Genomic DNA, 264,435 nt, shown 5'->3' on the forward strand with positions numbered 1-264,435 from the left:
TCCTGTGCAGGCATTAGTCACCGTTCCATGTATGTCCTCTGTTCACAGCCACAGCTGTCTTTGAAGAAGAGAATCATGAGGGGCAGACTAATGTGTGTGTGCAGGCCCGTCGGTGTTTCAGCAAGCGTTGTGCGACGCGATAAGAAGCAGGCAGGAAGCACATCACTGCAGAGGAAGGAAAACCCCAGCAGTGAGTGACTGCTGGAGGAGACAACAGAGGGTTCCAGGTTCTGGAAGATCTGTGTCCACTGAATGGCTGGGAAGGGGCGAGCCAGATTTGAAGAACTTCAGCGCTCCCTACAAGTTTAGCCCTCGACTGCTGCTACAAGCCTCCGCCTCGATCACTTCCCAGCAGCCTTAGATGTTCCCAGGCTGCAACACTGGGGCTCGCGGGAGGCCATTGTCATTGTGTTCAGTGTTTTCGATATGGTCAATGGTGTCCCTTCTGGCTGAAAAATAACAACCCATAACCAAACGATTAGGAGGAAAAGAGACGCTGCATATTGCTTGCATTTCCAATGAGAATCAGCTGGGGAGCCGCAGCTATTGTCATGCTAAGTCCCAGCACCTGTGGGACGACCCAGAGGATTATTTTCTTCCTCTCTTGGACAATTTATGGATTTTAAGTTGCCAATTTAACATGCAATCTTCAGGGCCGGTTATTGGGGAGGCCTTTTTCTTTTCTCTCCATCCAAGGATACGTTTCAAACAGAAGCTCCGCATGAGATCAACTAACAAATGTAGAGCGAGGTCGGTTAGCTCAATCAAAAAGCGAAACAGGTGTTCCGTTCTGGTGCCAGAGGTCAAGTTAGAGTCATTTAATCCAGGGGTTGATACTTCATCAACCCGGCAACACAGCGATGTTTGGGGGCAAAACTTTTTTGCAAGCGTCATCGTTTCAGTTTCACTTTAAGATTTCGCCCACCTCAGACCCACTCTGCTTTCCCACTAATGTCCGCTGATGGCATGTGGAACTGCATGACGCGAGGCCTCCAGGACAGACATGAAGAAGAAGGTGTGAAGGAGGGTAAAAGAGAAAATCCCTTAACTGGATTTAGGTGTTCGCCCTGCCACCAGCAGCCTACTGGCAGTGTTAAAAGCGCCATGCTTTGGACAGGGCTAATCTAAGGCCACGGGCTGCACATGAGTGAAGCCCTGAACTTGCAAAAAAAACCTGAGCACAGCAGGTCTGGGAGGCAGCAGTGCCAGTGGTCATCCCTAATTACCAAGAGCGAGGCGGATCAGCTCCAGCCACCTGGCCAGGGGTGTGCCATGTCCTCCTCTTGATATCACACGCCTGCCCTTTCATGACTGCGTGCTACACTCTTGGGACACAACTTTTGCATTTCACCGAAAGACTACACGTACAACCTCAGTTGAAATGATGTAGAAACATATCAGAAACTTTCAATGATTGTTACACTGACAAGGCGCTCTCTGTTCTGCAGCATCATGCCTTCTTAGCTCAAACTGCAGCACATAACCTCAGGAAAATGCATCTTGATCATCAGATCACCTTCTCACTAACCACGACACAGCACCTTTAAGATCATAACAATCATCATTTAAACATGACTCCTACAAGGATTTAAAAGGTCTCGACCATTGGCTCTACAAGGCCATGTGAGCTATATATGAAAAACACCACATACAATAATTACCTAGAAATAATTAGAAAATGAATAATGTCCTGTCGTACACCATGCCAGGCTGCTACATGCTGCGGTGCCAGACACCGGGGAAAAAAAAAAAAAAAAGCATCTGCTGGCCGTGGTCATAAGCACGGGTGGACGTAAGTCGCGCAGGTCGTAAGTCGGATGTTACTTGAACTTATTCAAAACAGTGCAAATTCATTTGTATATTAGAGACATTCTTTAATAAATAATATTTAGTATTATATATTTCGAGGTTTCCAAATATCATCTAAAAAAAATAAAAAAATACTCTCCAACCAACATTATTCACAAGTAGTGGAAGAGAGAACATAATCTCTTGTTATTACCAAGTTCAATGATACATAGTACATACACATAGTGGTGTATCGTGGTTAGTCTCTTTCATCTATTGAACGTTGCCACTGCCAAGTCTTGAAATTCTTGGATTGAAGTCCTTTTGTTCTCTGACTAACATTGATGCATTAGATTACAGGAATTATAGTGATGGGCTAATGAGGCTTCATGAAACAGTGGCCTCATTTTCAGAGCTCAGTAGGGGGCATTGTTGGTATAAAAATGCGTTGAGGTTTCATTGAAATGGTTGTTCAAATGTAATGATTTTGAAAAATGAAATGTTAGCAACAAGCTAGCATAGTGCTGTGATAAAAGATTTCTGTAGGAACCCAAAGTTATACATCATGCTGACATCTTGTTTTTAAATAAAGCTGTGAATATTGCTAGAAATTGAATGGTAAACTTCAGACAAATATGAGTGTGCGGCTGTGGTGCGTCTCACCTGCTCAGAGTCTCTGGAGGATTTAGCTCTTTTGCCAAAAATGCAGTTGAGGTCCGTTTCACTTCGGGACGACAGATCTTTACCTACAAGGAAAATTGTTTCATCACTGTCACTGTATGATTTTTATTAGATTCATTTGGAAGAAAAAATGTTTCATGCAAACTGCAACACTATGTGACTGTCTCGTGGAGTGAAAAAGGGAGTTTGCTTCTCGCTGCAGGGATAAAACAGCAAAGAAAAACAAACAGGAGAGCAGGTCTTCTACACCACAAGCCCAGACGGCTGTTTTCAACACGGCCCCTCAAAGGCTCCTGGAGCAATGTCGCCTGTCTTGAGCCCGGGTTCTGTGCGTACAGCTGCATCCTCTTCCTTCAGCGGGGCTCTGATAACATTTGGTTATTTATTGCTCCAGAACCTCCACCTCACACACGCTCACCTTTCAAAGTGATTGCACATGCACGTCTGAGAAGCAACACCGAGAAGGAACCTTCAAAAGTCAAACAAACAAGACAAGATGGTGTTTGTTTTCTGAACTTGGGGTCAAAAGTCAAAATATAGCAAGAGTGGCCTCAGTGATGTTTGAAAGAGGAAGGAGCTGTCAAAATTGTTGGGCTTTCAGGTGAAAGTGCAGATAAAACTACTATGCTGTTGACTTGAGGGTTCCTGTGGCAGAGAGCCACCAGAGCAAACATGAACATGCCAACCTGAGCTGGAAATTATTATTCAGTATTTCCATTCCATCGTCCAAACCACCACAACTGCCCAAATTAGGAACCAAACCAGCATGAACGTTGAAAGGGATCATATATAACCCGAACGTTTAGTTTGATTTCATCATCACCTCATTCATAAATGATCCTCCAAGACCAAAGAGGAAGGAGAACAGCTGACGCCCACACGAGACACAACTGAAAACCTTCAGTACAACAGCAAAAATTGTGTAATTTTTATTCACTTGTCCATCAATATGTAGGAAAGCAACTTCAGATTAACAAACAGTTCCGCACTGTAAACATGCAGTTTCTTGCGGAAAGATTTTCCTCTTTGAGAAGAAGAGCAACCATACGGTGTTATTTTAGTGGTACGTGGTCGACGTTCTGAGTTAGTGACAAGCAACTAGACACGTTTTGGGCCCATTTTTTTGTTTTGGTTAGCCAGACTTTCATTAGATCATCATAGTAAATTCAATTAAAATACTGAAGACAAAGAAGCCAGAGCATTTTTGTGAGACAGTTAATCAGGTAAAGCAAGTTTACGACACATTTTCTATCAAATTCACATCCGGCAAGTCATACTCTGAAGCCTGACCGAGCTTTAAAAAAAGAGTTGGCTGTAAAATAACTCCAGTACTATTTCAATGCATACAAATAAACTAGATCGCTTCTAACGCAGTTGATATGGTGACCTACGAGGACTGGGATTTAAACTTTACCGTTTGAAAGGTGGTTTTCTCTCAAGCCAAGACCTTAAATTTAAGATTTTTACAGAAATGCTACGTGCTAAAATTACCCTCTAAATGACTGTATTAGCACTTTGGCTGATGTGAGAGTGAGTTTGACCCCTCTGCACTACAACCACCTTCATATGGTAACTGCACCTTCATGTGACCACAATAGAAAGACGAAGATACGCAAGGTCATATGGAAAACAAACATGACAATTCGATGGCGATCGAGAGATCAGTCGCTCTTGTTCTCTTTTTGTTCCACCAGTCTGGTTTGCAAAATATAAAACCTCTTTGGATAAAGGCCCAAGGAAGGGAAGGAAGCCAAGCACACTGAGCGAGGAATGAAGGGTTGCAGTTCAATTCTGTATCTACCGCCCTTGTAGCTCTGACAGTTGATAGATGGAGGCAGCAATTAAAAGTGGGTTACTGGTTTACGCTGCGGGCTTGGACCTAAGCTGCAGAGATTTTGGTACCTTTCCCCACAAACAAAGGCCATCAATCGTGTGTTCTGGCAGTGAGGGAGCCAGCCAGAACAGGATATCGATAAAAAGCAGCAGCGAGCAGAGGAGGAGGAGGAGGAGGAAGAAGAAGAAGGGGAGGACGGAGCGGCTGCTCAGGCTCCTTGAGAGGTTAGAAGTGAGGAGTGTTGGTGCACTCACCGCCGAGCCCTCAATTTAAAATGAAAATATTTCGAAACAAATAGTTAATGACAGTTTCAATGACTTTACTTTGTCGAAGGAGAGACGGACACTTTCACACCGTGAAGTGGTTTGTCCAGTGCTCCACGCTAAAGAGCAGAAGGCTACAACCGGTTGCTTGGAATTCATCAGTCTGTCAATCAACTAAACCAGGGGTCTCAAACTGGTCTTCAAAGGGCCACAGCGGGTGCAGGTTTTTGATCCAAACGAAGATTGAAATAGAAAACTATTTTTCACTTTTCCCATTTTTACTGAAGATGCATGTGACTACTTCAACTCAACAACCTGATTGTTAACCTTTGACCCCTGCAAGTGTTTGAGAGCAGGCGCACGCACGTTCTGATTCCCAAAAATATCAAAATCCTAGTGTTTGCTAAAATACATTCTATTGTGACTACTATCAAAAAAATGTTGTCCGAATATCTATGGCACAAGAATAATATCAAAAGAAGGGAACAAACTACACATATTCGATTTGGCGTGATTACAACACCGCACCGCAATCAAAATGTCAAAGAGCAGATTTTGTTTTGAGAGAAAACTTCTGCTTGACCTTTGAAGGAACAGAGCTGCGCGAGCAGCAGCGGACCGTTTCAACCTCTCATGTAACCAGCTTAGCAACACTAAATCTATTACCAAGCCTAAACTTGGAAGCGGTTGGAGAGGGAGGGGAGTTAGCAGTCCAGGCATGCAAGGAGGCCGCGCAGGACACTGGTTGCGGGGTTACTTTTGTTGGCATAAGAGATCAGAAACTTGAGACGCTCAATTAAAGCGCGACAAAAACAAATGGAAAACAGAACTCAAAACTAAAAATTAAAGAGGAAGGCTTGTCTCAGTTCAGCACATTGCACTTCTGCTCAACACATCACCATCGAATGACAGATGACAACCGCACATGGTGCCGAGATAGGAGGCTCCGCAGACGGGCCTTATCTGATCGGGTCGTCTCATAGGTCACCAGGTTCATGGGATATGCTCTTTTTTGGGGGGGGTTGAGAGAGGGGGGGTTAGAAAATGGACAAACCAAATGCCCCAAACAGGAAAAGGAAGTAGCTCTTGAATGACAACAAGTCTATTAGGCCCTTCCAGGTGAAGGCGAGTGTTTTTTTTTTTTTAATGGCTTGTTTTCCCAGCTCACTGACCCCATAAACAACGGTGATGCAGCATAATACTAATTGGTAATATCCAGTAGATTCATATTTTTTTTCCCCTAATATGTTTGCAAATCACTGTGAAGTGAGGCCTATGGAAGATCATCACGTCAGATCCAGAGACATAGACCGAGAGCAACCTCAGTTCTTTAGTTAATATGTTTGAGATTCACATAATGAGCCACAGCTGGTTTGGCACATGTGTTAGGGAAAACCACAACTGTAATATCCACCTGCTGTCTTTCATGTCGACTTGTAATCAAGTTTGAACTCCTCCCCCTCACCACCCGTGCCCTGGCCTTGACCAGCACATATTTACTTTCTTAAGTAGTGGGAATTAATAATCTTCCGTCACATGACCTGGACGACTGACATCAATGAAGCTGACCGAAGCAGGTCAGCGCCAAGAGCAGTCAGGTGGGAATGGGTTCATTGTTAAAGTGAGTCTGGGGGATATTTAGAAAGTACCTTTGGTGAACTTCATGTAGTGGACCCTCTTCTTGGACGTCTTGGACTTCTCCTCCAAGCTGAAGCTCCTCTGCTCTTCTGATTGGGCTTCTTCTCATAGAGGGAAACAATTACATATGGCATGCAATGAACTCTGGCTCCCTCTTCTGTTTCACTTCGGACATCAACCTAACAGAAGGTAGACTCATTGCTTTCACCATGAACACTGACAGTCAGGGCATTCCTTAAATAGCTTTCCATGTTATTTTACTTCACAAAAGGAATCCAAATTAAACTTTCATTCCTGAAGATGATCCAAATTGTTATCTGCTGGCTTTATTAAGGGAGACTTTTCTACAACCAAACTATAAACTTTTTAATCAACCAATGCCAAAGACAAATATAAACCTTGGATAATACATTATTCCAGGACAGTGATTCAACTCACCAGTGCTGCTGTTGTTCTGACCATGGCAGCTGTTCAGCTGGGCTAGAAGCTCATTAAAATCATCTTGGTGGGAGATCCAGTTGTCCTGTCAACACAATACAAATGGGCAATATGCTCCGCTAACATCGCAGATGCTAAACAGGTTAAAGGAAATGATCTTATGGCTAATAAACTACTGTTTTTCCTTACCTCATAACTGGCAGTGGCACCGAGACCATGGTTGTTGTTTTTAAGCTTGACTTTCAAATGATCCGTGCAGCCTTGTTCAGACTTCCCCAGACCCTTCACATGGAAAAGAAATGTTTTAGAAATACAATATTGTCTGTATCAGAAAGCACTTTACAAAACATACATCAGCCACAGCAACTTATGCCAGATATTATTTTGTCAATCAACTTTGAATACTGATAAACCAGAAACATTACTCGGTTCATTTGCAATAAAAAGAAATATTGCATTAAAGAATATAAAGTATCCAAGACCTGTGGTCATGCAATTGGACTCATACCTTGCCCTTGGACCAGCCCATTCGCTCCAGCATCTTCTGGCCGAATTTGGAGTCATCATTGCTCCAGGTGCTGTTCCTTGGATCCACAGACCACTTCTGTTTTCTCCGGGCTGAGAGCAGCATACATCAGAAATAAATAGAATACCAGTTGTTTAGTTGACGATTTGTTTACCTCGGAATACAAGAGCTCATGCGTCTATTTCGGGTTAAATAACAAATAGCAGCCGACGCTGTCTTTGTGTACATTTAACTATATTAAAAAGGTATTCTTAATGATGTGACACACACCGAGATAATCACAACAAACGTAATAAGAATTATGTTATGTCAAGGAAAACACGTGTTTACACCGGTAGCTAATGCTAACACCGTTTGAAGTTCTCTTCGGACTTTCAGGGTAAAATGTACTGTCCGCGAGCAGCTTTACTGAGACCTGCGGTGGAATAACCAAACATTGACAGTCAAGTAAACACTGACAGTATTTAAAATATCTTGAGTTTAAAGTGCTTACGTTCGGCAAGCATGGACATCCTGGGGTCCTCGGACAGCTTGATGGGTGTCCACCAAATGCCTGAATGAAATTGTAGACCTGGCGAGTTGCCTGTTGTAAAAAACACATGTGCCGCACGATTTTATCGCATGTTGTTGTGTGCGTTTTTTCTCTTTAATCTCGTAATGTTCTTTTAAAAATTCAGCTAACAACGCTGGTTAAAAAGATGACAATCTGCCACTAGAGCGCGCCAGAGTGCTTTAGAAGCCAGAAAGCGACGTATGTATTTGTTACGTAATTTACTAGAGATCAACGAAGTTGCTCGGAACAGAGTTGAACACGTTGTTCCGGGGAGAAATCACCAAAATCTTGCGAAGTTGGTGTACGGGGCTCAGATTACAACACAAGCGTGTAATATGCATTATTGAAATGATCATACCCAGCTGTTAAAGTCTTCAATCTCATGACAACTGTTAAACTTTATTTGACATTTCTATTTAATGTTATGTCCATTATCTCCTTCAACCACCATCTTTTTGATGCGTATTTATTCTAGTTGATTTTTTCCCCCAACTGGCTGTAATTATATGATGGTTACTGTACACAAGTACTAAGCAATTCAGCAGCATTTTTTGTCTCTCTGTTCAACAGTAGTAGTCATACTATGACTTATGAAAAAAGAAAAATGAGATGACTACATCTCCGATGTAGTGACGCTAAGAGATAAATTAAAATATGCAAAATGTCCAGAATCGCCGCTCAATACTGTTGGCAGCTTGAAAGAAAGATTTTATCAAAAATTGTTTTGATAAATCACCTTGTATTAGCCTGAGCCAGCTTTAATGTTTCAGCTCACACAAACCTTTTTTATAATTCTGAATTGACGACGTCGACCTTGTTTCAACTGCAATACAGTCAACATGCAGTTGATATTTATAAAGGGGAAGATTGAGATGGCAGTCTACGGATCGAGATCAGGTGACATCAGCTGACTGGTAATGTCAGACTCCAGCAGGTACAAATCCGCCCAGCGCCCAACTCAAACAGACGTTACATAATGTGGGAATGTTATTTCTTATCCGGATCTACATGATTTCATGATTGAGGAAAAACAGATATTGCATAAATGTGTCTGACACACTCAGGCTGATCACTGCAATATCAGTGAGACTCGAGTAAAGTGCTGAAGAGAAACAGCCCAAAACAAAGCAGGAAAAATGCAAAGTCATAATTACTTGCATTCGCATTACAAGTCATGCTACATGCTGAAACAGGAGAGGCCGGTAAAGCAAGGATGAAGACACCTGGCTGGATTGATATCCACCTGAGGATTTGCTTGCAGCCATGTCTGGATGTCGACATTGCACAGTACAGTCGCCTACTCTTAGGGCATGTCATTGTCAGTGTTATGTCTGAAGACCTCCATCTTGCTCATTGGCTCATCAGCAGATAGCCGGATGTTATTTGGCTCCACTCCTTCTTCAAGTGTTGATTTTGGGACGGGCAGACTGGATGTGTCCTTGATTTACAGGCTGGAAAACACGGTGAGCACCTGGACCGTGAGAAAGCACTGATATTGGTTGTGTAACGCTACAAAACAAACACAAGTTTGAAAAAAAAAAAAAAGAAAAGCACTCAAAGTATAAACTTAAAACAAGGCTCAAGTGTAATTATTATTTACTACTGCTACTATGACAAATAATAATAATAATAATAACACATAGAACAACATTACATTGATATAAAGTGACATAGCAGTTCTATTATAACTAGAAACAACAATTAATAACACTGTAAATAATAATAATAATTAAAAATATGTGTACAAATGCTACTCATACAAGTAGTACTTCTACTTCTACTGCTACTTTTCCTGCCAGTATCACGACGACAGCTTCTCCCAGTGCTACAAGTCATGTATGCTGCTACAAATACTTGTGTTTCTTTCACTTCTAGTTATACTCCATTAGTAGTAAGTATCTGAGGTCTCGACCCCTTTATACAGAAAAGTTCTCCATGCGGGCTCTGTTATTGTCTGAGTTGTCCTCAGCCGTTGACACCATTGCCGGTTGCTGGCTCCCTCGTAACCATGGCAACAATCACAAGACACACTCCCCTCCTTCGGGCCCAGGTGTGGAGAAGATGGTTTCTTTCCAGTCTCCTCCATCTGACCTTGGACCCGCCAACAAGTTCCATGTCTGCTCAGGCCTCCAGTGCCTGCCTCACTCCCACCATTGTATTCCATCTGTAACTTTGCTCTTTCTTACGCACACTCAACCACACTCCTCACTCATTCAGCATTCCTCTATCTGCGAATAACTTCTTTATCAGTAGCACAAGCAATTCCAACAATGTTAATATTGTATAAATAAATGTTTCTCTTGTTCATTGGTAGGATTAATAGTGTTTACAACAGGAGAGTGTGTCAGACAGATGAAGAGTGACTACAGCAAGTTTGTTCTCCATTAAATATTGTGATAACAGAGTAATAACCCCTTCATTAGTATTTTCTCTCTCCACTCATTGAGGAAACTGGAGTAGAACTTGCCAATGGTTCGCCACTCACAGCACGATCCAGACAATTGATTCCACTTGAGTAAAGATGTTTTGTGAGGCTCGGCTCTGACCTAAATTCTGCCGTCTCCAATTGAAGCTCGGAGTGCAGGACGAGGGCAAGGTTGTGTAACGCTGGCAGACATTCGACTGGCATCACTGGGTCGACTGCTGCCATCCAGACTGCAGTGAGAGGATAGAAGAGGAGATAGAAAATCTGGCAGGAGCTGGAGTGAGAATCAAAGATCAGGCCAGGTCGTGCGGAGAGGTTTGGAGACAAAGCTAAGGAGGCTGGATGGAGGGAGAGACAGAAGAACGCTAGAAAAGGAAGCAAGGAGACCATTGAGGTTCATGGATGCGATGAAGGAGAAAATGAAGGTGTAGCTAAGAGGATTCCTTCTCCCAACCACTGATGGGAAATAATCTGACAAATCTTCATTAGAAATAGGAAGTGCAACATGTCTCATCCCAGTATGGTTAGATTACACCACAATGAACCTTAAAAAAACTTTTCTTTGGCAACCAAAGGAGCAGGAACTGAGTGAGTCATGTAACAAGCAACTCTGTTTTCATTTCACTTTTCCTCCTAATTTTACTTTCTCAGATGTATATATATATATATCAATCACTAGGGCCAATATCTGGAACCAGAAGACCTTTTCCAGTCAAAAAAATGGGTGAAAAATCACTAATTCGCATTTCACCTCCCACAAAACAACAAGTGATGTGACCTTGCTATTCAAAGCTGAGAGAGTACTGACATAAACATTGTGTCCTCTTGATAAATCACTTGTTACCTTTAGCAAACAGGCTGACACGTGTTCCAGTGCGCACAAACAGTGAGTAAATCTGCCCCTGTGAGTACTGCACAGCACTCCGTGTACAGGGTTTTTATTGAACTGACTTAACTGTCAGGTAAATATTTATCACTTGGGATCTATGACCTTTATATTTATTTGCTGTAATAATGCTGTTGATGACTCGTGTCATCTGACTGCTTCTCAATTCTCAACTGCTTTATTCAATTTATGATGATGGACTGACCAAATATGCCCCATTTTTATTTTTATTTTTACACAACACACAATATGCTGGTAAATTTACAAATAATAATAAATATATTTTAAAGAATAGTATTTTACCACTAACCATGAATGAGATTTGTTTTCCCCATAATTCTTTTTTCCCCAAATAACAACAGATAACAATAGAATAAGATTTGGCAATAACACAGTTTCCAGTGATGGAATGTTGGTGAGTGTACGAAACACTGTGCAGTGTGGGCAGTCATACACGTTTGTCTCTGCGCTGCAGCCATCAAGGAGTCCAGGCCTTAAAGACATAGCAACAGGTCTCCATGTGCAACAGCTGTACAGTGTTTTGACGCCCCCGCCTCCTCGCCCCGCCTCCTTCCTGACTCCGACTTTATATCACACTTTCTGTCCTCTACCAACCAGCGTGAGACTCTTATACTTCACGGCGCCCAAATGAGTCAGACGCACCAGGCAGGGCTGTGATTGGCTGAGAGGAGGCGGGCCTGCCAGTGTGTTACATAACAGGCAACGTTACTAGAAAGAAAACGAAGTTGAAAAAACAAGGAAGTTGAAGGCTTCGGACGCCTTCCTCTACCCCGGTGCCTCTTCTTGGAACACTTTGTGATACATGTTGTGACGACGAGACACAGGCATTCATGCGGCTGAAACAGTGCTGTGTTTAGCATGTACCGCAGAGTCTGTTCCAGGGTCCTCACTGGAATGTGCTTCATGCACAGTTCTTCTTTTTAAACAATATAAGACTCAGAAAGAGCAAAAGCAGTGATGACAAACTGGTAACCAATGAAGGAAAATTGACCCGATAGTATGCTATAGAAATAGCAGAAAAGAGAAAATAAATAAAGGTCAATTGAAATAGTACAGTATGTAGTAAGTACGAAAAGGTAATTTTGGAAAACAGAAACACAGGCTAGGGTGTTGTTCGCTGCCAGACCAGAGTGAAACTCCCCTTCTGTTGAGCAGCTGGCTGAGATAATGAAGAAGAGCTTCCAAGGTGAAGAATGTTTCTCTCCTCCACGTTTCACTTCATGATCCCACTTGGTTGAGTCTTGACTGAAGTGCTTCTCTGTAGTGTTCATATTGATCTGCTGCTGACGACAGCTACACCAGCTGGCTGGGTTTTTAAGGTTTTGAGGAAAAAGAAATGACTGAATGAGTGAAGGAAAATAAATCCCCTGTTTACTGTTACATAGTAATTACACAATATATATTTTTTAAATTCTCGATCCTCTCAAATGTTGTCTTGTGTGTCTCTTGCACACATGTGATGCTCGGTAAAAGACACGCTCACACTTTTAGCACGACAAGTGTGTGAAGTGGAGCTACACAAGTGAGTTTCAGCGGAGATGTTGGGATTTGGGGGCTCATGTGACTGAAGCGCTTCATTATGTAAGTCAATATTTCCCCTGCGGCTGGCTCTTTTCTCTGAAACTTGAGCACTTTTCCAGTCACAGAGCCAATGAAGTTGAGTACGCCAGCTCGAAACTCCACGTCGGCACATCAGATTCCTGACTTATATTATGTTGTTTTTTTTTACAGTCACATGATGTTTGATTTAGCTTATCTTTTTTTTCTTCACAGATTATATAACAGACAAGTGCACAACAGCATTGACTGTTAAATGTGTGGCTTATGTTGAACAGAACTGGTTTGACTGAACTAATGTGGAGTGTACGATGATATAATAAAGATCAAGCATAAGTCCACGGTTTTCATGAGATTGTCAACAGCCATTACAACAGTAGCTCGGGTGGCTTTACTGAGACAGAAGGGTGATGGTAAAAGTTACAGAGAGTCTGCACTTCATGTCTTGAAGGCCTTGACTCCTGTATTTTGTTGCAGTTCAAAAAACAGTGGAAATCTGCCGAGGTTGAAGTTTTTCTGAAGCCATTAGCGACCTTTTCGATTGGTCATCACTCAAAAATTGACATCAAAACGTAAGAAAGCCTAAAGCACCTGTGAGGCCTGAGGGCCACGTGCAGGCCTCAGGAGGTCATGCAAAACTGCAGAATATTTGTTTTTCAACATTCATCTCAATACGAATTCCATGTTCCGCTCATGAATGAGCTCTTTTGTATTTGTCTGTTTTCTTTCCCAATAGATATCAACATGAAATTAAATCAGATTCTTACAGTTCTTGTTACTCAAAACATTTAGTTTAAAAATACAGTCTAATAAAGTGCCTTTATATCCTAGTTACATGTTTCCCACAGTTCTGTTCACCAATGAAAAAGTTTTTTCTAAGAATGTATAATATTCAATTCAATTTATTTGTAAAAAAAATAGATATATTTAAATACTATATATTATAAATACATATCTATATATTACTTCACAATAATTTAGTAAAAAAATTAAAGTTGAATTTAGGATTCAGCCCTTCATTCTTTTGGCTCCTCCCAACAGTCACAGAATACTTGGCATCAGAATACCGACCCCACTTCCGCCTCAAAATGAACTGGCAAATGACATCAGACTTGTAAACAAGCAAAAGACTTTAATTGTCGCAGCAAGTCATGTGATCGTCAGACGTTGCGAAAACATACAATTGTTCAATGTGAGCTCACTGACTGTGGCTCCACATAACATATCCCTCCCAAAAAAAAAAAAAAAAAACTCTTTAAGAAACATTTAGACAAAATAGAAAATAAATAAAAGTTCAGTGGAATAGAGAGAAGAAATCTTCGGAAGCGTTTCCCTGCACTACAAGTACAGATGCACCGTACAGACACTAGCCTGTCGTTTGGGACTTTGCTCATTTCATCCAACCCTTGACATGAATTTATGTTTTTTTAGATGTAGCGAGCACAGAAGTTGAATTGTCAGAGAAGAAGATAGAAAGCAATAATCACCATGTAACACTTGTAACACCATGTAAGAGCAGGCCTCATGGGTAACCCTGATAACACCGCGACCTTCCACTGACACGCCATGCCACGCCACGCTGCTTGACGCCGAGCCGAGCCCGCCGCGACCTTACGTTCTGCAGACGTGCCAGACAAGCCAAGCCTTCTGATTTTGACTCTGAAGTGTGGGTATCACTGTGTTCATGTTTCTCTATTCTCTTTGGTCAACTCTACAATATTTACAAAGAGCACAGAGGTGTGCGTTCAGTTGGCCCGAGCCATGAGTGTGTCTGCGCTAAGGTAGTTGAGCATCGTCTGGACCAGCTCTGGGAGGTCGTAGTCGTGCTTCCAGCCCCAGTCTCTCCTGGCGTTGGAGTCGTCGAAGTTCATGGGCCAGCTGTCAGCTACAAGAGACATGCCATTAGACGCGGAATGTAAGTTGATAGTTCAGGACAGGAAGTGTAGTTACCAATGGCTTGTCTGACGGGGTCCACGTCGTACGTGACCTCCACCTCGGGCATCTGCTTGTGAAGCTCCTGGGAGAGCTCTTCTGGGGTGAAGCTCATGGCGTTGATGTTGTACGTCCTCATGGAGAGCGTGTCAGCGGGAGCCTCCATCACCTCCAGAGTCGCCCGCAGGCAGTCGTCGATGTACATCATGGGAAGTCGGGTGTCGTGCCTCAGGTTGCATTCGAACTTGCCGGATTTGATGGCGTCATGGAAAATCTGCACGGCGTAGTCTGAGCGGGGAAAAAAAAAGAACAGTCTCACTGCACGGATAGTTGGATAAGACATACCAAGCGATCGCGGCTTGCAACTAAAAATAAAAGGCTTGTGCCACGCCTAAAAAGTTGCGCAACAAACCAGTGAAATGAAAGGAGGGAGGACGGATTTAGACACCTATCAGAAGCGAAACCTGAAACCGCTATAATTGGCCTCACCTGTCGTGCCGCCTCCGGGCATCGAGTCAGCGGAGATGATTCCTGGGTAGCGAAGGCAGCGGAAGTCCAGGCCGTAGCGGTGGTGGTAGTACTGATAAGGAGGTAGGGGAGGAGGGTTAGTTTTGCGGAACATCAATAGGAATAAATCCCGCCTCACCTCTCCCATGAGTTCAGCGTGCACTTTGGAGACGCCGTAGATGGTTCGCGGTCTCTGCACGCACAGGTCGGGGGTCGGGTTGCGAGGGGAGGTGGGTCCGAAGGCGCCGATGGTGCTGGGTACGAACAGACGGAGGCCGTGTTCCGCTGCGATGTCCAGGATGTTGTGCAGGCCTGAAACATCTTCTCAATGAGCCGCAAGAACCGAGCACGGGGTTGAAGGTTGACTCACCGGTGATGTTGACGGAGCGTGCCAGGGCCACGTTGGCCTCCCCCACCGCGCTGAGGAGGGCGCTGTAGTGCACCAACCAGGTGATCCGGTTGTTCACCACAATCTCCCGCAGGTTCTTGTAGTCCAGGATGTCAGAGTAGATAAAGGGGCCTTGGTGAAGGAGAGAGAAAATTAATGGCGCCAACAACATCAGGAAATAAACCTTCAAGGAAAATGGATTTCCTCAGGTTGAAATATGGCTTTATTGATTGACAGATTCTCATCGGCGGGCGAAGAGTGTGACCTCCACAATCGATAGTCATTCAAACGTAATGACCTGCTAAATGAGAAACTTACCACTGTGGAAGACGTTGCTGGTTGGTTTCCTGATATCAGACAGGATGACATTGTTCTTCCCGAACCGCTTCCTGAGGAGCGATTGTCAGAAGGGGGGGTTCAGACCGGGGTTTGCAAATGAGGTCACAGTGGGAATTCTTACCTCAACAATTTGGCCAGTCCCACCCCGAGCTGTCCCAGACCCCCTGCGGAGGGAAGACATTTACACATCAAAACATGTTCCGCTGAGCCGGGTTTTCATGGAGACTGCAGCCGGCGAGCGGGAGAATGCTGTAAGAAGAGATGGGTCGAAGCCTACACTTGAGTTTTTGGCATTCCATCCTGCTTTCCGTGCCAAACCTGCGGCTCTTGGATCACCGCCATGCACATTTTGTACCGACCTGATCCAAGCTGCCCTCTGGTGGCACTTAAGAATGTGTGAGGGGATCGGACTACTTTTCTCTGAACGGCTCGTAAATAAAGAACAGCTGCTGCTCACCTGTAATGAGCACCTTGGGGTGGTCCGTCTCGGAGAAGGACACTGAGTGGAAGCTGGCGTCTGATGTCACCTGACGCGGGGAGAAGCTGATGTTCCGCACAGCCACCGTCAGGGGCTGGCAGCCGCAGGCGGGGCTGCTGAGCAGGGCCTGCTTGGCCACCTTAGTGAGGCTTCTGATGACAGGCATGATGGTACCTGCAGAAGGGATGCAAAGGTGAGCGCCATCAGTGAGCCTACAGTGAACTACTGTCTGGTAACTAACAAAAAACTTATCATACATATTGTATATATTAATTTATAATATAATAGATATAATATTCACTATAACTGCTTTAAAATTGTGCGCCTTTTTGAGTTCCTTAAAGTGTTTTTAGTGGAAGTAAACTTGAGCGCTTGTCTCCGCCAAAATCGAGAAAAGAAAAGTTGCTTTCAGGTTGAATCTGTCGGTATAAAGAGTCTTCTGTCCAGAGCGCGACTCACTCACTCAGACTCAGCGCGCCTGAGCGAAGCCACAGAAGGCAGGGTATTTAAGGTCACTTGGTGAAAAGAGTCTGGAAAAAAAAATCTAATTCCAAAATGGAGACAAACGGAGGCGCGACCTCTTATATCGCTGAATAAAGCCGCTCGTTCTTTTAATACGTTTAAAAGCGGAAACCTCAAAGACGATTTCGAAGCTTTACTTCGAAAGAATGTTGGTAAAGGAAGGTGTGATTCACTCACCGACGGGGCTGCAGCTTCCAGCAAACAGGGAAGGAGCGCAAAAAACTCGGAGGCTTTATACAGCCCTGCCTTCACTCACAGCCAATCACAGACAGGGGCGACGAAAACACTACACACCCGTCACGTTTATCTCAAAAAGTGAGGCGCGAATAAAAAAAAATATGTTTAGAGATAATGTCTCGTCGAAGAAAGTTACAAAAAAAGTTCTTGAAAGTTGTTTTAAGTGAGCAAATAGTCGCTATGATGGCTCGTCGTCCCCGCCCAACCCCCAACCCCAAAACAAAACACACCGTGTACTCGTGCGACGCCAGCGCGGGACATGCGCAGTTAAAAAGACGGTTGCATAATCGAGGGGGGTTCGAGGCCGCGACTCCGTGGTGCGCGTCAGTGGGGGTGGGTTTAAAGTGGGGGTAAAACAAAACGTGGCGAGGATGTAGTGCCACGCCAAATTTGACAACACCCCGTGTCGTTTCAGCAACTACGTCACAAAAATTTAGCACTTCCTTTTTTAAAAATAACTCACATATTTTGGCGAGAATGTTATAATTTCAGACCCCAAAACGTTGCGATGGATGCGTACGGCGATGGATAAATAATGCAGTTATAAAACGTCTATTTTTACAGACAGTATATAGTGAGTAAAAATAATGACAAATAATAATTAACGTAGTGTGTAGCATTTTAAAAAATAAACTGAGATCGAGTTGAGAACAGTTTATTTCATTGAATTAGGTTTATGAATTAGATTTAAAACCTCTTTTTGAATTTTAATAATTTGTTTTTGCATTAGTGCGTTTAACAGGGAGCCTGATCTAAAATTACACTTCAATATTTTCATCCAGAAAGCCTTCTTAATTTACACGGACTCTGACTACTTTTGATATAATATGAGTGCGCTGTTTTCAATTCAAAAACGTCCGTTATTAAAACGCCATTGATTCGATTTACGTGTTCATAAATAAATACATCAATAAATATTAATACGCTAACAAGAAAGGGAGAAAACTCGTGAAACTAGTTTGAGCTATGATGAATTTATCAGAGCAACAGGTTACAAAATCTATCATATCAATAGAACAGTTCTGGCTAAAAAGCAAAAAAAAAAAAATCCCCAGTTAACTTACCAGTTTAGAATCTATTTGCAGCCAAAGGACAAATCCCGTCGCTCAGGTCTTTCTTCTTGAGCCGCTGTGTTATCTTCAGCGCGTGTTGCATCAGCTCGCTCCATCGACTTATATATCCGCGGCATCTCGCAGCACAACAGCCGGCTTTTCGTCTGATTGGCTGAGCTCCGGAGGTGCGGTCCTTTCCTCAGAAGCCACGCCCCCTTACCGTCGCTGCCAACCGGCTGCTCGGTGCAGCGAGCGGCCGAGCGCAGGTTACGCGCGTTCAATGTCCCAAAATATCAACGGGATATCAAAATACGGCACGAACACAGTGTGATGGCGCGAGTGAAGTTGTCAGCAGTTACAGTAAAGTAGAAGTGAAAGAGGGCAAATATTGACACGTAAACAAGTGGTTGCTGTTGACCAGCCGAGAGGTCTTCCGGTCACAGTCAGTTGTCATCTGACGGTCTGGAAAAGAGCGAATGATGAAGGTCACAGGTTCAACATTCAATAATAACATGACTTTCTATATAATAATACATATGAATGTCACATTAACAAAGCAACTCAAGTTTCGAATATATTTAATTAATTATTTACATTAAGAATAATAATAATAAAATAATGCATTTTCACATATTTCATCTCACATAGTGCAGTTTTAAGTACAAGCAAAAAAAAAAAAAAAACAGTGAAAATATGGAATTTGTGTTAGTTGAACTAAAATCGTCTTAATAATTAAAAAGATTATTCTCCAACTGGTCATGTTTCAAGCGCTTTTACTTTTACTTTCTTTATTAGTGACCAGTTACTGGCAGGGTAAAATAGGTGTAAAACAAACACAAGCTGACGGTAACCATGCAGATGGGAACGGCAGCAGAGAAAATGTCCATTGATGTTGAAAGGAACACACATGAAGAGCACCAAGAGTATGAGCAGGGGTCAACTAAATAATTACTTCAATAGATCTATTGTTATTTTCATGGCTTCTTCACTCACCCCTCCACCCTGTGATGCCTTACTGAGAGAATCCCACAAGGTCATCAGGTATTAAGGACTGGAAACCACGTGGCACTTGGACACATCCCCAGCTGTGGTCACTTTTGGACCTGCTGCTCTGGACTGAGATATCCTCAGCTCTCCATCAGTGCCAGGCTGCTACAGCAGGATGTATCAAAGCATTGTTACATAATGAATGAAGTCATGTGAGCGAGAATGTGACATTTAAAAGGATTATTTCAAAGGTACAAGTACAGTTCAACACTTGCTGAGTGATGTTTACACTCAACCAACTCAGGATGATCCAGAGACATACGATCAAATATCAACATCACGGAGGCAATGAAGAGGCTCCACCAGCTGAGGAAAAAAATAATAAAAGAAAAGGTGTTTTTGAACGAGTTGTTTTATACAGACATACAGTGTCTTCCTGCTTATAAATTTGCTAGCTTTCTATTAGCGTTTGTGTTAGCATGGATGAATTATCGTCTTAATGCTAGCATTTAACCATGCATGTTAAATTGTTTAAAAAGTCAAAAATGTAAATAATACATTTTACTAATGAAATCAGTCAGAGCAACAAAAAAAGAAAAAAAAATTGGTGTTAAAACCGTAGGTTTGGCAGTAGCAAAAATGCTAAAGGCTGTTTAGTGTTAGCGCTGAAATCAGCGCCAGGACCCATCTTGGCCTGACCGCAAATTGCTCAGTTCAAACAACTTGTGTTTATCGGACTGGGGCTGGCGAGTCAGTGCACGGCCTCTGTTGACGTTTGTTTGCTGTAGATAGAGCCGACCAAACATCCGGGGCATGTGAGCGAGTGTCGGGAGTCCTGGGTGGGCTCCAGACCTTGAGGCCAGTGTGTGAGTGGTTGACCAGCAGGTACACCCCCATATCTGATGTCACCGGTGAGGAAATGATGGAGCCCAAAACAAGTTAATCGGTAAACTGACACACTTTCACCCCAAACAAAATGAGGATTATTTCACGGAAACACACAGAAATCAGAGTCAGCAATGTGTTATTGAATGTAATGTATTGCTGATGTGGTTTACTACTGGGTCCGGACCGGGAGTGTCCATTTCCTGGGCATAAAATACCATTTTTTTCTGGCTAGTTACTTAGGGGTGAAGGTGAGGTTTGCGTTGAAGTGCTCCAGTTTTAAAATCCAATCTATACTTACTTCAGGTTTGACCTATGGATTTTGTGTGGCGACCATGTGACACGTGAGCGAACCCTCTGAACTGGCTTTGGGTTTTTACATGGGGAAGAAGCAGATGCGCTCTTCATCTTTGACGCATGACTGAGCTGCTAGCCTTGTCTCTCCATGAGCCCCTCACCCACAGAAACCCATTCAGTGTCCTTGTTCTGGTTGACTAAAAATGTGGCCAGCTAACCTCACTACCATAACTAAAAACCAAGCTTTACACATAACATCTTAAACTACATTACAGGTACATTACTGAAGGCCTGTAATTGTGGGCGCATATGAATAAGTAACTATCTACAGTGCTAGCAGCACAAAAAAAATGCTGGTGCTGGTGTGAGTTAAACTACATGCAGTTGAATGATAGCTTAACTCCTCTAAAGTTATTAAAGTACTTCTAACACTGTTGCTGTAGTAAAACTACACCAGCCACAGACCACAATTTCAGCCACAGCACAGGTGGTTTACACCTGCAATTCCTTCCTGCAAGTGTCTCGCCTTCTTTAGCAAGGCTTCCATGAGTCATTAGTCTTTCTACGAACTGTAATTCAACGGTTTTGCGACACACAGAATTATATTTGTTCTTTCAGAATTGAGCAATGACCCAGACTTCTCTGGCAACATAACACACACCAGCACTGGCAAAAAACTGATGGTGCACAACAGAAAAGAACATATCAAATTTGAGAAGCGATGAAGATTTAAGTTTGGAAGTACTAGCAGGGACATTACTGAAAGGGAACGCAGCATTACGACCATGTTTCAGAGGGAAAATCAAATAAAAACGAGTGGAAACGCCCACCACGTGTACGGCTGCTTGGGATTTATTTCTTGCCTGTTTTACAGGCCAGCCATGATGTCAGAGCAGTGACCGCTTCAAGGCTGCGTCAATAGAGTCAGAAGAGTGATGGTGGGGTGTAAACACCGACTGCAATCACATGTTTTAGAAGAAGCAACTGATACCAGGCTATTTATTCCACAGCACCGGCTCTGCCACAGCAGGTGCGAAGCATTCACAGCGGTGAACGGGGGGCTCTTGGCAAACCTCTGGAGTGAGGGGATGAATTGTTTCACTTTCAAGAGTGTCAGGTTTAATAGTTTTTTTTTTTTTTTTACTGTCTTGAGTAATATTCTAGGGTCACCTGTTTTTACTTTCAGTTTTGCATGTTTGTTTTCTTATGTTTTTCTCATACAAAATAATAATAATAAAAAAAAATTGGCTATAACAGCAACACCAATATCGGCTAGCATGTGGTCATATTCTCCGCAAGTTTTTACTTTCAGATTTGCGCGTTTGTTTTCTCATTTTTTTCATACAAAATAATAAATAAAAAAATATCGGCTATAACAGCAACACCAACATCGGCTAGCGTGTGGTCATATTCTCCGCAAGTTTTTACTTTCAGTTTTGCGCGTTTGTTCTCTCTTGTTTGTTTCACACAAAATAATAAATTAAGAAAATATCGGCTATAACAGCAACACCAACATCGGCTAGCGTGTGGTCATATTCTCAGAAAGTTGTTTCATCACAGGACTATGTACAACACTGAGTGCTACAAGTTGTTAGCGCTATCAATACTGAACGTGGAGACACAGTTTTCAGTGTAATTGGGAAGAGTTTCAGTGAAAAAAATGATTAAGAGCGAGCTGGCAATGGCGTCATCACATTAGCTACTTCTCTCTTTCCCGTTACTAACTGTTCTTGGTACAAGGATTTCACCAGACCTTTCAGAGGATTCATCATGAACTGTTAAAATAGATCCATGTACTCAGCAGCAAAAGTTGCTCAAGAGCTAATGAAAGTTCATGCTGCGAACAGAGGTACCTGCTACATGACAGTATTGAAATACACCACTTCGGTTTGATGGTTAGATGATCTACTTTACATTTACGTCAGTTGGAATGACGGTAAACATGATGGAGAAATGATGAACAAAAATCTGGAATCATAATAGTTTATTTACATTCAAGGGTAAGTACATTTATAGGCAACAGCAACCGGAAGTTAAACGTCAAGTGTTCGCAATCCCAGCGTGGAGATTTCAATCGTAAACATTTGTTAAACATTTTATTTCTAAATAGAAATGAAAACAATAAAACTGTCGTGAAGGATCCTGAACAATAACCCGTGCCTTCTGTGAGATGTTAAAATCTAAATCCCGGAGAGGGGATGTCGAAGGAGACTCGTGACCAGAGTGCTGGACGGTCCGTGTGTTTGGAGGCTGTCAGACAGACTCCTCCTAAAGCAAAGCATTCCAGGACCCGGGTGAAATCAAGGACATTGTACAGTAGGCATCAAATAAAATAAAAACTCATTTAAAGAAAATAGATGTTTTGTCATGTTTTATTGGGAAGTGCCCAAATTTAAATGATCATACAAGGTAATAATATCGATTGTTTATTAAATTTTCTTTAAAAACAAAAAAGACAGAAAAAACAAAACGACAAAAATAGTGTGTTTATGCCTGTGTTAATGCTCACGTCTTGATAGAAAACAAATAGGAATTTAGGACATATCCTAAATGAAGAGTAAACTCCATCACCATGTTAAATATTTTACATGATCACAAAGTGCGCATCCCATCCAGAACAACAAAGTTTGTGGTGCTGCTCATGAGTTTTCCAGTGGTGACGCGACTTGTTTAGTTCACATATTGAATTTAAAATCAGTTACATTTTTTGTTTGAGTGACACCAGACTTGCTATTATCATTAGTGTTTCAGAACATTTGCGCAAAAATTCTACACAAAGTGCCTCCGATGAAAAGCTGTATGTTAAAGCGAATACAAAATAATAATAATAAAAAAAATCCATGTGTTTTTTTCCCTTATTCCTCTGAGCAGAGTTACTGCAGCAGCAATGCCGTGACCTGATGCACCACCTTTAAACATCAGTGGAATGTACATTGAATTTTAAACATGACCTGCTGAATGTATCCTATATGTAAGCGCTGACCTCCGCCACCTACGCGGATTATGTCACATGCTGACTTACATGTTGCCATAGTTACAGCAGGATACGTGCATACACTTGAGGCGATCGCTACATTGACAGCGAGGCTCATTTTTCTAAGATGTTTAAACATGACTTCGACTGTTTGAACTTGCAGGTGATATTCATCCTCAATGTACAGTCAGGTTATAAAACCAGCCAGTGGAGTAGGAGGAGGAAATTAAGATCTGGATGTACCTGGTTGGCAACAAGCTTAAAACATGACAATTGCAGTAGCTACCCTTAAAGTACAACAGTGATAAATGATTTAAACCTGGAACGTCATTTCCGGCATGTAAATGCACTATGGGCTCTGCAGCAGAGGGTCCTCAGTCTCCAGCTGGGCCAGCTGTCGGCGCAGGCTGTTGACTCGGTTCTGAAGCTCCTTGTTGTACTGGATGATGTGCACCATCTCGTCGTAGGCCTCGTCCAGGCATTTGGACGAGCGGTTCCATCGGAGGAAGACTCCTGGGACAGGAAGTCGACGCTACATGTTAGTTCCAGGTGTGTCACACATCTGCTTCTCCACTCACACAGAGGACATTACCGGGCCAACACTTGCTTGCCCTGTCCGTTGACCATGTTCAAGGCCTTTAAAGGTGTAGTACACTGGAGCCACTGGAACTTCATTGGTGGCATGTCTGAGGAAAGGGGCCTACTGGCACAGCAAGCCCACCTCCTTCACCTCCACCTGTCTTCCCCATCCTCCCTTGCCATACCTCCATGGTTCCTCTTCTACTTTCGCCCACTCCTTCCATCTTTCACCATCTAGCCTCCCTAACTTTGTCTCTTCTCCACCTGAGTGGCCCTCCTCAGATATCCTAGAACTAGTAAAAAAAAAAAACCCTGAGCATCCTCAACTCTGCCCCTTGTTTTACCTTTTGTCTCCAGCTACTGATAAGTCATGCATCATGCTAGGTCTCACTGCTTCCCTTTTAATCCATCTGGGGGGGGGGCTACCGCCCCAACAGGCTCCTAGAAGCTTCTGCTCTGGCCCGACTTCACTTCCACTGCAGGCACAAAGGCGTTTTTACCAGATGATCCAGCACCACTAACAGCTCTTTTGTTGCTCGGCTAAAGTCAGCAGATCCCTGCTGTAAACATGGTTAGCTAGAATGGAGCCAACTGCAGTTGTGCCAGCGGAACTCAAAAATATGATTCACAGGAAGGCTCAATGAGATCAGGACACTGACCGTTCACTATTGTGACAGACGGGGACTTCCTTAGCACCAGAGGTCTCGGAGCAGTCAAACCAAAACTGGAAAGCGGTAGTAAAACTTTCCGTTAGTCAACCTGAAACGGCCGTGTCTTGTTCAGTACACGCGTGATCATTAGGATGAAAGGAATTGCAATTTCAAATTGAGCTCCAGCCAAGACCTGAGCCTCAGTGGTCTCTTCTTGTATTAGATGTGACCGACTACGACCAAATATCACTCACTTTTGCTCCGCTACTCTTTCACAGGAGAAAAGCGCTCACCTAACAACCTATGTTCCCTTTGAAGACCTTTCTGCAACCTTACTGAATGAACTCTGTTGCTGTTGAAGTCACATTGTGTGTCCTTTATTGTGAAATAGCCGCAGGGCCAGGACGTCCATTGTGTGGCCGTGCGCTTCCGTCAGTTCACATACATTTCACTGAATATAGAATGAGGGCGCGGCTTAGTGAGGCTGGCTCCCCCCTTCACTCATGGGAACGCCTGAACCCCACGACCTCAGTCTAGACACCTCCCCCTCTGTGGTGCTATAATGGAGACCCTCTGTTGCCGACAGGGGTCCTCTTTACAGTACACATGGTCACCTCCAGTCATTTGCCATGGGATCCATACTGGGCTGATACAGGACATGTGTTAAGAGGCAGGTGAGATCTGATTCAACCAGCTGTGTGAATGTGTAGCTGGATGCTCCGCATAAATCAGAGCTCACTACAGGATAACTCAAACCCAGTACACACGGCAGCCAAACTACCTGGATTAGAGGGTCAACCTGGTAATTTTGGGCGGTATAATTGGGTCACCCCACTATTGGACATGGGTCAAACAACCCTACATGGGTACTAGCCTCCCCCAGTGTGGATGTCCTTCCCACTGGCCCTGACATCAGCAAGTTTCAGCTTCAGCTTTCAGCATTGGTCTCACTAAATACATGAAATATATGTTGCATCTGTCCTTATGTTCAAGTATTTTGAATAACTTCATTTTCCCAATGAGGTAAAAAAAATGTAAAGGTTCAAGCATTCAAAAAAAAAAATTTCAAATTATTTAATGACTTTATAAACAGATCCGTTAAAATTACATCAGGCCCTCAAAACCCAATATTGGCCCCCAAATCTTAAATGAATGACAAAAAACAGGTTTCTCCACAGCCCAAAATATTTTAATAAGATGTTTAAATCATATATAAAAATACATTTTTAGATCAGAAATGTCAGTATTTTAGTATAGGCTCGGTGTCCGTTAAATAAGATGACTGTTGTATTGCTCAGAAAGCACTGTTTGATCTGTGTCAGGCCCCAAAAAGAGGGAAAGACAGTGGTGAGATGACACACATACATAAGTGTGCCGAGGCTCTAAGTTTACCCGCTTATGACTGTTAGCTGAGAGCTGGTAGTAAAGTGGATGTTTAAATTCTTCAAGCTCAAATATCACTCAGAGCCTCAAAAGCTCGACCTCTGTTGAGGTAAACTCTCTCAGGACCGCAGCTATCTGAAGAACGCAAGTGTCACATGGCGGGACTTATGGACGTTTATATGACTGGCCTTCACAGAATACGTGGAGCATCACGAGACTCCAGGATGTGAGAAGAGAAATTACAGTAAAACAAAGTGAAATATACTCGAGATGGAGGAAAATTAAATTTCCGCAGGGGCCAAATTATATACTAGGACATTGAAAAGGGCCGCTCTGCAGTGCTTTAAGTTAGCTGTTGACTTTACTGCATCACACTGAGGTCACAGGATTATATATATATATATATATATATATATATATATATATATAATGTCACTGTAATGTGTAATGTCAATGTAAGAAAGGGGTAATATGTTAGGATGTATTGTTCATTCTGCTACCTTTTAATCCTTCTATGAAAATAAATGACATATTTATTGAATAAACTTACTGGTGAATTACTCTGAAACTATTAAAATGAAATGAGGCGCCTAGGGCACTTGAGCTGTGTGCAAATAAAGCTTTGTTATATAATAGTGCGCTCAGATACTGATGGATCAGACGTCCTAACAGAGCTTCTTCAGAGTCAGCGCTAAACGCCGCTTCAACACACGCCACTTCATTACAGAACGATGTTAACCAACAGTGACCCCTACTGGTGAACCACCAGCCGGGACGGAATGTTGGTCAACATTCTAAAGCTGATTAAAAAGCGCTCGTAATTTTGACTTAAATCACATTATACTTCCAGAAAAACACACGGGCAACATTCATGACGATGAGTGGGTTACTTTGGCAACGTTGCCTGTTTCATCGCCTACACGTTTGCGTGTGTTTACATTGAGCAATGCACATAAAGCTGCTTCTGCCATTAGTCCTGCCATTAAGTCAATAAATATCTTTAGGTCCACCGCTGCCATCCCAGCGGGTCGCCCTGACATAACAAGAATGTCATGTGATGCCTTCAGGGGCTCATATAGAAAAAAAACAAATTCAATTCCAAAGTCAATGCTCAAAATTCTTCTTGTCTTGGCAAGTCATTAAACACAGAGTTGTTTTCCTTCTTCTGAGTTAAATATGTCAGTGGGTGTTTAAAACCATTTTAAAGAACTGACCTTCCCACAGCAGCAGACTTTGCGGGGCCACGGAGGGCCAGATGACAAGGCCGTTGGCCTCATACAGCGGGTTGCTCAGGCGCTCCAGCTCCTGAGGCAGATTCACCCACGACCAGAGAGACACCGTCTTCTCAGGCACGGACAGTCTGGCTCTGAGAAACGAGTGGGACGGCGCTGGGTTAGAGAAGTCAGAGCCAGCAGCAACAACAGCACTCAGTTTTGTGGATAAGTTTACTCTCTACGAAACTTTTGGAATCCTTTTCAGCGGTGCAGAACACATTAACATTCATACGCACACTGACATGAAGCCTTTTGTTTCCCCTCATGGCGCAACCTCAAAATCCTAACATACAGATACAGCAAGCAAGAACAAGTTTTTTTCAAGGTGGTATTGTAAACAAACAAATGGAAGGCTCCCTGAGGACAAGTGAGAAGGTTGCAGTGGGAAAGTAGCAATGCAAGCCACATCCTACCACAATATAAAGTGTACTAACAACATAGAAGTGGTGGGATTCACTGGCAACAAAAACATTTGCAAGTTTTGTATTCATTATTACAGTATACGGCCGTGTTGCTGGCCTTGGCGCAGTTACTTTTATTTGGCGTGAGGTGGCGCCTTTACACTCTAAAACGGATCTGACAAAAAGGTCACTTTCCCAAAGCAAAATCATTTAGGATACATATAAGTTGACTCCTGACGTTAGACACACTTAAGAGAAATAAGCTGACTGACCTCAATCCTAGTCATGTTGTAGGGGTGCCATGACTAGTCAAAAACAATATGACTCGCAGATGAATCGACTCTTCAACTAGTCAGAAAACGTCGGCAACATGTGCAACAGGAAGATGTGTGAGTGACCGACAAATGTTCCCTCCACTACAATGACATCGCAATAGTAAACAGCACGGGAACATTTCACCCTAAACACAAAGACATGTAGGTCTATTGCTTCTCATGAGTGTACACTTCCGATGACGCAGCATTTAAAGCAGCCATGTTCCAGACATCTGGACGATGACGGCAAACAAGCAACGCCTCTCGCTGTGTATATAATAGCTCTGACTATCCTTTGAGTTGAACACGCTCGAGATCTCTGAGTGCACGCATGCTAATGAAATGATATTTGCAAGTTAGAATAAATGATAATAAGCAGAGGCGCTGTTTGCGTTGTTTCACCCACAAATATTTGACAGATTTAATGATGCCAATTCTAAGTTTGAGAAGCTACAGCATCTCTTGTGATTTCTGTCTTGAACTGTAGCGATCCGTCTTGACTATCAAAAGAGTGGCAGCTCTGTCATGGAGCTCAAGGAATGGCCAAGATTAGTGGAGAACATCCACTGCATGCATTTGATATGCTGCTCCTAATTCATTTCTGTTGGGTTTATGAGTAAGGACTCCACACTAAGGAGCCCTTCCTGTATAAAAAAAGCCCATTTTATACAAACAGAAATAAAGATTGTGATACTACAAAAGCAGCCACACTGAAATGTTTCATTAAATTTGCAAATTTACAATGCTAACAACCTTTCAGACAATAAATATAAATAAAAACAATCGTATTTTATTAGATTGCACTAATGTAGAGGTGGGCAGTTACATTTCCTAAAGGGCCACATGAGAATCTGTAACAGTTGTGAGGGGCCATCATGCCAAAAGAAAGAAAGTGATGATGACAAAACATGATGGGAAAATATCAATAACATGAAAAAAATATCAATATGTCATGAAACGTATTGAAATATTTCATTTTACATGCGCTTAATTTGAATATAAATCAACTATGGGCCAGACGTTAAAGATAAAAAGACAATCTATTTCAAAATATGTTCTCAGTATTCCGTCTATTTATTTTGAGGAACAAGAAAAACACAAAAATGGCCAATAAAAAAAAAGAAAACTTTAGTGTTGAAACAAGAACATGCTATACTTACTGCGTGGTGGTGGTGACGAAAAGAGACAAAAAAAGGCAGAAAATTTGCACACATTTTTCATAGGTTTAGTCTGACGTCAAACGGGCCATGAAAATACAGGCATATGGCCGTATATGGCCCCCGGGCTGCACTTTGCCAGGTCTGCACTAATGCATGGTAAAGTAAAGTGCAGATGGAATGAGTGATGTACTCCGACTCACCTCTCGGCCGCACTGCTGCCCAGGAAGGTACCGAACTGTGATGCATAGGCATGCTCGAAGAGCAACACGAGGAAGCTCTCAGTGAACTGAAAGGAACAGGGGAACTGACGGTGAATCTGCCAAACGCAGTCAAGGAACAGCAGGAAGACTGGCGCCTCCTGACGGAGCTTCATGTTGGAGAAGGCCGACTGAGCACAGCGCTGCTGGAAAGGATGACCCGCCTGTGGGAATTACAGAGTTCTAAACCCAAGTTGGGGTTTAAGATTTAAAATTAGTATCACCTGCAGCCACTCCCGTTCCACCAGAGCCTGGAAGCCCTTGATGGTCCTACAGGATGGATCCAGGATGATCTGAGCTAGGGAGGTGACCTGCAGGGTGGAGTCGGTCCCTTCAGTGCCGTGAACCAGCACCGACGCCCCCTCCCTGAGCAACAGACACACGTGAGACAAGCAGTCACCAACACATTCTCGGCTTTGGCTGTTCCTCCCACCTGTCGATGCACTGGGCAGCCAGACATGCGGTGGTCAGGATCTCCTTCACGTGAGTCTGCCAGTTTGAGGCCTCCAGCTTACTTAGCCAGCGGTCCATGTTGTGGGACGAATCGTTGCAGGCCTCCACCAACTTGATGAGGCTGTCCTGCAACACGTTGGATCTGCAGAGGAGAGTAGTGTTTAGATCTGACCAATCGTCTGATCAGGTGACCGCTGACCTCTCAATGGCCTTGTGGATCCTCCTCCACTGCGGATAGTTAGCCTCGGATTCAAACCCTCCACCTCTGGCTTTGGCTTGCTGCGCCACATTGATGGTGCGTGTGTCAATGATATAGCCACGTTTTCCCGGCCTCAGTGTTGCATTGATCAGCTTCTCATCTTCCTTGCAGCGCCGGCCGTTGGTGCCGGTGAGCGGCTGACCCGCCCGCATCATCACCTACGATCAAAGGTCATCAAAAGAGCACTGAAGCTCCGCTCATGATCATCACCGGTCTTACCATGCCGTTCTTCTTGTGGTAGTAGCTCAGTACCGGGAAGCGACCACCATGACGGAAGGTGGCCACCTTCTTCAGGGTGTCATCGTCGATACCTTTGGGTACCGCCACCAAACGAGGATATGACGGACACACTCTGAAGTCTTTGTTGACCTCACTCAACCTCCATTCATCTGTCTGTGAGACGGAGGAAAACCAGCATGTAAGGACAAGTTTATATACCTCTACCATTCTTCACTACCCCTGCCCTCTATTCTTTATTTTCTCATCCTCCACTTTTGGTAACCTTATCCTGTAATCTTCCCATCCGCCTCCTTTCTTATCGACCATCAATACACTACCACTTCCTTCAATCCTCTACACTTGCTATTCTCATCCTCTACTACTCACGTCATCTGTTCTTTTTATCCTATACATCCCTCCTCATCCTATCTTATTTCTTTCCTCATGTGTTTATCATCCTTCAAAAAACTGTAGTCTCCTAAACCTCTCCTTTTATTGTCAACAGCATTTGATCGCGGGAATATTTCCATCCACTCAGCAATAATTATGTGTTCTATTAAATTATTTACTTTTGGACCATTTTTTATTTGATTTTTATATGAATTGCCACTGAAATTGGATCAAAATAAAAAGTAGTGATGAGACCTTCTGTGCACATGATGTGAAAAAATGAACTTTAAATAATTTGAATTCAGACACGTTTTTATAAACCTCTTCAAGGAGGCAAAAATAGAAGAACTTTGCTGAATGCTGCAACTATTCTGTCAAACGAACTGAACTGAAAAACATTTAATTCCATGCGAGATGTCACTGGTGAATCTCTAGAGACTGTGCTATGTCCGTGAAATATTTACATACTGTAGCGGGACTTATGAAAGTTTCCACTCCAGATGTTTCCAAAAGTTTCAGATTCAGGTGGCTGACGAACGCTGCACTTGACTGAAAAACGGCAACAGATCCGGTGGGGTGAAATTTAGAATTATTTTTTTTATCATTACGAATGCCACACTCGGACCGGCGGGTGTTGCTGCTGAGGAACCACCGGTCTCACTTTCATGAGTCCAGAAAACTCTGCGTGCTCAGAGCTGAATTTCTCATGTGTTCCTTTCAATAATCAGCATCAAACTTAATTTTTCAAAAACAGATAATATGACAATGTTTGCTTTTTTGTCACAGTAATACTTTACACAAAAAGGAAATCAGTAACACATCACTATTTAATAAGCTATAATACAGATAGAAAACTATGCTACTTATAAGATTAGAATAAGTCTAGAAATTGAGTTACTGAGTAATGTGCTTGTCATTATTAAGCAATTCAGGTGAAGGCTTTGATCATATAGTTCTCATAAATTTAAACAGACATTTAAGCTAGCATACCATGGTTTCCAAGTCTTTAAAAGCATCCTGTGGACGAAAAGAATTCCACCCGTCTTCTTTGACTTCAAACATGGGCCGGTGGAAGAAGGGGTACATCAGAGAGATGGAGTCGAGTGTGGATAGAGCCTGAGACGAGGTGGACATGAATCCATAAAACATTCAGCAGGAGAAATGATTCCATAGCAAGAATTGTTTATTGCACCTCAATGGAGCTGGCGACGTTGAGACACTCCTCCATTCCAGGGATATCCAGCTGGATCACTCGGAGGTCTTTACATTTTACGATGATGCTTCCCACGGAGCCCACAAATCTGAATGAGATCAAATTTGAATTAAAACATGATTCTCATGCTTCGAATTGGAATATTTACAATGCAACTTTGTGTTCTAGTGCTGCTGTTGCATCATAAGATAAAGGATGGATCATCATTATTTTACGGATTTCTTCTTAGATAATCTGCTACTTTCTTGACGTGGCTGTGTCTTACGATGAGGAAATCGATCAGACAAGGTCATGTGACACATATGACACTTCATATTTGACAAACAATAATAAATAAATGAAGAACCATAAGTAACAAGTGGTCGTGTGCAGTCACCTCTTCTCTATTGAATCGATGTTGGAGTGTAGCAGCCACAGCTCCTCGGTGCTGTCCTGTCTAGAGGAGAGGATGAGGTGGTGCCCGGTCAAACACAACGTTCCCTCCACAGTTCCCATGAACGGTCGGTGCAAAACCACTCCGTCAACTCGAGGAGTTTTAATCAGCTCTGCAAACTCCATTGTGGCGCCTGAAAAGATGTGAAACCACAGACAAACCACAGCTCAGATACCGCTGACGCATATCACACGCCGACAACAGCTGGCTTCGACAGAACAGGAAGTGAAGCTGCTAACGTCAGGTAGCGACACTGTCATCTTATTACGGAAGCTCAAATGGAGGCTAAGTAGCTACACTAAAATTATACATATTTTTTCCGAATGACTTTTGAGTCAGTATATCTTTTTTTCACGAATTAATACCTGCTCGCTTCGTTTATGCGGTTCCGAGACGGGCACGGTACGATCACAAAAACACGCCGACTGGAAACACGAGCGAAACGGAAGTACGCAAAAAAAAAACCCACTGAATTCTAATTTGAAATAGTTTTGAATCCACTCCATTAATATGATTTAGAATGTCTTTGTGTTATTCCTCTTTCATTTTTCTTCTTTTACCGTGAATGAAAAATCCTAATCGCCATTCTCAATAATTGTTTTAATGTTTTAGTAAGTGTGTCGGGGAAATGCTAATTTAAATAGTATATTTGTGTATCAGATTGGGTTGAATTGTAAATTTAGAACACCGATTTTATAATGATAGTCAAACAAATGGAATTTTTAGTCGATATTTGCTGATAACAACAGAATGCTAGTTCCATATGTGGACTCTAGGTGGTGGCATCTTCCACCACAAAAAAATAGCTAAAACGATTAAAATAAGGATATTAAGCCATCATTTCCCTCGGTTCTCAAAATGAGGAATCCATACATTACTAACGTGTTATCGTAATTATTTGCAGTAGCTAATACTGAAACTAAATAATCTTAAATGCAGCGATATACGAAATACTCCGCCTTTTCCATCCACAGCTGAAGAAGGAGCTGTGAAGAGACTGACACATGTCAATATCAAGCGAAGTACCACTGTCCAGAAAATAACGGATGACAAATGGAAGCTGCCTCAGTTCAATCATTTCATAACGGGTTGGCCAACACAGTAAACTAATTCGGATATTTCCACATTTGCACAAAATCGAGACTGATTCATTTAGAACAGATCCAAGACACATGGCCTCAAATGGCTGTGTCTAGCTTTTCTGAAGTTTGGACTGACAGCTGGTACCCACACTTAGCACACGATGACTCATCCATTCAGGAAAAACCAAGTCTCACCCATGATTCATGATCATCGCGTCCAAAATAGCAAATCACTCACAGCAGATAACAATGATTAAATGTGGGCAGCGTCTTTTACTGCCGCATCAAACGAAGCCCACATTTTGGCCAAAGAAGTGATTCACCATGTCCATTTGAGCATCTTCCTACTTATTGCCTTTTGATGTGCAGCAATATGTTGTCAACAAGTTTATTTAAGGATGTATCCACCAACAAAAATCCAAAGAGAAAGCACTCCTGATATATTTGACGATTCATTTTCAAGGAATATCATACATTTTAAATAGTAATAATTGTTATTCCATTAAACCAAATTTTTCTGAAGTGTTTGTCATGATGAGAGGGAACGTTGAAGGGTAAGAATGACAGAAAGGATGAAGCAAGTAAGGTTATAGATTGAGGATAGTAGTGAATAATAGGACTGTAGGGTGGTGCAGGATGAGGCCTGTAACTACATTTGATGATGTTTAGAGGAAGAGGAGAAGATGAGGAAGAGGAAACAGACAGTGAAGACGGTGGAGCAGGGAAAGACGGTAAGAGGATGAGAAAAGGAAGAGTCAAGAATGAGGACAGTTGTTAATTAAAAGAGGAAGAGCTGAGGATAAGGAGGATCAACGATGAGGAGATCAAAAGGCAGAGGGAAAGAATGCAGTGAAGAAAAGCAGAGATTAACCATTTTGGATGTGTGAAGTAGAGGATGAGTAGAGTAGAGAACAGGGGAAGAGTAGACAATGGTTTAGTCATCTATACTCGAATATCACAGGGAAAAGGAGTACACAGAGTACGCTCTTCTTGCATGGATATAAATCCTCCTCCTAATCCTGGTGGGAACACCACCATTCATTCTTCTAAAAATAAAATTATAATGTCTAATATAAACTCGTGATTTATGCTGATTCAGGACTACATACCACCCCGAAACACTTCTGCTCTGGCTCAGTTTCTCAAGTCCAATGTATCAAGCTCAAGCTCAAAAAAATTTGCCCTTTTTGGAAGTTGAATATAGAGCCATTTTCAACTGACTGGTGTGCTTGCAAACTGTGTGAGCCGATAACTGTACACAACACAACATGTAACACTTGGGATCTTTTTCAGAATTTCAGAATTTAGATCGAAAATTCTAAAATTGATCTATTAAAACACAATCGGATGATTTAGGGCTATATTTTATAACGGGAAACCATTAAAAAGAAAAATTCATTGTTTCTTTCACACAAATCGTGTGACAGCTATTGAATTTAAGTTATAGTTGACCACCCTTCCGATGCTGTTGAAGGTCGCTCTTTCAGCACCGGACAGCTCCCAGCACCCTGCCACCGTGAAATCAGCTAAGAAAAGCATGGTGGGCTTTTTTCGGGCCCAGTGAGGTCACGCTCGGGCCAAAGGTGTAATCACAGTAAGCCTGCGGCACCCTCACCATCCCCGACATGTTGGGAGGGGCCGGAACCCTCCACCGGATCAGGATGCAGTTCAAGTCGTCATTGTTTCTTAGCAACCGATGTACGGGCCTATAGATTCCCCTGCAGATCAATTGTGTGTACACTCCCAGCAGATGCCTCCGGTCTGCTCTCTGACATGTAGCAAATGACCGACGCCTCATTACGCCTTCATAGAAATAATTGCCCTCCACCTGGACATCTTTCTCCATCTGACCCTCTCCTGGCTGACAGCTAATGACTATGGACATGTCATGACCCTGCAGTGAAGACTGGGCAGCGATGTAAATAAACAACGCCTGGTTCTGCTGCCTTGCTTGTTTCCTTCTCTGCCGGCCACACAGGAAACAATTGAATGGAACGGTGATAAACTGAGAGCATTACAAGCTGAAGAAGCTATTTTCAGACACCAGAATGAGTCTGGCCCCACAGTAAGGCCTTGAGGGCTGAGTTTTAATTGCAGCTGTGTGAATAAAATAAAAGCTCTTGACAAAGAGTTAGAGGCTGGCAACACTTGTTAGAGTGAAGTAACTGTGGTGAAGGTCCAGATGCTGATAAAAAATCTGTTTGTACAATGTTCTGAGACATTTCTCTGACCCGACAGGCACGTACCGCATCGTCACTGGGGAATACAGAGAGCAAAAGCTATGATGAGCGTTCACTCTGTGGGGGTCGATTCCTGGTTGGTTTGACCTGCTTCACTGTAGCAGGTCGACCTGCCCACTGCATGTTAACAAGGGATGGAGCTGTGTTTCTGTTCCTCCTCTGTGATTTCTTGTCTTTTATAAAGCACTGGTCCAAATCTTCACACTTTTTTCCATGACTCATCCTAAAATAACTGCGTCTGCTATACACTTTTTAAAGTCACATAACTCAATTCATGCAACCTCAGATGAAGTCTTTTTGGAGTATAAGTAAGATAAAATAAATATAAAATGAATTAGAAACATTTTTTACTTTGAAGTTTTCATCCTCAAATTGAAGCTTAACCGCCTGAGGACCGGCAATTATGTCCCCACAAGTACAGCTGTGCGAGCACACACTCAGAGAGAGATCAATGATCGAACAGATAGACAAACAGGGGAAAGCTGCTTGTTATGAGGCTTCGACAGAAACACTAGATGGCAACCACGTTGAGGGGAGGAGGAACGAGTGTATGTGCGCACGCGTGCGTGTGTGTGAGGGGGAGGCGGTCTGGGACAGGACCGTCTGCTCAGCTGTGAGTGGAGAGAAGCAGCAGCAGCGGCAGCAGCAGCAGCAGTCCGGAGTCCCATTAAGATGACGCGCAGGTGAACGCCGTGGCTGGACTTCCACTGGACTTTCGATCTGTGTGACCGGAGCGGCGCGGCAGACGCGGTAATGCGGTGCGCCTGCGGTGCCAGAGGCGCGCGGTCCGGGCTGAGGAGCCGCGGCGGCGCGCCGGACCCCCGCTGCTAGATGGCTTCCACATCTGGATCTGGAAACAGGTGTCAGGGAAGTGTCGTCACCGAGCCCGGAAGCCGGAGGAGGTGGGAACATCAAAGGGGAAGATGGCAGCCAAATCGGATGGTCGCGGGGTCGTCACCGGTTTCGCCCAGCTGCACAACCTGGACGAGGTGGTCGGAGAGGACGACCCCCGGGCCGGCAGCTCCTTCCACATCTGCCACTGCTGCAACACCTCGTCGTGCTACTGGGGCTGCCGGAGCGCCTGTCTCCATTACCTCCGGGGGAAGGGGCGAGGGGCGGCCAAGCCCCCGCAGGAGCAGCGCCTGTGGCTGGACTGCCTCTGGATCGTTCTGGCGCTGGGGGTCTTCTTCTGGGACGTGGGCACGGACCTGCTGCTGGCCATCGACTACTATCACAGGCAGAACTTCCTGTGGTCTGGTCTGACCCTGTTCTTCGTGCTGGTGCCCTCAGTTCTGGTCCAGATCCTCAGCTTCAGGTGGTTCGTGCAGGATTACACGGGTGGGGGTCTGGGCTCCGTGAAGGGGCTCAGCAGCAGGAGGGCTGCCAGCCTGCAGCGGGACCAGTGCTGCCGGATGTCCGTTTGGCTCTGGCAGGTCGCCGTCCACATCCTCCAGATGGGACAAGTGTGGAGGTGAGTGAAGTTTGAGTGTCCGTGAACGCACCATGGACAGTTCCCTTCGCGACTCTTACCTGCTCTGACCCCCCATTGCGCGCTCACCCGTGCGCCATTGCGCGCGTGCGTGGCAAACTGGAGTGTGTGAAGTGTGTGTGTCGCACACTCCTCCCATCAGTCCAACTCTGCATCCAGGGGCCACAGCATCTGTGTTCGCACCCCTCCCACCCCCCTCCACAGACATGATGTCATCCACTCTCCTGCGACGCTGCACCCCCGGTCCCCCCTCGACCACGCAGGCGCGTGGACTTGTGTCTGCGCGTAAAGGTAGTAAAAAAGAAGTGTTTCGCTCTCAGTTTCATGTTGGTGCAGACAGACGCAGTGGGCGGAAGAGCGCGGGTCAAGATGCACGACACAATATCACGCGTTGATTTCGTGTTTCTCCCACTCACGCCAGGCGACCATCATATCGATGAGCTGCAGTTGCAGCTGTGTTTACTCTGCTGCGGTTCAATGGATCGATTGCTCATGTCTGTGATGGGAAAAACAAAAGGGAGATTGCTGGTGGAACCTGAGTCACATGACTTGGACACGGCATACAAAATGTGATGACTGCACAATTTGTCAATTCATCATAACCGCAGCTTGAACGGTGAGACGCTGAGGAGTCTTCTGAACTGTCGACAACGGTTACATGGATATTTATTTATTTATTTATTGATTTCTAAGCAAATATATACTTTCTCACCAAGGAAGTACAGCCAGGAACGTGGGCTTATAGAAGTGTGGAATTCATTATTTATGTGTATATATATATATATATATATATATATATATATATATATATATATATATATATATATATATATGCACATTGCACTGCACATTTTTAACAATTATTATTCTTTTCTTTCTGTCAAATCTGATGGCAAAAAAGTGTCAAAACAGCAATCAACATCCATTTTTTTTATATGTCTGCAGCACAAGTTGTCTCCTGAAACACTCAAAAATTAAATTCTGAGGCATATAAAAACACATGGCAGTGGTTTTTCTTGGGAGTGTAGTCCATGTCAAATATATTTATCAGTACCCCCAGCAAACAAAGTATTTTCCACTGTGTATTATTCAAGCTTAGCACTCACTTGCATACATTCTACCATTATTAGCAATTACTGCACAACAATTAGACATTAAAGTTACTTTAAATACAATATTTATTTTTGAAAAAGATGATATTAATTCAAAATTGAGACTTTAATGTGTCAATGTTGATGGATTATTTACAAAATAATTGACAATGTGTTGTAGTCAACAACACCTAACTGGAAACCAGAGTCCGAGATCAAGACCAAGTTCAAAGTGAATACAGAATACAGAAGCATATGTATTCAAGTATATAGAGCAAGTATATTCGTCATATAGACACACACACACTCATTGGACTTGGAGTCGACTTGGTCTCTGTATGCCCTGGTCTTGGTCTCGATCCAGACTCAGCCCTTCAAAGTCTTGTTCTTGGACATGGCCTGTGTAAGTCCTGGTCTTGGTCTTGACTCAACCTCAGGTTAGGTGGTCTGGACTACACCACTAAAGCAAAGACAAACCAGCTAAGCTACAAGACACTGTATGAAGAATGAGTCGAAGAATAAGTCAGAAAAGATGGTATAATTAGCTATAAAATAAATGCTTACCACGACAAGCCTCGTCGCTTTGTGTTTGCGGCACGTGACGCCTGAGCCGCGCTGTTTGCTTTGCTGTCTGGTGTTTGCTAATTCCTGACAGAACAGAGAGAATTCCTGTCTCATCTGTAATCTTCCTGTCTCACCAGCTCCCCCGCCGACTCCCCACCGCTTCTCCATGTCATCCACGTGAATCATTGATGCTGCTGTCTTCTTCATCCGAGACAGTCTGCTCTCTCTCTCACACACACACACACACACTGCGCTCTCCTGGTGATACGATGGACAGCTTAATCAGTGTAAAGTCAAATTAGCATCTGACTGATGACAAAGTGCATCCGTCTTTGCTCCTCTCATTAGATTCCAAGTCAATTTTGGAATTCATTCTGTGCTGGGAAATCCTGTCTTAACATATGTCATCCTCTCATACACGGCAGGATTTCTCACATGCTTGGAGGCAGCACAGATTTCTATTTAAAACAAGAAATCCTACGTATAAGAAGCACCCAGGAGAAGGATGCAGCCAGCCATGTTGTCTTGGGAGGACGCCAGACACTTCCAAACCTAAGCAGATTGTAGAAAGCCAAAGCTCTGACTTTCATTCTTTCCAATAAAATCCAGGGTATTTTTAAACATGTGTTTGGAATCAGTCCCGGCGATGGCGTATTAGCACCAGAGAAAACTACATTAATATAGACTTTAAAGAAGGAAACTTTCTGTTTTCCTTGGGATGTTAAAGAAAGGTTGAAATTGACATTTTAAAGATGAATCATTTCCATAAAACCCACATAACTGTTTGGAAAAATATACCGATAAGCTTTTGATGTTAAAAAATAATTTTTTTTGTTGACATCCCACTTGAAGCCTCCTGCATAAACCCAGCGGACGAGTCAGTGGCTCATTGGCAAGAGTTTTTTTTAGCATTTGAAATCTCCTTTATAGTCAAATAGGTGATCTCAGTTTGGCAGCAGGTGGCGGTAGAGTTCCGGCGCATTGGCGCTGCATCCTTCAAATCAAATCTTTCAAAACATCCTCTCATTGAAATATTTTATTTGAGTTGCAGACTGACAGGAAGATCGAAGCAAACAATCACAGAGGAGGAAAGTAAATCCAAGCAATTTCTATTGGAAACTCAAAACACTTACTTCTTTTCATTGACAATGACTTGTTCCATTAAATCAGATGCATAATTTTAATCCCACTCAGATCAGATATGTGTAGCAGGAATTTTTCATTGTGGCTTTCAGTTCCATCAGGTAAAAGAGTAAAATGACAAGTGTTAATAAATTAATAAAGTGATTGTTAGATAGGAGATGAAGATCACTACAGGCATAAAGCCTCACATCTGATGCTGGGATTATCTTTAAATCCAGAACAAGTGTGTTCCTACCGAACGCAACAAGAGCTGACATCTGTTTCCCTGCGTCAGTTCCTTTATTACAGCCTTTTTTGGATGACAATAGAGAAGTAAATGTATCTTTTGTTGTATTTTTTTCTTTATACTGCACAATATTTTGCAAATATATTGCTCCATTATACTGACAAAATAACACTGCATAATATCACAATGTATATTCTGAGAAATTACTACAACTAAGAATATAAATATCATTAAATATATCTGTTTAAGATTAATTAAACCTGCTTTTCTTGAATACAAACACTAGTTCTGTCTATTAAAAAATACACAATTGGACACATAAATATCAGATTGCATGTAAAGATAATAACGTTATTTCAAGGTTTATATATCAGGGACAATTAAATATGACATCATAATCACAGGGGTGTGTGAAATATTGTCAAAATTTGAAAATACATTTTAAAGTTGTATTTTTCTGTATCATTATTTGTCATTTAATGATAGTAAAAAAATTATAATGACGATATATCTGGTAAAAGATACAAAAAATGTTATAAAAATAAATTATAGTTTATAATTTGGAGCATATGACTCGTTGATTCTCAATAGAAATCATAGGTATACGGGGAAAAATCCAAATGAAAAGAAATTAAAATGTGAATGAATGAAAAAATATGTATTGCTGTAAAAAATAATAAAAAAAAACACAAATTATAAATGTAGGATGTGGGGTATAAATCAGTTAAAATGAAGGAATGTGAAATCACAAAAGGGCATTGTGAAAAACAAAAAACAAAGGGAATCAGAAAACAGAGCTCATTTTATTAAAGAATGAAAATGAATAAAAAAACAAATGGAAACAAAAGATTAAGATGGTGAATTAAAGTAAATAGATCAATAACAGCTTCAAATATCGTCCCCCAAACTGTTGGAACATAAAAGTCAGTTTCAACTCAAGAGGGCCGGAGAAACACAGGTGGGGAACCGCATGTGGCAACCCATCGTGGCATAAACGTTAATATTATGATTCATATTTTTCCATTATATGTGGTGAAAGTAATGTCAATTGAATGGACATCAGTTGGTCAAGCAAGTTCAACAGACCAGCAAGTGTATTCAAGGCGCAGCAGTTGTTGTGGTTGGGTTATCAGCTTGGTGATTATCTGGGAGCGCCGGCTCCCGCTGGGCCTGTTCTGTTCACCAGTCTCTTTACGAGCCGTGAATAGCTGCTGAAATGGATTTCTACTAGCACGCAAATAGCATTCTTCATGGGAACCCTTATTTTGAGTGGTAATAAGGTGTACGTCAGAGTTGGCTGTGTGTTATTTACAGACGGTGCATTAAATTGGCGCTCAAATCCGTTTCAGTCATTTTCTCATTAGTGCTGATAACAGGGAGCAGACTTTGAAGGCGAGAAACCCCCCAATTATGTGACAGCGCAGCGTTTCCAAAGGCAAAAGAAAAGCCAGCTTGCTTTGGGAGCGCCTGGCAGCGGGGGGTGAAAACTGCGAAGGAGATAAATGACAGCGAAATATGTGGCTCAGTGAGTCAAGACGAGAAGAAAGAGCGGGATGGAGTGGAGGGGCGGAGGAGGGGGGGGGTGGGAAAATATTAATTTACTGTTTTGGTTCAGTGTCATCAAGAACAGAGTTCATGTCGGGTTACTGAATGCGAAGAGGCGAGCTGGTGCGCGTTTGGTTCAGACAGAGCGAGAACAGAGAAGTGTGTTATCATAAAAGCTTTAATAGATGAGTAGTTAACATGACGGGGGCCCCGCTGTGACTACAGAGAGCTTTTAAGTTCACACCAGTGCGAATGAAACAGAGGGAGAGATGATGATGCTTGATGTGACTGTCTGAATGTGGTGGCGTTACGGACAAATTCGCCCGACACGGGGAGGATGTCAAAGATGGAAGACGAGCTCCCTTTAATGAAGCACATGCTGAAAGTCAGGCCTGAAATGAAGTGTCCAGCGCAAGACTTTTGTTCCTATAATTAAACTTTGGGCTTGTTATAAAGTTTTGCACATGTGGTGCGCCTGGTGCTCGACAGAGAGCACTGAGGTGCACAGATTTACTAACCCCTGCTAACCATGAAACCAGCAAAGTGCCGCTCTACTGAAGCGCCATGATGGCACCAGGTGCCGAGATGCCACAGTAAACCAGCTTCCTGGGAATAGCCTGTGTTTGTTTTGTGAACAGCCCAACTCTCACAAGATAGCAATTTATTCGCTCACTTTTCCGCATTGTATGTGGTGCCAAGATCGTCTTTTATCTGGCGGTTTGGTGCCGTATCTGCGTAAAGACATTTACTGTATTGGATCCTCTTCGCTTTTTATCCACTGAGTTCCTGCCTGAATGATCCAGTGTAGTCCATATTGACTTGGTTCTGAATCCCACAAGACTAAGTGAGTCCCTACACACACCTCTCGTGATAATATTTTTTATTTGGTGGACTAAAATAAATAAACAGTCAGAGAAATTCTATAGAAATAAACATCATATTGCTCGTAAGTAAATCTCTTTTCAAATGTATGGCAAGTATTTTATAAGGATTTTTGATAATCTGAAAACTTTTTTTTTTTTTTCGCCCAAATAATATATATTTTTTTCCCATTCCAATATATGCAATCAATAATGATCATAATAATAAATAATAGAAATATACAAAAAATCACAATGACGATAATAAAATGTTCTGCATTTATATTTATGGTGATTTGAGAAATAAAAATACATATAATAATAAATAATAAATAAATGGTATTGAAAGGTTTTAAAGGACTCAAACCTGGTATCTGTTCCATTCGGACCAACACTCTAGACCGGATCGACTCGTGGGCCAGTTGGAATCGCACAGTCCCACACGCCTGAGTGAGTCCATACTTCACAGTCCATGACACATAACTTATATACTGTAGAGGAGACAGAAGTCTGTTCCTCTTTGAAATCCTGTTTAAAAACATCTATTTTTACCCACTTTGGTCATGTGATGCTGCCCAGTCACTGGTTGAGTTGATGGTCAATTTGTTCTTGAGTTGTTTATATAGCTATACTGCTATTACACTTCTGGATCTGTGCTTAAAAATCTGTTTTTGTTTAGGTAAAGCACTTCAGTCTTAAATGTGCCATATTTTTATCGAATTATTTTTACAAAAGAGTCAAGCATCTGGTTAATAAGGGTGTGAAGATTATTTCTCTGATTAATCCTGATACACTGTGGATACCGACAGGTTATACACAATAAAGTACCATGAGTTAGTAGTGAAAGTCTCAGTCTGTAGAGTAAAGCGAAGGACGCGGTCAGAGGAGACATCTGCATCTACGGACATAAACAAGCCCTGGTAATATAAAGCATGCTACATGCTCTCCTCTTCTCCGTGCTGGACAACGCTCACCACCGTTGAATACTAATGGAGGGGGCAGCTGGCTGAGCGCATGCACATTTACATTCTCAGCACCTCCACGCTGTGTTTGTGTGTGTTTGTATTCATGCGTACCTGAGGGCAGCAAAGAGTAGGTCTTCTTGATTCACATCCTGACACGCAGCCCCACACTGCTCTCACACCGCAGCAGAATTATGGTTTTAGACGCGGTGAGCCTTCAGGCGGAGCAGATCAGACAGAGTTGGCGAAGCAAATGGACAATAATATCTTTCCTGGTGAACTTTTCCATTCCCCAAAAAGGAGGTTTCGTTTTCTCATGCCGCACATTATTACGTTCACCTGTCTGTGAATCAGAAGATGAGGGGAAAACTAGCTGGAAAGAATTTAATGTGCAAGATATGATGCTTGTAGATTTTATGGATTCTTGGAGCGGCGGGGATTTCATCACTGCTTTTACTGCTGATCCATTGGTCCAACCTGCCCGTGGAATTTCACTCCTTCCTAGAGGTGTCACTCCCGTCGAGTTTAAGCAAGAGCTCAAGTCGTTCTTTGTGGTTCACAAGCATTTATTTCACCAATAAATGCTTGTGAATGAAAAAATACGAGATGATGAATGAGCCAGCAAGAAGAAACGAGTAGATGAAACTAGTCTTATTGCACTGGTTTGTTTAAATGCCAATAAACAAAGGCACGTTTTTAGTGGTGTCAGTGTCACCTGTGTCAGAAGACTGCATGTCTTATACTGTATTTTGACTTGCAGTAAGATTTCATGGGTTCAACCGACTCCATAAAGTGCCTTCCAGTCTAGTCCACTTACCACTTGCTGTAGAGCAGCTGCTCTAGTTATTAATAATCCACCAATGTACTGTAATTTCTGGACAATGAGCCACTACAATTCTCGCGGTTTGAACCCTGTGGCTGATTCAACACGGCTAATATATGGATTTTTACAGGCTAAAGAGCGCCATGCTGCCACAATATTGAGCCTCATCACATCAAACCGATGAAATCACGGACGCTTTATTTACCTGCTCTTAGTCTGACCCGGGTCAGACTAAGAGCAGTTCAGAAGCCCCGATGACAAAACCAAAAACATCAAGGACCGTGACGTCGCCCGGCATGGCGCAGCCGGGGCCCCACCCTGGAGCCAGGCCTGGGGTTGGGGCTCGAATGCGAGCGCCTGGTGGCCGGGCCTCTGCCCATGGGGCCCGGCCGGGCCAAGCCCGAACGAATGACATGGGCCGTCCCTCCTGCGGACCCACCACCCACAGAGGGAGTCATAGGGGTCGGGTGCATAGAGAACTAGGTAGCAGTCGAGGCCGGGGGGCCCGACGACCTGGTTCGTGTGGACATTCTCTGGCTCTTGGGACATGGAATGTCACTTCGCTGGGGGGGAAAGAGCCTGAGCTTGTGCAGGAGGTTGAGAGGTACCGGCTAGATATAGTCGGGCTCTCCTCCACGCACAGCCTGGGCTCTGGAACCCAACTCCTTGAGAAAGGCTGGACCCTCTACTTTTCTGGAGTTGTCCGCGGGGAGAGGCGGCGGGCTGGCGTAGGCTTGCTCATAGCCCCGCAGCTCTGCAGCTTCGTGTTGGGGTTTACCCCGGTGAACGAGAGGGTCGCGTCCCTACGCCTACGGGTTGGGGACAGGTGTCTCACAGCGGTTGCGGCTTACGGGCCGAACAGCAGTGTAGACTACCCGGCTTTCTTGGAGTCACTGGGAGGGGTACTCGACAGTGCCCCAACCGGGGACTCCATTGTTCTACTGGGAGACTTCAACGCCCACGTGGGCAATGACAGCAAGACCTGGAGGGGCGTGATTGGGAAGAACGGCCTACCCGATCTGAACCCGAGCGGTGTTCTATTACTGGACTTCTGTGCCACCCACAGTTTGTCCATAACGAACACCATGTTTGAGCACAAGGGTGTCCATAAGTGCTCATGGCACCAGGACACCCTTGGCCGGAGGTCTATGATAGACTTTGTGATCGTGTCATCTGACCTTCGGCCACGTGTCCTGGACACTCGGGTGAAGAGAGGGGCAGAGCTGTCAACCGATCACCACCTGGTGGTGAGTGCGATCCGCTGGCAGGGGAGGAAGCCGGTCAGACCGGGCAGGCCCAAACGTATTGTGAGGGTCTGCTGGGAACGCCTGGCGGAACCCACTGTCAGTGGGGTCTTTAACTCCCACCTTCGGGAGAGTTTCTCCCAGATCCCGAGGGAGGTAGGTGACATGGAGTCTGAGTGGTCCATGTTCTCCTCCTCCATTGTCAGTGCGGCTGCACGCAGTTGTGGTCGCAAGGTCTCCGGTGCCTGTCGCGGCGGCAATCCCCGAACCCGGTGGTGGACACCGAAAGTAAGGGATGCCGTCAGGCTGAAGAAGGAGTCCTATCGGGTCTTGATGGCCTGTGGGACTCCTGAGGCAGCTGACGTGTACCGGCAGGCCAGGCGTGCCGCTTCCCGTGCAGTCTTGGAGGCAAAAACTCGGGTCTGGGAGGAGTTCGGAGAGGCCATGGAGGAGGACTATTGGTCGGCCTCGAAGAAGTTCTGGCAAACCGTCCGTCGACTCAGAAGGGGGAAGCAGTGCCTCACCAGTGCTGTTTACAGCGAGGGTGGGAGACTGCTGACCTCGACTGGTGATGTTGTCGGGCGGTGGAAAGAATACTTCGAGGGTCTCCTCAATCCCGTCGTCACGTCTTCCACTCAGGAAGCGGGGACTGAGGACTCGGATGGCTCTCTCATCACCCGGGCCGAAGTCACCGAGGTTGTTCGTAAGCTCCTCGGTGGTAGGGCCCCGGGAGTGGATGAGATCCGTCCGGAGTATCTGAAATCCCTGGATGTTGTAGGGCTGTCGTGGCTGACACGTCTCTGCAACATTGCGTGGCAGTCGAGGACAGTGCCTCTGGATTGGCAGACCGGGGTGGTGGTCCCCCTGTTTAAGAAAGGGGACCGGAGGGTGTGTTCCAACTATAGGGGGATCACACTCCTCAGCCTCCCTGGAAAAGTCTATTCCAGGGTACTAGAGAGGAGACTTCGGCCAATAGTCGAACCTCTGATCCAGGAGGAACAGTGTGGTTTTCGTCCCGGTCGTGGAACACTGGACCAGCTCTATACCCTCCACCGGGTGCTCGAGGGTTCATGGGAGTTCGCCCAACCAGTCCACATGTGCTTTGTGGATTTGGAGAAGGCGTTCGACCGTGTCCCTCGCGATGTCCTGTGGGGGGTGCTCCGGGAATATGGGGTGCGGGACCCTCTGCTAGGGGCTGTCCGCTCCTTGTATGACCGGAGCAGGAGCATGGTTCGCATTGCCGGCAGGAAATCAGACCTGTTCCCGGTGCATGTTGGTCTCCGCCAGGGCTGCCCTTTGTCACCGGTTCTGTTCATCACTTTTATGGACAGAATTTCTAGGCGTAGCCAGGGGGCGGAGGGGATCCGGTTCGGGAACCACAGAATTTCATCTCTGCTATTTGCGGACGATGTTGTTCTGCTGGCCTCATCGGACCGGGACCTTCAGCATGCGCTGGGTCGGTTTGCAGCCGAGTGTGAAGCGGCCGGGATGAGGATCAGCACCTCCAAGTCTGAGGCCATGGTTCTCGACCGGAACACGGTGGTTTGCTCTCTCCAGGTTGGTGGAGAGGTCTTGCCTCAAGTGGCGGAGTTTAAGTATCTCGGGGTCTTGTTCTCGAGTGAGGGAAAAAGGGAGCGTGAGATTGATAGACGGGTTGGTGCAGCGGCGGCAGTGATGCGGTCGCTGTATCGGACCGTCGTGGTGAAGAGAGAGCTGAGTCACAAGACGAAGCTCTCGATTTACCGATCGATCTACGTTCCCACCCTCACCTATGGTCACGAGCTTTGGGTAGTGACCGAAAGGATGAGATCGCGGATACAAGCGGCTGAGATGAGTTTCCTCCGCAGGGTGGCTGGGCGCACCCTTAGAGATAGGGTGAGGAGCTCGGTCATCCGGGAGGAGCTCGGGGTGGAGCCGCTGCTCCTCCACATCGAGAGGAACCAGCTGAGGTGGCTCGGGCATCTGATCCGGATGCCCCCTGGACGCCTCCCTGGGGAGGTGTTCCGGGCATGTCCTACCGGGAGGAGACCCCGGGGAAGACCCAGGACTCGCTGGAGAGATTATGTCTCCGGTCTGGCCTGGGAACGCCTCGGGATCCCCCGGGAGGAGCTGGAGGAGGTTTGTGCGGACCGGGAAGTTTGGGCTTCCTTGCTCCGAATGCTGCCTGAAAGGTGAAGGTGAAAGGCTTTATTTACCATAAGTTCATGATTCAAGTTCAGAACATTGCTGAGTTGGTCTCCATGCTGGACCCCATTTTCAAAACTAGTTTAGAAGTGATCCTCATGCATTTTTAAGCACCACTGACCTTTCTACGGTGCAGACAGCGCCACTGCACCCGCAGCTTACAGACCGCTGCGGCTTATGTATAAAGAATATCTATTTTCCCTCTTACATTTAGTGGCTGATATACCTGTGCGCTCTATAGTCCAGAATTTACGGTAACCAGCAAATAGTTGGTTTATGATCACCATGCAAAAGAGTGATCAGGAAGTCAAGCAAGTAAGTGGTTGTACAACACCAGTATGTAAAGCATAAATAAAAGCATCACTGCCACAAGTCAGACCTTGTATTTTTCTCGACGATATTTAATCTGCGCATGTATCCAAGCGCTCAATTTGTCTCAGCCTGCGACCGTGTTTGGCTGCTGCTCCTTCCAGCATTTGCAGTGTGCAAGCTTTATTGACTTTGAAAGTCTGCTGTTTGTTTGTGTGCGCGTGTGTGTGTGTGTGTGTTTCTGTTTGACAATTATGGCAGCTGCATCACTTCCACTCCACACTCCTCCGTAAGACGGTCTGAGAATTTTTCGGCGAGCATCCACGACGCTCCGTCATGTTGATGTTCTATTTGTTCCCATGCAGAGTCTTCCTCTCAGAGAGGATCATTACCAGCTCTCCAAGGATGTGTGGAGAACAGTGGCAGTTTTTCATACACAGTCGCAGGACTAATGGTCACATTCATGCTCTTCCTCATGAATAAAGCCAAGCTTGGCTCCCAAACGTACCATTTAGGATCATCATATATTCTCTGCATACATCTATTATTGTTGCTAGCTGGCTGAAGGCCGCAGATTACCATCTGTCGTCTCTAACAGATGCTTTCATTTTACCCGACAGTTTCTGGTGCTGATCACCATCATACCTCTCCGAGTCTTCGCAGCTCCGTCCCTCATCACTAGTTAAAACCATCATGGCACCTCTCTGCCCACAGTCTTTATGTCTCTGCTGCGGTCACATAAAGCTGCGCTTGACCTCCATTTCTGTCAAGGAAACTGGAGCAACTAGGACGCGCCCCTGCTGAAGCCACCCGTCTTCTTCTCCCCTCTGAGCCCGTTTCTACCATTTCCCAGCTCTAGCTGGAGGCTCTGTCTTACAAAATGTGTTTCATTTCCGGAGGACACCAACACTGTGGAGTCATCAGTCAGCCGGAGACGCGACCTTCGGCCCTGAATGAGACATTTTCGGGGCCTTCAACCTAAATTTAACCGGTGACACCAAACCCAATTCTAAAGCAAACTTAAATATATTTGTTGATTCATATCTATATTTGTTTAAAACATTATATTTTAGTGGCACAAATAATTTACTGTTTACAATCCGTAATTACAGTATTATTTCAAGGAAGGTTTGGTGAAATCTAAACTTTAAAATGCACATATAATAAGTTCCCTACTCTAAAGGGTTGCTTCTATGGTGACACAAACCTTATATGGATTTATTTACTCTCCATGATGATGAGAAACAAATACCAAAAGAAGATAAAAGGCTTTTATTGATTGACATCTATTGTATTTTTTGCTGGTCTCTGATGTCAATGAAGTCATTTTGGGGGTGTGTGTGTGGTGTGTGCCAAAAGCCTCTGAGCAGTTGCTGCAACCAGCCCATTCAACCACTAGCCTGATAAGAATTTTGCTGTTTGGTCTAACAAATGCGACCGACCCCCGAAAGTTTGCTCCAGGCTTCAGATGTATGACACCACAAAGCTTCTATAAACCTGAACTGTTCCCAAGTGTTCTCCTGCTCGTGGGCGGCGCGCCCTACCTCTGAAGCTACGTTCACAAAACGTGTCAGTCAGTGCTGTCACATCAAGCGCTAGAGTTGAAAAACAGATTTTACCGTGACATATGCCGCGAGGGAAAATGCATCAACCAGAAGAAGCTACACTTTTTTTACATCCATAGTAGATAAAGGGCTACAATTCTACCACCCTGATGTTGGCTTTCTACTAGCTTTAATAGCAGATTGAGTGATTTTTTTAGCGCAACTTTAGAGGTGCAGGGAAGTCTCTTTGGTTGCTTCTACTCAGGCAAGTGTTGCGATTGGTGGACCTGGCTGCAGGACACTTGGACGTGACTCCACTCGAATAATTCTCAAGTTCCCATTCCCAAATCACACAAATAAGTCTGCAGGTATTTATATTTAAGTGGAAACTTTAAATTATAATGCCTGTCAGTCACAAAATATTTGAATTCAGGGGCCTTTTAAAATGGATTTTGATCCCAATGAACATATTTTCGTATCTATTTTTGGTTGCCACAGATCTGGATCTGCTAAAACATGAAATGTTTAGCAAAAAATTCATGATTTTTTTTAGTAGAATTACAATTGTTTTGCCTTGTTTTATTATTTAATATTGGTTTTCATGTCTCTCATGACCTCCTTTTCAGGAACCACTGTTCATGTTATTATAATTACATATAATAGTGTTACAAGGTGTCATTACTGTCTGTGTTTGCATCAGGTTGACTACAATGTTGTTTGTTATTGGTGGGGATTTCATTAAAAACTTTGAGGAGCCGAACTCTGAAAAGCGTGACCTGAAAAACTGGTTTGCATTTAATCAGTGCAAATTTGGCCCACGGAGGTTTCAAGGGGCACCTTTTATTTTGGTCTCCTTGATCTGCCGAGTAATTTGGGCTCCCTTTGAAGGAAAAATAGCTGCGATTTCCATTCTATTTTGTTTTCAAAGACAGAGGAGGCACTGCACTGTGGAAGAGCAGCCTGCCTCAGAGCACGCTGACCCACAAGCGAGAGATTTCTTGGTCGTGGTCTTCTAACAATGCAAAGCCCATTGGACCAGTCATGACCTGTAAATTCAACCCTGCTTTTGACCAGCTAAATTCATGTCTTTAAAACGTCTTCTTAATTTGAAGGAATGTTGTCTTAAACTTGAAAAAATGAATCTGAAAAAGAGGCGTTCCTTTTGTGTCGAGTCCCACATGGGAAAGGCAGTTACAGAAATCACTCATTTAGATCACCACTTGAACTGAAATTACTGGTTCAATTCCTGTTGTTTCATGGTGCATTCCAGGAAACTCCTGCCCAACACCTCGAAATATGCTTCACACAGGCAGAAGTATTATTACACAGTGGTGGCTCTGCAGTAAGTGATTTCTCACACTCGAAGTAGAGAGCTGTGATCCCACCCTGGACTTCATCTCTGGGTCCGCAGGCAAGCCGCGCTGCCAGGTCTCTGTCAGTGTAAGAGGATTAGCAATGCAGACAAACACAGATGATAATTATTCTTGGAAGTTACCAGTAGTTTTATGTGAAATAAAGCCACTCTGGTACTTCCAGTCGCCGTGTCTGATGGGATTAGTCCAAGACGTCCCGAAAACACAAAAAACAAAAACAAAAAGCATGACTTTCGCTTCTCCATGTCCTTCAAAGTATAAATAGTAGTCCACTATATTCATGGAGCATTAAAATACTGATTGTTTTGTTGGCATATAATTTGAGTCAAAGACTTTCTAATAATTGAAAAGTACTCAGATGGTTGCCATGGCGATGGTGGCACAAGTGACCATTTAATGGCAAGCATAGAGTGGCATGAAAGAACAAAGCACTCCTGCAGTGAACGGTTCGAGCTGTTTCTTATGAGAGAAGCCTGGTTGTTCATCATTGTGCTGTCATGTTGCTCACTCAAAAAGACGTCATATGTGTCGTCTGATTTATGAGAATATGTTTTTCAGTGCGTTGGATTTGTCCTGCTGTCGCAGATGTATTGAGGTTTCTCGTCTGCACAACATTGTTTGCATTGTCACTGCCAGGATGTGTCTCATCTGGCCAACATTTGTAGCGCTGTAATGATAATTGACACTGACTTTGAAGTGAAATACAGAAAGCAGACGCGCTCCTCCAGCCTCTGTGGAGTCACTTCAACCCAATTAGAAACAAATAAGAATAAAAACAGAGCTGAGGAAAACGGATTATTTTATTGTTGCTGGACCAGGCGCTTGTGTCAGGCATCTCCTCACTGACTTGATGTCTTTGCTCTCCCCCTCTTCCATCTTCCGCTCCCCTCCTCCACGTTGAGCGCAAATCTCTGCTTTTCGAAGACAAGTGAACGCATGAAAACCTGGCGCAACACGAAGCTCTGTCATGCACCGCGGGCTGACAGCACACATCACATCAGTGCTTGCACAGGCGCTGAAAAGCGTTTGTACAGGGAGGATTTCATGCTCCTCAAGCTTTTAGGTATCTACCGATCAGGTCTTTAACCCCAAAGATATTTTGACATTTGCGGAAACAGACTCAACACAGTGGATATTTTCATCACATTCAAGCAGTCAAAAGTTTGGTCAACCCCTATCTTTGTTTACCATAGACTTGGAATAATATAATCAGAATCAGAAGAATCTGTCAATAAAATAAAATAAAAGAGAGAGGAAATAGCGGAAACAAGCTGCGTAAATGGAGCATCTTGATTTATCCACTCTGCTCTGAAAATAGACAAGGTGCAGCTCTCCAGCCAGGATCAAGTCAGCGGCCTCGCTTGTTCTCACGTTATACTTTTGTGCCGAACGCACTATATCTGGAGACAGCGTCTCACATCTTTTATTCACATTAAAACCCTCAAAATGCGCTGTTTTTGCCCATGTGCCCAAAGTCCTGACACCACAGCTGGTCTCAGCGGCTGCTTCTTGAGTCCTGACCTCCAGGAGATGGACTGTGTAAGACGGGGCTGTGGACACAGAGGCGAAAACAGCACATTTCGAGCGCTTTAAGGGTAAATAAAAAGCCTCTGACTTAATCCGATTTCAGCCCCTTAAAAATCTATATATTAGCCGCATTGTTGTGTAAGCCACAGGGCTCAGACCGCGAGAAAAAAGTAGCAGCTTATACTCTGGAAATTACAGTAGTTAAATGTATAATGGTAAAATACTTTTGAGAAATAACATTACATTTTAAACATTGTACCTGCATATTTTTTTAATACATTCACTTGGTCTCAAATGTTGACAGGATATTGTTTATCTGCAATAATGTGAAGGAAAATTTATTGACTAGCAAACCTTGTTATCACTACAGGCCTACTTCAAACACTTCAACACTAAATTTGGAGCTCACACTTTGACAACATCAGTGATGAACTGAGGGGAAAAACAGGGGTTTATTTGTATTTGAGGTCGCCAGGGGGCGCTGAGCGTCGCTGTGTCATTGCATGAATAATAAATGATTTCGTTGGAGCGGCTACAAACTCTTGCTAATTACAAAACTCCTTATGAACTGAAGGCTGTTTTTCCCCTGGCACCTTCGTAGCTTCACAGACTTGCTGTGTTGTTGAACATCACGCACACCGGCGTTCATGCTCCACAATCACGTTTGCACCTGACACTGACTGCGTGTTTGCACATTTCCCCGCCGGCGCCGATCTGTTAATGATGATCTGCCGTGTCATATTTGGGAGTGCACCTGTCTGCTCGGCGAAATTGTCGGGCCAACATGTTCATCTGCAGAGGGAAGGAGTCATTAGCATGCTAGCAGGTTGCACTGCGCCGAAACCTCAGCAGAGTGGATGAAAAGTCAAAAGCTGTGTGTGTGTTGGTAATTGGCAGGAGAAGACGGGAAGCAGTCAGGACTCCGAGGTTTGGCACCGAGGATTCCTGTTCGAGTGCGATCTAAGGTGAAAGTAATTAAATGGATCATCTGGCTGTACAGTAAGAATATGATTAATTATTCGGCGCTGCACTCCCTGCGCTGTTATAATTAGCTGTGTGCACAACATCTGTCCATCACAATTATTACCCCAAATCCTCATTCTCTGGAGCTGCGGCTGATCCCGGCATTTCCATTCAAACTGACCACATCACACATAGAGAAGGTCTGAGTGAGCTCACTGTGCTGCTCCAGCTAGGATGGACTCGCATCTTTCTTACTCGCTATAGTGGGGCAAAACTTTTAATGCAGGTTTGTCCCACTCCTTTTGGACACAGCTCAAGTCGGAGGCTGAAAATGAAGGTGCATTCACTGTCAGTACTCTAACAGGAATGTGGGAACAGAAGGTTTTGGGACATCGAGAACAGCGTTTTTCCAAGCTTTTTCAAGCCATGGCAAGGAACCTTAGCCAAAGCGCAATTGTGTTTAGCTAAGCTAAGGTGGACCCAAGAGCAGATGATTTTGAACTCACGGAGGACTCGGACAAGCGAGGTTAACAGTTAACCAAGTTTAATACCAATAAATAATTAACTGAGAGCGACGACACCAGAAGCGGAGCGCGGAGGACAACACGCGAAAGGAGAGGGAAAAACCTAAAACTGAAAACAGGCGTGAGATACACAGCACTGCAACAGGGACAACAGAAAACTATACACTCGGATACAACTCTGACGAGGCCAATACAATACTAAAGATGCTCGGTAGAGGTGAAAACAAACACTCTAACCGAGAAAATAACTAGCACACAGGCTGAACTAAAGTAGCGAGTAACACTCGAGGAAGCTAACATGGGGCTAAAGACAGGGAGCAAGCGATAGGAGAGCTAGATAGAGTGAGAAGAGAGACAAAGGTGACAGAAGGAGGAGATGAACGCAGAGCAAAACAGAGAGATAAAACAGGGTCACAAGCGAACGGAGCAATCGAGAGAGAGGACGTACCATGAGAACAAAAGACGATCATCTGGCAGCACATGCTGGTTCTCCAGGTGTATACATCTCTGCAGAGGCAATCAGTGGAATGAGAACCAGCTGCGCTGCCATGAAGCTGGAGGGGGTGAGAGAGCAAACAAGAAAAAAAGAAACCGGAACGCAAGAAGTGACAAAGTAAAAGCACAAACCATGACAGAATGTCCTGCGGAAAATCCCTTTTAATTTGTGAAAACTGTTGCTATATTGCTGTGTTGTCAACAGGTTCGTTGTCTATGTCATCTTATCATCCACCTCCATTATTGGACAAATTGGGTGAAAGTGGATCATCTCCCATGGCACACCTGACAATCTCTTATGGCACACGGTTGAAAACAGTCAAACGCTAGTGTCCGAATGGCTCACAAAAGCAACATAGATCGCTTGCTAGCTAGCTATCTAGATGGTAGCTGCCACAATGGCAGACTGCGTGTTTTAACCAGAGCTGGTCACATGACCAATGGGAAAGTTTTTAGGATAGCCATAAAAGATTCTATTTTACATTTGCAACACAAGTCAAACTGTGAATTGTATTGTGAATAAATCAAGTTATACCTCTTTCACACTAAGATTAGCATGTAAACAGAGGGTACACAAATTAGGTTAAGATGTTGAATAAAGATTTATTTCTTGCTACATATTGAATAACCTACATTCTGTATGTAAATAGTGATCATATTTTCTGTGGTTTAACACTTTAGCTTGCATTAGCCACATTTATTTTTTTTCCTTCTATCTTTTCTCGGCTGTTTCCTGTTACAAGTATGAACTTGAAAAGGATGAGATCGGAGGCTTGAAGAACTCGTTGACTTTGTCACTATATTTGAATTAAATTATGTCTACGATGTTCTGTGCTTCTCCTGTTCTCCGCTGCAGCGCTCTGATGTAGACGTGAGTGGATAATGAGGTGATGCCCCGTGCAAGAGTCTGACCTAGATTTATTTTGGAGTTCAGCAGCGACCGGTCAGAACAACGCTGCCGTGCGAGGAGAGAGCGCTCAGCTCTCATCTCAAGTACAATCGGTTCCAGCCATGCGTGGCAAATTGAAACAACCAAGTGAAGCTTCCCCGGACTGCTCCAATGCTATAATCACCTGACTCCAACTGCATGTCCGTGCTGTTGATCTGAATTCCAAAGGCAGTAGCTCAGTGTTCGGCACCCACAAGTCCCACACAACAAAAAACATTTTAGGTTAAATTTCAATACTAACAAAAATATTTATTCTATTGTATTTAGGGCTGCCACAACTATAATCGACTAGTAAATTGGTCGGCAACAGGGACCACTGCGACCCAAGACAAGTATGGGACCATTTCCCAAAGGACACATCAAAGGAGACATCAAAGGACACATAACTTTCACACCACATTTGAGCAACTGAAATTGATGTTTTAAAATAACATTTAACACTGAACACTAACAAGTCACACTAAGTCTTTACAACATTTTGCATACATTTGTGATTTAGATTTATTTAAATTCTTCTGTGTTGACGACACCACAACCAGCCATGTTGGTGTTTCCCACTACTCATGCATGTTGTATAATGACTAGTGGACTAATCGTGATGGTAGTCGGTGACTAGTTCATGACCAAAATAATTGTTAGTTGCAGCCCTAATTGTATTTTTTCTTTTTCTTTTTTTTTTTTCTTAAAATGTGAAATGCTTTTACGTTTTTTTCTGATCTGTGTGAATCATTGTATACATGGATACGCAACGATGGCTTTGGTTCAAATACCAGCGTTGAAATACATTTTTTGCATGGAGCCACCACATTCTAGAATCAATTGATTGTCTTTTTCTAAATAAATGTGAAATGAGCTTATTCAGGATTGTCGACAATTGTTGACATGTTCTGTGATTCCATTTGTGAAACTCCTACAGTGGAATTGGAGTGAATCAACTCATATCAATACATCACTATGCACTCCGGGAAATATATTTGACCGTGGAGATGCAAAACCATCACATGGTTTTCCAGCGTTGTGACAAGGTCCTTCCTGAACACCAATAAAAAGCTGTTCTTATTAGGGAAAGCCAGCTCTCTGTGTACATAAACTAAGCAATACCAGGCACAGCGTAGTTGAAGTCTGCGGAATAGTTCAAATATTTCTGATAAATAAGGTGAGAAACTCACCGTTCCGCACAAGTGGAGTGGAGCTGGGTGCTTGTTTTCATGGATATTTTTCACATCAGATAAAACTAAAGCTTTTTTCCTGGATGTAATTGAATGAGCTCATCATGGTGACCCAGACCGCACTGGGGGTCCGCGTGTCCTCGTCGGATAGAAGTCGCCATGCACCGCTGAGTAATCCTCACCACAAGATCATCAAATGCTGCGTTTATGGAGATGAGTAATAGGTATGTGTTTTGCTAGTGAGGTCAGGGCAGCTGTGAGTACCTCATTGTGTCCAATGAGCTAGAAAACATTGCGTGTTTTCACAGCCATCCACCTGTCTGACCCGCTGACCGTGATGCTTCAGCGTGGAGCCTTGTCACGGGATGACCTCAGTGACTCACGGCCGTCTGAGCAGTCTCTCGTCGCTCTGACATAAGCTCCGTCTCTCTCCGCTCATCTGCAGTCCTCCTGTTTGCTCCCACGGCTCTCATTCTATTTCATTCTTCTTCTCTGGTGCTTTTTTTGTTTTTTTCCCTCTCAAAATCCGCCTCATATTTTTCTCTCCAGCTCAGTCTGCTGTTCCCTGCTGTCTCTTGCGATCTCACCCTGGCAGGCCCTGATGGGCAGCAGGCGATGACAGTTGTATTATCAGTCGATTGCAAGGTCACTTTCACTCAGCCCCTGTGAGACTTGACAGCGCCGTCTAAGCCAAAGAAACAAAGAGGGTGATGAGGGAGGGGAGCTGGGGGGATGCTCACAAAGACTGTAATGCACTGCAGTGGATTGTGATCAACCATCCTATTACAGTGTGGCACCATCATTCTCTTCAAACCCCTCCATTCACTTGGTTCTTCCATTATTTAGGCTGCAAAAAAGGGGTATCCCATTGTCCTCAAGTTTAGAGACCAACATACTGAGTCGCTGAAGGCCATTGGCTTCTAAGAGACATTGGCGCCATTGATTCTGAATCCATAAAATGTTATATTTATTGCATATTTAACAGTACCCAACCATTCTATGATCATCCACATGAGCTACATCACTATTTAAGTGAAGCAAAAGAACATCTTGTGGTTTCAATTTTGAGTCATTCCCTGTCACGACCTTCACCTTCATGCATTGCACATCTGTTGGTGCTTCCTCCTCCAGCTATAGTGTGTGGCAGCATTTGTGGGTGTCGAGCTCGATGCAGACAATCCTTGCATCCTTTAATTGCCATGGAAACAAGTGGGCTGGATCCAACTCCTCCCTGGAGAGGGTTGAACGACAAGCAAGGCTTTCCGGCTCCTGACTCGCTCCATGCAGATGCTCACCCCCAACCAGCTGTTGACCCGAAATACAGCGCAGCCATGATTTAGGCTTTAAATGACAGTCAGGGCATGACTGGTTTTGGATCGCACTTGGCTGACAACTCGGCTAACTGTCTCCTGTTATGGCTAAACATCGGCGTGTGCTGAATCGTCTGGTAGAATTCACTCTCCCCTGGATGTTGTTTGCGCTTGAGCTGAGAATGAGAGGAGACGTTGGATTCTTTTTTTTTCCAATGGGATTTTCCACGGGAAAAGATGTGACCATGATAAATGAAAAGCGATCCGACACCAACTCAGAATCATAGCTCCAATTATTCCTTTTCATTGTGACTGTTATTGATTCTGGAGCCTGATATTTCATGAAGCCAAAACAGATGGAATAACTTGTTTGCCTGCACAGCTTTCCAGTCAAAACAGTGGGGGTTCATAAGACGTTTTTGTCAATGCAATATTAAAGCAGAGAGACGCTTTTTGTTTGAGCATTTTGTTTGACTAATGTGAGCATAGCTTTTTGATGTGATGGTGTCGTTGGTAATCCATCTAAAATTTGAAAGGGAAGATCCACTTCTTTAATCCAGTTTGTCCTTTGGATGGGCTGGATGAAGCGGCACACAGGGATCTGAGGGGATAGTCTGAGGCTGTGGGTCAGAGCACCGCTTCACAAGGTGAGCAAGTTCCATTGAAGCCTCCGCTAATGACTTATTGACCGGCCGCTACTGCGCATGCTCGACGTCGGAGCCTTCAAAGCTAGCTCCCAGTCATGTGTCGCTCAATGGCTGTTCAAAGTGAGCTTGGAAAGACTTGATATGGGAGGAATACAGGAAGTGTTTGTCTAATGTATGTCCCTCCCGAAATAGCTGCCATCACTAAGGTTTCCTGGTCGGGTCCTTCTGGTCCTTTTCACTTCCCTCTTTAGTTAACCCGACACATGCTCCCCTAATTCAGAATCTCCTTAGTCTAACAATAACAAGTGACAGAATCTTGACTAGACTTGCGTACGATAATGACACATTTGAACTTTCAGTTGAACCACAAGCTTGACCTCCCTGGCATTGGTTGAAGGTCACTCAATTTAACCCCCAGTCTCACCCTTAACTCCCAAGGCATCATACAAGGACTAGTACCTTCTGGAGGAGGCAGCATTCGGAGCAGGGAAGCCCAAACATCCCGATCCGCACAAACCTCCTCCAGCTCCTCCCGGCGGATCCCGAGGCGTTCCCAGGCCAGACCGGAGACATAATCTTTCCAGTGAGTCCTGGGTCTTCCCCAGGGTCTTGCCTGGAACACCTGCCTCTGGCTTTCAGGTGGTTTTGTTTACATTGAAATTACATGGCAATACATTAATATAATGCAGTATATGACTGTTTAGTTTCAGTATTTACAGTGCAAATCAGATTGATGGCTACTTTTCATTTCACTTGACTTGAACTTGACTTGCCCCATAAAGAAATCCATATTCAAATTCCATGTCTGAGGCATCAAATGAGGTACTAGATATATCAAGGAACATCTACGTGTGAGACAGATGAGTAGGTGGCGCCACTCCAATGAGTCAAAAGAGCTTCCATTCGCTGTAGGAGTGATCCACTCTTGCAATCCAAAACCCAAAGCCCGTTTTCGGTTGACGTGGTGCGGCTCTATTTGCAGCATGTGCTACTTGGTCTGCGCTTAAAAACCTGAACTATCCTGCTTTGGTTTGCACTTGTCAAATCTTTGAGAGGGAAAGTCTCACTGGTGCGATTCCTTTGATGAAAGTGTGTCACAGACGGTGGATGAGGTCTGATGTAAATTGGGGTGGGGACCGCAGTGAAAACACACTTGAGGACGTGCTCACAAACCTGCTAATTATCCTCTCCCAGATGTTTAGTTTGCTGCGTCGTGAGAACACCTGTGACAAAAGCGTTTGAAGAGCAGACTTTGAAAGCGAGTTGAAGAGACCAAAGAGGGATAAATCCCTAAAGGCGAAGCACCATTTACTCACCTATTAATTATTTATTTTGTTTCCTTGAGCGTTCCGTGTATAAGCAGATCTATTTTGGTCGTGACTAAGACGGTGGAGGATAACACTGAGAAATCCGAGTGTCAATCATCGACCGCCAGCCATCTCTTACCCTCTTTAATGTGGAATAAACTTGGGATACAGTAGGCAGCGTGATGCAATGAAGGCAACAAAAATGAAAGGAATGACCTTGGAATGCCCTGGAAGAACAATCCAGCGTGAAAATGGCTGAATCTGCTGAAGAGCCAGGGGGACGTCTGGAGCGGAAGTTGATCAATGACTTCTAAGACGCCTATTCGTAAAGACAGACCCATGAAAAAGTGATCAGCATACAAGTTAGTTTTTTAACCATAGTTCTTAGAAAAGTGACAGTATTTGTAGTAGCTGTGTCCCCTCCGGTCCACTACAAACCATGGCAGACCCACAGCTGTCGTCAATATGATCTCAACATGTTCATGCGGCTCCTCTATGAGAGGCAGCATATTTTCAGGGGATACCTGAAGAAGGTCAAAGAACCATCATGGTTTGTCTTAATATATTCCACCAACACTGTTTTATTTTGGATGAAAATCATCCGAGAATATTGAGGAGACGCTTGCACACAGTCACTACGTCTACATCTTCACTCTCATGGCGTCATATATTGACATTGGGAAAGTTGCCTTTTGCGACGTAGGCAGTCTTCAGCGTTGCATGGTGACTGGGGTTTGGTCAGCCATGGGATGGAGCTCAATTTATTCTATTTGTAGCAACGTGTCAATTGCTATTTAAAGCCTGTGAAACGGCTGTGCATTTCACAGTTACTTGATGATGAAGTGAAGAGAGTGCACATACATACACAAGTTACATTCTTGAACTCTTGAGCAGCGTTTACACAGCGACGAAGCCGGCACCATCACAAAAGTCCCCACTCTGGACCATGGATTTAGGTGCTGCCTGTGTTAACAAACACTTGGATCACTCTGTAGAGAGTGCCACTGCATTTCTCCTAAAAATGTAGAGGAGAGTTGTTCAGACAGGAAGTCAGTTGAAGAGGTCAATCTGGCCTTTATTGCTTCCTAAGGTCTCTCAGGAAACCAATGATGCGTATGACCACACCAACACACACAACTGGGCCTTCAGTACACCGGAAATGAAGCCTCCTGCTCGAGGGTTTCACATGAGAGCAGTGCAAGATGTTTAACAGATAAGAGAACGTAGCGATTTATTAGTAATTAATTCGTATTTTGAGTCTCCAGCTCAACTCAGACTGTGAGTTGTGAGAGACGCTTGAAAGCAGCCAATCAGTTATAAGCGATGCCAAATCCCAAACTAAGCTTCTGGAGCTGCCCCTGCCAGACTTTCGTCATAGTATAACTCAGACAGCTCGACAGCCTCTATTGTGTTTCCCCCAAAACAGATTTTCTTCAAAACCCACAATGGCCACAAACGCGCCATTTCCTGTTTCACTGTGTCTGCTCTTGAATGTGGTTCAACGCAGACAATGTCAGAGGGACACAATCCCGTTTGAACCTCAGCCTTCTCTTAAGCCACACGCTGCTCTAACAGCAGCCAGTGTGATTTCCACTTTCCTCCTTGATGTTGAAGCATTAGAGGGGTTTTGGCTGCCCTCCCTGGGAGAACGCTGGAGTAAAAGCAGCTGCTCAGAGTCGATTAGAGCTGCTGTTCCTCCACGGTCAGGCCCACACATCTTTGTCCTACTTTCGCCTCGCCTTTTCCCTTGCAACCACTGTGGAAGTTGTCTCCTCAGGTCGCTGCGTGTGAATCCTAAATCTATATTTTGGTTTGTCTCTCTAGTTCCATCTCATCTTAAAAACTAATCCTTGACCTGGAGCATGTGATCCTGTGAGAAAGTCTGCTGAGCTTTTGCTTTGCAAATGCAAAAGCCGACCTTCATGCAAAACAAGGTTGATCTTTTGGGGGTTTCCGCAGCGAGATTTGGATTAACTGAGCGAACACAGGCCAGTGGGTACATAGGTCTGAACTACTGCTTTCTCATCACCAAAATCTGTGTCTGTGTTTTCTGCAATAAACATTTGGAGTTAAATAATGGATCAAAAGATTTTAAAAAAACTTTTTTCGTGTCAATTATTTTAAACAACGCAAATATTTCCCCTGAATTCATATAAAAAAAGTTACAATTTTCAGATTTAATAATGAACTAATGTGTATTACGTATTTTTTAATTTTTCATAAGATTTAAAATTAAAGTCCAAGTTTTTTATAACCTGATTTCACTGGCAGATAGTCAAGTACTCCACATTCTAAAAGCATTTTTTTTTTATATAAATCATATTGGATTAATAATCATATATGTTTTAAGTGGCGGACTGTTTACACCGCACTAAAACATGTCACCTATGAAAATATAAACCATATTTTGGAGCTATCTGTGTGCTACATACTGGCTGTGGGGCGCTGGGAAAAGTGCTACGTCAGCACAGCAGCTTAGCCAATTACGGTCATGAAATGGACACATGGCACCTGATATTCATCCAATCAGAATGCTAGAATCTGATGCATGAGGGCCCATGTTTTGTGACTTAAACTCCCCACAAGAGCTCTTCATCTGTGTCCACTGTCTTGACTAGTTTCACACTCATGCGAGACCAGGATTTAAATCAAAAGATGACTATAATTGGATTTCACACACTATTTTCTGGATTTCTGTTGTTTATTTTGACAAAATACATCTTTGTTTAGATGTTGCTTTGTCCTACATGGCCATCTATTGGTGTATCTAACTCTCTAACACTGCGACCATGACCATGGTTATCTGGCAGCTCTCTCTAACTCAACAGTGGCAACAGCAGGAAATCCAATTTTGTCCAAACCTGGCTCCACAGTTTAGGAGGGCATGTCCGTCTGTCTTATCGTGGCCCTGCAACGGACCGTTGGGCCACAGTGAGCACCTCCTCTCGCCTGATGTCCACACGGGACAAATGCTCTCTTTGTGAATCGGACTCAGTAATCGCTGCCGTGGGCAATTGCTGCTGAAATGGTCGCCAGAGATGTCTAAGCTCATTACATGCTCCTGTTCTGTGGAGGCAGATTCACATTTTATCATCCAAGTCTCTTTTTTATACAAGAAAATATAAGATATATATGTGTGACCTCTCTTAAATAGATTACTGAGTTCAGTAAGCAGAAATAGTTTCCTCAGCAGGGCAGCTCCTTTAAAGAGAGAGGGTCACCAGCTGGAAGAAACTCTTCAAAGCTCTGTGGGTGATTCTCTCGCTCCGCTCTTGGCTTTTCTGAACTTTTTTAAAGTATATTTGTAACTAATGTCCATGCACACACTGTGTATGCAGCCCACTCAGACTTATTCCCACTGGACCACAGCGACTGCCCACCTCAGTAGCTCATGTTCTTCACCTCTCTCCTGAGCGACTGCCACGCCTTCTCCATGTTCCAGTGACTGAGGCACGAGCACACTCCTCCAGACACAGTTCCTCCCCTGGCTCTCAGCTGAACATGCTGTTCCGTTTTGTGAATGGAAATGGAAGTGCTGGCTCCATGCCTGAACATTAGGTTTTCTCCATTCCCGTCCCACCTACTCTTCTCTTTCCCTCGCGCTCATTTCCTCCGTCCAATTCATCAGGAGACATCCGAGACAGCAACATTTTGGTGTCCAGTTACTATTGCTTGGCTCCAGGGAATCTGTTTCTCTCGCTGTAGAGCCCCATGGCAGAAGCCCTGGGTTTCTTTGGCAGCTCCTCTAGCTCCTGTCAATTGGTTCCAACATCCTTTTCTTACTCCTAAAACAGAAGTAGTGCCTCTCCTCTAGACAATTTTCTATCCTGCTCTTCAGTAGTTCTTCCTGTCACTCACCCACACAGAGGCTCAGATGGTTCAGAAGGTATCGAATCGACTGAATTTCTCCCCAAATTTCACTCCATTTCAGTGAATTCCATTCAGCTCTGATTTCCTCACAATTCTCTTCCACGCAACAGCAACAGCAAGTTTTTCTGAACCCATTTTCTCCTCTCCTTTCTCCTGGTTTCTTGCTTGTGAATCTACTGAACAAAACTGCTTTAGCTCTGACTGAAAAAGTCACCACATATATCCTGTTTGGTATCTTTAAACCAAAATTAGACGTCACTTGGGAAGACAGTTTTTGCTCCCGCCAGAAATCCTGGGAGTGAAAATCCATTTTCGTTGCCAGATCAACACACAAAAGAAACCGGAAAGTACCATACACCTCTGGTATTGCGGGAACATTCCGTGGATATCACTTTTTGGGTTAGAAAGTATCACCACTGAGGAGAATACAAACACTCTTTGATCACTTGCTTTCTTCCAGACGTTTACCGCTAAAAAAAACATCAGATCTTATCAGTTTTTTTTCATCATTCCTCCCGGCTGCCTGTTTTTCAAGCTCAGTGTGTAGCATATCACAGTCATTTCCTCTCACCCTGAGGCCTAGATATCAAGATGGCGCAGCTATGCTCTACACAAGGCTTCTGTTGACATTACTTTTTTTTGGTTTGGTTTTTTTTTTGGGGCAAAAAGGTTTTTAGCCCACACTGTGACCTGATGTTGGATGGATCCGCTGACAGTGGCAAAGGTCTGGGTCTTATGTCAGGAGGTGGACCCCATGTATTATACGCCGTGTTCCTCACATAGTTTCATGGTTGAGTAAAAGAGTTCCCTGGACACCGTCATTGATCCAAGCCCATCCCCCACCAGTGTTTTTACCCCGTCTAAATGCTCAACCCGTGAGTGAGTGTTGCTGCGGCACTCTCTGTTTTTTTTTAAAGCTTACACCAAATCCAGGTTACCTCTCTGAGGATTGACATCATACAGTGTGAGAATTTTGGTGCTGGGTGGACTAGTGGGGGTGATGCCCCAATGGAACAGCAGTCTACTTTGTACATCGGAACATCTGCTTGTTTTGTTGAGCCTCACCAGCGTTCTGGCATTTTAGGCGAATAAAAAGGTCAAAACCGCAGATCATAACTCAATTGTGCATGAATTTGCATTATTATATTATATATACTAAAAAGATTTGGTAGTATCTAAACACCTGGTTTGTCTTGTTGAAGGGGTGGTCCATTTAAAACAATGAATGTGTGAGCTGCAATATTAGACTATGGATGACATGGCAGATCTGCTAGTATTTGTATTAGCAGCGTCTGTTTGTCACTGTACAACTTTGTCTACTGTGACTGACATCCTCTTGAACGGCTGCTTGTACGTCCTCGGTGCCGCCGGGCTGATACTCTGATCTGTCAGAGCAGGTTTAGTTCACTGGGCCTGTCAAGTGACAAGCAGTTCTGGAGTCGCACATATGCTCGATGTCACTGGATCCCCCCCTGAGTTAGCACAAAGCTCCAAGCCTTTTCCCCGAACTGACAGTCTGTGTGAGGGAACGGTTCTGAGCAGAGGGGTGGGCTGGGTCTGTCTACTGATGGGACATTCATAGGTTTGGATGCAAACAATGTAATTTCAGAGGAGCATACTTTAGGGTCAAACACTTGAAATGAATTAGCTTTACCAAGGATATTACATGATCCAGTGTTTCAGTGTAATTTTCAGGATTTGCTGATGATAAGCGAAGAAAGAGATTATTCATTTTCGGCAGTGTTCTGGTGTTCCTTCTAAATCCAGGGAGGAGATGCTGTCCAGGTATGAAGTCAAATAAGTACCTTGACATTTCTTCTTCACTCTGCAACGGTGAATGTCTCAGATCATATACGATGTGGCAAATATATGGATTTTTAGGCTGATCTCGGCGTGGATCGCCGCTCACTTGGCAACAGCATGTCTACTGTTTTTTTTTCAGTCTGTCATGTAAAGTTTGTCACGTTAAAAGCAGTCACAAATTAAAAACAATATTCAAAACACCAGCACTTGACGGTGCACAGAGAGTTTTCCATGCTTATGTAGGTGCGGGAACCAGCGGTCACTCGCAGACACTCGCCGGTCTAAGCGTGACATTCGGAACGCGAAGCATATTGCCCAAGAAATAATCCTTCATTTCACCGAGCCAGGTGACCAGCTTTTCACATGTGTCGTTTTAAGACGGAATCGAGTGAATTTGTGCGTGTCAGATGCAGCATTCTTTGGCCACCTGAATCTGAAACTTTTGCAAACGTCCAGAGTGGGAACTTGGGGGAAGCTGCCAACAGAGGCGATCTACTGGAGGGTGAAAACAGCGCATTTTCAACAATTTAAATGGAAGTGGATCACTGGAAGTGACTCTCATGCATTGTCTGTGGCGCAGACAGCACCAGTGCACCTTGTGGACCAGTGCGGTTTATGTACGAAAAGGTTTATTTTCCTTCTTAAATTATGTGGGTGCGGCTAATATTCCGGTGCGCTCTATAGTCCGGAAAATATGGTAGCTTCATACTCACGCGTCGCATGACTTTTTGTACATGAAGACTGTAGAGACCTTCTGCATATGGACTCCCTCCTGACCTGTTCCGACAAAACAGATTATGCACAGATTAAGAAGAAAAGGCTTGACCCAGTTGCTTTTCAGAGAGCTCCAAAGCGAAAAAGGGGCGAGTTGGTCGACTGCCACTCACTCAGTATCAGCACTCGTCACATACTTGCAGGCACTCGAAGCGTTTGTTTGTGGCTCTTAAGACTATAATTAGCAGTGTTGCGCTAATGCTCCACTAAATTGCTAAAGACTGAAAGCTGCCTTTGTCAAATATGACTGTGAGCTTTTGCTGCTAGACAGTCAGAAAGGAGTCGGAGCCAGTGCTGCTGGAGAGCTGTACACTGCGAAGACGTTTTTTTTGCTTCTGGTCATATTCAGCTGTGGAAGCGTGTTCATGGTAATTGCAAGAGCGCTGAGGAAAATGGTGAATGATTAGAGTGGTTTTCATTCCATTCTGGCAGCTAGTTGGTTTAAATAGAGCAAAGGAAGGACAGAAAAGGATGGAAATAAAAAAATATATATATACAGTAGATGATCTTTAATGTTTAACTAAGGTATAATTCACTGTTTAACATTAATAAAAATTATGCAGAGGATAGAAAAATACGTAAACAGTTAAGCAAGAATCAACAGCAGCTGTGCCGAGAGCAAGACTTTCCTCCCACCAGCAACCTCTAAGTGTTTCAGGGAAAACCCAGACCAACTTGTCCAGGGTCCTCCTCTCTGCTGGAGAACACCTCAGCAAGACGGAAGGAGGCTTCCTAAAAGGTTGCCTGAGCCACCTCATCTTTTCCACTTTGAGTCTCTCCTGGATGACTGAGCCCCACACCCCTATCTCTCTGTGGTGGGTTGATCTTTCTGTCAAGACCCTAAACTTGCAGCCGTCGGTGAGAGGACTGTCGGGGGGAAAATGGCTCAGATTTTTTAAATATGTAATTTTAAAACAGGGATTTAATATTTGAAAAATAAAGTTGGATGGTTTTACATAATGGTGATCTTAAAAAAAATGAAAATTCAACATTAAATTTGTACTTGTATTTATATCATTAAATCAAAATTAAATGGGGAAAAAAAATTAAAAAAAATAAAAAAGTAGGCAAGTGATTTTTATATTAGGGACATGACAGTAGTGGTTCAGTGCCTTTATTAAAGCGGTTTATCAGCCTGGGGCTTTCAAAAAGGCGTGAGATCAAGTTGTTCATTGCTCATTCAGGCCTTTTCTCCTGGGCTTTTATGTGCTTGCTGACAGGTTAGGTTGCATTATGCATTTTTCCAAGCGATGAAGATAAGACAAGAATGGAGGTGATAGCCAAGTCAGCAGACAAGAGCAGGAAAGGAGGACGAGTGGAGGAGAGTGAGACAGAGATCGAGAGGAGAGGCGGAGAGATAACTGCTGTGGAGAGCACAGGACGGCGAGAAAGAGGAGGTGAGAATGGAGACGAGTGACAGTCTGATGTAGTGACAGAGGAACAGGTAGAAAGAGACGACGACTGAAGACGCTGGTGGAGTGTAGCGGAGAGGAGGAGACCCAGGAGGTAAACTAATCACCGAGCACGCAATGCAATTTTCTGGCTCTGTGCCTCCAGTCCACCGTACTCACTCCCTTCCTCCCGCCGTGTCTCCGGGGCTCTTTTTACTATTCCGCTCACAAACACTGCCTCTTGCTTCTCTATCTATCGGGCCGTACCACTTCCAAGCCCCCCACTCCTCCTCCTCCTCTTCAGCACTGCCCGGTAATCCCCCATCCAGCCCCCCAAAATGGAATGAGCCACTCTGGCCAAACTGCTGCAGATGGAGGAAGGCAGCCGTGTGGTTCTACTTCAGGTGTTCTCTAGCGTGCGACGAGTGACGGCAAAGGATGCATGAGAAAAGAGATAAAACAGCATCCGTCAGTGTGCATCCCATTTCCCCCGGAGGTGCAACCATTTAGGAAGCGTTTGATCACGCTGCGGTAAAGATTTGAGAGTATGTTCAGTCGCTCTCAGGAGAGCGCCGGCGGTGGCTGCCTCGCTTATTTTGCAGCGCCTTCATGATGGTGATGGATGTTTCCACTCCAGACATGCAAATACAGGGGGCGGCTCCGTGTTACAGCGCACGTGCTGTCGCTCGCTAATGCACATGTGCTCCAGTGTATAGCTTGTATCTGCGCATTAATCGTCCTCTTTACACCGTAAGCCCGGGGGAACTCACCGAAGCTCCCACGCGCAGCAGTTTCAAACTTGCCCTATTTTCACAGGTGCATTTACAGATACATTCACAACCTGCTAATTCGACAGACAGCTTGTTGGGGATGCACGAGATGAAAGCCAGCCCGGCTCATTATTGACGTGCGGTGTACGCCTTCTCGTCCATTATCTCCTGCCACCGCTGAGACTCCAGAGGCCACAGTCGCTCGCTCTGTGTACACACTTCACAAGATGATGAGCAGGATTCATTTTTATCATCTCATCGACTCTTCCCTGGCATGGATCACATTTGTGCAAAATTATTCTTTCTTCTTGTACCTACTGTATAATGTATCTCACTGTTCCTCCCTTGAAGCTCTTCAGGGAAGGAATGGGTTGTATTTTCCTATGGCACAGAGCAAAATCATCCAACTTCCAACAAGAAACAAAGATTATTAATACAAATAACGCTAACCTGACTAACCGTTACTTGGGTTGTAGCTGAGACCTCCAGAGGCCCACTTATGCTTCCTTTTGGTACCAAATTGTACACACCCATTTCAAATAATGTTACCGTCACTGATCATGAGTTCTCTACATTGGTATTTTGCTGTTCACCAACATATCCACCAGGGGGAGCAGCCCAGCGTCAAAGGGTTATGACGACAAACTCCAAAACCGACATGCCAACTGTGGAAGAAGTCATGATAATGTACCTCTTGCACAAAAGACGAAACGGAGGCAGCGTTGTAGTAAGCGGTGGTCGGTGAGGCAGTTAAATATATCGGCACTATAGGATGAAGAATGTCCACCATTGTTATGTCTTCTTTCGCGTCTCATTCGAGCTGCGTAAAAGGTAGCAACTGCGACACTGCCCCCCAGTGGTACTGCTCCGTTTGGTCTGTATCCGTAAGCTTGTGCAGAAATATGGCGGAAATGAGGAGAAATGAGCCGTAAGCTTAGTCCAAGACAAAATGGGGAGGGATGAGACCAAGACTCTGAGGGAGCGAGACTGAGTCACCCAAGGCGGGGCACATATGGCACTATATAGTGACATCCAAATTGCAGTATAGAGAAGAGGGTCAAGGGAAGGGAAAAAGAACACTTCTGTATCAACATGCAATGCCGAATGCTGACTTTGACATCAACATAGGACTTGAGGATAGTCACTATTGGATGCCGTGCCAGTAAGAATGGCTTCTCCAAGACTGAGGAGGGGTGAGACTAAGTCCCAAGACTTTGGGTGGGCAAGACCGAGACCAGGACCAAGACTTGGTGTAGCTCCAGGACTCATTGGCTATTGGAGCATATTGGCGAGACTAAGATGTGAAGTGTTTTCATTTAGAATGTAATAAAAGGTTGCATTTTAACTTCAGAATTTCACACATTTGTGACTAAAAAAAAACACAGTCAATGGTCTTGACAAAATACCCAGAATAAAGGCATTGAATTCCGAGACTCGACTGAGACGTTGGATGTGCGAGAAAGACTGAGACGGATTCTTAACTTGCTGGATGGAGCCTTGTTTGTTTTGATCAGACTTTTTTCAGATCTCGGACTGTTAATCTTCGGCTTCTCATTATGTCTTCGTGCTACGTGCCCTGAGTCGGCCTGAGCAGAGTCAAAGTGTTTTTAATTCTGCTTTACAATCCCGTGGCTGGAATCAGCTGGTAATTAAGCCTGGCCTTTATTAGAGTTCTGCTGACCGACCGCCTTTGATTGCTGCTAATGTCCAGTTAATGTGATCAATAGTCTTTTGTGTGTGAAAGGCAAAGGAACATTAGTGCAGATCTCGACTCCTTATCTGGATCAGACTTTAGTTCATTATGGGCCAAGAATCCTGAATTATCTTGGAATTAGCGCGTTCTATCGTCTCCATCCATCACCTTGCTCATGGGACCTGCGTCTGCTCTGCCTCCTCGGTGCAGAACAGTGAGTGAAAGGGTCACCACCTTACTCCTCCTCCTCCTCTTGCTCTTGCAACATCGCCGTCTTGCAGTCTAATTGAAGCCGCCGTGCCACGTGATCGCAGCTGAGTGATTTGGGATACCTGAGGATGGTTGCCGGGGCAACAAATGAGCTGAGAGGAGGTCCGCGTGACACTCAGGGGCTTGATGTTTGCTCAGTCCACGGACTGCATCACATCCTGAAGCCTTTAAGATGAGCGAGAATAAAACACAATGCACAAATACAAGGTGAATACGCACTATAAGAAGCGTGACTTTTTTTTTATTGTTATAGTCTCCATCAATATACAACGGATGATGATAAGAACCCACATTTGAAGGTTGATGTTTGAAAAATAAATCCTGCTTAAATACTTTCCAGACAAACCATAGTAATGATGCACTACAGTTGAGCCTTCAGAGGTGCTGAGAAACATGGAGGCAGGAGCTGCCATCTCAGCTTCGCCTCCTTCAGATCGGATCATGTCAGCCCCATATCTATATATTAAGGTCGTGAGCAGCTCCCGCTGCGGGATTTGCCCAAATGGTCTGGTCAGAGATCCAGAGAGAAGTGTATCTGATTGGCCAGCAGGGACTCAGATCACATCTCAGGACCGTGTTCAGAATCCGGGCTGCTTTTCACTGCCGTGAGGAGGGTGGAGAGCGATCTGATGTTGGGTGAGATGCAAACTTCAAAAGCCGCCGGTTCCAACCTCAACCAATACAGGTGGAAAGACGTCATAATAAATGGTTCATTTAAATTGGGAAAGTGAAAACAAGCCCAGATGACAATATTGATGTTATAAAACAAAAGAAAGTAGAAATTCTTCTATGCAATTTATTTTTCAAATTTATTTCAGAACCAAAACATTACTACCATTTTGCAGAGCTTTTCAAATACTAAACAGAGGTGTCTTGGCAAAGTTAGTTTAAATATACAAAATGCGTGAGAGGTGAGGGACACCCTGGAAAGGTCACCAGTCCATCACAGTTGAACAGACAACCACTCACATTCACACCAATTCAGAGTCATCAGTCATGCTTTTGACTGTGGGAGGTAACCCGTGTTCTCAGAGGAGGCCAACAAAGAGACAAGAAACACACACTGAGAGTTCAGACCTCTTGATCTATTATTCGTGCCTCATCGATATTTGATTTAAAAACCAAACGTCTCAAAAGAAATATTAATATTTGACTAACGCTTCCAGTATTCCCTCAATGTTCTCCGTTTTCAGGGTCTGTTGTAAATGCCTCACATTTAGACACTGGTGTTGGGAGCATACAGGATTGAGTTCCCTAAATGCAATTTCGCTCTCAGTTACTGCTCCTCTGGGTGACTTTTTTCGCTTCTTCAACTGGTGAAAGCAGATTCAGTTACAAGTTCTATTTATTGTTTCAGACTGCGTAATAATAATATTTTCTCTTTATACCTGAGATCATATGTAACAGATACCTGAGCCTGGAGGGAGTGGATTGACCTAATAGGATTATCTGAAACGGCTTCCAAGAAATTGGAATTGAAGATTTTTCTCTTCTGCCTCTGGTAAAAATAAATAATACTATAGTCATTCTACACAAATTAAACTGGCAGTGCTTTCAGGTGTCGTCAGAGTGGCCACAAATTTGTGAGCAGCTTAATTAGAATCTGTTGAATTAAAAACATGAGAGATTAGAAAAGATGAGGGAAAATAGCAGATCTATTTTGACTCTCTGTCACAATGATGCTCATCTGGTTAGCGCTGTTTATAGCTAGCAAACTCCCAGCCTCCGTCCACATGACTGTGTTCTTTTAAATAGCTCAAATAAAGTCAGCAAAATTCCATCTGAGGCTGAACAGCGGTGAAGATATGGTTGAATCACAGTCTTGTCCTCGCTTATATAACCTTGCAGAGAAAGAGAAATAAGTGTTTTCCATCATTTTTCCATGAAGCATGTTGAGTTAAATCAGCTTTCGTAGCATTTCCCGAACAGACCGATGGAATATGTTGAGTGTGGTGACTCATGCTGGCTGACGTTTACACCACACACTCGTGCACAAACCCTGAGGACGCCAGCCCCCCATGTTCTGTCTGATCCACCTGTTGCAGCCATTCTTCACGCCGCTGCATTAGCCCTCATGATCCTCTTGCGAGTCATCTCATGAGTGTCGTCTCAACAGCCGGCCCACCCCTGCAACAGAGAGCGTTCCACTTGAGTCAGAGTCTTCTTACTACCTAGTGACATGAAGTGCATGGGTGGCGTGGTGACTCATCAGACGTTGACTATTTTGATGAAACAACAAGTGTGTGGCTCCATCTGTCTCACCTCAAATAATCCCATGTGTTTGAAATGTTGGATCAGATCCTTGCAGTGACTTCACAGATGGCCCATCTGCACTGTGAAGATGAGCGTTTGACACCTTGAGCATGTCATGGTTGACCAGGATGGGTGCTTGGGTTCATGCTACAGGTGCACAGATGAAGCTCATTCTCACTTTCCAAAACATTTTATACAAGAGCCACTCGACAAACAATGGTTTGAGTATTGGTTGTAACTACATTGTTATTACCTCCACCGTGATCGCTTACGAAAGAACGCAAAGGTGCATACATTTTGATGGTGTTCCAAATCCATAGCCAAAATACTCCATGTGTTCTAGCGAGAAGGTACCGCAACACCGCCGCCACCTGCTGTCTCCTTGAGGTCATCAATGATATTCCACATGCTAAATAAGGTATCAAATGATTCTGATAAATTTTGATAATAACATTGCATTCCCGCAGTGAGCAGTTCTGATTCTGTTGTGGGTGGAAATGATCCACTTGGTGGAGGATTTTCTAATTATATGTTCATTTATTAAACATGATTCAAGATTGGAAACAGTGGATTGAACTAAATGAAATTCCTCTAATTGTATGCTGACTTTCATTCGAAAAGAGGTGCCTGCTCTCATAAGTAATATAAACATGGGCAAACGCCATGCTCAATCCTTACGGAAAAGATTGATTTCTCCTTGTCTTCTATAGAAGGGAAATGACATGATTTCGCATGAATTGGTAGATATTCATGGGAAGTCAAACCCTTGAATCTGATTCCGGCAAGGATGAAAAGGAAAGTGTCCAAAAGGGTGGTGAGGCCAGCAATGTTGTATGGTTTGTAAACAGTGGCACTGAGGAAAAGACAGGAGGCAGAGCTGGAGGTAGCAGAGATGAAGATGCTGAGCTTGAATAGGATCAGGAAGCAGTAGATCAGGGGGACAGCACATGTGCTCAGGTGTTTAGGAGACAAAGTCAGAGAAGCTAGATGGAGATGGTTCGGACATGTACAGAGGCGAGAGAGAGCCAGTACATTGGTAGATGAAGATGTTGAGGTTGGAACTGCCAGACAGAAGGTGGAGAGGAAGGCCAAAGAGGAGATCGATGGAGGTGGTGAAGAGGACATGAGGTTTGTAGGTTTGAGAGAAGAGGAAGCAGAGGACAGGGTGACATGGAGGAAGATGATCCACTGTGGCCACCTCTGAAGGGAGAAGCCCAAAGAGAAAGAAGTGTTCTGTCTTACTGTAGCTAAGCTTCATTCCTCTCTTTTCCTAAGACATAGCTCCACCTCTCTAGCTTATTTTCCACTTGCTCCCTGCTCTCACCACAGATCCCAATGTCTTCTGCAAACATCATCGTCCGTCTTGTCTTCATCTGTCAACCTGTCCATCACCACTGCAAGCAAGAAGGGGCTCAGAGTTGAGCCATTTCTGACTAGTGGAATATCAACTGTGTTACACTGATGCGTGTGTGTTGCATTCATATGAGTTAGCTTACAGCTGCACATGTGTGTGGAGGCGCCTGGTGTCTCTCAGGTTTGCAGGAGAGGGGAATCTGTCCCGTGAAGCTCTGGATCTGCAGCTTCCAGTCAGCCATGTGTACACGGCCTAATGAGCCATGAGCGATGGCTACAATCTGGCCACAAATAATTCATGAGGTGCCCCGAAGAAGAGAAACGGAGCTAATAGTAAGGTGAAAGGGGGAGCTGAGCGCTTCAGTGAGAGGAACAGAGGGGATTCTTTCGAGAGTAAGGAGATAAAGCTGAAGAATCGGTGTAATACTGAGGATCACATGACCCTCACCTGCTCCCTGATCTGGTCGCTCCTGTTATTCTTCTTATCTTGAGCCACAGTGACGGTTCAGCTGACAGCATGCAAATTTTTAGTGAAGGTTTAAGTCCATTTGTCCCCAAAACACCTTGGTAATGTGAAATAACATTTTGAAAGAAAACTTTCCAAACTTCAGCTTTGAGGTGGTGATTACACAATCCTGTGTGTGATGGAGTGAGTTTGGATTTTTCTGACACCAGTGAAACCACAAGTTAAATAGTTTTCTCTTGAATCCATTTCTGCTGAAACCTAAGAAATACTCAAGGAAGAGAAAATGTGCAGCTGAACTGCGTTTAGACGCAGACATCACTGTCCACCAAACTGGAACTGGAATTGTGACCGGAATATACTACGAAAAAAGGGGGTCTCGGCACCCATGGACCAGCATCCATTTAGCTTCTTTAGTAGCTGTGGCGTTTCAAGGCGAAGGAACTACAGACGCCATTAGTGTTTCCAATGGTGGCGCTGCTGACCGCTGAGACGAATCCGAGGGAAATACAGACTAATGGATATTGGGGGGTTGGAAGCAAAAGGGCTTGTGCAGGTCTCCGTGGTATGTCATTAAAGAGGGAGGGGGGTTCGCTTGCTCTGTCTGACATTTACCAGTCCGACTGAAAATGTCACAGAATACCAGCCTGTACCTGCGGATATAAGGGTGTCTGGAACAGCCCTGAGTCTCACATAACTTATGTCGGTGCTCCCCTCTCTTCTCTTTGTCCACAGTCCTGAAAAAAAATCAAACAGCTCATGACCATGTTGAAGGAGAAGTTTGTCAGTGAGGAAGTAGCTAAGCAGTGTACAATATATCTGGATAGACAAGTGAATAGATGGATGACAGACAGGCAGACAGACAGACAGACAGAAGGATGAATAGACATGCAGATGGATGGCTGATAGACACCTAAATGGACAAACAGGTAGACAGGTATATGGCTGTTTGAAAGATAGACAGACAGACAGACAGGCAGAAGGACAGATGGACAGACAGACAGACAGATGGACAGACAAGTATATGGCTGCGTGAAAGGCAGACAGACAAACAGACAGTCCCCAACTGAGTTCCATCAACCTGTCTGGCCTGATCAGACTGGTGGACTCCTTAAATATCTTCTGGAAATTCTCCAGAAAACTGCTCAGTAAACACGATCTCATCAGAGGATAGACACCATTTGATGGAAGCAGAAACTCATGTCCTCTGGCCAGAGCCGGAACAAGAGTCTGAGCGAAAGAAACGAAGGACTGCAGTCAAAGACGCGTCTCCTGTGTTGAAATAGATTATGCAGCGGGGCCTTCATCATGAAACACGGACTGAACAATAGTGTGCTGACTGCCTGAGTGCTATCCTCACAGTGGGGGCCTGCTGGCCACAACCCTTTCACTGGCACTAAAAATAGCTCTGCATTAGCACTGGTCTTTTGTATAAACGCTCCAATATAAAAATACTGTATCTTTACCAGTGAATATTCAAAGAGACACATCATTTAATTACTTGTGAAACAACTAAAATAAGAAAGGGGACATGGAAACTTGGGGGGGGATTCTGTTGCACCGAGTTGTCGGCCATATTTCCTTCTTTTTCAGAATCACTTTTTCCGAGTATTTTGACAGAACTGAAGGTTGACTGGTGCTTGCGTTCTCTAAAAAGGTTAGAACGCTGTTACACTGAGAATATGTCGAGTCCAAATGACAACTGGAAATGTCAACTGTTACCAGCAAACACTTAAGAGTCAGCTTAAAGGTGGGAATTTTCAGGAGTGTCATTGCGTGACGTGTTAAACTCTCGCACCTCTGTCATGTGTGTCAATAGTGATACTTATCTTACATAACATTAAATGAAGTGGAATGGTTCCATGTGAGCAAACCAAGGACCAAGCATTGCGAATGGGGCGGAGCTAAACAAGTGCAACACATATTGCTGCTGCTCAAAATAAAAATGTCTGGTTTTATGGGAGGAAATGTCCTGTTGAAGTAGAACAGCATATGTCATATTAAAGGTCAGAGGTTGCTTCGTCCAAAAACCTACCCTCGAGAACAGGGGTGGCCAATCTGGTCTTCATAGGCCAGGGGTGGTGTGGATGACTCCGTATTGGTTAAACCGTCTGTGCTTGACTGGTCGGAACAAAGACCTGCCCACCCCGGCCCTTTGAGGAGCAGTTTGGACACCCCTGCTCTGGAACTGCTCAAAGTGCCCTTGGCCTTAAGCTTACGAGTTTTACTCTATGCCCACAGGTACATCCGCACCATGTATTTAGGCGTGCAGAGTCACCGGCAGAAGGAGAACCAGCGCCGCTTCTACTGGGCCATGATGTACGAGTATGCAGATGTCAACATGCTGCGAATGCTGGAGACTTTCCTGGAGAGCGCTCCCCAGCTGGTGCTGCAGCTCTGCATCATGATTCAGAGCAACAAGGTGGAGTCGCTCCAGTGTAAGCACTTCCCTGCTCTGCCATTGCATTTGCACTGCACTTGTCACCCACCTTTCCTCTCCTCCTTTTTCTGCGCAGGTATGTCGGCCCTATCCTCGCTGCTGTCCTTGGCCTGGGTGCTAGCCTCTTATCACAAACTCTTGCGGGACTCACGTGATGACAAGAAGAGCATGAGTTACCGAGGTGCTCTCCTTCACCTGCTCTGGCGCCTCTTCACTATCTCCTCCAGGGTGCTTTCCTTCGCCCTCTTTGCCTCGGTGTTCCACATCTACTTTGGCATTTTCGTGATGCTTCACTGGTCCGCCATGGCCTTCTGGGTGATCCATAGTGGCACCGACTTCTGCATGTCCAAGTGGGAGGAGGTCCTTTTTAATATGGTAGTAGGGGTGGTCTACGTCTTCTGCTGGTTTAATGTACAAGAAGGACGGACGCGCTACCGAATGGTGGCCTATTACATACTGGTGTTTTTGGAGAACGCCATACTCAGCTCCCTTTGGTATGCGTACCGGGATCATGCCACCACTGACGCCTACGCCTCTTTAGCCCTCTGTGGCGTCTTCCTGTGCTTTGCCTCAGGGGTAGCCTGCATGGTTCTATACTATGGGGTTCTACACCCAATGGGCCCTCGACTAAGGGTGCTTGCAAGCTCTTGCTGTGCTGAGCTGCTGTGGGGTCTTCCCTTACCTCCAGAAGCGGAGCCCATGGCTCCAACACCGGGCCCACGCGCTACCCAAGCCACGCCTACACGAGCTGTGGCAGGGGAACAAGTGGAGTCGGATGAAACAGCCACAGACACCTGCCTTCCTGTTTTTCAGGTGAGAACCACAGAGCCTGTGGACGCAACCGGAAGACCCATCAGACCCGAGGGGCCTCTCATTAGAATAGATATGCCCAGAAAACGCTACCCCGCCTGGGACGCGCATTTTGTGGATCGGCGTCTGCGTAGGACCATAAATGTCCTGCAATACATCAGCCCCAATGCGGTGGGCATCAGGTACAGGGACGGCCCACTCCTGTTCGAACTCCTTCAATATGAATCCTCCTTCTAACAGCAAATCCACGTATGCATCTCCTTTCTCAAGACACCGCCTCTTTGTACTGACGTCTCCCGCTCCTCACCTCAACAGTCTCTCAATTCCTCTGCTGGAGATCTATTTGATACAGTTATGATTTATTTTTAGAGGAAAATATCATTACAAGAGAAGATTATAAAGCTTAAGTATCTAGTGTGACATAGAAATATCTCATGTGGGCCCTCTGATAGATGAGGGCTCTGTATGAGTGTAGATATAATATGAATGTTTCATTATGAAATGCATTTTGCCGTGTTGGTAATTCAACCTGTGAATACTTGTGAAGGGCATGATTCGTCCTGACGGGGGGATCGGGGGCAAAGCCTGGTGGGAATGATGGAGGAGAGTCTCAGAGGCGCAGGTCTTTGCACATCTCTCACTCTACTGCCATTTATATTAGAGACTCCATCCAGATGTGTGATTGATCATGTTTACCAAAACCATCGCTTTTCTACTCACGTGGCCACAATACAGACTCCTTAGTCTAAACGCATTTATTTTATCATATCATTTATCATCATGTGTGGAAGACAAAACCCACTGACCTTCAATCGGTTCTGCCGATTCACAGAGTCGCTCAGTGCAGACTGCCCCCCAGCGGAGATCCACGGTATGTCAACCATTGCTACAACCCTGACGCTACAGCACAAGACAGAGATCAGAACGATGAATGTAACGCAAATGAGCACAACTTTTGTTACGGATTGGACAGAAGAGAAACATTGTTCTAACATTCCAAAGACATTTTGAAGATTGTAGGTGTTGAAAACTGCGCACACATTTTTGTAGTGCAAAGACCTTCAACAGATCCTCCAGCATTCCCTTCCTTAATCTTAAAAAAAATATCACTTGTGTTTGCATATTTACAAATGTGTTTACCTATCGATCAAAGAAAAAGCATCTGCTATATTGTACATTTATACACTTTGGCTATATTTTGAGAAACAAGGTGTCATTTCTGAAAAGCACTCGACATCCACCAAGGGAACTAGAGTTGCAACATTCCCGTGGTCATCATGCGACACTGCTTTGTTAATAAGACGACTAAATATAATAGATCATGACTTCATTTTATCCTGTGTTCAAGGCCATAATTTATATTTGATGACATGGCTGGGAATAAGGTTTGCTAGCTTGTTTTGCTTAACACGTCTCAGTTATGAATACAAAATGTGGTACATGTGGTCAAATTATAAGTACCTATTATATGACTGTGCAAAGATATATTAAGATTATTAAAGTGTGAGCAAAGGAGTGCATAAAAGATGGGAAATGACCATCAAACTCAACTCCATGATGACCAACTGCTGCTAGAATGTGATGCTTAAGGTGACCTGACCAACTCAAGACTGCAAAATCAAATTCAAGCGTTCTGTAAAAACATAACTACAAAAATATACTTGCACTTTTTCCATACATCCCAATCTCATTCAATGCGTCCATCTAAATCTCTACACTTTATCTTTTTTTTTATTAAATTTACACCAAAGTTGAAATTGGAATTAAGCTGCTGTGCGTTTTGGCTGAGCTTATTTGTTATGGAAAAGTGTTTTCTTGTGTTACATACAGAATCAGAGTTAAAAGATGATTTAGTGGCCAAAACAAAACAGCTCCCATGAGTTTCCAGCTGCAGATGTACAGAAACGTTGATATTTGTTGCAGTGTTCTCTGATGTGATCGCTGTAGCCAATTCTATATATGTAAAAGCTATTCTGTGTGCTACGTCATGGTCATGCCAAAGAACGCACACTCGCATAAGTACATGAGCACATGTTGCAGTGCCAAGTCAGTGAAATAAATATTGTAACAAGCGCAGTAGTGAATATGAAAAATGTATTCCCCGAGGGAAATAAAACCTCGAGTGGAAGGTCCGTTCTTTATGACCACATTTGCTTTTACCACGGTGAACATGAAACCTTTTGTTCGAACAAACCTTGCATTTCAAACTCATCATCAGTGTTTGGCAGGGACTCAAAGGGGGTCACCAAAAGACCTCCACGGATCCCCTCGCGACACAGGTGCCTGCTAGCATGGTCCTGTAAAAGCGAAGGCGAGAGGGGCAATAAAGCCAGGGTTGGAGAGGAGAGCGAGTTCTGATGGTGCTAATGGGCCTGAATGATGTGAGATCATGTTTTCATGCCACTGCTGGAAGCACGTGTCCTCAGCCCTTACCTTTCTCTCTGCTCCATCCTCGGTTGCTGCTCTGCCCTCTTTAGCCATCACCATGGTGCTGAGACTTGGCGTGTTCCCCTAAAACTTCTTGACACAAAAAAACTCAATGCTGAAAATAAAAATGGAGATCCTGACATGAGAACATGCAATGAGGTGCTACCACCTAGTGTAGGTCTTGAGACTGGTCTTGGGTTGGAGTTAGATGTCAGACAGTCTAGGTTACATTCAATTCTTATTTGGTCTGTCTCGGAAGAATGACACGGGACTATACATGAAGACCGGCTGAGACCACTTTGAACTGAAGACGCTCTCTTTAATATATTGTTTTTAATCACATTATTTCTCAAGTAAAGCAATAGCAACTTGCCTTTAGTTCCTACAAATTAAAACACAAAACACGGAACAGTCTCTATCACTCAACCACTGCATGACCACATTACATGAGATCTTACTTCCCTGAAGTCATGACTTTGTGTAAGGGTTAGTGCTAACCACTTTGTTGATGTTCTACACCCTTCCTTGTTGCACAGCTGGCACCATTTCTGCACGCATATTGGTTCATATTCTCCATCTTTTATTAAATAAAACAAGGTAGAAAAACCTTTGAGGGACAGATCCTGGTCGTCCCACCTATTCAAATGGCATGGCCCAGTCAACCAGCAGACAAAGTTCCCAAGCTTGTTTAGACCCAAATACCATGCAATAGAAACCATCATTGCTGCACAAAAATGCAGGTTATGAAGGAGAGAGAGGCTTTATATATCTTGAGGGTGAACACTAACCCTCGCCCTGCCCTGACCAATCAGAGAGCAGGAAAATACTGAGGCCATTGGGAATTTGTAAACACAATTTCATTGAACAAATATTGGAAAGCAGGTTGAAAATCTAGGTCAGTAGTTTTGCTTGCAGAGAAGGGCCCCACTCTGGCAAATGTTTTACATGAGGACATGAGAGAGAGGTCTTCACCTGGTCTCAGCCTGGTCTTCCAAAGTGTGCGATAATGATTACCACACTAAGAAAAAAACAACAGCTTCAAAAGTCAGGAGGGGACATCCCTGAGGTTATGTTGAATACTGTCGAGTCAGCACAAGTCAATACTCTTGTAACGTATGCAAAAATCTCATCGTCATCTACCTTAGTATTCTGAGCACTTTCTCGTCCTTCTAGTGAATAAAGAGCCATGTCAATAGTCGATTTGATTTGACTGAGGTTAGTGAAGCCGCCAACACAGGAGTTCCTCAGGACCAACGAACCACCAAACCAGCTGACTCAGGGGTGTCTCAATGCAGTTCTCATTCCCAGGCATGTCCTCGAGGGTCTTCATTTTAAGAGAGCATTTCTGTCAGGCTACTAAATTATGGTTTGCAGTTCAGTTCACGGTGCAACTTCTCAAAAGCCTCTGACCTTTACGGACACATGCTCCAATCAGGTACAACTACACTGTGACTCATTCACGTTGCGTGTATGTGTGTGTGGAAGTTGGAATCCGAGAGCGTCAAAAACTTAAAAAAAACTGAGCTGCTGTATCCAAGTGGTGCTTATTGTCAGAGATAATTTCAGCTCGTACATTCATGTCTTCTGGTTTATTTCATCTATTACAGTGGTCTAAGTGTGATACGGCTCATGCTGAGCTGTAGCATACATGTATTTATTTATTTCTTCCTAACAGTTGGATGCAAGAAACCCCCGAATATTGTAAGGTGAAGCTGAAACTAAACATATGGAGGTAATTTATCACTCCTATTCGACTGAATATTAATGTGTGTGCGTGTGTTACATATGATTTGTTTTGAAGGTTTGATAATCTGACAGGCGGAACAGCCTGGTTTTCGACTGTATATAAGGACATCATATGACTATGCTATGAGCTGCCCAGCTACTTGTCTGAGATCAAAACAAGATTAAAATACGTTCAGGCATTCATCGGCGCGTTATTCAGCTGTAATGGCTTGTCAGTTCACGGGAGCGTGTAAAGCACATGCCTGCGTGTGCAGTTATGATTCTGACATCGATATGTTGCAGAATGAATGAGGGAGGCAGCGGTGTGTCCGTGTGCTGAGCGTGACGATAAATCACAGGCCCCTCTCACTCTCTACTCTTGAAGGGAGATAATTGAAGCTAATGTCACTTACAAATGTAACTGACAGTGCAGTGACTGCAACATTGGTTGAGGGGAGTTTCCAACTCCAATCTCATTGTAGAATTGAGTGTGAAAAAGATTGATTCATTTGTCTCAATCTGTTTGCTTATTATAGTGTAATAATGCCTACCACCATTTAAGTATTATTGGTGTTATTATTATTGACATATTTATCGACGTATTATATCTCACTTTCCCAGCATCAATCTATAGGGTTATGTACGTCCTGTTTCTGCAGATTATATATGAAGTACACAGTTTTCCTTATTTTGGAAATCTGCCACATCTCACTTCTGTAAGAAGCTAAAATCTGACTGAGCTCTTCACCTGTTTTTCGGCTGGACTCATTCAGATGTGTGAGATTCAGAGACACCATGACTCAGACAAGCCTCTGTGGGCAACTATTTTTTAGATTATTATGAAAAACACAAGGCCAAATCAGGTCATTATTTTATCATTTAGAGACTTAAAAACATCTTTAGATTAAGAGATAATCTAAAGTACATAAAAACAACATCATCTCCAAAGTTTTTGATGTCATAACCTGTTCGACAAGCAGTTTTATAATGAGAGAATATCTTAGACTGATCTGAAAAACTGATACAGATGGAAAGGAATTTGATGAAAGGCACAAAAGTGATGCCAACTGGTGCTTAAGTCATGTATTTTTGCCTCAAAACACAGGAATGTTTTATGATAAAATTAGCTTCCAGATCACATTCTGTTTCCATTTTTATTTCATGTTAAAGGAGTGTCATTAAATGTGCATTTCATTCACCCCACGATGTGTTTTCGCCCCTTGAGTTGCTGAGTTCCCTCAGTGACTCTCACCTATGAATTCAAAGAGAATGATGGCCTTATATACAGTCAGGAGTTGAAGCAGCCAGCTTCTTTTGTGGTAATAAAGTATTAAACGCCACTTAAAAAGTGAGTCCTTCAATGGTTAGTTTGCTTTTGGTGTGACACAAGTGTGAATGCCTGCGTCAGTGCCAAGTTGTGTTCTCTGTTGACAATACATCTGTCAGTCATCATGTAAAACTGCCTGCATCTTTCATGTGAAATACTTTGAATTTTCTACATGCCGCTGTTACATCACAATCGCTATCAGTTAAAATACCTTTCAAAATCAGACGGACCCACACAGAAGTGATGTAACAGCTCTCAGCTGCATGGTAGTCATCTCAGCTTGCAGCGTTGTGCATTATGATTTGATAAAACGGTGCATTTACTACTTTTAACCTGCTAACTTTCTGATTTCTTGTTGATTACGTGGTGCTAAATAAACCCATGCAAAAGGTGCTATCACTCGTGGACTTATGAGTTCACTTATCTGTTTATTTAGGCTTTTTTTTTTGTTGCTTTCAACACAGACATACTTGCAGTTCTAAATGCTTGAACCCGCCAAGTCGACCCAGGACCGTTTACAACAGAACTTAATGGTGCCATTTGGATTTGTTGGTCCACTGAAAAACCAATATTAACTCTCTCCAATAGAAATTCAATGTTCATTCAGTCTTTTTTATTTCCTTTTTGATTAAATAATGGCATATGATATTTGATCTTCTAATAGAAGTTGGGTGAATACAATAGAAAGTGATTGTTGTGTTGTTTAAAAAACAGAAAAAAAAGAGTCATTTAAATGTCCTTAATCTGTGTGTGATTATTTTCATTGTTCCTGTATAATTGACTGTAATATTTTGTTGAGAATTGAAGCAATGATGGTTGTCAAATGATTTTTTTATTAATGAAATGTATTGGAAATATTGCTTTGTTTCTAATCCAGTTGTGTTAGCCTGTTGATGTATTCGTCTTTCAGGATACTCCCAATGCTATATGATTTACCAAGGGTATCCCAAACGTTGGCACATTGTCAGTCAGCAAATTTGCTACAGTCTGTAGCTTTTTTATATAAGTATATACCGATACTGTATGTTGTGACTGCGAACTTATAAGGAATGGTTTATTTGTTGTTGTTAAGTATAACATGTAAGTAAATGGATTTAATGGAATCCCCGGTCTGAAAAAAAGAAGAAGAAAAAAAAAACTGATGTCCAGTAATGTACCTTGACCCTAACTTTGGGAACAATATGAATATTATGAATATCATATGGTGCTAAAAAAGTTCTTTTTTTTTAAATGTATGTTTGGTTTTTAGATCAAAAGAGAATATTATGCTGAAAATGTAATGTTAAGCCTTACTGTAGATTCATATATCAGACTGTTCATCCCAGAAGAGACAAATAAATATAGTATTTCAAAGTGAAGTACTTTGTGAGTGGGTTTTCTTACAGGGTTGTGAAAACATTCTGTTTCTGGTTTTAATTCACATTGTTGGGGAAACAAAAAAGGAGTTTAAAAGAGTCAATAAACTAAGACTAAGAGAAATAAAATAAATTATATATATATATATATATATATATATATATATATATATATATATATATATATATATATATATATATATATATATATATATAATTTATTTTTATTTTTATTTTTTAATAGGGAAGTACACAATTTAAGAAGAAGACATATATTATACTTAAAGGAAGCTCGTATTTTTTACCTGCTCTCGCAAAGCATGCTGGTCGATAATCTTACGCCCAAAATGGCGGCACAGTTGAAAAGTTTTGACTGTTTTACCACAGTTGTTTTTTCTAATATAGACGGTTTTATCATTTAAAGTACAACAACATTCGTTTCGACTTCATGGCGAGTCGGTTTGTCTGTAATTGTTGCGGTTCCGCTCAAAATGAGGACAAGAATGTGTGGCCATTCCCTGAAGTTACTGTCACTTTACCAAGGCTAGGCTAGCGTGCTAACATCTTTCGCCTAAAGTAGGGAGTTATGCTTTGCCTTTTTTGGTTCGACACCGCCCGAGGACGATGAAGGAGAATATCCGTATGTAGCTATGGAGGAGGATGTGAAAAAAGTGAAACGGGTAAGTCTAGACGTGAACTGACTCGCTGTCAACAAGTTGTTGACTTAGCATGCTACGTTTCGCCTGTCAAAGTAGAGTAGCTATTAGCATTGCAAAGATAACAATGTGGTCAACCATGCTGTCTTGCGTCTACTATAGCAGCAAATCATAATCTGACAAGCAAATGGTGCTTGCACGAAACCCAAAGAAGAATAGAAACAGCCAATTGTTTGTGTAGTTCATGCATTAAGACCGGCCAGAGTCTCATCCAGGATCGCCGATGTCGCCTTTACTAGTGTGTATACTCTGTAAGTTTCTGACCATTCACTTTATTAGAGTTAGTTAGATTTTTGTTTATTGCTGGGCCCGTGAGCGAGGACATTGACACTATACATACACAATTGTGATTTGTTTTCCATAACTGGGTGTGCAGTATGCAGTAATTACGTTTGCAGTTGTCACTATTTATCATAGTGAAACCAGCTGTGATCTCAACTGCAAATATTACGAGGCTTCGCTTCTGGCACTGACTATCCATACTGCTCACCAGTAAGACTGTTTTCCCTCAAACGAAGTGCCTCTATCAAAGTTCATTCTTTTCCATTTAATGTATAGTTATTTGTACATGTCATCTTGTACATTCAATACAGAGATTGAAAAAAAAAATCAACTTCCCGAATGTTGCTGTTAAAGCTATTCCTGAAGTTCCTGAAAGATTTGTAATCGTGTCCTGCTTATGTAGGTATCTTTCTTACTGTTAGATCGAGAGATGATTGTGTTTTACAGTATATAAGGAAGGTTACAAAGCTCAGTCTTTGTGTTCTTTTGAAGTTGGTCCAGGGCTTAGTGTCAGTGTAGTTGACATGAACTGTCAGAGTGAGCAGTAATCAGTGTCAGTTATGTTCTGTCCAGTCTCTATGTCTTTCTCTATTTCGTTCTCGCTTGCTCTCTTTCTTTGCATTTGTCTATTGAACAAATCCTCATGATGTATTCCTGCCGATAAAATAGTCATGCATAATTACTATTGTATAATTCAGGAAATTATAATAATACAGAGTTAATCCCAGTTTTATTCAAATATATTTTTTGTTGTTGTTAAATTTTTGTAATTTCCTTGCACTTACAGTGTTTTACTGTCAAATAACGTGTGAATTTTCGCTTGTATTTCACGATGAAACCTTATGTAGTTCCTGTATGAACCACTTGGTGGTGCGATTAATCCATGAAAAGAGATTTCTCTGCATTCTTGAATTAAAACTTTCACCCATGGTGAGGGCCCAATACAGCACAAGTCAAAGTCACATGACATGACATGAGGTAAAAATAAAATAAAGACTAAGATGTGTCCCTCAAAATAGATTTGTTGCTAATTATACTTTATTTTGGTCAGGTTTGCAGATTGTGCAATATGTGGTCTGTGGTTTTGCGAGGTGCCACTTCACTAAAACCATGTTTCCTGCTGTGTCTCTTCAAATCAGATGTTGATGTGCAAAATTGTTGCTAAACATTTTAAAAAGCAATTTAAGTTGCTTGTGCTCATAGTGTTAGTCAAAGCACTTTGACAGGAAGTCGCTCTTCTGCAAAGGAACGACTTGGTGAAATGCTAGTATAACAATTATCAGTCATTCCTGTCATCCATCACACACTCTTTACTTCCTCGGTTAAATGCTAACTTGGTATTTGTTGGGTTAAAATTGTCACCTCTGGATTGGTCCTGGGTGGATGGCTTCAGTAGTTCCCTTGTAAACGCGTTATTTTTGTTCATGACAGCCTGGTTTGCCTCGCATCACTGCAGTCAGCACATCTCACATTTCTCCTGCAAGCCATGCATTGTTAATGTACTAGTTTTTTGTGAGCTAGATACGTCTGTGCAGCTGCTGTGACCCTGAAGCAGGTAAATCAAAACCATATTGAGCATTTGTGCGTTTGCTTTGTTTGCAATGGAGTATGCAGAAGCACAAGTGCGCGTGTCATCACAGGAAGTTGTGGCGGCCCTTTTTTCCGGTCCACACTTCGTTGTGCAGAGACAGACAATCCCCTTCACGGCTGGAAGTCTCACGCAGGCGACATGCAGAGTGTGTCTCAGTTGGCAGCTGTCACTGTGTGCGAGTGGAGACAGCAGGTATTGAGTGTAGAGCGCATGAAAGAAACGGATACAAGTGGGCTCATGGAGACGGAGGTAGGCCTGATGTTTTCGTTGGATTAAGATAGTTGGTTCTGTCAATTGTTGCTGTAGCTTGTTGAAAATGGAACTACCTTTAAAATGCAATGGAAAGAAATTGTTAGATCAACAACGTTTACAAGATTTTTGCATACATTGTACTACTGAAGGACAAAACCGTTTCTTTATTTTTCTTTTTTTTTGGCAGAAGTGAAACTGGCAACACCTTTCGAAGTTGATTCTCTCAACTTGCATTTCTGGGTTTCACATTTTTTGGTTTTGTTGTGAAATAATAGTTATTACAGTTGCAGTTAAGTGGTTTGTTGTTTTATTTGTGTTTTAGAGTTCAGGTTAACTATGGAGCTCAGTGATCAGAAACATCTCTATACAGGTCTCCACACTATGTTTTATCAGAAGTGCCTGAAGTAGTTACAACCGTACACAGTAATACCCAGGGTGGTTCCTGTCTTCAGAATAATGTTGTTGGAGCCCCAAATATAACAGCACCCCTCTGTGCATCCGTGCAACAGCCTGGCATCGTGTCTCCGTTCAAGAGAGTCTTCCTGAAAGGAGAGAAGGGTCGGGACAAGAAGGCTCAGGAGAAAGCCACCGAGCGCAGAGCCCTCCACACCTTCTCGCTCTCTCAACCTGACCACCGCATCGACCCTGAGATCCTGCTCAACGACTACATTGAGAAGGAAGTCAAAGTAAGTTACAATAGCTCCTGTGGTTTATTTCAACACGTATTTTATTGAAGTTTGTTCTTTGCCCACCAGTATTTGGGTCAGCTGACGTCAGTCCCTGGATACTTGAACCCCTCGAGCAGGACAGAGCTGTTGCAACTCATTGACAATGCACGGGTCAGAAAAGAAGCACACTTTACTGTTGTTATTGTTAATAAAGATTATAATAATAAAGTATATAATAAATATATATTGAATATAATATATATTAATGTGAGTTGTGATGCGCAGAAGTCCCATCAGCTGGCGGGCCAGCTGACCTCGGAGCAGGACGCAGTGGTGAGTTTGTCAGCCTATAACATCAAGCTGGTGAGGAGAGATGGAGAGGACATCATCCTCCGAGTGCCCATCCACGACATCGCTGCTGTTTCTTACATCAGGGATGATTCACTGCACCTGGTCGTCATCAAGACAGGTGTGTTTCTGACTCATTATAATCACAAGTATAATGTACATATTTGATACAGGATGTTTTTAAAACAGAAAAAAATGTTTCATTTTTCACCTGCAAGGATTTTTCATCTGCTGTTCATATATTGTTGTAAACCATTAAGCCATAAGTCAGTTTTGTCTGTGATTCACAGCTCAGGACTCGGGTGGTTCTCCTTGTCCCAGCTCATGTCCAGACCTCAACAAGTCTCAGACCTTAAGCTCGCTGACTGAGAGCGGAGCGGTGCTGGTGGAGGTCTGCTGCTTGCTCGTGCTGGCCGTCAATAATAAGGTGTGAGCTCTGGGGTGTTTTGAAAGCAACCTTTCCCTCATTTTGTTTCCCTTTACCATTGTTGGTTTGTCTGAAGAAAATGAACAAATATCATTTTTTGAGCCCCTGTATATGCGCATGACTGTCAACTGTGTGTTTCAGGCAGCAGCAGAAGAGTTGTGTCTGCTGCTCAGTCAGGTCTTCCAGATCGTTTACACCGAGTCCACCATCGACTTTCTCGACCGGGCAATATTTGATGGCGCCACCACTCCCACCAGACACCCGTCTCTGTACAGCGGTGAGTCACAGAACCCACTGAGAGACGGCATAACCTTAAACCTCTGCATGTTATAGATGACTCGTCCAGCAAAGTGGACGCTAAAGAGGCCTTTGAGGGCGAAGGAAACGCCTTGTAAGAACCTCTCACTTCTTCCTGAAGTTTATTTGATGCAGTCCATGAAACCCACCCCCCTCCTCAGCTCTTTCCAGGAGGCAGACGGCAGCTCTGCTTCAGTTTCGAACCCAGCCTCCCCTCAGATGAAGACGGCCAGTGAAGGAGAGCTCAGTACCACAGCAGCCGAGCTGCTCCAAGACTACATGACCACGGTGAGATTACCTTGTCTTGAGGTGAACCAAGTGAACGTCTTTGTGAAAAACTTCTTTCTCTCTTTTAGCTTCGAACTAAACTGTCCTCTCAGGAGATCCAGCAGTTTGCCACTTTGCTCCACGAGTATCGTAATGGTTCCTCCATCCATGAGTTCTGCATCAACCTGCGGCAGCTGTATGGAGACAGCAGGAAGTTCCTTCTGCTCGGTACGACTCAAAAAACAATTTTGAAACATCATCGTGTCTAATATTTCAAAATACTCGCAGGTCTGCGACCCTTCATACCGGAGAAGGACAGCCAGCATTTCGAGAACTTCCTGGAGACCATCGGAGTCAAAGACGGCCGCGGCATCATCACAGATAGCTTCGGTCGCTACCGTCGCACCGCCAGCTCCGCCTCGGACTCCACCACCAACGGCAACGGAGCGGCCGGCGGCAGCAACGACAGCACCGCCTCCGACGAGGGCCAGGAGGCGTCGGAGGGGGACGAGTGGGACCGCATGATCACGGACATCAGCAATGATATCGAGGCCCTGGGCTGCAGCATGGACCAGGAGGGGCCTCCACCCTGAGCTCCAGGATCTAGGTTCTTCTCTGCACCGGTGCTTCGGATTTTTTCTTCAAAATGTCAGGAGGATGTTCCATTTTTAGGTCCCTGGTTTATCAGCAGTGCAAAGGATTAAGCGACCAAGTACATGAAGTGAAGTTTGCCTGTATAATGTTTTATATTCCTGTATTGGAAACGATGTTTCACCAGATTAAACGTACTTCATTTTAGTTCTTCTTTAAGGAGCATCAAGGCTCCGTTGGATAACTGAACACTGCATCCAACACTGACCAATTTCCAAGAGTGGCCTCCAAAAAAAAAACACTAATTCTAGAACCTGCCACAGTTTTAATTTGGTATTTTAACCGTCTAATTTGTTACATTTTATTATTTAAGATAGAATTGCAGTGAGGTCATTCGGACGGCAGGTGGCAGTTGCGCGCTGAAACTGGCTTTCGCTCCACGTAAGGCGAGAGCGAGCACCGTTGCTCCTGCGTCATACGATCTTTAAATGGTTCGGATCGCCGCAGAAATGAAACTGTTATCAGAGACGCCAGTGGTCAGGCCGCCTTCTTGGCAGAGACACAGTGAGCGCAGTGAGGAAATGATCCGATCGTTCGTCAGTCTGATGGACAAGCGACGCAACAAATGTCACTCCGTGTATTGGCATAGTGGCCCGCGACCTATGCGGCGCCACCGCTGTTGATAAACGAGGCCACTAAAGTGTAATGACTCATGACTGACTCACCCATCGGAGGAGTTCGACACCTTTGCTATATATTGTTCTGCTTTGTTTGGACTCTTATGGGCAGTATCTGCCGCTGCTGTCAGGAACTTCTCACACGCTTTCTGTAATCACAAACGCAGCTGTTATTTTTTTTATTATTTACTTTCCGCCGGCCTGATTTTATGAGCTAATATATTTATTGATCTCATTTTTAACCGTTATTTTCCCGCGGTATTACACCACTCTGGGTGTAGCAGTCTTTTCACACTCCAGCCACCAGAATAAGATTCTGCTACCAAAAGGTCGATGGAGTTCATGCCTTGGCGTCCTTGTTTATTTCAGTTGTGTTGCCGTGACATTTATTATTATTATTATTATTATTTTATTTTTTAATGTAAAATTGCTACTCGTGTTTTGTTCTTGGAGCTAACGGAGGGAAGCTGTCGACATCAACTAGTCGGAGACAAGGCCAGTTGGTGAATGGCTGATCCAAGCTTGTTCAGTCCTGCAGGCCTTTTGATGTGTCAAATCTCGTGCCTTAACACTGCAATGAAGCTGCCACATACACCCAGACATGAAACTGTCATTGTACAGATGCGGTTATTATTAAACTGATGATACTTTTTATGGATTGTTTTGGGTTTTTTGATGATGCCATTCATGTGCGGGGAAAATATTTGCGTGACATTTTATTCCAAGTCTACTGCAAAATGTACCTCAGAACAACAAATATTACTCGAAATAATGAGGTCGATAGTTGCGGGTCTGGATTCATGATCACGGTGCCAAGTCCTGATTCTGATCCAGTTTGTCGGGTGTTTGCCTGACTGGACTTAATCTGCTCTGGAACTTCCAGCGCAGAGGTTCATCTCGACGGTCCCAGTCAGGGATTAATCCAAATTGATGACAAGCTCCAGAACATTCCATTCTTGGTCCGACTTCCTGCTCCAGTCACTCCGATCCTCCTGTGCGAAGGGCAGCGCTGGAACCAGAACAAATGTCTCTCATCCAGACTGTGATGTCAGACGGCATCAGCTCACACTTGTAAAGTACCATTTAATCCAGGTCGTAATCCCACTTCAAACATATTTGCAGACTCATAACTCCATCATACTGAGCCAGATGACTCTGCTTAATGAGCTTGTTAAGCATCTCGGACCGGTGTCCAGTACTGGCCAATTATCTCTGGTACTGACCCATGTCCAGCCTGTCTGTGCACATCAGCTCACAGCCAAGGGGCCAGCTGAGAAGGAACCCATCACCGGAGAGAGTCCAGCAGCTCACTCATGTACACACACAACAGTTCTGAAGAAGTTTGTTTCAGTTGATGACTGACAAAAAAACAGCCGCACATTTATGAGAATATACTGCATGTTTCTGTTTTTATTCAACAATGAAAGCACCGGTACATTTGCAGTTCATCGCTGAGCAAATGTGCAATATGAGTTCTTCATAAAATAGTTTAACACAAGGATTTCACACCAAAAAAAGAACATTTCAATCCGTAAATGTACCAGCTTCATTTATTTTTGTTATAAAATAAGCTCCAGACTCGTTACTTTTAGTCACTTTCCCGCTAGCAGAGCGAGAAGCGCCGCGTGTTGATGTTCATCTTGGTGACCCCGATGAGTCGGAGCGGGGCAGAGAGTCCCAGAGCCAAGCTGACGGGGGACTCACACGGCAGGTCCGACAGCTCGTCCTGCTCCTCCAGCCCGTAGGTGGCGTCGTTGAGCATCCTTCGGTGAAGGTGACACGCGTGCTCGATCTTTAGCTTGTTGATGTCGCTCCTCAGTCGCATGAGCTGACTGGCGAGCTGCTGGTCGTGCACGCGCATGGCCGTCTGTGGGAGAGTGAGAAGTCAGTCCGGTATTCAACGTCTAAACCGCAACTTCCAAGCAAAAACATTAATACTAACATAAAAACTAAATATTCAGAACGAAACCAGTTCACTATTGAACAATAAAGTCTGTAGAGTTTTATATAGCTTTAGAAAGGCATCAAACTTAGACTCAGGATAGTGAGTAGAGAAAAAATGTCTTTTTTTTTATATACCGTTTTTGTCCCAAACTTTATTTAAACCAAAAACATTTAGCTGCTTTTTTTTCTCTGTCTGTAACGTTATTGAGCTCTAATCCAAGTATTCTGATCTCCATCCGTGTGTGTGAGTGTGTTATTTGAAGAAACTATTCTTGTTTATTTCTATAAAAAAAAAAAAAAAAATTAAAAAAACTTTATTATTTCAATGCAATGCTACCATTTTTAAAAGAAATAATCTCAACTGAGTATTAATGAAAGCCCAAACAGATGTTTGGAAATAAGGACAAGAAGGTTGAAGATTTGCATAAGTGAACCCTTGGGCGTTGCCATGGCAATGTATGATGGAGACATCAAGACTGTAAATGCTTTGGCATTCAGTTGACATTTTTCAGACTTAAATTCAATTCAGTTATCTGCAGTTACACACGTATCTTATTATCTTGCTATAATGGGTCATTGTCAGTGGCATTACATCACTTTCAGTGTTATATTCATGACATTATGTTTAATAATCTGCTTGGTTCCACACGCACCAGCTCGGTCCTGATCCAGCTGAGAGCCTCGTCGATGCTTCCAAATCTTTCCAGAGCGCCGGAGGCCACCTGGGGACGTCCTGCCGTCAAGTCCACCGTCTCCTCCCTGAACGCCTCGGCCTCCACTCTGGCTTTCCACTCTAGATACGAAGGTCTGCGCGTCTCCAGTCGCAGCTTCTCCGTCAAGGCTTTCAGGCTGAGAAGATGATCGTCTGTTTGGGCTTCCACCTCACGAGACCCTGAGGCCATGTCCACTTGGATCAGAGGCGAAGGCTCCATCGCTGCAGCGAGGTTCATCTGTGGCCGACTGCAGTGGGAAAACAGCAAACCTGAGTGTCACTTGATGATCTCTGCCGGGGACCGTTATGGGTCGACTCGGTGGAAGGACACACCTGCAGCAGGATTTCAACATCTGACAGAACAAGCCGTTTCCACGGCAACTCAATCGCTGTGTATGAATCGGCACCTCTCAGGTGTCAGGGCCTACAAAGAGACAACACCTGGATGCGCTACGTGATATCAAGAGCAACATTCCAGTTCAGATCTCAAGTGTCGCTCCGCCTGCTTCCTTATAGACACCTCTATCACAAATTCCACCTCCACAGCTCTTCTTATAGTTAAACTCAGAGCTCGGCCCCGGGTTGGAAGAGTCCCAACACGAGTCCTTCTAGGAATACATGTATTCAAGTGAAATCTTAAGTTGAGATGAAATAGTTCTCTTGCAGCAAAGAACCTTAGATGTTGGTGGTTGTCTCAGACTGCTGCATCACATGTGGAGAATCCACAACATCCCGACCAGATCTCAAAACTTCCTCCAAGTTCCTCTTACCTTACTGTCGCGCTGGGAGACACTGTGAGGACACATGAACTCTCCTCTTCTCTCTCCGGCTGGTGTTCTGGCCCTCTTGTTTTTGTGTGACCGGGGGAGGGGCGGGAGGATGACTCCTGGTCGCCTGGAGACGCCTTCGGAATCCCTCCTCATGAATATCGGCCATGAATTACCATAATATATGGCTTCTTTACGTTCCATCGGACACACATCCCCAAATGCTCTCAAGTCATTGGTTGGAATGTGAACGTGAGCAGCATAAATGTAATGGAAATGCAACTACTGTGTGTGTCGACATACAGGCATATATATTATTATATCAAACATATCATGATAGTTATAAGAATAAATAATATATGCGCCGATAATGATAACAATGACAATTAAATGCTCCTGTCACATGCTGATATTTTTCAAAGTACAGACAGAAAGGTAATCTGTCAATCAAACTCAACAGACCCCGCCCCCAATCCAAACGCGCTAAAACGATTGGTGTAAGTGAGTTGTTGCATTCATTTAAACATGAACGGATTCGTGTAATATGTTGCGCTGGTCATATTTACAGCAAATTAGTAAATAACAGCGGAAATTAGCTCATAAATAGTGTTTTTTAAACCGAGCATAATAGGCTTACAGTTTTTCCAGTCTAAAACGACAAGACTTGTTTAATTGGTATTTATTACAAAAGGATACTTTTTCCAACATCATAAAACCAATAAATAAAGAAACTCAAAATAAATTAATTTTCTTTGTTTGTGCTGGACGAAGCCTGAGATAACACCATTTTAAAAGTCAGTTTTTATACCGTAAGAAAACCCTGTAAAAGTTATATAACCCTGCTTAAATTCAGGAAACGATTTTGGATGTGTTTACCAGCTCGGAAAGCGTCGTTTAAGAAAGTGACGTGTAGGTAGTTGGTGAGAGACAAGAGCGTCCTCTGCTGGAGGACTGAGGCATGAAAACGATGTCGTCACGTTGGTGAGTGACTAACGTTACCGAGTCGCGCGTCGGGTATCAATACTTATGGCTGGTCAGTCTCTGGTCTGTTGACCTTAAAATGACATTTTGTTTTAAAACAAACAAACTCTACAACACTTCAGTGAATCTGAGTCACCTCTGACTCACTGTGGCCATTTGACGAGCTAGAAAACCGACAGCGGTGACGTCATCACACCGTGATTGTCAGGGGTCAACAGGAAGTGCTCTCGAATAATTTAAATAAATAAGAGTCTCACGGGTCACAGCTGCAGAACTACGGTTCACAAAGTGATCTCTTCAATGTCGTCGTCGAACGAGGTGATAGCGCGGACGGCGGGGCGGCTCTCTCTGACCCGCAGGGTGCTGAGGCCGGGGGGGCTGGAGGGGCGGAAGCCGAGCAGCGAGTCCTGGCCCAAGCCCAGGCCATTGGTGGCTGCAGGAGAGCTGATCGTGGCGACGGTGCCGAACAGCTGCTGCATGAGATTGGACTTCCTCTGCTGGTCTGTGCCTTTGTCGGGCTCCCTTGGGGCGGTCTCCGCCCCCCTGAGGGTGAACACACCGATGGCCTCTAAGGCGGAGTCCCTCCCCTCTCGGGGTGGAGGCGAAGGGAAGCCCGGCTGAGTAAAAGACGGGGCGTAGCCGCCAAACGCCAGGTCCTCGCTGGACACCTCGGACCGTGTCGGTCTCCTTCCTGTGGCTCCGGCCTCCAGAACGGGACGCCTCCTCCCTCGCAAACCCAGCTCTGGTTCAGTCAAATTAAAGATGGACCCTTCTGTGTTACCAACAGAGCTGGACTCAGTGAACAGCTGGACGCCGTGATTCTCACAGTCGATCTCTCTCATCTTGGCCAGAAGCTGCTCCTTCTTCCGGCGAGTTTCCTCGGCCGCCTGCTGGTTCCACCGCTCCACCTCTCCCTGGACATGACCCGGCCTCCTCACCGCCTCTTCCTGCGCGACGCTGAAGACTCCACCTGTGACCCCCGTCGCCTCAGCACCTGTGATAACAGAGTGTCACACCTCATGTAGAAGATGACCAGAAGCTGTGACCTGGACTGACCACTTCTCTTTGTCTGTGTGTCGTCCTCCTGGGTCTCCTTCTGCGGGGCGGAGGGTGGGTGCTTCTCCTCAGTGTCACACCTCCTGTCCTGCTCCTGCACCACAACACAACACTGTCAGCCATCGATGAGGATCTGACCGTGCTAATGTCATTCTGGAATATACGGTTCGGAATCCAGTTGAAAATTCACTACTTTTCGTGCTACCACTGATTTTAAACTACAGTGGTACCTCGGTTCTCGACCACAATCCGTTCCAGAAGGCTGTTCCAGAAGCAATTTGTTTGCCTTAAAAGAGGCTTTTGTAGGAGTGAATGTAGAGTGTCTGCTGCAGGTGCGCTGTTCCTGTATGTGTGTGGCCGCTGCATGTGGGAGGGGTTGCCGAGTGAGTGAGGTCTCTCCAGAAGTGAAGAGGTGCCCGGTGCGTGTCCAGCTCTGAATGTGCGCTTCTGTGCAGTTTGGCTGTGACAAAGTCATAAACCAAGTCACGCTCTGTCCCAGACTCGCCTCATCCCTGTCCCAGCTCCAGCCCACAACAGGACATCAAACCCTGGAGTGGAGGTGTGGAGAGCGAGCACCTCCCCTGTGACACTCTACCACGGTCCAGTGTGGAGACAGGAAAGGTTTTACACCTCAATATGGAGAAATAATAGTCAGCAAATGTAGCTAACGGGACACGTCTGCATACAGAGGCTGCGTTATACACAATAACAAAGAGTGTCGTGGGTCAGCTGATCGGGCCGTGCACGTTATGTTTTTCCAGCTGTTTTCGGGGGCGTTCGAGTTCTGGATTTTCATTCGAAATACAAAGCAAAAAAATCTCAAAATTTTTGTTCAAACTCCGATTTGTTCGAAGTCCGGGACGTTCGAAAACCGAGGTACCACTGTATTTAAAGAGCTATCAAAAGCAGAGTTATCCACACCTTTAGTGACAGGTACTCGTCAGGTATGTGCTCACTGGCTTCCGCGAGGGCCGGGGGAGGAGAGGGGAAGTCCGGGCTGGAGACCCTGTCCTGAGTCTGAATGGCTTTGCTGCTGCTCCTGCTGGAGACTGAGACGAACAGCAGGGTGACTCCACAGCACTGGGACACAGCCAGTAGCTTCCAACCTACTCTTCTGTCTGGTGTCTGCCTCCTTCCTCTGGGAGCTCTTCACCATGCGATTGGCGTAGATGTTCCGGGTGTCCAGCTCTCGCTCCTTCTCCTAGTTGACAGGGAAACAATAGCGGCCATGGACAGGCGGAAGTGTTAGAGCTGTCAGATGGTTAATTCACTTCTAACTTGACAAAAAGTAACATTCAAAATTTGTATGAAATTATTAAACCATAGTATTTAACTGTAAACGATTCACACAACAATACCAAATATCCTACAAAATTATTGCATTATATTTATTTTATTAATAAAGTAGGATATCTTTTTCAGCATTTTAAATGCCATTGATTGCAATGAGCATAATGGGACAGCAGGTGGGAGCAGTGTCACTCACACAACACTGACAGTTGGATACATACATAAATATTTACATAAATTGACATTTTCTAAATTCAAAGAAGATGATCTGAAAACTATTTGGTCAAAACAATAAACATAGTTTTTGAAAAATGAAGTGTGCAAGCAAACATAACAAACAGGTAAAAATGAAATAGATGGGTTTTTAAATGAAAACATATGAAAAAAAAATATTCAAGGAGAACCTTCAGACAATATGTGATAAAAATATATGCTTTTAGGACCTAATTTCACATGACTCAAGGACGCTCCACCTCACCTTGAGCTTGTGGGTCAGCTGGTCCAGCTCCCCCTGCAGAGTCTTCATCTCCTCCTGGACACTCAGGGTCTTCTTCCTCTCTGCAGCCAGCTGCCGCTGAAAGCTTCCGCTGCTGAGCTCCAGGCTGCGCTCCAGCTCCTGAACACACCCAGAGTATTGGCACCGGCAGCCGAGTGGCGCGCCTCACCATCCTCACCTTCACTCTCAGCTCCATCTCCTGCGCTCGCACCTTCTCCTCCTCCAGCTTCCGGCTCAGCTCGTCACGCACGCCCAGCTCCTTGTGCTCCACCAGCTTCTTCAGCCGCGCGATGGTGGAGCGGCTCCTCTGCAGCTGCTCCTCGCTCTCCTTCAGCCGCCGCTCGGCCGCCCGCTCCCTCTCTTTGGTGCGGCGCAGGCGCTCGCGGAGGGCCTGTGTCTCGTTGGAGTGTTGCGAGATCAGCTTGGAGATTTCACTCTCTGTGTCGTCATAGCGCTGCAGAGCTTTCTCCTGACGGATCTTCAGCTGAGGGGACAACTTCCTGTGACACATTCGTCACAAGCAGTCGAGACACGTTGACGGCACCTACCTGTCGCAGGATGCGGTTTTCCTTCTGCAGCTCGTCCGTGCGCAGCTGCAGCTCCGCCAGACTGTTCCGCAGCTCATTGATCTTCAGCAGACGGGCGGACAGCATCCTCTTGGTCACCAGGTCCAGGTCTTTAGAGGGAGCGGGCTCTTTGCTGTGGGAACGCTGACCCCTCAAGTAAGACTGTGGGAGTCCACCTGGACGAAGTGGCCGACGCCCAAGACCTGTTGCACGACAGAGATTGGATTATTTTATTAAAATAGAAAAACCTCAGCTCAAAGACTCACCAGTCTTGTGGATGGGACTGCCCGAGACCCTCTTGCCATGCATTCTTCTAAGTGGGGTGGGGGACGGGGTGCGTGAGCAGGAGTACGGCGACAGAGAGCGCCGAGTCAGCGTCTCAGAGTCTTCAGAGTAGAGCGAGCCGTTTGTTCTCTGCTCGTCTCTGTCTGACTCTTGGTCCCGATCTGGATGGGAACGACTGGTTCTGGACTCTTCATCTTGGCTCCGGCTGTGGACAACGCTGCGTCGGTGCTCTTGTTTAGAGGAGTATGAGGAGGAGGAGGCTTGCGAGCGGCTCTTGCTGCTCCGGAGGTAGCGCTGACTCGGACTGTCATCCCAGTCACTCCTGATCGCTCCTTCTATTGTTAACATGCGGAGAGGACGAAGAGAAAACATGAGTTTTGAGAAAGGCAACTTCTCAAGCGCAATATAACTCTCAACAACAATTACAAGACAGTTTGTTTGTGATTGTGTCCTTGTCTCTGAGCAACAAGCAAGAGGTGATTTTCCACGAGGCTGATCTCTGACCTCATGTGGGAGCAGTTAACATAGAGAATTTGGCAAGAGTGACGCAAAATATTTTTGATCATTTACGGCAGACAAATAAAAACGCAACATAGTAGCCATGAAGAAAAATGTATTCAGTGTTTCAGGACCATTTTGTTGAGGACTAAGAGAGCGAAACTGTGGACACGATTTTCCACACGTTATTAACAAAAGAGAATATTGATTTAATAAAACATGAATTCCAAGGCTACTTTAAGACATGAACTGGGAGTTGTATGAAGAGATTTACTGGATGAGATTAAAGACATAAAACACTGGACTCAATAACATTTGTGTTGTTTCGGGGCAGCAGCCATGTTGTCCTTCCATCGGTCATGGTGATAACTGAACCATTCACACTGAATGCTGTGACCATGGTAACCAACGCTGGGCAATTTAACAGAGCAGCTCACAAATACATGTATCCCTCATGTCTTACGTGTGGAAATAGAAGCTTGCTAGCATGAAGTAAGGAAAAAGAGAGGTCAATATATGAAATTTAATAAGACACCAAGGGATCGACGACATTAAAAAACCCAACAGAAATGAAGCAGTCTTTTAAAGAGGTAGGCATTGAACAAGATATGACATGTATATATTGACTGAAGTGGGACGGAAAATAAAAAAATAATAGGGAAAATACGAAAATTATAACTGTAGTTAGGCAGACAATGAATTGGTGGTATGAAGGGAAATTGGTGGGTGAGATTGTCGCCAAAAGGATGTAACTATACAAACATAAATACTGAGTTTAGAACAAATTAAACGACATTTATCAGGCTGCGCTCTGTGATCTATGACAGATCGGATTAAAGCAGGCCGTCTGTTCTTGACAGGTCGAGCGCTCCTCGAGTGTTAACGGTTACTGAACACAAAGCACAAACCTTACGTAACATGTATGTTAGGAAGTGGTTGGATATTTAGCGCTGGGAAGTGCAAAGCAGCAAAAACAAGAGGCTAACACAACTGAGGCGAGGTAGCAACTGACGGGCAGCATTCAAGTGTTTCCAACAGGATTTACAGCGCCTTTATGATAAATAACACGGAGTAAAAGGTGTCTTACCTTTTGGTTTCGGAGACGTAGTGCGTGACATAGTTTAAGTGGCTTGGGTGGCGACTAGCTTGAACTTTAGCAAACGGTGCTAGCTCGGATGAGAATGCGACGGCAGCATCGTCTCTAGTTTCTAGTTATACACGTCCTTTACAGAAGGTTCGGGGTTGTAGCTTTTCGGCAAACAAGAAAAACAAAAAGGGCGATCACTGGGTCCGTTGGTTTGAAGTGTTTTTCCGGTCCACGCCTTGACGTTTGCTAAATCTGACCTCGCTGACGCTGCACCATGGCAACCACAGGCTGCACTGCGCCATCTCCGCCACAGTGTCGCTACACTCAAACGAGTTCAGTCTGTCTATTAATTCCTTTTTTTTTCTGCTTTAGACAAGTTCAAAATCGGTGTTGTTAACAGTTTGCTGACAGACGTTTCCAGTACATTTCATTTCTTTAACGCAATTTGAGCGGAAGTTCGAATCTTTCAAATCTTATTGTGAAGGGCTGAATCGGAAGCGGTGCGCTTGTGCTTGACATCCCACACTCGCCTGAATACACCATGGCTCCTTTTAAATACTGGAGACGCGACTCGTCCTCCACTTGAAACTCGCTTTTCTGCGCCAATCGTCTGTGATCACTTGGAAGACAACCACGCACGGTTTATTTTTCGTCGCATGTCAAACAAAAATTGCGTCGAAAAATAATGGTTATCAAGGTTTACGTCGCGTCCTCAAGTGGCTCTATCGCGGTGAGTATTTCTCCTTGTGTGAATGTATTTATTTATACTTATTTATACCTTTATTGAAGTGGAAATTAAAATAAAGTGTTTCATCCCATTTAAATGAAATGATTTGTTTGCATCTTTCATGTAGATTATTGAGCTATTTAGCGAATAATTCTTCTTTAAATCAGTGTATAGGGTAAAAGTGTTTTGCGTATCATGATCATAACCATCACTTCCTACTTGCCCCTGTTGATGATTTATCCCAATAAAACAATAAAACAATCTTTACAAGTGCCTATATTTAACCGCCGTTTTCATATATCATCTATTTACTCCTTTAAAACACACAGAGAACTCGTGCACGCTTCAGTAAGTTTACCATTGAGCTCATGTGAATGTCATTTTCATGTGTTTAAATTGAGTAAAGAGCCATTAGTGAAACAGGTGATCGTCGTGATGAGTAAAGTAAATAACACAGCGGGAAATGAAGCTTTCAAGAGCCTGTTCTGAGCCACAAATAAGTGAAGTGGAAATCATGAGCCTGGGACTGAAATAAAAATGAGGCTACACCCCCTAACATTTCTATAGTTCAGCATTCAGTCTGCGACTTTGTAGTAATCCAGAATGTTTTTGTATATTTGATTGATATTATGAGTATGGCATCCAGTATCTCCAGGATTAGACCGGCCAGTTAATCCCTACATATCAAAAATTACTTTCAGAAAAATATATCTCTGTGTTTCCGCTCGTGTTTTCTGTCATTTGTACCCAGTCACTCACAGGGGGTCCCTCCTCAATAATTCACAGAGAGCCTCTAGTCACGTGCTGCAAACCTGCGATAAAACCCTGACAATACTATTATATGACACTGTGAAGTCTAATTACTGTGTTATTAATCAACTGGAGCTTTATTACCTGAAAGTCACCGTGTTTTGTTGGCCGCCCTGATCCATCCTGTACAACTGTACTGTCTGTGAAACAAAGGCTCCTTTATGGTGCCAACCGTCCCTAAACTAATGAGCACACAAGCACACGGATCAGTGCATCATTTTACTCCGGAATCCCGTGCAGGATTCCTGCAGAGTTCAGGAGTGAGACCGATTCATGTGTGAGAGAAAATTAGTTCTGCTGTTGTAAGTAAATATTGAATAATAATGCGCTTTATTTGTCTATTTTTCAAGAAACTGAAAACTAAAATGAACAATGGAGTTGGTGGGTTGTTGTGCTCAGCCGAGGGGGCGTACAGGAGGCGGAGCCTGTGGCGTTGTTGCAGGATGAGGGTGTTGTGATAAAAAGTGTAAAATGTATATGTAGTATATACATTAGCATTTTATATTTGTAGTAGTTCTTTCGTTGGACCGCAACTGATACATGCAAAAAATGCGAAATAGTGCGTATGTATTTTCATTCTGCTGTTTTTAATCATCCCTGAATTAAATAAATAAAATGCTTCATATTTTCTATAATATTTATTAAAATATTTGGTGATTTTTGTCCCACATTATCTTAACTCACGCTTCAGTATACATGAAGGTGATGTTTTAGCTTGCTAGCACTTGACATAACTCTTAATGGAGAAGCAGACTAGGGCCCCTTTACTGTTTCTGTTATGGCAAAGAATCTTGTGCAGAATTTTCAAACACAAACTTCTGGTGTGAGTTTCTGTACGTGAGTGACGATGGGAGTTTTGAAACACAGTCACACACAGAGATCACAAGGGCAACACCCATGGGAGACAGTGCATTCCATGGAAAGCCCACGATGATTCCCAGTTGTGCTGAAAGAACAATGTTGTGCCCCTTAATCCAAGCAAAAAAACACTCAATGTTGTTTTTTAAAAGCTTGTTGGATGGAAACACGGCTCTGTATCTCCTTGTCAAGTGGAGCAGCCCAAGCGCAACACAAACAGGGCCAGATCAGAGTCCCGAAAAAGAGGTGATTCTGAGATGGGTCAGTGGGAGGAAGGAATATGAGTTTGACAGAGAGATCATCTCCAAATGTTTGAAACTGAGCTAATATTCATGAAGAATTTTGTCTTTCAATATGGAGCAGTTGCATGTGACCTGCGATGAAGGATCCCCAACAAGTAGCTGTGACAGTGATGTTTCTCCTGAGTTTATTTTGGAGGTGATTCAAGACTGCCACACCTGCGTCTCCTCCCCGTGATGCTGTGTTCAGACCCGGATATGAGGTTGTCTCGTCCCTGGTGTCTGCAGGTGAAGAAGCACCAGCAGGAGGTGGTGGACTTCCTGGAGGCCAACCGAATCAGCTTCCTGGAAGTGGACATCACCATGCTGGAGGAGGAGCGGCTGTGGATGTTCCGCAACATCCCGCCGGAGAAGCGACCCGAGAAGGGAAACCCTCTTCCTCCTCAGATCTTCAACCAGGATCAGTACTGTGGGGTACGGAAAAGGAAAATAAAGAAAGTGAAGTGTGTGTAACCTTAATCTGAGATGAAACTCTGATGCAAAGATTTGAGTGAGGAAAATGGCTTCTTCCTCTCCTCAGAGCAGCTAAGCTAAAATGTATTTTGGACCTAGTTTGTGAGCATATGCGAGTTATTGCTGTGCAAGCGTGAACTAGCCAGATTAAGATAATCATAATCCCTCATGTTCTGGGAGCTTCAATCTCAGAGGCAGAGCTGTCGTCATTTTCCTGCCACACCTGAAGGACCTCGTGCCACAGCGAGCTCCTAACTTTCATGACACTTCATAGCATTTTATCATTACATTATTTTTAATCTCGACCGTCTCAAAAATGATAAATATGATAAGCAACCACATGACAAAGTGGAGTCGTTCATTGATTCGAACTGTGACGCTATTGATTTGCTTGGTTCTGATCCACCTGCTGAACGTGGGCGATCACTTGTGTCCACAATTCCCGCTTGTGACCGAGATTGCACGCTCCTCTAATCCGGCCGTAATCCAGTTTCATGGATGGGGCAGATAATCTGGTCGGCCTGCCGCGGTCACTCTCGCTAGTAATCCCGCGCGCCGCGCTCCAATCACATGCTGGATGAATTAAAGTGCGAGCGTGTTTGGCAGCGACGTCTGGGAGCAACTCGGGAACCAGCTCACGCTATATAAGGGCCTCTTTGTTCTCCTGTCTCAGGACTATGAAGACTTCTTCCTGTCAAAGGAGGACAACACCGTGTTCGCCTTCCTCGGCCTCGGGCCCCGACCCTCTTTCAAAGTAAGAGAGTGAAGCCGCCACAAAGGATCCGGACGCCATGACACTAAGTTTTTTATCCCTTTGTTTTTAAAGTTTCCCATTGACTTTTTAACTGATATGTACGCAAAGCTTACACCTGTGAGCTGCCATCTTGGATTTTTGCCTCCTGTTTTTTGGAGGAAAAACATTTCACCTTATTTTGGGGGTGACCTTTGGGGTCTCTAACAATAGTAATATATTAATAATAGTTATATAATTAAAGTCACCACAATATTTTAAAACTTATGTGGTCTTAATGCTGTCATACTGAATAATATAATAACTCCAGTACAGGTTTTTCATCAGATGTCAACATAGGATTTGTGAAATGATTCCACTTGTTGCTGGTGACAATGAGTCACATCGGGACCTAAGGGTTTATGTGTCCTTTATTGCTCCATTTATTGTTGGTTATCAGATGTTCTCCAAGGCTTCCAGTCATCCATGGAGGATGATGCACGATGAAACACCTGCACGTCATGAAAATTCAGTGGATCACAAATATGATTGTGTCCAAACAAAGGGAGAATTTAATACAATCATAATAATAATAATTTAGACAAGATTAGATTATAAAGCCTATATTCTTCCCACAATAGGGAGATTCAATTTCTCACAGCAGCCAGCATTACAGACAAACACTGGACATAAAAGATGTACATAAAATAACAACATGCATAAAGCAGGAACATATTGCACGATAAGCAAATAAAAAACATGAATTCATATTGTATAAAATATTATCAATAAAGGACATTTGACAAATAAAATAAATGTTAAAAGTACTTACAAATAATAATAATAATAATAATAATAGATTAAAGGGACAAAATAAATATGGTTTTAGAAGCCTTTTTTTTTCTGACAAAACAAAACGCTAACAGAGATCTGCTTCGGCAGCTCTGGAGAATCTAGCAGGGTGGATGATGATGATGATGATGATGATGATGGCCTCTCATGGGGGAAAGAAGAACCAGGAGAAGGAGAATAGAAGCCAGAGATTCACGGTAACAACGCTGGAGCTGTGCAAATAAAAGCTGACCTTTTAAGGGCTTCCTAAGATGAATGTTTTTAACTAAGACATTTCAATTTCCTTATGTGGTTGAATGTTCCTCCAAGAAAAATGGCATGCTAACCACAGCTTGGCTATAAAAATGCCTGAACTATCCACTCATGGAGACGAGGAGGAGTTGGAAGGGTTCAGGCGACGGTGGATGTGACGTTTTCTTTCCCCGACTCTTTCAGGATTCAGAGTCGTAGAGAAACACGGGGAGAAGATGGAGAAACATCAGCTGTTATGGACGCCCTGAGGATGACTTGACTACACCTTATAGGCCAAGCCAGTGTGTCGGGACAGAGTCTGGACCGAGCATTTGAAAGATGACTTTCTGACATGACACTTTTGGTCCTCCGAAGAAACATGCCGCTCCCACTGTTTCGGAGGTTGATTTGCGACTGGAGCTGCGAAGCTGATACACTGCCAAGACACTTACTGTCATTGTTTTCTAATAAGAGACAAAATAGATGTCTGCAAATATATATGTGGAAAAAACTGTCTCAGGTAGAGGTCTCAAAAACAGCCCAAACTGAACTGCTGGATAAAACAGTGAGCGAAAAACACGCTGGCATTTGGTTCTATGTATGTGTGTTACTCCAAGCCCTTTTTATCTGCTCCTATAACTAAAAGCGATACAAATTTAGGAGAAACCGTAATTATATTTATTGAGATGTGGAGATAAACAACAGTTTTCTCAAAGCTATTTCATACAGTCCATCAACAACAGCCAAACATTTTAAAAACAGCATCCTTTAAGAGTCAAAAATGACTTTTGCCAATGCTGAACTGTACAGACCACATGATATTCATATGCTGGTGTGTGGTGGGAATGTTCAATTCATTTTCAAAAAGCCAAATATTTTGAATTTGTTTTCCTCATTATTCAGAACAGTAGTGGAAAATATCGAGCTATATTTCGGCATTTAAGACTCTAATAGAAGGATTAACGTTATACAGTTTAACTCTTTCTTCTCTTGGATTATTGGACTCAAAAGCGCCACAGTGTCATGCGCTTATTATTATTTATTTTCTGTTTCCTGCCTTTCTAATGTGTCTGATGCTCCCTGAAACGCTGTGTCCCCGCCTGCTGCAGTTTTGCTGGCTCGTTTTTCTGTGAAATAAAATGTATTTTACAAGTTAATATGTGGGCAAGTGTCTTGAAACTTTTTAATGCCTGTCATCCATCGCTCCCTCAACTGCGACCAGTGGAAGCAAAATGATTTGAAAAATTGTCTTCCGTCACCAGCAGTACACGCCCTTTTCAAACAAATGCCTGGTTTGAGCAGCACACAGGCCCAGCAGCTCTCCATCACTCAGTGGTTTATTGACAGTCAGGTGATAGGGCTAAACATTATCTAAAATTCATTTTTTTTACTTTTGCCCATTTTTCTCTGCTATTTTTCTATAGCAGATAAGAGAAAAAATATATATTTTTTTTATTTTGCACTCCAAAAACACTTGAAATTCAGATTAGTAAATCCTGTATAGCAATTGATGAAACCCAGTTCTGAAGCTCAGGTAAAGTGAGGACAAGCAATTTTTAATGTTTACCCATATTATTACAAAAACGGAACATTTATCTGGGTTGTTTTTCCAAGTATTTTGATTTAATCAGGTGATACTGCTTTGGAATCTCCTCAATTTAATTGTGTTTTAAATATATTAGAGTCAACAAAAAGCAAGTCACTTTATCTCCTGCTCATAACTACTCTGCCAGCAGGCTCATGATGCGTTCAGGTGCAGTTGGAGTTGTAGGAAAGTCATGTGTTTATGCTTGATCGTTCATGTGTTTAATGTGTGCGTGCAAGTGTGCATGTGTCTATAGCTGAATGTGTTCTGTGTGAACGTGCACTGGTGAGTGTTTGTGCACGTGTATGTGTCTTGGTGTGTGTTCTTTCACAACCCATGCACAAGGTCTGTAGCTGGGATGACACTCTCACCGGTGGGTGTGTCCCTGAAGCAGGTAAACCGTGTTCAGACCTGTTCCGCCTGCATTCTACTGAAGAATCTTCCCTGAGTCTCTTCAAAAATGACGCTCACTGTGTACTACACCAGCGTGACCAGCTCCTTGAAGGTACTGTCCAACTGCTTACTTCACTTTGTTGCACAGAATAAGTGACTCAGAAGTGTGTTGTCTTCTTGAACACAGATAAGGAAGTGTCAGGAATCGATCTCCTGCATCTTGACATCCAAAAACATCAAACACGAGATGGTGGACATCAGTCAGGATGCTTCAGTCAGAGACCTCATGAGGGAAAAAGCTGGAAACCCTAGTGCCCTGCCCCCTCAGATATGCAACGGAGACCACTACTGCGGGGTAAGACATGCACAGGAGTGCAACACCTCCCCATAACTAGGCCAGACAGTTTAGCGAAATAATGTCAGTCAAATGTGTCATTTCCCAAACACAAGTGCTCAGTGGTTTGTCTGAATGTTGTCACACCCATTTATACTTTGCTGAAAGGCACTTCTGTCAGAGGTGCTGACATTCTTCCACTTCCGCTTCATAGCTCACCTTCTCCTAAACTACTTAAAAATCTGGAACATGCAGATGAGAACACCTTCTTGTTTGTTCTTCTGCAACCTGCGCCAACATCAACAAGGCAGGAACCTCATTATATTCAACTTCACCCTAAAACAAACACCATTTCTCAAACAAACCAAGTGAGTTTCTGAGGTAACTGTTCCTGAAGCACCAAAACAGACCAGTTGGGCCTGAAGCGTCTTGTTTTGAACGCAGGAAATGTGAGGAGCATGAAGATTGAATGACAAACCGAGGTCATTAAATAAGGGACATGCTTTCATTTTACATTTTTAAATGTACTCAGTATTATTTAAACTATTTTGTTTATGTTGTTCAGACAAACTGACTTTATTTTGCCTTCGTCTTTCAGGACTACGATGCATTTCAAGAAGCAATTGAAATGGGAAACCTAGATGAATTCCTCCGCCTGTGAGCCCATTGACTGCTTCCGCTTCAGAAGAGCGCACAGTAGATGTGTCACACAATTGAGCATTTTTAAAAAATATTGGATTAAAAATCGTTTATAGACAAAAGTTGATCATACAATGATGAAAATGTGACGCAAATCTTATGCCGGTTTGTGAAGAGCTTAACAAATAAAGAATGTGTTTGAAATTCATTGTTGTATTTCATTGAGTCGTCTTAAGAGGTAGAATTTTCATTATCAATATTATCCAGTTATATTCGATTGATTATTTATCTTCCCGTCGTTTTGAGGAACCCGACAGTTATTCAAAGTAACCACTAGATGGCGTGTGAGGCTATAAATAATTTGTCGCACGCTGATGACGTCCTCTTTACCCGCTGCTCGAGTGGAGGAAAGGGTGAGTTTCTTCAGCTACTGCCACAATCCGCTGGATTAATTAAACATCTTAGCTTTTAATTTAATCGCTGTTGTCTAACCGTCATGTATAACGCCTCTTCTACCTTGTTTTTGCTTTATTGCAGAACTTTCAAGTCCGCCATCCATCCTAGTCTACAATGGCCGAGGAAGGGTGAGTGTCAGACGGTGGCGGCTTTACACGCGAAATGAACCGGTGTAGACTCTCTTTAGCACTATGTACGTTCTTTCTAACCACCAGACTTGAACCTTTTGATGCACTGAAGCTTGTCTGTTGCCTTTTTATGCAGCTAGCTGTCGCGGTTAAACTTGGTGTTAACGCGAGCTGCTGGTTCTTATATGTTGCATTGGTACATCATTGAATGTGTGTTGTCACTGTTCCCACGCAAGTTTTTATTCCTAAAAACTCTTGCTAGTCTCTATGCTGATGGTGCAACAGCTGAAGAACGTCATTGAACTTGTATCGTTGTGAGTTACTGCGGTTTGTTTTCAGTCCGAGCTTCATCATGCTCACGTGATGACTTGTTTTCTTTTGTCGGATACCCCTTCACTCTGCACTGAGTGATACCTCTGGTCTGACTAAGCTGGAAGCTCGGCTCTCACCGGACAGTTGCTGCTGCTGCTGCTGCTGTTTTGTGGTGTTGATCGTCTCTGTGTTCCTCAGCATCGCTGCTGGAGGTGTGATGGATGTCAACACCGCTCTCCCTGAAGTGCTCAAGACCGCACTCATCCACGACGGTCTGGCCCGCGGCATCCGTGAGGCTGCTAAAGCCCTGGACAAGTGAGTGGACGGGGTTGGACTGGGTGCATCCTGGACTCGTCTGTGGAAGTCTGCCTTTGTTACCCTACTGCTGGGAGGCTCTGGTTTTTGCTGACTTGTCTCTCTTCCAGACGTCAGGCTCATCTCTGCGTCCTGGCAGCCAACTGTGACGAGCCCATGTATGTCAAGCTGGTGGAAGCTCTGTGCGCTGAGCACCAGATCAACCTGATCAAGGCAAGTGCTCTACCGCCCCCTACTGGCTTATTGGGGTCTCACCTTCTGTACCACTGATGATAATCTGGCTCCCTCTACTGATGTCTCTGAGGAAAACGCCATCTAAACCAAACCCATTTCTTATCTGAGGTACAGCAGGGAGATCCAAGAGAAAATATGCGCATTTTTAATGCGCTATTCTTGGCTCGTAATTCATATTACTGGGATTTATGTTTCCCCTCTTGAACTTGTGGACTCGCAGGTTGACGACAACAAGAAGCTGGGCGAGTGGGTTGGTCTGTGCAAGATCGACCGTGAGGGCAAGCCTCGCAAGGTGGTGGGCTGCAGCTGCGTCGTCGTTAAGGTCAGCACACCGGAGTTTAGCTCATTGCCAAGTGCCAGTCAAGTCCAGTTGTTGTGCACCGTGCCATGCAGCTGTCATCATACCTGGCTATATTACAGCCGGAGTACGAGCTCCGCCATCCTGTGGTGCCGGGGTCCCTAGTAACGGCTACACGTGCTCCGCGGCTAACGCTAGCTTGGCTCCTTTGCGTGAATGTGTTCGGTGTTGACGGGGTGCTGCGTCTTTCTCTGCAGGATTATGGCAAAGAGTCTCAAGCCAAGGATGTCATCGAGGAGTACTTCAAGGCCAAGAAGTGAGCTGTCAATAAAACTGTGGAAGTCATGGCTTGTTTAGTTATTCAACTCAAGATCACTTGGTAATAACACTTTCTGAACAACTTGTTGGGAAAGAACAATGGATGCCATGTTACTCAAAATGTAAAAATGGCAACACTGAAGACTGAAAGGCCATCATGACAATATCACTCTTGGGAAAATTATTGATCACAAAATAAAGCATTTGATTTTCTACCCAATTTTAAATAATTTTATTTTCAATTTATGAGCTCACTGATTTAAAAACGAACTGCTAAATGTCCAACACATAGGTTGCCCACTGCTGGAGGGTCAGGAGGACATCACTTCTGACCTTGGCTGACACATCAGAGGCAAACCCATGAGCAAGGATTCACATGAGAATCAGGACAGGACCAGAGGCTCGAGTTCGTAGCACACTCTACCAGCCAGGTCTTCAGGGGACCTTTCAGCTGAGCCATCAACATCCGCCAGCTGGTCATCCACCACGTGTCTCTGCTTGTGCTCGTTCTCGCGGCTGTTGACAAAGCAGTTGTCACTTCTGCAGGGGTGAGAAGATGCTCAGACTCATCCCTTAACAAACCTGTCCTCGAGAGCTCCGTTCCCTCTGTCGTCAGCGCTGGTTTTGATTCCTCCTCCAATCCTGCTGCTGAAGTGAACCGCTGAAGCTGTGAAGACAACGTTGAGCTCTCTTTCAGTCACACCTGGTGAGACATTTCACTGCTTCATCTGGCCTCAAGGTACCTGCGTTCCGCCACCTTCTTCTCCACAGTAGATAACCACCGCTGAGCAGAAGAACCAACAGCACACCTCCAACCAACACACTGGTCAGCACGGGTGAGGAGGAGCTCTCTGTGGAGACCAAAGCATCCAGCTCACTCCAGCTGCACTCGGGTTCCTTCCTCCGACTGCACAGGTCTTACCAACAACAGTGACCTCCATTGATTTGGAAGGGGGGGAGCAATAGACCTTTGATGAGATGTTGAGAGCGTATATGCAGCTGTACGACCCTTCGTCTTTGGACACGATTGAGGAGAACTCGAAGTACGCCAGATAGAACAAGGAGTGACCAAATGCTGGCTTGACCTCGCTGGTGTTGACTTTGGACTTGAGGTTTGTTAGGTAGAAACTCCCGTCCGGGTATTTGGTGTAAATGGAGCAGGTGATGGAGAAGCTGCTGCCTTTGTTGACCGACACCTTTTCTGGGCTGTAGATCACCATGGTGTGAGGAGAGGTAAGGGAGATGCTGGGCTTCTCCAGCTTCACTGAGGACCACAAGCAAAGTTGTGTTAAAGTCCTTCACCGTGTATGTCACCCAAACGTGAGGAGAAGAGAAGAGTGACCCACCATGGACGACCAGATCCACCGGGCTTCCTTGCGGGTAGTTGATGACGTGTTGGTCCAGTTTCTTCTGAAACTCACAGTAGTACGACCCCGTGTGGTTGAAGTTGACCTTACTGAAGGTGAACACAGCAAAGTCGGCGCTTGAGAACTTCTTCAGCCCCTCTTTGGTCGGCTCCTGAGTCTTCTTCAAGACGAATGTTCCGCCCTGCTGCTCAGTGCTTAAAGTACAGGTGACGTCCACTGTGCTGCCCCAGTTCACCTCCAGTCCAGGACTCACAGAGATCTGAGGCTTCTGTAGGCCACCTGAGGCACACAGCTGGACACCATTAGGAGCCTTGGCGGTACGACTGATCCAGACTGAAGCTAAAAAACTGGCGTCCCACCGAGACAGATGACGCTGGCGTCCTCGCCGTGCCCGCAGTTGTCCTCACCGAACCCAGGGTGGTTGCAGAGAGTGAGGGCAGATTCTTCTCCAGAACACTCCACGTCGTCCAGCCATATCGGTCCCTCGCCTTGGCCAAAGTGGGCGCTCATGGGGGCGGCGACGGCGTGGCCGCAGCCCACCTGTCGGCACACCACGTCGCCGGCGCTCAGCGCCCACTGGTCGTCGCACACCGTCCCCCACTGGCCTTTGTACATGATCTCCACCCGGCCTGAGCACTGAGTGGGGCCATCAGCCAGCCGAAGCGGAGCTGCAAGTCAACAGCATTATACCGATATATTATACCAATAAATAGCTTTATACTGGTTCAAACACTAAAACAATCCTGAAATATAAAGGCGTGAAAGAGACCGTCTTGTAGCACAACTTCACCAGGCACAGGGGGGTGACATCAGTGTACCTGCACAGGAGACTGTGGCACCATGCTCCGGCCCGCACGCTGCTGTGCTGTACCCCGTATTGGTGCAATGCTGGAGAGAAGTCTGGTTCTGGAAACAGGCCTCGGAGGCTTCCACCGCCACACCCGACGTGATGCTCGCGCCTCCCAAAGCTTCCAGAGCATTTCCACAGCTCAGGACGTTACACACAGTCTGGGCTTTACTCAGCGTCCACTCTGTGTCACACACGGCTTGCCACGCTCCGGCGTGACGGACCTCCACCCTACCTCTGCACTCGTCTCGACCCGTTTCCAACAAGCGCACTCCCAAGCTGTCTGCAGACAGAAGAGAGGTCTTCTCAGTTCTGCAGGATCAATCCAACTCACCAGCCTAGAAGCAACACACGGGATGCCCATTTGACAAGCGCAGATCTCGGATCTGATGAGCCCAAATCGGAGCTCTAGGTTTTTCAAGTGGTGAGCCGAAGGAAATGATCCCCTTTCACCTCATTTGTCCGGAGGCAGAGGTGGTCGATGTGAAGACATTAACTCATGAACATTAGAGCGTGTTGAATCGGATTCAGGCACAATCTTTCTATACACTACAGATCTATGCTGATGCGTTGATTCGTCCATCACTAGCGGATGCGCTACTCTCGCAAAGAAGTGCGCAACTTTGAGTCATTTTTAAACTAGATGCGCCTCTAACTTGACCACTCACCTTCACGACAGAATGATGGAGTGTTTGTTGTCGGACCCATGACGGCAAATATCAAAGCTAACAGAGCTAACGGCTAACGTGACGTTGGCTAAAACGAAATGCGCTCAAAATGTGAAGAGAGAAAGAATAATTGTGAGGCAAAGAATGTTACATATTTGTCTGGAAATCCCCCAAACTAAAATATGCAAGAGAGATTGTGACAGTTATTTTCAACAAATAAATAAGTCACGATATACTTTTGTGCACAGACCGGAATACCTTTGCAGATGACGCCAGCAATGGAGCTGGCATTGCAGGTCCTGCCTGGGACATTTTCATGTCGGCACTGGACTAGAGAGGACTCGTGGTTGGAGCACATAATCTGCTTGAGCCAAGCGTTCCCTGACCCACGACCATATTCCAGCCCGGTGGTGATCTGGTGGGGGTTCCCGCAGTTGAGCTGCCGACACACCACTAAAGCATCGCTCAAGTCCCAGTACTCTCCACACAGGGTTCCCCACTGGCCCTTGTCATAGAACTCCACCCTCCCGGCGCACTCATTTGGGCCGCCCACCAGCCTCACGTTACCTAGGAAGGACAGAGGAGGTGAGATGCATTAGCATAGCACGGAAAACTACACAGAAAAGATGTTAAATCCCATGCAAAAGTACTGCAAGATAATACATGATTAAATAATATACTGGAAACGGTGAAAAGCTCTGACAATACTATGAAAAATGTCGTATTGAAATAAATAGATTAACTGAAAAGTTGCAGCACTAGTATCAAATATATTATCGTCTGATATTAAGTATGCCGTGTGTAACCTGAAGAGGTGTAAAAAACTTGTTTTTAACTTCAAAAAAATGTATGCAGAAGCCTTTGTCTTGTATCAATGAGTCTCATGCATTGTTGCATAAACAGTGGTCACGCACATGCACACCAAGCATTTCTTCAAATGTGGAATTTCACAACTTCTCAAAAAAAAAAAAAAGTAAAGATTCTTGACGTTTGTTACTGGATGAACTTTGTACATGTGAACAAATGAGTGGGAGAGTTGACAAATATCAATACAGAGCTGTGAGGTGCTGATATCTTAGTACCTGTACATACGACAGAGGCCTCCTCGATGCCACCGCTGACAAAGTCTCGGCGCGAGCACTGGTGCAGAGCGCTCTCTCTGCCGGTGCAGGTGATGGTGTATCCGCCCACTTCAGGGCCTCGGCCGAAGGAGCCCGAAGTTGACTTGGCTTCGCCGCAGTTCATCTCTCGACACACCACTGTGGCTTCATTCATCCCCCAGGATCGACTGGACGCTGCCCACCACTGGTTCTCGTCGAAGAACTCCACCTTGCCGGAGCATTGGTCGCTGCCGTTCAGCAATCGGATGTTTGCTGGAAGACATGACATATGAGTGTCATCTAAGCCGTCCGTGACAGGCTTCTCGTGCGGCTCACCAGAACAGATCACCCCAGCATCTTCTGAATGCCCGCAGTTGTTGTGTCCAAACTCAGGTCTGGGGCAGTGTTCCAGCGACGTCTCGTTGCCAAGACACTCCACATCATCCAGCCAGACTTCACCTTCTCCCGCGCCGAAAAAAGGCCCGTATTTGGCGGTGAGCGCCGAGCCGCAGTCCATAGACCTGCAGACCACCTGAGCGTCTCGGATGTCCCACTGATCGTCACACACAGTTCCCCACACCCCATTGTGCATGATCTCGACTCGGCCCGAGCAACGGTCCGTGCCGTTCGCCAGGCGGATGTGTGGAGTCCCTGGAGAGGAAGCCAAGCTGTCATGCAGTGGACACACCCCGACACCTGGGATCTCACCTTCACATGACAGAGACACTCCCTCACAAGAGCCCAAGTGCGGCTCCAGCTCACACTGACTGATGGACGTCACATTTCCGGAACATCGGCTCAAGTATCCTCTGAGTCCGCCTTGGCCGTAGTGACTAGTTTTACCTGTCTCTTTAGGGTTTCCACAATGGATCTCTGCACACACCATTTTGGCCATTTTGTAGTTCCAGTTACTGTTGCATACTTTCACCCAACTGTCCTTGTGGAAGAGCTCCAACCTGCCATTGCAGCGCGCCGTGCCATTGGTCAGTCGGAGGTGCTCTAAAGTGGTGCGAGACACAAAACTAGTTTTTCCACATCATTTGACAATAACCAAAATAAGCTCAATCCACCATTTCTGTCAAACATAGCCACCAGACAGATGAAGACAAGAAGCCCCTTGGACGATGATGTTTGCAGATGACATTGTGATCTGTGGTGAGAGCAGGGAGCAAGTGGAAGATAAGCTAGAGAGGCGGAGGTTTGACTTAGAAAGGAGAGGAATGAAGGTTAGCTGCAGTAAGACAGAATACATGTGTGTGAATGAGAGGGAGCCAAGTGGACAAGTAAAGTTACGGGATGCAGAGATAAAGAAGGTGGGGGTTTTAAGTACTTAGGCTCAAGAGAAAAATGTGAGAAAGAGGTGAAGAAGCAGGTGCAGGCAGGATGGACTCATTGGAGAAAAGTGTGATGTGTAACAAAAGGGTGTCGGCAAGGATGAAAGGGAAAGTGTCCAAAAGGATGGTGAGGCCAGCAATGTTGTATGGTTTGGAAACAGTGGCACTGAGGAAAAGACAGGAGGCAGAGCTGGAGGTAGCAGAGATGAAGATGCTGAGCTTCTCTCTGGGAGTGAGCAGGATGGATAGGATCAGAGGGACAGCACATGTGCTCAGGTGTTCAGGAGACAAAGTACATTGGTAGGAAGATGTTGAGGTTGGAACTGCCAGGCAGAAGGTGGAGAGGAAGGCCAAAGAGGAGATTTATGGAGGTGGTGAAGGAGGACATGAGGTTTGTAGGTTTGAGAGAGGAGGAAGCAGAGGACAGGGTGAGATGGAGGAAGATGATCCGCTGTGGCCACCGCTGAAGGGAGAAGCCCAAAGAGAAAGAAGAAGATACTGAAATAGTCTCAATTTAATCATATATATTTTAACATTCTGCTTCTCAAATATTGTTGACCTTCCCAAATCCCACGACAGAGTTGGCATGATGAAGAAATACTCTCCACCTGTCAATGTAACTACCTGAGCAAACAACGCCGGCGTCTTCGTGATGGTCACAGTCGTGCATTCCATAGGAGCGGTGTGTGCAGTCCGACAGAAACTTCTCCTGACCGCTGCACTGCACGTCGTCCATCCACACCTGATCCTGACCTTGACCGAAGTAGGCGCCGAACTTCACTTCCAGAGGGATGCCGCAGTTCATCTCTCGGCATGCCACCTGAGCTTCGTTCAACCCCCATCTGTCGTCGCAGACGGTGCCCCACTCCCCGTTGTGGTGGAGCTCCACCCGACCGGAGCACCGGTTTGTTCCGTTCACCAGCCGGATTGGCTTATTGTCTGTCAAATTTCGGGACAAAGGAAAAAGTTTAAAACATTAGAGAGAGTCAGTCGACTTTAAAAATGTGGAAAAAGTAAAATGGCCTCCCACGTCAAAGGGCCTGTAACTGAGTGACCTACTTCCACATGAGATGACAGCATCCACACAGCTTGTCAGGTGCTCCTGAATCGCACAATGGGCCAGTGATGTTTCATTCCCATGGCAGGTGGTTTTTACGTTATCCATCTTTTGTGCCTGTCCAAACTGCAGTTGGTTGGTGGCCATGAGTGGAATCCCGCAGTTCACCTCCCTGCAGAGGACTTCAGCCTCCTTCATGCCCCAGTCGCTGCCACACACTTTCTTCCAGTGGCCTCCGTGGTAGAGCTCCACTCGGCCATCGCACCTGCTGCTTCCGTTTAAGACGTTCACATGCTCTGCAGAAGCCAAATGGAAAGAGGGCTGGAACTTGCTTCACATCCGTCGCCAAGGAACCACCTCACAAATGTTTGTTCAGTGAAAATCCATCCACTGGTGGCCTACTGGTAGTGAAGGGCTCATGAGGCTTCATGAAACAGTGTCCTCATTTTTAGAGCTCAGTAGATGGCACTCTCTTTTCTAAAATCCTTGGATATAAACAGCCATTTCAATGAAACACCAAATCATTTCTATACCAACAGTGTCCCCTACTGTGCTCTGAAAATGGGAACACGGTTTCATGAAGCCTCTTCAGCCAATGACAGACTGACAAGCCTTCAGTGTTCAGAGTTCAGAGGATTCATTGAGTTGGTTCTTTGAACCAAAGGATTTTAGAGCAGAGACTGCCATCTAGTGGGAAACTGATGACACTGTTTCATGAAGCCTCATCTGCTCATCATTACCTGTTGGAGTCATTGGGGTGGATCCTACCCCCAATGTACCCCCTGGTCCTCGGGTGAGATAAAAACACTCTGGAACTCACACTGAGGGCAGCGTTGCAATGATCAATTCACCTCTGTATGATTTTGGACAGTGGGAGGAAATCAGAGTTCACAACTTCCTAACTCCACAGAGAGGACGCGGGCTCACTCCCTAGAAGGGTTGTCTCAAGATGGACTCAACCCTGTGGCCTTCAAGCTGCAGCGCTAACCACTGATCCACTGTATTGCTGGAGCAGAAGTGTTAAGAGAGGGTGCCTCTTATGTCAATTGAAATTTCCTGCTGACAAAAATGTTCTGCTCAAAAACACTCAATAGAATAAACGCCGTGTCAGCCTTTTTCACCCAAAACATATTTCCATTTCCTGTTCTTGAACTTCCACAATTGACCGCTCCAGAAACAAAAAAGAAAAACAGCATGTATCGCTTCTTCTTTTGTCTATGAAGTATATTATTTATAGTCTTGGACAGTCCCATGAGAAAATTTGATACGTGCCTCCTGCCTGCCGCAGGGTTTGTCGTCTTCATGGTGATGACACCTCTGGTGTTAAGGCCCCAGAAAGAACCCACCCAGAGTCTCTATGTAGCAGCCAATGAGTCCTATTTTAGCAGATCGAAACGGTCCACAAAAGGTCAGAGGTCAAATCAAATGTCCACGTCTGACATCACAATGCGCAGTGATCGGACGGGCCACATTCTCAGTAGCCAGGTGACAAACGTCATGTCAGATTTAGCTGTAGCACAGGTGAAGTTGATGCTCCTTACTATTGATGTGCTGTTGAGGCTTCATGAAACAGTGTCCTATTTTTCAGCGCTCAGTAGGGGGCGCTCTTGGTATAAGAACGCTCTAAAGATATTAGAGCAAAGAGTGCCATCTAGTGGGCTCTGAAAATGAGGACATGAAAATGAAGCCTCATCAGCCCATCACTAGAGTTCAGTCAGAACAGCACGTAGAGTCTAGCACTCCAGTACAGGTAAGGAACCATCACAGAAGCCAGACTCTCGGAGATACATCCATTCACCATTCATACAACCATTCATTTCCATTTAAGTGACCCTGACCTCCCCAATCCCACTTGAGAAACCATACGAAGTGGGACTAGTTCCCAGCATCACGACTCACTCTTACCAGAACAGACCACTCCAGCATCTTCACCGTGAGCACAGTTGTTTTCTCCCAGGGGCTTGTGAGGACACTTCAGGATGGTGGACTCTCTTCCTGTACACTCCACGTCGTCCAGCCAGATCTCATTTGTGCCTTCTCCGAAGAAGGCATTGGTCTTGGCCTCCAGGGGGGCGCCACAGTTGAGCTCTCGACACAGCACTTCCGCGTTAGTCATGCTCCAATGGTCGTCGCACACCGTCCCCCATATGTCCTGGTGGTTGATCTCCACTCGGCCCGCACAACGGGACGGACCCACCAGTCGGATTTTTTCACTTTCTGAAAAAGACGTTTTAATCCTGCAGTCGTTTTTACAGAGGATTGATTTTACCGACCTGCAGTGGGTAGCAGAGTGAGTAGACCTGTGGGACGCGGGGAAAAACAAATCACACATACATCTCAATAAAATATTTCAGCGTTCATCTATGGAGTAGAAACATATGTTTAAAAATAAATGTGTGAATAAATTGTTCTTCTTTGAATAATAAAATATTAATTACTATTTCATTCATTTTTTGCCTCACAGAGATTGCTGAGATCTATCTTGACTATATAGTTCTACTATATTATACAATTTTTTTTATTGAAAATGAACACAAATGTATTTCCCATTGTTGCTAGATCATATGCGACAATGTGTAGGAGAATTTTCCTAAGAATAAATCACCAGTAGATCAGAGGGACAGCACATGTGCTCAGGAGTTTAGGAGACAAAGTCAGAGAGGCGAGATGGAGATGGTTCGGACATGTACAGAGGAGAGAGAGCCAGTACATTGGTAGGAAGATGTTGAGGTTGGAAGTGCCAGGCAGAAGGTGGAGAGGAAGGCCAATGAGGAGATTTATGGAGGTGGTGAAGGAGGACATGAGGTTTGTAGCTTTGAGAGAAGAGGAAGCAGAGGACAGGGTGAGATGGAGGAAGATGATCCACTGTGACGCCCCTGAAGGGAGAAGCTGAAAGAGAAGGAAGGAGAAGAAAAAGAAGAAGAAGAGCTCACCAGCAGATAAAGTCAATATCCAGAGAAACGCCATCTTGTATGTTGGTGCCGCTCAAATCTGCTGCGGATCAGAACATTTTGTGAAAACCAAAACCACTCTGAGAACCAACAGATCTTCTTACCAGTAGGAAACAACAACTCTGTTTGACTAGTGCAGACTACCCATGTTCCTGCGCTGATAAATGCGACGATCGAAGTGACCAGTTGGACTTGGACAACAGACTTGATGTGTGTTGACACTCTCATCAATCATTGAAGAGGGATGATCAGTTTTACGCTCTGAATATTAAAACACTACATGAGATTACAGCTAGTTAGCTGGTGAAAATTGTGTGCACTGTTCAGCAGCGTATTTAAATCAATTAAAATTTAATTCAATTTGGTTATTTTCTGGGTGTTGAAAGACCACCCGAGCCCCCCCGCCCCTCACTACTATTCCCAGCAGTCATGACATGTTGACTTTGAAGAGAGACTCCAGTTTACCGGACTGCAAGCCAGACAAATGAAACGCAGTTTTCAAACAAACCATGTTGTTATTAGAAACATTATGCGTCTCACAGCTCTGACAGAAGGTACATAGATACACAAGTGGCCATTGAGAACACACTGTATTGTATAACTCTGTTAAGGTAAATGTAACGTGCCATATTTTTACTAAAACAGAAACTACAGTACACCAGTGACCACAACCTTCATTTGTGGCCTGGTGAGACAGTCACCTGTCGGCCCACAAGACCCTAAGAAGCAAGTTCCATCCAACTGCAGTTTACTTTACTACTTAAAACAACTTGTGGTTTGGACTCTCATGCATTACACTGTGCTATTAACTATTTATTTTTGTTCCGTTTTGGACACATTCTCTGTTTGTTTTATGCTAGCAATATTGTCAACTGACATACTGAGACTCTAAGGGATTTAGCATTGTTAGTTTTTCTTGTAAACTATAAACAAACAAACAAACATGCAGAACAACCGACGCAAAAAAATAAATGTTCACGATATTTGAGATTATTCAGTCAATAAAAGTGAAAGTCAACAAGACGTGTACAAATTCAGTTCATTTATATAGTTATATCTTGAAATAAAAAAATAAAAATAAAGTCCTGCATGTCACATCCAGAAAATAAAGCACGAGCATGTCACTTCCCGGGCTCCGTACAGCGCAACAAATATCTAATAGTCGTGTTTTAAATTGAGTAGCATAAAGGCTACATGAGCTGTTTGTTGCTTTGAATAAATAGATGAAAATGACAAAAGCCAGCTGTTTCGTGAACGTGTGGCATTATCACTCAGTGACGTGTGGCTAAACAACCCGTAACTAAACAATGACGAAACAGCAACAACTAGAACACTCACAACTGCCGGGAACATCCACAGTGAGGAGTCTCTCACCTTAGCCATGGGCAGCAACCTGTTGCTGTGACTGCTGCAGAAGTCGTCCTGTCGAGAGGACCTTCCGTTTGACATCCTCCGACACTCGCTCGGGATTTTTTCCGTCATTGACTATCAGCATCAGCATTTTGTGTCCAAGTCAGCAAAAGCACGGTGAATTCGCTCTGCTGATCTGCTGCCATCTGGTGTTCACACGGTCTAACTAGTAAGAAACATAAATGTTTCCGTATCGCGTATTTCGTTCGACATCACCGTCACCGACATTTACCGCTTTATTCTATTCTATTCTATTCAAAGGCAGCGCATAAATTTAAGAAGTTTCAGTTCAGTGCTATAATCCATAGACAAGAAATGAGTCCTAGCATTTAGCATTTTATTTCTATTTCTATCTCACCGGAAGTGGTCTGAATATCAAAATAAAAATCTTTAGTCTCAATAGAATTCCAAGTATTTTAATAACGCTTCTCAATTGAAAACGAAATCTTGAAAAGATCACCTCTGTATTTTTAACTGTTGTAATTGACCATCGTCGAAATAATCTTATGCGAATTACGAGGTCATTTGAACGCATCTTCACAGAGAGCGGGTCCTTTCTACAAGGATCATGATGTAAATACAACTGGTGAACTTCCCTACACGAGCTCAAATTGATATAGTTTTCTTCTACCACAATTTGACCATATTTAAATACCAAGACCTTCAATTCCAGAGCAGATTTTTTTTCTTTCTCACTCAAGATTGAGCTAAAAAAAGGGATTAGTTCTACAAAATCACAAAAGGAATTTTAAACCTTAAGCTGTTAAATATTACACTACATTTGTGTGTGAATTTTGTATTTGTGTTTTTAATATTTTCACTAGAGAAGTTCAGGAAAACGTGTTGTATAAAACCTTGACTCTATCTGAAAGACAAGGAGAAAAAAAAGTCTCATTTCGATTAGAGTCCTCCTTTTATCTACATTACTGAATAAACAAAAGACATCCAAACACATTAAGGCACAACAGATGACCCACATCCTTGACCCCCATCCCACCCAGCAGAAACATTAAAAAAAATCCAGAAGAACAACACTCCCCACCCTGCTAGTCTGTAGCCTTGTTCATAGTCGATCACCCACCACTGTCACTTTATTGCAAATAATTTACAAGTTTTTTTCTTTTTTTTTTTTTTTTATCGTGAGGGCCCCAGCGGATGCACAATAGTCCCAGCTGGTGTCTTCAGAGTCCGGACGGTGCAGAGCTTCAGTCGTCCACCGTTGTTTAAGACCATCAGAGTTCATGACTCCAGAAAATAAAAATCTCCAAAAACATTCCCAGTGTTCTTAAATATTATTAGAAAAGAAAGCGGCGTCAGCGTCCCGGTGTCCACGGTAAAGTCCAGTCCTTGTTGCCGCGCCCATTACAGGTACTCAAACTCCAGTGCTTGATGTAACGCCAGCAGGTCCGAGTGGCTGGATATTCTCCAGAAGGGCATGTTGTGCTGCAAGAGGGATATGGAGATGTCATGAAATGAATTAGTGCTGCGCCATCATCCTCAACAGGTGACAGCCACCACAGCAGCACTGACCACTGCAAACCCAGAGAGGCTTGGCCTGAAGCCATCTGCCAGAAATAAAGCCTATTACTTGACTTCACTTATGCAGTTATGCCATTCAAAATTATCATAAAGCCTGTTTCACTTTTCAAACGACATTTTTTCTTTATTTATTTTCTTACATCAGTCAGTCTTAAAATATCTTTTATTTATCATATTCATCAAAACCATGTCATTCATACGATCCTAGAAACTTATTACATTTAATACAGACATTTTTTGAGTTTTTAATTACATAAAAATATTCTAAATATAACACAAATAAATAAATAGAAACGAATAATAATAGTAATACTAATACTACTACTACTAATAATAATATGTAACACAAATAAACAACCATAAAATAAATGAATAAATGCATTTGACATTTCCTGGCTAGTGTGTCTAGGAAGCAGAAAAATGGTAATAAGGAACAACACATGGTCATGTGGACATGTCTTCTGGCAGAAAGCACTCAACCATGTTCATGCCGTATACAATGAAGGAACAGATCTGCATTTTTCACAGCAGTACTGTTGTAATATACTGCAAGGAGCTAAAACAATGAAAATAAAATCAAATTTCCTTCTAAAATGATCATATATTAGGTATAATCAGGGATGTTTTCTCCCCATATCAACTGAATGTAAAAGATTTTAACTGAAGAAATCTAAATGCAGAACTGTTCCCTCAACAAACTCGGCACCAAAACCATTAAACCGCACCCAGAACTGGAGAAGTGTGCCGATAGAGTTCTGTCACATTCCTCAACAAATGGAAACACATTTGAAGTGTGGAAAGACACGTTTAAAAAGACAAGAAGATAGTCACTTCACGTCTCTTTATCTTTATCTCATCTCAACTTGAAACTAACCAATGAAACATAACAACTGCAAACACTATTGCAGTTACGAATGCCACACTTTTGGTTTCAAGGGAGTTATTCGATAACCAGACTTGGTCTGCATTTTTTTACGCGCTCAATTTGTGTTCACATTTGCTTATAGAACGTGACAGAAAAATGGCGGCTCCACTGAGAGTTGCTTGCTGGTGTCTCTGGCTGTAACATCTCACAGTAAAACCAGAACAAAAAGCGGCAGTGAGTCGAACAAAGTCCACACCCAATCACAAAAAACCTCTAGAGCAAAGAAAAGGCAGGCCGGGTCCAATCAGAGCGTCACACTGAGCGGAGTAGGCGGGGTCAGAGAGGTGACAGAGGTCAGTTACCTTTTTGGCCGCCTGCTCTTCTTCCACACCGTCCCCAACTACAACATACACTACTTTCCTGCCAAACCTTTGCATTATTCGCTCAAAGCAACTCTCTTTTCCTGCAAAAGAGGGGGAGGGGTCACACGGTCAGAGGGCTCACAGTTCAGGGGTTATGTGATTACCTGGCTGGCTGCATGCTCTTCATCCTTCCCATCGCCAACCACAACATATGTAACGTTAGTGCCAAAGCGGGAGACTATACGCTCAAAACAGCTCTCTTTGCCTGCAGGACGCACGTTAGACACCAGCAGGGAGAAGAAAAAGTCAGTCATTCTGTGTTTGGTTTGAACCGATATCCGCATTTTTCCACAGACATTCTTTCACATGCAGCACGCTTCTGGATCAGTGCTCTCTCTTTCCATGCTGCTACTACTCCTATTTCTACTACTACTACTAATAATAATAATAATAACATTTTTAACTGTGCGATATTGTCCTTAATTTATATCACCTGATTCAAATAAATCAGTTAGCAATATTACATGAGATTAGATGGTGGAAGCGGAGGCAAGGGCACATGTTCAGAGCACATGGTGAGATAAACACACACTCAGCACGGTCAGGAAGAATCAGTACTGAATGAAACTGCAAAGATGTGAGAGGCTCAGGACTGGAGTACTTGGTGTGGGATGTTAGGTAGAGAAGGGGGGGTGCTCTGGGAAAACATATTTTAGCGAGTTGTATTGCAAAGGAAGGAGTACTTCAGGGAACTAAAGAAGGAGGAGTAGCGAGCAGGAAGTGAGGGCAGCTCCTAAGAGGATGCAGGAAGTGTTTAGGGGAGTGGGAGTGATCCACAAAAGGGAAGGTTAGATGGAGTTGCACTGTATCTTCGTGGATCTAGGGAAAGCCAATGACAGAGTTCCGGGGGAAGTGTGGAATTGCATGAGGAAGTAAGCGTCAGAGTGAGGGTGGTGCTGAAGGTGTGACAACAGGATTTAAAGTAAAGAGAGGGATCACATTCGGGATCAGCACTCTGCCCATTGCAATTGTTTTGGTCACTTTTGACAGCTTAGGTTAGGAAGGGGACTCCAAGGATCATGATGTTTGCTGATGATAGAGTGATCTGTCATGACAGTCACAGGTCATAGAAAGAGTTGGCTGAACAATGTAAGGAAGAAAAAATAGAAAGCAAGACAACCAATTATGACGACGAAGAGAAAGAGGTAGACCCGATGAGAAATTCCAAAGGACAAAGAAAAAGAAGTAGAAGGTAGAAAGGAAGGAGACTAGATGTGGGATTTGAAGAGAAGAATTCAAAAGCCTTTAAGATCTAAATAAAAGTTTAGATAGTTTAAATAAGTAGACTAGAGGTCAGATTTCACTCTTTACCTTCAACCTTGAATCACATGAGAGCGAACCTTACCTATTTTGGTTGCACTATAAATGTTCTCGATGGGAAAAACCGATCCCAGACTATACAAAAGAACTTTAGCCAGCGCAGGGATGAGCTGAGTCGTGGTCACCAACACGTTTACGCAATTACTCCTGCAACGCACACAAGAGCGTTCAGTCATTGATGTGCGATGATGATGGTGGTGATGAGGATGATGGTACCTTGAGCTGATGATGGACAGCGACTTGAGCGCGTGTGTCAGCCAGGAGTCGGTCAGAGCCTCCACCTCGGCTCTCAGCTGCAGCCAGGCGTCTCTCTTGGCTGGACCCAGCAGACCTGAAACATCAGCAACATCATTGACATCATGCCATTGACTGCGCCATTCTTGTTAAAAAACAAAAGAAAACAGCATATTCATTATGTAAAAAGCTAAAAAATAGCACCCCTAAATAGCACGGATATGGCTACACAATAAGATATAATGAATAATATAATCTCTTTTAAGTGACTAACCCTCTTATTTCAATTCTAAGTGAATACTATGGACACTAGCTAGGAAAAAGCAGTCTCTTTCCATGAGGTTCTGTTGGACTGTCTTACCGCCCACATTGTTTTTGTAAGTGCTATACAACTCTTTGACCCGTCGGTAGCGGAAGGCCAGTTTCCTCATCCAGTCGACCCCGCCTCGGACCCCCGTGGCCAGACACAGGTTAGCGCTGGTCGCAGCTGCATGGAAGCCATCAGTTGCAAAACTGTAAGTACTGTCGATAATAACGAAACGTTTTATTTGACAAATCATCACCGTCACACCTTTCACAGGTACAAACATGATCAAACTCTGTAGCTACGTGATGCACCTCGAAATATGAGACGTCACAGCTCAGGTGTCACTTAAAGAGCCTGCTCACCTTAAGTCTTGTCCGTTGTCGTCTGATGACACGTCATCGATATGTACCTGATCACACTCCTGTCAATGCAAATAACACCAAACAACATTTATTGATGTATAATTAAGATGCAGATTTTAATGAATTCACATGAATGTAAGCTTTAAACATTAATTTAATTTATTTTTAAAAATAATTATGCATTATTTGACGCCACAATAGCGATCACAGGCAATACATTGTCTGTCCAAAAGGGGGCAGCCTTTGCACTAAAGCCGGTGAATGCGAATGTCTGACCTCCAGATCATTGAAGAATAAATGTGTGTCGGCCAAGTTGAAGATCATCTCTTCCATCCTCAGGCCCAGCGTCACCGCCATGGGGGGGTCCTGGGCAGGAAGGAAACACCGGGATCAGTAATGTAATAGCCATTGTCCAGCCGGAGTATTTAGGGAGGATAGCCCTCCTCCCCCCACAGTAGAGCTGCCAGGCACCACTCATCGGACCAGGCACTGACAGACAGGTGGCACTTGTGCCCTCCCATCAACGTTCCAACAATACAGTGGGATGACTACACATCCACACAGACAATAAATAAACCTTCACACACTTTGTTCAGTGACCGAAAAACCGTTAACATTGCATATGACTCATCCTAAAACATTCATTCATGATCCACTCATCCAAAATAAAATACGTGCACAGGAATGTTTCGTTTTTAACTAAGAATCTGACCCAATAAAACCTATTCCAAGTGTCTTGCCTCTCCCCCCACCTTGTGATGCCACCCCCGGCTGTCAGGCGACCAGAATAGACAGAAACAGGAAGCGAGTGAAAGTTGGTGAGCGAGGCAGACATAGTTCCAGAGAGAGGGGTGGTGGTCCACATTCCAGGGTGGGAGAAAGTGTCAGGCTCTCCGGAGCTCAACAATAATTTTGGCTCCATATGCTGTCCCTCACAAGATGGACAAAATGTCATTGTGGAAACGGGTCTGTTTCCCAGGACGCCTCGCTGAGCTTTTTGATATCCTGCCAAGCACGTCGGATCAATCCCACAGGCCTTGTGGGCAGGGACGGGACGGACATCCCAAAAATGATCCCTGTCAGCGCCGAAGATGCTTTAATAAGTCAACACGTCATGATAAAGCAGAGTGGTTCTTACAACGTGCGTGTCTACCTTTTTATATCTCGTTCTGTCAGCACATTAATCTGTTTTCACCATCACACTGAAGGGACTTGGATGTTGTACCAGGTCAAACACCATCAAGGAGAATGTTATTTGTTCAACAATTTTTCATAGCATATAAACAATAAATACAGTCTTAAATGTTACAAAAAAAGCTGGTATTAATTCAATGTAAGTCCCGCACACGGAGATTTATTAATCTGTCCCGCTAGCTGTTTCCAATTAGCTGTGCATTACAATAAACAATATTTGGATGAATATATGCAGCAAACAATGTAAATAAGAAAGCATAATTACAATGAGCTCAGCCACAACAGAAACATGGTGCCTCTGGTCTCATAATCCAAACATAAAATTATAATACAATTCAGATTTATTTGCAGTCATTTCAATACACACGGTTCAACACGGCCGGGTGAAATTGTATGGCGCACTCTGTTGCCATTTTGATGTCACTCTGTTTTGAACGAAACCAAACGATTATGAAACTGCCTGTATAAATTCCGTACAAAAATGAAAATTGTTGTGAAACAATTTGCTATCAGTGTTTCATATGTTTGTCTCTTGTGCATTTAATTCAACATAGAGTGCATAGCTAAAGGAGTTACTGGAAAGGAAACCATCATAGTTTTCTGGTCAGAAAGCTGGAGGAGGAGCATTGCACTGAAAGACACCTCCTCACTAAACAGCACAGCTGTAGCGACAGAGAGGCACCGAGGCACAGGAAGGGGTGGGCAGAGAAAATATTAATCAAGGATTAGTAATAAGCTACTAACCCACTGCAGGGTTATCTGCCTGTTGGTCTTATCGAGAGCAATTCCTTCAAATGACTACACTTTCTAAAACTTAAAAAAAAAAATCCCAGAGACATCCCCGTGTCCCAACTGAGGGGGTAACTATGGTCCTGCAGTTGCTATGTCAACACCATAAACACTATTTTTGGAGAGGTGTGAACACAGACAGCTGTTGCTATTACATTTCATCATTATATATTTTAGGGATCAAATTAACTATGCAGCAAAAGAATCTTTCTAAAGTATATAAACTGCGCTTATGAGAGTCTCAGCAAGGTTGACCTATGACAGTGGCCTGATGTGACCGGTGACATCATCAGAGGTAAGCCTCAACACAGATCCCACTTGAAGAGCTGCCCCTCTGTCACACCAGCTCACACACACACAGCCATTTACAACCCACCAGGCTCTCACTTATAGCCATTAAACCCAATTGCCAAACATGAAATTCCAGCGCGACAAGGAAGTGCATGGGTACCCACAAAGCCGATGTGTAAAACACACCCGGCTCTTGTGGCTCAGACTGGTGTGTGTTCTGTGCCAGTGTGGGTTCCCCTGCCAGACCAGAGTGATGGTGGGAGGTGAAGCTCGAACGGTGGCTGCTCCGCTGACACAGGAAACGACATCATGCTTCAGAAACGTGTAGCCGCGGACACGTAGCATAACGTCAGCTCGCAGGCAGGAACTCTGAAGATCGATGTGGGTGTTAGACCGCCGACTACGCTGGGAATAAGGACCTTCAATTTTCATATTTAATCGTAATGGATTTTAAATATGTAGTTGATAATAGAGTCCATGTTGGCTGCAGCCAGGCTGGCTGTGGTTTCATGGCTGTTGATTTATTTGTCTGCTAAAGATTTTTGCTCCACTACAACAGTCAATGTATTGTCTTTTTGCCAACTTTTTTTAACACATGTGGTTTCATAGATTCACAAGAAATGTTGTGTCTGTGTGAATCAGAGCAGGATCTTTAAATCCAAAATAAAAATCTGGAAAAATCTTTTTTTTTCGGCTGAGAAGTTTGTGGAAAATTTGTCATTTCCTCCCAAAATCATTCACATTCTAATGAAGCTTTTCATCCACCAATGGCTTCCAGTGCCACCACCTCTTCTTTTTTTGCATTAGAGACATGTGACTTTCACTGGACAGCCATGTCTTTGGAGGAACGGATATCAGGCGACCATGTTAAAAAAAATTGGGGGAAGCACGGTGGAACGGCTGCATATTTACACAGACATTCTGAGGCTACCAAATATGTCTTGGGGAGAGTAAAGGGAAGGCCACAATTCATCCTATTTACAACCACACAGGTTGACTGCACATACTGCAAATAATTCAACTTATTTCCTGGATCTGTTTTTGTCATTAACCATTTGAAAATATATATCAATGCCTCAATTGATGATCTTACCTTGCCATATTTTTGTGCATACGAGCCGGTGAGCAGAGAGTGGAAGACGATGATGGTTTCATCCAGATCCCACACAAAAACCCGCTGCAGGAGGGAGAAAAAAAATCGTTCAAATAACATACCAGAAACCTTTTGATCATCCCTTTAAAAAACAATGGATAATCATGAAGTCTACGTTGTATTCCTAATACCTTGACCCAAGAAGCAGCGTAGATGCTCACCTAAGATATAAACAGCTGTTTTATTTTATTTTAAGACGGTTCATCTTACCTCCAGGTCACTGTCCGGAGGAGGGGAGGGGTTATTCTTGCGGCCCCTGCCCCGGGACTTGGACCCCCCACTCCGGCAGGCTCGGTCGTCCAGCTCTTTGATGGGCGTGGAGGGGCTCTGCACTGTGTCGAAGTCCCCTGAGGAGGCGCACAAAGACAGAGCTAAATGTTGACAAAGTAATGATGTGGTGGGGAGCCCGCTCCCACAGGTGCACCGAAAATCACGGCCACTTCGGCGACGGCCGTAACTCTCCCCCTGCACTAATAAGCCCAGCATGTCAGGCTTCATAATTCAAGGAAATTGGTGCGGCAGCTAAACAACCGCTGATGCTCGATTCACAAGAACATGCAGCGACTGTCGAAGAGGAAAAGGACACATGGATCTACACCATAAATCAGAAACTGATAGTGGACAAGTCAAAGTCTGCACACACACTCCTAAAACCCTTGCTCCCAGTGCAGTAACCAGAACCAGACCGTACACTCACATATTGTTATGTCTTAATCAGAGAGCGGGAGGGGTGAGGAAGCAGAAGGAGCATGAGAGACACGGAGCAATGGTGAGAGGGAAAGTGCCAGTGACAGGAAGAATGATAAGCTCCTTTAATCAGACTTCCTGAATTACAGCCAAGACAAACTCTGGAACAATGTAGGAAAAAAAGAAGCATGAACATTACAAGACATTCAGATTTCTGTGCCTCGTTTATTTTGCCTCCCTCTTGGATTGTAGCATTGAAACGTTCCTCATAAAAAAAAGAAAAAAAAAAGCTTATTTTCATGAACACATTTTGAATCCACATTCATTTCAGATTACTTCATCCAGGCCGAAGAAGAAGAAGGGACTGGTTTGAAAGTTAAGGTAAAGTTTACCCTATAATGGCCAAACAGCCAGGATTTACTGCACTGTTTAAAGTGCTTCTGTTGTGACATTCAAATATCAGTGCTTCAGTTAAAGAATTAATGTTTTATTTCACCTTTATTATTTAGTTAAAAACAATTGAAATTAATCTTGACATTGTATATTGTTTTTTTTTAAATCATATGGTAAAAATCTATATTTATAGTAGTGTGACCAGGTTTTACTTTTTGTTTATAAATCGTACTGAATAATTATTGTGAATTTTCAGACATTATTTTTGCCACTTTCATTCTTGAGTGTATGGTCTGCATATACATTTGTTTTCTTCGCGAATGGTGGGTCGGGACCCAAAAGCAGGTCCCATAACTGGTTTCAGAGAGAAAAGGGTTAAAAAAACCCAGTTTAATTATGCAATCTTTGAACTATATTTTGATTAAGTATATATGATATGATACCCAAACTACACAATTTATTCCCAAATATTTACTCAAGAAAATAAGAAGCATTATCTCCTGCTTTAAACTGCATAACAGTATAGATTACAATGATTCCATATACAATATTTTATTTTATTTATTTATTTATTTTTTTCTACTTAGATGAAAAACAAAGCTTCCAGTGCGACATAAAACAATATTAATTAAATAGCATTACTAAAAATAACAAAATAACAATGACAAAGATGTGACCAAAGAATTTAGGATTTAACAAATACTAAAAGAATAATATTGTATTACAGGGTAAAATCACAAAATGAATCTCAAAGAAAACAATTACAGATAATAACACTAAAGTAATTTCCCTCTCCATTTCCCTCTGAAGAATACTTGCTTAACAAGGCCACACCAACACCACGCAGGAGAGTTTGGTAAGTTAGGATTTGTATTTATTTTAGAGATGGGCTGATGAGGCTTCATGAAACAGTGCCCTCATTTTCAGAGCCCACTAGATGGCACTCTGCTATAAAATATTTAGACTTGAACAACCATTTCATTGGCACGTCATATCATTTTTATACCAACAGCGCTCCCTGTTGGGCTCTGAAAACAGGGACACTGTTTCATGAAGCCATCAGTATTTTTTACCCAACCAAGTTAGCGGCACAGAACCACTGAGGAAAGTATAACACCATGTGATACTGACCTGGATGAAGGTCAGCTGCCTGTCCAGTCATGGCAGGGGCGGGATCCTGAAGCTGATAGGCAGCGGCTGAGCCGGTGCCGTCCACGCTATTCGAGGTCATATATGTCCCATAAGTGGAGGCGGAGTAATACTGGGCGTACTGGTTTTGGCCAAATGTTGCGTACGAGGGATAATCCTGCAGAGGACGACATGACTTATGAGCCAAAAACAGAATGAAAGGATGAAAGAAACAAGATGTTGCACTTTTGAAGACAGACTTTACAAGTGTTCCCTCTTTCTACTCTCAGTACTTTAGATCTCCAAAACAATTAAAGCCTTGTGTCGCTGCTTTTTACGGACCCACTGGAGATGGACGCTTTTACGAGTCAGCGCCTTAAAGCTGTCACCAAGTCCATCTCTATGAGTGCTTATAAACCGCTGCGCACCACATGAATCCGCACACTTTTACAATAAATTACATTACTCATCTATTTGTTTGGAGTTGGAGAGGTTTAGTCCGGTCGAGTCTAAAAAGATTTACGGCCCGAGTTCAGTTTTCCTCGAGCCAGCAATCTTCAGAGCAGTGAAGCAATTAATGCAAGAAAAAGTACTGTACACCAACATATTAAATATTTCAAAGCACTTGGAGACATTGTCATTTTCGAACTGTAGGGTCAAAGCTAGGGTTATTGTGTGCCAGGTTGATTCCTACCTTGGAAGTAGCCCACGCTGTTCATAACATCGGTGTCAATTTGAGACTCAAAGCAACAGTTTCAATAGTGGAATAGACAGTTAACACGCTGGAACTCTGTTCTGTTGTCTCTTGAGCTTGTTTTAGATTATTTAATTCAATTCCCACAATCTTAAATCAAACCAAAAAGAGACTGTCAAAGCTCCTACTCCAGCTGTCAGCAGGACCATCTGGCAGGCAATGGATCACTAATTGAATTCTTTTAAGATGAATTGACACTTTTATGGAACTCCTCCTGCAGTTTTAATTAAATTTATTTCCGTTTCTACTTAACTTTTTTCGGATTACTGACCCCATGCACTCATTAGGAGGCAATTTAAAAAGCTGTGAATCCTGTCATTCAATGTGTGTACACTTAAACAACTACAAAAATAATCTCAACATTAATAATCCTTCACATTGTTTCCCCAGTCAATATAATATTTTTCCATGCCGTTGAACTCATGTTGCTGGATATTCTGGTCTTGATCTCCATTATTTAACATACAGCCATTTATCTTATTATGTGTAACCGGTGGGTTATTATTAATAAGGCAATAAAACTCATAGTTGCGCGCACACGCACATTTAGAGGTCTTCAACTTCCCGTGTATAAACAGCTGCATCTATCACCCTGGGACCCTAAAATCCCCCTTTATATGTCCCCCCACCACAGAACAATCCATCACATCCACATCAAGACCGGTGGTGACCACTCTTTCACAATGATAAACTTCTGGGCTTATTTCCTGCGCTTGTTCCTGCAACTGAGGCGTAATTCGATTTTGTTTCTGGGTCCATGCTGAATGACGGATGTTGTGTGGGAGCTGGGCTGTTAAAGCACTTTGGGGTCCTGGTACTGCTGAACCCCCATCTTTGATTTCATTCAGTGCGCGAAGCCACTTGACTAAAGCTGAAAGGTTTGGATGGAAAACTGGTCTTTCAAATCTTAATATGATATGAACTGCATTTATCCATTTAACTGCAGCATCCTCCAGGTCATCCATCACACCATGCATCCAACTATCCAAATGGAATTCTATCCATCAGCATCAAATGGGTCAACTCAATTAAAGAAAATTAAAAAAAAATACTCTTTTGAAACGTTACATTTTAAATAATTACTATTGTTAATACTATTATTACCATTACCGTAATATTAGGACTATAAGCCAATACTTTTTTCTCACGGTCTGAACCCTGTGGCTTATACGCCGATGCATCTAATGGATATTTAAAGGCCAGAGTGTCATGCTGCCAAAATATTGAGCCCCGTCACATCAAACCGATGAAATCACAGGCATTTTATTGACCTTAAAGCGCTCAAAGTGCGCTGTTTTCACCCGTATGTCTGCAGCTCCAACAGAGCCGATCTCCTGGAGGAGCGGAGATGAGAAGAAGCAGCTGAGACTGGCAATGGAGTCGGAATTTCGGACTCGCAAACAACGCATTTTGAGCGCTTTAATGTCAATGAAAGATGTGAGGAGTTGATGAGTGTTCAGAACATTGCCCAGTTTGTATCATGAGTCAGTCTCCATGCTGGACCCCGTTTTCAAAACTATTTTAGAAATGATCCTCATGCATTTATGAGCCTGGTGCACCACTGACCTTTCTTCGGCGCAGACATCTTGTAGATCACAGCGATGATCTATTTTCCATCTTAAATTTAGTGGGTGCAGCTAATATACCGATGCATTCAATAGTCTGGACACTATGTCATTATTATTGTTATTATTATTACCCCACAAATGAACGGAGAAAGAGAGCAATGACAGCACCACCAATCCATGCCTGAAGCTGTCAGCAGCTAATTCAATAGTGGATTATAAACTAGTCCCATCTGTATGTTCCAGATTAATTCTTAACATTCATAAACTCTGCTGCATCACAATATCCACTGGTAGCTGCTTGAAGCTCTTGCAGTCCACATGAAATGACTTGGCGGGCCGTGTTAGGCACTCCGGCCTTGAATTTGACACCATGAGCTGAGTGATGGTAGTACCTGCTGTGTGGCGGTGTAGTTGGCAGTGCTGCTCACTGAGTTGTTGGAGGCGTAGAGGCCTGACGTGGGGGTGAAACTGGAACCTGGAATGAAGCAGAAACACTTTGCTACTATCAACAGGAACTAGAGAAAATAACCTCCACGTTATTCAATGGCTGAAGAATGCTTGGTTATTTTTCCTTCAGGAGTGACAAGGGAAGATGATGTTATTCTACAGCATGAATGTTCAGACCTGGCATCTGATAGGGAGAGTAGGCGGTCTGTCCGGGCTGAGGCGTGGTGAAGCCGGGGCTGTAGCTGAGGCCAGTCTGGAGCGGGGACTGACTCTGAGCCAGGCCGCTCTCGGTTTTAATGCCGGGCAGCATCACACCCAGATCTGTGGCCACACATGAGCACTGTTAGCGTGTTACCATGGTTAGAGCAGCAGTTAGAGAGAGGATGTGGGAATCAGTGGGATATACAGTTGCCTTAAAAACATTTGTCCTGACTTCACTACAACACTGCCCCCTTATACTGCAATCACAAATGATCATTTAAAGACAGCATGAAGATGCAGATTCCCAATAGACATGGATGAAGGATGTACCTTCCTTCAGCATATTGGTAGATTTTAGGCTGAGACATGTCAAAACGGTTGAGACAAAGGATGGAGGGAGAGTTTGTTGTTACCGTATCCTGACAGTCCGTAGGCCTGTCCTGACTGGGAGTATGCCGTGTATACAGTGGACTGCTGCATGCTGCTGAACTGAGGCTGGCCCGCGTACGTGGGCATGGGCGGGGCCGCTGGCGTGGAGAGTATATGAGGGTAGGGCCTGGAGGAGGTGGATTTCACAGGAATAATCAGACAGGCGTTGAAAAGACGTGACTGATGGGAAGGGTGATACTCACTTTGACGGGTACAGAGGAGGAGAGTACTGATGAGCAGAGCGAGGGCTGTAGCCGCTGCTGGTGATGACTGTAAGCACAGGAGATGAAGTCACTGCTCATAACGTATCGGTGACCTCATTCATCTGCGGGTCATTTATAGTCCAGGTGGGAAAGACTTCCTCGAGAAAGTCATCACCCTTGAGTCAGACTACTGCTGTAGAAGTATTTATTTGCTCACATTGTAGAGGGCTCAATCCCACACACCAGAAATGGAATTAAAAAAAAACAAAGTAAATGAACTTTGCCCTTTCTTACTGCAGTGTACTTCTATTGTTATTATTATTGCTGTCAAAGACTTTTAATCCGATTAATCACTTTGGTTGAATACATTTGGATAAATATTGCTATTAGTCATCTACTTAATTAGATATTTTTTAAAAGAAAAAATATATAACTATATCTATAGTATATAATATATAATATATATATAACTACATTAAATAATATTTTATTTAACGTGGTTGCCAAACTCATAAAAAAATTAATTAATCCACATTAATGTGGCTCTAAAACTCCTTTTCCAACTGGTGACGTCTGTGCTTGCCTGAGGGACCAAACGTGTGTCCAAAATAAAAGACAAAATCCCTCGAAAAGCCTTCAGTGATGTCACCCAAGGACAGGCAATACCTCGGATTAGAGCTTTCACCAAGCCCACTAATGAATGACGTTGTTTATCTTGCGACACACATAGGAACTGGAACAGTTTGTATCTGTGACATGAGTTACCTGAGCCGGCGTATGTGTCCAGAGATGTGTCGCCTGTTGTAGTGACTGTGTCGCTGTTCATCGGCTCTGTTTTTACTTGGAGACAAAAAGGGAAAATCTTCAGTCAATAAATTGTCTCTCACACAAACGCTCATATACAAACACATCCCAAAAACACACCACAGAAAAAAATTGAAATCAACACACATACTTAATGCTTCATAAAAGAAATAATCATAAGCCCGGGATAAGTAATAATTCATGGCAGATATGAGATAATTTAATTTAAAACACAAACTAGTAAAAAAAGAACAATTTTATTTAGTCAAGAATATTTTAATAGAAAATATAGGTACTTTTTATGATTAAAAAAGAAAGTCTGGAAAATGAATTCCTACTCTATAATAGACTTATCTTTTTGTGAAATTTTTAATTAATTTAGTAAATAAATATGTAAATATGAACTGATGTCCACTAAGAATATTATTTGATGTAAATATTTTAGAGTTAGGGTTTAACTGAATTTTACAAATAAAACTAATTTCCTCATTTGGAACTGTTACTAGTCAACTTTGACTAGTTTGCCTCCATCCCATGTTCATCACAGCAAATAAAAACCATGCAAAAGCAACTTCAGATACCCAGGATACCATGAAAAAACCCACACACAGCAAATAAAAATGCATCATCCTTTCAACACTTGGGAAACTTGTGGGGGCTTAGATTCACACGCATGCACCTCTGTACCATAGTCCTTGGAGCCGGGGGCAGGGGGCGGGCTGCTGCAGCCCAGCAGCCAATCAGCCGTGTTTAGTACTGTCATGTTTTCACCTGAGGGGGCGCAAGGTAGGAAGGAGATGAGAGCGCGACAAGGTGTATTCCAGTAGGTGAGCTTCCATTAATGTAACCTAGTTTAGTTTTTTAAGTAAAAGAAAATTACTTCTTTTTTTCAAATACATTGTTTTATACATTGTCAGTAAATTAAAAAATTTAAAGCAGATCTAGAGTTGGGAAGAGTGTCACATGATACACGTGACACAAGCAATGTAACTCAAGGTGACAGAACATAACACAGATCACTGAGTCATGACTCATGGTGAGTCACACAATTGACCACACAATGAAAATCAACTTGATCGCACTCAGAGAGGGAGTTCAACATAAGTGACAAATGCAACAAACAACAACATGAGAGGGCAGAGAAAGAAAAGGCTCAGAATAGCTTTATGGATGAGGCTTTTGCTAAAAACACTACAACAAGTGAGACAAAACAAAAACAAATAACAGACAATATACAAGTCTGGGGATCAAAGCAACACTGTAGAAGAGAAAAAAGCAAACCCAAATGACCGAGTGAAGTAACATGATTACATTAAACAAAGTGACAAAAAAAAAAAATCACAGCTTGTTGTGGTGAAACCTGACCCTGCGCAACTGGACACCGCAAATGGCTGCTCAATGTAGACTCAAAACAATAATAAATCAGACCATCAATTATTATTATAACAAATGATATCATGATTTAAATCTAATTAGAGGGAATATTTGTAAAACATATCCACCCCTGTAGGGACTGATGCAGACGTCGGATGATTTGTTCTTGAACAGGCCCGCGGGTCAGTGAGCCAGCTGATGTCAGATGAAGAGAATTTTGGGTATGTCGTTTGTTTTGGCTGTCAGAGTGTAGTCCCAACTGTGCCTGCTTTAACTATTAACTATGAGCTCATCAAAATGATTTTATGTGTTCTAATATGGTCTGAATGCTGGGTTTAATCTGCTCTGAGCTATTTTTATTTAAGCGTGTGTGAGCGTGCGTGTTGACCCATCAAATTGACATATCTCACTTTTTCCATGGCATTATAATTAAATGTGGTTTCCATTGGATGTGAATTCAGCAGCAGATCAAAGGATCAACCTTCAACAAAAGCACTCGCATCGAGTCTTATTGGATCAAAGCGCCTTGTCAGAAATGATTTTTGCGCAGCAGAAAACCAAAGAAGGGAACAAACTCAGCAATGAAGAGTAGAGATAGGCAAAAGAAAAGGAGAGAAGAGAGGTCCAGACTCACTGGTGTTGACATCTATGACAGCAGTGACGCTTTAATGTGCTTGTCGAGGAAATAGTTTCCAGTGAGATTTTACGCTCACACACAGACTCACACACTCCGAGCCAAGTGGTTCGTGGAGACGAGTGTGCTTTTACGCACATTTTGCAGTGGTTAACTCAAGTGCCAGAGTGAGTAAAAGTGTGCAACGTTGCCAACAGAAATATTCCAAATGGTACACTTGAATAATCATTTTTTGTGAATAATAATCAGCAAGGAGGCAAAGCACAACAACAATGGTGTCTTGTGTCGTCTGTCAGATAAACTTCTTCAAAAATAGTTTTTAAACTAAACCATATCGAGACCGTTCAAGTAAACTAGTACTGTTTGGTGCTTGTCCGTTGTCCAATTTCACTGGAAGAGATTATCCAATCACAGTGGAGCAGTGAAGAAGGATGAGGGTTGGAATGCCAGTGAGGAACTACCTGAAGATACTGAGAGCCAAAAGCAATTTGTCCGCTTTTTTTTGTGACTCACGAACTCTTCAAATCATGAGTGTGTCTCTCATGTACAAGGCATCCTTTCAGTGTAGTTCCTGATGAACTATACTAACAACACAGTTGGGCAGTAGACATCCGTCTGTTGTGTATGAAATACAAACACTACAACTTTGATAACTACACACTCTTATTTTGAAATGAAATGTGCAGAAACAGGTAGTGTACGAGTGTAACATTTATGTACGTGTGACCACATGTGAATCCATTAATTGTTTTTTTGTTGCTGCTGATATTTTGGTTTGGTGAAAACATGGATGCACGCTTCACTAATATGTGCTTCCAGTCAAAATCAAATAAGATATTTCAGAATATTTTTTCATGATTGTATGGTTGGCATTTAAGCATTTTCGGTAGAACGTAATGCATATATATAAATACACTGACTGAAGAAAAATTGACTTGAAATTATTTGAGAAAATTCCCCATCTAAGGGGTCATAAGGTGGCAGATTTGAAAATACGTATTTTCATCAAATGTAGACATCAAACCTTCTTGCTGTGAGGTAAAAGAAAAGCTGTGGATGAAATGCGTTTCAGGTGTATGGGTCACAAATGTTTATTCCATTGTCACCTTGAGAGTCAATTACTGATAATGGCTTCCCACCTCCAGTTCCATTGGTGGTGATGGATGGACTGCCCAGGCTGGTCTTGTCCAGTTTGGAGCTGCTAGAATCTGCACCTCCCACACGGTTATGAGGACTGGTCAGGTCCTGCATTTCCATACACCTAGAGGGAGGAGGACGGGAGGAGAGGAGGGGGGATGAGTGGGTGAGAATAAAATGAAGTGTGAGTTCTGAATGAAAAACAGATTGACAGCATTGTGCCGTCCCAGCCGGGAATCCCCCTCCTCTAAATATTAGCTTTGGACCTCGCTGGACACGTCTGATGATGGACTGTCTATCCTCACAGGAACCGCACGCACAAACACTCGTAAACCTAAAGCAGGGAGCATGTGTCCAGAGGCGCTAGACGTTGTCGGCGAGTCTGCTTTTACAATGTGTGTTTGTGTGTGTAGCTCTGGGCTCAAGTACAACCCAGAGTGGTCCAACATGCTTTGGTTATACAATGCGTTCCACATGCATGGCTTGAACCAGCAGGAGTGTGTGTGTGTGTTTGTGCGTGAAGCCTGCTTATACACGTAGGACACATTGAAATAGAGTCACCTCTCACTTTCTAAATCTTTCACCCATCTGCACACGGACCCATCACAAACCCAAGGAGGCTCCTGAATCCCTGCCACCAGACCAAGCCACACCCCACTTGCTCTACTTCAACCTGCTGTCATGCATTTGGACTTCAAATATTCTCTATTTAATACACATACAAGAGAAAACAGAGACCTATAAATATATAAAATAGTATTTGACAGTAATAAAGACTATATATATATATATATATATATATATATATATATATATATATATATATATATATGAAGACACACAGCCCATCGTAAACGTCCATTCATTGTGCACGTGAGAACCGTCTGAATGGGTTACATCATCTCATTTTCTTGAAATCTATTTATATCGAAACAGCCGTTCCGCTCCCTTGCACATTTACCTGTTTTAATGACAACAGTTCTATTTATGTTTTAAATAAGTTTTATTTTATGAATCAGACACACATGGGCTAGCTGCATACACAGCATCACAACAGCACAGTTAAGAGCTTTAGCAAATGTAAACGCTCCGACACCAGCGTCTCTCAGCAGCAGGAAACCATTTCCCTCCCTGTCTCCTCTCTGTGCTGCTCCTCTCCAGAGGTGATGACAGGAGTTGGTGTTTCATAAACTCTCTGCTGCTTTTTACATCATGCACAGACTTTGAATTTACATGAAGCATCTGTGGATTTGGTGGACTGACATGAGATTGACAGTAATGAACAATGGATGGCAGTTAAAGGTGTGGTGTGTAGTTTTTTTCTCCTGTCAATCTGTGTTATCCTCAAGTCAGACTTGAGGATGACTTGATGAAGTGAATGTTTTCTGTGTTTTTTTGTCAATTTGTACCCAAGTGTGAGTTGTAACGCAATTTCATCATTGGTCAGCCCCTGACGTGTCGTTCAGCTATGCTAATGTGGCATGACGTCCGGGGGGAAGACAGATACCCTACTCTGAGAAACATTACTGGCAAGATCTTTGATGCTGATACCTTTATTTTTTTTACTCGGCTCCTCTTCCATACATTATGTAATGTGATATAATGTATTACAGGTTGAAGAAAGACATCACATAGCACCAAGGCATGGATGATTGAGGACTGAGAGTGTGCGGAGGGCTAGCCAGAGGAGTAGAGCCACATGAAAGCACGTTTCCCTACCCAATCTTTTTTAAATAAATGGTCAGAAAACCACACAAAAACAACTAAAACATAAGGATGCTGAATGCTGTTCACAGAAGGATGACAACATGAACGTGGAAAGGGAGACGGCAACGAAGCAGAGGTCCTATCACGAGTCACACAAAGGTTTTTAAGCTTAGAGAGCAGATCAGTCGGTTGCTACATTCTACTTTGATACAACTTGTTTGATTCTGGTTTGAAAAAATAAACACAAAAATGATTGACGGCTGTTTGTGGCTGCTTATAGTGAAAGTTAGACACCCAATAAACCCAGCTGAATGAGCACTTCCATGTAGTTGCTGTTCTGTGATGACTTGAGGTGAAAGACTAGAGAGATGGTCTATGACATCATTGTTTTCAAATACATGTGGTTTGGCTGATGCGAAACATTTTCAAATCGATCCACTGTGGGTTTCCAAAAGTTGCGGTTCAACTGGCTGAAAACATTCTGTGTGGACAACATACCCAGCCAAGACTGTCTCCGTCCCAAAAGACGAGATCATCATGGATAGTTGACGTGACCACAAAGGGGACAACTGGGGCGGTGTTTGGGATATGTAGTGGAGGACGAAGGTATGAATGAATGTAGCCTCACGTTAAAAAAAGTAGGTCTCACTTCAGCATATCTGTTAACATTGACTAAAAGGCTAGCTTTTTAAATACCAGTAGGCCTCAAGCAGCATTCTTCAGAGCCAGAGGAACTACAGTAGGAGGATATAAGAAAGCAGCTTGCAGCTGATTGTTCTCTCTCTCTTGTCCAGGGCAAGCCATTACATTATGACCACAGACAGGAGTTAGAAACAAGTACTGGTTAAGGTCAACACACCAAATGAAGACGACAAGAAAAAGAACAGAGGGGGCAATGCATTCATTTTCAGTTGGGAGTACAGGCAAGCCCCTCCCAGCGCCCAATAAAATCCAGGCTTAAATCAAGTATTACATTAGTAATGTTGTTTCCATCGGCTGCCAAATTTACAGACAAGCGACCACTGGCTAACCCTACGTTTCACACTTTTCACCTTTAAAGAAGCCTAGCGGTCGGGAATGTGCGTGAGGTGTAAGGTTAGTGTTGATGACCTCATTATAGTTCAGTACCACAGTAAAACTTCACCTTTGTGCCACAGAATTTAAGGACACACATGCAGAGAATGCGCGTACCTGGTGTCAGAAGGGTCTGGAACATGAGAGTCAGTGTTTGCTTTCTTCACCTGCAGAGAGAACAGAGCCAAGGAATTAGCAGAGGAAAATGTGAAGACACTGAGAGACATGGGGTTTTGTTGCATCTTTAATATTAACTGGAAATAAGGCAGCAGCTGGACGGTCACTGTGACAGGAGTGCTAACGGGTGAATATTAACTTTCTCTTGTTCACCTCTGACCCCGCTCCATCCTGAGCTCCAGCTCCTGCCTTAACCCTAAATGAGTTCAAAGGTCACAGCGGGGCCATGTTAGGTCAGCAGGCCCACTCTTCACTCTTTAACGGCCTGACACTAAAACCCGACTTTAGGGGAGGCCGCCGCCGCCACCGCCGCATATGGCCGCGTCAATCACGACGTCTTTGAGACTGGAAACACACTGGAGCTGGACTCACCACAACGGACACAGGTTGGTTTTGTGTGCAACACTGTGTGTGTGAGGGTATGCGGTGCGAGACCAGCGGTTCTCTATTAAAATTCCTGTCTCTTATTTGGAACAGGAACTAATTAGAACAGTAAATGCAGGGAGGAGCGAGCGCCAATGTGGACCAGCTGCCCTATAATCACTATGTCAACACAGTGTCGAGGTGGACGGCACGCGCGGCCTGCCAAACACACACCCACGCATGGAAATACACATTCAAACGTACACACACACACAAACGGTCACCCAGGAATCATGGGGAGTCATTTGCAAATTATCGCAATCACAGGTAAGTATACAGAGAAAGTGCTTATCCAAGCAGAAAGCCCTGGTATTTGCGAGTGTGCGTGTGTGTGTGTCAGTGTCAAGGACTGCGTTACGATATGGTTCTGATTAGACGATGCGGCTGAGAGCGAATAAGAAGCAGCACTTAGCTGTTTAAGACGGGGTTCAGAGGTCAGCCGGTGCCCTCGCATGGATCACTTTACCGCACAGTCTCAGCAGGCACACACACAGACACACACAAGCCACTTTCATGTCACGTTTCATGCTTTGCTGAAATTTAACAAGGCTGTCAGTCACGACATCAACTGCACTACCGTGAGAATCAGCAATTCACATGGAGAGCAGCGCACACGCGGAAACACACACGGCTCCAGCACTCAAACTCACCGCGCCTCATCCATGCACACTTGGTTATGGTGAAGAAATGACAGTTGTTTTTGTATTTTGCTTTCTTTGACAGGAGTTCTGAGCATTGCAGCTAAATAGTAACCTGAAATTATTCGTGAAAAAATACTTATGACTTTCTTGTGGACTTTCAACTTACTTGCCGATTTTGGGAGTTTGGGAATTTTACTGTGCACTTTTGTTATATAAATTATTAAGTTATATATAATTAATTAAGTTATATAATATAAATTATAATATAATTATAAATTGACACTTTTAAGCAAATAAAGAATAAAAATTACGTTATACAATATTGTTAGCATTTAGAAATTAATTATTAATTTATTCATTTTAACAGGATCAACACAGAGTTAAGTATGAAGGATGTGCATTCAGAGAAGAACAAAGATCAAGTAAATGGTAAAAATATTATAGCTTTAAAATAGATTGATAGTAAATGTATAAATTGTGAGTCATTGAGAGGAAACAGGTGCAATGTGTAATTTAAAAGTTTCAAATGCTTCACCGCTTGTTCATGACAAATGAGGGTGGATAAGTTTGCCTAAATTTTTTCAGACATTACAGCCAATAGTTCTTTATATTTACATTACATTTACAAAAAGAGTATTTGCTTAAACCTTCCACAGTGGACAATTTTGCACAAATAAACCAGTCAAAAAAAATACATTGCTTTGTTTATTGGCTTTTTAATTCGTGAATGTTTTAGAAGCTAAGTCCAGACATAAGGGGACACTCATTTAGATATAGTTTCAGATTACATTTAAGTATGATTATACAGTGATTTGCATATCAAAAATTTGATGGCAATTTGTGCATTTTACATGATGCAATTTCAGACTTCTGTCTGCTGCTCTTAATAAATTGCATAGATTTACAGCTGCAGGTGTACGACAAAGCTCAAGATATATTGTGTGTGTTTTTATCAAACTAAATAGTCATTTGCAGCATTGTGAGGAAGATTAAATGAAGTGGTTAAATGGCAGTTTATAACATCATTTACATGGTCAAAAAACTGTCAGAAAAAATTGTCTAGTAAATATTGATATTGAGTAAAATGAAGATAAACATAATTGATTTAAAAGGTTCCTTTCTCTCTTATGCACCTTCATATGAAAAATATCCATGATGATGTAAGAAAGTTTCCATTAACCACAGTCTCCTAATTACATGATGCCGGGTTAAAAGGTCAGAGTTCACGCACGCCTATGTCCCAGTTCTGTTGCGCAGTTCTGAGCACCAGTCACATCCACACTGACATCAGTTTGCTGTTAGAGAACTTTGCATTTCTTGAGCTGATCCCCACACAACAATTGAGCAAACTTAGGTGGCCACCGATGCCTGAAGGACCCATTTGTGTCATCCGAGCCACTTCTAAAGAAGACCTTTGACCTGGTTGGCAGGGTGACTGGCCGGGAACACAAGCCGGCCCAGCTCGGGGAGTCCCTGAGGGATAAATACAGGTACCCGGGTCATTAGCACTAATAACAATGATTTATTTAAAGGAGTCACTGTTCTCGCCCACTAATGATATTTCTTTTTCAACTGGAACAGAAGGTCCAGGTAACAGTTTGTAGCACACTTTAGGACGCTGTAATTAATGCAACAATTATTCATGCAAATGCATTATTTTTGTCACCAAAACATAAGAGAAGAGAAGGCGAGAGGAAGAAAAAGAGACAGAAGAACAGCACAGAGTGATTCTAGTAATAAATCCAACCCTGATGCAGCCGGACATCTGATATTCGCAGACTCACGCACACGTACACACACTGTAGATATCTCACCAAACAATACAACTACATATATGGACGCTTTTCACAAATATTTCAGTCATTTATTACTCTATTAAAGGTGATTTGACAGCAACGGCACAGTCATCATCATTCATTACATAGGTCACATATTTCTCTACACCTGTTATTTTAGTAAATACATTTGGAATAAATCCCTCCATAAACCACACCATCAGAAACCTCTATATCCAAAATTGTGGGGGTAAAAGTCAACTTTAAACATCATAATAAACATTACTTTGGTGGAAACGGCATTATTTTTCTAAATCATTTGTGTAATTTAATTAAAACTAACTACTAAAGCAGATAATTCTTCTTTTTTTAAACCAATGAGCATCTTTATTCTAACTAGAGGACATAATAATAATAATAATAATAATAATTAATTAATAACCTATCTGATAGAGTATGCTTTTAAAAATGCACTTATATGCAATCCATTATCGGTATTCAAGAAATGTATGTTGAAATATACTTCATCAGCTTGTGACTAATGTTAAGGCCACCTTAAAGCGGCTACCACTGTGAATTGATGCAGCACTAAAATGTTACTTATGGAATTATTACATCTCATGTCACTAGTTTTGTGAATTAAAGATGTCCAGGATGACGGTGAAAATGACACGAGCATCTCTCACACACTGATGGTGCAGTGTCTCCTACCTCAGGGTGTAATCCAGTCAGTCAGCACTCCTCCACAGACCATTACCGACCAGTACGATCCACGTTCAGTTCCACTGATCCCAGTTGGATCCTCAAACCTATGTGACTCTAACTTCTCTCTACTTTTTCTCCACTTAGAGAAGACAATACATTTTCTCTCTGTCTACTTTATTTTCAGCTCAAAACGGATTAAAAAAAAAAGATTCTTCCCCTGGGTCTCACAGGTCAATCCATGCACTGCTCCTCCTTTTCCTCCGGTTTGATAATGGGGAACATTTCTCTCGTCCAGTTTCCCTCCTCCTCTGCCTCCTCCCCCTCTTTCTCTCCTCCTCCTTTCTCTCCCTCACCTGTCGCTCACGCCAAACTCACTCAAGCGTGCAGTTCACCAAAAGTTGATTTTATATCTGACATGGTTCATGAACTTAAAACTAGCTCCAAAAAAGATCAACAATCCTGAATATCATGCGGCGTGTTTTCTCCAGCTGTGTGTGAACATCAGCTGGAAACTGAGACAGCAACGTGTGTGTGATGACAATATCTTGCTGTGAAGTAGAAAGCACAGGCCAGACCATAAACTTCACACCATGCAGCTTCGCCCCCAACCCACACACACACACACACACGCTCAATCGCACCTGAAACACACACACACACGTAAAACCAATCTCTGTTAATTGAAACCATCAGGCCTGCTCGTGTGTGTCATATGTGAGGTGTAGCTGAGATGGAAGGCTGGATGGACGAGGTGTGTGTGTGTGGGGGGGAGCAGTGTAATATCACCTCAACACACACACACACACACGTTGTCTACCTATTAAGCAGAAAAGTGGGGGCGGGGGTACTACATTAATACACAAACATTGGCACACACACACGTGAGCAAACACACACGCAACCATTACTCTGACTTCACGAAACTATCCAAAACCACTTCCCTTCTCGCGAAAAAAATTAAATAGGTCAGTTCAATAAAACGACAAAACCATTTATTGGTCCTGGAAAGGTTAAGAAAGGCCGAGTGCTGGCGCTATCACAGCCAGAGGATTATGACCACCATTTTAATATACCTGTTTTGGGGGCAATACAAAGGATACTGAGAGACAATCCTCATCATTATTTGCCAAATATGAGATCTACCTCAGAAATGATTGATGAATATTGCCTTCTAAAAATACCACAATGGTTTCCCACCTCCAACAGTGCAGCCACATTAGAGCACAGAACATCGGACATTGACACACTTTTTGATCTTAGCGTCATTGGATTAATGCTGTGATATAAGAGACAGGCCTCAGTTTGCGATATTCAGTTAGTTAGACTAGAACCACTAGCAAGTGATGCTTCTTCTTTCTTTGCCCCGTACATTTTTAACATGTTCCTGTCTCTCCTCTCTTGTCCAACATGGCCAAACAATCTGAATCCGGTCCATTAGGGACCTCAATAAGGTATTTTCTTTATCAGAAATCTACAGGAAAAATGTGAAATTAAACATTAACATTAAACAACAACAAACATTCAATCAAACATTAAACAACAACAAAAAAAACCTTTATACCATCATGAAATTTTGTCATGTTGTGCTTAATATTACATCCAACTATGGCTGAATAACACCTACAATTTCCATCATAAATAAGTCACCATGACTGATGTACTGTCCGAGCTCTTCAATGACGAGCGACAAACTCCATGGGAAGTGTGTCAAAAGTTCACGCAGCGATGCAACAAACACACATGCATATGTGCACGTTCAGGACGTTTGGAAGTATTTGTGGAAGGCTTTCTGTCAGGACAGATTAGGGTGTTGCCGAAGAGCTTGACAACTCAAGCATTTTATTATTAGCAAAGCAGGAGCCCGTCACAAGGAGTGTTGGAGCGAGGCAAGAGAAGAGGGTGAGGAGGGGGTTGTGGGGGCACCCGAAAACATCCCTCATGAAATATTTTCACTGCAAGCGGAGACGAGAGCAGGGGAGGTGTCCCCAAACATGCATTCAAGAGAGCGAAAAAAAAAAAAAAACAGTAGCAAAGCAGGAGCGTATCGTCGCTGTGAAGTGGGCAAACAAAGAGGGCAGTATTTTAGGCTCTAAATGTGTGTTGTTGACATGAGGAGTGTTTTAAGTGTCAGGCAGAGGTGCAGCGCTCTTTTTGAAGAGGCTTCTTAGAACCTCTTGAAGCGGAACTGCAGCCATTTGTCTTCTTCGGTCTGACACTGGTGTTGCTTTTGGCTGGATATATAACTAATTTATAACTAAATATGTAATGATTATGGTTATTTTTATTTTGTCAATAAAAATCTTTTCATTTTCTGATTATTTTCAATTGAATATATACACAATCCTCCAATTGACATCAACTTGGAAGGTACTCAGGTGAGTGCCTACCTCTAACTCATATTGTCATTTTTTTTAACCCAGTATTACTGGCCTACATTTATTTTGGCTACATATTTCATTGAGCTAATCTGGACAGCAGCTAGCAGCAGCATTATCCTGCTGCACACAGATAGGTGGCGCAAAGCAGCACTCGTCGATGTTCAGAACATTTCCCCTGTAAAGATTTATTGACATAGAAACGAACTATAACACTCTAACATTCCACTTTATTCCTACATACTTACACACATGATCACGACAACTACATACACATACACAAGGACACACACACCCTTCTCTCCAATTGTATGAGTGGTTATCACCAAGGTAACTCTATCCTCCTTCCTTTCATGTAAAATACATTGTGTGTAGCCTCCTCCCTCCTCCCCACCCTCACCACACCACCTCCCCCCAGTTACCCCAGCCTGGGGAGGTGTAAAACTATCCCTCTCTTTATGCCTCCAAAAATGCCCTCTTTTCAGGTGTAGTAGCAGGCTATAAAAGGAAAAATAGAAACGAGTGAGTGAAAGGAAAGAACAGGGTGAATAGTGGAGCAGAGGAGAGGTAGAGGCCTTTCAACATCCAGAAACATCCCTCCCTCTCTTTCTGCCGAGCTCCTCTCATGAACCTCACCCAAACGCTGCTGATATTTTCAACAAGATAATTTTCCTTGACAGTTTCTGCACCCGAGGTATCAGATATTTGTCTCTTTGTTTGGAGTGGCACAGGAAGAGACAAAATGACTGCTAAAATTGTTGCAGAGAGGACGGAGCCCCATGAGACAATAGCAGAGCTGTAAGATGAGAGAACGGTGTGGCATTTAGGAAGTGTCCTCCTGAGAAACACAACATAATCACCCCAGGATCGCTCCAGGACTCGACAGAGAAGTGACAAATCTGTCTTGCAAACACAATATCAACACAATGGGAGAAAATATTGAATCTCGCGTTTCCTCTGAGATCAACACAGATCTTGTTCCTTCTTCACAACAACAGACACTCCATAACGTGAAGATCCAACGTGTTTGTGAAAAATGATAGATAGATAGATGGACAATGGGACTAACCTCGGACTCACGTGAAAATCGGTTTCTGCCCGGTGCAGGATGCTGCAACAGTTCACTGAAAGACGCGATGTTGGCAACATAGTAATATTGCTGGCTACGCAAACTAGAGTGATTTCGTGTTAAATAAAAGCAGACCACATGGTGCGGTGTGGCATGGTGCGGCATGGTGCGGCATGGTGCAGCAGCTCCGCAGTGTGGCTTGTTTGGTGTGAGTGTTTAGTGTGTGTTTTATTCATTGTGTTTTATAGCTGTGCAGCATGGCTCAAAAAAACACATTCGGTGTGAGCATTTATAGTGTCGGTGAAGAAGTTACTTCAAAGCATCCATCTGGTAACTGTTGTCCCCAGACGTTTTTTCAATGTTGCAGCATGCACATCAATCTACCGCACAAAGCTAAGAACAACATTTTTACTAGAGATCATTCTGTGTCTCATTTTTCTAGTCTTAAGTGACTACACACCAGAGGGGAGTAGGAGCAGCGAAGGGGAACAGTAACGGTGGCTGGTCATCCTCCTGACCACCCTGGTGGTCTGCAGATCAGCCACTTTCAGTGGCTCCTCATTGTCTCAACCGAAGAGCAGTTCATGGACACGATTTAATGCAGCTTAAGTCAGAGGACGCAAATGAAAAGTCAGTGATGGATGTGTGTGTGTGTCAGTGCTGTTAATTGTGAAGCGTTTGGCCTCAACTGCCCTGTCTCCACTAATCTGATGAGTGTGATTAAAAAAACAACTGGGCGAAACCTAAACCAGTCCATGGCTGACCAGCGGCTGCACGCACACGACACAGCCACACATACACCGACACACACTCAATCCACTTCTTCAGAAGTCAATCAAAAGAGAACACTGACTTTCAGTTTTGGTTTTGGGATAGTATATAGTCAGAAACATAATATAGGCATTTACAAAGAGTAGAAAAAAAGTTTTTTGCATAGACTTTTGAAGGTTTTGAAATGCACTATTAGTCATGCTCACTGATATAAGTGGGGCACCAGAGCATCATTTTTCTTCAGAGAGACACCACCTTCTGACATATACTATTAAAACCACACATGCTGCGAGAATGAAGGGATTTCACCATTGGTTTTGTTTCATTTTTTTTTTTTTTTCTCTCACACCTCACACTTAATTCAGATTCATAGCACCACATGTATTTACATGCAGTACTAACATGTGTTTTGAGTGACCACAATGAAATCAGATAGGCATGTGGTCACAGTTTTTCCCACAGTCCAACTTCACGTCCCCTTCTCGTTCTCGGCAGATAAAAGACAAAGAATGATTTTTGACCAATAAGTATGCTCGAGTGCTTTTGTAAAAATACTCAATTTATTAATAATATCAATGAAGACTAGCCTGTTTGATTCGAAGATCAGTCAGTGATGGGAAACACAGACATGTCAGATGTTATAGACGTTTACAAATTAGTTTGAGTGTGTGGTTTGTTGATGCGAACACAAATTTTCCTCACATCATGCTAACGTAAAATCATATTGGTGTTTTAAATACTGTACGCAATACCTTAATGGCAGTATTAATTGGAGAGTCATTTCTTACAATTCTATCATTTCAAAGGCCAATAACATAACTGCAGAGTGTGTCCAAGCTATAATAGAATATAAACAAGGTGAAGACATATGGAAAGTAGAGGAAGCAGCGTGGAACCGTCCATTGCTGCTGTGTAGCGTAACACAACACCATCCTACCTTAACCTGCACCCCCCCACCCCCCACATCCTTCCCTGACAACACAACAACCCCCTTCATTTCCCACACTGCTCCCCAGATCGGAACCCCGACGTGAGGCACCCCCCCTCACACACACACCTACACTCCAGGTTGATCAATTAAGAAAGTGTCCTGTCTAAAAGAGACGGTGAAAAGAGTGAATAATTTTGAACTTATATCATGAAACATATCACATAAACAACAATTGCTAGTTAGCTATCGGAAACATAGTGCAGTCAAACTGTGTCATGTGGCCACTGGGCTGCAACTTGTCAAAGACTGTTGCATTGTATCTATAGAACAAAAAACCTTTACACCTCACACCATTAGGAAACACATTAACTATTAATATACTAATTATTTGCTTATTTACTATTAATAATCAGTAATTTTGTTGTCATTTACAGTGAACTTTCAGTGACCATTCCAGGATAAAATACAGTCATTAACAAGATACTAGTCAGTACTTTATATTGATGAATTGCAGGCCAACATGCTGGTAAAACACACATGAATATGTAGTTTTTTATGGTAATATATGTTCCCTAATCTTAAGTATAACCAAAAAAAATCAAATTAAGGGGCAAAAAGAAAGAAGAACCTTCTGCATAACCTAAAAAAAAACTTTAAAAAAATGTAAAATGTTGTCAAAAAATGTTGTAGCAGGGGGCACACTAGGTTGGTACAGAACAGATTTCAGCGCATCTCTGCTTATCATTTTAAACTTGAATATAGTTAGGAAAGTTAGCATCATAGCCTGATGGTGTTAGTTTATTTTGAACAAGTTGAGTTAATGACGCGGCACAATGGGACAATGATATTGGACTGTGTGTGTGTGCGTGTGTGGACGTGCGTGCCAATGGCAGCAGCAAGCACATTAATAATTCAAGCTAATGTCATTAGGCCTCAGATCCCTTTCAGACGCTTTTAATTAAATGATGAATGGCCTCCCAGCTGCCTGTTAAATAATGCTGCTCATGACATCACACTGCACATGTGGGTTTGTGTTAGTTGGGCGCAACATAAGGTAGATACCTTCGAATGTCACATATGTTACAAAGGTGAGTGTGAGTGAGTGCCATCTGTTCGTCCACTTCCTGAGTGTAAACACTCATACAGTCTGAGGGTGGGACAGAGATGAAGACGTTAGGGACCAAAGGCCACATTCAGAGAAAGAGAAGTAGAGGTGAAAAAGCACCCGAGGCTCTCAACGGCATGGACCTGATGAAGGCCTATAATACCCTTTTTTTTCTCCTTGTACTCCCCTCCTTCCTATACCCTCCACTGTCTCTGGCCCACCCTTCATCTTCCACCCCCCCCCTCGCTCGCTCTCGGGCTGCTGGTGTATCGGATTGCTGCTTCACAATAGGCCTGAATCATCACTCTGCCCGAAGAGACACAGGGGAGACGCATGGGAGGACCGGCAGGCTGGCAGAGAAACACAAAGTATAGGACAGGTAGACAGAGATAAATGGTAGACAGACATGAAGGATGATTCATCAGCATCCCATGGTTGAAGTCGATTTGGTCACCAACCACGCAACGTATTATGGTGTCACATGATATCGGGTGATATCAACCAACAAACTGTAGTTCTAAGGAGATACTATAGCATTACATTTAACATTTATTGAATCCATTTGGCACGCTGACGAACAAAAAGTCTATCCAGAGGACAGAGCTGTAGGTTTTCAGATCAGTTTTAAAGGGTATGGAAGTCGAAAAAAAATGCATGCCACACATCAAAGTAAAGGACACATATACAACAGCAGACAACTAGGAGTTCATGAACAACAGGAATATGAATCAAAACAAGTAGTCATGGATCGTGAGTTGAAGTCCTTTGCTTCTTATGCAGATGAGGAAACTCAACTTAACAGCAGAGCAGCAGGAACTTCTCACTGCGGGCCTGTCGGGCCGGTTCCTTTGTTACCAGAACACAATTGTTGCTATTTCACAGCCCTCCCAGCCCTTTGAGGAAACATGCTCCTTTTTGATTCAATCTCCTGAGACCAGGAGATACAACAGTGGGCTGTTAAGAGACTATATTTGGACAACTAAGCGCTTCAGTGAGACCTAGATCACCATTAGCATGCCACAGCTTCGTTTTCGGTGGAGCATCAGGCTACAATGACATGGAGTCATCAGTGAAGTAAAAAATTCTGGCTTCCTGATTAACTTCCACCAAACAAGCCTGCTCACTATACGAGACGCTCCAATGACCTCAGCCATCCCACACCACGTAGTGTATGTGTAAAACAGAGAGCCAAACACCTACACACGCACTCTAGCAGACACTCAAGCACACATATCATGTGGTTTCCTGTCTGCTCCGTTCCTCTCGAAAGCCCACGTCGATCCCTCTGCCTGCACCAGATTGATTCTCCAGTCTGTTTTGGGGGCTTTGACGGTACGTGATTGGCTGCAAAGTTGTCTGTGACCTGCTGACCTCACACCTTGCTAGTCTGCACACCAGACTCATACATGACTTATATTTTGGATTAAACCGAACCTTGAAAGCAGAGAGCATCTGAAATACAAATCAAAACATTACGACATCCCTTTGCTCCCCCTTTTTTTTTTTTTTTTTACAAGAAAGAGGGATTCAAACACATTAGGTTTATTTGAAGTCAGAGTTATTAAAAGGATCAGGCTCATTCCTGGATTCCACCGACAAGGTCTAGTCGCAGTGAGGAGGTGAGCTGATGGTTGTGTCAGCACTTGTTTCAGGGAAGGTGGTCCAGTTGGCTTCATCCATCTGCGACCTCAATGACACCAACAGGTCAGTGGTCCCTTAGAAGTCTTACAAGCCAGGTCATCAATGAGCAGGGGGCATAATAGAGTGATGGAGTCCTGTGTATGGGGTGGGCCCGCAGTTATAGAGTTTTGAGTGGAAGGTCAAGACACAGCACCAATGTATAGATCTATGCAGACTGGAGACTGAGTGAAAAATCCAGAGCATATCTTGAGTCTGAAGCTGGTGAGGTCGGATTTAATGTATGATTGAATTATACGTATGTTTTACAGGGTATGCAAACTACAGAGTCTTCTCCCAGCATGAGGTGACTCCAAGACTGCAAGACGCTCTCTTCTCAGCAGCTGTCAGCTCCACATAAATCTAACAAGAATCACTGTACGCTAAGATGAAACCCAAGATCCTGCTTCTCTGTGCCACAACTAGAATGCCGGACTGCTAGAGCGATGCCAGCGGCTAGCTGTCGCACTGCACGCTCCTCTGATCCGTCCACATGCCTTGTCGTCGGGCAGATTCTGAAATGACGGTCTATGACGCCAGTGCAATAAGGGTTGGGCCGTGCTCACATTTAGCTACTGCATGTAAGTTAGTGTCAGTGCGTCTGTATGGGGCTCTAAGGGTGAAAGAGGGGTGCAACCTGACCCTGGTCCTTCTCTGACAGAGTCGGTGCACGCTCTCTTGGTTTCTTTCCCTCTCTCACTCACTGACTGGGACAGCTGCCATGCATTCTGTCTTTCCCAGCGCACCAGAGTGAACCATTTAAACACGTATTCCTTGTGCAGGTACGCTTGGATCAACATTCATATCAGAGCTTATCTCAAAACCCTCACTCTCCATTTTACTTTGATACTTTTTGAATGGTCATCCCAATGATCATTTTACTTAAGATAACTTTTAGTTACAATTCAGTCAGCATTTACTTCATTTACATGGCTTACAAACACACCAACTACAAAGATATGCGATAAAATAAACTGATACACACATATGAAAATAAGCCTAATCCCCGCAGCACTGCCTCGGCTGCAGTGCAGATCATACATACATTGGTGCAACTTTGTTGTGCACCAGACACATCTGCATACGTCAGTCATACCTGTTTAAGAAAATACCTCACTATTAATAAATCATAGTTGCAGCACCACACAGCATCACAAGAAAACGGTTAGCACCTTTTCTCCACAGCTCCACAAGTATGTGACAACAGGTGGAGTGAGACAGTTAAACAGGCTAAAAGTAGCATTAAGGGGGCTAACCACTTTTGGCCCCATCCCAGTCTCTTTCCAGCATTCCCTGAGGACCCCAGACGGCAGGCTGGCCCTCGGCAGGCAGGCGGCCAGAGGGGGAGAACGCATGACCATAACCCAGATGACACGATGCGGTGGGACCGGGGAGGGAAGGCAGGAAGTGAGGACTTTAATGAAGGGCGGTGTTGGTGTGTGGTGGGGTATCAGGTGTCCACGGCCAACTCCCCGAAACTTTTGTGTTTATGGTTTCTGTGCTGCACAAAAAAGCTATATATAATCCTAAATCAGGAAAATCCTGGAATATTAACATCTGAACTTGACAACTGATCTGTTGATCCTTATTAACTCCCTTGCATTTGTTCATATACTGTATTAATATATTAGATAATGCATTTTTAAATGAGATGCAGTGTATACATGTACTCATTACAGGTTAAGGGCGTGAAAAATATCGATCGACAGCAATATATCGTGATTCTTTGACATTCAAGATAAGAAGACAAGAAGATGGAAAACAAAAAAATCATATTTAGCCTAGTTGAAAAAAATATGACTTATTAATTTTGGTGATGTCAGGAAGCTACAGGCTTTTGCTTCTCATCTTTTTAGTGACTGGATACTTTTAGTATTTTGTGAAAGGAAAACATATGTCACAGTATATTAGGTGACAAACTTGATACACTTTATGTTTGCAAGTAAAGTTTATGCAACGTTGCGTTTAATTCCTATCTTAAAAGGTGCTTTTTTTGTTTATTTTCTTTAGTCCCAGTTATCACTTCAATTTTCCATGGCATTGTTGGATTATTTTTAATTTATTTGTAATTTATTATTTTTTGTGTTCTATAACAATTAATACTGTCAAGACTAGTTTTCGGGGTTATACATTGTGTAGCTGATTCAGTAAATTTATTTCATACTTTTTTCTTAAATCAATATGAGTTTGTGCTTCTGTTTGTGTTTTCGACAGAAAACATATGTTCTTTATCATGTATTTTAAGGCGCATTACTAGTCTTATTTCAAACCAAAATTAGTCATAAAAGGTGAGGATCTGCAATATAGGTTCACATTATATATTTAGACATTTGTGTGTGTGTGTGCGTGGTTGTTCGCACACACACATGCAGCCCAAATAAAATAGACTTCAACACGTTTATATATTAAATGTATGAGTGATGCTGTATTTTGTATTCTTTTTTCTTATTTTTTATAAACCCGTTCACTCACTCCAAAAATATTTGCCGAGTTACAGTGGTATTTGGAGAAACATGAAAGAAAACATTATCGTTTGTCAACGTAGAACACTAATCCTGAGTATTTGAAGGAGCCATATGTACATAAGTACTAAATCTCGGGTTGAAAAATCACTAGCTCTAATGTGGTATAATTAAAATCTCTTTGCTGACGCTGAGGTCTTGTTTCCAACCACAACAATTAATCAATGTCGGTGAGCTCCGTCTCAAATTCACATTATAAATGATATCAGTGCCCTATTTAAAGAGCATGAAGTCACTGTGGAACATCGTCATCAATATTTAAGCACTATAAGATAGATGCTCTCTCTCTCTTTCAAATCTGTCTGACTTCTCCACTCTACTCCTTCGCCGGGTCGCGGTGTGTACTGTATGGGAGAGGGGGAGAACTCCACCGGGGTTGGCCTGTAATCCATCCCAGGGCGAGTCACACAGAGCAACACAAAAAGCGGAGGAAAAACAACATAGCCGATGTGCTGTGGCCCACTTTGTGCTATTATTGCCGGCGAGGCTGGCGGGTCAGGAGGAGAGAAGACGAGGCCTGATGGAGGAGGAGGAGGAGGAGGAGGAGATGAAATTACACCTGTTCTGGTGGCTGACTAACGACTTTGAAATGCGAGCGCACCTCGCTCGCCGCCAAAATCATTTTCCCAACAATACGGACTGATCTTTAAACAAGCAGAAGTGGGACGCTGACGCAGGGGGGTTCGCTCACATTAGTGTGTGTTCGTCAGTGTGCGTGTTTGAATGTCAAGGACATATTCACTCTATTATTTAAATTAACATTTCTGATATTTATATGCCTACTTTTTATTCATTTTACATCAACAGAAAGAGCAAGTTATGGACAAATAATAAATAATAATAAAAAAATGATTGACCATTTTGTCTAAATAAACTGGAAATGATGCAATAAGTTACGCAAATTGTTTTCATACATAGAGAGAAATTATTAAAACTGAATGACAAAAATAATAAACTAATTTTGAACAAGATATATCCAATAAAAGTGGAGTAAAATTGCACCTAACCTAACCTAACACAGAGAAGGGCAAAAGAATTTGGGGCGACCGTAGACATGCAGTTACTGCAGAGAAAATAAACCTGAATTGAAACGGCCCATATGAATTAATGCGTAGTACTGAAGAGAAATAATGTCACAAAGAAATTGATAAGGAAAAGCTTGTATGAACAAGTGTGAATATGAATTGAGCCAAAAATAATGACCAACTATCTTTCCTTGTGTTTCTTTTCAGAAGCTCTCACCTTTAGGGAAGGTAAAGTGTCATGAGTGTCAGACAACCTACCAAGAAATCAGATTTGCCTGTCTTCATTACTGTTTATGATACATATGCGGTGTAAATGTTTATGTTTATTTTATGTATGTGTTTATTTAATTGCATGATGAGGTAATGTGTAGGACAAATGCTTGTTATTTATTTAACAATGGTTTCAAACTGTACAGACAAATCCTGAATTTCAGTGTTTATTTTTAGTATCCCTAAATATTAAACACTTGTATATCAAAATATAATCGTCATATTGTATTTATCTTTCAATTAATATTGTTAATTATAGGCCAAAAATGCTTTTGGTGCTCCAGGTATCCTGAGTCAGCTTGTGTCACTTGCACACTCACACACACTCACTCACCATCTGATCGCTGAGTTCTTGTGTAGCCTCCATTGCTTCTCCGGGTTGAGTCACTTAAGAGGAGACAAAACACAAGAAGTTTTTTTTTTTCATTTCATCAAATAGAAACAGACAAATCAGCGAGCAGTCAGTGAGCAGTGTGTGTGTACATGTGTCTCCTTTGAGCAACTGGACACTGAAGCAGCAGTGAAAACTTCTGCAGAGATGATTGCACAAGTAAATATCAACAATGAAAATGGAGATGTGTCAGTGATAGGGCCACTTGGCTGGACCTGGACACACATACACACACACACACACACACACACACACACACTGACTGACAAGACAGCAGTGACCCAGCTAAGACGACATGAGTTGTTGAAAAAGCGACAAAGACCTGGCCTGAAAAGTCCAAGACAAAAATGATAGTTGTGTTTCGTAGCTAGGTCTGACACATGACAGTCCACAGAATATACACTTAAGACACCGGTACACATCCGTAAACAAACAAAACAGATCCGTAAATGAACATAACAGCATAACAGAACCAAGAGCATGGTGTGCACACTCTCACAGTTAAAGCCGAGTATTCGAAACCTTTTTATCAGTGCTGTCCAAGGTCCTAAATGTTGAGCTGAGCCAGGCATGAAGGTATGTTACATCTACTGTACTATCTGTCTGTTGAAACGCTGCAACACACAAATCCCAGTTGAAATAAACCTAAATCTCCAACCCTGTTTTATATTCTGTGAGCGACACAATCTTAATAAATCATCCCCAGCCAGTGGAAAACTGCAACATGCTTACTGGCTCTATTTACTTCCCTAAATTTGTGTTGCCTAATATTGTTCATGCACACAGCATTGGGGCAGTAAGACGGTGTGTGTGTGTGCGTGAACATGCGTGTGTTCTGGCACCATCCTTTAAACTAACTGGCATCCTTTTAATTTTTCATAGCGTCCAGCTCCTAGAGGCCTGAAACCCAAGACAATAATGCGTCTCTCTAGTGAATTGATTTGTGCCTCGCCCTCCCTCCTCACCTCTGTGGAGGACAGAAACCACCCCCCACCCCATCACCGCAACCCCCATATCAGTGACGGCCTGACATGAACTTCTTTTAAAACTGAGCTACTACAATATGGTATTCAACTATAAACTTGGCCACTGCTTATTCATGATCAGATGAATTACTGGTTCATAAGCACCGAACATGACCGCCTCAAAAGCACTACGGTGGTCACATGACAGGGCTGGAATTGATAATCCCACCATTTCCTGCTGGAGCCCAAAGAGAGCATTACGTTTCTCACTGTTGACTGTGACACTAATTACATATAGAGATCAAACCAGAATAATACTAGCAATTATTTTGCTATATAATTGCATTAAAAAGTCAATTCCTTGGTGGATATATGACATTTTCCTTGTTGATATTTCTTATTCAAATTATGATAGGCAACAACCTATTATTAATATTATTATTAGTGTTGTTTTTGTTTAAATATTATTATTATTATTGCAGAGTAAAAGCATGTTGAAGCTTCCATTACTAGCTATTAAGTCAATTTAATTTAGACTAATGGTATTAATAACAAGATCTTATCATTTTGACATTAGTCATTAATGTATGTACTTTTAACAACATCTGCTCCTGCAAACATAAACACTATTATCTCTACACTTGTCTATTTAAAGTAGCATTAGAGAATAACTTTGTTGCTCACTCAATTTATAGAGTGACCTAAACAACTACAGTCACAAATGTGCCTGAATAAAAATCAAGTTAACACAGATGTTGGCTATTTATGCAGTGCATATGATAGAGATGGAGGATGAAGCATGAAAGCCTTTAAAAGTAAAAGGTAAAACATCCAAAACAATCATCTTGTTTTTTTAGAATAATTATTGCATGATGAAAACTATGTAGAATTCTATTGATTTGTTTGATTCTACCTGAAGAATTATTTTGAGATCATAATTCTGTTGAGGACAAATTACCATATGCGTATATTAAATATTATTTTTTATTTTTCAGTTTTTTTAATTGGTATAGCTGCATATCCTACATGTTTTAATGAAGCTGTAGGTTCAGGAATTAGCAGCGCTACTATTCCTTTTCCTCCTTTCCTCATGACAACTTCCCTATACAGATTTCATCATCCCTACGTCACAACCTCTACTGTGACTATTACAACTGCAACTACGTTTAAAAGGGACATGACATTCTCAGTGATATTGTTACGTCCTGAGTCGCTCTCCTCTCATCCATCTGCGTCTCATTACTGTGTGTTATTAACCTTCGCGTGATGTTCAGGTTCAGTATCAGATACTGAGTCAGCCCCCGGGTCATGAGGGGCCACAGGCCAATAACCATGCAAGTGGTCATCTAAGCTCCTCCAGACCGGCCGACGTGGTATACAATTCCCATTTCCTACATATCAAATATAAACACAAACTCCACGTGGGACGAGATGTTGGGTGGGCACACCCCCCCGCCGTACCGACAGACCCCAGAGACACCTGAGGACCGCTGTTCTGGCTTCAGTCATGCACACGCTGAGACAATTAATCACAGATAAATAGAGAAAATAATCAATATAAATTAAATACACAATCACTTTACAACTGAATTGGACATTAATAGTGGATAAACAATTTAACATGTTCGTTTTGAGCACAATAAATGGTACAAGTTATGCATTAACGTATTTATTTTTAATCAAATAACTCTAAATGCCTGTTTTCATCAGTAAATTTTGCCATGTTAAGAATACAAATATTCTAGAAATGAAAATTATTTAAATTGTGGTAAAGATTATTTTTGGGGAAACTAACGGTATTAACAGGAATTGTAAAATTGCAGAAGTAGTATGTTTCATGCGAAAATCTTATAGTCTATTATTGTATAGCATATATTTTATTGTATATATTTAAAATATAAATGAAATGCTTCTCACTTAGGCAATATTTAGAACAAGCACGATACATAATATAGTGTTTGATAAATATTTAACTCTGCATTTATTTAAATTCTAACACACAAAATGTCTGGTTTTATTCCAGGAAATATTCATAATGAAAGAATTCAGAATTTATTTGGAATATATGTCACTTTTGACTGACTTAAATCCCTTTCTTCCAAGTGAACAGACTTCATACAACAAATATTCAAATGTCAACAAGTCAAGAGGATACGGAGAATGACAGTTAGAAGTGACAGAGTGGACTTACGTGAGTAGAAACGACTTTATCAGCCCAGAGTTAGCTCACTTGCTGTGCTCGCTCATGGTCAGTTGCTCGCCGCACAGCTCTCCCTGCTGTCCGCCCACGGTCACTGTCACTGCCGCTCACATTCACCACCGCGGTCCGCGTACACGACACTTCTCTCGCACCACAACTCCTTCGTCAGTCCGTGGTCTGTGTTTTTCTTATCGGCCAGAGTCAGGAAACAACATTTTCGTGCGAGTACAACTTTCACTAGCAGCCCGCTAACTCTGTCGATTGACGCCGCGGCGCATGCGCGATGCAAGCGCGCGGACGCTAAGTAGGTGACCAAAGTGGGGTTCAGCGAGTAGGGAAGGGGGGCTCCGGCTATCTGGAGTCATGACTCTGTCGCAACTTCAAGTAAAAGTTATTTGTGGCATTTTGATTATTTCTGAAACTATGATCATCTCAACTCTTTAAATTAATCCAATCGGCACTCATGAAAAGCCTCTCTCTTTGTGCAATACACTGCATCTCCCCCTGGATCCTCACAGAAACAAGTGCCAAGATCATGAACTGGCCGCACCACTACAAGGGGGTCCTTTAGGGAAGAGGAGTATCAGCTTTATGCTTGAGCAGAGGGCTAAGCCTATTGTGTACCAAGAGTGAGCTATACTTGTTGAGTGGAGAACTTGATATTTAAGTCTTCTAGCTCAGCTCTTACCATCCCCACGTTGCCTAGAAGTAATTTCTTGGTTATCACTAACATCATTTTAAAATGATCAAAGTTTTTATTTCTGTTTTAATTTTGTCAGCTCAGGAATGCAGTTAAGTTTTCTGGTATTACAGTGTAACTACCATCAAAGTGATACAAACACATGCATGTGTGTGTATTCACAGGCAAGAGTCAGTGCTGGCAAAATCACAGAAAAAAAGGGGGTGACAAAGTGAAATTATGTTACCCGAGTTGTGGTTCTGGGGAATGTCCACGTCGATAAAAGCCAAAAAAACTCTCTGCACAAACATTGTGGTTCGAATCCATCATGCGAGATTAAAGAGCGACAGCTCACTTCTACAGCGGCTCCGACGGAGATGATAAATTCAGGCGTTGACTGAAGTTTATTTTTGAAATATTGAATGTTTGTCATGAATTTTGTTAGTGTTGGAACTAGGGTGACCGTGCGGCAGCAGGCTCTCACAGTGAGGTCATTTGTTTGGGATGCTGATGTCACTGCCCTCCGAGTCTGTTCCTCACATTTGCAATACAGTGGTAATTAATTTGGTCGCTAAACATAAGAAATTACACAGTGAAACTAGATGTAGAATATGCTCTGGAATTAATCTGGAACTAATGAAAGGCCATTGTTGCTGTATGAGATAACAGAGGTGAGATTCATGAAAACAGAAGCAATAGGTTAAAATAATAAAATATATTCTAAAACAAATTAAAACAAGTTAAACATCTAAAAAAAATCAAACAGCAGAGATTATACTTGGTGTTTTATTTTGAATGTAACAAATGCTTTTATTTTGTAAACGTGCTACTACCACTTCCTGTTCGACTTGAGCAAATTTAAGATGAATGTACAGGTGTGGTCTCCAGTTGCAGCAGAAATTGAAGCCTTACATATATTGCCAGTACAAAACCATTAACCCATTATTAATAACTGTGATGCAAAAACAAACTGTGGCTCATATTTAGCAACTTTTATCTGTAAACAGAGAAAGTATTTATTATTTTTTTAATTAAAATATTGAATTTCATATTGTGGTTTACGGGTACAAATATGCAATTACACATGTGTGCCTCTGATGTATGGATACAAGTCTTGCGTTATGGGTATGTGCCTCTTTTGCAGCCATTTTACCATCATAAATACCTGCTATCTACAGGATAAACAACCCACCTCATTTGGAAAGATTTGGACCCAACTTTCCTCAAACGCATCTGCCTCAAACTCGCCAACAAGCAGCGCCATATATAGCAGGTATTCTTTATAGTTAGTGGCAAGTGATATCAACCCGAGGGAGGATTTGCGTTTTCTAATGTTGTCCATTGAAGTCGGGCCCCCCTCTATTCGCCTCTCTTTCTGGCCCCAACTCTGCTGCTCAGTGATTGACACATTCTGGCCGAATAAATTAAAACCTCAAGCTGTGACAGAGCCCGAAATAGCAGGAAGCTGTTGCTGACCTGTGGTCTCCAGTGCCACATGTCAGTGGGCTTAAAAACTTGGCAGAACATTCTGCGCGAGGAAACATGTACAGGTGTTTTCTATGCGTCCGTGTGAGAAAGTCTTTCAGTGTATATTTAAATGTGTACGGCAAACGTTGATCCGGATGGTTGGCTAAGGCCACCTGCCATCTATAAGCGGCTCGGCGGAGATACCAGCACTTGTTGCTTTACTGTAAATCTTTTGGGAACCGATTTCATCCCGTTTAATTAAAGTGGAACCAGTTTGGAATTCGAACACAGTGGCAGATGGATCTATATTTTTGCCCAGCTGTTCTCTGACGGCAGGGTGGTGGTGGGGGTTTGGGGAGGGGGCATGTTTAGTGGCATAGCACAGCGGGAGCCTTTGCCAAGTCACAGAACCGGCGGTTCTTGCCAAGCAGAGGGGACGGCCCGAGAGAAAATGACATTTAGCTGGTCGGTATTTATAGATATGCTAGGAACTTGCTGAGGTGCTGACGCCGTAAAACCAGAGGATGCTTCCAGAAGTCCAGTGTCAGGGCTCACAGATAAAAATACCCGGTGAAAGATGGGCCTGGTCATTAGTGGCGCACTCTGGCATGTGACATGGCAGCATTTCACAGCTGATTTATGATTATTACTACGGCCGACATTACCTCTCCCTCTCCTGATCCCGCCCTCCGTCCCAAATTGGTGGGACAAATGGAAGGTTTATTTCTGGGATGAGAGACTAATGTCTGCTCACATTTTTAACATCGCCACTGACACTTTGATAGATCAAGAGTCATATTCTGTAATGCCCAACCATATGGGGGATGACTGATCGAGGGGGACTATAGCGAAGGAAGTAAATATTTGAGAGGAAATTTTAAAAAGTGACATTAAAAAGCTCAGTTAAACTTTTTTAAAGTGCAAGGAAGAACAGTTTTATTTTGATTTATGTATATTAATGAACACTCAAGTCAAAATCACATAAAGAAAATAGTTATTTATTTAACATGAGCTTTTTCATGCTGTTTTCCCCCATATTTACTCTTTAAAAAAAAAAAAAAAGTAGCTTATTTGTCAATTCTCGTGGAAACATATCCCTTTCCTGACTTGTCACGGTCTTTTTCTCAAACATTAGCATCCTCACTGGGTGTATTTAGGGAGTGTTTCATGAGTAGATCACAAAACAAATAAATAAAGTGGATGTTCTGTATATATTGTCACTGAGTCAACTCATTCTGAAATCAGTAAATACGTGACAGAGGAAGGATAATGATTTCACATCACGAGCGATGTCTCCCCGTAACTGGAGCGTGCAGCGACGGGGAGAAACAAAGAAACATTTAACACGTCGTAAATTCCTGTAATGTCCTGCTGAGGTGCTGCCACTCCAGTTACAACTTTCTTTCACTCGTAGCATCCAGTGAGAGACACGCTTGGATTCTTTAATGACCATCTTACTTGACAATATGATAGACAACACTTTAAAAAAATGGAGCTAGAATTATTCACATGGCATTGTATTTAAAAATTATGTTTTTATTGTTAGATCTTAAAAAATCTTACAAAAGATCATTGAAGTTGTAAAGCGAAGGAAGCAACATCGCGAGCATCTGCGACTTCTACATGGTCGAGGTGGAAAATGGCTCTTCCCGAGGTTCAGCTGTGTTTTTTAACTGATCTGAAGAATTGCCTTCAGCCATATTCACATAGGGAATTTTGATGATTCATTTTCACTGGAAGATTAGAGGCATGACTTGTTGGTTTAAGGAGGCGACATTGCGTCCACAATAGCAACTCCACCCAGGCTCCAGGGGGCGCCTTGCATTGCAACCTATAACCGTTAGCTTATGACTGTGTGTGTGATAGTGTCTGTGATGTAGGTTATACAGGTAGGAGCCATTTTGTTATTCACTTGTTTGCACTCCAATTTCGGCAAAAGGTGTTGCGTTGCATGTTGTGGTATGTGCTGGCACTGATTTCCTTTGACACTTTGGCCACAGTTCTCAAATGAACCAGAGCGTTTTTTGACGTTTTATTCCCCAGATCTCCGCCCACCTTGTGATCCGTTCTGTCCTTTCCCTTCGAACGTTCCAGTGTCTTTACATTCATTCATGCAGCATTTATCTAAAAAGTCCTGACCTCTGAATTGAGTGATTCTTTTGACGTGAGACTGTATTCCCAAAGTTCTCTTCCATGAGTTTTAAGCATAAAAAAGGGGGTATTTTCCTCCAGCTTTCCTTCCAGTCTTCAGTCCCTTAAGACAAATGATGGAGCTGCTGCCTAATGTGGAGCGATAAGGATTGAGGAAGTGTGAGAGGATTTAGGAAAAAAGTCGGACGGAGCAAAAGTCTGTGTTTCTGTCCCACTAGCCGGGTCCTCGGAGATGCCTCACATGTGTGAACGCATAGCGGTCCAAGTGTGTGCAATAGCTTGAGGCCAACCAAATTAGTTTACCATCAGCTGTGCTCTTGTTGGGTCCAGGACTTTTTTTTTTCTTTCCAGTTCATGGCAGGTTTGGCCGCTTTTACTGCACCACCCTCGGGAAGCTACTGTGGCCAGATCCAGAGCACTTGGATCTGTGTGGATTGAATCTTTTATAGGCATGGACATCATTTTTGAGTTGGAATATGCTTTCACAAGAGTCCGCCCACGCTTCTCTGCGACTGACTGGACCAAAGTTCACAGCGTAAAAAAGAAAAATGTATCAAAAATATTCATTATTCACCTATGCTGGAAAGGAAGTTCATCTTCCTCTATAACGTCAAAGACTGTGTTTCAGTTTAAGAGCTTTTATTTGTGCAAATAATTGCTACAGTCAAAATTATTTTTTTTTTTTTCAAATAGAATTTTTTTTATAAAGAAAAGAAATGAAAAACTGAACCACAAATGCTAAAACATTTCCACACAATGCCGTTTTATATAATATGTTGCCATGTATTCTATGTTTTCTGATGCTTGGTAAAATGAGCTTAGCTTGTGCCTTGTATAATAATTTCCATCGTGTCGTCTATAGATATAACAGCGAGCTGATACAGAGATGGCTGGTGTGTCACTGCTCACTGATACACCACAGATCTACGCTAATCTCAGGTGTGAATGATTGTGGTCAAGCACGAGCTGATAGCTATCCGATCGCGTTAACACCCGTTAATACCTGGTTTAAAGAGCATGAGTTTCATCGCCATATAAAGCCAAGCTCCTTCCTTTCCAGCTGTGTTGTGGTGTATGATGTCCAGCTCCCCTGCAGTCACTCCCAGCTTCTCTAAGTCCCATCTAAAGCCACGGTGGAGACAGACTAGACTCCAGACGTAAGCAACTGGTAAGAAAATATATTCACTGGTTAAGTCCCAACGTAATCTGGCACTCGGAGACACTCGACACTGCAAGATGAGTCAGAGTGAGACATCTATATTCTAAGAGCTTTGCCGTCTGCACACTAAGAAATTCAATACTTTTGGATGAAATTTGCATCGGATGATGGATGATTCTTAGCTTAATAAAAGCGAGATAAACCTTTAAAATGGCGCCTCAACCTGAGGGTTGGAAAAATCAGACTTATAACCAGAGGAAATAGGTCCAACAAGACCTGTTTCAAGTGCTAGAAAAAGGTAGCGATGGGCTGATGAGGCTTCACGAAACCCATTTTCCAAGTTCAGTAGGAGGCACTATATGTATAAAAATGATATGAGGTTTCATTGAAATGGTTGTTACAAGCTAAAGATTTCAGAGCATAGAGTGCCATCTGGTGGGCTCTGAAATGAAGACACTGTTTCATGAAGCCTCATCGTCGTCCATCACTAGAAAAAGGCAGTGAATTAGGTTCCATATAATGGAATGGCAGTCCACCATAAGGTCAAGGACTAAGGAGAGGACCAGTTCAGGGTTCACTGGAAAATATAGGTGACAAGAAAGCTGCTTGGGAAAATGTTATTCCTAAAATGTTATGTTCACCCTTAGCATCCTTCCCAACACATTTGTCTTCATTAAGATTCCCTTTAAGATTGATTGACAGGTCTTGTTTTTTGCTACTATTGAAGGAGAAAAATGTGTGTGTGTGTGTGTGTGTGTGTGTGTGTGTGTGTGTGTGTGTGTAATCCCAACACTGATACTGAATCTCAGCACTAGTGCAGCAGGAATGCTGGCTATGTTGTTCCAACTAATGAAAGAATGGAGGCAAAATAAACAAAGGGGCCAAAATAAAAAGAGAAACTAAGGAGAGAAGACAAACACTCGGTGGAGAAAAGAAACGGAGGGAGAAGAATAGCATGTATGTAATAGCACACTGTCCAGTCGACATTGTTCACTGGCAAAGAACTTTCTTTTCACCCGAATAAAAGCAATAGTTCTAACAGACAGTATCCAAGCATCTAAAGGTCACGTCAAAAGCAAACACACCCTGTGGAAACAGTCATCATCCCCATCAAAAAAACAAAAAAACAAAAAAAAAAAACGATTGAATGAACCATAAAGCAGTCGACTTTGCAGGAATATACAGCTCTGCATCATCATGTAGCAATGTTTGTCTAATCATTTCCGACAGAGATTGGCATTGATATGGAGTCCATCAGATCTATTTATATTTCGGTTATTATGGTGAGAAGAGATCTGCACCTTCTAAACCCCAATCTGTTGCCCCATTACCTCAGAGTGGTTGATGACTGATGCATGCATCAAACACAACTCAAAATCTGAAGCCGCCGTGGCTTTGGCGATGGACGTATGTACAAACCATGTCATGTGAAGGACGCAGGCTGGGAAAGTGACTTCAAGGTGGTTGTGCTTTTGCTCCATCTGCTCCTTGTTTTCTGGTCACTTGGATGAAATTGTGGTCTGGATCTTTTCTTGAGACAGAACCTACGGGTGTATGATGCTGTCATCTCCCGCTGTATTTTGTTTGGCGGCCACGTTGAGGCCATCCTCGAAGAATGTGAGTAGCACGCGTCTTCGGCAATCATAATCAGGAGACTCCTACTGGTCGCACACAGACACACTGATTGCTGCGTGGTCTGCGCGCCATCATTTTTTTGGAGGCAGATCGAAAGTGTCAGCTGGGACCGCACATGAAGATGTCGGGAGAGTAAGAAAACAAGGTTAAACGTGACGCTGGATTTCACTAAATTGAAGATGAGCATACCTGCAGTTGTGCTCTCCGTCGGGAAGCCAGAGGATCCATGCGTGCTCAGTTTCAAATAACCTCAAACTTCTGTATGTTTTTCACCAAGCTGTGGGTTTGCACGTGCTTTGGTGTGTTTATCTGCCAATTTATTATCTTGATAAAGCAGTCATTGCGCCATCCAAGGAGACACCGGGGAACTGCAGTTCCGTCAATGAGCTGGAGGAGGAGAGTATAAAAATAAATAAATATTGTAAGTTGTTTACATTTATCTTTAGGAACGTTCTCTGAAATTAGCTGTAGATTTTGTATTTACATATATAAACTAACTGATCAAAGCTAATCTCTACCAGCCCTGATGAGAACATATAGAGCAGTGGTTTTAACCTGGGTTCGATCGAACCCTAGGGGTTCCGTGAGTCTGTCTCAGGGGTTCGGTGGAGCCTCCGCCGCAGAGGTCCACCCCTCAGTCTAGTCTGCAGTTAGTGTATCATATTTTATTATTTACTAAAGAAGGGTTCGGTGAATGAGCATATGAAACTGGTGGGGTTCGTGCCTCCAACAAGGTTAAGAACCACTGATATAGAGTAATCCCTCGCCAATATTTCATTCGGTAGTGGGATTTAATAAGTGTGGTTTTTAATCATTTTTAGCCTTGACATTTCCACCACTCTTACACACGCATTATTTTGAAGGAAGCCTGGGTCATGAGTGAGTAAATAAATAGAATTCAAATGTGTAACTCATGAAATAATTATGGAACTAAGATGTAAGGAGATGGAATAAAAATGTATTGACTTGAAAAACGACTTCTCTCACATTGCAGTTGGTCAAATGGAACTTGTGATCTTCTAGTTTGTTATTACTTAATAAACGGTACGTTTAGGTCACCTTCATATCCTCGCTGTTTCCATGAAAATATTAAGATTGCTTATGTTATTGCCGGTGTATTAATGTGACTGAACAAAATGAAGTGCAAAAAGGTCACCAATGACAAGCTAGCAAACAAAAGTCATAAAACTCTTTTTGCTCTCGATCATCAGCGCTTTCTGTTTTCCACATGGCTCACTCACAGATCTGTGAGGCTTCTGCTGTCACTCCGAATTTCACATAACCAGCTTTCAGCTGGTCTCATTCTAGCTTCAACCACATGATGAGTCCAGCACTGTGTGTCCACTTCTCAACTATCCAGGTTCTCCAGGTTTTATTTATCATTTTGTTTCTCCTTATTTTTTAGAGTGTGTTACTTATTGTTAACAGTTACAGTAACAACAACGACAATCTAATAAGAACTCTGTTCAGTGATGTCACTTCCTTGCCTTCTCTAACTCTCCTCATCTTTTATCTCCTTGTCTTGTGTTACTGTTCAATCATCTTGAGTCATCAAGGATGTGTGACACTCAATAATTCACGTTTTGGAATCCTCAAGTGGGCGTTGGCTTTAAATGAGGTGAGTCATGTCATACCTGAGATGAGACTCAGTACGAGCATAGATTAAAACGCTCCTAAGAGCATGAAATGATTGTAAATATTTGCAATTTGGAAAGAAAATGATTTGGAAAAATGCATTTCAGATTTCTCAATATCTGCAAAAATGGTGTTAGTGTAATGGGCCCATAACCACCGTCGACTCTCTCGCACCTCCACCTCATCTCTCCATCCCAATCAATCTCCCCCCTCCCGCCGCTAATGCACTCTTTCAAGTGCTCTCCTATTTCTCCCTCTCTTCCCTCACCCCGATGTCTCATGGTCCTTTTGTAGGCCCTCAACATTTTTGGGGGTAATGTGATCTCCCCCATTTCTCCCCAGGGTGGTCCGTTCCACTCATTCGAACAACAACCTTTGGCTGAATGGAGCTGGTGGTGAGAGGCGACGTGGAGGGAGGAACGAGCCACAGTGGGCTAGCTGGTATGCAAATGAAGCTCTAAATCTTTTAGTCTGTGTGAGTCTGTGTGCGGCGTACCTGTGCCATCTGTTAGGTCACACCAAGCAGCTGCTACTGTCTTCGGTTCACCGAATAAAAAGCAACTTCTACTCCTTGGATCAGACTTCAATAAAGAGCTGTGGTAATTGATTCTGAGATAACTCTGTATGCACATCTGCTGGCCCTGATGCTGGGTGCATATTTCAATGTTCAAACCAACACTGGGACTGGAGCAAACTTGGGTCCTGTATGTTCTGAAACTCTGGTTTCCTCCCACTGGCCATAAATGCAGGGCGGAATATGAGTCATTGTCCGCTGGTGTGAAGTGTCCTGGATGTCCCCCCGACCCCTCGCCCCAAGGAACTGGGATAGGCTGCGGCCTATGAAGAATAATAGCTGTGAATGAATGAATGAATGTTTGTTGAGCCTGATCAATTGTATTGATCAATCTCAAGGTTTTGTAAGCTGGTTGGGCACTGTGTATGGACTAGTCTGCTTCAATACCTGCTGAACAGTGAACGCTGAGGGAGGGATGCTTTGATAGAAAGACGTAAAGGAGGTCAGGGACCCCCTGGAGTGAGTCACGTTTAATGAAACCACGAGCAGTAGACATAAAGGACGAAGAACAAGGTGATGATGATGATATTCATGGTGAGGATGATGATGAGGATGAAGAAAAAGAAGAACTGTGTTACATAAAAAAAAGACTAAATACAAGTAACAACCGACTTACGACCTGCTGATATTTGCTGATGACATTTATTGGGAGAGTGAAGTGGAAGTCGATGAGAGTATTTGGGATCAGTTTTCCATTGTATTGCTCAGAGAGGCGGGTGAAGAAGAGAGTGAATACGTGGGGCACCATTGAGAGAATCATACCTTGTTTTAAACTACTATATGTGAATCAGGAGACAAAAGGGTGTCGGCAAGGATGAAAGGGAAAGTGTCCAAAAGGGTGTTGAGGCCAGCAATGTGGTATGGTTTGGAAACAGTGACACTGAGGAAAAGACAGGAGGCAGAGCTGGAGGTAGCAGAGATGAAGATGCTGAGCTTCTCTCTGGGAGTGAGCAGGATGGATAGGATCAGGAAGCAGTAGATCAGAGGGACAGCACATGTGCTCAGGTGTTTAGGAGACAAAGTCAGAGAAGCTAGATGGAGATGGTTCAAACATGTACAGAGGAGAGAGAGAGCCAGTACATTGGTAGATGAAGATGTTGAGGTTGGAAATGCCAGGCAGAAGGTGGAGAGGAAGGCCAAAGAGGAGATTGATGGAGGTGGTGAAGGAGGACATGAGGTTTGTAGCTTTGAGAGAAGAGGAGGCAGAGGACAGGGTGAGATGGAGGAAGATGATCCACCACTGAAGGAGAAGCCGGAAGAGAAAGAAGGAGATGTGAATCAGGAATGTTACTAGAATAAAAAACAAAACATTCACTCCTAAATGACACCATACTGGAGAACAACATGTGAGAGCACACACACACTCACACACACATATTCTGAATAAACTGTATAAAGATGCTCATTGTCTCAGATGTGAATTCAATTTCTGATTTGATTGGAATTAAAGTGGTTTTAAGCCAGAGTTAATGGCTCTAGTCTGCATCTAATCCCGATTTAATGAAACCCTGCCGGGTCGCTGGCCCCTTTTTAACGTGCTGGCCATCCGCCAGTCTCAATCGAAGCGCCAGTTTACCAGCCACTTAATAAAACTCAGCTCTCACAGCTGTACGTGCGACTCTCTGTCGGGATTCCATCCCCGATGCCTCGTGCTTGAATCATCCTCCATTGAGAGTTTGTAGTTATCTGTGCTCACTCGGGCGCTTGTTCTCATCCATCCCTATGTAACTGGAGCCTGACCCCCTCCTCCTGTCAAAAATAAAAATCATTTGTCCACTGCATGAGTGGGACCATTAAAAATGCATGGAGCAGGGAGCTGGGGGCCACCGAGGAGGAAAGATGATAGCCAGCGCTCCGGAAGGGCAGCAGCAGCAGCAGCAGCAAGGTGGACAAATGGCATCCAGAGAGAATCACCAGGATGGAGAGCGATGTGAATGGATGAGCACTGAGTTTGTTGTTGTCTCGATGAGCTGTGTGACGTTCCTCCATGACCTTCAGAAGTCCTGAATCAGTCCCTGAATACATGCAGATTTTAGACATAACTAAATGGATATTGTAAGCTAGCACCAGTGCTAGAGCCCCTTTAGCATCTGAGTAAAGCCAAGCCTTATGGGGTTAGAGGTGGGACACACCAGGTCAGGTCACGAGCAACTTGAACCCGTCAAGCTACAATTTCAACCTAAAGACGCCATCTTGTTTTCTTGTAGCTTCTGCTAGCGGAATACAAATTGAAAATTGAATGTCCCCTGTCTGTACCGGTGAATTGCTCAGTGTCGTTTCCTGTAAGCGCACAGTTACAAATAACCTTCTGTATTCAACGTCCCTTAAAAACACCAAACTTGCAAACTTGACGAGTCATTGGTTCGTTCCAAATATGTCTGCCAACGATAACAACAGCTAGTACGAGCTCTAGCTGTGTTGTGAAACTTACGGCGAGTTTTAATTCATGGTTCTGCGTCACATTTTATTTTGAAAACAAAGAAGACACAAGGATGGATTTTTCTTGTTGACTGCTTGGAGAATGCATCAATCTGGAGTAGAATGGGTGGAATGCAGGAAGTCAGTCATGTGTTTTATACTGGAAAATCAATATTGGGTTATGGGACCACGCCTCTAAAAAACAATTTCGATGTCCATGCCATGGACGAGGTGATGTTTTTATTGCTGAGGTGGAAAGTTATAGCATCTTGTATGACATGGTGTAGGTCATTCCCACAAACTGTCATGCAAAGTTTCAATTTCTGCGGAGCGGAGGATTTGAAGCAACTGCAGATTCTGGGCTACTGTCTTTGTTTCAACCTGTTATTTGCATGCAGAATTTTTGCAGCTACATTTCCACCTAACATGAGTCAGCTCTCACAACAACATCAGCTACCGAATGTCTCACACTATGATTCCCGTAGTCATATTTGTTTTTCTTGTCCGAACGCTTCGCCCCGCACTCGATTTATGCCTTTGACTGTTTTCCCCCATCCATCTGCTTCTTATAACTGCAGCAGTTTGATTCACAGAATCCCCCTCTGAAGTATCGGACGTTTCACATTCATGCGAAAAAAAAGCAGCCACCCCAGTTTAAAAAAAAAAAAAACTTGTTTAAGGAGAAACGGTGCTGCTTCAATAAGTCTGGAGCCAATTAAGGTGGGACCCCCTTATATTTCCTTCACACCCAGCTTGAGGAAGACCCCCAGATTAGAGGAATATTTTCCTTATTGCCGACTTTACAGAATTCCACGGGACGATAATTGAAGCCATGTGTGGCTGGTATTCCGCCTTGCTTCCAGTTTGAAAATGGCACCAAGTGACAGCTACTTCGAACTTCCCACCACTGAGCCTGGAACACAACCCTCCGAATTATTTCAGCCGTCCACATGGAAGTTAAATTGAGATCAAATAAACAAAGTCACCTGTGAGTGATTTCCACTTCTAATAGGACTTCCCTGATGAGCGCTGAGGCAGGTGTTTGTGGCGCCCCCTGCTACAGGCTCACCACACAGCCTCACGTGAACAACTCCCCAGTTTGTTCCCAACTCCCCAGTGCACTGACCCATCATCATCATTCCTGTCCTTGTGGTTTCTTGGACACAAACACGGCCGGTAAAATAAACCCTGAACACCAGGGAGTCATCTGCGTAGCATCACTTTAAGTGGGAATAATAAGAACAGAATCAAAGAAAGACAGCGTCTCGCGACCTTTAAGAGGTGCGGGGAGAATTTGATTCATGTCTTCCTAATTGTAATAGACTTCAATCCCCTAAACACAACACTGGGGTAATTCTTAGACACACACCGATGTGCATGCAGGACCACGCACACACCAGTAAATTGTGCCCACCTGGTAAAACATCATTTAGTCTGCGCCCCTTCCTTCTATACTAACACTGCTCTTACAGCGTGTCTGTGTAAGCTTGACCTCCTTTGCCCTCATGCCGGGGCTTTGATCCCAGAAATTGCATTTTGCGTTTACAATAACAGAACTGTGTTGTAGTTTGGGATACTCAGTTTTATGCGCTGTGAGATGTTAAAGAGAATTACTCTAAACCCTCATTTATTGATGCCTCTTTGTGAGACTTCTTGGTGTATGTCAAGATATCAGGTAGAGAGTTCTAGACTCAAGCAGGGCACAACTTCTGTGTCCCCAAGATCAATGCAAAATATGCATTTCAACACAAAAATGAACGGGAAAGACCATATGAGGCTGACTGCCAAAGTGAACTGGACGTTGTTAACAGCATGTCAGACTGTTACACGCTAGGTTAAAGAAGCATTACATTTTCACAGCTCATAACCCATTGACTTTGGATACAAACTGAAAAAACACAACTTAATTGAATTGTTTCTCTAAAGCTAGCTGTTGTTACTTTGCCCTCACTGACTGACACATATGCCTCCTAGAATAATGCACTTATTCATGATGGACAAATTGAGATGATATACAGGACTCCCATACCGTCTTTACTATTTAAAAAAAATCTTACAAAATGAATAAATAATTAGAGGCCAAAAGAAGCAGGATAAAAATAAGTAGGCTAAAATAAATTATTCAATAAATATGATGTAGATACATTAATATTAATGTAGAATTTAGAAACTCAATCTGTGGTGGCTGTTCATCTTTTCATTTGCTTTTGCTAAATGTTAAGACACTTTATGGGCTTCGTTTTTCATCACAGAACGAAGTCAATGAGACCAAAACAGCAACGGACCTTGAGTGACAACAGCCTGTGGTACAACGGAGATCTGATGCTGCCACCTACTGGCTACCACTTGTAACGTCAATTAAAAAAAAAAAAAAAAAAAAAAATATATATATATATATATATATATATATATATATATATATATATATATATATATATATATTCAATACGAAATCTTACTTTTATTTATTTATTTATTTATTGTATATATTATTATATAATGAAACTGGGGGCGCCACCTATTGGGCTTTGAAAATGAAGACGCTACGTTTTGATTTATTTTATTTCTGATGTTGCGTCACTTGTACTGAAGATAATTAGTCTCAGTGTGGGGAAGTATTTGTCAGAATTCTCACCGTTTCAGTTCGCAAGTGGTGTCCACGAGGTGGCAGTCAAGTCATGATTGTTTTTTTCCCCCACTTCGTTCTGTTGCATCTTACAAAATAAAACCAACGGTTGCTGAAAATTAAGAAGAAAAAAAAATTGACCTAATCTGTCAATAATCGAATTTTGTGAGGCAATTTTTCTGGTTGTAGTTACATGGGGAGGCAAAGAAAAATGGGCTTCTACTTATGTGATGCAACCAGCCCATAGTAACGCAACTATTGATGTGCTGTTGACGCTTCATGAAACAGTGTCCTATTTTTTAGCGCTCAGTAGTGGGCGCTCTTGGTATAAGAATGATGCAAGGTTTCGTTGAAATGGGCGTTCAAATGTAAAGATTTTAGAGCAAAGAGTGCCATCTAGTGGGCTCTGAAAATGAGGACACTGTTTCATGAAGCCTCATCAGCCCCTCACTAAACGTAACCGTTATATAAGTGAGATAAATCTGGCTCTCGTGTTCAAATACCAGACACAATTGGGCATTCGATTTAGTGTACTTATTATAACAGATCCCATTCTAAAGGAGCCATTTGGTCCGTGGACCCTCGGGACACTATTGAAGGTGGTAGGTGATCAAAGAGCAACAGACGCGATGCTACTGAGTCGTCTGGACTCGGGCGGTCCTCCCTTCACTCCACGCATCTTTCTCAGTTTTGGGCCTCGGTCCAGCGAAACAACTAGGGGAGTCCGTGTCCTGCGCCTCGGCCCCCTCCCTCACCACATTGTCCGTCCGACCGCAGCTGGCCCCTGCTCAGTTTATTTTCTCCTCGGTGGTCCCTTTAGGGTGGCGATGGTCGGGGGAGGCCCTGCGGTGCCACCGTTGATGTATTAGGTGAAGGGCCTTGAAGTGATGTCGCAGAGTCTGTATGAACGCGATAGTTTGTCTCCAGGTTAAAGCCTGATTTACTAGACAAGCAGGGGGTGACCATGTTGCCAGCCTCCTCTTTGTGAAATGACTCATAAATAAATAAATAAATTTTTTTTGGGTGATGTGTGAGCATCACATTTTTGATTATTAGGAAACAAAAAATGCAAAATGACATGGGTTCATTACGAAAACAATATATAGTCATGCATTCAAATTTATTGAAGACTTTCTTCATGACAAAAACTTGAATTTCATTTCCATTAAAATAAACAAAACGCTTCACCAAACCAGCCATTTTATTTTCAGCTTCACTCTGTGGTGAGCTGAGCCAGAAGACAAAGTTCTCTGTTGGCCAATGGGCTGGGCTCGAGGTGACATGGTGGAAAGAAGTCGTGAGTTTTCTTTGCAACATGGCTGGCTCAGAGACGGTTAGCTGTCCGGTAATAGATCTGAATGAAGTAGCCAATAGAGGTGTCTCTTGAAGCCTCATGGATAAGGTGAGGCAGACCTGCATTCATTTCATTTTTGGAGGAGATTTTGATCTGGGTGTCTTTATTAAGCTGCTGGAAGATGAATATTCTATTCTATTCTTTTTTAATAGAGTGAGTATGGATGTAGATAAATTACAGTAAAGTGAATTGTTTGTTTACAATGATAACTTAACACAATAACAGAATAGAAACAGTGCAGAAAGAGCTATGACTGACACACACCTGCATTAGCTTTATTCTGGTAACATGAGTGCATCAGTCTGTCACTGGTGGAGTTGATCTGCATTCCATGGAACATACTGAACTAGATCTTCGCACTGAGGTAGTTCAATCTCTTCTTGTTTTGCTGCTGCTACACAGACTCAGCCAAAACAAGCTCTTTATTTACACAGGAAAAGTCGGCCATACTGGAACAGGCGAGGGTCGCAGCCCAGTGTTAAAAATCTCAGTGCAATGCTGCTTTGTTTGCAATTCTGTTTGACCAAAAACTTTATTTTAATGCAGAAAACATTGACATTTTATTATCAATTGGCAGTGATCATGGGCTAAAAGTTCTTCAGATTACTGCACTGAATGCAAACGTATTTTCATGTAAAGACACTCCACTTTCTCTGAAAAATGCTCCCTGAATTTATAGATCTAAAGTTGACCATTTTTTATTCACTCTCTTTCGCTTTCTCTCGCAGGAGCCTATGCATGTAGATGAACACCCACACCTGCGTCAGTAAACCATGTCTCAGTGTCAATGACATCAAGTTCTACCACATCCATTTTATAGCACACATGACTGTCATTTCTTCTTTTTTAAAATTCATGTTTCAGCCATAAAGGCTTTAAAATGTTTGGTTGAGTGACTCTGAATTTCATGAAACACACTAATGTGTCCAGATAATCCACAGAGAGAGAGCAGGAGAGAGAGACAGGGCTAGACTGCATATATAACTGTCCACTTGATGTAAACACAGCGGTCACAACCCAGGCGAAATAAAACAACGGCTCGCTGCAGGATTAGAGCTCCACGCCGTTGACACTTCTTTTAACTCCCCTTTTGTTTTAACTCGCTTCGACTGCACCATTCTGCTCATTTTGTTGTTATATATATATATATATATATATAAATGGAGAAGGTTCATCACCTTTTCTGGAAGATATTACATATTAAATGTTCAAAGTAATATTTTATTTCATGTTAGTCCATCCGATTAAAAATATTTTTTAATGGTCAAACTTAAAGAACAAGTAAAAAAGGCAATGTAATCATATTTTCTTTGAACATGCAGTATGGAACAATATGAATAGTGGCTTAAATGCAGATTCTTTTTAAGCCACAATTGGCAGAATAATGCCAAAATTTTCACAACAATAATTACTCTCAGAGATATGACAATTATTTGAAGAGTAATGGAGCGACACTGCTGCTGAGCAACAAGATTATTTTCAAATCAATCGATTGGATCTGTTTGGGCTGTAAACGCTTGGACTCCATTTAAGGCTCCCAAATAATCCAAGCCGGCGATTCTTTGTTTATGTGGCTGCTATCTTTTAGAAACAACACAACTTATCTGCTGTGATGCTTCGCTGGTGCTCAGGTTCTGTTTCCCTGGATCACTGATAGCAGCAGAGTTCACGGCAGGTCAGAGCCCACACACACGCACACACACACACACATCACAATAATATATAACAACAACATATGAAAGTGATACAAATATATATATTTATAACATGATTTCTGTACAGGTATAGCGGGTAAAAAAATAGGACGAAATAGTTTATCTTCGGACCAGCAAAGACAAACAAGTGACAGATGATTTAAATAAGAGTGTGTCTTTACAGGAACGATTGGAAGGAGGACAGTCCTTCTGTTATTCCCACTCTGTGGATGAGACGTGGATTCTGTCACGGGAAGACGGGTTGTGGCGGGATCTGCAGTTCAGTGTATCAGGACGCTGTAGTTCCACATAACCTGCTGGCATTGAGGATTTCCTTCAGTTCAGTCTCTGGTTTTCCCGCCACCATGAACGGCCATGTCTGTGCGGGAAACACAAGAATCAGAAACCACTATTTAATAACTATTTATATTAAAGATCAATGAGCTAGACGCATTGATAAAATGAAAACAAAAAATAGTTTTGGACATTCTTCTGGTCTGTCAATATATGCAATATATTAGAATATAATGCAGCGCCATATTTCATTCAGTGGCTTTTAAAAAAAAATAATATACATTTTTAATAGCAATACATGTTTAGAAAAGTTCGAATATTTAAAAAGCAATTGCCATTATTACATTAGATACATTTTTTTTATGCATTTTGAGTCTTCAATACTTTCATGCATGTTGAATTGTGCTCCAGCAAAGTCATGGTAATAATGGTATTTTATTGACAGCCAAGATGGAGGTCAGACAGGACTTTTGCATGAGGGGTGCGTCTCTCCTCACCAGGTTGACCGGATGGATGTATCCGTTCTCGTACTTGTCGTTGTCCAGGATCTGCCTCAGGTGAGCGATGTAGCTGGACGCCAGCCTCAGCGTGTCCAGCTTGGACAGCTTGGTGTCGGGCGGCACCCACGGCAGCGATGTCTTGAGTCGGGAGAAGGCTTTGGACAGCACCCGCATCCTGGCTCTCTCGCGGGCGTTCGCGGCGTTCCTCTGCACCTGCTTGCCCTCCACGGGCGCGGACCCTCGGGGCGCGCTCTTGCGGCTGGAGGTCCTCCTCTTCTTGGCGCGCGTGTCGCTCCCGCAGGTGCCCTCGCAGTTGGAGCTCTCCTCCGTGCTCTCGTTCGAGTCCTTGCCGAACTTAAGAATCCCGTCCAGGAGCTCGTCGTCCACGTCGCTGAGGGAGCCGGTGGACATGGTGAGCCGTCAACACATGGGAGCCGGGGGCGGCAGGGGGGCGGCGCACACACTCTCCGAAACACAAACACGCACACTGGCAATGTGCTCATGAGCGCTGCAGCTTTATCTCCAGCAACGATGAGGGCGTATCTTCTTGTTGGGAGGAGACGCCGAGGCTTCCCGAAGGACCCCGCGACCTCAGGGGCCCACTGTGGTCCCTGAGGGCCAAACAAAGCGCTAAAGTGGCACAACCTACCTTATCAGACAAGCTGAGGAGGAAAAACCCCGTTCATATCGAAGCGATGTCCCTCAAAACTGAAACTGAAAAAAGGATCTATTTTATAAGCCCCCAAACATATAAAATATGAAAAGGTATCATTTAAAGCAATATTTTCTAATACATTTGAAATAAAGATTGTTATTTATCGAAAATTGTCATTTACACATTTTGTCTAACAAAAATTGAACTGTTCTAAATACAATGATGATGATTTTATTTTATTTTTTTGGTTTTTATCAGAATCACTTTTTTTCCACGTCATTCTCACTGACAAACTTATATTGTATGTTTTTCTGTATGTAACTTTTTGTTCAATCAGACGTTTTTATTATTAGTATTATTTTACATTTTATTGAACACAAATCCTGTGCAAGAATGAAGTCTGATAACACGTGTCCTGTTCCCCTCACAGGTCCTCCATAACTTTCAGCACATCGTGGCGGTAAAGAGAATAAAGTGCAAGGACAGGGTGAGGTGGTGGTGAGAGGGGTTACATCTCAAATGGCAATGAGGCGCCTCAGACCGCTCTGATGTAACAGATACCCGTACCCATAATCCCCTGTTTGGCCTTCCTCAGTGATGCTCCATGAGCTGGTCTACTTAGTGTCCAGTCCAAACAACCAGCTTAAAGAGGAGACCTGTGTGCACTGTCTGACGTGAGCTTCGGCCTGTTAACTTGGGCAGAGTTGGAGAAAACGGCCACGGGCCAAGAATCGACTCAGTTGGCACACCTTTCCTAAACAGGTCTAAATATAGGTGACTTGGTTTTGTCTACTTGTCCGTGCTTAAAGCTTCAAGTATATGCAAGGATAAAGGGCGTTGTGACCTCTGACCTCCTCACTTCCGTTGTCAGAGTGCTGTGTTTTATGCAGCTGACAGAATACAGAGAGGAACCGTGGATAAAACAACAGCCGTGGGATGAAGTTGCCATTGAAGGGAATAGTAAAACAGTGAAAGGAGAGAGGAGAGAGAGGAATGAGTGGGCTTATGAGTCGTGGGTGGGCTGGAAATCAAAGTAATAATAGAGTCGGCAGGATTGATGGTCGACCCAGAGAGCCATGATCCACCAGAGACAGAAAGAACAACTGACTTCTCCTGTTTGCTAATCGCTGTTACTCTTCTGATGCCGACTGCTGATACGCATGTATCTTCGTGTGTTTTTACTCCGACTCTTTTCCCATCCCAGCCACTTGGTGACACGGAGCAACAGGTGGGTGGAAGTGGAATATGGGGGCAACAAAGGAGGGAACTCTAGCAGTTATGGAGGGACGAGCTGCTAATTAGCCGGTGTGGTGTCAAAGGTCAGGCCACTTGTGTGATGTCACCGTCGTGGGACGGGATCCAGATGTCGCAAGTCGTCGTTTTTCCTGCGTATATATTGATGGTTGGGATGATATGAGCATAGAAAAGCAACTGACGAATTAGTTTGTGAGTCACTTTAGTGAAGGTATTGAGCCACTGGTTATCACCAGACTATATACGCAACAGATGACGCTGTGTGGTTTAGTCATGAGCAGCAGAGTCTGGACAGCAAAGATCCTCGGCTGTTATCACCAAGTTTACTCATGTGGAGTTGTTCAGTGTGAATATAGTCGCAGATGATCCCTGTTGGAGTCATGCACGTCAGTGGTAGAGTCATGGAATAACAGTGAACCGATGTAGGAGTCATTTCACAGGTCATAAGCAGCTGAGTCCTCGCTCAAGTATTCACTGCAATGTTCTGTTCATGTTGAAATTAAAAGCTGTTTTAAATAGTGTTTCAAATCAACACTGCAATGAAACATTGCAGGAGACACAAAGGTACTGAAGATCATTTTAAATGAGCAGATTCGCAACAACAGAAGCACTTTTTTCTAGCACCACCCACATCAGAAATCATATCCGGAGTCTGCAGTCTGACACCACCACCTTTCAGCCAGCCCAGCTCCACAGCAGGGTCCCAATAGACCGATATGCCATGACCGATTTTATGTCTTAGTTTGTTTTTTAAATCTATAAATTCAATATAACAGATCAATACTGAGGACCTTTTTCAGTGGTGAATGTCTCGCCTACATAACCATGGATAAAATCAGTAAGAATAAAATATAAAGCCACTTGTTTACAAGGCATTTTCCAATATATTTAACAGTTTTGCTTAACCTCATGAGGGTCACATAAATTCATGCATGTGGCCCTGAGGCCTTTAGTTTCAATTCAATTGAACTGATTCTGTAAAAATACACTGCAGTCAATGTTATCAACAAGCTCCTCCAAAACGCTAGATAATAGACAGCAGGGCCTTCAGATTGGTCTGGCCACTTGTTGTTACACTGTCATATGTTGTTGAAGGAGTAGAAACAATATTGTTTTACTTGCAAGTACAATAGCCTGTGTGCTATTTTCATGACTGGAAGATTTAGTAAATGGATAAGACGTTGCTCAGAATGTTTTAAAAGCCCCCAAGAAGAATCTGTGTAAAGGGTTTGGGGTGAGAAAAACATCATCCGTCTCTGTCCATGCAATCTTGTTCTCTGTCCCTTATCGCCATCTAGCTCCCCCCAACACACACAAATTGCTCACCGCCTCAGTTCAAGTGTCTCCAAAAAAGATTCAAACATCAGAAAGGAAGGTTGCTGCGAGTGCAAGGATGCAGTAGGGAGTGTCCGGACAATAATAGAGACATATGAAGACACAACTGGGGAGTGCAAGTATGAAATTATTTATCAAAGCAAAGTCCTCTGATATTCTCTGACGGGGACATCCGCCGGGAATAAAGATTGATAAAGGGACAGCATGTCGGTGAATGGCCTGGAAGGTCTGTGTGATCTCTGGAGTTTGAATTCTCTGTTTTAGCTCGGGTGCAAAAACATTTCTTTGTTGTTTGTTTGGAATATTCCTGGCCACTCCTCTGCAAACTAGACCGCATCTGGAGCACAAGTTGCTGCAGATATGATGGAGTCTTTCCAGTGTTTATGTCCTGTTATTTCTCTGATGTTGTTTAGCAAAGTATTAGATTCAACTGGATTTCAATGGATGGAGTTTAACAACTCAAACGTACCCAATTTTTTTTTTGAGTAATTTGAGCAGTTCTGTCTGAGAGAAATGATCCAAAACGTGACTGGAAAGTTCAACGTGGTACACGGAGACAACACACAATCCTGTCTGACATTAAAATGTGATTTTATTTGCAGTGCAAAACTGGTAAAAAATATAATGTTTAAATCTAATTGTTTGAGAAACACAAGCACGGACACACACGTCAAGCTGATGTTACGCCGGGCGCCTCAAGTGTGCTGTCGGAAGTCAAAGAGACAGGCTGCAGCTGCATTTCAAGTGTGTTTGTAAGTGTCAGCCTGTGTTTTACAGTAGAAGCCCGGCTGTGTGTGTGAGTTTTATAGAGGTCTTCTATGTGTGTGACGGCGGGCAGCGGTTAGTTGCAGTGGTCGGCTGGTACGCCTGCTCTCCATCACCGTGATTGAGACTTGACTTTATAAACACATGGAAGGACACTGTGCTGTAACACAAACTAGTAGTTCTGCTGCGTGTTTACTCCGGTGACCCACTAAATCCTTCAGATCACTAAAACCTCCCCCTGTCTCTGGCCGTTCGGACTCTGGTGTCTGGTGGTCTGATCAAGACGCGCAAACATGACTCGTCTCCAGCCCCGTGAAAAAGTACAACAATGACTTCATTTTCAAAAACCACAATGGTCAATGGGGTGTCAGGTTTATCAAAACACCTAATTAGAGGTGTGATGCCGGGCTGTCGTCCTCATCATTCACTCCTGATCGCTCAGCCTCTTGTTAACAGTGATGATGGAGATAAATAATAAACAAAGCTGCGCTCTGATTGGCCGGATCAGGCCAGCCTTTGATCTGCTTCGCCCCCATTACTCAGCACAGGGACAGGTGTCTGTGAGTGAGCAAAAAAAAGTAAGATTTGAAAGCGGCAACACAGTTTTTGAAGCCCTAAATGTGCTTTCATTGTCTTTTACTTATTTTAGCGCTACAGCATATTTTGAAGTGTATATGTCGTGATCTCACTGCTTCCTATCTGCACATAATGCAGAAACTGGCCGTGGTAGTTGGTGTAAAGCGGGACAGCCTGAGGATTGTCAGAGACCAGGAAGAGAGATATGAGCAGTCCCTGAATGCAACACAGAACCCTTGCTCCTATCAGACCGGACAGAGCTCCACTGTTTTGCAGTTATGTATTTTTCTGTGTGGAGGAGAGAGTCTGCTTGTTCTCGTCCGCATGAACACGCCGATACACCCACAGAACCTGCCAATATCTCAGCTCCTGCTGATATGCTGGAATGCGATGACTGCTCTGAACGAAGACATTACACACTTCCTCCGACTCACCCTCCTGTTTTTCGCTAGTAGTCGTCCTCCCAGGTCTCACGAGGATCTGCTGCTCCCACGATGATGAAGGCTCCGTCTGGGCTACTCCACAGATACTGCTCTTCCTGGACGGATGCATGTGCTGGAAACAGCAGAGACACAACTCTGCCTGTCAAAACTGTCATCTTCAGAGTGTTTTTAGTTGACTGTTTCCAAAGAAAGTCCTTTAAAAAAGTCAATTCCACTTGCTTTAACACACACTAGTACACTGCATGTAGCCATAGATATTTATTAACAGAATACTTATGTCTCTTAAAGAAACATTTTCAATGGCTGCAATGCATGTGAGCATGCGAGATTAAGGATCTTAGTCTGAGCAAAACCTCCTCATTTCACACTAATCTATGTTTTCACGGGTTTTCGCGAGCGTGTGAGTGACAACATTAAGTCAGAGTTGGAATGACTTCATGAGTTTGGGGAGACAGAAGCATGTGAAGAAATGATAGAAAAAAAGCAATTGCAAGGGGGAAACATGAGTGAATAAATACTTATTATAAAAAATTATTATTTGAATATGCAATTGTCAATTTTGCATCCACAATTTACAATGCGTCTTCAATAAATATTATATATTTGTCAAGATCTTCTTTTGAGTAGTGGACATTTTGATGAAGGTGTGAAAAAATGAAGACAAAAGTTTATTTACTTTAGCTTAATGCTCAAGAAATTGTTGAAAACCGAACATTAAATATAAATGTTTCTCCCTAATATGTAAATATTCAAGATCCGTTCTATAATTTCACTGTGACTTTATGAGGGCTGCAAAATGCAGGCACAGGGCCACACAAGGCCCCCCGACCACACGTTGGCCACGGAAGATTGACAAGGCAAAATGTATTTTGAAACAGGAGGGACATTCTCTTCTTTTGTTATTGCAACCACAATGCATTCACAGTGTTTGCAAATCCAACCACAATGAGACAAAAAAAAATACAGTTTTTCTACCCATAAAATTGAAACAAATACATTTGCTTTTTCTCCTCCAAAATACTAATAATTAACACAAAATAATTGACACAATTCTGCCTCTCAAAACTGTCATCTTTAGAGAGTGTTTTTAGTTGACTGTTTACAAGAAGTCCCTTCAAAAAGTCCATTTCACTTGCTTTAACACACACCAATGCATGTAGTCATAGATATTTATTTACAGAATACTTATGTCTCTTACAAAAACATTTTCAATCGCAGATTCAAAGCCCGCAATGCACGTGAGCGTGCGGGATTAAGGATTTTAGCCTGAGCAAAACCTCCTCATTTCACACTAATCTGTGTTTTCGCGAGCGTGTGTATCAGTTCTCCCAGGAGACCCGGCTATAAGACGGCCGGAGGCAAACAGGAGATGACTAAGGGGGCGAGATGTAAGTTCTGATAAAAGCTTTGCTGGCACACACTCACTTGGATGTACGCACAGAAACACACACATCTATATCTCAAGGGACCCCGACCATCCTGAACCCCAAATCCCTGGGCAGGAAGCAGACAAGTGCCGGGGTGTCTGTTGGCTCATTAGAGGGCATGTGTTTGTTTGCAGATGGGTGTGAGTGTGTGCCGGGGTTGGGGAAGAGGCTTGGTGGTGACCCTTGTCTCTGGAGCAGATAATAGACAGGTCCACTTAGTCGCAGGGGACAGACACAACAGCGTCTTTGGGGTGCAATCACAAACAGATGTCGGTGCTCTTCAGCAGTAAAGTTAAAACAAGACATGCCTCTGTCGACCAGCACATCAATATGACTCACATTTGTACAATTTCTTTAAAAGGAAATGCATGTATGGAAATAGATTTATTACAGTGTTCACATATATATTTTTTATTTTTTTTATGTATATATGATTAATATAGCAATTATTTCAACTAGTTTGTGGATATTTTCTGTCAATGTACACAAGCTACAAACTGCAATATTAGAAAGAAACATTTTTTTAATAAAGTCAAATAAATACAAACCATACTTAGCAATAGTAAAGTAGCATCCTCAGCACTTGAGTGTAGAAACAATGGTCAAAGACAGGGTCATTTGAATTTGTACTTAGGCGCTAATAGGATAAACAGTGAAGTCTAGTTATGGAGTCAAGAAGATGTTATGAGGCCATTGAATGGGGGGTTTCACTGGACATGTCACCCGTAGCATGGGCCATGGGAGGTCACACTAGTGTACTAAACCTTTGCTCCATTTAAATAAAGTTTTAGACTGTGAGAAAAAAGTTGAGATGCTAAATGTCATGCCGGACAAACTGACTGAGAGGTGAGTGATACGCTCCATGAAAATTGTCCCTCCAGATCCGTGTTCCAGCTCGACTGGCCGGATGACACCCCCGTCCAGTCCTTCCAAATATCTTCGTATGGGAGCAACACAGAGCCCATCCATCAGCTGATTCATGCTCTTTATCTATCTTACTCTTCTTGGATACTAATTAAAAATAATAAACCTCGGCCATCATTTCTCCTCTGGTCCAAACTCAGCGTCGCCTCTGCTCCCCTCACACCCAGACACATATGGTGGACACACACACACACACACACACACACGTTGCTGAGCCACAGGTGTGTGTAAACTGTGTCTCGGAAAGTAGAAAGTTCACACAGAGATTTATAAATAAACCAGCAGTGAGGGATGCGTAACCATTTGTTTCTTCACACAACTTGAAATCCCACGTTGATCTTGGGAGGTTAAAGTCAGGTGTTCAGAGGCTGAAGATGATGATGTCATTGAGGTGGTTTGATAGTGGAATTGAAATACGCAGGCACACTTCATTCAAGACAGCGCACCCTTGGATACTGCATGATTCTTGGTAGAAGCAAAGATATTGACATTATTTTGATGACATTTGCTGAAGCCTGGACAAACCACGTTTCATTTGGTGCACACAAAAAGAAGACTACAGAAATATTACTATTTATATGAATGCCATATTGATTTAAAATATATTTTGTACTAATATTTATATTAATACATTTTATTTAGATAGTTTCTATAATCATATCTAAGATTCTGAGTGACAACATAAAGCGTTGGAATGACTTCATGAGTTTGGGGAGACACAAGCATGTGAAGAAAATATAGAAAAAAAGCAATTCCAAATGTGAACAGAGCCCTTAAAGGGAAAACATGAATGAATAAATACTTAAAAATTGAGGAATAAATGATGATTTGAATATACAATTGTCAATTTTGCATCCGCAATTTACAATGCGTCCTCAATAAATATTATATATTTGTCAAGATTTTCTTTTGAGTAGTGGACATTTTGGTGAAGTTTATTTAATGTTAATGTTCAAGAAATTATTGAAAACTGAACATTGAATATACTATGTTATAAATATTAAAGATCCGTTCTATAATTTCACTGTGACTTTATGAGGGCTGCAAAATGCAAGTGAAGGGCCACACATGGTCCCCGGACCACACATTGCCCTAGCAAGATTGACAAGGCAAAATGTATTCTGAAACAGGAGGGACATTCTCTTCTTTTGTTATTGCGATCACAATGCATTCACAGTGTCTGCAAATCCAACAACAATGAGGCAAAAATACAGTTTTTCTACCCATAAAATTGAAACAAATAAATTTGTTTTTCTCCTCCAAAATAAAAATAATGAACTCCTTTTGAGGGACACATGTTGCATGTGCTTGGCAAATTACTGAGTTCCGCACACCTTTTTTTCTGTCACAAACAAACTGACCAGTTCCATGACTGAATGCGTGGTCATGTGATGATCAATATCAGGCGTCAACACATGCGGTCACTGCAGTCGGAGCTTGAGAACTAGCGTGTTTACCAAGTTCAGACGGAGAGTCCCATCAACAGAGACCTTTTATTGAGCTGGAGATAAAAGTGGACGTCCATTAGGCCCGCAGCGGCAGGAGAGTGTCTGATGAAATGGAATAAACTGTTGAGCTGAAGTCCAGAGAAGAGAAGCTGGACAGAACCACCTCAGTGTTTACCACCAACCATAACAGAGACAGAGCATAATGGCTGCAGGGAGCGTTGTTAAAGAGGGCTGCAGCAGCACCCCTGCATCTCTCCATGGAACCACAGATCCCTTCCTGCATAAAAGCATGAATCTATTTTTAAATATATCAATGTATGTTCATTATTCTTCCAATACTTATCCCAGTTCAGGTCACTGGGGCAGCAGCTGGAGCAAAGAGACCCAGAAAAATCCATTGGCTCTTGGGGAAAAGTCTCTCCATTGTGTCCTTGGTAAGCCCCGGGGCCTCCTCCCATCTGGGCCAACACACTCGCATTCCTGTTTCATATTGATGGCCAAACTGTTGCGTCCTTTATTGATGCACAAGTCACCCTTCAAGTCAATGCATTCCTTTTATTCCAGTGTTTCCCTTGCTGCTACATTTTGTGCTATACAATGAGTGTGGGTGGCGCTAGGACAAGCTCTCAAGCTCCCGTTGTTGCTACACATCTGATTTTAGATGATATATGTAGTGCCATATGTGACCATGATCTTGGCGAAGTGTGCTCTGTGAGTGAAGCTCTTGACCACCTGAGCAACTTGATGGACCGGTAAATTGAAAGCATGGCATTTTGGCTTCAACCAGGCAGACAGATCGTCCTCCTTGTGGTTGTGATCTGTCCAACTCGCACTCCTGCTTTCCCTCACCTATGAGCAAGACCAAGACGTGCACAAGTCATTCTGCCATTTTACAGCTCAGAACTATGGTCTTGGATTTAGAGGAGCAGCTTCACAGCTAGCTGCAAATCTTTCTAAGGGAGCCAACAGCACCACATCATCTGCAAAGAGCAGTCGTGAGGCCACCAAACCAAAAGACCCTTCACTCCCTTGTGAACACACCTGGTGCCAAAGGACAGGTGGAGTCTAATCCTCACTGGAAATTCTGAAAGACAGCAAATAAATGAGGCGAACACATGTCTATGTGGATCAATCACGGATCCATCGGACCGTTCGGTATTGCAGCCCGAAAATGTGACGCAAGATGAAGCCGTAAATCATGACTACATTCTCTGTTGGAGGTTAAAGCTCTCACGAAGAGCTATTATAACTCTGCTTATGTCTGTTATGGCAACATATCCCTGGACGACACAATCATTTTTCACAGTGAAAGCGACCTTGAACTAATTACAGTAAAATCCATCCTGAGTTTTACCAAAAAAACAACACATTTTGGACCTTTGTTTTACTCAGGATGTTGTTTTATGAGTCACATTGAATCCGAGCGGAAACAATGATTTTGAACCCTGTAACAACAACTTGGTCTAACTCTCTGAACTCCAGAGGAGGACATGGTGGGCCTTTAAAACCCTGATCCCTCTGTCTGATGCGACTGGGAGGCCAATATTTTATATCTGAGTGGAGGACAATATATCTGACACAACTTTATTGGCTCGCTCTTTAATGACTTCCTGCTCTGAGGTTTTTTTTTTTCTGCTGCTGGACTCACTTTGAACCGTCTTCCATTCTACCCACATGAAGCTGAATTTCCTTTTCACTGTCATTTTGGGATTTTATAGAACATGCTTCATGTAGTTTCTTAAGTGCCGCCATCTCTCTCTCGCGCTCTGGCAAAGACGGGGTTACTAATGAGCGAACTGATGATGACTTTTTCCAAGAATCTTTTCTCTCAAACGCCCCGTGGCCTTTGGATGACTCCTCGAGGAGACCATTAATTTAGATATCAGTATAATGCGTGTGTGCGCGCAAGTGTCCACATGTGTTTCACCCGAGCAGAAGTGGAATTTCTTAATCTTTTTTCATCGCTCTCTGATACAAGACTGAGTAAAAGCAGATCAATGAGGAGGAAAAACTCTGCAAACAAACTCGAAACGATAACACTTTAGTGGCTGAAACACAACATCCTTATCACACATCCCGCCTTCCGATCATCATTCTACACCTTCACCCCAACTTGCTCCCCAAACACCACCCCAAAACATCCTTCTTAGTCAACACCTCACGCCCCCACATCAGCTAGCGTAAAGCACTTTAATGTCCAGCCTCCACTATATACAAGATCACATGGGTGTTTAGAAGCTTACTTTTATTTCAGTGAAGAGAAAAACAGTGTTTTTGCTCCTATATTGTGCTAATCTTTACAGAAAAGTAAAGTATATTTACACACATAAGCAGTCACAAGGAAATGACAAACAAACATGTATGAAACATACATTAATGTACATATTTAAACATGGCACACAAGTACACAACATCTGACGTGAATGAATACACCTTGTGGGCAATATACGTAAACACATGCATGGTGGCTCGCACATACAGACGCACACACTGACTCAGAAGTTACATACAACCAAAGGAATGTGTACAGATAGCAAGTCGACTACAAACATACACACGTAAGTTAAAAAGCCTCACTCACTCTCAGCACATTCAACCCACACACGCGTGTGGACGTCCTTCTGGAGGGAGTCCACGAGTTCTCGTCCTCATAGAGAGGCTCTTGAGGCCCATTTATGCTCCCTTTACAGTACATATGAAATTCCGGATCTGTACGTAATGTTGAGCATAAATGGGCCTTTCTAATACCCATATCAAGAAGTAGAAATTCCACTCAGGCTCAAGAACATTTTGGAATCCGCGAGTCAGAGTTGAACAGTACAGTAAAAGGAAATGAAGGAAATCCCCAATGCAAACATGAAGACGACAGAGATGGATGATGAAATCCCTACTGTTAGGGTCTAACAACCCGATTTCTGAGGTGTAATGAAAAAATTGAAAATGAAATTAAGATTAAATCGAACAATGGAGTCACATTTGTAGCCAACCATGTGTACAGACATCACAGCTAGGCTGAATAAAAGACATTTGAGACATTGGCTCATCAGATGATTCATCTGTGGACTGCACTTTCGAGTTTGTTTTCAGTCGACATTGTTGCCGAGTGAGAAAGGAAGAATCCACTTCACAAGGCTTACAGCAACTGCTCTGTTATCCAAACACGCTGTGCGCATGTGTGTGTGTTGACAATATAATGGAGTCTCATTTCCACTGCCAGAAAATATATTGTTTGTCCTGAATTGTCAACAGAATTCCCTTCGAAAACGAAGAAAACAAAATAAAAATCGTGTTCCGTTTATGCTCCGGGCAGATATTTTCCCAATTTCATTAGGGTGTTTAAATCTCTGTCATTAAAAACCAAACAGGAATGATTCTTCTCCGACACACGAGAACATGGAGATGACACAATAGATGACTGCAACTGCACTGAATTGCAACTGCAAACACACCCAAGGTAAAGTGCTAATACTGATGGGGTTTCGATGCTTGGCTCCTCCCCCTCTCTCATCACACCTCCCCTTTAAAATAAATAAATAAATATTGCACCGTTGTTTATTCATCTCCACATGGCCAAACTATCTGGCCACCCTCTTCAAACTCATGTTGCTTCTAACTCTTCTTCCTAACTTCTTGTTGGTGTACCTAAACCGCACATCATGGCCTGTTCCACCAGGCTTGCACCCTGCTCTTCAGGCTTTTAGCTAGGAGGGCGTCTGGGCGTCTGCAAAACATGAAAAAATGGCCGCCCGATTCTTGACCGTAGCTTGGCCGCCAGATGCCGCCATATACCAGTGTAATCTGGCGGCCAAGATACGATGGAGAATCGCGCGTCCATTTTTTCATGTTTTGCAGACGCCCAGACGCCCTCCCAGCTAAAAGGCTGCTGCTCTTCACCTACTGAGAGTGCCTTCTTCTTATTCACTGCCTCTGCATCGACACTGTTCCTCCCAGTTCTTCTTACTCTCACTACACATCACTATGTCATCACTGAACATCATGGTCCGTGGAGACTCGCGATATCAGTGAGTGGCAACTTAACGTTTTTTTACGCCATGAATTTGAAACTAAGCATGGAAACTATGCAACTATTAGTTGATATAACTAAATGACACTCTTCATTTTTCTATTTGGCGGCAGCTTTCCTCTCTGGAGTGAACTTGAACTCCTACATCACCGCCATCGCTTCGCTAAAGTCTAAACATGGCGGTGGAGGAAAGTCCATCACGTCCGTGCAGGTGTGTTAGCATTAGGCCATTAAATCAGCCTCCATCAGAGTCAAAGGGTGAGAAGATATCAGTATTTTTGGGGGCTTTGATCACCCCATGTGTTCCTCGTGATTTTAGGAAGAGAGAGCTGCAGCGCAGTGGATTTCTCCTCGCAGAGGTGACATGTTTCAAATGATCCGTCTTTGGTTTACAAAGAAATGTAGCTTTAACAACGCTGATTTATGGTGCAGCTGCGAAATACAAAGTGGATGAAAGATCGCCAGAAAATAGTCTCATCTCATTCCTCTGTCCTGGGTGAGGTCACTATTTATACTAGCTAGACTCCACTAACTTGGATCAAGCCTGGATTTTTGCCTGATCCTGACCCAAACGAATGACAGTGAAAGCTGCAGACCCAGACCCAGAAGTGTTGTACTTCTTGTATCTTTGTACTTTATGTTTGTACTTCACGGAGAAGTACAAACATACACCCTCTTTTCCTTTTTTTCTATCAAATTCCTTTTAATAGCATCGATTTTTATGGATTTTCCAGATGAATTCTTGACACTTTTAGCCATCATAGCCTGACTAATGGCAAAGCTTGATGCATTATCCTTCATGGTCATCATGCCAACATACTTTTTTGGAGATCAAGTCATTTCATTTTGAATTCTTTCTCACTTGTTAGCATAGGCAGCTCATGTGGTCCACATTAATTACATAATACAATGTTATTTTTTGTTTAAAACGCCATTTTTAACTCCCTGGGAACTTTGTTCACCCTAACTTTTAGCGGTTCTCTAGATCAGTGGTCACCAAGCTTTTTATCACCGCGGACCGGCCAACACTGGACAATTGGAACGTGGGGTATGAGGTTGCCGCTTTGAACCATCAGATGAGCGATGACGTCTGTGCGCCCACTAAGACTCACAAACTCTTCTCCTCTCCACCAGTGCCCTCATGATCCCTGACTCACTATGGTCACTATGGCAACGTTTAAACATGCCTTCGAAATAGCATACAGATACACCGCGATCCATCCAGAATAGGCAATATTCACCTGGGATGGGAGTGACTATTAATGTATTCAACAATTTCGACAGGTTTGTGCCAGAACACGACAAAGCTACTTATCATCGTGGGAGAGTACAGGTGTGTAAGGTGTGGGCCCATGACTGTGTGTGGGTGTGTGTGTGTGCATGTGGTGCCCCCTCCTGCTGCACCAGTGCTCCCAGTGTGAGGAGCAGATATAAACAGGCCCACTGGTTCCCACGTCTCTGTTTACACTGGGAGATCCCAGAGCAGCGGCACCGGAGCTGGATTCCCTCTGCAGCCCACACTCACACACCATCCATCTCTGTCGCAGCCACGTACAGTACATGATGAGAACCCTCTCACACACACACACACACACTGTCCGCTGCTCAATTAAAACACAACCAAAGAGCTTCCATGTTGGAATAAAAGCTCTCTAAGTGGTTCTGTGATGTTCGCTCAACATAAACAGAACACCAGGGTCCAGATAAACACCCACTTTTACAGCCAGGGCCGAGATCCGCTCTCCAGCTTTTCCCTTCAGCCGAAGAGCAGATTGCAAACTCTGTTGATATTAAAGAGCAATCTACAAAATCTTTTACTGTCCTGCCAAGAGAATACCGAACAGCCCAGATCATCTGAAACACCTACGAGAATCTGGGAAGTCTCAGGACCTCTGATCCAAACCGGGATGAATGATAGTGATCTTTTGTTATCACTAAAAATGTCACACTTTAATGTGTGGTTGTTTTATTGAGCACAGACCACCCCCAATATCACCCTTTTATGAGCTTACCTGTTTTCTCCAGGCGTGCAGAACAACAGGCGTTTTCCTATGAATGCATAACTTCCTGTGAAGCCAACAGGATAAGGATCGACCTGTCGGAAGGTTAAGGCAGATCTATCTATCTATCTATCTATCTATCTATCTATCTATCTATCTATCTATCTATCTATCTATCTATCTATCTATCTATCTATCTATGTGTGATAGGCTGATGAGACTTCATGAAACAGTGTCCTCATTCTCAGAGCCACTAGATGGCACTCTCTGCTCTAAAATCTTTACAGTTGAACAACCATTTCAATGAAACCTCTCATTGTTCTTATACCAAAAGCCACATCAGCCCATCACCTACAGTATCTACATCTCTTCTTTGACCAGGGCGAGCGCCTCAAACACGATCTTCTGGAGTCTCAGCTGAATTTGAAACTAGCGAATGGCTGATGAAGCAAAGGGAAACTCTTTAACACATCAGCAATCCATCTCTCACTTGACCTCAGCCAATGTGCTGCAGCCACATTGTTCCAGTGATGGACTTGTATTTACTCTTAGATATATTGGGCAGTAAGTGCTCCCATCTGTGTGTTTACTTGCAGCATCTCATGACCTAATGAGAGTACGAGCATTGTTCCCCTGGGAAGAGCGTGTCCCGATGATGCACCGGCCCACAAACTGTAAACACACTCCCGAGCCATGCGTCAACCCACTTGCAACGCACACAAACAAAAGCCTCGTCGCCATCAAAGCTCAGCCATTCAGACCCACCTTTTTGAACCTGCACTAAATCTAAACCACCGCTGTAAACACTGAGGGACATCTGAACTTTGACAAGGCGCTGGACGAGAGAGGAGGGCAGAGAGTAAACTTGGTAACCAGGGAGGGTGAACAATAACAGCAAGGATGATTCATAAAGAAGTTATTTGTCTGTTTTCTTTGGGCGACTGCCAGTTGTGATAAATATTCACAGAGGTCATTCACAGAGCTGGATTTGTTAAACAGCAGCCATAATAATATTCATATAACTTGACACTTATGTGTCTGTTTTTGTTGTTGTTCATGTGTGGTTTTTTTTTGTTCAAGTTGTTTTGTTATTCATGTCGAATTTTATACATACACAGTTCAATGATTTATATTTCACTGCACGGGCCACACACTAATGACATTTCAATCCTCTGTTTGCAATGCTTATGGCAGAATTGACAATAAATCCACCATACCTTAGAAATAATTTCTATAACAATGGAAAATGCAATTCTTCGTTCGGAGAAATAAGTGCTGCCAACACAATCCGCTACAATTTAATTTGATATGAAGACTATTCAAAGATCTAAATATGGTCTTTTACGACTCTGACTCTCGAACATCAGAGCTCGAATTGACTCGTCAACGGGAGTCGTTGTGTAATCGAGTTTTTATTTTGAAACACACAAGAACCGGAAGAAGACGTGCATCTGCGCTTGTTATGACTGGGCGCAGGGAAATCTTCACCGCTGAAGGGGTTGTTGTTTCAGGGCTGCTGCACTGACAAGCATAAAAGGTAGTTCAGGAATTAAACCTCACATTCCACATACAAACAACGGCAGTAAACCGGCGGAAGTTCTTTGTAACTGCTGAAAGGCATCGCTCCATTTGAACGGCAGCTCGCTCGCCTGTTAGCTTCCCAGGCTAACAACTTTTCATTCATTAGTGCCTCGTCTTTGTTGCTCGTGAATGGACAGCGTTACATTAGCTTGGCGTTTATCCATTGTCTTTTGCAGTTGTTCCAGTTCTACTGTCGGAAATGTAAGCGCTCAGTGCTGAAATAAGTTTGAAGCTTGTTGTTCATGCCGAGAAGCTACATGTATTTGCGTAAGGAAGCTTACTTTAGTGAGAGAAACGCTGGAGGATCGTCGCCCACAGTCGGCTACAGTAAAACATTTCTAAGGCTCAACTGCTACATACGACTTTGCACCATCAAACAAGCAATAAATCACATTTTGAAATCATATTATGCGATATAGCAATAGTAGCTTCCCTACTAGCTCGCGTAACACTAACAAAATTGAATTTATTCCTCTTCTTTTAACGCGCTAAATCGATATGTTGTTGCTATTCATGAAGCTCTTGTCGACCTCTAACAGGATATGATCATCTACCATTCAACAGCTTTTATTGTGGCAACCGTATTATAGTTTGTGTCCAAGATCTTGTTCAGATTGTCTGGTGCTCTGGTCGCATTTAATGCGTATTGTCTACTCCAGTATAGATATTGATGTTGTGTATAGTACAGCCTTTCTTCATATGAATCAGTTCACCTCATTGTAAAAGTAAAAAGTGTAGGAAAACCTAAGACAAACTGTTTGAATTCAACTGGACATGTAAAATTAAGTCTAGATATGTTTGCAAAAAATCTGATTACAAATATCGATATGTTTATATATTTTTACGAATGGATATATGCATGTCGCATCACAAGAGACCAAATATTGAGTGAAGAAAAAAACAAAGCGTAAACGGTGACTCATCACAAAATGAAACTAAATTTTAGTGTTCTTTCATTTTCCCCAGAAAGGGATTTATTTATGAAGTAAAATGCACCATAACCCATCTGAAAGTCTATCCATTTTCTCTTCCTGTTAAGACTTGAGTCCCTGGATTTGACCCTGAAATGACGCGTGTGTGAGGATCCCCAGCTGCACCTTGCACTTCCTCATGGACTCCAGCAACGAAGAGGCGCTCGATATCATCGTCACCAATGTGGTCGCCACTTTTAGGACCAGATGCCACCTCAACCTGCGCACCATCGCCTTAGAGGGTACCAATGTTATCTATAAGCCAGAAGTAGGGGTGAGAAAACAGCCTTGTTCATCTTGCTTTGTCTTTATATCTGTTCATTGTGTCTGGCTTTTTCAAGCCTTGAATATTATTTGATTTCATGATCAGAAAGTCCTGATGAAGCTCCGGAAGCCTAAGATTACAGCATCAATCTGGTCCTCGGGGAAAATCATCTGCACTGGAGCCACGAGGTATGAACACCCACACACTTACAGACTCCCATTTCTTTCTTACTGGAAGCACTAGTCTGACATCAGATCATTTCTACTGAACTGAAGGTTGCGCCTTTATTTGGAAAGGATCTTGACAAATGCAATGCTAAATCTACTTAAGACTTCATTGTTTTATTACTTTAATTCTCATTTGTTTCCTAAGAAAGTCCTGAAAAAACACAACAAAGGCACTTTTTCTGAAAAATAAAGTTGTGTCCCCCAGCATTAAAGGCACAGATCTATTGTTTGTTTTACTGCATGTGACTCATGCAGGTGTGTAAACATGAAATCATTTAAGTAACTAAAGTGGTCTCCAGCATGCTCATTTTTTCTTTTTCTTACTGTCCGTTGTTTAGATTGGTGTTTTACTAAGAGTTTATTGAAGAAAGTTAACATAGATCTGGTAAATTTCATGAATATATTAATAAAAATGGGACCAATGTCGGACTGGGTGAACAAGATCACAGTGAAAAAGAGGGGTCACCTGACCAGATGGATTGACACCTGACTATAAACATGCAAAGCAGAGCAGTAGTGCGACAATCAGCTTTTCATTTAGGGAAATTGTCATTTGAACCCGGAGAGGGAGCCTGAATATCTGAGGCCAGGAGAAGGGGGGTTGATTTGTTGCCGGTGTAGGCAGATCTGGGTCCGGCATGTGTGTGCCGCCGTGTTGCCATCGCCTCCTCACGCTCTTTTCCCCTGCTGCAGTGAAGTGGAGTCGAAGCTCGGCGCTCGCAGGTTAGCACGCTGTCTGCAGAAGCTGGGCTTCAAGGTGAGAAGCGCCAAACCAACCTGGCCCCGAAGCCATTTTGAAGTCCTATATTTTCACGCTCAGGTGAGGTTCTCGGCCTACAAGGTGGTGAACGTGCTGGCGGTTTGCTCCATGCCCTTCGCCGTCCACCTCATAGATTTCACCAAGAAGAATCGACCCATCGCCAGGTAACCACACAGAACCTCCACTGGTTCATTTTGGACATCCTCCACGCAAGGAGAAACCCGTCGTTGACCTGGTTATGTCACAGCTGTTGCCGCTGGCAGCCATGTTTATGAGGGCATACTGCCCTCTAGTGGTGACAGTACTAGCTCTTTCCACTGACGCCAAAATTCACTTTAAAGTGCCGAGCAGATTGTGTTTATGAGAGGGTGAATGCGGTGTTTGCTTTTCATAGCTATGAACCAGAGCTCCACCCTGCTGCCACCTACAGGATCAAAAGCCTGAAAGCCACGATTCAGGTGTTTTCCACTGGCAGCATCACAGTGACAGGTATGCTCACACACACACACACATTTGTTTTCCCTTGGTTCCCTGTCGCCCTAAAGCTAACCATCCAAAACAAATGGCTAACCTTAACCAGGACTCAGAACCAAACTAAAACCCAATTCTAATGACTTAGTTAACCCTCAGTGATTGTGTAACTGGGTCCGTCTCTGGGCAACAACTCTTCTGTCCATCGCCTCTTGCTCAGGACCAAATGTGCAGAACGTGGCGACCGCAGTGGAGCAGGTGTACCCGCTGCTATTCGAGTGCCGGAAGCCACGCTGCCCATGATCACAGGAGCGGGACAGAAGAAGCACCTTATCCCGGGAGAGGCTCCCAAAGTACCTGCTCACAACATTTCAGTCCAGTGGTTGATTTTTAACAGCCTTAACGCGTCTTCCACGTGTCTCGTGAGGACTCTTATTTTTAGTGGGTATTTTGTTGGCGGTGAGAAGGCGATCGATCGCTGTGGCAACGCTGAGGGAGTGGCCCTGGCCCCTTCAGTGGAAGAGTAACTAAAGACCATGTGTTTGTATTTTACTCCATTTAGACTTCAAACTCTTGAAATGTTACACACGCTTGCCGCTAATATTCGGTTGCATTTTAGCCTTCCTCTTACATTTTAAACCTTTTTCTGTGGGAACTGTTGCACAAACTTCTACCGTTATTTCTCTCGTGAATCTGTTTTTTTTTTCTTTTTTTGCTGTAAATAATTTTGTGGCAGATTCGTGTTGAGGTCGCATAGAAGACAGAAACCCAGGCGAACCGTCAGCTCCGATTTTAAGCATTTCCGAAAACCAACTTGAATCATGGGTGTCTGTACATATTTGTCTGTATCTTATGAGATGAAATGAGAGTATGAACTTCTGTACTTATGTCTCCACAGTCTGCTCAAGATTTGTGGTACTATTTTGTATTTTGTATGAAAATAAAGATAAAAAACCAAGGACACAGTCTTCAAATTACAAACTTACACTGCACACAATTTTGCCCGATATACACACAACTCAAGTCACGTTACAGAAGGCATCAGGTTTAATACAGCAGGTCCAAACAAGATTACATCTCTGCTGTTCACCAGAGGTCAAATGAGGTTCCGTCCGCCACAATCGCATTAAAAAACAAACAAAATCAAAGTGGACCAGCTGGTCTAAAACTGTGTGTCACCCCATTTGCTTCATCTCGCATTCAAATAAGTCTAAAATTAACAGCAGAATTTAAAGTGTAAACAATCAGACTAGTGTATAAAAGTCAAGTTACAAAGTATCATTTCATAAATAGATCTAAATGGTGACCTGGTACATAGTATTGTACGTCAACCAGGTCTTGTAAATCATAACGTAAACGTGTCACTTGATAATCATAAGTCTATTCTGGTCTGTTGTGCTGCTACTGATGAATCATGTGCACATTTGTCCACTAGACGGCACTCTCTTACAACCTCAGGCTGTCACGACCCTTCGTGAAACTTCACATCATTTCTTTTTTAAACCGACAGCGCCACCTATCTAAAAACAAGGACACCGCTTCACATTATGAACAAAGCGCAGATCAAGTGTTGGATTATGGCGGGCATCAATAGCAATGTAACGCACTTGGATTAAGATGAACAGAGATTCGACAGTTTATCTGATCCCAATAAATAAACAGGTTGATTGGTCCATATCATTTGTCCAAGTGTTAGGTTGTGTCAGGTTTTTGACACATCACTGGAAGAACACAAGCACTGGAAGAACAGAACCTGAAGTCAGGACATGCAGAAGACTTGTTCCCGCTGCCCTTCAGCCTCCGGTGTCACGCATCGGGAGACACAAAGAACACAAGATAAGTTTGTTTGTGGAACGTCGGTGCCATTAGGTGTGAATGGATACATCATAGGTGGGGAGGGGGGTGGGGGGTGAGATAGGATTGATTCTCCAGCTACACCCTGAGATACAGTGAGATACTGCAGTCACCAACGCCCCGTGTACTATTGCACTATTGAGTTTGAAGTCCTGAGTTGAAAGTGGAGTCAGGCCTGCTGGGCCAGTGAGCTGCCGATCAGACGCTCCTGAGCTTGAGTCGCCTCTGTGTGCTTCCTAAAGAGCAGGAGGGAGAGGCGATGTTAAAAAACACATTATTTACATTACAAAAGTCTAAAACTGTAACAATGTTTCATAGACGCTGGAGCTCATGAGGTGAACTACAAACTGGATGATGTACACGTGCTTCAGACAGATAATCAGATCAAGGATTTCCAACTTAATATCTTATTCTGCACGTTATAACTATGTTAACTGTCAGTCAAACTGGCTTTAAAACGGTTTCACTTCCGTTTTCATCTTTTTCCCTGTTTTGTTTTGGTTTTTTTGATAGTATAAAAGAAATTGACAGAAAATGAAAATATTTTTTAGATGACGTGCCTTTTGTGCCATAAAAAAAACATTTGTATAGAGCCAAAAGCAGCTAAAATCCAACATTACATTTTATTATTTTTTACAATAAAGTTTTTTTTCCCACCACATCACAGCCCCTTTCTTCATCTCCTATTCAAAATGCGGGGCCCCTGGAGACCACATGCCCAGACTCATGTAACCCTTGTCAGGTCAGAGCAAAACCATTCTAAAAAAAAAAGTAAAAAAAAAAAAATTGAATTCTATATATAACATTTTAATGTGTATTTTATACATACATATCTGTTCTTCTCCCCTTAAAGGAGTAACACTCATTTCAACAGTATTTCTTCAACCTTGAAATAATTTAATAAATTAAATTGAAAAAGAGTTCAACCTATATTCACCAAGACATTCACTGCATAAAAAGGGTCTATAAATGAAATATAGATGAAATGAATCATATAATGGAATAACATTTTACCTATATAATAGTGTAATTACACTTAAAAAATATATTTTAGCAACATTTTTGAAGACTCTTTAGGCGTCACGTTCCCCTCACAACAGTCCTGCATGTTGGACCCTTGCTCGCCTACAAATCCAGAGACTTTGAAACAGTGTGTGTGAAGGATCTATATGGTTGAATGGCCGAGAGCGTGTGTGGTGTTTCAACTCACTTCTTCGCGAGCTCCTTGGATATCTCCTCCAGAGAGCGCCCCCTGGTGTCCGGGACACACATGATGACGAACACCAGCAGGACAAAGCTCATGGCAGCGTACAGGAACATCACGTTGGAAACACCAATCCGTTCTACATGAGGGTGGAAACATGAGGTTACTGCTGAACAGTGGGTTGGCTCAGATGAATGGAACGTGGAGCACGGTGGAGATGTGCAGTTAAGATATCATCAAACCTGTCACTGTCAGGAAGGTCATGGAGATGAGCAGATTGGTGGCCCAGTTCACGGCTGACACCACGGACACAGCTCGGCCTCGAACCCCCATTGGGAAGATCTCGCTGAGCACCACGTACACCACTGAGGAGGAAATGGTCGGATCTTCATTGTTCTTTCAGCGCATTTATTCACAGGAGAACACTCACAAAACGACTGAAAAACTTCTAGCACCTCCTACGTTGGATTGACTTTTGACTAGAGTCAAGTCTCCATTTACTCACTTGGTCCAAGGCTGATGGAGAAGGCTGCCACGTACACCAGCAGGCTGATCAGCGACGCCCACTTCATGTAGAGAGACACGCCTCCCAGGCTCTGGCTTGAGGCACCGAGGTCCTCCTCGGTCCAAACTATTTCCGTGGGAAGCGGGAGGTCAGCGGACGCTTCAGCACCGTCCCAGCCGGTGAAAGAGGCGTTGGGCTCCCACGGAACCAGTGTGTGATTTGTATGACTCTGGCTCGTACACAGGCTGGTGAGATGAGTGTGGCTTTGTAGCGTCAATGTGCCGAGGGCTGCCAGCGATATCGCCATGGCAACGGCGCCAGCACACAGGAAGCTCTTCGGTCCCATGCGGTCCACTAGCATCACTGCTGGAATCGTGCCCACCACCTTAACGACACCGAACCCTGTGGACGCCAGAGTAGCGGCCGCATCGCTGTCAAAGCCGACGCTGCGGAGCAGAGGCGAGGCGTATGACAGGATGTTGGGCTGGCCAGTGGCCTGCTGGAGGAAGACCAGGATCACGCCCGTCAGCAACCGCGAACGCAAGTTCGCCTTGGAGCGAAACAGGTCCAAGAATCGATGCTCGGATTCCACTTTGAGGCCTGACTGGATGTCTCTGAGTTCGCCTTCCACCTGCTCCTTGTTCCCACCCCTCAGTCTGTTCAGCACTTTCCTGGCCTGCTCCATCTTTCCCTGTGCCACTTTGAACCGTGGGCTGGGCGGGAGGAAGAGCAGCACACCAAACTGCAGCAGCGCGGGCGGAATTACAAGCCCAAAAGTATAAGTCCATCCATGAGGGATGCTTGCGAACACATAACTGCAACCGAACCCCAGCATGACTCCGATGACCAGCATGAACTCGTAGAGGGTGACCAGCTGACCCCTCCTGTCCCTCGGGGAGATCTCCGCGATGTATAAACACGCTCCTGTGCCGGACAGTGAGGTCCCCATGCCGATTATCAGCCGGCCAAACACAAGTGCGACAAGTGAGGTAATGACCATGAGTACCACGGTCCCTCCCACCACCATGCCGGCGCTTAGCAGCAAAGACCAGCGGCGGCCATATCGATCCAGGATCGGACCTCCAGCCACACAGATGAGGAGCGCGCCGAGCAAGTGGGAGCTGACCAGCACTTCCTGTTGCCGACAGGAAAGAGTGAGGAGACCACGCAGCTGGAGCAGGACACCAGAGGTCAGGCCCATTTCATAACCCAGCATCAGACCGCTGAGGGAGGCCGCCACCGCCGCCACCACCACCAACCAGCTGCAACCTGCAAGCAGAACAGGAACATCAGGACGCCTTCCCTGAGGCAGGTGCACTCTTCTCTAATAGACAAACAGTGAGCGTAATGTAAAATAAATAAATAGAAAGTAGTTGGAAAGTTCTTCCTTTGATATGTGAAGCAATTTTACCATGATTTCACACCGCAATACTCATCCGGGCCTGATGGAAAGGGCCATGTGAGGACAGACGGGGGTGAGATTTACCTTATGCCGACATTGTCAAAACATCCACCATCATCCACCCAACCATTCCACCATCTGAGGAAGTGGGTCATTCTCAGGACAAGAACTAATGGACTTCCATTGTCTTCACACACGCCAAGGAATGTACAGGCGACGTCTATCGGTTATATGCAAATCAGGACAAACCACAGCCATCAACAAGGCAGCCCAATCGAGCTACTGCTTTAATCCGGAAAAAAAAATGGTGGCAGTCTCCACCCGCGGCTTATGTTGTTTAGATTCAGAATCATGTTATGGTGAGAGCAAGTCCGGGACATTAATGGCTATTTCAATATTTCGGTAGCCAGATATTTCCCGCGATAAAACGAAAAAGAAGCGTTGCGACAACCAGAAAACTCAGAGCGCATATTAGAAGCGGAGGTGATGGCAGTGTTGGGTGTTTTCGTGGATGAAAGAAAAATCCACTTACGTACATTTTTTATCATAAAAAATAATGAGCTCTAGCGATTGTCGGGACACGTTCACTGCCAACACCTCAGATGAGCGGGTAATTTTATAGGACAATCTGACAAGAGATCAGAGCATTCGCTTTGCTATCCTTGGTTGGGGAGGGACAACAGCGGCTGGTGAGGCATGTCCCTACTTCAGCTAGCCCCAAAACAACCAATCCAGGAGGTCAATAATATATCACCTGAGAAACTAGTTCACTCTAAGGACAAAAGGAAAAATGTACTGACAAAGTTGTCATGAATCGACCACACCAAGGAATGTACACCGCGCCAAGGGTTAGGGTTAGGTAATATGACTCTATAATGCAGTTGCATGCAAATCAGGTCTCCGCTGCAAAATCAAGCTATTGCCTTAGTGTGACTATTATCGACTATGTGGTTCAGATTCACAAGCTATCATATTTCCCGGTGATTTCCTGGAAAGATCTCGGAGTAAGTCGCAGGTACCTAGGCACATACCCAACGTCTTGCTCATTCCCTTCATCACCTTGCTGCCAGATGATAAGAAAAACCCTTCCCGATGTCACAACAAGGATGTGTCTGTTGTAAAAGTCAGAAGACACGGTACACCAGCTCTGACTGGCTGCACGCCAGAGGTGTCACTTGGCAAACAAGGCTCAACGTGCTGTTCTGAATGGAGGACGACTGACCCCATGATAAGTCATATTTTGAGGCAATGACGATGATATGGCATCATTGATTCATGCGTAACCATCCAGGACAGATTTAAGTGTCCTTTGTCATTACCTCTGAATACAAGGAATACAAGGAAATGGAGGGCTGGAAGCTCAAACCTCCAACGTCTCTCAGGCAAGGCACCTTTGTGATGAAAAAGGTACATAAAAATGTAAGGCACTACAGACAACCCACTGAGCTACAGGTCACTGGGACTGTGTATCTGGTTATGGGGTGGTGAGACTTCATGAAACAGTGTCCTCATTTTCAGAGGCCACTAGATGGCACTCTCTGCTCTAAAATCTTAGATTCTCTAGATTTGTACAACCATTTCAGAGGAACCTCTCATCACTCTTGTACCAAGAGTGCCCACTACCGAACACTGGAAATTAGGACACTGTTTCATGAAGCCTCAACAGCACATCACTACTGATGAGGTTTCATTTTTAAACCAAGGGCACCACCTACAGGTGAAAAAAACGCCGACACCATTTCATGAAACCCCATCAGCCCATCTATAGCGCCGTCACTTAAAACAGTTTTTCTGTTGCTGGCAGATTTTTTTTCTCCAGAATAATTTACTACCTGTTGGTCAGCAGAACACGAAAACAATGCTGAGGTAGTCACCTGAGTTGTACAGTCACGTGGTTGGAGGTCATTTTGTGTGTGAGAAAAAACGATTTGTCACCAGAACAGATGACATAATACAGAATTTCTCACAGTCCTGACTACAAACTGTACACAGTCAGATTAAAATGTCGAATACATTGCACAACGCCTAGCGGGAACAAAAGCACAGCTGCACTCTGCGGGGTCTCTCATGTATTTGTGTACATGCTGAACATCTACATTAAGTCAAGCTTATTGCTCAACAGTTCATAAATAATGATGAATGTTTTTATTTCAACTATGCTTCCAAAATGATATAGAACATTATGTGACAATTGCAATTGAACTGTTACAACTGTTACTGACTGGTATTATGAGAGGGTTTGGAAAGTTTCTGTCCAAGACGTTACTGTCTAACTACAAAGTAAATAGCTTTTTCCTTGTCTGTCTTGTGTTGTGCTTTCAAACTGGTCAACCTGAACAAGCAACCAAGGGAAAGTTAGAACTAGAAATTGACAGCAACACTTCTAAGATCAAGATTTGTAACACATATTGCCCCGTATATGTGTCACTTACACACAGAGGCACAGTGAGGGGCGGAGGAGGACATGGCTTAGTTATATAAGTTATAGTTATAAATAAATCGGACTAAATAATAATAAATAAATACATATTTATTTTACATTCATTTACCAATAAATAATTAAATAACAATAATAATTGAACAGAAAGTCAGCCTGCTCTTTGTACATAACACAGTGATGCACCTTCATCAATACTAGGAAAAACCAGGAAAACGTTACATTTTAAAAATGTATATTTTACTTAACTTAACTTAATTTTAAGTGTACTCTGTATTCATTCATTCAGACGGATACTATATCCTTGTTTTTAGAGTTACCTTGTCGGAATTTATGTATTTTTCAATACAATTGAATCAATATGAAACAGGAAAATCGGTTCAATAATGAAGTTGGAAAAACTTTTAGACAAGTCGCAGGACATTCCAAAGACAGGGCAAGTGGGGACATTGCAAGAGACGCATATTGTATCTCCTTTTTTCTCACATGACCCAATCTGTTGATGTGTAGTGGGGGAGGGATTTTTTTGTGGAATTGAATTCACTGACCCAGGGCTTCCAAGGTGCCTTTCAAACCAGAAAAGGTTGATCAAACCTCCAATAACCCAACCCATAGAGAAGTTAAAAAATCTTGAGCAACAACTCCCACATTTCACATGCTTTAACGTCTGAGTCAGGACAGTCCAAACCTTTCGGAGCAGGCAGCTTCTGGATGATTTTCTTCGGAGTCTCATCGTAGGTGGAGTTTCCTGGCAGGAAGGTGGTCTTCTTGGTCTCCATCATCAGTGTCTTAGAAAAAAGGGAAGCAGAAACGGAAGCATTAAATCCATCCTGGTTCATTTACAGATGCAACATGACGCTGAGTTGACTAAAAACTATGTTGCCAAACCATGTTGGAGGTTACAATGATGAAGGTGGTGACCTAGATTGGAAAGCACGACCAACGCCCATGATCATTTGAGAAGTTACTGTAGCATTATGAATTCCAGCTGAAATTCTGCAGATGCCAGACTTGCATGACCCCGTTTCAATGAACCACCAGCAGACTCAACCTCAAGCTCATGAAGGTGAGAATGAAGGTGAGTCGGAAAGAGGAATTTAATACTTAAAATTCTTCAGAAAATATGTCACAACATTCGTCTTTGACAAAGCAAAAAAAGTTTTTCTCACATCAATCTGCTTACATTCAAATTTCAACACAGTGTCGTTCAACGTGAATCAAAATACAATGACATCAATAAAAGAAATGTTAAAATTGCAACGTGACTTTTTTTTTTCTTTTTTCAAATATGCCCACAGTAATAAAACAGTAACTCATTTGCATGTACTACACTATCATAATTGATTACATCAGGTCACTTTGTCCCCAGCTAAAGAGCTTGATAAGTTGGAGAATCATTAACTAGAAATACTAAAAAAAAGCTGTGAAAATGAAAGGTGTGAAGTGGATAATTAAAAAAAGATAATTTTCTGACATTGCTCATGTAAAGTATCACACAGCGCATGATTCTGAACTGCATTTTCATCACGTGTTTAGACTCAAGAGTCTCATGCTCATCAGTTAAAAACAATGATTTACAATAGAAACATATTTTTGCCACGAACTGACCTTTGAATCTTTAACAGCTGAATAATTTTCCTGCCTCAGTCAGCAGATTATTAAGACAACATATGCACCATTAATAAACCAATGACTTCCTTATTTATTTTAATGAAATGTCAGTTAGATTGAAATGGAAATAGTCATGCAAAACCAAGGGATTTTATGGTCCAAACAAATAGTTTATTAATGGTTAATATGTTATTCCTAATTCTTCATGCCACTGTTATGTATCCGCCAACATTTGTACAAATGATTTGGGCATCAGTATCTGAGATAAGTATCAGAAAATACAGCAAGCAGAGATGGACAATTCAAATCTGAGGGAGGCATCTCTCTTCATTGGTTCTAATGACGACAGCAATAATTTTAGTTAGATAAAAATGATGGAGAGTCTCAGTTTTTGCTGCATAAGTGAATATGAAACTGTTCAGTTCTTTTACTACAGACAGTGCTTTAAATCAGAGCTTGCCACATCTGAAGTTCGCAGAGTTTAGGTCCAGAAGTCGATCAATTTATGGACAACTTAAACCTTCAAACCCTGCACAATGAACAGAGTATTTAGATCCTTGGACGGCAAAACAGAATGGCCTTCTGTCAACTGTGAAAAACATTACGCTGTTACATCTCATTCAGGGGGTTGTTAGTGGTGAAAGATGGCAGGAAAAAAATTGCACATCAGTGTCTATAATCGTTGTTTAACGAGTGTAAAACTTAAGATGGAGATTATGGTTGCACACAGGGTATCTACTATACAATGAGTTCAATTGATACAACAGGGTGCCTATCTTGGCAGAGGGGCAACATCACATCACAGTAGTGACGGTGGATCACATGATATAAAAATTGAAGTCAAGCAGTCTTCAAACCGCACTATAATGTAAGTCAGTGGGTCAAAACATCTGCAAAACTGAGTGTATTATTATGCACACAAGACCATACAGCTCATAGCTATTGCACTGCCTCTTAGTGCACCTATACTAAAAACAAACAGCCACAAAACTGCTCAGATTTCTGTATTTGTAGTGTTAAATCACGTTTACGCTAATACAGCAAACATACTAACCAGCAACTCTTGCTTGACTTTAAAACTCACCGTATCAATCGAATCTCTGCAGTGACACCGGCGTGTTTGTTGGGGTAAATAAATAAAGTGGATTTAGGCAATGTCAATGTCGTCGTCTTGTCATGACTTGTCGCCACAGCCTACAGCTCTGTCTACTGGAAACGTACAGACGTGAGGAACTGGTGAAATGCTGAACCTAAAATGACAAACCTAAATGTAAAATTCTGCAACTTCAGAGGCAGGTTTTGTACGGTTAGACAATTGAGGAGAAATTCCTTACGCTAAGACGTGATGCTACGCTTCTGCTGTCAGCATTTTTCATGGTTAGTTCCTAAAACTTTTGACAAACCAATACTAGTTTATGCGGGGGACCAAGCACTGACTGAAATAGAGACACTGAACGCACAAAAGCTTTGCAGAAAATGCCGACAGCTGTGCGCAGAGAGCCTTGACAGCCAGTACGAGCCTCATTTAAGCGCAGTTAAAGATGTTATTTATGCAAAGACGTGCTCATACCTGACGCAGCGTGTCTCTGTCTAGAGTAACTTGGAGTTCGGTCGGTCCATTCGCCCTTTTCTTCGGTGTGCTCGAACTTTTCTCACTCGTGTCGCCGCGCATGAGATTTGTTTTGGTAAATTCCTGGAGTATGCTCCGCCCCCTTTCAAAGCCGTGTACCAGTAGAAATCTTTCGTGTCGCTTCCGGGTTCCCCTGTCCAACGCTCCTATTGGTCCAGATGTTATGCAAACTATCCGTAGTATCTACTTTTTACAATAAATCCCAAGTGGCAGGTTGAAAAAGCTACTATAAGAACAGATACTTTAAATCACAGAAATGCCCAAACCGGATTTTCAAAACCTGCACTTCAGAAATAACTGACTGAAATGTTAATCATATATATGAACTTCTTAGCAATTCAAATACATATACGTTACAGAATAACTGTTCAACTTGAAAGGATGTACATGTCTTTGTATTATTAATGTATTCATTTCCATTTTACAGAGAGAGTTTTTAACATGTGTTGATGACCATCGCACAACATTCTGTGTGGGGAAATGCTGAGCGTGTCCCAGCTGCTGTTTTATTGTTCCTGCCATGTTGTCTGTCTGTGAATGCAGCAGGTCTACTGATCTCCACCTGCCTCCGAGTGCTTCACATATGACAAACCAGACCAAATGTTCTGGTCACGACCTCTCCTTCGCAGGCGTTCATGTCATTTCTGGGCTTCCACTCAACTACCTGTTGAGCATTGTGTGCGCTGTTTCGGCTTGGGTGGCGATCCCTTCAAATCTTGCTATATTAGATCACATTTGCACATATTTTTCATCCATTTGTACCCAAATGCGTCCTATCCAGGGTCTCCACCACAGCCCTCTCACTGCTGACTAGAAACCTTCTGCTGCATTTGACCTACTTCTCTGACGATATATTTATGCCCAGGCGTGACCTTTGAGACGCAAAGGTCAACCTTTTTAAGACACTTAATACCTGCAGTTATGTGTGCGTGTTCATGTTATGTAACACATGTTCTAGCCAGTTATTAGCCAGATCATTCAAGTTAATAATTGACCTACATTTATCATAAATTGCTCGCGTCACTCCACACTGTAATTGATTTAACAGCAGTCGACTCCAGCGCGTCATCCTGCTATATAATGCAGTAATTAAGGAACATATCTTAACCCAGTAATTCTCCGATGGTAGGTCTCAAAGCATTCTTTCATTGCTTGTAAAAAGAGGACTGCTAGAGGCTTGACTCGAGAACTGAATGCAGCACTGTTCTCTATGTGGGACTGTTGGCCAATGGCTTGTCAAACAGGTCTTTTTTGTCAGGTTTGAGCTCCAATATAATATAGATTTATCTTTTAGAATTTAATGCAATACATAAGATATATATATATATATATATATATATATATATATATATATATATATATATATATATATATATATAGAGAGAGAGAGAGAGAGAGAGAGAGAGAGAGAGAGAGAGAGAGAGAGAGAGACTTTTAGATTATATAATTTGATTTATTCAATTTTTATTATAAAAGTTTTAGTCAAATACAGCTAAATATACTTCAGGATTTGAAGGTACATATTATCATGACTTTTTTTTATAACAGAGTATTACAATTTTTTCCCCCTCGGTTCAATCCAAGCACCCATCTGTTTCGGTATTTTGTGATTTTAAACAGGAATGTGTGGGTGTGTGGTGGCATATTACGAAATAAAAATAATTTTTTGCAACTCCTTCCAAGTAAGTAAGAGTAGGCAAGTTGTAAGTCAGTTAATTAAAAGCATAACTGAATTGCTGCTCTGAACATTGATCCGTTCCAAACGTAGTTGTTGTAAGTAACAACTTGACCAGTAGATGGCAGCATTTAGTTCGTTATAGTTGACACATCGTCTGTCGAGACTACACCAGCAGGTGGCGGGACATGACAATAATTGAGTCTTATTCCTGCTGGAAGACAGACCTGATCTCAGGTTTAAAGATAGTCGTAGGTCTTGTTTGTTTTCATACGTGTCTTAAGCTTGTATCAGAATATTTTTTTATGGTATTTTAACATGTGCTGAGCCAAGCTGTTGAGTGATTTATAACAACATGACCTCTTGTACCTTTGAGTCACTCCAGTTGCCATTAGCAACCAGCAGTTTAATACAGGAAAAGGGCATACTTATGTCCAAGTCATCAGTTAGTTGTGTAACAAAATACATTTCTAAACACAACAAGTTTTTTTTGGGTTTGTTTGTTGTGTAACGTTTCTGGAGTTTTAGCCTGACAGGGACCTCAGAGGGGTCACCGGGACATGTTTACCACACTGGACCCTCACTCTTGAAACGTATGCAAAAGTTGACTTTGTGAGGAATGCATCAATATTTTTTTATGAAAACAACTTGAAAACAAGATAAGTTGTGTTGTCCAAGAGAAAGGAGGCACGCTGTCATTGATTAGGGCAGCTGACTTGCTGAGCCCCTGCAGGTGGGAGTTTGGTAAATTTGGGACAGGAGTGAAGCAATACTTGACGTTTAACTATTATGATTATTTTTTTAATCATTATTGTTGTCAGTTAAATGTTAATATCTCCGATCAAACTTCATAAGTGGACAAAAATAATAAAAGAACAATAAAAGTTTGTTGTTTCCTCGTCCTCCCCATATATATTTATTTGAAGAGAAAAACGTTCAAACCTCAGTCTCTTAATGCATAAGTTAGTGTGAATATCAGGAAATTTATATGTCTTAACTATATTATATTGTTATTATTGCCATACACGTTTTATCTATATAGTGCATGTTAACTATATTCCAAGTGCAATGCACTCAATCTGACAGGTGACAGTAGCGCTAGGGTTAGCTACGTCAGCACATATTATTAGCAACGGCTTGGTAAATAAAAAAGTTTGCCAAAAATATACACAGGTTAGTCAATTGTTGTTCGAAAAAAGAAAATTATTAGAAAAAAGTATTATTGTTCTCGAGGGAACAAGGTAGTACAACAACAAGTTGTTGTTCATATAAGAGGTTTTATGCACATTATTTTCATGAAGCACATTATTTTATTCTATTATAGCACATTATTTTCATTTGTGATTTCTCCTCACTAGTTCATTTGAATATGAGTGGATGTATGTATAAAGAGAACCACAATTCCATAAGGTGTAATAAAGTTAAACTTTTATTTTAAACACATAAATCTTTAACAATTTTACAATTTACAGTACATTTGACACAATTTGTTACATACATCAACTTAAGTCAGCGTCTGCTTCAATATACATTAAAACTAGTACACGTGAACTCCAAATATACAAACAAACTTAAATACCGCCAGACTGCATTACAGCAATATTCAAATGGAATGTTGCGTTCCGATGTGGTTAGCGCGGCTTCTCGCCGACATTACTGCGCAAGGAGGGGCCGCTGTTGTCAAGCAGAAGTTCTCCTGTCATGGTTGTAAAGGCTCCCTCTCTCTCTATCAGCTGGTGTGCAAACAAAGACGTGAAACCTCTTAGTCCGTGCTACATCGCTACACTACGCCTCAGACTCGGCTGTCAGTTTCACAATAAAAAAACAAACTGGCGAAAAGTCCGATGGAGAGAAAAGAAACCAAAAGGCACCTTCAGGAGAAATAAAAACAAAACGCCCCGCTCTGTAACATTCCGCTTCCCTTTGTCGAAACCAATGATAGGAAACAAAATAAAAAAGCACCAAAATGAGCATCCCAGCTACTCGGGTGATGATGCAGTTCTCAAGTCAAGGCTGGTGCAGTCCCTGCTATTTCAGGAAAAGATGGATGTGTGTGTGCTTATCCAGAGCTGCAAAAGGTCCCTAAAAGAGGTGGACAGTCGCTTGGATTTATCACGGCTGAGAACCGGTGCATTAATATGATGAACCCAGATGAGCAATTCGATCACAGCAGGCATCCTCTGGCAGCCGCGCTCCTGCGGCGCATTCAAGAATGATGGCAGGTCGGTCGAATTATTTGATGCAGGAGGAGGGGTGCTGTTGGTTGGCCTGCCATCATGATGGGACATGTGGGGTCACCATGCAAGTCCGCACAGATGGCACAGTCTGTGTCCGAGCAGAAGATCCTATAGGTAGGAGTCCATGGACGGGGCGTAGGAGAAGCCCACGAAGGCTTCGGCCGCCTCCTTGATGCTGGCGGAGACCAGGGCGCTGTCCGGGCTGCAGCCGATGGAGTTGGGCACCGGCTCTTCTGTGAACTCGGGGTCAAAGTGCCGAAGGTCGTTGGGTCCCGTCTGAGGAGGCACATCAAAGATTAGGAATTTTGGACGGACTTCAACGCAGCTAGAGGAGGTAGAAGGGAGCGTACCACGTTGGGGTTGAAGGGAGGGGTGATCCTCTTGGCATTCAGGTCGTCCCAGTTGATGGGGGAGAAGAACATGTGGTTCTTGATTTCAATCTGGGGAACAATGAAAATATTATGGAATAAACATCATAATAATAATAAGAGTGTAAGCATAGCTACAAATAAAAGTAAACATCCACTTACAAAGTCGTCCGTGCAGCCGAGCCTCTTGGTTCTGTCCTTCTGCAGAAGCCCCTCCAGCAGGTGGCGAGCCGCGTTGGAGATGTTGGGCTTGAGCTGCAGCGGCTTGTTGAGGATGTTGTCGTACATCTCCGCCGTGTTGCGGCTGTAGAACGGAGGCTAAAGGGAGAGAGGACGCAGAACTCAGCACACAGCATCCCTGAGAGAAGCTCGGAATTTTGGCACGGCGTCACTCACCAAGCCGTACAGCATCTCGTACAGAACGGCGCCCAAACACCACCAGTCGACTGTGCGGTCGTAGGGTTGCTTGTGCAGGACCTCAGGAGCCAGGTACTGCAGACAGAAGAAAACAGTGAGTAAAAGAACACTCGGCTTCTTGGTCGGGTCCTGCACTCTTCACACCTCTGGTGTGCCGCAGAACGTCGACGTAGTCCCGTTGGGTTCAATGTTCTCCTTGCAGAGCCCAAAGTCGGTGAGGATGATGTGTCCCTCGGAGTCCAGCAGAATGTTCTCCGGCTTCAAGTCTCTGTAGACGATATTGAGGGAGTGCAGGTACCCCAGAGCGCTGGCGATCTCCGCTGCGTAGAAGCGAGCTCGCGGCTCCAGGAAGCAGCGCTCTCTCTGGAGGTGGTAGAACAACTGCAGGAGGAACATAAGGACAGTTAGGTAAGAAAAATGAGTGGAGATAGATAACAGGAGACTTAATATGTCCTGTCTCCGGACCAGGCCTGTGTTTAATCAGCGCCGTCCGTCTAACAATCACAGGAAATTAACTGGATGAGAGGCGCAGAGTTGCTGCTAATTTTGGCCTCTCCCAGTGTCTCAACCAGCCCCATGATTTCCTGAGAGCCGCTTCCTTTTAGAAAGCAGCAGAAGAAAGCGTGAACTCCGCTTCTCATGACAGGATTTCCTCTCTGTCTGCTTCGATCAGCGGCGACATCCACTGGCGACGATGACACCAGAAGAGCGTCGAGATTCATCATGTTTCACCGTCAAAATCGACTTCACTAAAGAAGCTGTTGCTGGAAAGACGATGGGAAATAAAAGACTCACCTCTCCTCCATTGATGTAGTCCAGGATGAAATAGAGCTTGTCGGTTGTCTGGAAGGAATAGTGGAGGCCCACCAGGAAGGGATGCTTGACATTCTTCAGCAGCACATTCCTCTCTGACATAATGTGTTTCTCCTGAAGAGCAAACACATAGGGGGTCAACTCTGTTGACACAAAGGCGCACAGTCGACCGGGTGGCTCTTACCTCCTTCTTCTTCAGGATGGCCTTCTTTTGCAAGACTTTTACCGCGTAGAACTGGTCGTCGGCACGATGCCGCGCCAGCAGCACTTTGCCGAAGCTTCCCTTGCCGATCACCTTGAGGAAGTGGAAGTCGCAGGGTTTGGCTGAGGGGTTGGAGGAGGGTCCCAGGTTGATCTGCTGAGACGGACTGGGCTGTTGGTGAAGGAAAAAAACGGCAAGAAAAGGGAGAGAAAAACTTAGATACGATGCCATTATTTCATTATTCAAATGCACTATGCTCTTAAGAATCCTTAACACTTGCTGGCCAGTATCCCTTTTTTGTTGTTAAACTTTGGATTTTAGCAACTTTTGTTGAGTTAATGAAAAGATAAATGTTTAAATATTTAGAAAATAATCGCATTTTAGGTGGTTTTTACATGTAAACATGAGCTCAAAGTCAAACGAAGGTAAAAAGAGGTCACTTACCGGAGGAGACGGGTTTGTGTTCATGAGCTCTGCGTCTTGAGGAGGACTCAGGTTCAGAATGGACGGCACCTCAGGACTGGACAAACAAACAAGAGACATGTAAGAGTCTGAATCTTCGAGCACAAAGTACCATTATTTTCCTCTCCCGCTTCTGTGGAACAACATGACTCAAGCGGTTACTCACTGCTTGCAGGGGGCGTAGGAGTTAGTGGCCAGTCTCTGAATGAAGTCGTTGAGTCCCATCTTCCTCTGTTTCATAAAAGCTGCAACAAGGGAAAAAAATGAGGCAAAGCGTTCCAAGAATGAGGAGAATATCATCATCCGCTCGTACCGGTGACTATTTCCACCAGCCCCCTGGCTTTTGAGTAAGTCATTGCGGGTTTTTCTGTTTCAGTTTTGATGATCATTCTGGATCCTGCCGTGTGCTCTTCGACGACCAGCAGCCAAAACTATAACCATCAGAGTTTTTGACTGGTGTTTTAAGAAGTAGGAGAAGGAGGAGGAGGCAGAGAGCGGAGGAGGAGTCACGCCAGAAACACCCACCACTCCCAAGTCCCCTCCTCCCACCAGGAGGAGGCGTAATCCTGTGTCAACATTTCTGCACAGTACATGAATGGAACCTATCGGGGCGGCTGCGGTCGGAGCGCGTCACTGCCTCGCCTTGTGTCAGTTTGAAAAGGGGAAAAAAAAGGCTGAACTGCTGGGAATGTTTGTACTGTTTGCACTAATGAGCTGGTAACAGAAACTTTTAGCCAACAGCCCATGGCATCAAAACACAGCAAGAGATGCCAAAGTTTCAACTTAACACAGCGTCAGGTTACTACAGCAACACATGTATTCACATAGAGGACAGCGACACTTCAACACAAGTCTGTGAACCATTTCAATTGTTGAACTCACATGCTGCTCTGCAGCGTTTATACCTTGGCATATTACCAGACAATATTTTGATCACCGCAGTTATGTGCCCATTAGTTCATGTTTACATGAGTTAAACCAGTTATTAAACACGTCATTTGAGGCATTTTTTGTGATAAATATACTGCACTTTTCACCTACTTAAGATTAAACTGAAAATAAAAAATCTAAACAAATTTCTGTCTAAATATATTGCTAAGCGCCTAAAGAAGCATGATCACATTGCTAGAGACCTTGAAGAATTTGCTGCTGTGTTATCTGAAGACTAAGAATTCCTTAAAGTCTGAGTCTAAAAGTTTAGCATTTTACATCCATAAATTGCTTCTGTAAGTGGAATTCAGTACAGTAATTGATTTGTTATTCTCAAGAGTGGTACACTTGCCTGCAGCGCATGATTTAAATAGATATATTGTCGTCTCAAAATATGTTTGCAAGGAAAAACAGTTCCTTGTTCTAGAATAACAAGTTACATCTTTAAAAAGATCTATTATAAATACATTGCAGCTTTCTAAAACAAAAAATAGCCAGTAACATACTGTACTTAAAAAAAATTGACTCATTTACGTATGATTAAAGTCAGATATTGCCTCATTTAATTTTGAGATAAAGTCTCACCTAATCACAGTTTATTGCAGCACTACAGTAGCAAATGACGTCACAATCCAGTTATTACTTAACAGCTGACAACATCAAGTACCAGAGTCTAAATGAGATAAGCTTTCATTTAATGCGTAACAGTGTGCAAATGATAAAGAAAGGGGTTTTTATGTCAGGCTGAAATGGTGACTATGCTTTGTGAATTACGAACCCAAGTGTCAAACAATCTGGTGACCTCCAGAACAACCCAACTCCACCATTTTGGCCGCGTCTCCGCTGGCAGTGACGCAGGTTCTCTCTGTATACAGAGATCCGAGTCTGAACCTGAAGTCTGGACCCGGAGGGGGGCAGATGCCAAGCTCCGCCAACTCCAGTGGAAAAGTACAGACCCAACTCCATCAAACAATACGGAAGGGACCACAAGCATAGCCAGCAATGACTCAATCGACCGCCTTCTGATTAAACTTGTATCGATGTATTTGAAATTGAACGAGAGTTGCCACGCTGTGTTGCGTTTAATGCCCCAGGGTGGCACACCGTGACACCGCTGTTATGCAAGACACCTGGTTCAAGTTCAACCAACGCCGGACTCAAAAAAAAAAAAGTCTGCTGGCTTTATTTGACCGAATTCGACAAGTTGAAGTTTCCAGGGCGACGTTGGCTTATTTACAAGACTCCATTAAACCAAGGGAATTCCACACACTGCCGCATCCTAAATCCAGGTCATTGTGTTTGAGTGTTAACGGAGACCCCCCCCTTCACAGATGCAGATTTATCCCCCCGAACCGTGCTGAAGTCCCAACTACTCCATTTTTAAACACCTACCCCGGTAAATACAAACATTGGCAATAAACAAAGACAGTAATGATAATTTCCCACACTCGCATTACTCTTTGAACGGATCCCATTGATACTCACAAGTCCAGGTAGTCGATTTGTCTTTCATAGGGACGCCTTAAAGTCCAAACCCAGTCAGGAGAGGTGGTACTCGACAGGGAGCTAATCGAACTACAAAACCACATTCCTGGTCTTGGACAGTTTAGTCTTACACTTTTTTTTTCCTCAAGAGGGAGGAGTGGCCCCGCCCCCGTTTCCTTTCAGCGTTCGGTTCCGTGCGTTTAGAGACCTGACGTGATGCGTTCAAATGCCCATGAGAAAAATTTGATCCGCAAGCTTGGGCGCTGTAAACACTTGTTCCATATGAAAATAGATAAATAAAACAAAGAGCAAGGTTAACCATGTATGCCTCCAACTTTGTAACAAGATTATAAGGAAAGAATAAGATTAGTTAATGTTTGATTAAGACAGTAACAAAGCAAAAACATGTATTATTATTATTATTATTATTATTATTATTATTATTATTATTATTATTATTACTATTATTATTATTATTATTATTATTATTATTATTGGATTTTGAATTAATCTTTCACTGTGGCAAGGCAAAATAAAAAATGTTCAGCTACTTGGCTGGAAAAGCTATGCCTCATTCTTTTAGATACAAATTCATCGGGCTGATTTTAAATGTAGTTTTTAATATAGATTTATTTCTATGCTTGCAGTGGGCCTACAGTTGTAGGTTTACAATAGCGCAATTTGATTGTGCTTTTTTGTACTTAACATATGTTCACTGACATTATGAATAAATAAATAAATAAATGTATTATTTAATAGCTTCCCACGGTGTTGAAGTGCCCTTGGGCAGGAGGATTCTTTGATCCTTTGAAGGTCAAGAGGACAGCTTAACCTGTTTTCCACATTGTGGATCAATCAACGAAATACTCTTTTGCTTTTTTGAAATGCTTTTCATTTAAGCCTTTAAACTATGTTGTTGATGAAATTATTTAGATTCATGCTAAATGATGCGGACCATCGTGCTGGTCCATGCTGTGACCTCTTCAGGCTGAGATTTATAGATAGTGTGTGTGTGTTGATATAAAACAAGTGAATGCACTTCAAATTGCTGCATGCCAGTCACACAGAGAGGGCGGGACTTAAAGGTTATACTGCATTGCTGTTGATCCAATTAACGGTGGAAAGTTTCCATTCTTTGTTTTTTTTAAAGATCCTCCCATGGCCACCTGAGTCACACACTTGGATGTCGGAACAAGTCTGCGGGGAGCCTCACAGCTCACTTACACAAGACATGTTCTGCTTCACTCAAAACCACACTCTCTTCTGCAACTTTTAGTTCTCCTTCAGAAATACACTGACACTGCATTGACAGTCTATGAGGGACATGCACTCCTGTTTTATTCCTACTAAAAGACTCGACTGAAAACTCAGCTGGACAACCTTGACGAATATGTCTCACATTTCCAGAAACAAAAAAAGTGAAGATCGGTTGGGAGTATTGCCGCTCCTGTCAGAGCCAAAGATAACATTAGCATTAGATCATTTACCTGATCAGAGTCACATCCCTGAATGAAGCGACGGAAAGTTGGGATTGGAAACGGAGAGAGCAGCGCAAATAATGGTCCACTCAGTGATTTTCCTCTCTGGCCCCCTTTCGGATTTACTGCCCGGTCTAATCACAAACGGTGTGTTTATCGCCACCCTCTCTCTCTCTCTCTCTCGCTCGCTCTCTTCCACTGTGTGTGTGTGAGAGAAACTAGTGTGTTATGCAACCAGCTGGTGGGCATCGATGCCAAGGGCGGCTCTGACTCACGCACTCTGGGAGACATTTCATAAAGAACGGGTACAGAGCAGGGTTGGGCGCAGGATTATAAGACCACGAAAACACACAAGACGCACACCTCAGTCTCCTGCCTCTAAATCTGCCCGTCATTTCTTTACTAATCCGGGAACATCTTGGCGACAGTGTCCAGGCGGTGAATGAGAATGAGCTCCGGTGATGAGGCACCAAATGACACCATTACATAAAGCCCTCATCTATTCAGAGGGACAGGCCAAGCTTTTCACTTGGCCTTCTGCTGCATGGTCAGTGTGTGTTTGTGCTGGCTCGGTCAGTATGTTGGTCATCTGACTGCTGGAGAATCATTCCCCAAGCCGATCTTTCTGCACAATCAATCATAAACCACATCTGAATGACGCAGCTGAGGGTTTCTGGCTGATGAAATAGACAGATCATAAGAATATATAAGAAGATTTAAGTGCTCCTCCTGGATCTATTTGACCATCATTGTATAGTCTTCACATGTCGATGTGTCACTGAAACTTAGAGCATAACTTAAAAGGTCAAACTGAGGTTTTTGAAAACTGCCATCCACTCATTTTCTGCATCTTATACTGCAGTATTTAGTCAGTTAACTTCTGGATGTTTTGGAGGAGAACCATACAAACAGAAAAAGACTTTGATGCAGTATGAATAAAGGAATAAAAAGGTTAATAGACGGCAGGTGTTTTTGAAAACCCTATGACATGGTCACATGCATAAAGTCATAGCACTGAGGTTATTGACCTATATAGTTTTAATAGCTGGCCATAAAGAGTGATTATAATAGGTTTTAAGATTCCACAAAAGATATTATAATCCGGTGTAAGCAGGACTTCCTTGATGCTAGAGTGAGTCAAGCAAGACACTGAACAAGAGATTCTTGATGCTTCTCTCACCTGATGTTATATGTGGCAGTGAGATGGAGGAGATATTTGTAATGCTTTTATTGGTTGCCATCTTTAACTCAGACTTTTTATTCTGTTTTTTAATAAAAATTAGTATTAAGCGTGTGAGGAAAATGTTTTTAATAGACCCATCGAATGCATAAATGGCTCCAATGTCACTCTGAAAAAGGTAGATTATAAGACAGCAAAATGACTCTCCTTTACACGGAGCCTGGGCTTGCTGAGTCAAAGCTCTCCTCCAAAATGTTCTGCTATGATCCACATGTACTGTGTAGGACATCCGAGTCGGTTCACCAGGCGTCCCACCTGCCTCATTTCAGAGGTATTTGGGGCAAGCCTGACTAAATTGCAAGTCTGGGCAGAGGCGCATTTGAGTTTAGGGTGAGTTCAGATCTCTTTACTTGGAATGCTTTTGGGTTAAAAATCCAAGACTTCTCACTCCTGCAAAGCAAGAACCGTAGCCTTAGTCCAACAACAATCGCAGGTGGCTCCTTTCTAGACTACAACAGGAGGCAGCCTTGCCAAAATTCTTTATTGCAATAGATTTTAAAACCGCTAGCCTGAAAGAATTTCCCAGAAGACAACATACTCCACAGAATATAGTCACCAACGAACCATTTTGAAGGTAAACAACAGCAGAGTGCAGCGCTACTCGAAGAAAACACCTTGATGGGCTCATCTGGGATTTGCCACTGAGACACATTTGTTCGACGTCTCCTTTCATCTGAAGCGAGGATAAAACTGCGAGGCCAACAAGCTGCAAATCCTAAACATGATAGAAGATGAAGACGGCATCCTGGGCACAAACAACAAGAGCGCTCCAATTTCAATGTCACGGATTGAAAAGGAGCAGAAAGAAGGAAAGAATTTTGACTGTGTTTTCTTTTGCCAGACACATATTTAACTTTGGATTGTTCTTCTGTTCACACTTTCCAAAGTCATGTAAGTTATTATAAGTAAAGCAAGAACAAGTGTGCCAGTCAATTGAAAGAAGAAATATAGCAAACAGAATTTATATGTGTCATGATACTGTAAGAAGCCATTAGTTATAAATGAAGTTCCACTTCTTCTATTTTCCTTTCCTCTGCTTTTATCTGTTTGGGCAGATTTATTCCTCCGTTTTTTGACGACTCAACTCTCAGTCACAATCCCTCTCAGGTACAAGTCAGTGACCAAAGCTCCGCCTCCTCTGGAGTGTGACAGATTTGCATCTGACCGTCTAGGAACTCCACTAAGCATAGTTTAACAGTTTGTCTTGCATTTCTCTCTTTATTTTTCTCAGGTGTCCTCTCCTTTCTTCCTTGTTTCAATCATTAGCCCATCATTTTAGCCATTGGTCATCGGAAATGAGGGTGGAAACAAGTTTCATACTGCATTTTTTGGCACTTTGATTTCAACCTTTTCTTTAACCTAAGTTTTTTGAAAGTCTCTTCCACAATTGATTGTAAAGAAAACCCAACTATATTTAATCTTGTAAGTTGTAGTTGTTTAGTTACTTGCCAGAATAAGGGGCTACTTTGCTCCAAGTTGCTCCAAACGTTCATAACAACAACAAACATGCTCAGGCAGGGTTTTGGCAAAAGCCTTAAGGCGTGTCCGTGTTCTCGCATTGAACAGGTTTGCACGGAGTCCTGAAGGTGTGTTTCGTGTGCAGTTAATGCAGCTAAGCAATTTGTCCACCTGGGTGTGACTGGTAAAGGTTTAACTGCTGACATTTTTGTCAGGCTGCTGGTGCAGCAGCAGCAAGCTCCACCACCGAGGTTTGAACATACATCAAATGTAAGGGCTCTCACAGCAGATGGTGACTCCTTCGTTCCTCTACCACTTATTCCTCTGTGGTTCGTCCGAATGCAGGCTTTTAATTGGGATTTCCTGCCCACTGCTTCCTCAGTGAAAACTAGGCGTGACCTTTATCAGCTAAACTGAAGATGAATTATTGACTCCACCAAATCCACAAAAACATCCTGTCACAGTTTCACAAATGTGTTAGATTTTTATCATTTGACACAAGTGACCCTTCTTTCTCAGCACGAGTTTATATCTCGGACATGGAACAAGCTGTTCACTTACCAGGGAGCACGAATACCTGGAGAGGGAGTTGGTGCTTTGTCCAGTCTTATTTAAATCAATACGATAAAGATAATAATTTACTCAAATAACCAGCGCGGAGTTAATAAATGGTAGCCAGTTTCACTGATACACATGAAGATATTTAATCTGTCAGAAGTGTAAGAGTTATATGCACAACCCTATGTTCTATTTCCTTAAATAATATTCATCTATATCTTTGTTTTATTTCAATGAAAAAGAGAAAAGAAGAGTTGAGTTTTAATCACAAATATATACCTATACAAAGTGAATCAGCCGCGCTGACCTGATTATCAGGTCTTGTTTTTACCTCTTGATACAGGTCTCCACACACCAGTAACTCGGGTCAGCCCTGAAGTCTGGATCTCATTGGTGCAGATTACGGCTACTAACAAGTTATGATCCACAGCTGACTCATAAAGCACTGCTGTATGCACTTGTAGAGTACTTATTAAATCCAAAATATATCAGTGAACTAGTCCCCCACTTTTCCTCTGGATTTGGACCAGGCGTTGTCAAGGAGATGCGGCCCTCATGAGGTCATTGCAAAACTACAAAGGAAATTATCTGATTTAATATTTTTGGAAATATATTAACTACAGTATGTAAGTTAGTTCTTTAAAGTTGCGCCTGTTCTTCTTCCTAACAAATATTACTAGTCAAAAGACCTTCCAATATATATGATTTAAACATATAAAAAATGATGGTGGTGTTCCAGTTACACTTTTTCCTATTTTTCTCCCTATTCAACAATATTTTTTTAATTCTTTTGGCTTGACTTCCCCTCACAACACAACAGTAGCATCTAACTGCCCACCTCTGATCTAGAGACTCCACTTGGCGCAGGCTTTGACCAGTTTTCTTTCAAATTCATGTATTTTTTTTCTTTCAGCATTGAGAGTTCCAGCCTGCATTTCTTCCGACACTTTTCTCTCGTGTCCCTGCTGCTTCCTTGTCAGTGTTTCTTACCACCATATTCAGCCTTTTTACCGTTACCTCTGAAACAGACGCCCTGGTCGAAGCTCAGGTTAAGAAGCTGACCTACTTCTATCTGGTGTCGGAGGAATGCCACGTAAAAGTGATGTGATGCAGTTCGATTCTTGCAGAATCAGAAATCCCACCACACAGACGGAGGAATATCTCGCCAGCGCACAGTGCCAGCATATGCAGGATTTTCCAAAACAAGACTGAAAAGTGAAGCGCCAAACTCCCACACAGATACTGTTTGGCCTCATTCAGAAGAAGGAGGGAATGAGATTTAAAATTGCTGGGGAGAATCTGCTGTTGAGCTCTGGTGGCGTCGGAGGAGAAAAAGTGTGTCCACGACAGCCTTCACCAACAACAGTTATTATCCTGTTTTCATATCAGAGCACAAAAGGGAGACTGCGGCTGAATCACTGCTGAGGTTCGACGCAATTATAGCGGATCAGCGGGGTGAAAACAGAAAACCACCGAGGCAATGTGGCAGTGGAGCGGGATCATGGGGAGTGGAGCACAAAAGAGAACAACAAACTTTAATTTTCGGTGACTTACTGTTGTCGCTGGGGCAACAGTAGCTGTCTGGGTCAGACTCATTGTGGTAGTACAGGTCCATCGCCTGGAGGAGAAATACGACTGTGTTAACAAAGCTGAGGAAAGACGAGAGGCTTTTAAAGTAGGTCAGTGCGAACATGAGAGTTTCAGTTCAAGTTTTGACCAGTAGATGACCAAAGGTGTCGATATTTGGTGGGAGAGAGACATGAAAACAGAATAAATACATTCAAGAATAGGGGGAAGAAAAACTCCAAGAAGCTCAAGTAGCAACAAGCACAGGCAAGTCGGATAAAAACAGATTTTAGTGAGATGTGCCAACTTCCCAGCCTCCGCCAAGGAGGTCATGTTTTTATCGCCTGTTTGCAAAATAACTTGTTAAGTTCTGGACGGATTTCAGTAGGGTTTCATGTTAAGAACTGCCTGCCCCACTCAGTGAACAATATCAATGATATTTTAAATGCTAAAAAATGCTGTCCCTCTCTGCAAACTTAAATGTTAGGCTTGCCCATCATGTTTATTCTTTTATTGCTCAACATCTTTTGTGATCTCACAAGAGGATCTGAAAAGCCTGTTCCTACGAACTCTGATTTCCTCTTGGCAGCCCAAGTGAAAGTTTTCCAAGGCTTTCCTTCTCGTGATCTAAGCCAGTAAAGTCCGGATTGTCCGGAGGCTCTGAAGATTATCATGCCAGATTGATTATTGTGGCATGAAATGGTCTCAAGATAAACGTACATCTTTTTAACAGCCTGATCCTTAATCTGACGCACGAATGCCACAATGATCCATTCATCATTTGTCTGAGAAAATCTTAATTCCCACTTCCTTTTAGTCACCATGAATCGTGGTGTGGAATGACAGGAAGAAAACAGATAGAATGTGATATGCTGAAAATACAAGCGCTCGTGGGCAGCGGCCGCTAAAACCTCGGAGTCATGTGTTCCTGTGTTACACATGAAATGTTGTGGAGAGATGTTGTGGGCGCTGGAGGAGGCCATGTCCGAACAGATGCTTGACCTTTCTTTTAAAAGCTGTAGACTATTGTTTTTCGCTACAAGAGGTGCTTCAGGTTGTTTCCAAAGAGCACACTCTGAGATAAAGGTGAAGCTGTTGCACTCCATGCTGTACACTGTTGAATGACGTTGGCCTCAGGTCTGCTAACTGTGGCTAACAGCGGAAGATATAAATGTTTGTTTTAGTAGAGGAAAGTATCTCTAGTGTGTGAATGGATTCACAGCAAAAAAAAAAGTTTTGTGGAGCTAATATTACAGCCATATTTGCCTTTTTTAACTGAATACTTTTCAATAATTAGCTTATAACACTTGGAGAATAAATGTAAAATGAAAATTTATTTTCAGTATTGAAGTGTGAGGGATAAAAGGTTCTAAGTAAGTGGGTACTGCAATGAATATTACAGTATTAAAAAGGGAATCTCTCAGTTATGACTCAGCAGAATTCTTTTGCAGAAAAACTAAATTAAATGACAACAAATTGAAGCCAAAATATTCAATATAAGAGTCACCGAGTAACACAGGGGAGAAGTCCAAATGAGCATTGCTCACAAGAGGAAAGAAACTTGATATTTCAGTAACAGCAGATCGCAATGACAAAATTATTAGCATTGAACTAATGCAGCCAAAAACTAGATGACCCATCACCCCTCAAGGGAACTTTTTAAACTTCCATCTTCTACTGTTCTGTTTACAATAGATAAAGTCCAAGAGCAGCCTGAAGGAAAGTGATACGCCAGGAAGCTTTCTGGACTGTTTTGTTGCGTGTATGACTCAAGGAAAAACAACATTAAGGCTTCCTTATTGTGCCTGAAGTTCATCACCATATTCACCCAGGAAATAACTTCATTGAACTGACGTTGGATTAAAAACAAACCCATGACCTTTGTGTTTGCTAAACCAGAGTAGGCTACATGTGAAGTAACTCACTGAACAAGTTAGTCACTCTGGCTCACCTCCGACTGTATTTAATAGTAAAGGAATAATCCTTCACACTGTCGCCCTCCAGGCTGTCGAACAAGTCTTTGGTGACCGAGTGTCACAGAGGAATGTACAGAAAGTCAGGACATCCTTAAAAAAATACTGTACATCTCCACAAGGCTCGGTTCCTCGTGTCCTGTGATGTAATAGTTGGAAGAACACTTGAGAGAGAACAGTGTGTCTTGGTGAGTTGGCTTGCTCAAAAAAAAATGTACAAGAAAACTCCATTGTATGAGTCATAATGAGTGAGTTACAGTCAGTAGATAGCTTCCTCATAGATGTTGAGAGCAACCTTTCAAGTGTTTGTTTTCCTTGACACCCAACCTTTTATCAATATCTTTTTTGACAAAATAGTCAGAGCCTGGTGGCAGGTGGAATGGAAGGAGTGAATTGACTCACTTGTGAGTCACTTGTGTCGGCATGAAGCCCATCCGCGGTTTGTTTGGTAAGATCCTGGGACTACTACTTACTTTTCAATGTGTCTTTTTTGGACTCTATGACCAGTTTGCGCTGCGTGTAAATTCATGCCCCCCTTCACTGCACTCATGAACCTTGGTTATTGACTTCCTGTTTTCCTCCCTTTTTTCTGATCGAAACCAAACATTTGTCCGACAAGCTTTATGCTTTTCTATCATCTTTCGACAACTAAACATCACTGTTAATAAAAGCACGTGGCTATTAGTCCCTTGGAATGCTGGCATGACGGGAACTGAAAGCAAATCCGAAAATAAATGGCTATGGTTTGAAAGTGTCGTCCCACTTCTACTTTTCACACCCAGCGACAGACTGAAGTGGCAGCCGTCGGAGTGCGAGGGACTTTTCTCGTGAAAGTTTTCTGCTGCATCACCGAACATTCTTCCTGCTGTCTCCGTGGGATGTTTTCAAAAAACCCAAACAAGCTGAGGCGTGTAGTTTCATCAGCGTCTGTCAGTCAATGCTGGTCAGTGGAGACCTCTGCCCTGCTTCACCCTATTCATTCATTCAGCTGTGGTCTGCCTCATTTTAAATTCAAGAGCACACGCTGAGCCCTTAGAAAACTAATTTAAGGTGAAGATGCAATGATGTCGTCGCTTGAGAAAACAGCAAGATCGGCTATCAGAACATGCTGAGATCAGTATTCTACTATACATGCATGTTTTGCTGAATCATCAGGAGGAGAAACATATATACTGTCACTACTGTTCATTCTTTTGAGCTGTTCAGTGATAGAAGAAAAGCAATTGGTGTCGTCTAAAGGGGAAGGATTTGTGGGCACATAGTCTTTTATAGCAGCTAACTGTTGGCTACTAGTGCTAGTAGACTGGTTCACTATAAATTCTACCTTTAATCTCAGTCTTACACTTGGACAAAAAGATATTCAGTTAAGTCTAGCAGAATCGGGCTTCGTATTCACAATTCCTGTCAGGCTAAAAAAAATATAGCTGCTGAAAAATAAAGTCCTTATGAGAAAAAAGCTAACTGCTGTTATTTATATATTGTTACTAGAGTCAGACCACTCCATTTAATATAAGCGAAATATAAAAATTGAAGTCGCCTAGACTGCAACCAGAAAGCAACAGAACTTCCGTTCCGATGACGCCGTCCGAGGTAAATAAATCTGTGAATTCCGCGAATGCATCCCACCTCAGGTTTGTGTTTTTATTTTCCCCATCAGGCTCCCACTGATTTCGACTAGTAAATAGACACTCATAACACCATTATAAGAATGTACCGATTCTAAAATAAGCATTTCAAATATTGCATTTAAATCATACTATGAAGAAGGGAGAATGAGTGTTCTTTAGCACTAAAATGTTATCAAAGTTGCTCAGATTTTTTTGCAGTGTCATCATCATCAAATATTCAAAATATCACCTCTCCAAATATTAACTGTAAAAAAAAAAAAAAAAAAAAAAGAGGATCATAGGAAGATCTGTAAACAGTACATTTGAAGTACATTATTTATCCCTTGTGAAGTATTGCGGTTGGGACTCGCCTGTGTGCGTTGTCGTGGCTGCCAGGTTTCCTCCAGGGTATAACTGATGTAGGGTCCGCTGCAGACGGAACACTCCAGCATGACCGGGCTCGCCATCAAGGTCGAAGCGTGGAGACCCCAAGACTGACAACATCCTCGGTGGACCTCTGACTCCGCTTCCTTCTGCTTACTCGACCCGTCACCGTGATGGCGACTAAGCATCCTCCACTTCCTGACCTGTCAGGAGAAACAGATACGTTTGCTCGCAGACTTCCAGCATTTGTCTGTGTAACTGTCGTTTTATTTTATGTAAAATTATAGACTGGTTGTGGTGATCTTTCTTTCTTTCTTTCTTTCTTTCTTTCTTCTGTTCGCCCATCCTCCTGCCACACTTCTTTATTTTTCAGCCTTTCCCATTTTGTCTCCTTTCTTTCTCTGTATTATATATATTTTTTATTCATTTTTTTATTTCTTTATTGTCCTTTTCCGTTCAAACCACTTTTCTCGACCTCCTTCTCTTTCTTCTCTATCCGTCATCCCTCCTTTCCTCCACTCCTTCTGCCCTCAATTTGTTTCATTTTGTCCTCTCACTTCTCCTTTGTTCTTCCTAACTTGATCGGCCAGTTTTATATTTTCATTTCATTTTTCTTCTCCTGCATACATTTACCATAGAAACACCGGATAGATTTAATCTTTCAAAATCACCTGGTCACATGACCACGTTTCCATGCCTGAAGGCCGTTCACTTATCATATGTAAATATTCCAGCTGCGGTCTAAGAAACAATAGCAGAGACAGTGACGGTGCAGGCAGAGATGGATGTGTCGGTGACCCAGAAGGCCAGTTATGTAAGGCCAGGATCAAGTCCTTGGCACAGACAGCGACTGGTCCAGTGACTGAGGCTGTTGTAAATGATACTTATCAAGGCCACTATCAGTAGCTGTTGCTCTCTCGGCCTTCACTGTAGCAGTGTGTGGTTATGTGCGTGCATGTTAGTGTTACAACCCGCAACTCAGCGAGAAAAGCCTTCATGAGTGAAACTATCTCTCCCTTGAGTGTAATTGTCAGCCACTTCTTGGAGGAGTGGATTGAATCCTGACCATCGCTGAGGGCGTCTTCGATGCTCTTGGATGTGACACTTTTATTCAACGAACAATGTCATAGCAAGTTTGGAAGGCTGGTTTCAACGTGTCTTATTCGAGACTTATACAACACGAGATAGGAAAATTCCAGTGAATCTTCCCAGTTGAAAAATCTATTCTGTGCATTGAAAAGAGAACACTTTTTAAGACGTAGAAGCACAATACAGTATGCAAAAAAATATATATATCAGCCATCATGAGACACGTAGTATGTAGTTTGGGACTCATCAGGTTGAACATTCTTGAAGAAATAGTTGGAAAATATGACTATATGAATAATAACAAAATCATAATAGTGACGTTATTAGTAATAACATGCTTATGCACTGTTATTAATCTGTAGTTACAGTGAACCTTTGGTGACCATGCCTGGGCAAAATATATCTGGCTTAATAAGATGCAATTGAGTGCATTATAATGTGTAATTACGAGCTAATATGGTGCTAATACCTATGAATAAGAAGTTTATTGATGCTGATATGTTTCTGATAAATAGTCCTGCAGAGGCCAGGCTACCAGAGTGGTACGGAGTATTTGGGCCCAATACATTATGAAAGTGGATAGTTCCCAAACAAAACTGGGGCTCTAGCTTTCGCTCACCTCTCGTATTATCAACCCAAAGCATAAGAATGGGGAGAACACTAAGAATGATGGGTAGACTTGCTATACTTTTCACTTGATTTCACGCTTATGTAAAGGCCTCAGAACCAAGAATCTCTCCCCATATTCATGGTTTATTCATCACATTATGAAATAAAAACAGCTGAGGTGTTTCTGGGGATGAACACACCGTATCAATAATAAATGTATTTTCAGGAAGGAAAGCGGCAAAGTAAACAGCTTTCACCATCTGAAGATTCATGAAAGACTTCACAACAATGAGCCGAAGCATCTCATGAAATTATTATCCTCATCATAAAGAGAACAGATTACATTATTACTTTAATTAAAAAACAAAAAAAATGCTCCCAGATGTCAACAGTCTGTGCGCGATGACTTTGGGAGATAGCTGCAGAGTCACAAGCTCCTCTTATCAAGCTGAACTTGGCAATCGCCCCCATTCATCACTTTTTATTGTTCACTCCGACCGAACCTTGTTCAACTGCAAGCTATGCATTCCTCTGCGGTAACGAAAATATGCACACAGATGAACAGTATTTCCACCTCCCCCACCCCCTTTCTTCCTTCCCTCTTGTGGCATGATGCTTGAAACCTTGAAAGCATTAGTCATCTGACATTTTGTGGCCCAGAAGTCATTTGGCATCATCATAAATTTGAAGTGCAAGAATGTCCACAGGAAGGTGTCACACTGCCATCGAACCTCTGAGGCTGCCCGGCTGCATTCATCTGACCCTTCTGAGGACCGAGTGAAAGTTTTTTTGTAAATATTATCATTATAAATATTATTATTATTATTATTTCACCAAGAATTTCTTGCCAATCATTTTTAATTCTTAATATTTAAGGTGAGAATAAAACATCTTGGATTGGGTATATTTAGATTTTATTTATTTATTTATTTATTTTTATTAATTGGATGATTGTTTTCATTTTTGTAGTATTTGTGTTTAGAATTAATTTTATTTTTTAGTTTCTGTAGTTTTTTTTGTCAGTTTATATCTGGTTTTAGCCCTGGACAAGGCATTATTTATTTTATGTAACAACAACAACAACGACGACGACGACGACGACGACAACAACAACAACAACAACAACAACAACAACAACAACAATAATAATAATAATAATAATAATAATAATAATAATAATACATTTTCTCTACATTCTTTTGTCTCTACATTCATTCAAAAACATTGGCCCCTCACAACAAAGCCAGTTGAGGATGAGGCCCCTCTGGAATTTTACAATTCCCGACCCCTGCTCTACATGGACGACTCACAGGATAAAGCAGGGACTTAACCAAGACCATCAAAAGCTTCACTATTGGTGCAGAAAGTCAAGGACAGGTCACGTCGTCTATGAACTCTTTGAGATAACCTCTCACCCTGGACAGGTTTGAACTCAAATGTTGATAAATCCCACAGTCTGGGTGACCACACGTGACTCAGCTGCAGGTAGGTTTACAATTGAAGCTTTCAAATGAGGCCAATCCCCCTCTTTGTGGGTCGCAACAATCTCTACAGAAGAAAAGGCTTCAACAGAGAGCTCATTTGCGAGTTGGAATGAGTGGTCATCCGAACAAAAAAAAAAGCTTTTGTGATGAAAATAGCCTTTTTTGTTAAACCATGAATGTTCAGGGAGATGCCTTGTCTTGACCTCTTTGACATATTTTGACACACACGTAGAGATAAAGCAAACCCTACAAGTCAATCCTGCAAGTCGGTTTAAGATTAATCCCATCCAACATGAGGCATTTCTGAATGTCGCAGTCATTGGGTTTCCAAGAAACAGGAAAGTTGAATGAATTGTTGGAAGATATGGGGACAAAAAAGAGAAGCTGGGAGAATAAAAGTGTGAGATAAGAAGCTCATTCTTAACTGAAGATAAGCTTGCTCATTGACACTGAGGTCGCTTTTCTTTCTTCTCCCTCAGCCTGCCAATTCTCAGGAGGAGAGAGGGGAAGAAGTTGAAATGAAGCTATCAGCTTTCACATGGAGGCACTGGAAGAGTGCTGGCCAACAGAGAGGGTCATGATGGAACACCTGAGGATGTGAGAATCAAGACAGCAGGAAGGAGAGAACCACACTGTTATTGTTGAGATGGGAATACAATCAAGGGCTGAGGTTTTTTTGGGGGGGAGGCTGAGCCCAAGCCTCTTTCGCCTTCACGCTCTGGTTGGTAACGTTCAGAACCTGAGAAGAGCTCACTTCCTTGTGTTTTATATATATATATATATATATATATATATATTACTAGACACCATTATGATTTATTGTGCTATTGTCAAACCATATTTTGTTGTTTAAATGTATGTATGGGTCCATCATTTGATTCAGTCTTGAGTTTATTCCACAAGATCAACAGCCTTGTTGTGGTTGCCTTTGGTCTGCTTTTATTTTTGACAGCTACTTCCTGTTTAGCAGCCTGTTGTCCAACTTATTGTGGGATATTGTGGGTTACTTTTAACCTCAACTTGGGGATCTTTTTGGCAATGATCAGTCTGGGAATTAACTGGAGAAATACATAACTAGTGCAGTGTGAAACCCCATCTTAATCCAGAGCCACCCATAAATCACACAGCTTCTTTTGTGAGCTCCTGCATGAGTCATGAGTCAGCATATTTGCCATGGCTTAGTGGTTGCCCCCAAAGTGGAAACCTCTGTGCGCTGAAGCCTTTTAGCGTGGCTTATAAGGGGGGGCTAACACTGGGGTGACGCAGCAGTTTTGGCAACATCTTTGGAACAAGCTGGAAGATGGGATTATCCGGCTTCTCGGGGTAGATTAGAAATGCAGTTGTTTTTACACTCACCAGGCTTCTTTTCTCTGCAAAGTAAAAGGAACAGCGGACGACAGAGTCACATCACGTCACTCATTTTAAGTATGAGGCCTTACACTACATGACAGAACTCGGCAGCCTCAGTGGGAATGAAGCTTATTATCGGAAGAATCCTGAATCATCCACACATTCGCAATAGTGTCCTTGGGCAAGGCAATAATTGCTTTCTCTGTCACCCTACTGGCTGACACCATTGTGCGCCAGGAAATTCCACTTTTCACCGGCGTTCTCCTCTAATAGCAAAACAGTATTTTTAGACTCAATGCTGAGTACTTTGGGTCATTCATCTCTGAAGATCCTAGTCTGATGTGCTTCTGAAGTAATACTTATGAGAGTAGTTTCAATGCTTCTCCATATACAAGGAAGGAAGGAGGGTCAGTTGAGAAGAAGGTTTGCTATAAAAATCCTCATTCTGGCGCTGCCAGGGCTGTGGAACAAAAGATTAGCGGTTTTCCGCTGTTGCATGTTCACTTGGAGGGATTTATCAAACACACCAGAAGAAGAATGTGAGTCAGAATTGTGAGACGGCAAGAGAGTTGTGTAGTGAGAGAGGAGTTGGAACTGTTGCGTTGCCAGAGCGTTTCAGGTGGCTGCTCGCCAAACTGATACGCCAGCTTCATTCCTGCACTGAGTATGACAAAGAACTGCGCCGCAGATAAGACAGGATGAAGCTGGTGCAGTCGGCATCAGCACAGGAACAGCGGATTTTGGAGCAATAACAACATGCGGTGGATTAATATGGATTAATCCATGACGCAGCAGCGAACAGGTCTATGTGTAGTTCACAAACAAAAGTTAAAAACAAGAAGTCAAATAAAAATAAAATAATAAAATAAGCAAATAAATATAAAATATAAATGGATATAGTTTTCATCTGCCATGGAATTTTTATTCCGGGTTCACAGGTGCATTTGACGCAGCAATGTGGTTTATAGAGTTCACGTTCCCATCCTTTGGACGTCACTGGACGACTTATCAACGCCGACTCACAGATTAGCTACTGAAGACTGTCAAGCCAGGTACGTCAAGACCAAAGTCTGAGGTCCAGAGTCCAGGGGGATTTTCACACGTAACACAGCTCCGTCTTCTCTATGGTATCAGTAAAAGTAGAACAGTAGTGAGTACAAAGTGTAGAGAAGGAGGCCAAATTGTTATTACTAATAATGTTGATTTCTTTTCCTTTTTCATATATATTATTATCCAACCTTTTTTATGTGGACTGTAATTTAATCAAATTTTTTGTGTCTTACTCCTGAAAGTGTGCTCAATACTTCTGTTATAAAATACAGAAATTAAATGACTTTTTTAAACTTTTTTTTAATTCAGGAATGTATAGTTTTTTCCCCTATATTTTATTTAAATTTACATTATTGTTATTTTTTTGCTTTGCATTGACGCTACAAAAGGCTCTACAGAATCTTTTTCTTCCAGTAATTATTTTTGTGTAAATAAAAATAATGAAATTATAGCCATTTTTCTCCCTTCTTTCACATTTGTTCCTTGTCCTTAACTATGAATTTAGTCATAAAATAGTTTGTTGAAGAGACAAAGGCATCTGTTCTTAACATTTTTACATTACATTGGACTGTTTCATACATGACAAATATGTCATTTTTAATTTTTGCATTCATACATTTACCCCCTTAATGGAACCTTTCTTGTTGTTTTTTGTGTGTTTTTTTATCGATCATAATAGAAAATATACCGCATTTTCATTAATTTTCAAGCTTTTAATGCACAAGTGAGAGTGAATTTTCCGTCTACTGATAACTAATCTGGGATTGTTATCTTAAACTGCAACTGTAAGCGACTGAGTTGGAGGTCGTCTTCTGGTTCTGACAGTCAGTGAAGGTTTATGTGATCTGATGACACCGTGTTTTGGAGAGTGAGCTCAGAAGAACAGCATGTTCACGCTGACAAAACATGAGAGCTCCCTGACAAATGGGCTAGAACTATTCCTGCACACTACAGCAAAGATCGGCCTGTAGATCTTGCAGAGCTGAATCCCTGCTCCTGTCAGAAGCGCCTCACCTCCCTCATCTTCCCCCTCCTTCACTTCGCTGGAGCTTTCTCCTCACCTCCCTCCCCTCTTCCCCTGCATGACTGACTTCGGGACCGTCAACACAAATGGCACCAGAGCTGACCCAGGTAACTTCCTGGCCGGACATTAACTCCAGCCCCCGGTGGAGGTCAGGAGCAAATGGCACGGAACACTGCGAGTGGTCAATTTGTGGAGTTATATAATGAAATATGTGACACATCAATAGACTCATTTAGCGAACTCATTATGTAATGGGAACACTTGTGTTATAAATCATTCGGATCACCTGCTGTTAAGGGAAGGATTTGTGAAAACATGTTTTTATAACTTGAATCATTTCAGTACAGAGGAGGTCAGCAGGAATGATGTTTGCTTATGATATAGTGATGTGCAGTGAGGGGAAGAAGTTATGTGTCTATTGCGGCGATCTGTCGTGGGTGTCCAAACTTCAGAGCCATTTTAAGTAGGGTGGAACAGTGGTTGAGCGAAGTGTTTACCTGTCTGATGCTGATGTCAGAGGCAGAGTGGGCGGGGCCACCTGCGGGTGGGGGGACGAAGTCAAACACCCCGGGAGGAACTGACTTGTTTTCCCTCAAGAATTTAATATAAATAATAATAATGAAACTGGTTCAGCAGCACTAGGGTGTGCAAGTCCCCGCACGTCAGAACTCAAGGTACTTTTCTTTTTTTTAAATTCTTTATTAAGTTGTCATAAAGTGGTGCAGGGGCTTGATCTAAGCGATGAGTGGAAGTGCTGCGTCTGCTTCAGCTGAGCATGTGTGTGTGAGTGCAGGACAGTACAGCGTGTTCTCCCCAGCAAGATTTATGTTTTTGATTTGTGATGAAGGCGGGCAGCCCGTGACCTGGTGCTCTAATAAAAAAAAAAAAACCCACCCCCACCCCACCCCGCCTCATCTCATCTCCTCAGACCGCGACCCGATTTGTCTCCACAGTCGTCATATCTTTCACTCACTTTCCTTCTCGCTTCCTGTCGAACCTTTTCTTTCTCTCCTCCGCAGGTGTCGTGAAATCGCAGCACCGATTTGATGGCGCCATAAAAATGTTGGAAACCCTGGCCTATATTTAGATGAAGCTCTGATGGGCTCATCAAAACCCCAGCGGGGTGAAGGCCACGTTCAAGGAGGAGTTTTGATGGTGCATTTTTATGAGAATCTAAAGGTGCTTTTATCACTAAATGGTTTCAGTCACTGGGGTCATTTCCGCTGCTTCATGTTTACTTCCTCTTAACTGCTTAAACTGGAAGAGTTTAGTCAAACCTTTAAACATTACTGTCATTTACAAAGGAACCCTTTTGAAGCAATTATGCTTGAGCCATTGTCCAAGAGGTCAAAGGTCACCGACAAATATGACACAAATGTGTCACTTGGGGAGAAATTTGGAGTCCACCTTAAGCCTAGAGAGCTAGTCACAAAATGACTAGTGTTGGGCCCATCTGGTTTTGAGTCATTAAACAACAATGGGAGGAAACCTGAGTTTAAAAGGAAAGCCATAGTGGTGCATGCACCTCAGGGAGAAGGTGTCTTTGTGCTTTATTTGCTGAGCAGGTTCAAAGTCTGTGTCTACAAATGTTATTGTTCTGCAGTGTTTGGACTTCGTGTGCCGAAAGAAGCAGCGAGCAGAACATGACGTTGGACCGCCAGCGTCAGGTGACGTTAGGCAACTCTCACACAGGGACTTTTTTTTTTTGGATCAGGAAATCACATGTTGGAATTTTCCTTTTTGGTCAATCATTTGTTCTGAGAACTGGGCGACCGAGCTGGGTCACGTCTGAAGCAATAAAGACTCAAAATCAATACACACAGCACCAAATTCCTGAGTTTATACCTTGTTCTGGAAACATACTCACACTTCTCCTCCATCTGTTTGTTTCCTTATTTTCATGCTGCTGTGCTCAACACAGATTGGTGTGACACATCTACGCAACTATTTGGATTTCTCTTTTACTGTCTCATAACATCAACATGGTTTTGCCATTGTGTTCCCCTCCCTTTTTATAAGAATCTTTGTGTCAATTATTATTTTAAAAATACCCATTTTTTCTGTGAAACCTGATCTTTACTTTACTTTACTTTACTTTTTTAATTTCAGTTTGTTGTTGTACAAAGGAATTGAGGTTCTTTTGGGTTTTTTTTTACCCGATTTAATGTTGCGCAATCCCTATTGTCTGAACTCACATGACCACTTCAGTTCTTTCTCTTTAATGGTGGATCACTTTTGCGTAACAAATGTTTTTGTTCCATTACAAAACAATAAAATCCGTCAAGTTGCCATTGCAGATTCCATTAGTACACAAACAAGATCATCCCCATTTCTTAACTCTTTTTTGCAACACTACATCTGCAACCTACATCCCTACAACCCAATACCTACGGTGGCCCTGAAGGTCAAATGACAATCACAAAAGTGCACAAGCAAAAGGAGATACGATGCTTTTGTTTTTGTTGTTGCACTTTTCTTTTGTGCTTGTTCTTTGACCTCCAGAGCCATCATACATCCCAATGTATAGTCTTTACCCCATGATAATTTAAAAATAATAACATTATGGAGAGGTTCTGATGATTAAATTTTCAAATATAGAAAAAAAAGCCAATTTATATTTTAAATTAATACATTATTAGATTATTATATTGTATGTATAATTTCGATTCCACTTTCCTACTGAAAAATCAAAAACTGATCCAACATATTTTCATAGAAATAGTTTATATATTTAACCCTACTTCTTAAGTCATGAGTACATTGAAATGTAGTTCAGTCAAATGAATGGACCATTTACAAGCATTTCATTCAGGGAGTGTTTTTTCCTACGTTGAGCTGGTACATGGTTTTCTTGTCCAAAACATGGCCATTAGAAGGTAACAGAAGAGGTGTTTGGTCAAAGTCGGGTCAACGGCTCATCACCGCTTGCTGCAGAGTGGATGGAAAATCTTGGCCAAGAATGTTGTTTATGGTCTAGTGACCGTTCTGTCAGTTAATTATCAATGTCGGTGTCGAAAGTAAGCACATGAAGAGAACATTTTTAGTGGTGCAACAGCAGACATCGACTACATTCAGATGCTGAAAAAAATGACTTTGTATGATTCAATTATTTCATTTTAATCCTTATTTGAGCTGATGTAGAAGTAAATACCACCTTTTCTTACACAGGAATTGATGCTTCAAATGCAGTTTTGTTTATTTGAAATATATAAATAGGATTTAAAATATATAGTTCAATTTAAATATTCGTTATTATTATGACATGCTCAGTAAATATTATATATGTATATATTTTTTTTTATGTAAAAGCACCAGTCAATACAATAACAAATAATGGATGCTGAGTTCTGTCAACTGTTGTTGTTTTTTAACTCCCCATGTTCAGTGGAAAACCATCTGGTTACCTTGCAGCCTTTACTCTTGTCATGGCCGCCGGTTGGTGCCGTGGCAGGACAAGGTGAACACGGCGCCTGATGGTAGTACTGGCCGCCCTGCAGGCCGCTGTAGTGACAGCAGCCATACGGCGACGGGAAGTGCGTGTACCACAGGTCATCGCTGAGTGGACACTTCTGACAGGGGTACGGGGTGACACCCTTCCCCTGGACCTTTTCCACGTTCACCTTCGGGTTCCTCATCCATCTCCGCACCTGAGAGGGAGAAACAAAGCAGCTGTTAAAAGAATGATAATGACCTTTTGCGGTTTGATCTATTTTTAACCATGTGACTGTAACAGCGTCGCAGCAGGTGGAGCGCACTCGCACCCTCTCACGCATTAGAGCTGAGAGGTGCCAGATGCAACCTTTGATCAGCGTGAGAGGACTTTCTCATGCAATGCCTGATCTAGTCAAGGGTGGCGCTGTACTTCAAAAGGAGAATGCAGTTCAAAAATGTGTGGAAACTCACCTACCAGGACAGGAAGTTGATTTTATGTCTGTATCTTACGTCTCACTTCAGAGAACCATCACTGCGGAGCCACTCACGCTGTCAGATCGGTCAACGTGACAGAGCAAGCGTACGTCAGTCTTGCTCGCTAAAATATTCCTTTGACCATTATGTCATGACATGAATGGAATATTACACGTGAGGGCACAGTGCCATTGGTGACGTCTCACAGGGGAAACAATGCTGTTCAAAAGATACAAAATGAGTGGAAATGCACCTGCTTCTGAAGAAACCCTGCATATCACTCCCCTCTCCCTTGGCAAACAACTTTTAAAAACAGTGACACGAAGACAACCTGTTTGTGAAAATCTTCTTCGGATCTGTGGACAAAGCTCCTCATTCTATTTTAAGATCTCATTTATGGAGCGATGGCCTTGTGAAACCATATTGACGGGACGGTGCTGTTCATAGCCTCAGGCTGATATGGGTGAGGTTGTTGTCGTCAGTCGTCATATTGACGGCGAGGGTTGTTCACTAGTTGTTGTTCTGTCATCGGAACTTATTTTATGGATTATTGGGCGACTGTGGCTCCAGGTGTTGAGTGGGTCGCCCAGTGATCGGAGGGTTAGCAGTTAGCAGGAGACCTTGCCCACCTCGCCTCCTGTGAAAGTGTATGATTGGTCATGATGGGGTTAGGGTTAGTGCCGCACAGCAGCTGTGGCTGCAGGTGTGACTTGCCAGCAGCGGCATGGCTGTTGCATGAATGGAAAATGGTTTATTCCACTAACACCCTTGGACAATTTGGAGTGGAGGTTGTGTATCGTCGGTAAGTGCCATTGTTGCACTTGGATGATGATGTTTGCAGATGACATTGTGATCTGTGGTGAGAGCAGGGAGCAAGTGGAAGATAAGCTAGAGAGGTGGAGGTTTGACTTAGAAAGGAGAGGAATGAAGGTTAGCTGCAGTAAGACGGAATACATGTGTGTGAATGAGAGGGAGCCAAGTGGACAGGTGAAGTTACAGGATGTAGCGATAAAGAAGGTGGAGGATTTGAAGTACTGAGGCTCAACTGTCCATGGTGATGGAGAGTGTGAGAAAGAGGTGAAGAAGAGGGTGCAGGCAGGATGGAATCATTGGAGAAGAGTGTCAGGTGTGGTGTGTGACAAAAGGGTGTCGGCAAGGATGAAAGGGAAAGTGTCCAAAAGGGTGTTGAGGCCAGCAATGTTGTATGGTTTGGAAACAGTGGCACTGAGGAAAAGACAGGAGGCAGAGCTGGAGGTAGCAGAGATGAAGATGCTGAGCTTCTCTCTGGGAGTGAGCAGGATGGATAGGAAGCAGTAGATCAGAGGGACAGCACATGTGCTCAGGTATTTAGGAGACAAAGTCAGAGAGGCTAGATGGAGATGGTTTGGACATGTACAGAGGAGAGAGAGCCAGTACATTGGTAGGAAGATGAGGTTGGAACTGCCAGGCAGAAGGTGGAGAACAGGTTGTTTTCTACTTCTTTCCTAAGTGTCCCAGTTGTTGAGGTCTCAAATAATGGGAAGCCAAAGCTCTTTTCAGTTTCATGCTTGCACAGGAGAGTTAGCCAGGACGCAGCAGGACAGTGGTCTGAGCGAACAGCTTGAGGGAACACACACACCCACTCACAAAGTCACTGTGAGATCGGAGTCATCGGGAGAGGCAGACGGCATGTCAGAGCGTGTCTCGTCTGGTGAAAAACAGACTGGGACGGATGAAGGTGAAAACACGGGAGCTCACCACACCACCGAGGTGGAACAAGTAAACATCAGCCTGCGTCACATCACCCTGCTGATCAACTTCTCCTCTAATTAGAAGAGCTGTACACCTGTTGCGTGTCATCTTCGCGGCACAAACACGCCAGGATCAAACAGTCACCACAGCTTGTTGGATGATGACAGGCGGTGTCACACGACTGACGCATTTTCATCTCAGGTACGGAAATATCAACCGGGGTTAGAAAATATATGATGCAAGAAGTGCACGTCATGTCAGACGGTTCAAGAACGCTGACCTTATGTCGATGATTCATCTTGAAAGTATGCAGTTACTGCCTTCTAGTTAAAGATCAGGAGTGAAGTGAGAACATGGACCTCACAGTTAGTGTGAAACTTTGTTGTGATCCGATCATTTTATCGAGTCAAAATTTCTGAAGTTATTTATTTTATATTTTTGCATTAACCAAAGTTAGATATGTATTTGTCAAAAAAATAAAAAAATAAATAGATTTGAAAAAAAATGAACACACCTCACTTCACATGACATCATTACCTATCTTCTACTTACTGCAGTGTTTGACTATAATCTGGATTACGCTTGGCTGTAGCAGCCTTACAGTATTTACCCAGGTGCTTAGTTAGCATGAACTGTTTGGAGAAGCGGGGTGGCACCCAACACATTAGCACCAATATTGACTAGGCTGTCTGAGGTAATGACAGGTAATGACATGGCAGTCAAAGTTTACATCCAACAAGTAAAAGAAAAAAAAGAAAAACACCATGAAACACCATCGTGTTCATTTATAGTGATCCCTTGACAGATTAATGAATGTTTTTAGGTTAAAATAAGGTCAGATAGAGGCAAATCTCTGTGCATTTTTTGTCTAATCCAGCATTGAAGTCACTTAAATAACCAAGTACATAGCGCCCTTTGGAAGAGTTGAGTTGCTTGGAAACATTACGTCATCCTGCTGCTGAGCAGGTGACTACATGCCAGAGTCATGCTTTGTTATTTAGGTCCATGACCCATGATGACATCATTTTACCAGAGGGGCAGCAAAGCAGAAGATTACTGCCGAAATGGAGGCTTTCTAAAGAAGAAAGAAGAAGAAAATACTGATCCACTACTACTGGGAACTGCTCGCTTCCATCAGAATATCCCTAGTGTTCCATTTCACTTCACACTCACGACAGAGAGAGAAACCCATTTTAATAAAAGTTTGGCCTCACAGAAGGAGAAAATAAACAGCAGTTTTCAGCACGATTTGCATATGTGCTCAGTCTTGCCTGAGGGCTGCTTCCCCTGTGACTGGCTGCTTTCAATTCCATTTTCATAACCGATGATAACTAACTTTTACCCAGCTCGACCCTGTGAATTTGTGAAAGACTGTAATGAGCGACCACCCCCTCGGAGGACTCCCGGGTGAGGAAGGTGGCACAGGTTGGTGACGTGTTCCGGCGTGGGCATCCACAAATCTGTCACCGTCCACTGCCAGTTCACCCGTCATCCACACCATCGTGCTCACCATCTGAGTCGGTGAGTCATTCTGGACGGCGGGAAGGAAATCTAACCAGCAGCGGGACGACTGTCTCCTCAGCCGACACTGATATGGAACTTGAACACGGCTTGTTTAGGAGCAATTACGACTACACTGTTGGGGTAATAGCGACATGGCACTGCAGTCCACTGGCAGCGCTTATGGTGAGGAGGCATCACGCTGTTTCTATTGCGCTGGCTGGGAGTGATGTTAGTCATTTTCTTCCTGTTATGGCCCTCAGCTACAGCTCTCTCTCTTTTATTTTAATTTCATGGATATGAGGATGATTCAAGTGAAAGTGTGTTCTCGATTACACACAGCCGTGTGAGGAGTTTCATTCTGGGGCAGAGGTGCTGCTAAATCAGACCTGAGCAAAGTGCGGCCAGGGGGCTATATGCGGCCCGACGCCTGTATTTTTGTGGCCCTTTTGACATCTGATTAAAATTGTTGTAATTTTTCTGCTTTTTTTTTTGTTCTCTTTCAGTCACCGCCACCACTTCAGTAGTAAATACAGCGTGTTCTTGTTTGAAGACTATAATTTTCTTCTTTTCATTGGCCATTTTTTGTGTGTTTTTCTTGTTCCTCAAAATACATTGAAGGAATATTGAAAATATATCCTGAACGTCTGGTCCATAGAAATGCTGATTTAAATTCTAATTAAATGCATTTAAAATGAAACATTTCAATAGGTTTCATGGCATATTTACACTTTTTAATATCCTTATTTTGCATTTCATCTTTTTAGATTCATTTTGTCTTTGTTACTTAATATACATTTTGTATATTTTTCCGTTATGTTTTGTAGTCATTGCTGTCTTTCTTTTGAATGGAATGAATATAGGACGAAAGAATCCAACAGTATCGAGTCATTTTCACTCACACAAAGCATTCATTAAAAATATTTCCTAAACACATTTAGATTTATTTTATTATTCCCACACCGGGGAAATATATTGACATGACATATTCTATTACAGGCTCATCCCACAGCAGAACATACCACTGCCATAGAGGTACCATAGAAGGCGCTGCATATACGGACTAGAAATACTAGTTACCTGTATGTAACTTCAGTTCTGTGAATGTGAAGCTCTCTAACAGTTAGCCCAGCTGCGCTATCTCTCCGTTGCTGTGTTTCAAAATCAACAATTCACAGTAGCAAAGGGCTTTTATAGGGGGCTAGCCCTTCCCCCAGTTGGTTGGAGAGTATATAAGATCTTCAGGTATAAGACCTGAAGCGCCTCTTCTGGCTCTAACAAAGACACTAAGTGACATGACAGACAGTCAGTGACATCACTCAAACGTTAGCAGGAGCCAAGGAACTTTCTCTTCATCTACCAACACATGCTGGCACGATAATTACTTTTTATGGTCCCATTTTACTGTCCCAGATTGTCACAATGGAGGGAAGAGTTAGCCTCCCCTCATGCAGTGGATCTGGAAACGCAGCAGCAGAATGACATCTTGATTCTGGACAGCACTTTCAATGCAACGCTGTCTTGTAGCCATAAGCACCCTTCAGCAAGTAAACACAGACGAACACGGAGCCAAAAATTGCAGCGCGGCTCAGCAATCTCAATGACATCATCCCTGGCTCAAACACTCGACACTGAAACAAAATAAAAGAGGAGCGATGGCCTCTCACGCAGTGTAGGCAGGTGTAGGCGCGCGCACTCGCGGGATTCATCATCCTAACTCACCTTCCTCTTGACAAACTGAAAGGCCGAGCACTTCTTAAATGAGAAGGCGGTCTTTTCCCCTCCTCCTCCACCCCCTCCGACAGCTCCCCCGCCGCCTCCGCCTCGTCCCCCGTTCACCAGCTTCATGGCCGTCGGTGGCGCTCCGCTCGCCTCGGTCGATCCCAGGATGACGGACACGCTGTCAGGGAGGAGAGGAAGAGACGGCTTAGAGGGGCGGCAGAGGAGGAGAGGGAGGGTGGTGAAGCATGATGTGAGGAGGCAGCGCTGCCATGGGATGGAGGAAAATTTGGGTGTTGATAGGATGAAAGAAACGAAAGACCATCTGGTTGCTTTAATATCTCCAATTACACCGATCCACATTTTCAGCTCCAGAGCAGCAGATGGTGCCAGAAGTAGGATGGTCAAAAACTGCGCAGAATAACATGTAAAAAAAAAACGTCTTTATCAACATGAAATTCACAAATGGAATTACTGGGTAAATGGAAGACAGAGGCTCATGTGCATACATGAAATTACGTCTAGTGATTGCAACCTACAGGTCTTTCTCAGAAGTTAACACACACCATTGCCTAATACTGATGCACAGCTTCAGTGAAAACGAGTTTTCTAAACAAAACATTCAATATTATCTCCCAATATCTGTGTCATTTATGTGACATTGTTGCAGTCTTGTAGGTCCTGCCCATGTGAAACTCAAAACATCGCCCTGCAAGCCTGGTTTCAGCTTCAAATACATGGTTTGGCTTAAAAATTCAATTAATTCATTTAATGTGTGATAAAAAAAATAATATCTGATCACACAAATAGCCTTGACTAATGCTTAAATAGCATCTAAAATACTTATTTCCAGTAGAAAATCCTAAATAAATACACATTTTGTGTTTAAATTGGTGCTTTCTTTTGTGTCTAGGACACCAAAAATGACATGTTTATGGTATTTAATGAATTATAGGTGCAAATAATCTGTTTCCCCATTTGTGGAAAACATAAAATCAATCTGGACTTGAAGTGTGTTTCTCCATCTCGACTCCTAGCTCAATCAAAGTAATCGTAAAAAGGCTTGTGATACTTCATTTCCTTATGTACTGATGTTTGTTTCCCTCAGGGATTCTAAGATTATTAAAGGGCCTGGGAAAGTGATCACATGCCAAAGTGCAGCTCTGAGAGGGGCAGCGTTACTCCAGAATAACAAGGCAAAATGTGGAAAATATCACTTATAGTTTTGAGCAAAAATGACTTTTATTGTGAATGAATGAACAGTAAAGCCAGTGATGACAAATAAATGTATTGTTTACTGCTTATATTGTGATGAAATATTCATAGTTATTCTTCTGAAGGACTGGCGTATCAGTGAGCATCCAACTGAAGCACAGCTTATCAGAGTAAATACACTTCATACGGAGGAATGAAAGTGCTCAGGGCTTCATTGAGGATCTGTAACAGCGGTGTCATACCTGTCTCTCTCTGTCCCGTCTGTCTTTTCAGATGCGGCTTGTTTATATTCAAGCTCCTGGATCAGATCCTCTTCTCAGTGCTTCCTCCTGCAGTCTTAGCCCACCTGCTAGATCTTTTTCGGAAGTCTCTCAGTCTTCCACTGGTAAACAAACATGCAGGAAGTGCGAGTGCAGGAGCATGATGGAGAGCGTGTGTTGGGTCTGGCCGTGGTCCTCCCGCGCCACAGCATCACTTTATCAATGAACGGCTCTGCAGTGATGCTGCCACCCATCCTCTCTTCTCTGCTTCCATCTCTCTCCTGCTGTCCCCCACCGCCGGTCGACCCTCCTCCTTTTTCTCTGCTTGCTCATTTTTCTGCAGCAGTCGATGATGGCTCCTCCCTTTTCTCATCCTAAACACTCCTCCCCATATTGGGTGAATGACCATCGGCATCACATTGATGTATATGTAGCACTGACCACAGTAACATGGCTGCTGAGTAAACAGAATTTTTAAAAGTCTGACTAGTTATTTAGTCGGACAAGATAGCAAGAACATCATTTTCTGTCTTCATCTCAAGTGAAAAGACCATAGCGCCACCCATTGACATGGAGTCTACGTTCCTCGGCACTTCATGTACACTCGGAGGAAGAAGTCAGACGGCACTCTGGGCCTAAAATGAGAATGATGTCACATACAAAATGCCTTTCTTTGAGGAAAACAGTTGTAAAATGAAGAAACACCACGGGGTGAATAATAATAATATCAATAATGCCTGGAAAAAATGAATCACTTAGCATTAAATAAAATGTAAAAAAAATATTAATAAAAAATACAGATGAAAACTAAATAAATTCTCAGTTAGTTTTAGGTTCGCTGCCCTCTGAGTTCATCCTCATGGACCTTGGAAGGACCCAAAATCCCATAAATAATTTAGGTCACTCTAAGCGGTGCCCCATTGCCACACTGGCTTAGCACTCACTTTAAAATCTGCTGCATCATAAAAATATATTTTTAGTCCAGCCAGGCATGGAACCTACCCTCTGAACTTTGTAGAAATTAATGGAAATGTCAATCAGCATGTTCTTTTTTTGACCCAAATCCTGCCAGCGTGGGGCCACTTGAAGGGCACTAGCAATTGAAAGTGCTATTCTTGCTTCCGAATTTTGTCCCCTGTTTAGATCATTTCTTATTTAACCCACTTCCTCGAGCTCCGTGGATATACTAGGGTTTGCATAATCTCACCGAGATGTTTGGAGAATCACACAGATCTGATGGAAGTGGACAGGCGAGACCGCTGCTGTCCACAGTAGTGTCTCCGATGCGCCCCGCCTGGTAGGGTTCCATCCTCCCTGCTTATGCAACTGCAACAGAGAACATTATAGTATGAGAAGACGTCAGGAAGCATCAGAGCGTACAACATGTCCCAACTCCTTCGGTGATAAGGACAATATACTATAACAATTAGAAGATGAAATCTGTCACACCCCGTCCGGATTGATCCGGATTCGTCAAGTTTATGTGAAGATATTCAGGACACATTGAAGGTGGTTCTGGCCCCATGCAAGTGGTTCTGGAAGCAGGATACAAAAATTACAGCAGGTGGATCAGAAAAAAAGACGTGAACATGCAGAACTAGTCCTGCGAGTCATCGGCACTTCCACTTGAAACCAGAAGTTGGCGCTGATAAAAAGAGCAACTTTTTTCCTCACTGTCTGATGGGAACATTATAAGGCACACGAGCAACACCAAGTCTTGAGTCGTCATCCAAGAAATGAGTCGGGTTCATTCTTGGGTTCCGTTTAAAGATAGCTGACTTTGAAGTCATCGCCTTATTGGTCATCTTTATTGTTGTCACTATTCCAATGTTAACAGTTTCAAGCAAGTCGGCCATTTTGTAAATCTAACCTCTATATAACTTTGAAAATGTAAACATTTATCATTCTATTTGGATGCCAAAGCACTATATGAGGGCAAAAACATCAGTATTTTGGACTGACCATCAGCTGCGTTCCAGTAGTGCTCAGAAGTGGGAAACTCTTAGTTACGACCAAGTATGCAATCCAAGATGGCGTATCCCAAACAGGAAGTAGTGTTGCGTGTTGCAGGGATGGAAATGAAGTCGATCTGGTCCACGTTGCTGGAGTCCAGGTGCTTAAGAGAACTAAGAGCTGTGAGCCCCTAAACAGGAAGGAAAGAAACACAAAGACACCAAAATAAGAGTGAATCATGACAAGTAGAAGTTTTAAAGCAAAACCCGCCAAAAGAAAGACAAATATTGACCGCACATTTGTGGTTTCTCTTCATCCTGTGGGTTTTCTAGTTGCAAATGGAGCAGTTATTTATCTAAGAAGCTGCTTATGCCTGGATGAGGCATCCAATAGAATACTTTTTGTTGACATCACTATCTTCATTCTGACTTCAATAGCAGGAATTGAACTGAGCTGTGATGTCATGTTTGAATGCAACAAAAATCCTATTGAACATAAAGGTAAGGAAGCCTAAAAGCTTGTGAAAACATTTCACCCAAGCGATGAAATCTTAAGGCAATTCTACTATAAACTAATGTCAAATTCTTTGGTAATCTGAACTGACTTAAAGCTTGAGAAAGTTTAATGTGATTGTATGTCATGTGACTTCAGATTTTGATGCATGAAAATGGAAAAATGATATGAAAGAAGTTGCTCTCCACAGAAGAGAAGAGGATGTTCTGCCCTCAAGCACCGTATCCTGAAATTTAGGTAAAATAAGACGCTTATTTTAACCCTCTCTTGACAAGTCTACGGTGTCATGACAAGTAGAAGAGATGAGCTGCAGTGTCAAGCAGATATGATGTCAGTGGAGCCTTCAGCTTGTCAAGAGTCCAAGTCAACTTGTTGCAGGAGCTGAAAAGCGCACCAAACATTTCCCTGCAGAACAGCCATGATTAAAAAGCATTTTTCCTCCCAAATGAATTTTTTATTGCATCAGCAGAAGATCCGTTTGCCTGAGTCTCAAGCAGTGATGAATGTCGAGTGTTTGGGGGGTATGACTCTGCAGTTTCCCCAGAGCCCCCATCAACAGTGAGTCAGCGATATCGACACGTGCAGCGACTGAGGAAGAAACTTTCCTGCCTGTCTGTTCCCAAACGGTGCCGACGCTTCTGAATCCCCACTGTATGGTTGCATATTCACTGTGAATTCCTGACCCGTATTTATCAAGCTGATCTGTCAATATGAAACAAATTCAGAGATAAATGGAGATACTTCCATCCATCTAAAAGTTCATCAGAAATGAAGACATTTGTGGGGTTCCCAGATGTTCTGACAGTCTGACAGCAGCACTTCAACTTACATAACCACAACAATTTCTCCCAAAAAAACATGAGCTGCGAGGCGCATGAATTATTCCGCGATATAAAGATTCCCTGCTTCTCCTATGTTTTGAAGTTGAGACAATGAATTATTAACTGGGCTGAGAGTGTTGTCCAAATGAGCTTTCTCACACGGCGAAGTATTCATTAGACAAAACGCAAACACTTGAGTGACATAAAAGGTTTGGTATTTGCATGCATTTCCATAAGTTTAGCTTGTGCTCACTTATGAGAGAGGGTGTTGAAGAGAGTGTTTGAAACCTCAGTGATGGTCAGAGAAGATTTAATGAGGTCCGCCGGGCTGGTTTTGATCGTGGCCCTGACAAGTGGCGCATGAAATAAGAAAAGCAGGGAAAGTCAAGTTGACTTGTAGTTTTAATTCGCAAGGTCTCAAAAGGAAACAACTGTCGGCTGGAAACCAAAAATCCTGAAAAGAATCGACGCATAATATCATTTAAACATGAAGCAGAAGGTCGTAGGAAAATAACAAGAAGTCAAAATATCATTATGTAAAATAAACCCACTTGAGTTGACTGATCTTTGCTGATAATTACTGTGAAAAACTGCTTGGTATTTGCTCTTATTACTCGGGTTGTTTGAGGCGACCTTTCGCTGTGTGCTCTCCATTCGGCCCGGTGTGATGAATGGCTCTGTAAAGGGCAGGAAAGGGTCTTCAGTGGAAATCAATTGGCGTGCGGTTTATCTGTCCTCAGCAGGATCCACAGTGCAAACAAGGGAGTGTTCACACGTTCACTTTCAAACACCGAAGTGATTGAAGTCTCCACAAGACACGGGCGTGATTGTCTGAGACCTGCTGACGCGGCAATCCTGAAGTTGTTCAACATCGCAGTCACGCGACTCAGAACGTCAAAACAAGCGGGAGGATTTGGACCAGTGGGAGGGGGAGAGTGGGTGATGCTACTGAGGTGGGTCTGATTCACAGGGACCAACGCTGGACAGAGGCGGTTGAGAGGAGACCAGTTCAGGAATGTTACAGGAGATCTTGCGTGTGAACATAAATCAGAAGGAAGCAACTGACTGACACTTTCAAAATAACAATCTTCACACGCACGAGAACATAAAATCAAACTTATGAATTGCATTTCCTTCCTTCATTATTGACGAAAGACGTTCTTGCATCTTGAATTCACCACAGAATCAATATTACCATGGCGTTGTTACTTCATCCAAGGCAAACGCAGCTGATATGGAAACAAACGTACTTGCTAGATCACAGATATGTCGCAGCAAAGTTGGGAGCATTTAATGCCAAATATTTTCTTTGTCATGAGCAGAGCTGTGGTTTAGCTCGCATCACAAAACAAGATTCCATTTCAGGCTGCACAACCTGAATGCTAACAACGTAGTTGTTGGGGTGGTACAGTAGGGACACCCTCCTCTCCTCTCCTCTCCTCTCCTCTCCTCTCCTTCTTCTCCTCTCCTCTCCTCTCCTGTCCTTCTTCTCCTCTCCTCTCCTCTCCTCTCCTCTCCTCTCCTCTCCTCTCCTCTCCTCTCCTTCTTCTCCTCTCCTCTCCTCTCCTCTCCTTCTTCTCCTCTCCTCTCCTCTCCTCTCCTGTCCTTCCTCTCCTTCTTCTCCTCTCCTCTCCTCCCCTCTCCTCTCCTCTCCTCTCCTTCTTCTCCTCTCCTCTCCTCACCTCTCCTCTTCTCTTCTCTCCTCTCCTCTCCTCTCCTCTCCTCTCCTCTCCTTCTTCTCCTCTCCTCTCCACCCCTCTCCTCTCCTCTCCTCCCCTCCCCTCTCCTCTCCTCTCCTCTCCTCTCCTCTCCTCTCCTCTCCTCTCCTTCTTCTCCTCTCCTCTCCTCTCCTCTCCTTCTTCTCCTCTCCTTCTTCTCCTCTCCTCTCCTCTCCTCTCCTTCTTCTCCTCTCCTCTCCTCCCCTCCCCTCTCCTCTCCTCTCCTGTCCTTCCTTTCCTCTCCTCTCCTCTCCTTCTTCTCCTCTCCTCTCCTCACCTCTCCTCTTCTCTTCTCTCCTCTCCTCTCCTCTCCTCTCCTCTCCTCTCCTCTCCTCTCCTCTCCTTCTTCTCCTCTCCTCTCCTCTCCTCCCCTCTCCTCTCCTCTCCTCTCCTCTCCTCTCCTTCTTCTCCTCTCCTCTCCACCCCTCTCCTCTCCTCTCCTATCCTTCTTCTCCTCTCCTCTCCTCTCCTCTTCTCTCCTTCTTCTCCTCTCCTCTCCTCTCCTGTCCTTCTTCTCCTCTCCTCTCCTCTCCTCTCCTCTCCTCTCCTCTCCTCTCCTCTCCTCTCCTTCTTCTCCTCTCCTCTCCTCTCCTCCCCTCTCCTCTCCTCTCCTCTCCTCTCCTCTCCTTCTTCTCCTCTCCTCTCCACCCCTCTCCTCTCCTCTCCTATCCTTCTTCTCCTCTCCTCTCCTCTCCTCTCCTCTCCTTCTTCTCCTCTCCTTCTTCTCCTCTCCTCTCCTCCCCTCTCCTCTCCTCTTCTCTCCTCTCCTCTCCTCTCCTGTCCTCTCCTCTCCTCTCCTTCTTCTCCTCTCCTCTCCTCTTCTCTCCTCTCCTCTCCTTCTTCTCCTCTCCTCTCCTCTCCTCTCCTTCTTCTCCTCTCCTCTCCTCTTCTCTCCTCTCCTCTCCTTCTTCTCCTCTCCTCTCCTCTCCTCTCCTTCTTCTCCTCTCCTCTCCTCTCCTCTCCTCTCCTCTCCTCACCTCTCCTCTTCTCTCCTCTCCTCTCCTCTCCTCTCCTCTCCTCTCCTCTCCTTCTTCTCCTCCCCTCTCCTCTCCTCTCCTCTCCTCTCCTCTCCTCTCCTCTCCTGTGATTGGATGAAAGAGTTTAAGGGAAGAAAACGCAAGATTCGTACTGCATCTATAACTGAGAAGTGCCCAAAAGAAAGCCCAGGTTTTGGCCTTAACACCACCCAGCTTCTGTGTTCTCCCCTGACTCCAGTAACAAAAGTGATTTCCACTGTCCCCGACCTTCGATAATGCCTCTCTCCTCACTGAGTGTTTTTCCTGCTGTGCAACTAGTGCACATGTTGAAATCGGGTTGGTGCCACATACACACACACACACACACACACCCTTGAAGAAGTTCATGAATTAAGCATTTTGCTGCTCCGTTTCTTCTGACTGCAGTTCTCTTACCAAAAACACACAGTTGACTCTGACTCCCAGTTTCTTGAGTCTGCAGTGCGGCACGCTGTCATTCTCTGTATAGACCTCGACAGCATGTGAATAATGGAAATGAGTGCGTTGTTGTTGTCCCTGCCTGAGCGAAGACAAGCTCGAGACATATAAATGAAGGTCACCTTCAAAACACGAGCAGAATTTCAATTCCTTTTGTGTGTTTGTGTGCGTCACATTTTCACTGGAAATTTTAATTAATGGCTGGAATGAAATGGAATGATTCCATCATCTCAGATCAGACGCACACGGAGCCACGTGCCCTGCCGTTGGTGCCGGTGTGTGTGCGAGGGAGAGATGCGTGGGAGTTGGAAGGGAGCGGTTGTTAGGACTCACATTGGCACACAAACACGCAAGAGTGCACTCCTGAATTCGCAGTGTTGCTTTGGGATATATTTGTTTTCTTGGATCAAGTTCAACTGGGTGTCTATGCATATGAAGTCAAGGAACATTTACTTCACTGTACGGTGTGTAGTGATAATACTCCCTCTAGATACTGCTAAGTTTTGTGTCATGCCACAATATCTGTTGCGATTCCTTGTGATAAATGGTTGAATTATTAGCTTAAAAGGTCATTGTTTGCACCTCAATTCCCTTTTTAAGTTGGACGCAGAAACAAACCAAAATTTCATCCCTGTTTACATGAGTTTGTCCCAGAATCTGATTCAGAAAATCATGATCGTTACAATACTTCTACTGGGAAGTATTGTGTTTTCTTTTCTGAGCTATATACCAAAAAACAGTAAAATTTAGTTTTATGTTTTTTCTTCTTCAAACTCTTATGTGTAATTTTCACTGGTCCTATAATAGTTTTTTTACTACTTGAAAAACTATCTAAGAGAACTCTCCATTATTATTATGATTTTTTTTTTTTACTTACATTTATGAGTTGAATAAAAAAATCATCTTTATATTGTAAGGTCACTGAGGTTGTGTTAAGTAACTGTGTTGTGGTGGATTATCGTCAGAGCTCGAGGACTCAGACATCGGGCAGGCTGGCGCAGGTGTGTTTGCTCATCTCAGTGCAGACAAAAGAACATCGACTTACATAACGTATTATTGTCTAACTTGACCTGTATCTCATCATAACTCATCCAAAAGGCAAATTAAAGGACAAGACACATGTTCTTTTGAGACTAGACCGTTCACTCACGCAGTCAATGAAATGACTTTTCGACCATCCCAAGACTATATAAGGTTATTTTTATATCCATTTTACATAAGGTTATTTTCATTTTCTCCAGTCATTTCTCAACAAATTCAGGTATCAGATATAGATCACAAAATATAGCATATATATATATATATATATATATATATATATATATATATATATATATATATATATATATATATATATCTTTTCACTTTCACCTTCACCTTCTTCTACCGCTTATATATATATATATATATATATATATATATATATATATATATATATATATATATATATATATATATATATATATATATATATATATATATGTATACTAGAACGCTTGTCCAGGTGTCTCACTCCTGCTGACATGTCCTTGTGTTGGTAGTGTTGTTTACTAATTCTTTCAGTAGCATCTCTGCCAAACAAAGTTTACCTGCTCCGGGCCCTTCACTCACCAACGCCAGGAAGACTGGTTGCAAATGTGTGATTGAAAATAGACGCCTTTTCTACGAGCAAATTAATTCTATTGATATTACTTGCTGTGCGTCTCATGACTACCTCGCCTACTGCACACCTCGAGGGTCGACTCTCCGGGTCTGGGCGGTGCTCCCAGTGGAGGGTCGCCCTCTTGAGAAGCTTCAACTGATGGAGGTGAGTTTGAAACCCTCTATAACTCACAAGAAAAACACTTCTGTCAATCTGCCTGGAAGCAATGATCATTCCAGACAAACACATACCTAAGTGAGGTCTGACAAGTCGGGTAAGTATCACATGCTCCTCATCATGAGGTTAACACACTCCTGAGTTGAAGAATGTCAAAAATGTGTCCTCCTTATGATAGATAAAATCGCCGACTAGCGTATTGTTTAACCAATTGGATGCGGCCTACGGAGGTCGGGAGGAAACAGGTACGGCTGTGACATGTGGCTTTTAGGATATTAGAGGAAAAATAGAGCGACTTTATAGCAGACAGATTCTAATGTTATCTGCCTTCCATCCATCAGTATGTGCTGCCTCCAAAATCATATCCCAGAGGTGTCATGTGGCGTAAGCAGGAATGCCGCTGAGCCAGCCCCGAGTTGAATAACCAAAAATGCTAGGCAGCTGCTTGTCATGTGCCTCAGACATCAGTCGGACAAAATGTTTTGCCTTCAAACTTCCCAAGATGTCGTCCAGTCGTCTTTCCTGGAGCTGCTTCTGCCCGCTGTTGTCTGGAAGAGCGCTGACCTTTTCGCTGAAGCCGTCCTCGGGGATGATTGACAGGCAGAGACCGGGGGGATCGCCGACATACTAATGAGTCCTATGCAAACACACAACAAAACACACACACACACACACCTGAGGTAGAGTCTCAGGAGACGCGACGGGAAGGGTACTTTAACATGTCCTTTCATCGCTGACTTGATATTGATCCAATTCTATTCAAACAAACACACAGTCAGGGGAAGCAACATTTGAAAAGTGTCACTCATTTCCAGTGTATTCAGAAACCAGGCACTTATTATTCCACCCACTACTGAAGCGCTCAAATCTACGTGCATTTATGAGCTAGTGCAATACAATTTCACCATTAAGTAGTATTATTTTTGAGAAACCTGATCGATAATCTTCAGTTTATTATCAAGTAAATGTTGTTCATTCTAATAATTAATAAGAGAGAAACAATTGGTGGATGAAAGGGTGAGAGGTATTTAGAAATTATGGATATTATTATCATTTATGCACATATTTTGACGGTGGATGAGGATGAAGTGGATGGATCTAGAGGAGATTGGGCAAAGTGCGGCCTGGGGGCCAAATGCGGCCATTTGACTGTATTCATGTGGCCCTCCAGGAGTCAGAGTAAAACTATAAAACTGACATTGTTGTCTTATGAATTGTTTTTTGTTCATTGCAATGCAAACGAAACATAACTTTCTTGTTTGGTTATTTATATTCAATTGTTTGTCTTTTCCATTGGCTATTTTAGTCTTGTTGGCTATTGAGTCTTGACTCGTCCCTTTCCTTGTCGCTTGGTTTTTATTTTCAATTTTCTCTTACCCGCCTTTCTTTGGGTTTGACTGAGGAAATTTAACTGCCCACCTCTGATCTCGAGGGTGCAGTCAGTGAAAGAGTGGCACAGAAGTAGCTCAGTTATTCTTTCCACTAAAGCTGAGGTAACATTATATATTAATACTTGCCATATTTGGACATGTCTTTACACAATAGCCCCCTACAAATTCTTCAACACTTCACATGAATTTGATGGTTCCCTCCATATATGGCCCTAAACGTCCCTCTGTGAATCTCATTGTAGCAGCTGTGGAATTCCAGTCTGTCCAGGAACAATGGTGCAGCGGAGAGTTCTGAGGAGCGATCCAGGCCTGAGATAAGGAAGTGAGCAGGAGCTGGCCACACTATTTACAGACGCTCCTTGTCTTTGTTCCCTTGCTCTGTCTGTGTCCCAAAACCCCGAAAGGGGATCTTGAGACCTTACATGTAGAAATAAGGAAAGACAATGTCCGACCCACATATCATTGTTTGTGTGTCCCTGAAAATGTAACGGGTGACTCTCTTATTCAACAAAAGTATCATCCTTGTTTTGAATGTTAAGAAAACCCACACAATATAGAAGCACTAACCACGGTTTGACAAGGCTCCTACTGTGCCTCCAAGTATCAGGCTGACGTAAAATTTACATTTTCAAGGTAAAACATGTTGAATAAATTTGTCATTATCCGATGATATCATTGAAATCATGGAGTATATACGTAGTCATCATCATCACAGTTAGTTTTATTGAGTTTCCAAATGCCTTTTTATGGATGTGATGAAGCGCTGTCTTGTCTGGGCCCACCCGACTGGCACCAGCGCCCCTCACAATGAGATGATGTCTAAATGTAAACGCTGTCCTCGGCCTGTCGCCTGATGATTTCCCTTTATTGTCCGCCCGCTGCACGGCCCTCAGCGGCTTCCTATCTGGCGCCACTACAGTGAGAAGCATCCAGGGGAGCTTGGCTGTTCAGAGACCCTGGTTGTTTGGATCTCAAAGGGTAAAACTTCGACGTCTAAATTCAGCGGAAGAATGGTGAAGTCAGAGGTAAGGAGGTTCAAAGTAAAATTCTTTTGGATGGTGCAGAAAAGAGGTGTAGCGCCGGATGAATGAAGTACGGGCAGAGAGCTGCAGGGCGACGAGATGTGAGGGTGAAAGATACAGAGGGATATAAAGAGAAGCCAGAGATGAAGGCGCGGAGAGCGATGGTGAGATCTGAAGGAGGGTGGGGGGGACAGCTCCTCTTCATAAAGAGCATCGGTTATGAGCTGCAGTCTGTCTCCCTGAGGGGGGTTCTGGCCTGATTTCTCCACAGCACCGATTGAGAAAGTAAAAAATAAACATTCTATTAACAAGGAGAACAGATTCATTGTCCAACCAGAGGAGGTAAAATATTTACAGATTCATAAGAATGTTGGAAACAGAATGAAAGCATCCCCTGTGTCTTCAAATGAGAAGAACTTCATAATGTTCTGAAACTAATCCTGTGTTGACGTCCCACTGTTTACCTTTCAGTTAACACCGATTTCAATCCCATGAGTCAAACTCTTTTGGCTTCTATGAGAGGTTATATCTGGCAGCTGTTGCTTGAAGTGTCTCATAAATAGTAGTTTTAAAACTGCTTCCTTCCTTGTACAATAATACTGTTTCCCAAAAGCCAAACCGAAACTGGACAAAAACACCTGTACAAAAGTGCAAGTACACAAAGTTCACGCAGGCTGGTACATTCAGGAACATGCCGTGTCTAACGTTGTTTGCTGTTTTGAGGAAAAAGAAAGCAAATCGGAGGTGATATCCGGGGCGTGGAGAAGTGTGATGTAAAAGTCAAGGTTGTTTTCGACGTGACTAAATTCAGCACACAAACGTGAAAAGCTCTGGTGACACTCAAGGTTCTTCTGGCTGTAACTTTTCTGAACATAGAGACATATTGTCTGGAAGACACCTCAGGTTAGGGTTCAGAAGGTTGAGCTTAATGCCAGGTCTCCAAAGACCTCCAGGAGCTGTCAAGGAGGAGGGTTGTGCCTCTTGTGTCATGGCATCAGTAGCATAGCATTCAGAGGAAAGAGGTCAGCGCTTTAAAGTCTGTGGTCTTGGTTGTCAATAGGAAAGCGCCCCATCGAACAAAAAAAACAAGAAACATTAAAGGAGAGGGGCAACAGAGGCAAATGAGGCTTTAGAAACCGGTTGCTTCCTTTAGTTTTCCCTTGAAATCCAACATCATGAGATTTTTATTTAATCTTTTTTCTGCTCTCAGACTAATAAAAGTTGTTTTTAACTAAATATAATTGTAGCTCACGAGTGTTTCCTAAATTTAGAAGGACAGAATACACAAAATTCCGCTTTCTTGTCCACTGTAATGTCAGCTAACACTCTCCTGGTCACCTCTAATCCCAACCCATCTCTGTAAACAAAAGTTTGAGAGGCTACTGCACCAAGACGATTTTCATACAGCAGCTTAGATTCCTTCTCTTGCCTCTTTATATTTTCCACGTTCTCTCCCCATCAAAGACTCGACTCTTCACCAGCTCTCCCTCTATTAACCTCACCAAAACATAAATAGACGGCGGCATGTCTGCAAGGCTTCACCTGCACTGAGGGAGATTTTGGCAGCTATTGGAGCCTGCAGGGCAGCGTCACTGAGCTGAGATGTGGCTCCCCCATGAGAAATATTTCATAATGCTTCCAGCGTCGAACTCGCATAAAGGCTTGTATATCACTCCCACTTCCACTTTAGAATTCCTCTTGACAGCACCTCCGCTCCTCAAATCCACATCAACTCATTAATTCACAGCACATTTAGAAACAATAAATGCTCTCTTTAACCAACCATTATTAATATGGCGAAGGAATCTGTGATAAATAATGTTCCGCTCTTCCTCCAGTTCTCAGGTTATGGCTGCAGCTGCAAAAAAAAGAAAATGGTTTTGTGAGTAGTGTGAACCTGACAGGCTCTGGTCAGTTATATAACTGGAGTATTAAATGAAATGTTCAGTTGCTGGACCAGTAAACAGCCTCCAGTAAACCTGCCTCCATGGAGTCATTCCGCCATGATGGCCGCCAGTTATGACACGACCTGACGGAGGTCAGACCTTAAGAGATCTTCTGGCAAAAGAGGCTTCATGAAAAAGTGAAACCTCACATCATTTTTACGCCAACTGTTTCATGAAGCCCCATCAGCACATTGCAGGTGAAATCCAATGCAGCAGTGCTAACAGAAGCTAAAGAGTTGTTATCCACTAGTTGCGGGGTGGGTTTTTCTCTTCATGTGCAAGCATGTTGGCGGAGGTGTGCGCTCTCCTCATTGTCATGTTGAGCTACCGCCCGTATCATACTGCAGGTTTTTGGGTCCGGTTATCCTGTTTTACTGTTCTTCACTACCATGTCTGATATGTCAAAAACCCCTTGTTTTCTTCTTCCACTTTGTATTTAGATTTTATTTATTTCCATCCCATGGCTCTCTGGGTTACGGATTTGTTTAGCTTATTTTTTAGCTTTTTAGCCCTGCCTCTGAGTGGCACCTCTTGTCTATCTCAGGGAAGAATAAATCCACTGGTGGCAGTGCGACAAGTTGTTAACATTTCCAATATGTAGAGCCAGAGTGGATGGAAAGTTTTTTATTTCGACATGATCCTGAAAAAGCCACAGTCCATTAGATCGGTAGATATCATAAAACATAATAGATATTTGGTGCTGAGCGTTTGCAGGCATCATTCAGAGCTGTTGCAACAAGTGAAGAAGCTCTTTGTGTCCGTGAAAATCTACTCTTAACATTGTTCCCTGGGTGCGTGAGGCTTCTGAGCAAGCTCTAAAATATAGATATTTCCAGGAAGAGACTGCTTTTCTTCCTGCAGTGATGGAACGTGAGGGTACGATAAGAGCCTTGCAGCTGGATAAAGAAGCAAACAGGGATGTCAAGGAACATTTGAGCAGCAGTTTCAAAGAGCTGTCCTCGCCGGGGAGTTCATGCTCGGAGAATGATTTTGCTCTGCCCGTGATAAGCTCAATGGAAGACGCGCTCGACGAGTGATTTACACGCTGCGCTTTTTTGGAGGGTTTCAGGATTATCTGATGAATAATTTAATTATTGTGTTGCATCATCTTCTTTTCAAGGCGGAAAAGTCCAAACAGTCCATAACAGATTGCTTCCATTATCTCATATTGAAAGAGAGGATAGCAGCAGCTCCTCACTGGAACAGCTTTACTAGGTGACTCATAAACTTTATTTTCAGCAGTGGTCGCAAGAGGCCCCTGGCAATGCAATGACTGAGTCTAAATGGACAGTACATACAGTAGCACATGCATCAAACTCAAGGCCCGAGGGCCCTAGCTGGTCCACCAAGAGTTTTATGTGGCCAGGAAGACGACCGTTTTCACACACTTTCATTCTTTGGACTGTTTTCGTGCAAGAAAAGTCCACAGATGTTGAAAACGCTGGTCAAATCACATACATTTTGTTTGAACCCTGACTTGGCCTGTATTTTAACATCTAGCGTCAAGCAGACTTTAGTGTCCAATGTTGACGCGCAGGCGTTTCGATGGTGTCAAATGCTTCCACTCGGGAAACCAGGCAAAACATGCCATTTACGATCAACGTTACATACAAGCCTTCTGTGTTCATTTCGTCCGTGTTTCTGCACATTTCGCCTAAGGATAGAGGCCTAAGGACACAGGCCAAACCGAGCAGTACCCGCCCAACTGCCCAATATGTAGCTTTTACGAGACACGAAGGAGACATAACAATGGCAGAAATTCTCCGTCCTCCAGTCGCAATATACGTGATATACACCAACCACCGCGTCCTACAACGCTGCCTCCATTTTCCTCTTTTGTGCAAGAGGTACATTATCAATACTTCTTCCACAGTCGGCATGATGGTTTTGGAGTTTGTTGTTGTCTTAAAGTTTTGACTCTGGGCTGCTCCCCCTGGTGGATATATTGATGAACAGCAATACCAATGTAAAGAACGCATGGAAACGTGATCGGTGGCGGAAACATCCATTGAGAATGGCCAGTATTTGACACGACAATATGCTGGTTTTAACCTTGGCGCCTTGAGAGATTGAGGATTTATCGGTGGCATCAGGGTGCCAATATCTGTGCAGTCAACTGCAAATGAAATCCGACCTCACACAGTTAATGATGGTGGACAAACTACACATACCATAGTAAAATAATGTGTCTATTTTAATATTAAGTAACACCACTAGTACACCCCAATAATAATACACATACTTCACGTTAGTTTATTTTTTTCTACTCATGTGGTTGTGAAATGTGGTGGCATCATGTCAGCATGGTCGCTTTAGAAGAGGTGAGGCTTCTTCCAGCTGAATCTCCTTCGTCTTTCTCCTTTAAAAAGCCCTAACAACCATGAGTCAGCGCGAGAGCCATTCAGAATCATGAATAAGTAAAGCCAATCTTCACTAGGAGCCATCACTGTTCCACTTCATCCTGTCATGACCCGAAGAGAACCATGACTGCACCTCGCAGCTCCCATTTCCCTCTATCTCTTCATCTCACGTACAGTGAAATCGACCGCTCTCATCCATTTGGCCATAAAATCCTGCTGCGCTTCCATTGGATGCGGTGGCGTGAGGCTGGACCAATCGTGAGTCAGGACAGGTCTGAGGATCGGTGATGCTACATGGTGACTGTGGCAGCACATGGGGACTATAAAACACACTCACACACACACACAAGGGAAAGCTGAAGCATGCAGAGCCACATTTTACCACAGAAACACACACAACAGTGTCTGCAACATCTTTGCTTCTATATATAACATATAACTAACATTAAAAACTATCCACCTCTTGTGTTATCCTCCCACATCACCTCTTTTTTGAAGAAAAAAATTCAAAATAAACATGTCAGGAAACAGGGGTAAATGTAACTAAAGTAGAAATTGTGTGTGAATGTGTGTGTGTGTTGAATTTTTGCATGATTTTTGTCATGTATATGATTTTGTTGTATCGATTTTTATTTTTTTTTTGGAATTTATTTCAATGTCAAAGAAAATGAGAATATCAGGCTAGAAATTTCACGGTGTTAAAAATTCTACTTTTAATGCTGAAAAAAATAGAAATTCGTATTCGATATCCAGTGGCACAGACATACTTCCACAGTCTTTCAGGCTCTGAGTGGCAACATCGAACCTCCCAAACAAACAAGAATACCTCAGCAACCGCGGCTGATGTCGCAAAACTGAGGGCAACGTGACAATCCTGAGGTGTTCGTCCATGAGCGACCCGATTTTCATGTTTCTACAGTTTATGGTTTGCAACAGATGGCGAGTTGAAAACAATGAACAAATGAACGAAGCAGGTCATGCTTTTCTATTCGACTCAATGGAGCCAAAACCCAGGTTTGGCAGCACTTTAGTGAGCCTCACGCAAATTCTGAATGTGCTTCAGTTTTTCTGAGCACATCATACGAGAGGGGACAAGTGAGTCTGGAAAACTGGAGAGAATATTTTTTCTGTGACGCACTGTTCTCACACAGCAGTGGATTTAAAACATAACTTTGGCTTTACATTTCTTCTCTGCTCCACTCAAGGGAGCTCACATGAAAAACTATGTGAGATGGCATTGAATGTTTATTTTCAGCCAACAGAGGTGCAGTGCAGCTCCATTTTAAGGTTTGAATTGCGTTTCTAGGTGCAAATATGGAGCCGCTGTAAGCCGTTGACATAGTGACTAAAGGACTTTTAGTGGTTTGCCCTTCTATTCATTTTTAATGGGGACAAATATATGGACGCATCCTGGAATATCTAGGGTCATCGGTCATATCTTTTGGCTTTTAAACAGGGAGGAGTAGCGATGCAAAGTTATTGGCTGGAAGAAAAAAAATATTTTTCCTCAACGGATCATTCACACAGTTGTGCATGTCTTTGCCAAAATGTCGGCATCCCAGCTGTCGGGTTGGACAGACAATGAGTCGTCCCAGAAGCGCCGACCTTTTGGAGCGGCAACATTTCTGCAGTGTCACGCTGTTGGCAACCCCACAAAGAATAGATTTGTGGGGTGAAAGTGGCATATTAAAAATCAGTTTTCCAGACAATGGCTGGTATGAGAGTCTCTTTAAAACATCTACGTCTGTTTTACAGGGATTTTTTAAGATTGACAATATACACAGCAGGCCCAGGCATCAGCAAACTATCAACATTGCATAACCTTTGAGACTTTGTCAGCTATCATTTTTTACATCTCTGCTTCCAAAAAAAAATGCATTTGCATGATGCATTTGTAAATCGGCATTATTTTGAGGTTGTAAATAAACACAGAAGACTGTTATCTAATGTGAGTAGGCTGGGAGCTAAAAGAGACCTGCTGTTCAAGCCCATACATTTCTGCTGCTTTCCTCTCTGATACTGTGGGAGCTATATTACCTCACCTCTCAGCTTCTGTCTGTGCTGATCCAAATCAGCAGTTACATAAAAGTTCTGACTGAATCTGCGACAACGCAGAGGTTCGGTTGTTTGAGTCTTTGATTTTGTGATAGGAATCAGACCCTGAGGAAGCATCTATGGTCTTCACAGGGAATATGTTCCACATGCTTACAAAGAAAGTACTGTAAATGTGGTGCTTCAAATGGCTAAGGAGGCCCAACCAAGAGTTTGGACCGGATCACCATCTGGATCCAGGGGTTTTTGAAAGGATTCTATAGTATAGGGAGTCAAGGCTAACATGAGCTAACATTAGAGCTTCTCGCTTAACGGCCAGACTCTTTTGCATATGAAAAGTAAATACATAAATAAAATAATACTAACCAGCACACTGCGACTACTACTATTACTATTAAAATAAATAAACAGATGTTAAATAAAATAATAGTAACAATAATGTAGCAGCGTTATATACATGTTTCCGTACACCTAAAATTTTGCGCAGAATTATGGCAATTTTCAGAAACTAAAATGTATACTGAACCTTTGAGAGTTATTAACAACAACAATAGTCATGTATTATTTACATATTGAAAAAAAAAATGGGTAAAAATATAAGTAAAAACAAAACCTCAAAATTTTCACTCTTTATTTTCAGCGGCAAAATCACTTAGGTGTGATGTACAAAAACAGACTGATGTTGGATAACGTCTTTTCAAGATTCAAAGATTCTAGACTCTTTTCAACATTTGGGAGGATTCCCAAATTCTGCAGCACCTTTGACCTGAGTCGAGTATTTGGAGCCCAAACGCATGTGTTGACCTTCTCTTTGTTTACTTTAGTTTCGGTCAGTGGTCATGACATCATAATTCGTCGTCCATTAATCCCTTGATAGTTTGTCGGCTGTTAAAGTCGATGACATCTCAGGAGACGGTGCACGGAAGCAGGTAAGCTGATTCTAAATAAGACAGAAATGTCAGATGCCTCCGGGCGGCTTTTTCTCCTAGTCCCTGTGCAAATGTCAAGCACATACAAATGTGGAAAGCAACACCTTTTCTCACTCCATTTCCACCGACTGGAGGAGTGAAACTGGCTTCATACATTTATTTCCGGACAGTTCCCTGTCTTGCTTATCCTCTATATGATGGAGCTATGAAGCAGGTTTCCTCACTGCGAAGAAGAAGGTGGAACTCATCATGATAAAAGTACGGGGTCATCTGTTTCACCTGTCACCTCAATACTTTTGAGTGTATTTACTCGACTTTAAATTTCATTTTTCACCTTCAAAAAGGCAATAGCAATTTGAATAATAATTTAAATAAATAAATAATTTTAATTATAAATACATGAACTGAGCACAGAATGTTGAGCTTATGCACAGTTTCGAATCATTTGAGAGATCTGTGGCTCCAGATTTGGAGGCATTTGCAGAAAAAAAACCCTCATGAATTTACACAAACGCTGACTTCAACATTCCTTATCCGTCCACAGATCAGTAAAATAACTCAGTGCACATCAAACCCCTCAGACTTTGGACGGAACCTATTGTTTTCCTGTAATATTTACAAAGTCACAAGAATAGCCCGCAGCAAAGTAGCTTCCCCTGTGGTGCCAGTGTGTCTACTGTCCAGCCTGGGTGTGAAGGGCTGCCTTGGTCAGGCAGTCGGAAAGACACTGCACCAGTCCGGACAATGATTTGGAGTCTGTGTTTGTCATTTCCCCACCGAGCCTCGCCCCCCGCTGTCTCGTGCGGACACGAGTGGAGGCCAGTGAGAGTCATGCACTGGAAGTGTGCCGATGTCCCGACCTGGTGCGGAGTAAACAATGGGGGCGAGTTCGACCGCCACGGTGATAACAGTTATCAGCTGCTCGGTCCAGAAAATGACACTCCACAGTGCGCACGCCAGCGTTTTGCGGTGCCCTCGGCAAAGGGAAGCGCCACTTTCCGATGACAGGATGTAGCTCCTCGCCATGGAGACAGTAGTCTGAGCTGGCTGTCCCCGCAGGTCAACTAGGAGACACACACTGGAACGCTCAGCGAAAATGACAATACTTAGAATGAGAAAAAAAATCTACCAAAAAAAGTCTTTTTAGAAGGAGGTTGGGAAGACTGACCACAACCTTTGACCTCACGTTTCACGCACTCTCCCTGACACACATCCACATGGCTCCGAAAATAGATAAAGGAAGTGGAGATCCATTGTCACAAGCCTTGTCTTGTCTCCATGTGTTTCCCAGCTTTGCTTTATTTTGGCCAGCAAGGACACCCCGCCCTCGAGCTTTGGTTGATCGTCCATAGGGAACCCTACCTGTTTTTGAAATCCCAGGAATCTTATAATACATCAATACAGTGCCTTCAGTTGGACTCACAATCGCACCCCTCCATACGTTGAGGAACATAAACATCATCATGACGTCAACACTGTTCCACAAGCCACCACAACCGCGCCCACATGAAGGTGACGTCCACGTACTTTGCGAGTGTATTGGAGGCCGAGCGCACACACCTCTACCTTCCCCCGAGCAAACACAAACAGCCCGAGCACGTGCCCCCGGGAGTTCAAGGGTGAGAGGAATTGGGCAAAACATGTAATGATTCGGAAGAGTTGGAGTTGGAAAGAGTCATGGTT

The 264,435-nt window shown here is 43.1% G+C and overlaps 16 protein-coding genes and 2 non-coding genes across 39 annotated transcripts in view; 8 read left to right on the top strand and 10 right to left on the bottom strand.

Annotated features, from left to right (window-relative positions):
• pinx1 (PIN2 (TERF1) interacting telomerase inhibitor 1) overlaps positions 1-7,735 on the bottom strand; it is an 18,067-nt gene extending 10,332 nt beyond the window's left edge. Inside the window, exons 1-6 of the mRNA XM_053843714.1 lie at positions 7,662-7,735; positions 7,151-7,260; positions 6,832-6,924; positions 6,643-6,727; positions 6,216-6,305; positions 2,452-2,534 (exon numbers count right to left, since the gene is read on the bottom strand). Of these exons, the coding sequence (XP_053699689.1) occupies positions 2,452-2,534; positions 6,216-6,305; positions 6,643-6,727; positions 6,832-6,924; positions 7,151-7,260; positions 7,662-7,680 (480 nt within the window). The 5' untranslated portion in view covers positions 7,681-7,735. The remainder of the gene's footprint in view (positions 1-2,451; positions 2,535-6,215; positions 6,306-6,642; positions 6,728-6,831; positions 6,925-7,150; positions 7,261-7,661) is intronic.
• A 5,987-nt stretch (positions 7,736-13,722) lies between these two features.
• tdh (L-threonine dehydrogenase) lies at positions 13,723-18,233 on the bottom strand. Of its 2 annotated transcripts, none has more exons than XM_053844171.1 (9): positions 18,078-18,233; positions 16,234-16,428; positions 15,898-15,940; positions 15,756-15,826; positions 15,420-15,569; positions 15,189-15,361; positions 15,032-15,122; positions 14,561-14,830; positions 13,723-14,495 (listed from the first exon to the last, which is right to left on the bottom strand). In XM_053844171.1, exons 2-9 carry the CDS (start codon positions 16,418-16,420, stop codon positions 14,356-14,358), a joined length of 1,125 nt encoding a protein of 374 aa, XP_053700146.1. In that variant the 5' UTR covers positions 16,421-16,428; positions 18,078-18,233; the 3' UTR covers positions 13,723-14,355. The 2 variants fall into 2 exon arrangements, with proteins under 2 accessions (XP_053700146.1, XP_053700147.1); XM_053844172.1 differs by lacking the exon at positions 18,078-18,233 and adding an exon at positions 16,954-17,106.
• A 3,979-nt stretch (positions 18,234-22,212) lies between these two features.
• On the bottom strand, positions 22,213-32,643 carry mtmr9 (myotubularin related protein 9). Of its 2 annotated transcripts, XM_053844043.1 has the most exons (11): positions 32,559-32,643; positions 32,137-32,326; positions 31,740-31,848; positions 31,538-31,663; positions 30,158-30,331; positions 29,879-30,096; positions 29,660-29,821; positions 29,451-29,592; positions 29,170-29,390; positions 27,035-27,186; positions 22,213-23,721 (listed from the first exon to the last, which is right to left on the bottom strand). In XM_053844043.1, exons 2-11 carry the CDS (start codon positions 32,316-32,318, stop codon positions 23,558-23,560), a joined length of 1,650 nt encoding a protein of 549 aa, XP_053700018.1. In that variant the 5' UTR covers positions 32,319-32,326; positions 32,559-32,643; the 3' UTR covers positions 22,213-23,557. The 2 variants fall into 2 exon arrangements, with proteins under 2 accessions (XP_053700018.1, XP_053700019.1); XM_053844044.1 differs by lacking the exon at positions 32,559-32,643 and having other exon boundaries at positions 32,137-32,462.
• Positions 32,644-36,182: 3,539 nt separating this feature from the next.
• xkr6b (XK, Kell blood group complex subunit-related family, member 6b) lies at positions 36,183-84,466 on the top strand. The gene is made up of 3 exons (XM_053887845.1): positions 36,183-36,986; positions 76,645-76,841; positions 76,920-84,466. The coding sequence occupies exons 1-3, from the start codon at positions 36,439-36,441 to the stop codon at positions 77,888-77,890; spliced, it is 1,716 nt and encodes a 571-aa protein (XP_053743820.1). The 5' UTR covers positions 36,183-36,438; the 3' UTR covers positions 77,891-84,466.
• Positions 84,467-84,828: 362 nt separating this feature from the next.
• On the top strand, positions 84,829-90,133 carry ccm2 (CCM2 scaffold protein). 2 transcript variants are annotated; one of them, XM_053887872.1, is made up of 10 exons: positions 84,829-85,167; positions 87,838-88,014; positions 88,084-88,167; positions 88,282-88,465; positions 88,635-88,771; positions 88,913-89,048; positions 89,105-89,162; positions 89,230-89,356; positions 89,425-89,563; positions 89,624-90,133. In XM_053887872.1, the coding sequence occupies exons 1-10, from the start codon at positions 85,138-85,140 to the stop codon at positions 89,926-89,928; spliced, it is 1,377 nt and encodes a 458-aa protein (XP_053743847.1). In that variant the 5' UTR covers positions 84,829-85,137; the 3' UTR covers positions 89,929-90,133. The 2 variants fall into 2 exon arrangements, with proteins under 2 accessions (XP_053743847.1, XP_053743846.1); XM_053887871.1 differs by lacking the exon at positions 84,829-85,167 and adding an exon at positions 86,327-87,325.
• Positions 90,134-92,103: 1,970 nt separating this feature from the next.
• fam167ab (family with sequence similarity 167 member Ab) lies at positions 92,104-94,090 on the bottom strand. Its single transcript, XM_053843650.1, has 3 exons — positions 94,030-94,090; positions 93,201-93,507; positions 92,104-92,470 (listed from the first exon to the last, which is right to left on the bottom strand). Exons 2-3 carry the CDS (start codon positions 93,495-93,497, stop codon positions 92,207-92,209), a joined length of 561 nt encoding a protein of 186 aa, XP_053699625.1. The 5' UTR covers positions 93,498-93,507; positions 94,030-94,090; the 3' UTR covers positions 92,104-92,206.
• A 153-nt stretch (positions 94,091-94,243) lies between these two features.
• lca5 (lebercilin LCA5) lies at positions 94,244-100,834 on the bottom strand. Its single transcript, XM_053844070.1, has 9 exons — positions 100,286-100,834; positions 98,682-99,035; positions 98,398-98,618; positions 98,028-98,333; positions 97,832-97,969; positions 97,174-97,264; positions 96,985-97,112; positions 96,064-96,157; positions 94,244-96,001 (listed from the first exon to the last, which is right to left on the bottom strand). The coding sequence occupies exons 1-9, from the start codon at positions 100,314-100,316 to the stop codon at positions 95,289-95,291; spliced, it is 2,076 nt and encodes a 691-aa protein (XP_053700045.1). The 5' UTR covers positions 100,317-100,834; the 3' UTR covers positions 94,244-95,288.
• Positions 100,318-106,368, top strand: sh3bgrl2 (SH3 domain binding glutamate-rich protein like 2). 3 transcript variants are annotated; one of them, XM_053844073.1, is made up of 4 exons: positions 100,318-101,015; positions 103,208-103,393; positions 104,106-104,186; positions 105,450-106,368. In XM_053844073.1, exons 1-4 carry the CDS (start codon positions 100,971-100,973, stop codon positions 105,462-105,464), a joined length of 327 nt encoding a protein of 108 aa, XP_053700048.1. In that variant the 5' UTR covers positions 100,318-100,970; the 3' UTR covers positions 105,465-106,368. The 3 variants fall into 3 exon arrangements, with proteins under 3 accessions (XP_053700048.1, XP_053700049.1, XP_053700047.1); XM_053844072.1 differs by lacking the exon at positions 100,318-101,015 and adding an exon at positions 103,014-103,118; XM_053844074.1 differs by lacking the exons at positions 100,318-101,015; positions 104,106-104,186 and adding an exon at positions 102,942-103,118.
• An 870-nt stretch (positions 106,369-107,238) lies between these two features.
• Positions 107,239-108,380, top strand: zgc:153284 (uncharacterized protein LOC751696 homolog). Its single transcript, XM_053843680.1, has 3 exons — positions 107,239-107,335; positions 107,411-107,578; positions 108,156-108,380. Exons 1-3 carry the CDS (start codon positions 107,291-107,293, stop codon positions 108,216-108,218), a joined length of 276 nt encoding a protein of 91 aa, XP_053699655.1. The 5' UTR covers positions 107,239-107,290; the 3' UTR covers positions 108,219-108,380.
• Positions 108,381-108,565: 185 nt separating this feature from the next.
• rps12 (ribosomal protein S12) lies at positions 108,566-110,284 on the top strand. The gene is made up of 6 exons (XM_053843798.1): positions 108,566-108,609; positions 108,734-108,780; positions 109,291-109,407; positions 109,518-109,620; positions 109,862-109,963; positions 110,197-110,284. The coding sequence occupies exons 2-6, from the start codon at positions 108,767-108,769 to the stop codon at positions 110,257-110,259; spliced, it is 399 nt and encodes a 132-aa protein (XP_053699773.1). The 5' UTR covers positions 108,566-108,609; positions 108,734-108,766; the 3' UTR covers positions 110,260-110,284.
• Positions 109,135-109,211, top strand: LOC128746859 (small nucleolar RNA SNORD101). Its single transcript, XR_008412602.1, has one exon. It is a non-coding gene; the product is annotated as a small nucleolar RNA SNORD101 (small nucleolar RNA).
• On the top strand, positions 109,667-109,754 carry LOC128746861 (small nucleolar RNA SNORD100). Its single transcript, XR_008412603.1, has one exon. It is a non-coding gene; the product is annotated as a small nucleolar RNA SNORD100 (small nucleolar RNA).
• Positions 110,285-110,450: 166 nt separating the features above from the next.
• On the bottom strand, positions 110,451-121,094 carry LOC128746616 (scavenger receptor cysteine-rich type 1 protein M130-like). 4 transcript variants are annotated; one of them, XM_053843794.1, is made up of 17 exons: positions 120,956-121,094; positions 119,564-119,624; positions 118,904-118,930; positions 118,536-118,847; positions 116,633-116,926; positions 116,198-116,512; positions 114,948-115,238; positions 114,576-114,890; positions 114,222-114,512; positions 113,398-113,706; positions 112,443-112,754; positions 111,984-112,292; positions 111,604-111,903; positions 111,180-111,521; positions 111,001-111,108; positions 110,840-110,924; positions 110,451-110,773 (listed from the first exon to the last, which is right to left on the bottom strand). In XM_053843794.1, the coding sequence occupies exons 2-17, from the start codon at positions 119,595-119,597 to the stop codon at positions 110,641-110,643; spliced, it is 3,777 nt and encodes a 1,258-aa protein (XP_053699769.1). In that variant the 5' UTR covers positions 119,598-119,624; positions 120,956-121,094; the 3' UTR covers positions 110,451-110,640. The 4 variants fall into 4 exon arrangements, with proteins under 4 accessions (XP_053699769.1, XP_053699771.1, XP_053699768.1 ...); XM_053843796.1 differs by having other exon boundaries at positions 119,564-119,621; positions 120,956-121,057; XM_053843793.1 differs by lacking the exon at positions 120,956-121,094 and adding an exon at positions 119,686-119,774.
• A 688-nt stretch (positions 121,095-121,782) lies between these two features.
• On the bottom strand, positions 121,783-161,287 carry eya4 (EYA transcriptional coactivator and phosphatase 4). 9 transcript variants are annotated; one of them, XR_008412561.1, is made up of 21 exons: positions 161,021-161,287; positions 157,808-157,860; positions 142,125-142,174; positions 139,229-139,350; positions 136,769-136,852; positions 136,043-136,117; positions 135,278-135,344; positions 135,059-135,201; positions 134,622-134,765; positions 134,390-134,472; positions 131,679-131,853; positions 129,678-129,814; positions 129,408-129,491; positions 126,317-126,406; positions 126,041-126,099; positions 125,733-125,893; positions 125,354-125,468; positions 125,163-125,284; positions 123,922-124,022; positions 123,758-123,858; positions 121,783-122,434 (listed from the first exon to the last, which is right to left on the bottom strand). XR_008412561.1 is itself a non-coding variant. In XM_053843653.1 (20 exons), the coding sequence occupies exons 2-20, from the start codon at positions 157,838-157,840 to the stop codon at positions 122,354-122,356; spliced, it is 1,926 nt and encodes a 641-aa protein (XP_053699628.1). In that variant the 5' UTR covers positions 157,841-157,860; positions 161,021-161,287; the 3' UTR covers positions 121,783-122,353. The 9 variants fall into 9 exon arrangements, 8 of the variants coding, with proteins under 8 accessions (XP_053699628.1, XP_053699629.1, XP_053699634.1 ...); XM_053843653.1 differs by lacking the exon at positions 123,922-124,022; XM_053843654.1 differs by lacking the exon at positions 123,758-123,858.
• A 16,821-nt stretch (positions 161,288-178,108) lies between these two features.
• tcf21 (transcription factor 21) lies at positions 178,109-179,689 on the bottom strand. Its single transcript, XM_053843630.1, has 2 exons — positions 179,213-179,689; positions 178,109-178,800 (listed from the first exon to the last, which is right to left on the bottom strand). Exons 1-2 carry the CDS (start codon positions 179,624-179,626, stop codon positions 178,711-178,713), a joined length of 504 nt encoding a protein of 167 aa, XP_053699605.1. The 5' UTR covers positions 179,627-179,689; the 3' UTR covers positions 178,109-178,710.
• Positions 179,690-195,493: 15,804 nt separating this feature from the next.
• tbpl1 (TBP-like 1) lies at positions 195,494-199,293 on the top strand. Its single transcript, XM_053844001.1, has 7 exons — positions 195,494-195,603; positions 196,687-196,892; positions 196,989-197,071; positions 197,804-197,867; positions 197,931-198,034; positions 198,265-198,359; positions 198,562-199,293. The coding sequence occupies exons 2-7, from the start codon at positions 196,758-196,760 to the stop codon at positions 198,642-198,644; spliced, it is 564 nt and encodes a 187-aa protein (XP_053699976.1). The 5' UTR covers positions 195,494-195,603; positions 196,687-196,757; the 3' UTR covers positions 198,645-199,293.
• Positions 199,294-199,343: 50 nt separating this feature from the next.
• Positions 199,344-209,046, bottom strand: slc2a12 (solute carrier family 2 member 12). Of its 3 annotated transcripts, none has more exons than XM_053843999.1 (7): positions 208,925-209,045; positions 208,439-208,604; positions 206,432-206,531; positions 201,905-203,173; positions 201,642-201,764; positions 201,406-201,538; positions 199,345-200,431 (listed from the first exon to the last, which is right to left on the bottom strand). In XM_053843999.1, the coding sequence occupies exons 3-7, from the start codon at positions 206,523-206,525 to the stop codon at positions 200,365-200,367; spliced, it is 1,686 nt and encodes a 561-aa protein (XP_053699974.1). In that variant the 5' UTR covers positions 206,526-206,531; positions 208,439-208,604; positions 208,925-209,045; the 3' UTR covers positions 199,345-200,364. The 3 variants fall into 3 exon arrangements, with proteins under 3 accessions (XP_053699973.1, XP_053699974.1, XP_053699975.1); XM_053844000.1 differs by lacking the exon at positions 208,925-209,045 and adding an exon at positions 208,689-208,901; XM_053843998.1 differs by lacking the exon at positions 208,439-208,604 and having other exon boundaries at positions 199,344-200,431; positions 208,925-209,046.
• Positions 209,047-212,065: 3,019 nt separating this feature from the next.
• sgk1 (serum/glucocorticoid regulated kinase 1) lies at positions 212,066-245,068 on the bottom strand. Of its 4 annotated transcripts, XM_053887064.1 has the most exons (14): positions 244,757-245,068; positions 243,303-243,480; positions 237,848-238,090; positions 227,825-228,040; positions 223,862-223,925; positions 215,325-215,403; positions 215,141-215,216; positions 214,679-214,867; positions 214,477-214,608; positions 213,826-214,062; positions 213,661-213,756; positions 213,427-213,582; positions 213,247-213,336; positions 212,066-213,172 (listed from the first exon to the last, which is right to left on the bottom strand). In XM_053887064.1, exons 2-14 carry the CDS (start codon positions 243,426-243,428, stop codon positions 213,005-213,007), a joined length of 1,872 nt encoding a protein of 623 aa, XP_053743039.1. In that variant the 5' UTR covers positions 243,429-243,480; positions 244,757-245,068; the 3' UTR covers positions 212,066-213,004. The 4 variants fall into 4 exon arrangements, with proteins under 4 accessions (XP_053743039.1, XP_053743042.1, XP_053743041.1 ...); XM_053887067.1 differs by lacking the exons at positions 223,862-223,925; positions 227,825-228,040; positions 237,848-238,090; positions 243,303-243,480; positions 244,757-245,068 and adding an exon at positions 219,061-219,366; XM_053887066.1 differs by lacking the exons at positions 223,862-223,925; positions 227,825-228,040; positions 237,848-238,090; positions 243,303-243,480; positions 244,757-245,068 and adding an exon at positions 217,574-219,040.
• Between the last annotated feature and the right edge of the window lie 19,367 nt (positions 245,069-264,435).

This window comes from Synchiropus splendidus, chromosome 15 (genome assembly GCF_027744825.2).
Source record: "Synchiropus splendidus isolate RoL2022-P1 chromosome 15, RoL_Sspl_1.0, whole genome shotgun sequence".
NCBI classification, from domain to species: Eukaryota; Metazoa; Chordata; class Actinopteri; order Syngnathiformes; family Callionymidae; genus Synchiropus; species Synchiropus splendidus.

Bases quoted from the DNA above. Each gene is read 5' to 3' on its own strand.
- tdh (XM_053844171.1), bottom strand. From the start codon at position 16,420: ATGCCTGTCATCAGAAGCCTCACTAAGGTGGCCAAGCAGGCCCTGCTC. The intron at 15,827-15,897 runs GTAAGAATTCCC...ATCGCTCCTCAG, and splicing joins GGACTGGCCAAATTGTTGAG to GAAGCGGTTCGGGAAGAACA. The intron at 14,496-14,560 runs GTAACTACACTT...TGTCTCTTGTAG, and splicing joins CCCCGTCAGACAAGCCATTG to CTGACAGCTGGCCCATGAAC.
- mtmr9 (XM_053844043.1), bottom strand. From the start codon at position 32,318: ATGGAGTTTGCAGAGCTGATTAAAACTCCTCGAGTTGACGGAGTGGTT. The intron at 30,097-30,157 runs GTAAGACCGGTG...CTTTGATCGTAG, and splicing joins ACCACAAGAAGAACGGCATG to GTGATGATGCGGGCGGGTCA. The intron at 29,822-29,878 runs GTCAGCGGTCAC...TCTCCTCTGCAG, and splicing joins ATCCACAAGGCCATTGAGAG to ATCCAACGTGTTGCAGGACA.
- xkr6b (XM_053887845.1), top strand. From the start codon at position 36,439: ATGGCAGCCAAATCGGATGGTCGCGGGGTCGTCACCGGTTTCGCCCAG. The intron at 36,987-76,644 runs GTGAGTGAAGTT...CTATGCCCACAG, and splicing joins CAGATGGGACAAGTGTGGAG to GTACATCCGCACCATGTATT. The intron at 76,842-76,919 runs GTAAGCACTTCC...TTTTCTGCGCAG, and splicing joins CAAGGTGGAGTCGCTCCAGT to GTATGTCGGCCCTATCCTCG.
- ccm2 (XM_053887871.1), top strand. From the start codon at position 87,215: ATGCAGAGTGTGTCTCAGTTGGCAGCTGTCACTGTGTGCGAGTGGAGA. The intron at 87,326-87,837 runs GTAGGCCTGATG...TCCGTGCAACAG, and splicing joins GTGGGCTCATGGAGACGGAG to CCTGGCATCGTGTCTCCGTT. The intron at 89,163-89,229 runs GTAAGAACCTCT...CCCCCTCCTCAG, and splicing joins GAGGGCGAAGGAAACGCCTT to CTCTTTCCAGGAGGCAGACG.
- fam167ab (XM_053843650.1), bottom strand. From the start codon at position 93,497: ATGAACCTCGCTGCAGCGATGGAGCCTTCGCCTCTGATCCAAGTGGAC. The intron at 92,471-93,200 runs GTGCGTGTGGAA...ACTCTCCCACAG, and splicing joins GCTGGATCAGGACCGAGCTG to ACGGCCATGCGCGTGCACGA.
- lca5 (XM_053844070.1), bottom strand. From the start codon at position 100,316: ATGTCACGCACTACGTCTCCGAAACCAAAAG. The intron at 97,970-98,027 runs GTGAGGATGGTG...GGGTGTGTTCAG, and splicing joins AGATGGAGCTGAGAGTGAAG to GAGCTGGAGCGCAGCCTGGA. The intron at 97,265-97,831 runs GTGAGGTGGAGC...CCTGTCAACTAG, and splicing joins AGCTGACCCACAAGCTCAAG to GAGAAGGAGCGAGAGCTGGA.
- sh3bgrl2 (XM_053844072.1), top strand. From the start codon at position 103,035: ATGGAGCAGTTGCATGTGACCTGCGATGAAGGATCCCCAACAAGTAGC. The intron at 103,119-103,207 runs GTGATTCAAGAC...TGGTGTCTGCAG, and splicing joins CTCCTGAGTTTATTTTGGAG to GTGAAGAAGCACCAGCAGGA. The intron at 103,394-104,105 runs GTACGGAAAAGG...CTCCTGTCTCAG, and splicing joins ACCAGGATCAGTACTGTGGG to GACTATGAAGACTTCTTCCT.
- zgc:153284 (XM_053843680.1), top strand. From the start codon at position 107,291: ATGACGCTCACTGTGTACTACACCAGCGTGACCAGCTCCTTGAAG. The intron at 107,336-107,410 runs GTACTGTCCAAC...TCTTGAACACAG, and splicing joins GCGTGACCAGCTCCTTGAAG to ATAAGGAAGTGTCAGGAATC. The intron at 107,579-108,155 runs GTAAGACATGCA...TTCGTCTTTCAG, and splicing joins ACGGAGACCACTACTGCGGG to GACTACGATGCATTTCAAGA.
- rps12 (XM_053843798.1), top strand. The intron at 109,408-109,517 runs GTGAGTGGACGG...TCTCTCTTCCAG, and splicing joins GCTGCTAAAGCCCTGGACAA to ACGTCAGGCTCATCTCTGCG. The intron at 109,621-109,861 runs GCAAGTGCTCTA...GTGGACTCGCAG, and splicing joins ACCAGATCAACCTGATCAAG to GTTGACGACAACAAGAAGCT.
- LOC128746616 (XM_053843794.1), bottom strand. From the start codon at position 119,597: ATGGCGTTTCTCTGGATATTGACTTTATCTGCTG. The intron at 113,707-114,221 runs GTACTAAGATAT...TGTCCTTCCTAG, and splicing joins GGCCTCTGTCGTATGTACAG to GTAACGTGAGGCTGGTGGGC. The intron at 111,904-111,983 runs GTGGGACGCCAG...TGTGTGCCTCAG, and splicing joins CGCCAGCGTCATCTGTCTCG to GTGGCCTACAGAAGCCTCAG.
- eya4 (XM_053843652.1), bottom strand. From the start codon at position 157,840: ATGGAGGCTACACAAGAACTCAGCGATCAGATG. The intron at 129,492-129,677 runs GTAAGATGAACC...TCCCTCCTGCAG, and splicing joins CTCCGGACAGTGACCTGGAG to CGGGTTTTTGTGTGGGATCT. The intron at 126,407-129,407 runs GTAAGATCATCA...CTTCCTGCCCAG, and splicing joins ATGCACAAAAATATGGCAAG to GACCCCCCCATGGCGGTGAC.
- tcf21 (XM_053843630.1), bottom strand. From the start codon at position 179,626: ATGTCCACCGGCTCCCTCAGCGACGTGGACGACGAGCTCCTGGACGGG. The intron at 178,801-179,212 runs GTGAGGAGAGAC...TTTCCCGCACAG, and splicing joins ACATCCATCCGGTCAACCTG to ACATGGCCGTTCATGGTGGC.
- tbpl1 (XM_053844001.1), top strand. From the start codon at position 196,758: ATGGACTCCAGCAACGAAGAGGCGCTCGATATCATCGTCACCAATGTG. The intron at 196,893-196,988 runs GTGAGAAAACAG...TTTCATGATCAG, and splicing joins TCTATAAGCCAGAAGTAGGG to AAAGTCCTGATGAAGCTCCG. The intron at 198,360-198,561 runs GTATGCTCACAC...CCTCTTGCTCAG, and splicing joins TGGCAGCATCACAGTGACAG to GACCAAATGTGCAGAACGTG.
- slc2a12 (XM_053843998.1), bottom strand. From the start codon at position 209,026: ATGCGCGGCGACACGAGTGAGAAAAGTTCGAGCACACCGAAGAAAAGG. The intron at 206,532-208,924 runs GTATGAGCACGT...CTTTTTTCTAAG, and splicing joins ACAGAGACACGCTGCGTCAG to ACACTGATGATGGAGACCAA. The intron at 201,765-201,904 runs GTGAGTAAATGG...TTTCCTCCTCAG, and splicing joins CTCCATCAGCCTTGGACCAA to TGGTGTACGTGGTGCTCAGC.
- sgk1 (XM_053887064.1), bottom strand. From the start codon at position 243,428: ATGAAGCTGGTGAACGGGGGACGAGGCGGAGGCGGCGGGGGAGCTGTC. The intron at 238,091-243,302 runs GTGAGTTAGGAT...TCTCCCTCTCAG, and splicing joins TTCAGTTTGTCAAGAGGAAG to GTGCGGAGATGGATGAGGAA. The intron at 213,757-213,825 runs GTGTGAAGAGTG...TTCTGTCTGCAG, and splicing joins CGTTCTGCGGCACACCAGAG to TACCTGGCTCCTGAGGTCCT.